Source organism: Miniopterus natalensis, chromosome 19 (assembly GCF_054644295.1).
Source record: "Miniopterus natalensis isolate mMinNat1 chromosome 19, mMinNat1.hap1, whole genome shotgun sequence".
NCBI lineage: Eukaryota > Metazoa > Chordata > Mammalia > Chiroptera > Miniopteridae > Miniopterus > Miniopterus natalensis.
In genome coordinates, this window is record NC_142099.1 from 29,127,512 (window position 1) to 29,376,065 (window position 248,554).

Consider the following 248,554-nt stretch of genomic DNA (forward strand, 5'->3'; position numbering starts at 1 on the left):
GCTGGCCTAGCAATGTAGGCACAGCTACCAGCCCGGCCAGCTTCAAGGGAAGCCGGAGAGGAAGGTGCTCCAAGTTGGCTTTGGACTCTGGACCTACCCTCTGTCTGCCCAGCCTCCCTCCCTCCAACTAGAGAAGTGGAACCATGTCACAGTGTGTGCCCCCGTCCATGTGCTCAGCCAGGTGTGTGCCCAGGTACTGGGTAGAACCGCCACTCGGAGGTTAGTGGATACGTCCGGGCTTCCTGGTGCTCCCCAGAGATGCTCCCGGGAGGATGTCTGACGTGTGGAGAGGCTGTGCTCTCCCTTCAAGAGCAGTGGGGCCCGTGCTTCCAGGGCCGGGGCATGCCGAGGGAGGGCCTCGTGGGGACAGGAATGTGCTCCCAGCAGCAGGCCTGAGGTGCTGTGAGTGGGGCGCCCGCGGGACACTGTGTCTGCTAGTTAATTACTCTGCCTGGGGGGGGGTGGGGAGGCTGGGGCCTGGGGCCTCTCTCCCTTGACCTCCAGAGTTAGATTTTACCTGAGACTGAAGTTTCACTTCTCAGTCCATCTTCACTGAGTCAGGGAGATAATTTGGTGGTTTTTCTTTGGATCCACCTTGGTTTGGACCTGGGAACTGTGTGGTGGGCATTGTGTTTGTGTAGCGGACCGTAGGCACGCGCCCTTTTCCTCCTGTGGAGAGTAGTAGCTCAGGGCTGTGCCCATCCTGCTCGGCTCGGGCTAAGCTGTTCTTTGGGGACATGGAGATGTCCGTGCTCCGGCCCTCACTCCGTCCCTCCTCTTTCCCTCTGCTCCCCACTGCCTCCTACTGCCTCTCACGCCCACTGCACCCGAAGGGCAGGGTAGCCATGGGGCACCCTCCCCTCCAGCCCGCCAGCCCGCCCACCCCAGGGTTTCCTGCCCTGTACTGAATGGGAGATTTCCAGACCCAGGATCCTGCTGCTGGTGTCGAGGGAAGGACAGAGGACCTGACTGTGTGGGCAGCCGCTGCCTGGGAACACAGGCTTCCATACCCCGGCCTCAGGGGAAACCAGAATTGCTGATGCTGGGCCCCCATACGCTGAGGAGGCTGAGACTTCCAGCCCTGACACCTCAGTGGGCATCTGAGGGGCTCAGTGGTCCTGGAGCATGTTATTCCTACTCTGGGATCTGGGGCCTGGAAGTGTGGTGGTCCCTGGCTGCTTAGCCCTCTTTTGGGGGACAAGCTGCCCAAAAGAGAGAGCCATCTCCATGTTCCCCTCCACCTCAGGCTCCCATACTTCTGTCCTTCATTTTATTGCCCTTTCCTCTGATTCATTAACCACAGCTAGTTGGCACAAGCCTCACCCTGACAGCTCAAGACAAAATGTCCAGGACACTGGGCCTGGGCTAGAGCAGGGAGTGACAGGAAGCTGGGCTGGGCCTCTCGGTTCATACACAATGGCCTGGGACTGTCTGGAGGGCAGAAAGTTCCTCTTTTTCAGAAGGGCCTTCCCCAGGCCCCTCTCTCACCAGGAGGACTCTTCCTCCCCGCCAGGAGCCCTGAAACCAGCATTCCCAGTGTTAGGAAGAAGCCCGATCTGGGCTCTGCTTCCGGCACCCCTCCCCCGCTCTGGCTGGAACTTGCGTCAGTCACGTAAGTAGCTGTGACTCAGCACCCAGCCCCGTTGGGAGGGAGAAACTGCTGCCTCCAAAGAACCTTCTCAGCGTTCTGGATCTGGACGTGTCGTGGTCGCGCAGAACGAACCAGCCGCGTTAGGTTCCTGGGGCTGAACACCGTTTGTTCCGTGGGTTTGGTTACGGATGTCATAAACAAGGATGCCTCTCTTTCCCATTTCCCTCCCATGTTATTTTTTGGGCACCATGCTGGGCGTACATCTTTTAGGACTAAAAGACACAGCATCTTTTTATAGAATGAAGGAGAAACGTTCCTTGCAGTCAGTCCCCAGACTGTTCTGTAACCGACAGCCATGAATTGTATTTAACTCTCAGATGTGTGTGTTTGGCCTGGATAGCTGTTGTTGTTGTTGAAGTGTCTGATTCTGCTTGCCTCTAGGCAAAGTGTAGCCTCCCTGGTCACTCTGCTGTCGCCGTTTCTCTGTCTTAGGTTTCCTGTCGAGCCCTGGGATCGCGTGAAGGTGGCCAGTCTGCGCTGACCTTCTCAGAGGAACGCTGAGGCCCCTGCCAGGGAGGTTCTCACAGTCGGGGCCCAGCAGGAAGTAAAGGCGCTGGGTTCAGATTCACTGTGTGGTGACCTTTCCTCCACATAGGTCCCTGCCCAGGCTGGGGAGTGTCCTGGGTGTGGGGGAGGTGTGGGTACAGAAAAACCGGCACAGAATGTGGGCACAGAATGTGGGCACAGAAATGCACCGGGGCTGCCGTTGGCTCCCGAAGCCCTCTTTCTGTACGGTGGCACCTCCCAGGGTGACAGACCCACTCTGGGGAGGTGCTTTCCTTCCCAAGCAGCCCGCCCAGCCCTTTTCCACTGGCCGGTGTGTTTGAGGCCATTACGCCAATGTGGGAGGATCCTGCAACCCGCAGGTGACAGCAGAGCCCTCAGCAGGGTGGGGCTTCCCTGGGCTACCTTCTTACAGACCTAGGTGTTGCTCAAGCTGGGTGCCAGGGAGGGCAAGCCCCCTCCAGCCCTCATCAGACCTCCGGCGATATCCGACTAGGGAACAAAAACAGCAGCTTGTTTCAGGTGAGTCATTGCTCAGCAGACTTGGAGAGCGAAGCCTGGTTCTGCTGGGAAAGTTGAGACCTGAACAGACAGTTTTATCCAATAGGATTGGAAGGGCAGAAGGTTTGGTACTAAGATCGCTTTCTTTCTTCTTCTTTCAGCGTGTTCACAGTGATACATTGTTAATGACGTTTTTCTCTCTTCTTCCAGAGAACTAAGGGTATTTTAGAATTGAGAAGTTGGGAGCCCAAGCTCTGGCTGTGTCCCCTAGTTCCTCAGTGACAGTGCCCCTGTGCTGGGCGCAGCCCTCCTCTGAGCTCCTGGCTGACGTTGCCTGGGCGGCAGGGGGGACATGAATTAATCACCCTGATGATCAAATGACAGAAGCGTGTTCTGAAGGAACAGAACTAGATGCTGGGAGATGGTGACTTAGCCGAAAGCTGGGCTGAGGGCAGGGTGCGGGGAGCTTTCCTGAGGAAGAGATCTGAAGGAAGACCACCGGGGTTCTGGGGGAGAGGGGTTTTGGGGGGGTGAGGGCATTGACAAGTGGTAGCAGCGGGAGAGTGGATGGAGAATGTTCCAGAAAGGGGACAGCATGTGCAGAGGCAGGGTGCTGCCGGGATCACTGAAGGATATCTGTGTGACAAAATCCTAGGGAAGGGTCTTACGGGTGCTGGCGATTGGAAATTGCTAAGAAAGAAGCGTGTGGCTGAGGTAAAAAGCAGGAAAGCTGAGAATTACCAAACGTAGGTCTCTTCATTTTATAAGCTGCAGACCCCATGGTAATGACTGTCATTTAACACTCACTCCTGGCCTCAAAACCCCAGCCGTTTCGGTTAACAGGCCCCGCTGCTGACGGCGAGTGTCCTCCGAGCACTGCGGTCAGAGCCGGCCCCAGCGCCCCCGCCTGTGGCTGAGGCCTTGCCGAGCCCCACAGGCCGCGCAGCCCGGTGCTGGTGTCAGAACCACTCGCGAGTCATCACAGAATTATGGGGAGGTTCGTCTCCAGCGGTCCCCACTCCCACAGCCATGCCACCCGCCAGGGTGCAGGAGAGCAGAGCAAGCTGCCCCACCACCGGCCCTCGCCGCACCGGCCGCGCTCCCGCCTCCACCTGGGTTTAACACGTAGTCAGTGACACCCCACTTCCCTGTAGAAACAGTGCCGTGAAATCTCCTTCTGCACCCCCAGTCTCCCCATCTTGCTATAATTAAGTTCAGCAACAGAAAGAGCTGATAATCCAGCTATGGAGCAGGCGGCCGAGGGGCAGGCGCAGACTTTAGGGTTAGATCTGGGATCTACACCATTAGTCATGTGACTGGACAGGTTAGTGAACCACATTAAGGACCATTTCTTCTGCAAAAACGGGAATAATACCTCCTCCGGATGACTGTTGTGAGCATTAAACAGTCCAACTCAGTGTTCAGACGTTACCTCTTTTTCCTCCCCAGAACCTAGAGGCCTAAAGGACTGGTAGGGAACCCGAAAGAGACCCGTTCTACCGTGTCTCCTCTTTCTCAGGGTTATGGCCTCAGAAGAAATAGAGACATGTTTTCTTAGCTTCAGACACCCAGAGGAGATGGGAAATCTAACTTAAACACAGTTTGAAAATCTTATTTTCAGGCAAATGTTGAAAACAACACAAAACACAACTCAATTCTTGTGTTAAGAGGATTACTCAGTGCAATTTCAGGACACCAGATTTTTGTGTCGCCCCAGAGGTTAAATAAGGTTGCCGATGTCGTGACACTTACTAATGCCTGGGAAGGTGGAGCCCGTGTTTTTCTCGATTCGGGCGCAGGGATGGAAGGGTTGCCCTGGCCCAGGTGAAAGTCGCCTTTGTGGAGCCGCTGGAGCCCCACAGGCAGACGGGGGGCTCGTTTCCTGTGTAGCATCTCACCAATGCAGGGAGTACTAATGTAGACATGCATTTTAATAATAACTTCGGCTATTTTATCTCATCGTGTGTATAATAATTTGTAGGGACTAGTGGAATTAAATTAACGCAGAGCTGATGGATTTTGTACTCTGCGTCTGTGTGACGCGTCAGCTGTGACTTCCGTCCTCCTTGAGCATGACCGTGGACACTCCTCTCTGCCTGTCAGATGGATCGTGATCTTGCTTGACGCCACGAGTGGAACTGCAAGGAGACATTCTCCTCGGCTCGGAGGCTGCGTCTTCTGATCGCACATCTCCCTTTCTTCAGTGAGACCCTCTTCTTCTGGAAGCTGGTTTCACATGGTGGCTTAGATTTTTCCATCTTTGTATCTAGCACCATTTGAAATCAGTGTTTTAGGAGTAAGAATTGCAGCACAGCAAAGGGCCGACGACAGGAGCTGTTGCTCTGGGGACTGGCTCCTACTCCTGCCACCCGAGCCGGGTCACGACACAGGCAACGTGAAAAGCAAAGCACAGCCTTGAGTATGTTGGGTTTGGGGGTAACGGTGTGGGGGAGGGGATTGTGATTGAAGACACTCAGAGGTTTGAGCAGGGGCAGAGGTGGTGATCCTTTCTGTGGATAGGTAGCCACAGCCCCGATGGCAGGGCCTTTGAGTGCGGCGATGGGCCCTGCTGGATTGGGTTCTTGGTTGTATAGGGCAGGGGAGAGGTCTGTGCACCTGGCGAAAGTTTTGTCCACAGCAGCACTGTCCACCTGCTCCCAGTTCCGGGGACACTCAGCTGCATTTGCAGCACGGCTGATAGCAGACCTGCCACCGGCACTGTCGAGGTGCGGGACCCCCAGGAGCACCACTGGACCCATCTCTTACACAGGCTGACCGATTTCTCCTGGTGTTCAGAGTCTGTTTTTGTCTAGCACCATTTGAAATCGGTTATGATGTAGGGGGAAAAGCAGCAGCCTCAAAGCCTCGTGCCAAGTCTGCTCAGCAACAGCCTGTGGTTTCCTGGAAGATGGATGGGCAGAGAGTGGGGAAGGAAGGTCACACTCTTTCCTGCTAACTTCTTTAACTGCATTTATGATACTTTATTGCCTAGATAGGAGATGATTGAATGGATTTTTAAAAACAGACCAGTGTAATTCATGGGAGGTCCTTCGTTGCATTTTACTGAAATGTGGTCGTGCTGTAAATTTTACGAATTGGTTGCTTGTTGACTTACCTTTCTCTTAAGAAGAGACTATTCATGCATCTGAACTTAATAAATACATTATATTCAATTGAGCACATCTTTGTTTTTCATTATTTTCCACTCATAGTTCTGCCATGGTGAGAAGTGGGGACCTGAAGAGTTGATTTCCTGTGCAGATCTTACCTGCATTATAAAGCATTCGAGCGGCTTACAGTAAAAACTAAGCCCATTAAGACAAAAATGGAATTCTAGGAGCCAAGAAATAAAAATGAGAGAAGAGACGGAAATGATCGCCTGGGGCTAGGGAGGCTACTTCTGGTGGGGAAACCGACCTGGTTGGTGCCAGGCAGGCAGTGCTCCTTCACCTGCCCTTAGAGGGAGCAGCCTGGTGATGCCAGTGGCAGTATAAGCGGTGCAGCAGGTCTTCTCTTGGTTCTTAGTTTCTATTCACCCTTAAGACGGAACGAGTTCCGCAAAGGTATTCAGAAGTCAGCCCGACCTGGCATTCCAGGGGGCGAGACGTGGGATCTTCAAGTGGCAGGGCTGTGGTCCCTTCCTGGATGAGCTTTCTGCCTGGCCAGCTGGGAAGGACCTGCAGCACTTCATGCCAGCGGCTGTCGGTATGTGGCAGCGACTCCGACACCTGGGAAGCTGCCTCCCCCGATGGCTGCCCTGCCCGCTGGTGTGAGGTGGGGGGGTGACGCATCTGCTGGGAATACGCCCGTGTGGGCCGCCCCCTGCCTGCAGCTCCAGTGCTGTTGCAGGCTGTCGATCGAAGGTGCCATGTTCTAATCCCCAGGGTGTGGCGATGGGAATAGTTAAGACCCTGAATTGTTTTAGTCTCTTCTCTGCTGAGGTAGGCTGCAGCGGTACCTATGGGGCTAAGAGCTTGGGGCCAGTTGTAACAAATTGAACAAATTTTGCTCAGTGTACTGTGTCCCAAGCTCCAGCCTAGGTACTGGAAAAAAAAGAGAGACATGGATTCTGTGGTCAGGTTGCTCTGATTCCAGTCCCCAGGTGACTTAAGTAGAAAAAGTTCGAATTAGTGAGCAGAATGTTTCTTTTGGACACATCTTGAACCTGGTTTTCGAGGCCTTGCTTTCCAACTAGGGAGAAAATGCCTTGTCAGCTGGGGTCCCGCTTAGCTGGGTTGTGCCACACGGTTAGCTGTAGGTGTGTGAGTGGGAGGGCGTATTGGACGGAAGGAGCACTCAGCCTCCCGCAGGTTGTCCTGGCGGTATTCCCATCTGTGGGAATAAATGCTGATGAGTTCTTAAGAAGCCTGAGACAGCAAATCTGAACACAATTAGGTGAAATAATGTGTCGAGCCTCGAACCTGGTAATTCTGCAGGGAGGTGGTGGCCCAGGCCTCATTGAGAAGCTGGCATATCGTTTCAGGGGGTTACCAGGCAGACTAGCGTGTCCATATTTTGGGGGACTTAAGAGTTTTCCCGAACACAAGGAAAGTTGTATTTTGGGTTTATTCTAATGAGACAGCACCACCCTCCCTTCTGATTATATTCTCAAAGGAGCCTTTACATTAGTGACTCTTAGCCTCCAGCCTTACAGGTTCTGGCTTAACTCTTCTAGGAATGGGACCTGGGCGTTACTTTCTGCTGTTTGTTTTAAACTCATCCCATGTGATTTTGATGTGTGGCCAGGGCTGAGAACCACTCATCTGTGCTCTTGCTTCTAAAAGGCTTTGCTACTCAAAGTGTTTTCTGAGGACCCATGGCACTGGTGGTTCATTTCCTGTGGCTGTGGTAACAGATCACAGGAAACTGGGCATCTTAGTCTCTTCGGGCCTCTATAAAAAACACTACAGACTGGGCAACCAGTAAACAACAGGAATTTATTGCACACAGTTCTAGAGGCTGGGAAGTCTAAGATCGAGGCGCTGGCAGTGTTGGTATCTAGTGAGAGCCAGCTTTCTGCTTCATGGACGGTGCCTTCTAGCTGTAAGTTCACATGACGGGGGTGAGGGGACTTTTTGGGTTTCTTTTATGGAGGCACTGATCCCATTCATGAAGCCTCAGCCCTCATGTCCTAATAGCTTCCCAGTGGCCCCACCTCCTACTACCATCAGCTTGGGGGTTAGGATTTAACAGAGGAATTTTGGAGGGACTCAAACATTCACACAGTGTCTCAAAACAACACACATTCATTCTTTTAGTTCTGGTCTTAAGTCTGAAATCAGTTTCACTGGGTGGAAATCAAGGTTTTGGCAGGACCACGGTCCCACCAGAGGGACTAGGAGAGAATCAGTTTCCATGCATTTTCTAGCTTCTAGAGCTGCGATTTTTTGGTTTGTGGCTCCTTCCACCATCCTCCAGGCCAGCAGCATTTTGCCTGAGTTGGCCACATTGCCTTCTGCTGTAGTCAAAACTCCCTCTTCCTCTTAAAAGGAGATTGTGATTACATTTAGGGCCCCACCTGGATAATACAGGGTACTCTCCACATCCAAGATCTCATCTTCAAAAACCCTTTGCCGTGCAGGTAACATCACAGGTCCCAGGTATTAGTACCCCAATATCTGTGAGGCCATGGTACAGCCTGCCACACACAGCAGAATGTGGAACTCCCAGGAATGCAAACACTGGGCCCTGCCTGAGACCTACTGAATCAGAACCTGCATTTTATCAAGATAACCTTGTGATTCACCTACACACTAAAACTTCGGAAGCTGGATTCTATGGGACCCAATAGAAAGATTCATAATTGAGTGCCATGTCAAGTGCAAATTGAAGGAGTATTTTCCTAGGAGCATTTTCAGGTGGCGGTAGGTGATCAGAGACCAATCATTTTCCCGAACACCATAAATAAGTGCTCATCCGAGGGACAGTAGTCTCCAAAATTCTCAAGGAAGCAACAAGCTGTAAGTTCCAGGGGAGCAGAGCTGATTCCAATATTTGGGACAAGGCTTGCCACTGCAACATACAATAATTCCGTTTTTTTTAAAGCTACGTAAAAGTAATGTAACCATAAGTGGCTCCTCCTGCTAATATCTGTGATACTACCCCTATGCAGGTTTTCTTGGGTTAGCAAGTCAGGAATCAGGGTGCATAGTGCTCTCGGTGTGATCTGTTCTGAAGATAATTTTTTCACTTTCTGCTGGTATGTAAAGGAGAGGGAAGGAAAGTAGTTTACTGACCACAAACCCCAGTGTTGTACTTCCTCCATATTAAGCAATAAGGGACAGAGTTTAGACATTTTAAAAATGTTAATTTCACAGAAGGAAACCAGAAAAGAGCTAGTTAACACTACATCCAAAAGGAAATGACAAAGGGCTTCTGGTAATTAATGACTGAAACCTCTGAATAAAGAATTTAAAGGGCTAAGGGGTTGTCAAACACACTAACTGTCCACACGAGGGCAGCAGTGCTAAGATTTACAAAAACAAAACAAAACAAAAAACAGGACAGTTTCATTTTAGTGTAACCTTTCATGGATGAACCTGGAAATGAAAGCAATGTAGGTTAGAAGAAAAAATGAGTTCAGTCACTCAATTTTGCATGATTTCAGGAAGTCAGTACACTAGGGTTAAATCCTGTTCCTGAGTACAAATATGCAAATTCTTAAAATATGTAAAAAAGTTCATTCTGAGTTACAAGATTAGGGGCCAGGCATTACTCAGTTTTAGAACACCAGAGCTGCCTACTTTCCTTAAACCTAGAATCTACTTCACCAATGCAAATGCGAATTCCTCCTGTCCCAGGTCTTTTCAGCATTTTTGCAGACAACTTTTGTTGTTAGTCACCTTGAATGTTCTCCCTATATATTTTATACCAATATACAAATATAAAAAATAACCTCAAGTTAAAGCCACATAAAATTTGATAAAATGCTTTATTTATAGTCAAGCTAGTTTTCATCCAGTGTTGGTATTAGAAAGATTGCTTCTTGTATATTTAAACCACAGATAATCTTGTTTGGTTAGCTAGGCAACAAGACCTTATTTCAAGTCTTAGGCATTTTCTGATTTCTTTAATACGCTGATTTAATAAAAACTCAAATATCTTAAGTAAATATAAGCCTTTACCTCCTGTCTCTGTAAGTTTCTATGTACAAATGGACTGTGGGCTTGTCACTAAAGCGGAGGTTTTCAACCTTAGCTGCATATTAGCACTTGGGGAGCTTTAAAAAAGTCCCTCTGCTCAGGCGACAATTATGTTGGAAGATTGGCTGAAAGCTCCCCCCCCCCACCCCGTGACTGCAGTGTATGGCCATGGTTGAGACACACTGAGTCTGATTTCAGAGGTTTAACAATCTGATTTAATGCCAGGAGTAAGAATGTTTTGCATAAGTAAAAAAAAATCCTAATGGTTACACAAATCAAATTTCATAATTTCATTGTTGGACTTGGGATTTTACTTACTTAGCCATGTCCATGCATTAAACTGACGTGGAAGATATGTCTTCTGGCAGACACATGTCTACAGATACTCAGATGTGATCATTCAAGCTGGGTAATATGACACCCGAGCAGAAACTAGGAAAAGCTTCATGGAATGGGCATGATGCGCCGGCCATGCAAGATGCCCTGGATCTAATAGGATTACAGGCGGTCCAGGCACCAGTGGACCAGGAACACTGCCCAGTGCAGACGGTCCGGCTTGACTGGGAGTAGGCAACTTGAAAAAATGCAGCAGAAAGAGGTGCCCTGGGAAGAAAACTTGGGATTTAATGGTAGAAAGTCTTCACGCATCGTGCTGAGGAACCTGGACTTCATGCTGCAGGTGATGTGCTGTCCCTGAACACCTGGGAGCAAGAGGCACGCGATGGGCTGGGGGTGAAGCCAGGGTCTGGATCAGGCTGGAGGGGAGGGGCAGGAGCCACCACGGTGGCAGTGCAATGGTTAGAGAAGACGGGCCCGATTAGAAACGCACTCTGACTTGAAATAAAACACACTGGAAATAAACACATGGCCACAAATTAAACTTGATCCATCCTACATTTTATTTTACCAGATTTGGAGAACACGTTTCTCAGAAAATAAACAAAAAGGTCTGCACACATGGGGCTTCCCATTTCGCTACAAATACATTCTTCCTGTTTTAAGAGTTAATTCAAATATGCTTCCTTCTCAGGTTTCTACAGAAAACTTGTTTCGCCATATATTTCAGTAACTGAGAAATTATTTGACAGCATATTTATACTTATGTATCAATCTCATATATATTACATTGAAAAAAAAAGTAAATTTGAAGCAGAAACTATTATAAAAGTAAAAAAATTTGGTAAGTATAACAGTCTTTGGTTGAAAAATGCCCCTCGCCAGAGATTACAAAGGGAAGGAACGCTTTCCAGAGTAAAATAGTATTTACTCTGGTTCACTCTGATCTTCCAAACATGTCCTCCTCGGGGCAACATTTCTTTAGCCCAGTTTGTGCTACTAAAAGTTTAAAAGCCCCAAACCTTTAAGAATAAATGAGGCCTGGCCGGACGTGGCTCAGAGGTTGAGCATTGACCTAGGATCCAGATCGGGGTTCGATTCCCGGTCAGGGCCCATGCCAGGGTTGAGGGCTAGGCAGCCGATCAATGGCTCTCACCATTGATGTTTTTCTCTCTCTCCCCCTCCTTTCCCCTCTCTGAAATCAGTAACGTTAAAAAAAAAAAAAAAGCAGCAGCCCCTCCTGTGCCCGCTTGCTCATTTGGAAGAGGCCCTGCCAGCTGCAGGGACTCCGAGCGGGAGGGACCTGCTCCACCTGAGCATGCAATGCTCCCTGAGCTGATTTTTCCTCCCTTCACGGGGCCACCCACCCACCCAAAGTTAAGCTGCCTTTTCTGAAATACGCGGCTTAACGGTTACCCTGCCTTTTAGCAGGTGAGGGGAGACCCCCGCAGACTAATTCTGATACCACTTGGGGCTACCTGATGAATTGACTCCCTACAGAACCGCCTACCGTCAGGTGACTTGTTTGAGTGAGAGCTTTCTGTTCCAGCAGGGAGGGAACCCCCCAGGCCAGAGTTCACAGTGGATTCTGTCTCCCAGAGAGGGGAATTCTCCCGAAGAAAACTACAAGCCACAGTGTTCACTCTGCACCGAGCCGGCGCTGTTAGGCGTGTTAGCGCCTTCTAACCTTTTACAGAAGTATGCAACCCACTCCAAATTGCCATGGACTCTTAGACACTAACTTGACAGCTTCTCTAAATCACCAAGAACTTACAAGTAATTTTTTAAAATGGAATTTTACCCTATTTACTGTAAGAGTATTTTCCAATAATATATACATATTTAATAAATCTGTATTGATTTCAGAGAGAGCAAGGGAGAGAGAAACATCAATGATGAGAGAGTCATTTATCAGCTGCCTCCTGCTCGACCCCTACTGAGGATCGAGCCTGCGACCCGGGCATGTGCCCTGACCGGGAATCGAACCCCGATTGCCTAGATGCTGGTCCATGCTCAACCGCTGGGCCACACAGGCCCGCCCCAATATTTTTGGTTAAGGAATTCAAACTTGCTCAAACTCCCAGGTTTCAGCAATCTTGTTTTTAATTTTTAAAGACTGTAGTATACACATATTTGTACTGACTTTTTACAATAAACTATAATACACATAGTAGAGTTGTTGAAAGCATGAAATCTTAAGAGCTGGTATTAGCTTTGGAAAAAAAGATTTCAAAATCCCATTTTTTACAAATGAAATGTCTCATTTTGAACTGTATTTCTCCAAATTTTTAGATTTTATAGAAGTCATCATTTCCCCACCTTCTATCCCTGTGTTGTATTATTTATTCCATGCAAACAAGAAATAGAGCCACTGCATATAAAGTACTTGGTAAATATTTCATGATTTATCTTTAGGGACAATGGGAAAGACTGGAGAGAAACGTGTTCTCCTAATATCGCAGTTTTAAATCTTCCTCTGAGAAGAAACTTTTAAAAAGGACACTGTGTTGCCTGGCCGGCGTGGTTCAGCAGTTGCGCACCGACCTGGGGAGTTCGATTCCCAGTCAGGGCACATGCCCGGGTTGCGGGCTCGGCCCCCAGCAGGGGGCATGCAGGAGGCAGTTGATCAATGACTCTCTCATTATTGATGTTTCTCTCTCTCTCTCCCTTCCTCTCTGAAATCAATAAAGATTAAAAAAAAAAAAAAGAAAAAGGACACTGTGTTGACTTGCTCTTTAAGGGAAAACAGGAAGGTGCTCATGCCCAGATTTGTATCCATTTCAAAGAGGGATCACAGGATAATGACCGCATTCATGTGACACTGCGATGTTAGCATTACGTCTTAGCAGTTGCATTCATGACAGTGAAAGAAACAGAACACCTGTATAGATCTTCTTGCCCCTTTCGTTTCACTGAGCTATGACATGCAACACTGAGTTTATGGTGCTCAGCATAGTGATTTGCTGTGTATAGTTTGGAATGATGAGCATAATAATTTTAGTTAACATCCTTCAAGTCACACAGCTACATTATTTTTTCTTCTGATTAGATATTTTAAGATCGATTCTTTTAGAAACTTGCCAACATGCAATAGTTTTACTAGTTATAATCACGGTGCTGTGCAATACATCCCAATACATGCTTTTAACTGTTAAGTTTGTAGCTTTTGACCACCTTCATCCAATTCCCTCACCCCACCACCCGCCTCTAACACCCACAAATCTTTTTTTACATTTTTTATAGAGCCTACATATAAGTGTCTATATATAACTTAGTATCAAAATGCTCTGAGTCAATTCATGTTTTGCAAAGGTCAGGATTTTCTTGACATTTCATGACTAATATTTCACTGTACATGTATACGCCTTCCTTCGCCACTGATCCACGGATGACCACAGGGTTGTTCCAATGTCCTGGTTCCTGTAAATGGGGCTGCAATAAACAGGGAGGGGGAGATATCTCTTCCACATAGCAATTTCACTTATGTAGCCCCTAAGTGGAACTGCTGGATCACAGGGGGGGCTCTATTTTTAATTTTTCAGGGCCTCCATACTGTTTTGCAGAGTAGCCATACAAATTTAATGTAGATCTTGACATTTTAACAAAATTAAAAAAAAAGGTGCGGCAGCAGCTTTTGAAAGCCACTCAGAGTGCTGGCTCTGCCGGAGTGCTTGATTTACTCCAGCCTGGGCTGTACTGAGCAGGAAGCTCCGATTTCCTAAAGGGAGAGAAAGAGACAGCATCAGAAAAAAACATAAAAGTGCAGAGAAGTGAAATTCAGAAGTTTACTTAGAAAATGGACAATTAAACTGTATTAAGAGTCCCTGACCTAAGAACTAGATAATTCTGTTCAAATAATTTCAAATGTTCAACTCTCCTCACTTTAGAAACCCTTCTTCTATCCCTGTGCTGTATTATTTATTCCATGTAAACAAGAAATAGAGCCGCTGCATATAAAGTACTTGGTAAATATTTCATGATTTATCTTTAGGGACAATGGGAAAGATCGGAGAGAAATGTGTTCTCCTAATACCACAGTTTCAAATCTACCTCTGAGATGAAACTTAAAAAGGTGATGATTCCAACAGTGTTTGTGTTTAAATAAAGCCTTTACACATACTGTCAATGAAATCATCAGTTCAAGTAAGGGATGCTCTTACATAATTAAAGTTCATATCAAACTATTATTGTAGCAGTAAGTATCTTTGTAAAATCTCTTATTCTAGTCCAGCACTGTCCAAAAATTTGTGAGTCATTTGGGTAATTTTAAATTTTCTAGAAGCCACATTAAAAAAGTAAAATAAATAGGCAGTATTAATTTTAATATATTTTACTTGACCCAATGCAGGGAAAATATTAACATTTGCCATGATTTTGCATTTTTTGGACTATGAAATCTGGTGAGTATTTACACTTCAAGCACATCTTGCACTGGACTAGCTACAGTTGAGTCCTTGGTAGCCACACATGGCCATTGACTTTTGAATTGAAAACTGCAGCCTCAGTGAACTGACCACAGCATACGGACTAAAGCGGAACTTGCCCAGCCGGCTTTCCAGAATGCTCGGCACTGCCATCCCTTCAGGGGCTCCTACCCAGTGAGTGCCAGAGCTACAGGTTAGATCTGCAACTTGAGTAGTTCTCTTGGTGGGAGCCCACCACCGCGAGCCACCACTGTTACTGGACATGACAGAGCAACTTCCTGCGGACTATTGTGGGTAGTGAGGCAATGCTTAGGCCTGTTGCTGAATTTCCCAACACAGCTTTAGTTTTCTGTGCTTCAGAGTCCATTCATTTTTTTGTCTATAATGAATTTCTGTAAAATTCTTCAAATAGAATTTGAAGCATAATTCCAGTATTTGAAAAAGATAAAAAGGGTCAACAAATTTCTAAAAATATTTACTTCAGCCTGGCCAGTGTGGCTCTGGTTGAGCATGGACCTAGGATCCAGGAGATCTCAGTTCGATTCCCTGTCAGGGCACGGGCCCAGGTTGAGGGTTCGATTCCTAGTGTGGGGCGTGCAGGAGGCAGCATTGATGTTTCTACCTCGCTCTCCTCCTCATTTCCTCTCCGAAATCAATGTGGACATATTTTTAAAAACAAACAAAAAGCCAAAAACATTTCCTTCATATAACAACGAAGCTATTTGATGATAAAATTCTGAAACCCAATTACTAATCAGTTATTTTGCATTAGCTTCAGCATTCATTAAATTAATTTCAACTGTTTAGAGATACCGTGAAGCTCACGACAGTCCGAAAACTACTTTCCCAGCTGGCTGTAGCCTCAGAGGAATCCTGAGACCAAGGAGAGGGGGCTGGGAGGCCCAAGCTGCCGTTCTAGTTGGGATGTCATGTCTTCCCCTTTGCCCCGGGATCAAGGCCACCACGTTTTTACCAAATTGCCCTTCCCACTGGGCTCTGTGGAGTCTGCTCCCAAGCTCTTGACTGTAACCTAGGGTTGTGCCTCACATGACAGGGGCTGGGACACATATCTCCCTCTTCCCCGCCATGCACATTCTGGGACACTTCCAGTTCATTTCATTCGGACAGAAGTGGAGGGGGTCAAAGGGCTTAAGGCAATGCAATTCGAAGTTTTCAAAATCTAAGAAGCTTTTGCTGGTTTTTCTTTATATGATAAAATATATTCTGGCCAAGACAAAGAATAAATACCTTTACAGGGTTAATATTTATAAGTTGAAAATAAATTTACAAGATTAAGTGAAATGTATTTTGGATTCTGTAAAAGAACTTTTTTCCTCCCTGTGCTTAACGTGAACAGATTCTATGGTTATTTGCCACCAGGCTAAAAAATCCCTGCACTTTTAGAATTACAGCCGCTAGAAGGTAGAGGGCAAGGGAACATTACTCTGCTGAGCCGCCCTGAAGCCAAAGCCCGTCAGTCCACATTAGTTTACGCTGAAACTGGAATGGTATAAAATTCGGTAACTTAGCCAAGGAAACTGGGATCTAAGTGTCCTCTTTGATGTTTGCTGTCATATCTTAGCTGAGGTTACTAACATCTACATATTCACTGAACATTTTTAAAAGAAAGGACAGCTGAAAAGAAACCCAGGAAGCAGATACCTTTTAGTGATAAAAGCAAACCTTTCTCTCATCTCTTCTTCTCATAGAGAAAGAAACTTTACTTCTTTGTGGCTCTCACCAGTTAGGTAGGTGCTGAACAGAGGAAGGGAAAAGGGCTGAATAAAATAGTGACAACAAACCAAAAGGAAGTGTGTGTGGCGTAATCCCTGGGATGAAATCAATGACAGGGCAGGATGGGAGGAAAGCTGTCAGCTGGGCTCAGACATTATGACTTTTCTGATTCTAGGAACTGGAAAGAGGAATGTTGTGCAAAAGGCTACTTTAAGTTCGAATCTTATAGATCATCCAGCAGGTAGATGAGTGGATTCTGAATTCCTGTGCAATCTGTTCATCTCGGAAACATTTAGCCTCAAGTCAATCATGCAAAGTCTTTCACAGAATAACAGATCGGGGGGAGAAATGGCCCTGGTCTCCAGCACCTAAGACTGAGGGGAGACACAGAGCGTGTATATTTAATGCATGTAATGCTGCCTTAGAAATCCGCTGTATGACAAGTCGCATGTTTGCAGATGCATCCTGACGTCTGCACTGAGGGAAGATCTCTGTAAAACTGGTTATAAGACCTCCCGTTTTCCTGGGATGGGTCTAAATCTCGTCAGGTGTGCTCTCTCCACTAACTACAAAATCTTTGTTTCTTAGTAGATTTCTGTTTAAAACATTTGCAGAGTTTGTTGAATGCTCCAGAATTTGAGAACCAACTAGAAAAATGTTCAAGTTTATTTGATCCTGCTGTTTTTCCGTCCCATGTCACTATACTGCCAACCACCTGACCTGGCCACTACAGACAGTAAATCCAAGAGACTTTGTGACTTAATCCTTTCAGTAGGTGACTTAAAATTACAAAGTTACTGCATCAGTCATAACTAACCTAAAGTTCAAAACAGGTTTATGTGATAAATAATAAATATCCTTAATAAAAAAATCCAGAAAACGATTTAGTCACATTATTAAAATACATAAGTTACGTAGAGAATTCTAATGAACTTGGAAAATTCCCACTTATCCTGGAATGGTATCACTGGAATAAAAAAAATGCATCTGTGAAAAAAGTACTCACGACAAATAAGTGAAAACAATGAAGAAAAAAGGCATGTGGTTTCTGGAAGCACACACTTAGGACATGCAAAACGGGACTGCAGCAGCAGCGAAGGACAGGGCAAGGGCTGTGGGCTCCAAGACGAGAAAATGTGAAGAATTAGCTAAGAAAGGAAACTGGGAGGGCACAGGAAGGAGCATGTGGATGGGGCCCCTCTCAGCCCGGTCTGGGATCTATTCTGTCAGTATTCTTAGCTGAGAGCTAAGAAACAGAAAAATGTACCAGAATACTTTAATTTGTGGCCATTTTCATCATAATTTAAATGATGTTTAATGATGTTAAAAATGACTACTTATACTATTCTGTACTTTGGTGGTGGTGTTTGTCCGCTTTCTTTCTTTAGCCAATGGCTGAGGGACAGTTTTATTTTGACAGCAGTCTCCTTATATGTAATAATTTTTGGCGACATTCTCCCACACAGACTCCCCGTCACGTGCTCTGTAGGGAATGACATGAGGGCCTCCAGTGTCTCCTGCCTCCATGTGCCCTCTACCACACGCTGCCTAGCACATTCCAGCAGTCATTTCCCCGGGGAGTCCGAGGTATAATCAAACTTACATGTATGCGGACAGCCTTTCCGTTTGTTTTGCTACGCTATGTCTCATTCTTTTCATCGTTACGTTTCATTTCATTTCTCCATTTCGATTTCAATTCACTATTACCCCAAACCCCTCCCCCTGGCAACCCTTAGCTTATTCCCTGTGTCTATGGATGTGTGTCTGTTTTCTGCTTTCATCTGTTTTTAGATTCCACACATAAATGAAATCGCAGGGTATTTTGACTTTGTCTGACATATGTCACTTAGCATAACACCCTCTAGGCCCACCCACATTGTTGCAAATGGCAAGATTTCATTCTTTCTGTTTTTTCTTATTGCTGAGTAATAGTTCACTGTATATATGTACCACATTTTCTTTATTCACTCATCTATCAATGGACACCTAGGTTGCTTCCATATCTTGGCTGTTATAAATAATTCTGCAATGAATATAATAAGGTTGCATATATCTTTTCAAATTAGCAATTTCGTTTTCTCTGGACAAATACCCAGAAGTGGAGTTGCTGGATCATATTTTTAAATTCTCGAGCAGTGTCCACACTGCTTTCCGTGGTGGCTGTGCCAGCTGACGACTCCACCAGCAGAGCCGGCATCGGCGTCCTCAGCAGCACTCGTTTAACAGCCATTCTGACAGGTGAGGTGACGTCTCATCGTGGTCCTAATTGGCATTTCCCTGATGACCTGTGATGTTGAGCACCTTTTCACATGTCTGTCAGCCATCTGTATGTCCTCTTTGGAAAGATGTCTATTCAAGCCCCCTGCCCATTTTTAAATGGGAGAGTTTGGGGCTTTTGGTGTTAAGTTACATGAGTTCCTTATGTATTTTGGATGTCATTAGCAAATCTCCTTTCCCATTCAGTAGGCTGTTTTCCTGATGATTTCCTTACTGTGCAAAAACTTTTTAGTTTGATGTAGTCCCATTTGTTTATTTTAGCTTTTGTTTCCCTTTCCCGAGACCTATCCAAACAGATATTGCTAAGGCTGACGTCAAAGAGCTTCCTACTTATGTTTTCTTCTAGGAGTTTTATGGGATCAGATCTTACATTTAAGTCTTTAATCCATTTTGATTTTTTTTAGCTGTTTTTGCAGTTCCTCTCTCTTCCTTTCTACTTTTGCTGTCTTCCCTTGTGCGTTGACAGTTTTCTTTAGTGTTTTGCTTGGGTTCTTTTCCCTTTAGTCTTTGTGTATCTTTTGTAGGTTTTTGGCTTGTGGTTACCATGAGATTTATATATATCATTCTTTACCTTTAGCAGTCTATTTTAAGCCGAAAGGCATTTAAGATCGACTATATCCTTAAAGGACTGTATTTTTAATATCCCCTTCAGAGCTTTATATCTTTGATGTCATATTTTAGATCTTTTTCTTTTGCTTATCTCCCAATTATTGAAATTTCAGTTGAGTTTGATACTTTTGTCTTTTGACCTTTGTCGTAGCTTTTTAAATGTCTGATCTGCTGCATTTATTAAGTAATGGCTTTATCTGTGAGTGATTTTCCTTTACCGTATTTTCTTATTCTGGTTATGGCCTTCCCTTTTCTGCTTACAGAAAACTCTTTCACATTTCTGATAAAGCTGGTTTAATGGAGATGAACTCCTCTAGTTGTTGCTTCCCCAGGAAATTCTTAATCTCTCCTTCAACTATGAATGATAATCTTGCCAGGTAAATTATTCTAGACTGTAGGTTCCTTTCTTACAGCACAAGCTTCTGGCTGGTAAAGTTGCTGGTGAGAAATCAGCTTATAATCAATTACTCTCATCATTGATGTTTCTCTCTCTCTCCCTGCCTCTCTCTGAAATCAATAAAATCATATTTAAAAATTTTTAAAAATCAGCTTATACTTTCTGGGGTTTCTATTGTGTAAAGCTAGTTGTTTTCCTCTGCTTCCTTCAAAACTGTTTATTTTTAACATTTGCCATTTTAATTACAATATGTCTTGGTGCGGGTCTCTTGGAGTCACCAGTTTGGAACTCTCTTTGCAAACTGGACCTGGATGTCTGTTTCCTTTTTCCCCTGAAAACTTAAGAACGTTTTCAGCTACTATTTGTTCAAGTAAAGTTTCTGTACCATTCTTCTTTTTTCTCTGAGATCCTTATAATGCAAATGTTAGTGCATTTGATGTCCCTTTAACTATCCTCATCTTTAAAAATCTCTTCTTTTTGCTGTTCTTATTGATTTCCACTAGTCTTACAGGTCACTGATTCATTTTTCTTTATTAGCTAATCTGCTGGTTATTTTTCATTTCAGTTACTGTATTCTTCAGCTCTGCTTGGTTCTTTATTATACTTTCTCTTTGCTGAAGTTCCCCCTAAGTTCCTCTATCCCATTCTCAAGTTTGACCAGCGTCCTTATCACTATTTCCTTAAATTTTCTATCAGGCAGATTACTTATCTCCACTTCATTAGGGTTTCTTTTGAGACTTTTTTGTCTCTTCATTTGAGAGATATTCTTTTGTTTTCATTGTGTCACTTCCTATGTTCGTTAATATGGGTTAGACAAAATAGCCATCTCTCCCAGTCTTTGCAAAGTGGCCTTGTGTAGAAGTGGCCTTTGTGTAGGCTGTGTGTGCCAGGTGGTTTTTGGAGAGGTGCTTAGAGCCATGCAGATGCCTACAGTGTCTGAGGCATGTGCCTACTGAGCCCAAGAGGCTCCAGGTGGGGAGACCAGCCGTGTGCCCTATTGATCCTGTTTCCTCCCTTTGGGGCTTAAATTGGCTCAGATAGTAATTCTGAAAATGAGCTGTAGCAAACCTGCAGGTAGGCGAGAGCACCTAGATTGAGCTCCTGCCCACCCTCTCAAGGTGCAGAGGGACTTGTACAGCGGTGCTCACTGGCAGCTCCAATCTCAGGGAATTCCATATTGCTCTTGCAGCTCTTCTTCTCTACCAGGTCTCGCTCTCCTTTTTTGTATAAAAAGTGGTCTTCTGTAGAAGTGACCTCTGTGTAGCTTGTGAGTGCTGGGTAGTTTTGGCAGGCTAGTTGGAGCCAGGCAGGCACCTGGGGCTCTAGACTGCCAGGCTGGAAGAGCTCTGGTCAGGGACACCTTGTTCATCCCTGCTGTTTCCCATCTCCCTATTTGGTCTCCTACTTCTGTTTGTTTTGCAGAAACTGTTCAATCAGCCCTCAGTTGCCTATCAGGAGTTACTGCTCTTTATATAGGTACGTATTTTGATGTGCTTGTGGGAAGAGGGGAGTTTAGCGTCCGCCTATGCCGAGGCATCCCGGACCTCCTCGCTATTTTGTACTTCGGCATGAAGTCTGTAGAAGGGCAGTCGTGTTCCCAAATCACCATAAATACAAGGTTACATCAAATCCATTTTGTGCTAAGTTTTAACAGCAGTTTGGGATTGTCTGTGCATAGTGTCCTGCTTCCAGAGTTACCCCTACAAACAGAGGAGAAACTGCATGCATTTTACAGTTTTGAAAAGGAGTTTCTAAGGCAAACCACAGCCAGTATGTGGGAAGGCGGGGCGTGAAGACTGTGAACATTAAACAGTGCAAAGAACAGAACATAAATCTTTCATTTTTAAAAAGCAAAGCAAGGTAAAACTAAGTATTATCCCACATACTTTTTAGAAGTCTTTGGGAGTCTTTAAAAAGCTAATTATCTTTAGCAGGACAAAAATTTGCCTATAAACTTCATTGTATTTCCTCAAATTTAAAATATATTGGCACATCGATAATAGTCTTCACCCTTGTTACTCAAACTGTAGTCCAGGCCCAGCAGCATCATCGCTTGGAGCTCAGAAGAAATGGAATCTCAGATCAGTTATGGGACCGAACCTGTAATCCGGAGCTACCACGCTCAGATACTTCTTCAGCTTTAAAAGACCCACTAAGTGACAGCAAGAGTGTTTGATTCAAAGTCGTTTAAGAACCTTTAAGTATTTTGATGCAGCGATGTTTTAAACAAAGAAGAAAGATACCAAGCTGTATTGTTTTGCTTTCTTTAGAAGTTATTTCTACGTGAATCTTTTGGAACTGTAATAGGATTCCACTGAGAGCATTTCCTACTCAGACTGCTGTGTCTGTGTAATTAAAAACATATTGCTGCATCTGCATAGCATGTGTTCTACAAATATAAGATTTAGGATTCAAATTAAGGCATTGTGGGTATTTTTAAAACAATAATATAAAAGAAGGTGGAGCTCTTTATGAGTGTACAATGTACTTTTATCACATGGTCCAAACCCAATGATTAATATAAAAGAAAAATATATCATAAAACTATGAATATCAAAAGTCTTAAAATTATTGGTTTGAACCCTGGCCAGGTGGCTCAGTTGGTTGGAGCGTCATTCTGTACACCAAAAGGTTGCTGGTTTGATTCCTAGATGGATGTTTCTCTCTCACATGGATGCTTCTCTCTCTAAAAATCAGTAAACAGCCCTGGCCAGTTTGGCTCAGTGGTCAGTTTTGGCCCGCAGACTGAAGGTTTCCTGGTTCGATTCTGACCAAGGGCATGTACCTCGGTTGCAGGCTTGGCCCCAATCAGGACATGAGCAGGAGGCAACTAATCCATGTGTCTCTCTCACGTTGGTATGTTTTTTTCCTCTCTCCCCCTCCCTTTCTCTCTCTCTGAGAAAGCAATGGAAAAAATATCCTCAGGTAAGAATTAAAAAAATTATTGTTTGATTTCAAAGCCATTTCCAAAGTAATCAGGAAGAACAAATAACTAAAAATCAGAAATTTCAAAGCACCTAATCTTGGTCTATGCCCCAGGATTTATTCTAAGTCTTTCATTAAATTATAAGCTATTTCATTAGAATTTAAGTTTGATGTTTAAAAATCCTAATACCTTAGAAGAATTTGCACATTTTTTATTTTTCCAAGTTTCCCATCTTTTTTCATTTTTATAAATAAAAGGACAGATAAAGTTAATGAGGTGCCTTATAAATCTTACCCCTCTCAGCAAGTTTAACCCCATCAGTTTTCCTGTAACCTAGTAAATTAAGAGAACATAAGAGGGAAATCAAATAGTGTTGCTTTTAATTCCCCAGTTGTATAAATAAAAACTCTAATAAAAAAATCAAATTGAGTATTTGACTGAAGACATCTACAAAGCTTCTTACAACTACTTAAGTAATAAAAACAAATGGAAAATTTTCATCAAAAAATTCCAGTGAATATACCTGTCAAGATTTCCACAGTGAACAATTTGAAATTTAATCCTGGCCACCAGCCCAATTTAGAATGTAGGGTGTACCTAGGGTAGGGAGGGCCCCATCATGGTCCATGATTTGTTGCAGAACTTAAACTCCAAATCACACAGAAATTTTTCTTACAGACATAATAGCTGAAGCAACCCTACAAAGATTTCTCTTGTTACAATAATAGCAAAAGTAGCTGCAAATATTTCTAGTAAAGAAATGCAATTCTGATGGCACAGAACACGTAGGCACATTGGAAAAAAATGCATGCAATAGAGTGTAAACAAAAGCTGCACAACAGTACGTCAAGAGTGAGAGACACCAATATGGTTAAGAAATATGCTGCAATTTACCCTTTCTTCTTCTTCTTGTGATAGAACAGGGCACCGACCAAAACTGCCACCAAAACACCTACAAAAAGCAAAAAACAAGTGAAATATAACTAAACACTAATCTCCAAGATTCAAAAGCCAGCAGGAGAAATTCATGTTGGTTACATTTCAGTGGCCAGAAAATGCTGTTTTATCTAAACACATGAACATTTTCTGCCATTTTTTGCCCACTGAAATGTAACCAACATGAATTTCTTCTGCTAGATTTTGAATCTTGGAGATTAGTTTTCAGTTTCATTTCATGTGCCTACATTACATGTACCTTACATGACTTGTGCCATCAGAATCGCTACTTTTACTGTCACTGTAACTAGAGAAATCTGTGTAGAGTTGCTTCAGCTATTATGTCTGTAAGAAAAATTTCTGTGTGATTTGGCGTTTAAGTTCTGCATCCATATTCCATCTGGACTCTTCACTGTCTAAATGCAATTCCATGGAATCACTTAAACAGTTCACAGTAAGTCAGAGAAGGGTCCTTTCCCAATTTAGAAAAATACCCAAAGCAGATTTGGGATGCAAACTCATATGACTTATCATTTTGGAAAAAATATGTATTATTTAGGATTTGTTACTAAGTGGATATATAGAATATAAATGAATATATAGTCACCAACACAAGGTGGTATATATCATATAAAAGGTGAGGTGTTTCTAGCCTGGCTTACTTAATTTCAATTTGAAAAACTGTAGAAACTGAAAAACCATTTAACAAATAATGCTCTTTCTTACATTAGTATTTTGATGTAAGCGGTATCCACGTTGGGGCACTTACCTACAACAACAATACTAATTGCGGCAATGGGTCCAGGACCTGAGAAAAAAGATAACCAGTTTGAAGATAACTGAGCCCATGTGGGTCTCCAGGTGGCAATTACATTTTAGTCAATTAGATCATCTATAAACTACAGCAAAGGAAAAGTTTATCAGTCCAGTTTAGTGTGACTGCTAGTGTGCCCAGCGCATTTTGATCACAGAACCCTTCTAATCTGATTCCAGACTTAGGGTCTAACATTGTTTTGTGCTGTAGGCACCACACTAGGTTATTAGTAAACATTATTAAAACAATTAGAATTCACTAGATTAGTGGAAAATCGTTTTAAACATGTATTATAGTTGATTTAGTTCAGTATTCAGTCTGTGATTTCTTATGACTTCATTACAAAATTAATTTATATTTTTTCACCAACAGTGGTGGGTCTGTGGAATTTATTAACGAAGATCTATTAATCTATTACACAAATGTAATATGCAGAATCTTCACAAACAATACCTTACCATCAATCCTCCCTCACGCACGCCCACCCCCAAATTAAGACACACCAAGCAGACTCTAAAAATGCAAAATAAACACCAGGGCACATGGATAAAATTATGCTTAGAAACTTAAACATGCACTTTTGACTATCCAGAAAGCAATAAATAATACTACAAAACCTTAATTTAATTAAATCTTAATTACATTTCTATGAGTCAAAGTATACAATGTCATGTTTACCTCTGCTCTTTTCACTTCATAAAAAATGGTCAAGTGTTTAATGAATTAAGATGGCTTTGGATTTACTGGCACAGTGACAGTTTGACCACAGTGTTAAGAGGAAAACCATAACAGGCCTAAGGTGCATTTCATGAAAAGAATAACCTTACTGAACTAGTCTAATGCAAAGAAAAGTAATACACATTTCATTCATTCACCAAGAACTCTTTATATTTCATTTAAATGACACAACTATACTTTATCATTTTCTTGAACATAGTTGTGTAAACTATGTGAACCTACATAAAGTGTGATACACCAACCTGTTCTGGAAAAAAAAAAAATTTCACCCAACTTATAGTACTTTAAGGCTTGTGTATAAAAGGTATGGATAGAAAGAAAACTTTCCTACCAACTGCCATTGCAAAATGACACTATCACGTGGAAAGCAAGTTATATTCTATGAATTTTAACCTATAAATAAACACGGCATTTGAGATAGTTACCTCACCTTACAAGGAATCCTAATTTGGGGCACCTCTTAAAAACTATTATCTACATGTGTCTACACATACTACTGCTTACATTTGTCATGGTATCTGCACTGTTAAAATTAACAAATGTTAATTCTCACACATTTGTGACAGACTGTACCTTCACAAACTACAGGTAATTGAAATGTTATATTTCCATGTAGGACTTTAAGGTCTCATAATGCAAGAGCATTACTAACAAAATACCTAGTTTTCCAGATGGTGTCTCATCACTGGGAGGGGGACCTCCTGGAAAAAAGAAACAAAAATGTAAATAAGTTAAAAAAAAAAGAAGACAATAATAAAGATTAAAGACCTCTAAATTACAGGTTTAGAATTTTTACCTTTGAATGAAAATTCTTATAATTTTATTTTCCTTATATAAGTTATATTAATGTTTCTATTTAAAAGTATTATCAAAAAATACTATAAATTTATATTCAATCTCATCAGAATTCTTCCTGTTCAGTAACATTTCCTATGACAATATTCTGTGGTACAGCAATCAAATTTATCATTAGACTAATGTCAAAATTAGCCTATGGATTGATGTGATTCTACATAAAATTAAAAGACATAGGAAGGCCCGGCCGGGCGTGGCTCAGCGGTTGAGCGTCGACCTAGGATCCAGGCGATCGGGGTTCGATTCCCGGTCAGGGCACATGCCCGGGTTGCGGGCTCGATCCCCAGTCGGGGGCGTGCAGGAGGCAGCCGATCAATGACTCTCTCATCACTGATGTTTCTATCTCTCTCTCTCTACCTCTCCTTTCCTCTCTCTGAAATCAATAAAGACATATTTAAAAAAAATAATAATATAAATAAAAAAATAAAAGACATAGGAAGGCTTAAAAAAGATTTAGGCCTGGCTGAGTGTGGCTCAGCGGTTGAGCATCGACCTAGGATCCAGGAGATTGAGGTTCGATTCCTGGTCAGGGCACATGCCCAGGTTGCAGACTTGATCCCCAATGACTCTCTCATTATTGCTGTTTCTGTCTCTCTCTCTTTCTCCCTCTCCTTTCGTCTCTCTGAAATCAATAAAGATATATTAAAAAAAGAAAAGAAAACCAATGGCCAGCTTAAAAAAAAAAAAAAAGATTTAGAAGTTGACTTCTACATAATAAAGTAGAAGGAAACTTCTACATAATAAAGGTCATTTATGAAAAACCCATAGCTAATATCATACTCAATGGCAAATGACCCAGTTTTTCCCTTAAGATCAGGAACAAGATAGGATGCCTACATTTCCTACTTCTATTGGACATCATATTGGAAGTTTTAGTTGGAGCAATAAAAAGAAATAATTAGCATCCAAATCGCGAAGGAAGAACTAAAATGATCTCCGTTGCAGGTGACATGATCTTTTACATAGAAAACTCTAAAGATTACACACACACACACACACACACACACACACACACAAAACTGTTAGGACTAAGAAATACATTCAGCAAAGTTGCAGGCTATCTAATCTACACCCCCAAATCAGTTGCATTTCTATACACTAAGAATGAACACTCCAAAAAGGAAATTATGAAAACAATTCCATTTACAATAGCATCAAAAATAAAATACTTAGGAGGAAACTTAACCAAGGAGGTGAAAGACTCCTACGCTGGAAACGACAAAATATTGTTGAAAGAAATAGAAGATGATACAAATAATGATAGAAAGATATGCTGTGTTAATAGTATGAAAAGTAATCTATAGGTTACATGTAACCCCTATCACCATCTTGAATATGCATTTTCCAGAAAAATCCAACTTATAATTCATGACATCCAAGGATCTAGAAATAGCCAAGACAATCCTGAAAAAACAAAACAAAACAAAACCACAGCATAGTTGAGAGGACTCAAGCTTCCTGATTTAAAACTTACTAAAAAGCTACAATAATCAAAACACCGACATAAAGACAGACATAGAGATCAAATGAATAGAAGCCCAGAAATAAACCCTCACATATATGGTCAAATGTCACAAGGATGCTAAGAATGTCTAATGGGAAAAAAACAGTCCTTTCAATAAGTGGTTCTTACAAAACTGGCTATCTACATGCAAAAGAATAAATTTGGTCTCTTGGCCTTTTGCCATATACAAAAGTTAATTCAAAATGGTTGAAAGAGTTAAGCATAAGGTAAAACTACAAAACTCTTAGAAGAAAACATGAGGACAAGCTTCATGATGTTGGATCTGGCAATGTGACACCAAAAACATAGGCAACAAAAGAAAAAAAACAGATATACTGGACTTCATCAAAATTAAAAACTTTTGTTTATCAAAAGACACTATCAATAGAGTGAAAAAGCAACCCAAGAATGGGAGGAAACATCTGTAAATTATATAACTGAAAAGGGATTAATATCCAAAATACATAATGAACTCCTAAACCTCAATTACAACAAGAGCAACAAAACCCAAATCAAAAAATTAGCAAAGGCACTGAATAGACATTTCCCCCAAAGATGCTATACAGAACATCAATAAGCACATAAAAATATGATCACTAATCATTAGGAAATGCTAACAAAAATGACAATGAGATACTACTTCATACACATTAGGATGGCTAGTATCAAAAAACAGAAAATAACAAGGTTGGTAGAGTGGAAAAATTGGAACCTTTGTGTACTGCCAGTGGGAATGTAAAACTTATGATAAAAATTGGCATTTCAAAACAGTTGGAGAGAGGACAACTTATTCAACAAATGGGGATGGATGGAGTGGAAAGGAACCCTATCTTATTCCATATACTATAAGTATTTCAGATATACCAACAATTTAAATGCAAAGAATGCAATCAAAACACATGGTTGAAATGTTTATATAATTTGACAGTGAGGAATACCTAAAGCTTTTATAAGAAAGACACAGCACCCATAGCCATTAAGGAAATGATCGATATAGGTAACTACCTATTAATGTAAAGCTTCTGTACATATAAATGACCATTGATAGAGTAAAACCGGGCATACATTAAAGTCATCATTAAAAGGATCAGAATAAATCTAAATACAACCCCAATCTAAGATGGTAAGTGTAAAAAGTGAGTTTTACAAAAATATGAACAGCATAGTGCCATTTTTGTTTAGGATAAAAGAAAAAATTGCCATAATCTGTAGATTTACATTTATAGGATACTGATGTATAGAAACAGATACAATGGACTAGAGAAAGAGAAGACTATCCTTCACTCTCTAATGTTTGAAATTTTAGAAATTTATATTCGTATACTACTTATGTAATTAAAAGTTACATACAGCAATCTGTATCCAATAGTATATAAATCTTAAAAAGAAACTGACTAGTAAAAATAAGGCAAAAAAACCCCAACAACCTAGAAAAAAAAACCCTTTATTAATTAAAGCCCTTTTAACGTTTTAATTTATAATGAGTTCTGATAAATCAACACAATAATTCAGAAACCTAATAGGCAAGTAAACAAAGGACATGAATAAATATGCAGGCCAAAAAGCTTATCTCATCTGATAATTAAAGAAATTCAAATTAACATATGACATCATTTTCCACCCAGCACATTATAAACTTCTTAACAACATAAGAAAAAGGAAAAAGAGCTTTTGAACCTGGACTAAATGTAACTGGAGGCTTGGTTGGATGAATAGGCTTGACACCTGGAAAATAAATTTGATTCCATTCACCAGCCTTATCAATACATTATGGATTTAATTTTGATTTTTAAAAAATGTTAATTAGCCATTAAAATAAAATAATACACATGCTTTCTGAACTTTGCAATTCTACTTCTGGGCATTTAACCTAAATATATATTTACAAAAACACATAAGAATGTTTGCAGAACAATCTTCACTATAGCTTTGTATTTTACAATGGAAATCACAGAAGGTAATTAATCATAGAGATTAAAAAATGTGTTCAGAATAAACATGGATCTTTATTATTTTTTAAATATGTTTTTATTGATTTTTAGAGAGAGAGGAAGGGAGAGGGAGAGAGAGGAAGGGAGAGGGAGAGAGAGGAACGGAGAGGGAGAGAGAGAAACATCGATGTGAAAGAGACATCAATCTGTTGCCTCCCTCAAGCACTCCTACTGGAGATGGAGCCTGAAACCTGGGCATGTGCCCTGACCAGGAACAGGACCAGCAACCTTTTCGGTGCTCAGGACACTCAACCAACTGAGGCCACACTGGCCAGGGCTAAACATATGTATCTTAAAAAAATACCATTCCAGGAGTATTGTGCTGCAGTACATAATTTCTTTCCTTTTCTATTCCCTTAGTGTTTCCTGGTATCTGTCATATTAGCAGAATTAGATCTACCTTATCACCATTACATGTTACTACTGATTCTTTCTTTAACTGGTAACAAAATATATTTTAAAGGCTCATGAAGAATTATGACTTTTTATATTTAAAAAACTCCTATAGTTTATTTATAAACTTTTCTTACAATTTGCTCCTCTTCTTTCAAATGCTAAATTGTATCACAGTGTTTTATAAACCCTTTATGAACTCTCATGGTCAACTCTTTCAAAAGGGCATATGGATACACACAGTATCCCACAGTGCAAATACCCACTAGGACCATGTGAGTAAACACAGATGGGTCAATGAGTATAAACGTCACATGCAATCTTATGTGTTAGTCCACCAAAAATCCTCTTCTCACCCCCACCCGAAACCTCACAGCACTCAACTAAGGTACTCAAGGAGGCTACCAGGTACCAGGTACACAGGGATTATAAAAAGGTGTTCTAATTACCATGTTACATGCACAGCTCCCCTCAATCCTTTAAAGTCTTAGAACAACAGAATATATACAAGCAAGTTAGAAGCCAGCGACTGAGATTGGATTTCAACATCCTCATTAAACAATAGGACATGAAAGCACAAGGACAGGATGCTCCATGAGTGAGCAGAACCAAACTAGGGCCCAAGTGAGGTGAGCCCAAGCTCATGATCTTCCCACTATTCCTCTTGCCTGTTGCTTCTGCTGAAACCAAAGAGAAGCCAGAGCCAGCAGCACTGAAATGAGGAAGGCAGTTCCCTCCACCACATGGCAATAATCTCTCAAGTCTTCAGCAGAGCGGTTGAGGAGTCCATGCAAGAAGCCCTCTGCTGCATTTCTATAAGTAATGACTTCTGCCTTTAAAGGAAAATGTCAGTAAAACCCTGGCTGGGTGGCTCAGTTGGTTGGAACATTGTCTCCTACACCAGAAGACTGTGAGTTTGATTCCCAGTCAGGAGGCAACCAATCCAACCAATGGACATTTGTTTCTCTCTCTCTTTTTCTTTCTCTCTCTCAAATCATTAAACATACCCTCAAGTGAGGATTAAAAAAACACACAACCCAGTAAAGACAAAAAGAATAATTGTATGAGGTGGGGCTGGGGGCACTAGGACTATGGGTCTTGTTCTAGAAACAGCAGAAATTTACCAGTTCACATTGTACTATATAAAAAGAAAAAAACTGTTTGCAGTCCAGGAAATGAAAGTTGAGTCATGAATCAGTCTTGGTGACACCTTTACAGGGAAGATACCCCATAAAGGTGTCACCAGATCACTCTTTAAATGAATACAACAGCAACATTGATGACAGGAAACAAACACATTAAGAAACAGAAGCCATGGACCTTCTTGCTCCCTAACTTAACTGGAGGGATGCTGTAAGTCATATAGCTTCCTTTAAGAACCTCCTATGTGCCAGACACTGTGCTAAATGCTTTCATGCATCCCACTTAAAGGTTCCTACCAGCCAGTGAGGAAGGTATTAAATAATTTTACATATAAGTAAACACATTAAAGTTTACATAAATTGCCAAGTTAATGAAGCTGTTTATATGTGAGGACTGTGGTAAGTTAAGAATGGCTGTAAATATGTTCTTCCTCCTTTCATTACTAAAAATGGTGAATGGGTGTAACTCACCAGATATTTAAAGGATTTTGAAAAAATATCGAAGAACTGGAATTATTTCAAAAAAAAGAATCACCAGAAATTTAAAATATTTTGAAAAATATAAGCAGGAAGTTACTAAACCTGAGACACTGGAAATTGGAAGTTCTGTGCTGGGAGGTGACACTGGAAAAAAAAACACACAGTAGATCAAATACTTGGGAGTTATTGCCGGCATTGCACCAAAAATGTCTAAAGGGATAAGCAGGATGGTACTAAACCTGAATGAGTCAAACTCGGAAGTTTGGTACTGGGAGAAGGAGTCAACACTGGAAAACAAAAGAATGTCGACTGGATTAACCACTGAGGAACCTGACTTATTTAGATGAAACTATCCATGCTTCAATTTTCTTAAAAATGGTTGCTATCTAGTTTTGCACATAAAAAAGTAGAAGAAGAAAAGCTTATACACCTGTGTGATATATGTAAGGAGCTAACCCTATGAAAATATACAAAATAGCAAAAGCAGAATTCTTTGTGACTTTTACATGTGTTAAGACATAAATACGAAAACTTCAATTACTCTGTATCATTTATATTTGAAATCAAAGAAAAACCATCTAAACAAAAAAAGAAAGTAAAAGACATCCTTTGTACCTTTAACACAGGTTGGCGTCTTAGGCTCCCAAGTACTATTAGCTTCACAGACAACTACGCTGCTGCCTTCAAGGGAAAAACCCTTATTGCATGCAAGTACAACCTGTGCTTTGTAGGAATATTTTTTGTCAAATCCTGACGCCGCGTATCCATCTTTGGGTACTGGATTTGGACATCTGACCACTGAAAAGTGAAGAAATTTCAGAATTAATGGACAGCTGCTGTAGCCTAGGAGAGAAAAACTGGTGCAAAACAGTAATTTTCCCTGGGAACAAAGAGACAAGGAATGGAAGGCAGGATGTTAACTTTTTAAAAAAGACTTTATTTGTTCATTTTAATTACAGGTAAATAGATTTCATGAAATCCAATAATCTTTTTCCACCTGGAACAGACTGTCATTATAGTTCATTGGCTTTCCTACATTTTTCCCCCCATTACTGACAAGTTTTGAGAAAGGTCTAACTACCAGATACAGTTTTCCTAGTGAGTTCAAACACACTTTTGATACTCTAGCTCTAGGGGTTTGTTAAAATTTCATGCAGACACTGATTACAGTACCCTACTTTTGTAGAAAGGCAGGAGAGACTCTTGTGATAAGAAAATACTTCAGCTCAAATTTAAAAGTTGGAAAGAAGCTAGCTATGCAAAGATGCAGAAAGTTCTCAGGTCCTAACAACATACAAGAACTGGGATGTTCAAGAAATAGAAAGGCAAATGGAGTCAGGGCTGTGTTTTCCATACATTTTGGACTCCAACCCAGGAATCAAAAACCACATTTTCCATTGTAAACCAGTATACAATCCCACAGGCCTGAGATAAAGTTAAAAGTTAACACTTAGACTTCATTCTAGTGTACTCTGGTATTTCGCATTCTACTCTACTTCTCAAGAAGTAAAATGTTGGTCATGACCTTCTAGATTGATTTCAGGATCCAGTAATGGGTTTGGCAGAATTTGGAAAAACAAAAAACAAAAAACACTGGCTAGCAGTAAGTACAAGAGGACATCTTATCAAATTAAACCAGAAAAGTGCTCTTCCTCCTTGCATGTGGATCTGAATTTCCATCTGGTATCTTTTCCCTTCAGCCTAGAGAATTTCCTTTAGCAATTCTTGTAGTGCAAGTAGGGTAGTGTCAATTCTCTTACTTTAGTTTATCTTGAAATGTTTTTATTTATTATACCTTCACTTTTAAAAGATTTCTCCTGAAAAGGTGAAGGGATTGAGAAGTACAAATTGGCAGTTACAAAATCGCCACAGGGATGTAAAGTACAGCAGAGGGGATATAGTCAGTAATATTGTAATAACCACGTACAGTGTCCGGTAAGAGAGGGAGCAAAACTTATCAGGGGTGATCACTTTGTAAATTATATAAATGTCTAACCACGATGTGGTACTCCTGAAACTAATATAATATTAAATGTCACCTGTAAAAAAAATTGTAAATACAATATTTCTCCTTAACAGAGATTTCTAGGTTTCCTGTTTCATTTTTCTTTCAGCACTTTAGTAGATGTTATTGTCTCCTTGTCTCAACAGTTCCTTAAGAAAGTCAGCTGTCATTCTTACTTAGAGGGGTGGGGCAAATGTAGTATGTTTGTTTCCACCCCCTCTCATTGTCTGTTTTTTTTTGTTTTTTTTTTGCAGACGTTTGACCATGGTATGTTTGCTTTAGTAGGGGTTTCTTGGTAATTTTTTAAACTCTATTTATCCTACTAGGGTCACTGAATTTCCTGGACTTGTGGGGTTGTTGTTTGGATCAAGTGTGGATAATTTTCAGCCAATATTTATTCAAACAACTGCCTATACTGTCACCTTTCCTCTCTTTCTGAAACTCCATCAACATGTATATTTGACCATTTGCTATTCCCCAAGTTGTCAATCTTTCTCTTTCTAAAAATATTTCTTTCAAATCATTTGCCTGGTTTCTATTTTCCTCACTCTGGATTCACTGATCTATTCTATGTTGTGCTAAACTGCTGTTAATCACAGTAATGATTTTTGTAGGTTAGGTTTATTGGACATAACTTATATACAGTAAAACTCAACCTTTTAAGTGTAGAGTTGAATGAGGTTTGATCAATGCAAATACTAACTATGTAATTACCACGGCAATAAATTCATAGAAAAGTTCCATTACCTCCAACATTCCCTCATGCCACTTCGTAATCAACCCTCCCCATCCCCACCCATCCCCATCCCCCAACCAGCCAACCACTGATCTGTTTTCTATCCGTTTCTCTTCCAGAATGTCATAATGGGATCACAGCCTCTGAGTACAGCCTGTTTCACTTAGCATAATGCATATGAATCATTCCTGTCCTTGCAAGATCAGATGCTCAGTCCTTTACTGTGGAATATTATCCCATTATATGGATATACCACGGTTGTTCAGCCATTCGAATACCAACTGAAAAATAGGTGGCTGTTTCCACTTTGGGAGGATTATGACTAAGGCTGCTATGTATACTCTCATGTAGGGTTCTATGTGAACATGTTTTCATTTACTTGGATTGCTGAGTTGTATGAAAAGTCAATGTTTAACTTTAAAAGAAGTCACCAAATGTTTTCCTAAATAGACATACCACTGTGCATTCTTAACTTGCAATGTTTGAGAGTTCTAATTACTCCGTATCTTTGTGAGTAATGGTATTGTTACCTTTTTTATTTTTATGTGTTTATTTGTATATCATTGTGGTTTTAAATTTTATTTAAGTGATTACTAATGCTATTGAGTACTTTTTCATGTCCTTTTCTGCCATCAATATAACTTCTTTTGGTGGAAGAGGTCTATTCAAATATTTTGCCTGTTTTTTAAAAATGAGATGTTTTCTTATTTGAGAGATCTTTACATATCTATACATATCGTAGATATGTGCTTTGGAAATATTTTCTTCCAGTCTATGACTCATTTGTTTATTCTTATAACTGTTTTATGAGAGCAAAATTTTTGAGTTTTTAAGAATTTTTTTTCTTTAAAGGATCGTGCTTTTAGGGTTGTATTTATGAAATCTTTGTCTAGGTCACAAATGCTTTCTATGTGTTCCAGTAAAAGTCTTATTTTTTTAAGTTTTTTAAAAGTTTTTTAATAGTTAAGTCTACAATGCTTTGAGTAAATATATATGGTGCAAAAATGGGTTGAGGTCTTTTTTTTGCATATGGATATCAAATTGTGTCTGTACTTTTACCATTTTTCCACTGAATCATTTGTACACCTGTGATAAATCAACTGCACACAGTTGAAAGGGTCTATTCTGGAGTCTCTCTTCTGTTCCACACTGTCTTAATTATATGCTTTATTTATGTTTTTTATATAATAAGTCTTGATACCAGGTAGAATGAGTCCTCTGACTTTTTCAAAATTTTAACAATTATACTTCTGTTGTCTTTTCATATAAATTTTAGAATCATTTTGTCAGTTTATAGAAAAAGTTCTACTGGGATTTTTAATGAGATTGTGCCAAAATTATAGATTATGGAAAACTGACATCTTTACTATAATTCAGCCTTCCCACCCATACCACTGTATTTCTATTAAGGCCTATTAATTTCTTTTATAAGTGTTTAGTTGTTTTTACCATTCAAATCTTGCACCTGTGTTATAAAAGTTACTTTCAAATATTATATGCAGTTTGGAACTGTTGTAAATATTATATAAAAAATTTCAATTTCTAATGATTTATTGCTAGTATATAGACATACAATTGATTTCTGTACATTGATCTTAAGCTTGCAACCTGGCTAAAACTTCAGGCTTTCGAATTTTCTGCATAGACAATCATGTCACAGTGAACATAATCTACTTTATTTCTTTCTCCCCAACATATATGTGTATTTCTATTTCTTGCCTTACTGTACTGGGCAGGCACCAATGCAGTACTGAATAGAGTAGAGACAGTAGACACCCTATCTTGTTCCTGCCTTAGGGGGAAATAAATCAGTCATTTACCAATAAGTAAAATGTTAGCTATGCGATTTTGGTAAGAGCCATTTATCAGGGACAGACAGCTCTATTCTTATTACACTGGGAAGTTTTATAATGAAAAGATGATGAATTCTGTCAAATGCTTTTTTTCACATTAGGATGACCATGTATTTTTTTTCTTCTTTATATCTCCTGATACGGTAAGTTACACTGATTAATTTTTAAATTTAAATCAACCTTGCATGCATGGAATAAATTCTCTTTGACGATTTATGATAGGCCTTGATCTGTTAATATTTTGTTGAGAAGTTTGGTTCTCTGTCCATTATATTGTTTTTGATGTCCCTGAAATGTGTCTGTCTGGTTTTAGTATCAGAGCAATGCAATTCTCATGAACCGAAGGGAGATGTGTCTTTTTCTGGAACCTGTGCAGAGCTGCTGCTATTTACTCCTGAAATTTTTATAGCTTCCCCAGGGAGAACAGTTCTCTTTATGAGGTTTCCTTTGTCAAAATTATAGGTATAAAGTTGATTGTGTTGTTCCCTTAAATACCTGTAGGATATATTTAGTGATAGCTTCTTTTTCATTCTTAATATTGATCATCTGCATTTTCTTTTTCTCTTGTCAGAATGGTTAAAACATTTTAATGATCTTCTCCAAGAACTATGTGCTAGTTTCATTAATTCTCTCTACTTTTCTCTTTTCAATTTCATTGATTTCTATATTCTGTTCTTCTGTTTCCTTGTTTGGAGTAAAGTTTGCTCTTCTCTTTTAGGTTCATAAGGTAGAAGCTTAGATGACGGATTTGAGACGTTTCCCCTTTTTTTATTTCATGCTATTGATAGCCTCCTAAGCAATGCTTTTGCTGTATCCCACAAATTTTGATATGTTCCATTTCCATTTTTATTCAGTTCACAACACTATCTAATTTTGCTTGTGAAGTCTTCTTTGCATCATGGGTTAGAAGTGTCTTGCGTAACTTTCATGTATTGGGGGATTTTATAGATATCTTTATTTTGATTTCTACACTGTGATCAGAAAAGGTACAGTAAATAATTTCAATATTTTGAAATTTGTTAAAACTTATCTTAATGCCTAGGATATATAATTAGAGAATGCTGCATTTGCACTTGACAAGAGTAATTATTTTGGTGTTATTCAGTGGTTTCTTTCTTTCGAGAGTCAAATACCCTCCAGAGCCTCCCTGTTTTATGTCACGCTATAATGCCTTAAACATTGTTTTTAAAGAATAGGCATATGTCAAAGATATAGCAGGTCTGATATCAAACCACAGCAATAAAATGAGTATCACAATAAAGCAAGGCATAATCTTTTTGCTGGTGAGGGTCTTGCCTTCAATTTTTAAAAACTCAACACCTGTGAAATGCAACAAAGCAAAGTGCAATTAAACAGGGTATGCCTGTACGTTTTACCCAGAGTTTATCAATCTTATTGGTGAGGTCAGTCTTTTATAATTACTCTACCATTTTTTCTAGCCAGAACGTCTTACAATACAGAATAAACCTGTTATTTTTAAACCAACGTGTGTTCAGCTTTTTGATATCCCAACTCATGCATCTACACAGTAATTTACAATGTATAAATTATAATGCCAAGAATATGTGTGGTGAAGGGTGGGGAACTCTACAACTAAAATTAGTTTTGAGTCAGTGCTACCTTTTAAAAATTAAATTAGAAACCAATTTAACAGGGTGAGCGAGCACATGTGGCTATTTTGTTTACTTGTTAGTAAAGTATTTACAAAGTATTTCCATAGTATTTACAAATGAAGAAGTAGAGAAAAATATTATTACCTTTACACTCAGGAGGGTCACTGCTCCATTTGTCATGCCCAGTACAAAACAGCTCACTGTTTCCAATAAGTGAGAATTCATCTGGTCCACCTGAACGAATACAGCTATAAACTACTACCTCATTATATTCAAACACTTCCTTGTGGCTATAGCTGTATTGTCCATTTTGTATTTTTTTAGGTGGTTTACACAAAATCTCTTAAAAGGAGAAAAAAAAGGACAGGGAAGGCAAGAGAAAAAGTAAAAGATTAAAACAGCATTAGGAACATCCTATGAACTGCCTTCAATAAATTCATTCACATATGATATCTACAATCTAGTTGCAAATCCGATATCCATTTGAAACAAAGTTTCTATGAAAAAATGTATTATCTTTTTAATCCTTAAGAGTGTAACAGTGAAGTTTGCCAAATGTACAAATGGTATGTTTACGCAGCCAGAATCCTGAGGTTGTCATTTAGGACACATATTGATGAGATTTGCGAACATGTAAAACAATGACACTATTTGGAAAATTTTGGTTTTTCATAAAAAGTATGTTGTATATATTAATATGTATTGTGCTTACTGTTCTTAATAATGAATAATTATTTTTTAAACTTTTCAGTTTTAATTCCAATATAATGAGTAGCAACAGCCATATCCCACTTGAAGAAAAGCTCTGTGGGGTCTTATTAAATTTAAAAGCATAAAGTCAAGCCAAGGCCAAAAGTTTGAGAACTACTACTCTAAATTCTAAAGACAGAATATACTTACTTTCACAGTTCGGGGGGTCAGCACTCCACTCCACACTATTTCCATCTCCAGCAATGACACAAGATATAGTGTCTAGCCCAAGTAGGTAATAACTAAATAAAAAGAAAAAAAAAGATTACCTTTTTTTTTTTACCAGTTAACACAATGCACATAATAATGAAGAAAAATTTTATATGGTTGTTTTTGTGCACTACAGTAGTTTGAGGGAGAAGTTTCTTAAATAGCCTATAATGAAAGTACTAACTAAATCTATAAGGAAATAGAGTTTCTTCATTTGAGCACACACTGACCTAGAGCAAATTGTCTATATATATGCTGGTCAGTCTGGCCTCTTTGCTACCTGCAGCAGGCACATCAACATTCACTTTTGTGCCCTAGTTCATGCCATTCTGCCCAGTCAGGACAAGTAAACAAAACAGCCACATGTGCTCGCTCACCCTGTTAAATTGGTTTCTAATTTAATTTTTAAAAGGTAGCACTGACTCAAAACTAATTTTAGTTGTAGAGTTCCCCACCCTTCACCACACATATTCTTGGCATTATAATTTATACATTGTGAATTACTGTGTAGATGCATGAGTTGGGTATCAAAAAGCTGAACACACATTGGTTTAAAAATAACAGGTTTACTTTGTACTGCAAGAAGTGCTGGTTAGGGGAGAAGTAAAATTATCAATGTTTGCAGACAGTATGACCTCACATGTATAAAATTCTGAAGATTACACACACACACACAAACCCTGTTAGAACTAATAAATGAATTCAGTAAATTAGCAGGACACAAAATTAATATTAAAAAATCAGTTGCATTTTATAGTGTATCAGTTTCCTCTATATTGCACATTTTTCATAAATTTCCAGTATCCCGAATACATACTATTAAAAGAGCCCTATGGAACAAAGGCTACTATTAAGTGCTCAGTACACCTGGTAGAGATCTTCCCTCCTTTAAAGCAGTCACAAAAATAAGGCTTTCCACTAAGAGATCTTTTTTTTCTACATTGCTTCTCTACCATTCTCATGCACTGAATTGCCCTCAGGTGTATTCACTAAGAGATCTTGATCAAAGTTAAGGTCCAGGCTAACCAGGTCAATTTTTGACTGGTTAACACCCCACAGTTATCTCAACATAAGTTTATTTTTGGCTGGCAAATTTACCCCCCCATTTCTAAAAGCCCTCAAAGTTGCCCATTTTAAACAGGGTGCAATTTGTTGTCAAGGATAAAGCCATGATTACTACATTTTTAATGACTACAGTAGGCTTATTACTTATAGTAGTGTACAATTCTGCTTTACTTCAATCGAAATTTTTTCTATTCCATGCACATCTTTTCAGTCTCCATAAAAAGCCCAAGAGTTCACTGGCTATAAGTACAGCTTGTCACACACAGAGCAAAATGAAATCAACATTATGTTTCCATACTTAGAAGTAAAGCAAAAATAGAACTAGTAACATTTACCTAGTTCCTCTACTTACCCCTGGTCACAAGTATAGTGAAGCTCTGAACCAAATTCAAAAGATCCACTGAAGCGACCATTTTGGGGCTCTCCTAGTTGTGGACATAATCTTCCTGAAAGAAAAATTTTTGAAATTCGTTGTTTTATACAAATTTCAAAACAGATCTGAATCAAAACCAAAATCCTACATTTCTCTACTAAATTCATGGGAGTACTATTTTCTTTCTTTAACTATTAAAAGGCCAAACTTAAGATTCACATTTACCAAAACAACCAACTGCCAAGAAAAAGATTCTCTGGAAATTTTTCAAAGCCTGAAAAAATACACTGCTGTCTAAAATCCACATCCACATGAGAAAACCATCATTTTACAATAAAATGGAATAAAATATGGAATAAAATGTGTGAAATCTTTAGGGCAATAAAAACAAAAAGTTTAGTGTACTTACTTGTACAAGCCTCCCGGAGAGTTGTCCATGTGTTATTAGGACGACAAACAGCAGAGAGGGGATGAAAAGGAGGAATACGCCTGTATCCTAGGCGACACTCATATTCTATTTGGTACCCATGATTATAAGGGGGTGAAGGCTGTCCACCCTTGGGTTTCATAGATTCATACTTTGGTGGGTCATCACAGTCAGCATCTGGGCATAACAAAATAAGAACATGAAAATAAATTATTTTCTCTTTTTCACCAGCCCCAGAATAAGGCCTGAGAGCAGGCAGGGAGTACAGAATGAATGGAAAGGTCCTTGGCAAGATTTAAAGTGACCGTGCCAGGCTTTTACAGGACAATGTGCTGTGTCTGCTTCAAGTAATATTCTATTAGCTTTTGCTTTCTTTGGGAATAAGCTGAATATTCTTTCAACAGTAAATTGAAGAGACAGCAACACGATTTTTGGTTTTAAAGTATATTTGTAGGTATGCATCCTTCCCACTTAAAAAAAAAATTATCTTTAGTGTTGAAAGTATTACAGATGTCCCTTTTTTCCCCCCATTGATCCCCTCCCCCTGCACCCGTCCCTCCCCCCAGGCCTTCACCACACTATTGTCTGTGTCCATGGGTTTTGCATTTATGCAAATAAATTCTTTGATTAATCTCTCCCCATCCACTCCCCCACCCCCGCCTTCCCTCTGAGATTCATCAGTCTGTTCCATGCTTCTATGTCTCTGGATTTATTTTGTTCCTCAGTCTGTTTTGTTTATTAGATTCTACATGTGAGTGAGATCATGTAAAACTGAATCAGGAAGAATCTGAAAACCCAAATAGGCCAATAGCAACTGATGAAATCGAAGCAGTAACAAAAAACTCCCAGCAAACAAGAGCCCTGGTCTGGATGGCTTCACAGGGCAGCTTGCTAATTCTTTAAGTTGTAGGGTTCGATGATTTATGAAAAATTTTTCTTGCTTTTTGAGGCCTGTAGTGCTATGAACTTGCCTCTCAGGACTGCTTTTGCTATGTCCCATAGATTTTGATTGTTGTGTGTTCATTTTCATTTGTTTCCAGGAACTTTCTGATTTCTTTTTTATCTTTATTGATTTTAGAGAGAGGGAGGGAGAGGGAGAGAGAGCAAGAGAAACATCTATGATGAGACAGTCATCACTGATTGGCTGCCTCCTGCACGCCCCTGACCAGGAATTGAGCCTGGAACCCGGGCATGTGCCCTGACCGGGAATCGAACTGCAATCTCCTGGATCCTAGGTCGATGTTCAGCCACTGAGCCACGTCTGGCCGGCTGATTTGTTTCTTACTGATTTTATTGGTAACCCATTCATTGTTTAATAACATGCTATTCAGTCTCCATGTGTTTGAATGTTTTTGAGTGGTTTTACTGTAGATTTCTAATTTCATGCCATTGTGATCCGAGATGCTTAATGTGATTTCAATCTCCTTGAACTTGTAGAGGCCTGTTTTGTGTCTTAACATGTGGTCTGTCTTTGAGAATGACCCATGTGCACTTGAGAGGAATGTACATTCTGCAGCTTTGGGGTAAAATGTTCTATAAATGTCAATTAAATTTATCTGATCTAGTGTGCGATTTAGAGTCATTGTTTCTGTGTTGAAGTCGGTGGGGTGTTAAAGTCCCTGACTATGACTGTGTTGCTGTTGATCTCTCCCTTAAAGTCCTGAAGGCTATTATTGATAGGCCCTTATTTATCGCCATTTTAATTCTTTATGCCTATGTTTCTCTCTCTATTTCTTCTTATTACAGGAGTCCTTTTAACATTTATTGCAATGCTGGATTGATGGTAAAAAACTCAGTTAGCCTTTTTTTGTCTGGGAAGCTCTTTATTTCACCATCTAGTCTGAATGATAGCCTGCTGGATAGAGTAGTCTTGGTTTCAGATCCTTGCTTTTCATTACCTTGAATACTTCATGCCATTCCCTTCCGGCCTGTAGAATTTCTGATGAGAAATCAGCTGACAGCCTTATGGGAGCTTCTTCGTAGGTAACAGTTTGCTTTTCTCTGGCTGCCTTTAAGATTCTCTCTTTGTCTTGAATTTTTGGCATTTTAATTATGATGTGTCTGAGTGTGGGCCTCTTTGGGTTCTTGCTTGGGACTCTCTGTGCCTCCTGAACTTGTGTGACTTTTTCTTTGACAGGGTTGGGAAGTTTCCTGCCATTATTTCTTCAAACAAATTCTCTATCTCTTGCTTATTCTCTTCCCCTTCTGACACTCCTATAATGCAAATATTGTTACGTTTCATGTTGTCCCACAGCTCCCTTAAACTGTCCTCCTGTTTTCAATTGTTTTTTCCTTTTGGATCTCTGATTGAGTGATTTTTTCTACCCTGTCTTCTAATTTGCTGATCTGATCCTCAGCTTCCTCTAATCTGTTTATTCCTTCCAACGTATTCTTTATTTCTGCTATGTCATATTTAATTTCCTTCATAGTCTCCATATCTTTTCTCAGCATCCTCACAATCAGTATTCTGAACTCTATATCTGATAGCTTGCTTATCTCCATTTCATTTAGCTCTTTTTCTGGAGACTTCTCTCGTTCTTTCATGTGGGGCTTTTTTTTTTGTCTCCCCATTTTGGTTCCCTATTTAGGTTTGTTTCTATGTATTAGGTGGATCTGCTAGGACTCCCAGACTTTTTGGAGGGTTTCTGGTACAGGCCAATGTCAGATGCTCTCTGTGACTGGCCCTGAGTACCCTGTTTAGAACTATCAACAACCCACAGCTTGTACTTCTCTTCGCTGGACTGGTTTGTTGTTCCCTCTGCTGGGGCAAGGTGTGTTTGGACCCCATTTTTTTCTGAGTTCATTTCACACTCACCTCTCCCCTAAGAAGACTTTACAGCCCTCGATCAGATTGCTCTTCCACAAACTGATGACTTATCACTTCAGGCTCAGTCTCCTCTCAGGAGGCAAGTCCCTAAAGGTCAGGGATCAATCACACACCTTCTTTTCTACTACACTCTGTACCCAGTGGATGCTCAAGAAATGCTGTGGTTAGAGGTAATTATTATTTAAGCATAGTGGATGTCATAGGTCAAAATAAATATGGACTAAACTATTTCAAAATATAAGACTTCATTTCATATTAGTGAAATGAGTATTTTATAAGTGAATAGAGCCATTTAAAATCAAGTTTTATTTGAATAGCCTTACATGAAAAAATTTCTACTGTCTTGACATTACTTTAAATACACAATTGATCCTAGAACAATGCAGCAGTTTGGCCCCCACGCAGTTGAAAATCCACATATGACGTTTGAATTCCCTAAAACATTACTTAAGTAGAGTGTTTCCTCTGTATCAGTGAGGGATCAGTTTCTGGATACCCCATGGATACAAAAATCCCTGAATGCTCAAGTCATGTATATAAAGTGGTGGAGAACCATACATACAGAATGCCCTCTGCATTGTCAGATTCCCAACTGCAGATGGAAAATTCTGTTGGTTGTTTCCACAGATGTGAAACCCAGATACAGGAAGACACTACATATTTATAGGAAAAAATGTGAGTGTAAGTGAACGTGAGTAGTTCAAACCAATGTTGTTCAAGGGTCAACAGTGATTTAATCTTCCTTCACTAGTCAATGGATCATGTATGACTTCAGAAGTTCCCTGAGGTAGCTGTTTGGGTTGTGTATCCAATATATCCCTATAGTAAAGCTACTATATTGCTATGGTTTTAGAATTTTTTACCTCTGATTTTTTTGGAAGGGGGTAGTTTTCACTCCCTTGAATAGTGTCATTTGTACTTGAGCAATTTGCATTTCTTTAAATTATCTGTGGGCTTGAAAACCTAACAAATCTGTTAGAACAATTACATAAAATAATGTAATGGAGGCACATCAAGTAAAGTCCTAAGGCAATAAAAGCATGTAGAGGCCTCTCTTATAAGGTTAAGGACCTAAGGAGAAAGGAGATCTATTTTGCTCCCTAAGAAAACTTTCCTCTCTTACTCCCTGAATCTTCGTCTTACTTAAGATTGAGAGACCAGCCAAGAGAAATCTAAACAAGTGAAATTTTACTCTTTTTTCATATCATGTTCTAAATTCTAAAACTCTGTACATATACACAGTCCAACATTTCATTCCCATCATGTCCTGAAATCCACCTACTGGGTATATGTTTTCAACATTTCCACTATGCTGACCTTGTTACCTGAATGTTTCTTAACTGCCCAAGAAAGCAAAAGGCAAACCAAAATCCCTAGTAATTAAAAGCATTGTTTAAAAGGAGGGTTAGTATACAGGTGAGTTTTATTAATAACATTACATTTACTGAAAACCCTGAGTTAGATATTGTCACTTTCAATAGGAAAACAAACATGAGCTAGAAATTCTATATAATTCATCCAGACACAAATGCATAACATCATTCTAGAATTTCCTTGAACCACCAAGAAAGAAATCACATAACAGCATGCCCGTGATTAAATTATACAGGGATCCTTTGTTTTATACATTCAATCTCAGTAACTATCCTCAAAGCTGATAAAAAAGTTTCCTACTCTGACATACACAGATAGTCTCCATATGGAAAAGTCAATAAGATAGTTTAATCCATTCAACTAATTTGAAGTATTTTTTCCCACTAACATGCAACATGAAAGACATGCTTCCACCAATACGCAGAATATACATTTTCGTTTGGCAACCAGTTGATCACAAGCTATATACACTGTAATAACTGTGCCCAATACCACACTTTTTAATAAGCACATTTCTTCACTTGCTCAGAACACTGAATTTTTTTTCCAATGAGGATGTTAAAACTAATTATTCTTAGACCCAGAAAAATTACACCTTGACTTCGTTTTCTAGGTAGTTTACAATATAATTATTACTTGGCTGTAAGGATACACTTTATTTAATATATCTTTATTGATTTCAGAGAGAGGAAAGGAGAGGGAGAGAGAGATAGAAACATCAATGATGAGAGAGTCATTGATCGAGCCCACAACCTGGGCATGTGTCCTGACCGGGAATCGAACCCTGATCGCCTGGATCCTAGGTCGACGCTCAACCGCTGAGCCACGCCCGGTCGAGCAGGATACACTTTAAAACAGATGACATTAAGTAATATGATGGGCTGTGTTCAGAAAGCTCCCCAATGTTCCAGATGAGTTTCGGGAAAATGAAATAGCTTTCTGCTATGGATCAAGAGAACTACTCACCTTCTCTACATTTGCCAAAATTGGGTAAGCACTCTCTACCTGCTTGCAAAAGTTAAAATCACTTTCTAACATGAGTACACACACCCTTGCCCAGATTGATGCCTTCAGGAAATCATGGTCTCTGACCAAACTGGGACCCCAATAAAACCTGACAGTCCTGCTCCTTTTCCCACTGTCTACACAACCTATTTTTAAACTTTCCTTCCCAAAATGCAGACACTGGCATCTACACCTGTCTATTTTATTTTGCATGACCTCATTTCTAGGCCTATAAAAATCACTAAATTACCTTCCAAGTCATTAAACGGCTTCCTTATTTTCCAATGAATCCTAACACTTTCTTCCTCATTAGTTTTAGCTGTCCTGTCTATAACATCTGGAGCTGTTGGTCACTCTGTCTTTGCTCCTTTCTGCCTGAAAAGCTCTCTTTGGTTTCCAGGACAGCACAACCACCCTGGTTCTCAGCTTGTCCTCTGACTGCTCCTCCTCCTCTGCCTGATCGGGAAATGTGGCATTCCTAAAGGGTAGTTCTAGGAACTCTTGTTATTTCATTCCGTAGACATCCCTGGGTGGGCAGATGTAGTCTCATGACTTCATTTCCCTTGAAAAAAGTAGCCTTCCAATTCCCTGCATCTCTGGCTGAGGTGCCAAGTACGTACATTCAATTGTCACCCCACACAGCTCCACTTAGGAAGTGCCATGCTGTCTCAAATGACATAATCAAAGTGCTCCTTTGATTCTCCACAGGCACAGCAAGCAAACTAAACTGTTTCCACAGCTGAGTGCCTGGTCATGCATCTAGTTCTCGCCTTTACTCCTACAGCCACGACCATTTATCTGCACTGCAGTCAGAGTCTCTGCATAGGTCTCCTCACCTACCTTGGCACTATTCATTCAATTGGTTTTTCACATGGCTACCAGGGTAATATTGCTATGACACAGTGACCAAGGACCTCTCAAGTCATATAGTTTTCAATGGATTCCCAGTGCCCTCCAGATAATGTCTAAAGCTCCTTAAGCAAGGCTAACAGATTTAAAATCAGTCACTATCTGGATCCTGCTTTCTTTTGCACACTGTTCTCAAGCCACAGTCAATCCCTTGTGGTGCCCATTAAATTACTTGCATCACGTTAGCAGTTGAGGCCTCCATGCACCATTTTACTCCGGCTGTGATCACAGACCTATCATTCTCCCCATCCACTCACCCTTCAGTTTCACCTTAGATGCCAATTCTTCCTCGAGGCTTTTGACGTCTCTCACTTAAAATACTGAGTTAAGTGTCCTCATGTTACCCCAATTTTCTCTATAGCATTTTTAATATTGTAATTGTCTGTTTATTGTTTATGCTCCCTATGAGACTGTCACCTACTTGAGGACCTTGTCTCACTCATCACTGCATTTCTGGTACCTGAAGTCAGTGCTGAATGAGCAGTTATCAGTTCTGTACACTCTTAGATTACAATTCAATTCTTTATTGTTCAACCAGTTTGTTCCAAAGATATCTGCAAATCATAATTTTTTTCTTCAGTTTTTGCCTGTATTCAAGTTTTTTTATTGGTTTCGTTATAGATATTTTCCTTTACTAGAATTTTACATTTTTTTCATGTCAACATATTTATGCTTAGATAAACACATTTTCCATTACTGCTATTATTAGAAATGGTATTTTAATATTATCAAAGGTGGACTGTAGGGCAGCACAGTTTCCAGTAGAAGTAGCCTGGTTCCAAAAGGAATCAGTCTGAAGGCCATCATCACAGTTGCAGTGGAACAGTCTGATTTCAAGAGTCAGACTAAAGTACCAACTGAGTCCTCTCAGACAAAACAAGGCCTTAACCAGACAAGGATGACACCTTAAATTAGATCTAGAGGAAACTCCTTTGAGTAAGGCTGACTTCTCGTGTTTCAGGAATGGTTCTTATTTAAATGGCAAATATTGTGCTGGATATGCAGTATCAACACCCTTTGATGTAACTGAAGTGGCATCTTTGCCTTTGGCTACTATAGCCCAACAAGCTCATACAGGCCTGCACCTAGCCAAGGGCATAACCCTTGATATTTCTACTGATAGTAGAGATGCCTTCGGAGTAGTTCAGGATTTGGAACGTTGTGGAAGCAACATGGCTTTCTTACTTCCAGCTGAAATAAAATTTAAAATGGTCCATAGGTTCAGAAGTCATTGGATGTTATACTTTTACCTGCTGCTTTAGCTATTATTAAGACCCAGGGCGCTCTAAACTTGATTTTCTGGAAGCTAAAGGGAAATCGCCTTGCTGACACTTCTGCAAGGAATGTAGTTCTTAAAAGGAAGTAACAGCAGTCAAACCTCTGGTATGGTCTAAGGGATATTTCCTCAAATGACAGCTCAGAAAAACTGGCTAAAGTCCCAAAAACTGGCCTCAGGAAAGGAAAAAACTAAACTGGAAATTCAACAATTGTTGGTTTGATAAACTGAAGACGCTCTGGTCTGGGCCAAATAACAACCCAGTCCAACGAGAGGCTCTAAAATTTCTACTCCTAATTACTGTACAGGCAATAAACCATTGGTCCACTGACAAAATAACATTTATGTATCAATATTGGTGGGGAACTATTAAGGCCACAAAAAGTACCTGCTTGTCCCACCTGTTCAAAGTACAAGCCAGGAAATCCTGGTCCAACTGCTCCCGGACGTTTTAAATTGCCTAATGGACCATTTGTAGTCTAGCAAATGGATTTCATACAGCTTTCCCATCTCATAGACATAAGTGTATTTTAGTCATGGTCTGTATGTTTTCTCAGTAGACTAAAGCTTTCCCAGCAGACACACTACTGCCTCTGCTGCGCCTAAAGTCCGTGTGAAAAGATCACCCTTACCGAGAGGACCTCCATAACCCACAGGGATAGGGGAATGCATTTTACCAGTCAGGTGCTCTGACAGGTTTGTGCTGAATGGCCAGTTTGACAACACTTTCACTGCGCCGACCACGCTCAATCCTCAGGTTTAGTCAAATGCACTAACAGCATTAAGACTCAACTGACAAAATTTGCAGAAATCCTCTAAATACCTTGGCCAAAAGCACTGCCATTGGTCCTTCTAAATCTCAGATCCACCTCCTTTGGAACTGAATCTCTCACTCTCTGATAGTCACAGAGAGCCCAATGCACCTGGCCCCTCCTCTTTTGATTGACAACAGATAGAAGGAAATATACTTAAATATTATAAAGGCCTAAGTGCTTCTATCAAAATTACCCAGGTCTGGTAAAGCAGTCTTTTCAAAGCGCACTCCAGGGAAATGAAGACCTTGAACAACACACTGTGCATCCTGGCACTTCATCTATTGGAAAAGACACCTCCAGAAAGACTCTTTGCAACCTCGCTTCAAAGGCCCCTATCAGGTCCTGCTAACTGACCCTTTTGCTGCCAAACTCCAGGCAATAGACTCCTGGATCCACATGACACATATAAAAAAAAGCACCTAATCCTGACTAAAAATGCACACCATCTGGTGACCAGAAGGTGAAAATGTCACAAAACTGATGCAGAGTACACCTGAGGAGACAGCTTCCCCATGTTCAGACCAGGCCTGTTAGACTGACCATGGATTCTTATCCAATTCATAGTCCCTGAATTTGTAACCTATGGACTGGGCTGTATTATTGATAAGACATTTTGTTCCAGTTTCTTTTAAGATAATAATACTGTTTACTTGCTTGGTGTTTTATTTCTGCAATGTGTCTTCCCAAAGCTCTTGTTTATTCTTTTAGTTCTGAGTATGCCTTTGGGGATTCACTAGTCTAAGATACAAACTTGAGATGGGCAATTCCTGAGAGATGTCCCCCTCCCACCCACCCCTCAAATGTTATCACAATAGGTTTACAATCTGTACATTTTCCTCCGACAGGACACTCATGAAAGGTCCTTCCTGACATCAAGGGACAAAAGGCCACTGAATCCAAAAAACCTGACTCTTGATGAGCAATGATTTCGGAGAAAAGTCTTCATTAAAAGGGGGGGCGGGCATATGAGAATTAATAAATGTAAACCTCATTTAAAATGAATCAGGAAGCTAGAAAACTTTCACACACACACCCTCTTTGCCTATTAACTCAGCCAATGAGCGACTTCCATAACTGAGCCAATAAAAAGTCACTATACCTCAAACTTTCAGCTCCCCTCCTTTCTTTCTCTGGACTTGTTTTTGGTTTACCTTTAGACCACATGTCCCGAAATGCGATTCTTTGTTGTTCCCAAATAAACCAATTTTACTGGACAAGTACCTGGCTATCTATTTGTTTATGGAAAACATAACAATTTTCCTCCTAGAGGCAGGAGGATTTTTTTTCCTGAGCTTTTAAGACCCAGCTGAATATTATATTTAACTTCCTGCTACTTAATATTTATACAAGAGTATTGATACTGAGGCAAAAAATTAAGCATTTGAAACCACAAGGGTAACAGGACACACAAGATCTCTGTATTCAAGTGGGGAGAGAACAGAAAACATAGGTTTGGAAGGGTAACTACAAGTTAGGGATGATTTGAACTGAGAGAGAGTCTCCCTGAGACAGAGTGGTCACAGAAAGTCCCTATGAAGGTCCCTCAAACATCACAACTGAGTTTGAAGGATATGAAGGAGCCGATTATCTAAGAGGCAGGAGGACAATGTTCCTTGACTGGGGGACAGCAAGTGCAAAAGTCCCAAACTGGCAGAGTCTGGCACAAAAGTTTTCCCTTCCACCAGTCATTTGTTAAATACTGACAGAGAATCACGCTCAGCACCTGTCTTGGGTTACAAGACTAGTATTACGGCCCAGGCAGGTGTGGCTCAGTTGGTTGTCATCCCACACACCAAAAGCTTGCTGGTTCGATTACCAGCCAGGGCACATACCCAGGTTTCGGGTTCGATTCCCAGTCTTGGTGAGTATGGGAGGCAACCAACTGATGTTCCCCTCTCTCTTTCCCTCTCCCTTCCCCTCTCTCTAAAATCAGTAAAATTGTTTGTTTGTTTTTTTAAAAAAAGACTAGTATTATGGTTTGTCAGTCCCAATAAATTTTAGCAAATATTTATTGATTGCCTACTGTGTGCCAGGAACTGTGGAATCTAACGGTGAGCAATTAACAGTCCCTGCTTATGTTCACGTGTGTGCAGGTGCAGGTGCAGGTGCAAACAGAATGAAATAAGGATCCTGAAAATAGGCATAGTTTGTTATTGCTCACCAGTGTATCCCCAGAACCAGCACAGGACCTGGCACATACAAGGCAAAAATTTATTGAATGACTTCTGCTAAGGATAGAATACAAATTGTATATGTAACAGGATGCATATAAAGACAGTTGGAAATATAGCAAAGTATTAAATGGCTGTCCTCTGTGTATATTTTATACAATAAGCATGTCTTTTTTAGCATATAAAGTACATATTCCACTCAGTGAAAAACGAAACTAATTTAGTAAGTGTGCCTTCAGCTTTAGTTTATGACCTGTAGAGGAAAACCACGTTAACATTTTTTATTGTATCTCTTAGCATACGAATTTCTCACTAGATTTGCCTATCAACGTTTTTTGTTACACTGGATATCCCCTCAAGTATGTCTCAATCTAACAGAAAAAAAAAAAAACAACACAGAAAACAATGCCAAAAGGACCTTTGGGAATTGAACAGGATACTGCGTACACTGGGTTCCGGGAACAAGAAGACCGCCCCAGGGGCCGCAACAGCCGGCAAGGCAACGCTAAGACGAATTTGGGGGGCCAGGAGCGAGTTAACCACGCGGCGCCCCCTGCGGCGGGCCAGCGGGCGCCCCGGGCCGCGCGGAGGCCGGAGCTGCAGCCCGCTCCCCCGCCCCGCACTCGGCGGGGCGGCCCCGGCTACTTCCGTAAAGCACACACGATAACGTCCAGCCCGACGCCCTGGGGCACCAACCCCCACTCACCACGGCATCACCCCACCCAGAAAACGCAGCGAAGCCTCCCCAGGGGCACCGCGCCGACCGCGGCAACATCCGGGCGCAGAGGGCGCAGCAGGGCGCGCCCTCACCTTCAGTCCCCAAACACCCGCCGCGCCCGGCGCCCCGCAAGGCTCAGTGCCGACCACCAAGCACCCTCACCGCTGGCACTTCAGGGTCCCCACTCCCCTGGATCCGCGCACAGCGCAACCCTGGAAGCTCTGGCCACGCCGTCACCCAACGCCGCACCTGCCGGGCCCCCCAGGTTCCGGGCGTCCTACCCCGCCCACCAAGCCAACCTCCCCCGGTCCTCGGATCGGGTCTGCAGGCTCCCCAGCCCGCTCGGGGAGCTCACAGCGCCTCCAGGCCCCTACCGGTCAGTGAGGGTAACAGGAGCACCAGGGCCACCGAGAGGATCCCTGCGAAGCACCGAGGAGGAAAGAGACTCTCGAGGCGGCGCGGCGCGGCCGCCCGAGGACCGAAAGCCGCCCTCATCTTCCGGAACATCAGCGAGGATCCCGAGCGCCGGGGCCGCTACCGGCCCGAAAAGGCACTGAATTTGAGGCTGAGCTGCAAATGGGCGAGCCTGCCTACTCTCAAACAGGGTGGGCCTGGGCGCGCGGGGCGGAGCCTTGGGGCGGAGCCTTAGGGCGCGAGGGACGGGGCGTGGGCTGGCCTGGGTCCCACCCGCGGGGTCAGAGGGCAGTTGCGCTCCGCCGTTCCCGCCACCCTTCCGCCCTTCCGGGGCGGGGCGGCGCGGCCTAGGTTTACTGGAAAGGGCGGCTCCCGCCGCGTCCCGAAGCGGGCAGCTGCCCCCGACTCGGGAAGGGCGGAGAGGGAACGAGGGCTGCCGCGGTCACCGTCGCGCCTCCCCGGAACCCTGGCCGGAAGAGGAAAGCGCACCGACCCGGAAAGAGACGCCCGAGCCCGACACTGGGTCGCCTGGGGCCAGCGCCCCTCAGGGCTCCCCTTTGTCCTGGGGCCTCCAGACGGTCGGTGGTGCCAGGGCCCTCGCCCAACACTTGGCAGCAGGCAGGCATCACTAGGGACAGGGCCTGAGGGTCCCGCGGCCGCAGGCCTGCTAGGCTTCAGAAGCGCCAGGGCGGTTTGGCCACTGCGCCCGACCCCAGAGTACAGGACTCTGCCCCGAGGGGACCCCTGGGGAGGTAAACTAATACCTGGTTATACGCGTATGGGGCCTTCCCTTGAGCGACTAAATGTATTGAAGAGGAAATATACGAGAATGAAAAAGGTCAGGACAAGGGTGTATTAATGCGGAATTCTTGGAAGTGATAAATGACGTATTGTCCCGGGGACGCAGACAATAGTGTGCGGAAGGCCTGGGGCGGGGAGTGGGCGGAAGCAGTCGGGGTGGGGGGTAACATTCGTAATATTTTCAACAAGCAAAGATAAAATTTAAAAAAATAATAGGGAGAATTTTTCTGATGAAACAGCCACTCGGTGCTAGAAATATCAGCATGAGTAACATTTATTTGTAGAACTGTGAATAAACCTGTATGATTAATCGAACAAAAAAAGCTAACATGACCGGAGTTAAAAGAACAAACAAAAAGAGTTGACATTTTCTTCTATTACTGTAGTTGCAAAGAATAAAAACATCAAACAATGTGCGTAAACATTGGCGGGACCAGCCCCCACAAAAGTTTAGTTTTTAACATATTTTTTTGTGTGTTTTTGAAGTTTTTAAATGGACATGACTTTTAAAGCAGGAGTTCCATTTAGCGTTCCTCCCACGGAGATCATCAGATCTATGAGCAAAGATATATAATTTTGGGGGGAAATATAAGCTCTTAAATGTCTAACAGAAGTATAAGGAATTTTTTCTAGGTGGCTTATGGGATGGGATTCTAAGCATGAAGTAAGAAGTGTAAAAAAATATCAGTGTGAGAAACTCCTATTCATAAGTGGAAAAAGCAGATTCCAAATCAGTATGTCCTTTTTGTATTCCTTTTATAAAACAAAAGTAGTTTATTGATATGCACAAAAAGAGATTAGTGGGAAATATACAAAAAATAACTAATAGTTGATAGGATTGTGCATATTTAATTTTTTGTTTTCTATATTGACCCAGGTTACATTTGGAGTCAGGTAAAGAAAAAATTTTAATAACCCAACTCATATAACAACATCTACTTTGTTCATAGACTGGTGATAGAAACTATCAGAGAGAGTTAAGGAATGGGAGGATGGTGAGGAAATGGAAACTCTCAGTACAAACCTCAAATGCAACTTCTGGAATGACAAACTTTATATGTATTTAAACAGTTCCGCATCTGAGATGTACTAACGACTTTCAGGATTGAGCACATCATGGAGTTTCCTCTTCCTCTCAGACCAACACAATGTTTGGATTCTTAGCTGAGCACGTAAGACATTAAGTGTGGGTGGGATGTATAAAATAAAGACCTGAGAATCTTAGATTATTAAATACAGACACTCCATGAGGACACTTACTTGAAGGAAGTATAATTAAGGCAACAAATAGGAAACTCGATAAGGGGGAATTATCATTTGCCTTCATTATTACAGTTGTAAAAGTGTGATATAACAGAAATGTTCTGTAGCTCAATGTTGGCACTAATTTGTGAAAACAGAGAATCTATTCTCTACAGCCATCTGTACACCATGTTCTATGTCAATTATATCTTAGTAAAGTTGGAAAAAAAACTTTCCCGCTATTTCTAGGCTTGGAAGTAAGGTTGTTTTGTTTTGTTTTGTTTGTTTTGTTTTGTTTTGTTTTGATGAGAAAATTTGACAGGGAAAAAATATGGCTTGTGTTTGGTTTCCTAGTCATAGGTACTAGATTAGATTCAACGATTGGGGATTTATTTGAACTTTCCTCCTATCAGTGAAATTTCTATACCTGGGAATCGTCAAACCATCTTTAATATCATTGACAGTATTCTTGTTGATTTCTTTAGCTTGTTTGGAGTTCACCCAACTGAGGCTCCATTTGATATGTCCTGAACCTTGTTCCCTATTTTTCCAGACTAGCTCCATGAAGGAGGGGTTAGAGTTTTCCTGCTGTTTCTCCAGTGCCCAGATAGTTCTACTCCTGTAGTAGGTGCATAATAAATATGTATTGTTATTAAACATAGGTGTTGCTGTCAAGTGATTTAACATGCTTCTGCCCATTCTCCATGAGCATGGATTTTAGCAAATGCTGGAAAATGCCTGAGAGATTTTCATTGTAATAATAATTAGACAGTAAGTACAGAGCTGGATTTGTCTCTGAATGGAATGAACTACAACTGTCTGCACAGAAAACCCTCCTATACCAGGCGAGTAAGCTGACCCTTGAGGTGGAGCTAATGTCTGTCCCTTAGCCTTGAGATCACTTGAGTGATGGGGTTCACAAGAGAGTACTGACAGGGAACTGCCTAAGGTTCTGACAGGAATAGCACTGCAGAGAGTGAAGGATTTGAGTGAAGTAGGGGAGTAAACACTAGTGGCTCGTCCAGATTTCCAGTAAAGATGTTGTCAGACTGCCAGAAGAAAATAAGGAGAGAATGGAAAATATGGATGTTTGTAGACCAGGTTTTGAGCTGTGTGGTAGATCTCCTTTAAGGCTTTATGAATGGAGGTAAGTGTGTGTGGACATCATTAAACAGAGGCCAACTTCTTTAAAATAAAACAATGTTAGCTGATTCTTTGCCTCCTAAATTAGTATATTTTACATGATGCTTTTCAGAGGGGGGGTAGCAGCATGAATGGACCTGTGAATGCTCTCAGGAAATGCCTTCCACTGTCCTGGTGAATTCCACGTTAGGTGTTTATGAAAACCTGGAAGAGAAGGCTATACAGAGGATACACCATCTTTTGTTGTTGGTGTTGTCCTTGGGAGCTAGGCTACCTCTATTTGCACCTGGTAAGACCTGCCGGCCAGTAGCTGTTACCAGCAAAAGCATTACTGCGTATGCCACACCCAAAGCAGGTATTCTGAAGCCAGTCAAATACAGGCAGGAGGGATTTCTCAGAAGGAATATATTTTCATTTTATTTCCTGTTGCCTTTTGGTGGCTTGAAAAAGTAAATATATTACAAAACACATTCCATAAGTAGATTTGCAAAGATAAAACCTTTTATTTCTTTCTCATTATAATGGTGCAGATAGAATATTTCATTTAAGCTTCACTGTCTTAATTTAACTTACATCTCACAGGTGTACAAAAAGGCAAACGAAACAAAGTTAGACTACTAGCTAAAGAAATAGATTCTAACAGCAATTGGCCCAGCCCTCTGAGATGCAGATGAAAAATGTAAGACTAGAGATTAACAGAATTGCTCAACAACACAAGCTAAGTTAGGCAATATGGCATTTTATGCATAGTTAGTATATGTAGCATTTCCCTAGATAACTGATGTAATAGAAATAAAATCTAATGGAGTTCTTGCACTTAAAAAGTCACAGGCATCAGATATTTGTTAATCACAGTCCTCATTGACTTTATTCTGTGGGGGATGGGGGTGGAAACAACACAAGATTTTTTCTTGTGATGGCCAGTTACTAAGAAATTAGTGTCTAGTGCTTTAAAAGTTTGTTCTTCGGTAACCCAGGAAGTAATAGAGATTTCCTAAAGTTCCAACTAAGCAAAACCATTGAGCATTTTTTCATATATTCTTGGACTACTTACATTTCCTTTTTATTTCCTTTGACCATTTTGGGGGAAGTGAGGGAGGATTCTTCCTTGAATTTTTAACCCTTTGTGATATAAGTTGCATTTTTTTCTCCCAGTTTGTCAACTGACTTTACTTACACTGTTTTTTATTTTCTGTCTTGCATGATTTTAAGTTGAAATTCAACTTGGCATCCAGCTCACTCTTTATATTTCTCAAGGTAAATGTGACAGAGTACACTTTTAAGCAACTATTAAAACCAGATTTACACAGAAGTTAGCAGTAGTCATATACAAATCTATTCTTAAATAGCCAGAAAGGTTCTGTTATTTTCTAGAGGTCATCAACACATGTCCCATAGTATCACACCAAATGAATTTTTTATTTATAAGGATGTGGATATTTTAGAGACTCTAGGGCTACATATTGAGAATGTGTCAATACATGTTTATTAATTTGATAAATTCTTAAAATTCATGCTTTCTTAGTTAATTTACCATATTCTAAATCCATTCAAAATTAAGCTAGTTGTTTTATAATAAAAATTATCCTTTTCTTTAAATTTTAGTATGATTTTTATAAATAACAGAGTACCAAGTACTTTTGAAATAGAGCTTAGGAAATATCCAAAGCTTAATTTTTTCCAGCTATTTCTCTGAAATAATCTTGACCATTTTCCTATAATCGTTTAATGCCCTTTTAATAAACAAAAATTACATTTTTTCTTTGAGAAAGTGAAAGCAAGTATAGTATATGTTTGACTCCAATCTGTCTAAAAGGAGTGGATTCTGTGTTATAAAAGAAAACTAAGGTATTAAAAAAGACATGTGTATATAAAAACAACAACCACCACCAAAACTAAAACTAAATAGAAGCAGAGTTATAGATGAAGAGAATAGACTGACAGTTGATAGAGGGGAGGGGATTTGGGGCTGGGTGAAAAACAGTGAAAGGATTAAGAAGTACAAATTGGTAATTATAGAGTAATCACAGAGATGTAAATTATAGCATAGGGAATATAGTCCATAATATCGTGATAACTACGTATAGGGCCAGGTGAGTACTTGAAACATCTGGGGTGGGGGGGAATGACCGCTTTGTAAAGTACATGATTGTCTACCCACTAAGAAACTAATATAGAATAATATTGAATTTAAACTGTAATTGAAAAATAAAAAATAAAACAGAAAGATGAAAAAAATTAGCAAAAAGTGAATTAAAATATTCGCAGTGTTTCCTAGCCAGAGGCTCAGTTGGTTGAGCGTTGTCCCATACACCAATAGGCAGCTGGTCTGATCCCTGTTCAGGGCAGATACAGGAGGCAACTGATAGATGCTGAATGTTTCCTTGGGTGAGGATTTAAATATATGTTAGTGGTTATTGCTGGGAAGTATAATTATATGTGACTTATTTGTATTTCATATCTTACTCCTACATTTTCCAAATTCTCCTTAATGAGCCCATTCCATATTACAAACATTTGAAAATAAGAAAAATGACAAACTTGTAAACAGAAATCCTAGACAACACTCTCTTTAAGTAACTGAGACTATTTCTATGTCCTAAGTGCAGTCTTTTCCCCTGACTGGACAGTGTGTGCTTTTAGCGCAAAGAAAGAAGGTGGGGTGACAGTGTCCAAACTACCAGGAGGGAGCTTCCTTAGGAATTGGGAGAGCTTCAGCCTCTTCACATGCGCATGTTGGCATCTCTGTGAAGTCACTTGAAGGGTTTTATGAGTCTCAGATCTTACTTTGTTGAAATAAAAGGTCTCCTGTCGAACGAGCACTTTAATTTGAGGTGCTCTATGGCTTTATAGTCCTTTGTCAAGGAAGGACACTGAAATAAAAGGAATTTTTATTTAGATGGCAGCATGATCGACAACAGAACTACCCCAAATTTACATGCTGATAATCACAGTGCTAGCATTACACATAAATTACAAGTTCAGAAGAATGATTTTTGCCCTCTGTTGTGGTTGCTATGTAGGGCACAACACTGTATTGCATAAACTAAGATACTGAGTAGATAAGAGAGATTAATGATTAGCTGACCTTTCCTCATTGTTGCTTTCGTCAAAAATATTCTCAGAGGTGAGCAACTAAATAACAAGAGCCCTATTCCAGAAAACCTACAGACCCATTATATCACACAAAATCTTTCCTTCAGTCTCTTTTCTGAACCTGGCTGTGTCAGGGAAAGTAAACAGGATCTGGTAGTTTGGAGGAGGGTCAGCTTCAGGTAGCCTGTCCTCCTGCCCTTATAGCCAAGGTTGAAAGGAGGTATTGCATAGCCCAAAGTATCCAAATGCTTCCTGGGCCATGCTGAAGACTCTCCTGTTTGTTAAGGCCAGGAAAACTGTCCTTCCACCAAGGACACCCCTGATGAGGCCCCTCAGTTCACCTGACACCCTCAGTAATTATTGCCACCTGATCCCTTTCTAGCTCATAAAGTTTCCCAGCATCATCTGTCACATACATCATCATTGAGTATTCTTGTCCCCTTCAACACCTGTCTGTGTCTTTGAAGCCTGCCTCTTTACCAGTATCACCCCCTCCACTACCATTGCACCTGTCCTGGGCACACAGGTTTTCAGCTTGGTACAGACTCGAACTCACTCCTTGTCCATGAGATGTTGCCACAAATGATTCATCTTCTTCTGTAGAACACCTGTGGTCAAAATTCCACTATTACAAGATAAATTTGACCCTGGCCTGTTTGGCTCAGTGGTTGAGCATCAACCCATGAACCAAGAGGTTGCTGCTTTAATTCCCAGCCAGGGCTGGTTTGATTCGGGGTTGCCGGCTTGATCCCCAGTGGGGGACATGCAGAAGGCAGCCTATTGATGTTTCTCTCTCATTGATGTTTCTCTCTCTATCCCTCTTCCTTCCTTGCTCTTTAAAAACCAATGAACACATTATTTTAAAAAAATAGAGAAATTTGAGATAAATTCATTAAGGAATTTTATTAAAAAGTGGCTAACAGTCGATGTACAAAATTTGAGATTCACCTTAATGTAAAAGAGTGTGTCCAAAAAGTTGAGGATGAATGAAATTTTGATAAATTTATTCTTAAATATTTCCTGAATGCTTCTCATTTGATTAAGTCTATATTCAGAAATGTTTGGAGCCCACCCAGGTGCGGTTCAGCGGTTGAGCATTGACTTAGGATCCAGGAGATCAGGGTTTGACTCCTGGTCAGGGCACATGCCCGGGTTGCGGGCTGCAGCCGATCAATGACTCTCTCATCATTGATGTTTCTACCTCTCTCTCTTCCTCTCTCTGAAATCAATAAAGATATATTTGGGGGGGAAAAAGAGAAATGTTTGGAAATTTTAAAAGTGGCTTTTACTCTTAAGTTAATTTAGCATGGAGAGAAACCAAATAATAAACATAGGGCTTGCACTGTCCTCTGTTCACTTTAGGGTTTCTGACACGTATATAAATATAACATGCCAGGTTTAGATTAGTGCGCATTGATATAGAAAGAGGACAGAAAGAAAGGAAATTTACTTAAAAATGTGTTTTTTCTGCTTTCTACAGCAGTGGCTTAATCCCTTTCTAGGGCTTTTGGTGCTGTCGTTTCTGAAAATGCCCTGGGGATCTCATGGAGAGGAAATGTTAGGACTCCAAAGCATAACCAGAGTAATGAAGGGCCGAATGAATTGCTCTGTATGATTAAGAAAAATGAAAATATTTTGGTTGTGCGTGCCATGCAGCCTCTGGATCATTTTGGCTTCTATTCAACTCTGCTGCTGCAGGGTGAAAGCAGGTACAGACTGCAGGTAAATGAAGGGGTGTGGCTCTGTTCCAGTAAAACTTTATTTACAAAAACAGTTACTTTTCAGTGCAGTGATTTTTAATACTTCTCTGTTGTGTGCCACTTTGGGTTGTGGTGTAATTTCCCTTTTCACCCCAAGCCTTTAGCAAACAGCGGAACATTTACTGCACAACAGCTTGGGGTAGGGCTACGGGAACAGGGGGAATGAAGGGATAAGACGTGGTAACAAGCCCAAGTGGAGGGGTATAGAAAGGAGGGAGCAGTCAGGGGTTCAGGTGAGGGACAGAATTCAGAGAAAGTGGGAAAGCAGGGGGAGAGGTCAAGTGAGGCCCGCAAGGACCCTTAAGGGATCCTGCACATTGAAGGGAAGCAGGAGGAATTGGAGGGGCACCCAAGTGGCAAATGCTTGGGTTCCACAAGGGAAGAAAAGCTTGCTACTTTTCAAAGGTTCACAGCATCAATGCACAAAATAGAGGAATGCCTTGAAAACAGTGCCTGTGCGCAGCACTGACAGAGTCCTCACCCCAAATCACTGGAAACAAGTTATCCAAGAAAAGACACCACCACCAAAGGCCTTTCCACCTCCTGAAGTACTTTTGAAGGTCTTTGGCAGCAGTGATCTACCTGGTGCAATACCATATTTAAATCCTGTTTCCACTTTCGATACTTAAGTTGTTGGAAACATTTTAAATTCAATTTTTGTGTTAGGTACCTGCCATGTTCCTGATTTGTTTGCAGACTTTGAGCATGATCACAGCTGCCTCCTTGGGGATGTAAAAACATATTCACTTCTTTAGATTTTTCATCTGTATTACTGCTAATTGGCAGGGGAGAAAAAGATGGAAAAATAACTTAATTATACACATTTTAGCTTTGAAAGAAGGTAGTTGGTAGCTTTCATTTTGAAATTTAGGGCCTAATTTGTCTCAGGTTTCAGAGATCTTTGTAAGGTCTCTAAACAGAAAAGTGTAACCAAGCCACACTTCTAAGTAAAAACTTGGATTAGAAAACAATACTGAAACCATTCTATATGTTGTGTCAGAACTCTAAACTGCTTATAGACAAGTGCCCATGCCTTAAAACAACACATTTCCCTATTAGTAAATAATAGAGGTTTTTAAATATTGTTACAACAAGATTGTGACATTTAAGCTTCACAATGTAAAAGGCTTTGCACTGCAATCTTACACAGGGCTCCCCCCCAAAGTGAAGATACACGTTCCGTATTTTGTAAATACCTATAGTATGGAAGGTAGCAGTTGTCAAGAAGGTTTATAAGAACTGACAGTTTAAGAGGTAGTCAATCACTTTTAAATGTCCTTAATAACAGTCATGTAGAAATAACAATTGCTAACATTCTGTGACATTCATCATAAGGGAGGCACTGTGTTAGGTGAGGTAGAAGCTATTGGTAGCCCTATTGTTCAGGTAAGGAAAAGACCTTTAGAGGGACTGAGCATCTTGCCCAGGGCTTCACAGCTAGTAGTGAGTGTGAACAGGTCTTAGTGCCTGCAAAGCCCATGGTCCTATGTGATAAGCTACGCTGTGTCTCTGGGGGTTATTTAATGAGCACTTCATTTTACATGAATGAAATGCTAAGTCATACCAGTGTCTTTAGATTTCAAGTGTGCGTTGATGTTAGGGATTTAAGAATGGAAGCGCAAAGAGCACATTCACTCCACCGCTTTCCGCTGCTTCCTCATTACCCAGGCATTACCCAGTCTTGACCCTCTCGTGGAAATAGGTGAGGGCACCGCTTGAGACAAAGACTGTGAGTCAGGGGCCAAAGTTTTAACAGGATAGGGAAGGGCAAACTTGAGATGCATGTATGGAGGAGTCAAGAGTTGTATAGCTCTGTGGGGTGGGCTCCCAAGGGGCAGTGACTAAGCAGTTAGGTGAGTAATGGCCGGAAAGTCATCTGGGATGAGGAGTGGTGCATGGGGTGTGAGGGAAAACAGCCTCAGTGAGCATATGTTGAATGGATGGCTATCTAGTTGGTTAATGGTGGTTAATGTGAATATAGGGTAAAGCAAGGAGGTTTTACAAAGTCGCTTTAATAGATTTGTCATTCCAAGTAGCCTACCAATGAAAACTTTAAAGCTTTATCTGACTATGGACAAGAAGGCTGTTTTGTAGAGAAATGGGAATGGATCAGAGGCAGAAACAAGAGGCAAGGACAAATAGGTTCTGAATGGAACAATCTAACAGTATTATTCCTCAGATACCAGTGCATGACTTACCCTGTTTCACATTTGTCACAAATTACTGATATAGTAAATACACAGCGAAATAACAAATGTACAGATAACAGCATTTTTTTTTCCATTGGTGAAATGTTAAGCCAATGGATGTTAAATCACAGAAAGAACTTACAGATCTGTGTGAAAAGACAGGAAAGTTTTCACCGAACCTTAATATGGACAGAGGCCCTTACAGAAATATTACAATTTTCCTATAGGCTAATAACTCAGAATAATGTATAAAAGGAGAGATCGCATATTGTGCTACAGAAGGATATCGGCTCAAGATACTGGAGTAGCTAAAACGAATTCAACAAAATAGAGGTAGGGGAGTATGGAGGGAGGGGAAAGTAAATACTTCTGTTTTGTACTATACACAGTTCTGGATACTGAATTTCAGTGATACAGAATCAGATTCAGAAATGGTCAACTAAAATGATCAGTGGAATAGCTTGAATGGCTTCAAGATTTTGAGCCAGATAATTGGGACTAAAATTCTAACTCTTAACAACTTTCAACTGGTATGATTTTAAACTAGTTGCTGAATTTCTTTGAACCTCAGAGCCTTCTGTGCTTTGGGATAACAACATTATTGGGCTACCTACCTCTCGGAGTTGCTTTGACAACCAAAGAAGGCAATAAATAGTAAAGTATTTTGTAAACAAATATACTAGCTGTTGCTATTCTCATTATTTGTCTTGACTACTGTACAACTGGAGGTCAAAATTCATTAAATAAAAATTATTGTTAGTGCTTATACCTGGTTCCTGCTCACAAGGAGCTCACTGTCAGGGGAGGCGGATGGTGAGGAGTGTAGGGGGGACCAAGAAGACAAGAGATACGTTAATAGAATATAGGAAAGCCCAATGGGGGGGGGCAAGGGAAGAAATACACAGAGTAATTAGATGTTGTGAATCTGGGAAGCTGAGGATTGAGGAGACATACGAAGTCATGAATGATGTGATATGTGTCTAAAGCAGATTTGCTCACCAAGTTTAGTGTTAGCATATTAAAACAATGAGCACCCGGAATCCTGAGGTAAGTTGAGGACAGGTTAAAGATGTACTATTTAACTTGGTAGAGAGTTGTGACAGAATCCCCTGATGGAGGAGAGTGGCAGTTGTCTGAATCACAACACAGCCGTTGGAAGATACCACTAGTTGTTACAACACTGCCTTTTGCAGGGAGCTCTCTATATACCACCTCAGCCCATTTACTCATATTTGCAGTGGGTATTTCCCCGCTAATATCGGTTTCTGGCCACTTCATTCTCGCTTCCTTCTCTAAACAAAGCATACAAAACTAATCTCATTTTTTGAAAAGCATTAGCGGTTTAAGCTGTGGTGCATTTACACTATGGACTACTACGCAGCTGTAAAGAAGACGGATCTCGTACCCTTTGGGACAGTGTGGGAGGACCTGGAGAGCATTATGCTAAGCGAAATAAGCCCGGCAGAGAAAGACAAGTACCACATGATCTCACTCACATGTGGAATCTAAAGAACAAAATAAACTGATGAACAAAACTGATCCAGTGACATAGAAGCATGGGACAGACCGAGGAATCTCAGAGGGAAGGCGCAGGTCGGTGGGTGGGTGGGTGGGTGTGGTGAAGGCCTGGGGTGGCGGGTAAAAGGGGTCAGTGAAGAAAAAAGGGGGGGGGGCATCTGCAATACTTTCAACAATAAAGATAAAGTTTTAAACATGAGACAAAGTGGAAAGAACACATACACACAGCTATGATCTCACTTTAAAACACTCCTCAATGAGGCTGACTCTGACCATCATATTTGAGATGCCGTCTCCCCCACACCCACGTTCCCGATCTCTCTTACTCTACTCTATTCCTCCATCACCTTTAACATAAATAATTGTCTTGTTTACAGTCTTTCTCCCTCCACTAGAGTGCAAAGTCCATAAAATGCAGGGGTTTTTGCCTGACTTCACTGATACAGAACAAACCTTAGGACTCTTCCCGGCCCAGAGAGGTGCTCAGTAAATCTTTAGTAAGCCAAATGAGTGTGCTAAACACCACTTAAGATGTGACCACAAAATGAAACATGGGTAGCTTCTGAATTGCCTCCTGTGTCAGGGGTAGACTCAGCCTGCACCCTTCCCTTCCAGGCCTGGTTGGATCCTGTGTCTCCCACAAAGCAGACCATCTTGTTCTACACTATCCACCTCTGTCAGGTTTTCTGTGGCTCTGAGATAAACTGCTCTTCTGGCTAGACAACTCCTGAGGTCCTCTCCACTCTTCTATTCTGGGTCTCTCCCAGGACTTGCCGCTTCTTTACTGGGAAGAACTTTAAGCCCTGCCTTCCCGTGAGGAAAACTTGAGCTCCAGATAAGAATAATCAGTCCTCCCAGTGCAGCCACTTCTCAGTTTATCAGCGTCCCCTCCACCCAGGCCTACCACAGAATCACTAATCAGCCCAAGGGACTTCCTTCTAAGAGAAGGGACTTCTGCATTCCGATTATTGAAGCTTAATACCTTCTTCCCCAAATCATAGTTATGCATTATTTCTAACACAAAAATGAGTGGCATTTTGTTAAAGTGAAACAGCTCAAAAGTAAGAGTTTAGAAATGTTTTGAAATCTTTCTGGATTAAACATATGTAATAGGTTTTATTAGATGTTTGGGAACTTTGTTCCCTGACCTTTCAAGTTAGAGGACCATGATCTTTTTCCCTGCCACGTCCTAGGGTTGCCATTGGTCAGAGAGCGAATGGTTGGGCCATGGGCTTTGCAGAAAAGAATGCAGAAAAACAGGAAACAGGTTCTAAGAGACAAAATACATGAAGAAATGGCTACGATCTGAAGTAGTTTAGGCAAGATAATCATGTATAAAGAAATAATCTTTATGAAACAGTCATTCAATCTTTTATGTCTGAGGATGACTAATAGGAGGAAATGATCTTAAATTACATAAGTGAAATAAATCAACAGTCAGACTTGGGAACTGGACCCTCCAGTTCATTAACAAAGAATAGGCCACAGAGGTGAGGAATGAAGTAGTTGGAAGGGAGGAGATGGGAGGTCACCTTGACTATCATCTCAAAGAAAAGGAGTCCTTTGTCCTGGGTGGTTTTTAACTGGAGACTGGTACAGAAAAAGAAAATTAAAAGTCCCAACTACTTGAACCCAGCCTTAATTTTTAAAAGCCTAAAACTTAAAAAAAATGAACTCATAAATTCTAGTGGTTCTAGTTGAGAAATTTAGGGGGAAAGGTAGATTGACATGGGACATTTGCTAATGTAAATCATCAGGCTATGTCCATTTTCTTTTTGTAATGAAGAAAGGCCAAGTGCATTGACATATCAAACCAAACACAGAGAACATTAGTTAGGAAGGATGAAGATTTAACTTCAATTTAATTCTCTATTAATTATTTTATCACGAAATTGAGCTCCTGACTAGATTGTTCATAAGAAGTTCTGCTGTGATATTCTGCTTTTTAAAAGTATATATTGGTATCCTCTGTGAAATATCAAAACTTCAATTTCTGTGAACTTTGTTGTAGGAGAACACATTTGTTTAGACTGTGCTATAGAAAACTGCTCACTTAAAGTGATAAATGGTTTTTCAGGGGCATAGAATTTGCTTATCAAGCTTAGAACATTGATCTCATTGACTTTGACCTGTATTTTGTTCTAATTAAATCGACTAATACAAAAACTGTATGTTCTCTTCTCGTGTTGAAATATTTCTTTATTTAGATCTTAATCCTTGCAAAGTTTTTGCAAGTTTAAAAAGTAAATGATATTGCCCTGGCCTGTGCGTCTCAGTTGGTTAGAACATCGTTCCATACACCGAAAAGGTTGTGGGTTTGACTCCTGGTCAGGGCACATACATGGGTTGTGGGTTCAATTCCCCGTCAGGGTGCATGTGGAAGGCAACCAATCAATGTTCTTTCTTGAATCGATGCCCCCCCCTCCATTCGCCTCTCTCTAAAGTCAATAAAACCTGTCCTCTGGTCTGGATTAAAAAAAGAAGACAAAAAGTAAATGGTGTTTATAAGAGATTTACTAAAAAGATTTTTTTAAACAAGTATTTTTTTTTTAATCCTTACCCAGAGATATGTTTCCATTGATTTGAGAGAGAGAGGAAGGGAGAGAGAGAGAGAGAGAGGAACATTGATGTGAGATAGAAAGATCCATGGGTGCGTCTCGCACTCACCCCAACTGGGGATGGAAGCAGCAACCTCGGAATGCGCCCTGACTGGGAATTGAACCCGCAACCTTTTGGTGTATGAAACCACATTCCAACCAACTGAGCCACCCGGCTAGAACTAAAGAAATTATTTCAATACCCAAAGCAAAGCCTCAATTCTTGCGCACTGGCAGCCTGTGGAGCACACTAACTTCCGGGGCCTAAAGAAGAAAAAAGGGTAGCAAATGGGCAAGCTATTCCCATCTCTTCCTTCATCTGATCACTGACACTCAGCTTTCTCACTTCAGTTATACTGTTCGGTTTTTAGGTGGAGGCCCAGCTAAAAATCTCTGTTCATTAGGGACCGGAATTCAGCAGCTGGCAGGAACTCAGTAGCCAAAGAATCACTGTATTGTGTCATGGGCAAAGCAATCAGAGCTGGTAGCATAACAGTCCTACAGACATCAGAGCCCAGTGTCACCTGCAGAAGTCACTAAACACAGAGCTGGACCCCTCCTCTGCCCTAAACCCAAACCCCATCTCACAGACAGCCCCGTGACATCCCACTTGTTGTCATTAGTGAGCCACCAGGAAAAGCAGCCCCCCATCTGGGTGAGCAAAGCAGAGAACAGCTACAGAGACCTGACAGGGCTCTTCTGGCCACTACATTTGTAATGACCAGAAAGAGGCTCGCAGAAGCACACTGAGCAAATGTTCTAGAAAAAAACAGGATGAGGGAGGAGTCTCAGCTTATTATTCTGAAATCTGCTGAGTGGTAGACTTTGTAAACGTCAAGGGTTCCTTGGAAATCGCTGAACTTTGTCACCTTCCACAGACTGTGCATACGACTGTGAGTACCAGATCCCCATAAACTAAACAGTAGCTGTGGCTGTTATCAGCTCAATGTCAAAGATATTACTGGTACAAAGATACATGATTAAATTAAAATTAATTTTCCATACACAGTTACAAATTTCATTATTGGTTGATTTTAAATTTCCCAAAACAGCCCTTGCCTGACATCATTATTTTGAGAAAATAATAGCAAGAGGAGGTTACAAATTACAGGATTGATGAAAACAAGGGAGTCTTCAAAGAAGAAACTCCATTAACATGTGCAAATTAGTCCTTTGTTTCTGAGAAGCTCAAATTCTTACCTCTTTAATCCATCTTCATTCCTAGTCCCTCACAACCCAATAATTCCACTCATCATGGAACGTTTTTGTACTTGTCTTTAGGGAACCTCACAGCGTCATCTTACCTGTGTGTACTTTCATCAAGGCAATGAAATGTTTCATGATTAGCAGGGAAGAGGTCGTCATGAAATATGTACCCACTCTGGCCCTAGCTTAGAGACTTTCAAACACGAGGGACTCAAAAACTATGTGTTGATTGAGGGAAAGAATGATGGCTTTACCCTGAAGATTCAGAGGAAACAGTTCATCATCTTCACCCTTCAGTCGTGAAAGGCAGGGGTATTCAGTCACCCACTGCCATAAAACCGTTCAAAGTAGGCCACACATTTTGGAATATTTTATTTATTATGCCCTATACTGTTACTGCAAGAAATGTCACAGAGGATACTCACAAGCTGGCCAAGTGTTCCAAAGTACAGCAGGGCTCAGGTGAGGTGTCTAATGCAATGTCATGAAACAGTGAGGGAGTTACCGGACCAGCTAAGAACTTTGCCTCTTGATTACTTAAGACACAGTAGTTAAGCATTGGGAGCAGAAACTATTGGTATCTCCCAATAGTATCCACTTTCCTCTCCTCTTAGTAACAGAATCCTGTGTTTTTATTTTTTTGTTTTTATTTTATTTTTTAAAAATATACCTTTATTGATTTCAGAGAGAGGAAAGGAGAGGGAGAGAGAGAAAGACAGAAACATCAATGATGAGAGAGTCATTGATCGAGCCCACAACCCGGGCATGTGCCCTGACCGGGAATCGAACCTGATCGCCTGGATCCCAGGTCGACGCTCAACCGCTGAGCCACGCCCGGCCGGGCAGAATCCTGTGTTTTTCACTGGCCAATGCCCAGCTTCAATAACGGCTTCATCTCTCGGCTTCCCCTACAGCCGGTGGAGCCATCTGACTACTCTCTTGCTAGAGGGATGGACGTGGAGTGTCTGATAAGCGTCTCTAAAGGGATGGGTCTTACATTCTTCCTTTCCTGGAGGGAGTTTGGACCAGGAGATGAGATGGAGTCTCAAATGGGAACAAACCCAGGATTCTGTGGCTTGTGAAGTCACCATGTGAGGCCTACACTGCTCGCGGTTCTTAACCTGAGAGAGAAATAACCACTACCTTGTTTCAGCTCCTGTTGTTGTGTTTCCCTGTCTTTTAGAGCTTAATCAAATCCTAACTGACAGATCATCTCATCCCAGCGACTTTTTACCATTTTTTCACTTGGGTGTTTAGTTTTTTGATATATAAGAGCGGTTTTTATATTTTTCCCATTTATTGTTTATCTTTAAATTATTTTTATATGTACAAAGGTCTTTTTTATTCAATTTTATCAGTCTTGTCTATAGTATATTTTCCCCCTTAATATATGCTAATGGAGGTCTCAAATCAGAAGTACATTTGCCTATGTGTTTACCTAGTTCTTTTATGGTTTTATTTTTAACATTTTCTCTTTAATTCATATCAACTTTGCTTTGGTGAATGCCATGAGGCAGGGACCTAATTTCCCTTTTCAGGTAGTTGCCTTATTATTAAATAATTCTAATTTTCCATGCCTTGAAATATCATGTTTATTGCTGCCAAAATCTTCCCCAAAAGTGCTATTTCTTGGACTCTGTGTTTTACTCTATGGATCTATATCTCCATTCCTGCACCGTCAATTATTTTATTCTTTTAAATAAATTTTAACAGCACTTCTGTTTTGTAATGTATTCTGGTATCAAATACCCTTCTTGTTACTGTTTTAGGGAATTCTGTTGGTCAGCCTCATGACATTTATAATTATCTTGTTGAATTAAAACAATGTCATTGGACCTCTGATTGGAATTACATTAAACTTGAATACTTATTCAGAGATAACTTCTCCACAACATTAAATCATCTTTTAAATAAAATTTTTATTCTTTATTTGTATTCTTAATTTGTTATTGATTTCTAGTATTATTGTATTACAATGAGAGTTTATAGCTGTTTTGATTTCTCCTATGTTCATATGTATTGAGCTACACTGTAGAGTGATATGATATCAGTTTTTATAAATGATTCCTAAAGAGATAGTTTAGATTCTCTGTAAGCTACAAAGTTCAACACACATGTGCCTCAACATCTTATTTTTTTATCTTTACTTGCCTAATATAAAGTTTTCAACTATTATTATTTTACCAGTTTATCTTTCTGTTTCTTTTTAAAATTTCTCTGACTTTGAAAAATTCTTTCTTCTACCCAAGGGTTGACAAACTAAGACCTCTGGCGCGATAAACCCTGCAGCCTGTATTTGTAAATAATGTTTTATTGGAACACAGTCACACAATCATTTATCTGTTGTCTAGGGCTACATTCCCCCCGCAACTGCAGAGTTCAGTAGTTACAACACAGACTGTATGGCCCACAAAGCTGAAAACACAGGGGTTGGCAAAAGTAGGTTTACCCTTGTAATCGAAACAGTTTATTCTTGTATTGTTATTAATGAAGGCCGGTGATTTGAACACTTACGAGATTATACCTAAATGCACTGTGCCACTGTGACATTCTTTTGAGTTAATAAAGCTATTGTAATGATCACCACCTGCATGTCTTTTTCTATATGAACAACTGTAAATCTACTTTTGCTCACCCTAGTATTTACTATATGTGTCTTTTTTTAAAAATAACTTATTGCGGTAACATTGGTTACTAGCCTTATATAAATTTCAGATGTACAACTTTATAATGTCTTGTATAGTCTATTATGTGCTCACCACCTGAAGCCTATTAATAAGACAAGAAATAACAAGTGTTGGAGAGGGTGTGGAGAAAAGGGGACTCCTGGGCACTGCTGGTGGGAACATAAATTGGTGCAGCCACTGTGGAAAACAGTGCAGAGGTTCCTCAAAAAATCAAGAATAGAGTTACCATATGACCCAGTGATCCTTCTTCTGGATATCTACCAGAAACATTTGAAAACATTTATTTGTAAAGATAAATGTACCCTATGTTCATTATTATCTGTTTCTTGAAAGAAAAAGTTTACCGTGTTTGGCTGAAAATAATCTATGTTTTATTTGTCCAGGTTAACACTCACTCCTCGACTATATACTAATTTTAGTTTATTTGTTTTCAGTAATTTAATAACATAATTTTAGAATATATGTATTCACTTAGAATGCCATCTATTTTTTGTCACTTTCAGCCCATCTCAGGTAACTCCACTTTTTCCAAGTACATTCAAACACACATATGCATATAGAATACCTCCCCCAAATAATTTGTCATTATTTTTCCAATTGAGAACAAGCTCTATATGCTTCTCTGCAAATTGTTTTCTGAATTAATTTCACATCCATCCTGGAGACTGAATATAGGACCTAATTAAGTCTTTTTGATTACTGCGAAATAGTTTATAGTGTAGGTATCTTACCACTTCTGCAGAGGCCACACAATTTTACATTCCCACCAGCAATGTACAAGAGTTCAAATTTCTCTACATGCTCACCAATACTTTTTCCTGTTTTTTAAAAAATTATTAAAGCCATCCTAGGAGGTGTGAAGTGAGTTTGATTTGCATCTCCCAGATGAATAGTTATGTTTAGCATCTTTTCATGTGTTTATTGGCCATTTGTATCTCTTTTTTGAAGAAATATCTAAGTCCTTTATCCATTTTTAAATTGGGTTGTCTTTCTACTGTTAAGACTAACAGCTGAAATTACCTTAAAAGAATTATTTATTTTTAGTTCAGGGACTCAATAGATTTTTTTTTAATTGTCCATTTTCTAAACGGGCTTCTGGAATTGAATTTCTGTACTTAACTACATTTATCTCCGATGCTACCTCTTTCCCTTGCCTCGTAGGGAACCAGAGGCTACTGCTGGATACAGCACTTAGAGTAAACCAACCTCCCCAGCACAGCAGACACTCTGGTTTCCACAATCCAGTGGATCAGTTTGTCTTCTGATCTGTTACAATGTCAAGATCCACAGTGAATTTGTATAGTTAAAATGGAAAAAAGTATGGAGGTTACTCATAAAATTAAAAATAGAACTACCATATGATCCAACAATTCTATTTCTGGGACTATATCCAAAGGAAATGTAATCACTATGTGGAAGAAGAGATGTCAGCACCGCCCCGGTTATTGCAGCATTATTTACAGTAACTAAGACCTGTTACAACCTGTATCCATCAACATACAACTAGATAAAGAAAATGTTATTTATACATGTCCTGCCACAGGGCTGGACCTTGAGGACATTATGTTAAGTGAAATAAGTCATACAGAGAAAGACAAATACTGTTGACCTCACACATAGGAATCTAAAATACAAACTCATAGAAAAAGAAATCAGATTTGTAGTTGCCAGGGCCACAGATTAGGGGGTTGGGGAAACTGGATGGAGGTGGTCAAAAGTTATAAATTAAGCAAGTACTGGAATGTGATGTACAGCATGGTGACTATATTTAGTAATACTGTATTGTATATTGGCAAGTTGCTAAGAGAACAGATCTTAAAAATTCTGATCACGGGGAAGAAAAAATATTTTTTGTTACTATGTGAAGTGATGAATGTTAATTAAATTTATTGTGGTAGTTATTTCACAATATACACATTATCAAATCATTAGGCTGTATATATTAAATTTATACAATGATATGTAGCAATCATATCTCAATAAAAATTAGAAGAAAAATTCACAAAGGTAATCTCTAGTTTACTATCATGAATGCAAGTGTAAAGACATAATGCTACCATTTCAATGTTGCTTGAATGTAGTCACCATCCTATGATCCTTCTTTGAAATGAGTATGAGTTTGGGTGTGAACATCTTGCCTGTTTTTCTTTAAATAACATTTGCAGTTATAGGGCAAGTCAACACAATATTACTGGTAATATTAAGGTGGGTAAGTGATTTTTAAGCAAAATTTCCCAATTTAAAGAAATGTAGTACAAAATGAAAGTACATTTTATTTGTACAGAAAGTGATTTTGAAATCTTTTTTGTTCAAAGATGAATGCCAACTCTTAAGGTTAATTCTTTCAACAACTCTAAAATGTGTTTTAAATATTGTTTACTGTAAAAACTTTTTACGCATATGTGTATAGTACTTCAGCCATCAAACTAAAAGAAGAACATTGAAAATTGGGAATCTACACAAATTTGATTCCTTAACTAAAATATTATTGAAACATAGTCATACAGTAAATAGGGTAAAATTCCATTTTTAAAAATTACTTGTAAGTTCTTAGTGATTTAGAGAAGCCGTCAAGTTAGTGTCTAAGAGTCCATGGCAATTTGGAGTGGGTTGCATACTTCTGTAAAAGGTTAGAAGGCGCTAACACGCCTAACAGCGCCGGCTCGGTGCAGAGTGAACACTGTGGCTTGTAGTTTTCTTCGGGAGAATTCCCCTCTCTGGGAGACAGAATCCACTGTGAACTCTGGCCTGGGGGGTTCCCTCCCTGCTGGAACAGAAAGCTCTCACTCAAACAAGTCACCTGACGGTAGGCGGTTCTGTAGGGAGTCAATTCATCAGGTAGCCCCAAGTGGTATCAGAATTAGTCTGCGGGGGTCTCCCCTCACCTGCTAAAAGGCAGGGTAACCGCTAAGCCGCGTATTTCAGAAAAGGCAGCTTAACTTTGTGTGGGTGGGTGGCCCCGTGAAGGGAGGAAAAATCAGCTCAGGGAGCATTGCATGCTCAGGTGGAGCAGGTCCCTCCCGCTCGGAGTCCCTGCAGCTGGCAGGGCCTCTTCCAAATGAGCAAGCAGGCACAGGAGGGGCTGCCGCTCTCATTTATTCTTAAAGGTTTGGGGTTTTTACACTTTTATTTTTAGTAGCACAAACTGGGCTGAAGAAATGTTGCCCTGAGAAGGACGTTTGGAAGATCAGAGTGAACCAGAGTAAATACTGTTTTACTCTGGAAAGCGTTCCTTCCCTTTGCAATCTCTGGCGAGGGGCATTAGGAGGATGAGTTTGAATAAACTGGAATTCTGAGTTAAATATAGAGTTGAAGTTATAATCACTTATTTTCACATATTTATTTTCAAGAATATAGCACTGGCTTAGAAGTAAGGACTGCCATACTCTTTATTTTCTTAAAGCCTAACAGGTATTTTCAACCAAAGTTTGTTATGCTAACCACATTTTTCATACTAACTCTGAAATCTAGTGTGTATTTTACACTTACAGCATATCTTATATTGGACTAGCCATTTTGAAGTCCTCAGTAGGATTATTAACTATTAAATTGGAACTATTAACTACCAATAACTAACTATTAAGTTGGAAAATGCAGTTGTAGTTCCTGTCTGGGCGAACTGACCACAGCATACGGACTAAAGCGGAACTTGCCCAGCCGGCTTTCCAGAATGCTCGGCACTGCCATCCCTTCAGGGGCTCCTACCCAGTGAGTGCCAGAGCTACAGGTTAGATCTGCAACTTGAGTAGTTCTCTTGGTGGGAGCCCACCACCGCGAGCCACCACTGTTACCGGACATGACAGAGCAACTTCCTGCGGACTATTGTGGGTAGTGAGGCAATGCTTAGGCCTGTTGCTGAATTTCCCAACACAGCTTTAGTTTTCTGTTTCAAAATCAACTCATTTTCTGCAGTAGTAGAATCAATTTATTCAAATACATTTAAAAATAGAAATCCAATATATAAAGAGAGATAAATAAGCATTAATATAAATTTAAAGAAACATTTATTTGATAAAATAGCGAAGGTATTTGCAGGCAATGAAAATCTAAACTTGAATTTCTACTTATAGTTATTTTATATTAACTTCAACATTAAGTTAACTGAGCATTTCAGACACCTTGAAGCCCACAACAATCTGAAAACTAATTGGTTTTAGCCTCAAGCAATCCTAAGAGACCAAGAAGAGAGAGGGGGCTGGGAGGCCCTGGCTGCCCTTCTAGTAGGAATGTTTGTCTTCCCCTTGGCCCGGGGAACAAAGACACCACTTTCCTTTTATCAAGAAATTGACCCTTTCCATCGGCCTTTCTTGAATCTACTCCCAAACTCTTGATTGTAACTTAGAGTAAGTAGCTCCCCACATTATAAGTGGTGGAATATATATCTCTTACCTTATGGCCATTTTTAATCAAGTAACTTAAATATGTTTAATAATTTTAAAAATGAGCACTTGTGCTATTTTTCTATTTTAGTATGAAGATTATAGAAGGGTAATTGTATTCTAAATCTTCATAAGTACAAGTTTACATCAATACATTTGGTACCGAGTTTTAACAGCAACGTTTGATTATCTGTGCCTGGTACCCTGCTTCCAGAGTTACCCCTAGAAATAGAGAAGTACCTGCACACATTTTAGTCTCGTAAATTAGTTTCTAAGGCAATGGCAGCCAATTTTTTTTTGGAAGGGAGATTATAGACATCAAACAGTGCAAAGAATGTAATAAAAATCTTTACTTTCCCTAAAAGAAAGCAGGTAAAGCGAAGTGTTACCCCACATCCTTTCTAGAGCATATACATAAGATGAGGAGGAGTCTTTAAAAAAATCCAAATAGCTAGCCTGGCCTGTGTGGCTCAGTGGTTGAGCATCAACCCATGAACCAAGAGATGGCTGGTTCCATTCCCAGTCAGGGCACATGCCCAGGTTGTGGGCTCGATGCCCAGTAGGGGGCGTGCAGGAGGCAGCCAATAGATGATGTTTCTCTCTCATCCATGTTTCTCTCTCTATCCTTTCTCTTCCTCTTTCTAAAATCAATAAAAACATATTTTTTGAAAATCTAATGATCTAAAACAGGAGAAAAATTTGCCCATAAACGTGGTGTTTGTTTATTGAAATTTCAAGAATATAGGCACATCAATCAATAATCGTCTCCACCCTGGCCCCTCACAGTGCAGCCCGGGCCCAGCATCGTGGTCACGTGGAGCCTCAGGTCAGCGGAGGGACTGAACCTTTATTCCAGGGCTACAAGGGAAGACACTTCTTCACTTTTAAAAGACCCACTAAGTGACAGCTAGAGTGTTTGATTCAGACTTGTTTAAGAACCTTTAAGTATTTTGATGTGGCGATGTTTTAAAGAAAGAAAGTGAAGAAACAAAGGTATTTTTGCTTTCTTTAGAAATTATTTCTACGTGAACCATTTGGAATTGTAAAAATATTCCACTGAGAGCATTTCCTACTCAGACTGCTGTGTATTTGTGACTTTATTTTATCTTTAAAAAAATATATTTTGATTGCTTTTTAGACAGAGGAAGGGAGAGGGTAGAAAGAGACAGAAACTTCGATGAGAGAAGCATCATCTATCGGCCGCCTCCGCAGGCCCCCGACTGGGGATGGAGCCCAGAGCCCGGAATGTGCCCTGATGGGCACCGAGCCACCACCGCCTGCTTCAAGGTCGACGCCCAGCCGCTGGCCGGGCTGTGTATGTCATTTAAAAATTATACTACAAATAGAGAAATCAAATATGCACATCATGAGTTCTACAATATGATTTAAGGTTCAAATGAAGGCACTGTGGATATTTTTAAAAAGATAACCAATAATATAAAAAAAGTTTGAGCTCTTTATGAGTGAAGGATGTACTCTTAGTACATAGCCCAAACCCAGTAATTAAAATAAAAGGAAAACATATTATGAAACCACAAGTACAAAAGATCTTAAAATATTAGTTTGATTTCAAAACTTTCTCTCTCCAAAATGACAGGGGAAAACAAATCACTAAAAATCAAATATTTTAATCTTGGTCTATGCTCAAGGATTTATTCTAAAACTTTCATTACATTGTAAATCATTTCAGTAAAATTTAAATGTGTTTACATATAAACCACATTGTCCTTAGAAGATATAATTCCCCCCTTTTCCGTTTTTATAGATAAAAAGGCAGATTAAGTTGATGAGGTGCCTTGGTAATTTACCCCTCTCAGCAACTATAGTTTAACCCTAGAGATTTACTGCTACCTAGTAAATTAAGACAATATAAGAAAAGAGTCAGATGATGTTGCTTTTAATTCCCCAGCTTAATATGTATAAATAACAACTCTAATGAAAGGCAAGCAGATTGGGTATTTGAATAAGACATGTGCATAACTTCTTACAACTATTTAAATTATACAGACAGATGGAAACTTTCATCCTAAAAATTACAGTGAACAGAATTGTCAAAGTCTCCACAGTGAACTATCTTAAATTTAGTCCTGGCTACCAATCCACTGTAGGAAACAGGGTGCATCTAGGGTAGGGAAGGCCCTATAATGATCCATGATTTTCTGCAGAACTTAAACCTTATACCACACAGAAATTTTTCTTACATTCATAACAGCTAAAACAAATCTGCAGATTAGTCTGGTTACAATGATATTAAAAGTTCGTGAAAATATTTTTAGTAAGGAAATGCAAGTCTGACAGCACACTCACAAAAACCACATTTTTTAAAACAAGGCAGCATGCAATACAGAGTGCAAACAAAAGCTGCACAAAATATGTAGAGAGTGAGGAGCACCAATACGTTCAAGCACCATGTTTATTTATTCTCTCTTCCTGATGTGAAGACATTTGTACACACAGGTGTCAACTATTGCAACGCCAAGAACTATAAAAAAGCAGAAAACAAATTACATGTAACTCTGAAAACTATTACCAAGGTTCAAAATCTAGCACAAGAAATTACTATTGGTAACATTTCAGTAGGCAGCAATATTATTTTATTTAAGCATATGTACATTCATATTCCATCTGGACTCTTCACTCTCTAAATGCAATTCCATGGAATCACTTAAAGAGTCCACAGTAAGCCAAACAGTACTTGCTTAATTTAGAATATTACTCAAAGCATATTGGGGATATTTAGGGTTTGTTACTAAGTGGACATATAGAGCACAAAAGAATATACAATCACGAACACAGGGTAGAATATCATATAAAAGGTCAGGTGTTTCTAGACTGGTTTACTTAATTTCAAGCTATAAAAACTGTAGAAACTAGAAAAATCACTTAAAAGTGCCTTCATTCACATTAATATTTTGATTTAAGTGGTATCCAAGTTTGGTACACTCACGTACAATAAGAACAACCACAGCAATAAGACTTCCATCTGAGAAAAAAATAAAACCAGTTCGAAGATAACTGAGCACACGTGGGTCTCCAGGTGGCAATTACATTTTAATTCTGATCAGGTCATCTATAAACTACAGCAAAGAAACAGTTTATCAATCCAGTTTAGTGTGACTGCTAGTGAGTCCAGCGCATTTTGATCACAGAACCCTTCTAATTGGATTTCAGGCTTAGGTACTAACTTGTGAAATTTTTAATAACAACCTCACTTATTATTCTGTGCTGTAGTAACCCCGCCAGGTTATAAAAATAGGAATTAATATAAAAATTAGGAGAGGTTATGATAAAAATTAGAATTTACTAGATTAGAGGAGAATTATTTTAAGACATACTGTCCCATGAGAGCTGGTTTAGTTTAGTACTCAGTCTCTCGTTCTTATGATTTTGTTAGGAATTTCATTTCAGTTGTTCCCCAAAAGTGCATCTGTGGAATGTCTTTAATGAAGTTCTTTCAATTGAATAGACATACCTATCTTGCAGTCTAGACAAATAATGAGTTCTCTTATCTATCCTTCCTTATGCACCCCCACCCCCACCCCCAAATTAAGACAATCTCAATTACCTAGAACATTCTAAAAAGGCAAATGAAACACCAGGGCATATGGACAAATTATGCATAGAAACTTAAACATGCATTTTGGGCTGCCCAGAGAGCAAGAAATAATACTACAAAATCTTAAATCTTAGAAACGTTGCTCAGTAGTACCTCTGCTTCCAAACTGCCATTATTTTTATTAAATTTGTATAGGTCAAAATAACCAATGTCATGTTTATCTCAGCTCTTTTTACCTCATAAAAAATTATCAAGTGTTTAATGAGTTAAATGGCTTTGGATTTACTGGTACAGTGACAGTTTGACCATAGTGTTCAGAGGGAAACCATAACAGGCCTAAGGTGCATTTTATAAAAAGACTAACCTTACTAAACTACTCTAACAAAAAGAAAAGGAATACACATTTTTCTTCATTTAGTCAACAAAACTCCTGATATTTCATTTAACTGTCACCACTATACTTGACCCTTTCCTTTAACATGTATCGTGTGAACTATGTGAGCCTACATAAAGTGTGATGCACAGCCTGTTTTAGGAAAAAACAGCCCAACTTAGAGTACATTAAGGCTTGTGTACACAAGGTTTGAATAGAAAGGAAATTTATTTACAAAGTGCCATTACAAAATAATACCATCACATGGAAAGCAAGTTAGGTTTTATATGTTTTAACCTACAAATAAACACAGCAAGTTGAGAAAGTTACCTCACCCTACTAGGAATTCAATTTGAGGGACCTCTTAAAAACTGTATTATCTACATGTGTCTCCATATTACTGCTTACATTTGTCATGGTATCTGCACTATTAAAATAAATACAAATGTCAATTATTCCATGACATGTTGTTTCTCCTCTCACTACAGATAATTGAAATATAGTATTTCCATGTAGAATTCTAAGTTCTCATAATGGAGTGTAATTAATAACCAAAATAATACCTAAATCATTGGCACTATTTGGTGATTCCTTACTGGGAGCAGAACTTCCTACAGGAAAAAATAAGAAAATAATTTTAAAAAGAAATGAAAAATAGTAAAGCTTACAGACTCCTAAATTCATAGGTTTTGATTTTTTCCCTTAATACAATATCTCTTATAATTTTATTTTCCTCATATAAATTATATTAAAGTTTCTCATTTAAAGTAGTATCATTAAACATTATGAATTTATATTCATTATCATCAGCATTCTTCCTCCTCTCCAGTAACATTTCCTGTGACAATATTCTGTGGTACAGAATGCAAATTTATCATTAGTGTAGCCTCAATATTAGCCTATGGATTCACTGTGATTCTACTTATGATTAAAAGATACAGAAGGGCTTAATAAATGATTTAGAGATTATTCTCTAATGCAGAGATTTTTCAACATAATAAGGCCCATTTATGAAATACCCATAGCTAACATCATACTCAATGGTGAAAGACTGAAAGTTTTCCCCTAAGATCAGGAACAAGACAGGATGACCGAGCTTGACTAAAAGTTCCAATTAGAGCAATTAGGCAAGAAAAAAAAGCATTCAAATTGGGAAGGAAGAAAGAAAATTACCTCTGTTTTAGACGACATAATTTTTTAAGTAGAAAACTATAAAAGTTACATAAACATGCATGCACACACACTCACTTGTTTGAACTAATAAATAAATTAGGCAAAGTTGCAGTCTACAAAATCAACAAGTAAAAACGAGTTGCATTTCTATACACTAACAATGGGCAAACCAAAAGGGAAATTAAGAAAACAATTCTACTTACAATAGCATGAAAAAAGAATAAAATACTATCCTGAGCAAGTGTCAGTTGGTTGGAGTGTCGTCCTGTACACCAGAAGTCTGCAGGTTTGATTCCTGGTCAGGACATAAACCTAGGTTCTGGGTTTGATCCCTGGCGGGCCATGTACAGGAGGCAGCCAATCCATGCTTCTTCCTCGCATCCATGTTTCTCTGCCCCACCCCCTTTCCTCTCTCTCTCAACTTGTTAAACACATCCTTCGTTGAGAATTAAAAAAAAGAAAGAGCAAAATACTTAAAAAGAATCTTAATCAAGGAGGGGAAAGACTCCTCCACTGAAAACTATAGAACGTTGCTGAAAGAAATAGATGATATAAATAAATGAAAAGACATCCTGTGTTCATGCACTGGAAGACTTGGTATGGTTAAGATGTTGATACTACACAAAGCAACCTACAGGTTGTATGCAGGCCCATCACCATCTTGAATATGCATTTTGCAGAAAGAGAAAAATCCATCATATAACTCATGTGGAACCTCATGGGACTAGGCATAGCCAAGACAATCTTGAAACAGAAGAGCGAAGTTGGGAGAACTCACCTCTATTGTAGCTTCTCGAAAGCTACAGTAATCAAAACACAGTGGTGCAGGCAGAAATTCAGACAGGCCCATGGAACACAGTACGGAGCCTACAAATAAACCTTTGCTTATATGGTCAAATGATTGCATGGAAGGGTGCTAACAACATTTAATTGGGAAAGGGCAATCTTTTCAACAACTGGTTCTTGGAAACCGGAGTTTCTACACACAAAGGAAGAAATTTCACCCTTATCTTACATCATATGCAAAAGTGACTTCAAAGGGGACCAAAAATCTATACATGAGAGCTAAAACCATAAGAGTTATAGACACAAACACAGAGGAAGCTGCATGACGTTGGATATGGCAGTGGTTTTTTGGATGTGACACCAAAAGCATAGGCAACAAAAAAGTAGACAAATTTGGCTTCAGCAAAATTAAAAATTTTATCAATGGTCATTATCAATAGAGTGAAAAGACAATGCATGGAATAGGAGGAAATATCTGCAAAGAATACATCTGATAAAGGATTAATATCCAAAATATATAATGAACGCCTAAAACTTAGTGACAAAAAAAAACACCCCAAATCAAAATTGTGCAAGGACTTGAAAAGACATTTCCCCAAAAAAGATATATAAAACACCACCAATAAGCACATGAAAATAGGATCACGAATCATTAGGAAATGAAAATAAAAATGACAATGAGATACTACTTCATACACATTAGGATGACTAGGACAAGAACAACAACACAAATAACAAGTATTGGTAAAGAGGTGGAGAAATTGGAACTGTCATGCACCACTGGTGGAAATAAAAAATATGGCATGCACTGTGGAAGATAGTATGGCTGCTCCTCAAAAAGTAAACGCAGAATTACTACATGACACAACAATTCTACTCCAGGGTGTATACCCCCAAATTTGAAAAGAGGCCTCAAACAGTTACTCAAATGCCATTTTTCAGAGAAGCATATTCAGAATACCCAGAAGTTTGAAACAACCCGTGTCTATCATCAGGTGAATGGATAAAAAATGTGGTATGTACAAACAGTGGAATGTTATGCAGCCAGGAAAAGGAACAAAGTTCTGAAACATGCTACAGGAGAGATGAACCTTGTAAACGTTATGCTACGTGAGGTAAGCCAGAACACATTTTTCTAAGTGAAATAAGGCAGAAGTGATTCCACTTCTATGAGGTCCCTAAAATAGTCAAATTCAGAGAAAACTGAATAGCAATTGGCAAGGATGGGATGAGGGGGAAGTGGAGAGTTGTTGTTTAATGGGTATAATGTTTCATTTTGAGAGTTAAAAGTTTTAGGTACGAAGAAGCGATTGTTGCACAACAATGTGAATGTACTTAACGCCACTGAAATGTACACTTAAAATGGTTAAAATGGTAAAAATAACATAAAAGTTGATCTACAAAAATTAGCATAGAGAGTGGCTTGAACATTTCTGAAAAGGAAGAGTTCTGCCAGATATTAAAACATATCATTGTACTAGAGTGAAAAGTCAAAGATTTGGTGTTGGGACAGGCATGGACAGAGTTCAAGGGAACAGAGATACAACTATAAAACCCATGAATTTCATGTAAGATAAAAACTGGCACTTTAAAACTTGAAGAGAAGGCTAGACGTATATACCACTATACATTTCAGATGTAACAATCACTTAAGTGCAAAGAATGCAATCAGAATATGGTTGAAATTTTTATGTAATTTCAGCATGGGCACATCTATAGCTATTATAATGAAGACACGGCACACATAGACATTGGTGAAAAAAATAATACATCTAGCTACCTATTAATGTAAAACTTCTGCACGTATAAATGACCACTGATAAAAAAAATAGTTAAATAAATATGGTATATATTAAAGTCATTAAAAGGGTAGGGCTAAATCTAAATACAACCCCAATCTAAGACAGTAGAATTAACATTATTAAAATGTCCATACTACCCAAAGCAATCTATAGATTCAATGAACTACCTATTAAAATACCAACAGAATGTTGTACAGATCTAGAAGAAATACTCCAAAAATTTATATGGAGCCAAAAAAGACCCGGAGCAGCTGTGGCAATCTTGAGAAAGAAGAACAAAGTTGGAGGGATCACAATACCAGATATCAAGTTATACTACAAAGCCACTGTAATTAAAACAGCCTGGTACTGGCACAAGAACGGGCATATAGATCAATGGAACAGAACAGAGAACCCAGAAATTGACCCAACCCATTACACTCAGGTAATATTTGACAAAGGAGGCAAGAGCATACAATGGAGTAAAGACAGTCTCTTCAATAAATGGTGTTGTGATAATTGGACAGGTACATGCAAAAAAATAAAACTAGACCACCAACTTACACCATACACAAGAATAAACTCAAAATGGGTGAAAGGCTTTAATGTAAGTTGTGAAACCATGAAAATCGTAGAAGAAACCATAGTCAGCAAAATCTCAGACATCTCTTGTAGCAATATGTTTGCAGATACATCTCCTAGGGCAAGGGAAACAAAGGAGAAAATAAACAAATGGGACTGCATCAAAATAAAGAGCTTTTGCACAGCAAAAGGAACCATCAACAAAACGCAAAGGGAGCCCACTGTATGGGAGAACATATTTGCCAAGGATATGTCTGATAAGGGTTAATTACCAAATATATCGGGAACTCATACTACTGAACAAAAGGAAGACAAACAATCCAATTAAAAAATGGGCAAAGGACCTAAATAGACACTTCTCCAAGGTGGACATACAGATGGCCAACAGATATGAAAAAAGTGCTGAAAGTGACTAATCATCAGGTGCAAATTAAAACAACAACGAGATATCACCTCACACCTGTCTGAGTGGCTGCCAACAAGAAGTCAATAAATGCCAAGTGCTGGCGAGGGTGTGGAGAAAGGGGAGCCCTTGTACACTGCTGGTGGGAATGCAGACTGGTGCGGCCACTATGGGAAACAGTATGGAGTTTCCTCAAAAGATTAAAGATGGAGCTGCCTTTTGACCCAGTGACCCCACTTCTAGGAATATATCCCAAGAATCCGAAAACACCAATCACAAAGAACTTATGCGCCCCTATGTTCATAGCAGCTCAATTTACAATAGCTAAGACCTGCAAACAGCCCAGTGCCCACTAGTAGATGACTAGACAAAAAAACTGTGGGACATTTACACCAGGGACTACTACGCAGCTGTAAAGAAGAAGGATTCCTTACCCTTTGGGACAGTATGGAGGGGCCTAGAGAATATTTTGCTAAGCGAAATAAGCCAATCAGAGAAAGACAGGTATCACATGATCTTACTCATATGTGGAATCTAATGAACAAAATAAACTGATCAACAGAATAAATCCAGAAACATAGATGCATGGAACAGACTGACAAATCTCTGAGTAAAGGTGGGGTAGTGGGTGGGGTATGGAGAGATTAACCAAACACTTACATGCATATATGCATAACGCATGGACACAGACAATAAAGTGCTGCAAGCCTTTGGTGAGGATGTAGGGGCCAGTGGAGGGGACGGGTCAATAGGAAAAAAAGGCAGCATCTGTAATTCTTTCAACAATAAAGATAAAAAAATAAAAAAATATCTAAACAGCATGATTCCAATTCTGGTTAATTACAACAAGAACAAAAACACCCATAAAATATTTATATCTATACATATAAGGATGTTAATGTACAAAAACAGATACAAAGGCAGTTAAACTATTAAGTGATTAACTCAGGAAACAAAGTACAGAAACAGGAGACTAATATTCAGTATACTTTTGTAATATTTGAAATTTTACAGCTTTTCATTTGTATACTACTGATATAATTAAAAATTATAAATAGTAATCTCTATCCAACCATTTATCAAATCTTAAAAGAAAACTAGTAAAAATAAGGTGATGAAAAAAATCATAGAAAAAAAAATGTTGACTTCATGTTAAAAGGGCTTTAATTTATAATGAGTTCTGACAAATCAACAAAAAAATTTTTAGAAACCTAATAGAAAAATGAACTAAGAACATGCATGAATAAATAAATGTGGGCCAAAAGGAGTTCAGCTTTGTTTATAATTAAAGAAATGCAAATTAACACATAACATTATTTTTTACTCATCACTTTATGAAGTTCTTAACAATGTGAGTAGGGTAAAGAGTTACCGAAGCTGGTTTACTTGTAATTGTAGGTGTGGTTGTAACAGTAGGCTTGACACCTGGAAAAATAAATTTGATTCCATGCACCAGCTTTATCTATACAAAATTAGGGATTTAAGTGGATTTATTATTTATTTTGTGTGTGTGTGTGGTTTAATTTATTTTTTAATTTAATTTGCATTCTTTCGTGAAAGTATTATTGAGGAAATCTAGCTACTCTGTTCATCTGGATCATAACATTTTCTCAATAATCGATGCTATTTTAATCCTCAGACCTTGGTACGTTTGTTCTTGTGCAAATACAAACTTATTCTTTTGTTGTTGTTTAAAATATTACAGATGTGCCTTTTTCTCCCCAATGACACATTCCACCCCATCCCATCCTCCTCCCCAGTCCCTCTCCCTACCATTGTCCATGTCCTTGGGTTGTGCATATATGCATATAAATTCTTTGGTTACTCTCTCCCCCTCCACCCACCCACCCGCTTTCCTCCATCCCTCTGACATTCATCAGTCTGATCCATGCTTCCATGTCATTGAATCTGTTCTGTTATCAGTTTATTAAGTCCTTTAGAAAAAATCATAGAAAAAATGTTTGCTTCATATTAAAAGGGCTTTAATTTATAATGAGTCCTCACAAATCAACAAAAAAATTTTTAGAAACCTAACAGAAAAATGAACTAAGAACATGCATGAATAAATAAATGTGGGCCAAAAGGAGATTTGTTTACAATTAAAGAAATGCAAATTAACACATGACATTATTTTTTCCCCATCACTTTATGAAGTTCTTAATAATGTAAGTAGGGTAAAGAGTTATCGAACCTGGTTTACTTGTAATTGTATGTGTGGTTGTAACAGTAGGCTTGACACCTGGAAAAATAAATGATTTCACGTACCAGCTTTATCTATACAAAATTAGGGATTTAATTTAATTTTTGATTTTTTAAAAAAGATTATTTCTCTAAATGAAAAATACACATGCTTTCCTAACTTTGCAATTTTACTTCTGGGAAGTTACCTAAATGTATCTCTATACAAGTACATATGAATTTTGTATAAGAATGTTCACTATAGCTTTGTATTTTAGAATGGATATCCTAGAAATTAACTAATAAAAAATCATAAAAATAATGTATTCCAAATAAGCATATGTATCTTTAAAATATTACCCTCCAATTACTATCATACCACACAATTCTTAACCTTTTGCTTCTCACTTAGTAGCTCACAGATAGTTTTTCAAATTAGAACAATTATATCTCCCTTATCATCATCATATGTTGCTACTGATTGTTCTTGTATAGTTTTCTGACAGTCCCATGAGGAATTTTGATTTTTGATATTTAAGAAGAGATCCCTGTAGTTTACCTTCTTTATAAACATTTCTCCACAATCCTCTCTTCTCTGAAACACTGAACAGTATGTATTTAATAAATCCTCGATGAATTCTCATGGTCAGCACTTTTAAAAGAGCATATCAAAAAACATAGTATCCCACAGTCGCTTACCCACCAGGGCCATGTAAGTAAACGTGGGTGGGCTCATGAGCATAAACTTCACACCCAACCTTAACGTATCAGTCCACCAAAAACCATCTCATTCCCTCAAAACCTCATAGCACTCAACCAAGGTACTCAAGGAAGCTACCAGGTTCCAGACAGAATTATAAAAAGGTGTTCTAATTATGTCAACATACATAATTCCCCACAATCCTTTAAACTATTAGGACAACAGGAAATATAGACATTAGAAGCCAGTAACTGAAATTTGCTTGAGTTCAACACTCTTACCTTTAACAGGAAACCACGCCCACAGAAACGATGTTATTGGAATAAGTAGAGCCAAGTTAGTACCTTGTGTGAGGTGGGCCCAGGCTGAAGGTCTTCGCACTATAGCAGTCCCCTCTGGCCTACATGGGATACATTCCAAGACCCCCCAACGCCTGGAAACCTGGGGAGTGCTGAACTCTATTTATACCATGTTGTTAGTGTACATATGTAGCTATAATAAATTTAATTTCTAAATAGGCAAGGTAAGAGATGAACAACTACTAACAAAATGGAACAGTTATAACGATATCCTGTAACAAAAGCAATGTGCATGTGGCCCCTCCCTCTCAGAACATCCGATTGCGCTGCGCTACCCCTTCTCCTGGGGCTGGTGTGAGCGGCTGCGGTGCCCGCGTGGGGAAGTGTGGGGAACGCGCCCACCAGGGATGAGTCTCAGCCTGTGGACAGTGGCGGGACAGGGTGCCATTTCAGCTGCTAGTCAGAATGGCAGGGGACTAAAGCTTATTAATTACTTGTTCCTGAAATTTCTACCTAGTATTTTCAGGCCATGGTTGTGGGTCACTGAGACCTCGGAAAGTGAAACCGCTGATAAGTGGTGACTACTGTATTGCTCTTGTCTCCTGTTTATGCTGAAAACAAAGAGAAGCCAGAGATAAAAGCACTAAAATCAGAAAGACAATTTCTTCCATCATATCAAAATAATCTCCCAAGTCTTAAGCCAAGCAGTTATCAGCAGTCCGTGCAAGAAGTCCTCCATTTCATTTCAATAATTAAGGACTTTTCCTGACTTTCAGTTGCTATGAAATTTACCTCTATTGCCAAGTAAAAATGCCCAGTAAAGAGAAAAAGAATGATTATATGAGGCAGGGAGAGGTGGGGGTCTTGTTCTAGAGACAGCAGCAATTTGCCAGTTTAAATGGTACCACACGAAAAGCACAAAACCGGTTGCAGTCTAGGAAATAAAGCATCAACCTGGATCACAAAGATACCCTGTAAAGGCGTCAACAGATCGTTTAAAAAAATAACAAAATAGCAAAGTTGATGACATAGAAAACATACGTATTAAGAAAAAAGCCATGGACCTTCCTTTTCACTAACACTAATTGGAGTGATGCTGTAAGTCAAAAATAAGCTTCCTTTAAGAGCTCCCTATATGCCGGGCATTGTGCTGCTTTAAATACATCCCACTTTAACCTTCCTGTCAACCAGTGAGGAAGGCATTCAATCTTTTTATGTATTAGTAAACACTTTTGAGGCTTCCATAACACGCCCACATTTGTTCCAATGTCTGCAGACTGTGGCAAATGGCTTTAGAATCACTAGGTGTAATAACTAGGATGGCGGTAAATATGTTCTTCCTCCTTTCTTTACTGAAAAGGATGGATGAGTGTAAATGACCAGATATTTAAAGGACTTTTAAAAAATCACCACGCATTTAAAGAATTTTGAAAAACAAAAGCAGAAAGTTACCAAACCTGAGACACTGGAAATTGTAGATTTAGTACTGAGAGGTGTTGACCCTGAAAAAATATAACAAAGACAGGATCAACCACCTGGTAATTATTACTTTTTATCATTCATATGAATTATGCCTTTGGATCTTGAATTTTTTAGGTAAAAATTCCCATGCTTCACTTTACTCCAAAAAATGATGGCTATACGTTTTTACACATAAGAAATGCCCCAAACCAGAAATTTAGACACCTGTGTGATGTACATAATGTGTTAGGACCCTATGAAAACATAAATTTTATGTCGTACATTCGTCATGGAAAGGAATAGAACACCGAGTTAATTACAAAAACTGTTTCTTTTCAATTACTCCATATCATCAATATTTAATGTCAAAGCAATAAAATCTAAACAAAAAAGACACCCTTTGTACCTTTAATACATTTTGGCATCTTAGGCTCCCAAGCACTGTTAGCTCCACAGACAATAGTGCTGTTGCCTTCAAGGTAAAATCCCTTGTTGCATTCAAATGTAACTGCTGCTTTGTACAGAAATTTTTTTTGGATTCCTGACACAATTTGCCCATTCTGGACTACTGGATATTCACATTTGACCACTGAAAAGTGAAAAAGTTCAAGAATTAATGGAAAGCTGTTTTAATATAGGAAAGAAAAACTAGTACAAATTAGCAATTTCCCTTGGGAACAAAGAGGCAAGGAATGGAAGGTAGAATGATAATTTTTAAAAAATATTTTGTGCATTTTAATTCCAGTAAATAGATATAGAGACATCTAATAACCTTTTCCCACCTAGAACAGACTGTCATTATAGATGATTGGTTTCCTGTATGTTTTCCCATTACTGACAAGTTTTGAAAAAGGTCTGACTACCACATACAATTTTCAGGTAAGTTCAAAAGCAACTTTTGATGCTCTTTAGCTCTAGGAATTTTTTAAAATTTCATGCTGACACTGATTAGTACCCTGATCTTTTAGAAAGACAGGAAAGCCTCTTGTATTAAGGTAATACTTGAGCTCAAATGTAAAAAGTTGAAAAGAAGCTAGCCATGTAAACATATGCAGAGAGAAAGTCAGCAGGTATCAGCAACATACGAGAACTGGGATGTGCGAGACATAGAAAGGCCAGGGGAGGCAGGGCTGTGTTTTCCAAATATTTTGGATTAGAACTCAGAGATCAAAACCCACATTTTGTATTGTAATCTCACAGGCCTGAGATAAAGTTAAAACTTAATAATTAGCCTTTGTACCCATGTACTCAGGTATTTCCCATTCTCTTCTGCTTCTTAGAATACAGTAAAGTGCTGGGCACGACCCTCTAGCCTGATTTCAGGATCCAGCAGTGGGTTTGGCAGAATTTGGAAAAAATCACAAACAAGCAAACAAAACACTGGGCTGCGCAGTATTTACAAGGGAACATCTTATAAGATTAAATCTGAACACTACATAGGGTTCATAATGCACAGCCTTTTAAATGCATATAACCTGGCTTTCCATCAGGTATCTTTTCCCTTCAGCCTGAAGAACTTTCTTTAGCAATTCTTGTGTTGCACGTAGAGCAGTGACAATTCTTAGCTTTTATGTCAAAATATATATATTTTTAATTCTCACCTGAGGACTTGTTTTTATTGATTTCAGAGAAAGTGGAAGGGAGAGAGAGAGAGAAAGAAACATCAATGTGATAGAAAAACAGTGATAGGTTGCCTCTCCTATCCGCCTCAATAGGGGACTGAACCCACAACCTGGGTATGCTCCCTGACCAGGAATCCAACCAGCCACCATCTGGTGTGTGGGACGACATTCAAACCAACTGAGCAACACCAGCCAGGGCTTAAACTCTTTTTCTTTTTTAAAAATTTTACCTTCAGTTTTAAAAGATTTCTCCTTGACAGATTTCTGCAGCCTGTTTGTTTTTCTTTCAGTACATTACCAGATATTATTGTCTTCTTGTCTCTACAGTTCCTTGAAAGAAGTCAGCTGTCACTTCTACTTAGAGGGGTGGGGCAATGTAACATGTTTCTTTTTTTAAAATTTATTGTCTAAAATACTACAGGTATCACATTTTTCCCCGCAATTGACCCCCTTCATTTCACTCCCATCCCCTCCCCAGGTCTTTACCCCATTATTTACTGTGTCCATGGGTTAACCAAATGTCCATTTGCTTAATCTCTTCCCACCCTCCACCCCCCTTCCCTCTTTCCTCTGAAATATGATCGTCTGTTGAATGCGTCAGTCTCTGGATCTATTTACTTTGTCAGATTCTTTTGTTCATTAGCTTCTTCTTAAAGAAGACCCTTCAACTTTTCCTGTAGTGCTGGTCTGGTGGTGATGAACTCCTTTAGCTTTTGAGAACATTTAGGTATCACATTTGTTGACATGAAGATGTACATGCTATTCCTTATTGTCCTTGAAATGTCTGTAGGATATTTAGCGATGTTCTCTTTTTCATTCTTGAATCTGGTAATTTGTATCTTCTACTTTTTTTGTCAGACTGGCCATACGTTTATCCATTTTATTGATCTTCTCCAAGAACCAGGTGTTGGTTTCAATGATTCTATCTACATTTTTTCCAATTTATTGTTTTCTGTCTTTATTATTTCTTTCTCTTTCTTTGTTCTGTAGTCAACTTGCTCTTCCTTTCTAGTTCCTTAAAATGAAAGCTTAGATTCTTGATCGGAAACTTTTCTCTTGTCCTAATATACGTATTTCATGCTATGAATATCATTCTAAGCAAAGCTTTTACTGTATTCCACAAATTTTGATATTTCAATATGTTGTGGTTTCTTTAAAATTAAATTCAAAACACGTTGCAAATTCCCTTGTGACTCCTCCTTCTATTTATGGGTTAGTTAGAAGTGTCTTCATAACGTTTAAATATTTGAGAATTTTCTAGATATCTTTGTTTTGATTTCTACATACATTGCATTGTTAATGTACTGTAAATAATTTCACTTTTGAAAACAAAAAAATGTTAAACATATTGCCTAAAGATTGTTACATATGCACCTGAAAAGAGGAAATATTTTGATGTTTTTCAGTAGTTCTTTTTGTTCAACAGTCAAATACCTTCCATTGTCTCCCCACTTTTGGTCATGCTCAGATGCCTTAGGTATTGTTTTTTAAGCATAGGTAAACCTCTGAGCTATTGCAGGTTTGTTTCAGGCTACAGCAATAAATGAGTATAGAAGTAAAGCAAGTTATAGTTGCTTTGCTGGTTAAGGTATAGACTTCAATTGGCAAAAAATGCAGTATGTGTGAAGTGCAGTAAAGCGAAGCACAATTAAATAAGACATGCCCGTATGCTATGTCCACAGTTTATCAATCTTATTCGTGAGATGGTAAGTCTTTTACAATTTATTCTACCATTTCCTCTAGCGAGACAGAACTGTCATACTTCTTGTATTATAAGTTGAAACTTTCTTAAAGCCAGTGTGTATTTTTTAATGATTTCAAGTAAAAAAAATTTAATTCATGCACATACATAGTAATTAACACGGAATGCCAAGAAAACTAAAGTGGAATTATTTTTTATTCTATTTGACACATATAAAATTAGAAACAAATTTACCAGGGGGAAGATGCACATATGGCTGTTGTTATTGTTTTTTACTTCTTGACCAAAGTATTTAAAAGTTGGTAAAAGTTTCCATGCTATTTACAAATGAAAGGGAAAGAAATGGAAATATTATTACCTTTACACTCAGGAGGGTCACTACTCCATTTGTCATGCCCAGTACAAACAAGCTTGGGCTCCCCAACCAGTGAAAATTCATCTTTTCCACTGGAAGGATTACAAGTATAAGTAACTACTTCATGGTATTCAAATACATCCTGATGGCTATTGGAGTATTGTCCATTTGGTATTTTTTTAGGTGGTTTACACAAAATCCCTTAAAAAGAGAAAAAAGAGGGCAGGGAAGACAAGAGGAAAAGTAAAAGATTAAGAGAGCATTAGTAACATCCTATGAACTGCCTTCAGTAAATTCATTAACATAGGATATCTACAATCTAGTTGTAAATCCAATATCCCTTTGAAACAAAGTTTCTAAGAAGAACTGTATTTTCTCAATTCAAACCATGATTAGAGAAATGAAATTTTAGAATAAAACTCATTTTATTCTAAAAACCCATAGAAGATACCTATATGAAATACTTGTATTTATCTGTAAGGCCATGCTAAGTTTTTTCTAATCACAGGAGATGCTGACAATTTAATGAAAAAATATACTTATGATTTAGGAAAACTCAGTGCTAGCTGAGAAATGCTACATCCATTCCTGAATCAAAGTTCACAGGCATATCAAGATTTTATTATTTTTTCACTGTCATCCTTAAGAGTGTACAGTGAAACCTTCCGATTGCTTTAGACTGTTTGACAATGCAGCAGAATGGATCTGGAGGTTTTCCTGTAGGCCAGATACTGAAGAGGTGAGAAAAAATGTAAAGATATGACACTTCTCACAGTTTTGGAAGTTTTTGATCTTGCAAAAAAAAAAAAAAAAAAGTCGCATTTGTTAACCTGTATTGAGTTTATTATTTTATAAACGAGTTAATAAATAATTTTTTAAAAACTTCTCTGTTTTAATCCCAATATAAAAAATATCAATACCACTAGCCTACCTGCAGAAAATCTCTGTGGGGTCTTTGTTAATTATAAAGCATAAACGGGACCCCAGGCCAAAAGTTTGAGAACTGCTGCTCTAAATTCTAAACAGAATATTCTTACGTTCACAATTTGGGGGGTCATCATTCCATTGCACAGTATCTTCAAAAAGTTCACAGTATAGAGTTTTTGGTCCAAGTAAGTAAAAACTAAATGAGAAAAGAAATGACTATTGTTTTCTTTACCAGTTAAGAAGAATATATAATAATGAAATTTCTGTATGGTTGATTTTCTGCATTACAATAGCTTCAGGGAGAAGTTTCTTAAGTGGCATGTATTCAATGTGTTAACTAAATCTGCAATTTAATGAAATAAAGAGATTCTTCATGTGAAGACACATTGGCCTAGGGCAAAGTGCCTAAATAAACCTGTCATGCCTGACAGTCTGGGGGTCACTACCTCTGCCAGTCAGATAACACATTCACTTCGATGTCCGTCTCACGCCATTCTGCTCAATCAGGACAACGACTCAGTAGAGAGACCTGGCCCAAGAGCTTACCTGACTGGATTCGAGTCCCAACTCCAAGACGGACTTGTTTTTTGAGCTTGGGCAAGGCCCTTAATGTTTCTCTTTCTTAAATTCCTCACCTGCGGAAAAGGTCTATATGTCCTGGGGTTCTTCTGAGTACTAGGTGAATTCGCATCTGGAACACAGTGAGTGCTAGGCAAGTTTTTGGTGTTATGAATATTCTTCAGGTGGCAGTGTCTTCCTGGTGTAGCTCAGGAAGACACACCCCTACTTGATGAAATCTCTGATGACTGAAATTCACAGAACTCTCTCCTCCTTCTGGCCTCTCCTTATAATGATCACGAATAAGTCTATTTCTGTGGTACTTCCCATTTACTGTTTTCCTTGGGCATCTCTCGGTATATATTGTGCTTCTCAATAAGGCTAAAACTTCTTTGAGAATAGTCTGTGTCAGCGACTTTCAACCTTTTTCATCTCATGGCACACACAAGCTAATTACTAACACTGCCGCACACCAAAAAATGTATTTTTTGCCCATCTAAAAAAAAGGTATAATTTTGATTCACTCACACTGGCTATTATAGTGTTGACTGTTGTCATTTTCTTACTTGACAACCTAAGGGAAAATAGGTCAGTGCCCCTGACTAAATGGTCAGATATTGGATGTTTTAAATATTCTTGCAGGACACCTGTATGCCGTGGCACACCAGTTCCCCAGGAATACACCTGCCAGAATATGATGTGCTATAAGTGCTGTGCTTGCCTGTACCTCTCTGCTGTCAACAACCACAAGAAGTTCAGCCATACCAATAACCTGTGACCGAGAAGAAGTTGAAAACAGGTCTCTCCACAGCCTACTCCATTGTATTCAGAGGGGCCCCTGCCAGAGACCCATGTCCCTGGGGCCTCATTAAAATATGAAAAAAAAATCTGCCTTAGGGATACTCAAAGAATTAAAGGAAGAAATGCAAAAAGTAAAGAAAACAGTGTGTGGACAAAATAGAAATATAAATTAGGAGGTAGAAACCCTAAAAATAAAGCAAGAAGAAAACCTGGAGTCCAAAGACAACTAAAATGCAAAATTCACTAGAGGAGTTAAAGGCAGTTTTGAGCAGGAAGAAGGCAGAATCAGTGAATTTGAAGTTAGACAATGGAAATTATTTAGTCTGAAGAACAGAAATAAAAATGACTGAAGTGAACAGAGCCTAAGGGACATGGGACCTGTGGGACACCAATGAGCAAACCAATATATACACACTGTGGATATCCCAGAAGGAAAAGATAAGGGAAAGGGGCCAAGAGAATCTCTGAAGAAATAATGGCTGATAACTTCCCAAGTTTGATAAAAGACATGAATATAAATATCCAAAGAGCTCAACAAACTCCAAGTAAAATGAACTCACAATAAACTCATAATAGTCAAACTTTCAAAAGCCAGCAACAACAAAAAAAAGAGAATTTTGAAAGCTGCAAGAAAGAAATGAATCATCATGTACAAGGGATCCTAAATATGACTATCAGCAGATTTCTCATCAGAAACTTGGGGGCCAGAAGACATTGAACTAAGAGAATCAAAATGATGGGGGGGGGGAAGGTCAACCTGAAATCCTCTATACAGCAAAACTGTGCTTCAAAAGTAAGGGAAATAGTAAGCTTTTCCCAGAAATAAGTTAAGAGAATTTGTTAGCACTATACTTCACCTGGAAAAAATGCTCAGGGGTCTCCTAAAAGGTGAAGCTAAAGGACGCTAGAGAGTGTTACCTAGACAGGCAGTCTGAGCTCTGCAGAGTCTGCCCCATTAGCCAAGATGGTATTGGGGGAGATTCTTATACTAAGCAAGCCCACTGCTATACAGATGAATGGACAGGCCCCAGGGGCAAAAGCTAGCAAGATAATTGGATAGAAGTTTTTAAAAAGCTCTCCCCTCCCTATCCATTTAAGAACCTAGGGCTTGAGCAGGAAGGGCTGATGGTGTTTTTTTTATTTTTAAATATATCTTTATTGATTTCAGATAGAGGAAGGGAGAGGGAGAGAGAGAGAAAGAAACATCAATGATGAGATACTTATTGATCAGCTGCTTCCTGCACGCCCCGACTAGGGATTGAACCCATAACCTGGACATGTGCCCTGACCGGGAATCAAGCTGAGATCTCCTGGATCCTAGGTCTATGCTCAATTGCTGAGCAACACCTGGCCAGGCAGGGCTGATGGCTTTTGAGCTGGGAGTTCCAGGTCGAGTGACACCTGCACCAGCACCCAACTCACAAGTTTGGCTTTCCTTTCAGCAGGCAGCCAAACCCATGTTTTTCAGTTATAGTCAGTCAGTCATGCCATATGGATCAACATCTCACTGAAGGTATATATATGGGCAATTATTAAAGCTAGTATTATTGTAACAATGATTTGTAAGTGCACTTTTATTTTCTATGTGATTTAAGAAATTAATGTTACAATGCAAATAAATAGTGTAGAAGCCAGTATTACAGTTATTATTGTAGGTGGTGGTATGACATTAACAACCCAAAGGGTCGAGGATGGAGCTGATAAGGATCTGTTATTGTAATTTATGTAACTTAAGTTGGTATAAATTCAAATTTTATTTTTATAACTCTAGGATGTTAAATGTAATCCCCATGGGAACCACAGACAAAAAATCACTATAGAATATACACAAGAGAAAATGAGGAAGGAATTCCAACATTTCATTACAAAAATCAACTAACAAAGGAAAACAGGAATGCATGAAAAGAGGGGCAAATAAGCTCTAAGAAAACAAATAGCTCCTTCCTTGTCAGAAAATTCTTTAAATTTAAATGAATTAAATTCTACAATCAAAAGGCAGATATGGGCAGAATGGATAAAAACAAAAGATCCAACTATATGCTGTCTAACGAAGACTCAGTGGAGATGAAAAGAGATGTACAAGTTGAAAGTGAAAGGATGGAAAACATATTCCATGCAAACTGTAACCAAAAGAGGTGGCTATACTAATTCAGACAAAATAGACTTTGAATCTATTCAAAGGTTATAAGAGACAAGAAGCACATTATATTTTAATAAGTTTTCATACTGCAAGAAGATATAATAATTATAAACACTTATGCAGCAAATGACAGAGCTTCAAACTAACTGAAGCAAAAGCTGACCAACTGTAGAAACAGACATTTCTATGTAACAGGCATTTCTCCAGTAATAGTCGGACGCTTCAATATCCCGCTCACAATAATGGAGAGCGCACATAGACTGAAAAGAAGTAAGGCAATAGAGGACTTCAAGAACACAATGAATCAACTAGATCTCACAGACACAGAGCACCGTAGAACAGAATACACATTCTCCTCAAGTGCACATGGGACATCTTCTAGGATAGACCACACATTGAGCCACAAATTAATATTAACTAATCAATAGGTTTTAAAAAGATAGATAACCTACAAAGTATCTTCTCTGACCACAACGGGGTAAAGTTGTGAAGTTTTTCTGAAGGAACCGGTTTATTGACTAGCCATATGCCAGCCAGAAAAAAAGAAGCAGGTCCTGGGGCACGTCTAAACCAGCAGCAGGGATAGAGGAAGGCAAACATTTCTGCCATCCTGGGTTTCATGGGGTTCTTCTATAGTTTTGAGGAGAAAGATGTAAGTTATTTTGAAGGAATTTACATTGGCTATAGATAAGGGGGCAGAAGAAGTGGGGCTAGGGGCATTGCCCGTAGGAAGAAGGGTTTGCTGCTTTCTGATTGTTTGCTGGCAATAGTCTGAAAAGTTCATGTGCAAGCAGGATGCGGTGAAACCTGGTGGTCAGCTACCTCTTATTAACACTATTCTGAAATAGCTCTGGAAGTTGATTCAGAGGTTCAACACACATTTCAGTAGTCTCTGCCCTTTGTTTCTGTTAACTGATTAACTCCTTGTCTCTCCTTCCCACCCTCTGTCCTATAATAAATTAATTTAGGACCATGCCACTATGATTACTACATTTTTAATGACTACAATAGGCTTATTATTACTTACAGTACAGTTTTTATACAATTTTTCTTTCCTTCAATTTAAATTTCTTTCCATTCATTACACAAATTTTCAGTCTCCATAAAAAGCCCAGAATTGATTGGCTATAAGTACAACTTGTTACACAGAAAGGAAGATAAAATCAACATTATGGAAATGCTTCAGAAGACAATCAAAGAAAAAAAGGACCTAGTAACATTTACCTTAGTCCTCAAAGGACCAACTTACTTACCCCTCATTACAAGTAAAGCGAGCTTCTGAACCAAACACAGTAGTTCCAGTACTGTATTGTACTTGGCCATTTATGGGTTCTGCTAGCTGTACACATGCTTTTTCTAAAAGAAAATTTTCAAATTTGTTGTTTTATACAATGTCCAAACAGATTTGAATCAAAATAAAAATTATACATTGCTCTACTACATTCATGAAAAGATTTTTTTAAAATTTATTTTTATTAAATTTATTGGGTTGACATTGGTTAATAAATTTATATATGTTTCAAGTGTACAATTCTATGATACATGATCTGTATATTGCATTGTATGCCCACCACCCAAAGTCAAATCATTTTCTGTCACATATATTTGGTCCCCTTTTCCCTTTACCCCACCCCGACTTCCCTCTGGTAACCACCAAACTTGTCTGTGTCTGTGAGTTTCAGTTTTACATCTCACATATGAGTGAAATCATATGGTTCTTAGCTTTTTCTGACTTATTTTGCTTAGCATAATATACTCAAGGTCTATCCACGTTGTCACTAATGGCCAAACTTAAGATTCACATTGCCCCAGAGAATCAATAACCAAATAAAAAATTTCCTGGAGATTTTCAAAGCCTAAAAAAATATGTTACTATCTAAAATCTACATCCACCCTTATAACAGTGGAATGTGCAGTTAAAATGTATGAAAATCTTTAGAGCAATAAAAATAAAGTTTAGTGTACTTACTTGTACAAGCCTCCTTGAGAGCTGTCCATGAGTTATTAGGATGACAAACAGCAGTTAGGGGGAGAAAAGGAACAATACGCCTGTATCCTGGGCGACACTCATATTGTACTTTGTACCCAGTATTATAAGGGCGTGCAGGAATATCCTTGGTTTTCATAGAATTGTATCTCGGCAAGTCACCACAGTCACCTGGGCATAACAGAATAAGAACATGAAAGTAAATTATTTTCTATTTCACCAGCCCCAGAATAACGCCTGAGAGCAGGCAGGGAGTACAGAATGAATGGAAAGGTCCTTGGCAAGATTTGCAGTGATTGTGCCAGGCTTCTACTAGACAATGTGCTGTGTCTGCTTCAAGTAACATTCTATTAGCTTTTGCTTTCTTTGGGAATAAGCTGAATATTCTTTCAACAGTAAATTGGAGAGACAGCAGCAATACATTTGGCTTTAAAATATATTTATAGGTATGCATCCTTCCCATTTTTTCTGAGTTCATTTCCCACTCCCTTTTCCCCTAAGACTTTCTAGCCCTCGATCAGATTGCTCTTCCACAGTTTGAAAGGCAAACTGATGATGACTTGTCACTTCAGACTCAGTCTCTTCTCAGAAGGGAAGTTCCTAGAGATCGAGGATCATGTGCCTCCTCTGTCCACTACACTCTGTACCCAGTGGTGCTCAAGGAATGCTATGGTAAGCGCTGACTATTACACAAGCATCGTTGATTTCATAGATCAAAATAAATATGGACTAAACTATTTCAAAATATAAGATTACATGTCGTATGTTTCATATCAGTGAACTGAGCATTTTCTAAGTGAATAGATGTCAAATATCAAAGTTTATAAATTTAACATCATTTAAAATATAATTTATTCTTCCTTCACCAATGAATGGATCATGCTTGGCCTCAAAAATTCTTTGACGTAGCTGTTTTGAGCTGAATTACTATATTGCTATGCTATTAGAATTTTTTATTTCTGGATATTTTTGTAAATTTATTTCTTCTTAGAATAGTGTAATTTCTACTTCATCCACTCCTCTTCTTTGAAATTATCTATGGGCTTGAAAAGCTAACAAATCTGAAAGAATTATTATGTAAAATAATGTGAAAGAGAAACCTCTCTTATTTCCTGGATTGGTCTTATACCAGATTGATGTTAAACTTTAAAAATATATATATTTGTACTTCTATCAAATAACAAAAATTATGTGAGTCTTTAAATTTATTGGGGTAACATTGGTTAATAACATTATGTAAATTTCAAGTGTACAATGTTATAATAGGACATCTGCGTGATCTGTTGTGAAGTTTAGTCTCCTTCCCTCAACTCTCTTTAATGTGTTCATCTTCTCCCCACCACCCTTCCCTTCTGACAACCACCATTTGGTTGTCTAAAACCAGGAGGTTTTTTGTTTGTTTGCCTTTGTACATATGTTGCTTTTTTTATATCCCACATGAGTGAAATCATGGTTTTAGTCCTTTCATGACTGACTTCCTTCCTTAGCATAATCATCTCAAGATCTGTCCATATTGTTGGAAATGGCAATACTTAATCTTTTTTATGTCTGAGTAGACTTCCATTGTATATATGTACCACATCTTCTTTTTTTAAAAATTGATTCATTGCATTTTATTTTATTTTAATTTTTTCCTTTTTTTAAAAAAAATTTGTTCAAAATATTACAGATGTCCCTTTTTCTCCCCATTGACCACTTCCACCCAGGCCCACCCCCCTCCCCAGTCCGTCACCACATCATTGTCTCTGTCCTTGGATTATGAATATATGTATATAAATTCTTTGGTTAATCTCTCCCCTACACCCACCCCCTTCCATTCCTCTGAGATTCCTCAGTCTGATCCATGCTTCCATGTCACTGAATCATTTCTGTCCATCAGTTTATTAAGTTCTTTAGATTCCACATATAAATGAGATGTGATGTTTGTCTTTCTCTGCCGGGCTTATTTCACTTAGCATAATATTCTCCAGGTCCCTCCATGCTGTCCCAAATGGTATTGGATCCTTCTTCTTTACAGCTGCATAGAATTCCATGGTGTAAATGTACCACAGCTTTTTTATTCACTCATCTACTGATGGGCACTTGGGCTGTTTCCAGATCTTAGCTATTGTAAACTGCACTGCTATGAACATAGGGGTGAATATATTCTTTCTGATTAGTGTTTCAGGGTTCTTAGGGTATATTCCTAGAAGTAGGATCACTGGGTCAAATGGCAGTTCCATTTTTAATTTTTTGAGAAAACTCCATACTGTTTTCCATAGTGGCTGCATCAGTCTGCATTCCCATCAGCAGTGTACTAGGGCTCCCTTTTCTCCACACCCTCGCCAGCAGGAGTTGTTTGTTGATTTGTTGATGGGGGCCATTCTTACAGGTGTGAAGTGATACCTCATTGTGGTTTTAATTTGCATCTCTCTGATGATTAGTGATGTTGAGCATTTTCTCATGTGTCTCTTGGCCATCTGTATGTCATCTTTGGAGAAATGTCTATTCAGGTTCTTTCCCCATTTTTTAATTGGATTGTTTCTCTTCCTCTTGCTGAGTAGTATGAGTTCTTTGTACAGTTTGGAAATTAGCCCCTTATCAGATACATCCTTGACAAATATGTTTTCCCAGACCGTGGGGTTCCTTTGTATTTTGAGGCTGTTTTCTTTTGTTGTGCAGAAGCTTTTTAGTTGGATGGAGTCCCATATGTTTATTTTTTCTTTTGTTTCTCTTGCCCTAGGAGATGTATCAGTGAAAATTCCATTATTTGAGATGTCTGTAACTATACTGCCTGTTTTCTTCCAGGATTTTTATAGTTTTGTCACTTACATTTAAGTCTTTTATCCATTTTGAGTTTATTTTTGTGTATGGTGTTGGTGGTCGTTTCATTTTTTTGCACATACCTGTCCAATTTTCCCAGCACCACTTATTGAAGAGACTGTCTTTACACCATTGTATGCCTTTGCCTCTCTTCTCAAATATTAATTCACCATAATAGCATGTGCCGATTTCTGGGTTCTCTGTTCTGTTCCATTGATCTATATGTATGTCTGTTGTTGTACCAATACCATGCTGTTTTGATTAAAATGGCTTTGTAGTATAGATTGATATCTGGTATAGTGATACCTCCAACTCAGTTCTTCTTGCTCAAAATTGCTGTGGCTATTGAGCATCTTTTTTAGTTCCATAAAAACATTTGGAATATTTGTTCTAATTATGTGAAATATGCTGTTGGTATTTTAATAGCAATTGCATTGAACCTATAGATTGCTTTGGGTAATATGGACATTTTAATGATGTTAATTCTTCCAACCCATGAACATAGTATATTCTTTCACTCGTTTGTGTCTTTCTCTATTTCTTTTTTCAGTTTCCTGTAGTTTTTCAAGTACAGGTATTCATATCCTTGATTAAATTTATTCTTTGGTGTCTTATGTTTTTAAGTTGCAATGGTAAATGGTACTGTTTTTTTAGTTTCTCTTTCAGAGAGTTCATTTTTGGTGAATAAGAATGCCATCAATTTCCAGATGATAATTTTGTATCCACCTATCTTGCGGAATTGATTTATCAAATCTAGTAGTACTTTGACTGAGTCTTTAGGGTTTTCTATGTACAATATCATGTCATCTGTGAATAATAAGAGTTTTATTTCCTCCTTTCCAATTTGGATAGCTTTTATGTTTTTTCCTGTCTGATGGCTCTGGTAAGGACTTCCAATACTATGTTGAATAAAAGTGGTGAAAATGATCATCCCTGTCTTGTTCCTGTTTTTAAGGGAAATGGTTTCAGTTTTTGGCCATTGAGTATGATGTTGGCTGTAGACTGGTCATATATGGCCTTTATTATGTTGAAGCATGATACCTCTATTCCTACTTTGCTGTTTTTATCAGAAATGGGTGCTGGATTTTGTTGAATGCTCTTTTTGCATCTATTGATATGATCATATGATTTTTGTCCTTCATTTTGTTTATGTTATGTATCACATTTATTGATTTGCAGATGTTACACCAGTCTTGCATCCCTGGAACAAATCCCACCTGGTCATGGTGTATGATCTTTTTAATGTACTGCTGGATCTGGTTTGCTAGTATTTTAATGAGGATTTTAGCATCTGTGTTCATCAGGGATATTGGCCTGTAATTTTCTTTCTTTGTAGTGTCTTTATCTGGTTTTGGGATTAGGATGATGCAGGCCTCATAAAACGAGTTTGGGAGTTTTCCCTCCTCTTATAGTTTGAGTATAACAGCTGTTCATTCTTCTTTGAATGTTTGGTAAAAGTCACCTGTAAATCCATCTGGTCCAGGACTTTTGTTTGTTGGGAATTTTTTGATTACTGCTTCAATTTCATTAGTTGTTATCGGCCTATTCAGGTTTTCTGACTCTTCCCGATTCAGCTTTGGAAGATTTTATGCTTCTAGGGATTTGTCCATTTCACCCATGTTTGGTATATAGTTTGTTGGCGTATAGTTGCTCGTATTCTTTTCTTACAATCCTTTGTATTTCTGTTGGGTTGGTTGTTATATTGCCTCTTTCATTTCTGATTTTATTTATTTCAGTCCTCTCTCTGTTTCTTAGTGAGTCTGGCTAAGCGTGCATCAATCTTATTAATCTTTTCAAAGAACTCTTCAAAGAATCTTCGAAGAAGGGAAATAAAGATCAGAGCATAGTCTCTATGTCATTAATTTCTGCTCTGATCTTTATTATTTCCCTCCTTCTACTTCCTCGGGGCTTTTCTTGCTGTTCTTGTTGTAGTTCTTTTAGTTGTTGTGTTAGATGGTTCATTAGAGCTTTTTCTTGTTTCTTGAGATAGGCCTCTACTGCTATGAACTTTCCTCTCAGGACTGCTTTCGCTGTGTCTGATAGATTTTGGGTTGTTTTCTGTTCATTTTTGTTTTTTCCCAAAAAGTGTTTGATTTCTTCCTTGATCGCATTGGTAACCCAGTCATTGTTTAATAACATGCTATTTAGCCTCCATGTGCTTGAGTATTTTTAAGTTTTTTTATAGTGGTTGATTTCTAGTTTCATGGCATTTTGATCTGAGAAGATGCTTGATATGATTTCAATCCTCTTGAATTTGTAGAGACTTGTCTTGTGCCCTAACATATGGTCTATTTTTGAGAATGTTCCATGTGCACTTGAGAAGAATGTGTATCCTGTTGCTTTGGGATGATATGTTCTGTAAATGTCAATTAAATCCATTAGATCTAGTGTGTCATATAAGGTCTGTGTTTCCCTCTTGACTTTTTGTCTTGATGACCTGTCCAGTGCAGACAGTGGGGTGTTAAAATCCCCCACTATGATTGTGTTGCTGTCAATCTCCCCCTTAAAATCCACCCAGAAATTTTTTATATATTTAGGGGCTCCTATATTGGGCGCATATATATTTATAAGGGTTATGTCCTCCTGTTGGATTGATCCCTTTAGTATAATGTAGTGACCATCTTTGTCTCTTGTTATGGTCTTTACTTTGAAGTATGTTTTGTCAGAAATAAGTATTGCTACTCCAGCTTTTTTTTCCTTCCCATTTGCATGGACTATTTTATTCTATCCCTTCATATTTAGCCTGTGTGAATCTTTTGTTCTCAGGTGGGTCTCTTGTAGACAGCATATATTTGGGTCCTCTTTTCTTATTCATTCAGCTACCCTATGTCTTTTGATTGGACCACTTATTCTGTTTACATTTAAGGTTACTATTGATATATACTTATTTAATGCCACTTTCCCCCTTTATGTATCTTTCTCTCACTACTTCTTCTTTTTCTTAGAGCAGTACTTTTAGCATTTCATGCACTGCTAGTTTGGTGGTGCTGAACTTCTTTAGCCTTTTTTTGTCTGGGAAGCTCTTTATTTCACCTTCAACTTTAAATGATAGCCTTGCTGTATAGAGCAGTCTTGGTTGCAGGTTCTTGCTTTTCATTACTTTGAGAACTTCATGGCACTCCCTTCTGGCCTAAAGAGTTTCTGTTGACAGATCTGATGTCAGCCTTATGGTGGTTCCCTTGTAGGTCACTGCTTGTCTCTCTCTTGCAGCCCTTAATATTCTCTTTGTCCTTGACGTTTGCCATTTTAATTATGATGTGTCTTGGAGTGGGTCTCTTTGGGTTCCTCTTGTTGGGACCTCTCTGTGCTTCCTGAACTTGTGTGGCTTTCTCCCTCACCAGTGCAGGGGAGTTTTCTGTCATTATTTCTTCCATCAAGTTCTCTATCCTTTGCTCTCTTTCCTCCCCCTCTGGTTCTGCTATGATGCGAATGTTGTTTCACTTCATGTTGTCCCAAAGCTCCCTTAGACTGTCCTCATGCTTTTTAAGTGTTTTTTCTTTTTGCTGCTCTAATTGTTGTTTTCTACCTTATCTTCTAAGTTACTTATTCTATCCTCTGCTTCAGTGATCATGCTTTTAATTTCTTCCAGTGTATTCTTGATATCAGATATAGTATTCTTCATTTCTGCCTGGTTCTGATTTACGATATTTATCTCTTTTTTCATGTTTTCACTAAGTTCCTTGACCTTACCATTAAGTATCTTGTGGTTCTCATTAATTTCCTTTAGCATCTTTGTAACCATTACCCTGAACTCTGTTTCTGATAACTTGCTTAACTCCATCTCATCAAGATCGTTTTCTGGCGATTTTTCCTGTTCTTTAATTGGGGGTTTGTTTCTTTGTCCCCTCATTTTGGTGGTTCTTAGTGTTTGTATGTATATATCAGACATATTTGCTGTCTTCTAGTCTTGTGGGGTGGGATTTTGTAGGGTATGTTCAGTGGAGCCCAGAGATGTGTTTTCTTTATACTTCTGAGCTCTTTGCTCTAAGCATGTACCTTTTGTGGGTGTTCCTTTTGTGGGTCCTTTGGGCTCTCCTGTTGTGATTGGGTCTAGATTGTTGTTGACCCATCCTTGGGAGGACTCTCCTCTCAGGTTGGCTAAATGTGTGTCTCAGCCCCAACCACATCATGTGAGCTGTTGTACAGGTGCTGGCAATGCAGTACAATACAACTAAACTGCCAGGAAACAAAGGGTATCTTATAAAATATCTTGACAATCACAGTGAAAACAACCCAAGTGAAAACAGAACTGGAAGAGTGAATTGAGAACACAAATGTTAAAGCAAAAAAGAAAAAAAAGGGAAAAAAAGAGAAAGAAAATAAATGAAGATAGAGAAAAGGACATTATTCCTAGTAGTAATGAAAAAATTTTTAAAAATTAATAAAATCAAATGTAAAAAATAGACAAGCTACTGGGAGATAAAAGGGGCAAAGAAAATATTCTGAAAGAAGGGAGAGCATAAAATTAAGGGTAGATCATAGGAAGAGGATAATAGTTGAAAATGAAAAAATAAAAATACAATAAAGATACAAACAGAAACTAACGGTCAAACAAAAAGACAGGAAGACAGAAGGGAGAAAAAGAAAAGAAAGAGAAAAAAAGTTATGTCAATGGATTGAGAAGAGAAAAAGAGAGATAAATCAAGGGTAGGGAGGGAGTCCAATAAGACGTATAGGAGAAACTACACAAAAAAGCAGTAAGCTTATTGGTTATAACGATAATGTCCCAGCAGTTAAGCAGAGAATATCAAGAAAATCTTTATAGTAGAACAAAAGATAAAACAAAACAAAGCACAAAAACACAACAAAAAATAAGCAAAGCAAAACAAAAGTCTTTTTAAAAAAATTTAAAAAAAATTTTTTTTCCTTTCTCTTTTTCCTAAGGAAAAAATAAGTCAATCAGGTGAGTTGCATCTGGGCACCTTATGTTGTCTGGGGCTTACTGTTTTGTATGCTGATTTCAGTTCTTCTGGGAGGTATTTGTGTATCAGACAATGTCAGGAGCTGCCTAGGTTTGGCTCTGGTGTCCTCAGGCAGTTGGTTGATCTGAGGGTTTCTGTGGACCACCTCCACTTGTCAGCTATTTTGCCTCCCCATTGTGGTTGCCTGGTCTTACTCAAGTCTTCTGTAGAGTCTTTAGGGTGCAGCATGGCCAGTGTAGCTCAGGATATTGCTCCCCTTACATAGAGGTTTTGCTGACAAGCACTCACTGAGAGGAAGTTAGTCTCTGCTGCACAGCCAGCTCCTCAGTCTCTACCCTATCCTCCTATTCTAGTTCCCTATACACTGGCCTGCTGCAGTTTCAGATTGACTTCAGTGCCCATTGCCTTTTTTGGACAGGCGGTTTCAGCATCCTGGGCTTAGTGGGTTGGATTAAAAAACATTCTGGGGAGCATTTTGCCTGCCTATCAGGGGATTTAAAGTTTGTCCTACAGTTCCCAAATAATAGTCCCTGAGAGTCTTATTTTTGTAATGTGGTCCTGTAAGATGTTCCTCAGGACTGCTCCCTTCCCCCTCAGGACTGTGCCCTGCAGGGGATGTCTGGGGCTTCAGTGAGCTGAACCAGCCCCTTTCCTGTTGGGGGTGGTGCTCCTATCCTGCAGGAACAGTTGGTGTGCTCCACCTCTCCTTTCCCAGATCTGGTTGCTGGTTGAGTGCAAATTTCAAACTCTCCACAGTGCAGACATAAATCCCAGTTTTCGCTGGTCTGCTCAATGCATGTGAGGAAGCTGGAAGCCAGTTCAGCAATCAAATCCTCAAAATCACACAAAGCAATACACAAGCAGAGAATCTGTCCTGTAAGGTCCCACCACCCCCATGCCAAGGCACCCAGCAGGAGGGGACACAAAGTCAACCCCATGCAGGTCCCCTGCACCGCTGATCTCAGTAAAGCTGGGGCAGCTCCTTGTGCACTATCCCAGCACCCCTCAGGGCAGGTAAAAAATCCCAGAATCAGCCCACTGGGAGCTCAGGCAGCTGGAGGAAAACTCCGTCCCACAGGTAGCTCCAGTCCCTCTCTCTCCACAGACGGGCTCTCTTCCCCTTCCCCATGCCACACAGATTAAATGCTTTCTGGAATTCTACACAATGCCTTACAGGAAGACAGAGGGTTCTTGTATGTGGCTGCTCAGTGCAGACCTCTGGCCTCTTTTGATTCGGGGGACACACACTGTGGGACTGCCTTTCCTATGGTTCGCACCTGGTGTGGAAGATGCCTGTCACACATACCATTAGAAGCTTCGTTTCTCTAGGAAGGCATGGTCCCCTCCTCACAGGCCCACTGATCCCCTGGGTCCCTCTGCCTTCCACATGGGACACACCTTCCTCTCTCCTCAGCTCCAGGTTTGAGATGCCCGCTTTTGGATGCCAGTCCACACTCCCAAGGGAAGGAAACATTGCAGCCTCTAAGCCTCAGGGTTCAGAGCCCAGCACAGGCTTCAGGGAGGACTCCCCCTTTCTACAATCCCCTCTCTGTTACCAGATTCTATGATGTTTCTTCAGTGCTACCTACTTGAAATATGTCCACTCAGGTATATTTCTCTCGTTTTACCAAGCTGGTTACACAGTATTTTAGCAGTAAATCGAGTCCGTGGCTGGGAGCAGGGGTGCTCTGCTTCTTCTCACAGTGCTGCCGTCTTCCCCCTCCCACATCTTCTTTATCGAATCATCTATTGAAGGACATTTAGGTTGTCTTAGCTATTGTGAATAATGCTGCAATGAATATAGGGTTCCATATATCTTGATAAGTATTTTCATTTTTTTTCTGGTAGATACCCAGAAGGATTGCTGGTTCATGTGTTAGCACTATTCTTAATTTTTCTGATGAACCTCCATACTGTTTTCCATAGTGGCTGCATTAATTTACATTCCCACCAGCAGAGCATGAGGGTTCCCTTTTCTCCACATTCTCTTCCACATTGGTTATTTCTTGTCTTATTGATAATAGACAATTTAACAGGTGTGAGGTCGTATCTCATTGTGGTTTTGATTTGCATTTCCATTATAGCTAGTGATGTTGAGCATCTTTTAATATATTGGAAGGCCATCTGTATGTCTCCCTAGGGTAATTGTCTCTTCAGGTCCTATGCCCATTTTCCAATTAGACGTTTTTTGTTGTTGTTCAGCTATATGAGTTCTTTATATATTTTGGAAATTAGCCCCTTATCAAAGAAGTCCTTTTTCATGCATCCCCCATCCACACACCCGGGCATTCAAGAGCAAGCCCTCACCTCAGCACCCAGCCAGTGCTTCCCATCTTGTTTTTCTAATTGTTGACAGTACTACAGTTGTCCCCCATCCCCCCACCCCTTTGCTCTCACCCACCCAGCCCTCACCACACCCCAGGCCTTCCCCACACTCCTGTCTGTGTCCACGGGTTATGCACATATGCATATATGTTCTCTGGTCAATCTCTAATCATCTTGATTAGCTCAGTCCCCAAACTCCTGCAAGCTTTTGCTAGGGACACAGCTTGGCCCTAGGCAAACACTGACTGCATCCAGAGCTCAGCGAGGCTCAGAGCTGACCTCCAACAACCCTCACCGCGGGACCTGTGGGGCCCCACCGTCCTGCATCCATCACAGCTCAACCCAGAGTATCTGTGGCCACCTCCTCAACCTGCTCGAGTTCGCTCCCAGGGCTGACACCCTTGCCGGTCCCCTACCTGAGCAAATTGGCAGTAGGAGCGCTAGGGCCGCAGAAAGGATCCCAAGGAAGCCCCAAGGAAAGGGCCTCTCGAGGCGGCGGGGAGATGCCCTGAGCGGCTCGTAAGACGCCTTCATTTCTCAGGGTACCAGCGGGAAACCTGAGGGCCCGTGAGCACTTACCTTTTTGAGAGCGGGCGCCAGACGCAACAATCCCCTGACTCAAAGTGTCCGGTGCCTGGCCGCCGGTGGGCGTGGTCCCGGCCCGGCCATCCGGGTCTCGCGGGGCCCAGGACGGGATGCAAGGCGGGGCCTGGGCGCGGGGCGGAGCTTCGGGGCCGGAGGAGCGTGGCGTGGGCCGGGCCGGGTACCACCCGCCGGGGTCAGAGGGCAGCTCGGCTCCGCCCGCGCCCGCCCCGGCGACCCTTGGGCCACCTGCGGGGCGGGGCGGGGCGGCCTAGGTCTGCGGGCCGGGGTAGCTCCCGCCGCGTCCCTAAGCGGGCAGCTGCCCCCGACTCGGGAAGGGCGGAGAGGAAACGAGGGCTGCCGCGGTCACCGTCGCGCCTCCCCGGAACCCTGGCCGGAAGAGGAAAGCGCACCGACCCGGAAAGAGACGCCCGAGCCCGACACTGGGTCGCCTGGGGCCAGCGCCCCTCAGGGCTCCCCTTTGTCCTGGGGCCTCCAGACGGTCGGTGGTGCCAGGGCCCTTGCCCAACACTTGGCAGCAGGCAGGCATCACTAGGGACAGGGCCTGAGGGTCCCGCGGCCGCAGGCCTGCTAGGCTTCAGAAGCGCCAGGGCGGTTTGGCCACTGCGCCCGACCCCAGAGTACAGGACTCTGCCCCGAGGGGACCCCTGGGGAGGTAAGCTCGTGAAACACTGCCGTTAAGCATCTGGGGCGCAACCTAGGGGCCCCTTGCCCCTTTAGGAACGAAGTGTGTTGAAGATGAAATACACATGCTGGAAGAGGTCAGGAGGGGGTGTATCAGGTGCCGAGCTCTGGGTGCGATTCATGCTGCGCTGGGGGTGAGAGCTGACGAGAGGGGCAACTTCTGTGGTGGAACAAGCTCCATTCCGGGACCCTGAGCGTGAGCAACAGTCATTTGTAGAGTTGTGAGGTTGTAAGTAAATTTTGAAAAGGAACGTGAGGGCTATTAAAGAGCATACGAAAGGAGCTGGCGTTTTGTTGCTTAGTTGGCAAAGAATCAGAATGTCAAAATTGCGAGGAAACATTTTGTGAGTAGCAGCATCCTCAGATTTTTAGTTTGTAATGTAAATTTTTTACATTAGGTTAAAAGTTTTTAAGTGGACGTGACTTTTAAACCACCATTTCCCATTAGAGTTTATCCCAAAGAAATCATCAGAGATGTGAGCAAAGATGTAGAATTTTGGCAAAATACAAACCCTAAGGGTCTGGTAATAGTATCAAGGAGTTTATGGGAATTCTGTGCAGCATGCATGTAAAAATGTCACTGTGAGGAAGTATAATATAATTGTAAGTGGACAAAGCAGACTCTAAATCAGCCCCTGACTTTTGGCATTTCTTTGTGAAACAGAGTGTACATTGATATATGTAAAAGATATTTGGAAATACACCAAAGTTAACTGATACTTGATAGGATTATGCATATTTAATTCTCTTTGTGCCTTTTCAGTTTTCTATGTAGACACAAGTTACATCTGGAATCAGGTAAAGAATAAAAGTGTATTAATCCAATTTCTGTTTCCTCGTCTATGTTGTGTATAGAATGATAGAACCTATATCACACATGAATGAGGAATGAGAGTTTGGTGAGGAAATGGAAGCTCTCAGCACAAAACTCAAATGCATCATTCGGGAATGACAAAACTTTATATATATTTCAACAATTCTGCACCTAAGAGGTGCTAACGACTTTCAGGGTTCAGCATGTCATGGAGTTTCCTCTTCCTCTCAGACCTACACAATGTTTTGATTCTTAGCTAAGCAAGTAAGACACTTAGTGTGGATGCGATGTGTGAAATTGTTGACCATGAGAAAAATATACCTGTCAAAAAGGCCCCCTCCCGGTTAACTGGGGTCAAATCATAACCTGAATCAAGTAGCCATTGTTTACAGAGGCCCTTCTTTCACTCTGCATTGCAGGGAAACCTCACAAACTGGGCTGCCAAGTCTTGTGCACAGTGTTGCTGTCATATGGGTTGACTCTAAGAGAACTCCAGTAGGACTGAGGCGTTTTCAGTCTAATTGGATCTGTGCAGCTGGACCCTTATTGCACCTTCACCCGTCAGTCAGAGTGCCCAAATGCTGGCCAATCAAGATAGTGTGTTTTGGACCAATCAAACTGTGTGGATTTGGAGACCTCTTTTGCTTGGGAAAATACAAATCAGGGTCCCAGTGAGACATCCTTCTACATAAACCAGCTTCACTTCTATTTTTTTTCTTAATGTATCTCTATTTCACAGAGAGGGAGAGAGCGAGATACAAACATCAATGATGAGAGAGTCACCATTGATTGGACGCCTCCTCCACACCCCCAACTGGGGATCGAGCCCTCAACCCGGGTGTGCGCCCTGACCGGGAATCCAATTACGATCTCCTGGATCTTAGGTCCATGCTCAACCACTGAGCCACGCCCGGCTGGGCTTCACCTGTTTTGATGGAGATCATTTGCAGTTTCCACCCAAGACTTTGTTACGCTGGCTGAACTGCAACCCCTGATGGCCTTGCCAGGGCTGCCTTTTAGGGCCATCTCACAGTGCTGCTGTTCCACAGTTGTGTTGTTAATAGTCCTGCTGTTTCATGGTTGAACTGTCCCACAGCTGGGCTGTTCCACAGCCATGCTGTTTCAGAATTGAGCTGTTTTCGCTGAATAAAGTCTTTCCCCTCATGACACCCCAAATTGGGAATTCTGCTGGCATTGAATCAGCACTGATGACCTTCTGTCAACAAAACAACACCAAAGTGTCTTTGATAATAAAATTCAAACACTCCATATAACAATTAAAGAAGGTATAATTAAACAGACTTCAGAAACTCAATGAGGGGGAGTTATTTCTCCTCATTTTTAGTTATAAAGTGATGTAACATAAATGTCTGTGGCTCAGTGTTGGCACTTACTTGTAAAAACAGAATGTAGTGTTCTCTGCAACCATCCTGCACAATGTTATAGATCAATTATATCCCAATAAAGCTGAAAAACTTTCCCATCTATTTCTAGGCTTCAAAGTGAGTTTTGTGTGTTTTCTTCTTGTGAGAAATTTAAAATATAGGGAAAAGATGTGGCTAGTGTTTGGTATCCTGGTTACAGGTACTAGATTAGATTCAACAATTGAGGTTTTGTTGTCTCTTTCAATCAGTGAACTTTCTGCACCCGAGGTTCATTAAGCCATACTTAATATAATTGAAGATTTTCACATTGGTTTTTTTAACTTTGTTTGTTTTGACCCACCTTAGGCTCCATTTGATATATCCTGTACCTGAGTCTCTATTTTTCTGGACATGCTCACCGGAGAGGGATAGTTTTCTTGCTGTGCCCAGTGCTCAGACAGTTCTAGGTGTGCAGTAGGTACATAATAAAGACATATTAAATACTGAATGAAATAAGTGGATGTCACTGTCAACTGCATTTAACATGTCTTTCCCATTCTACCCTAGCTTGGATTTACTAATCCTGGGAAAGTTCTGAGGGATTTTGATTATAATAATAATTAGAACAAAGCTGGATTTGTCTCTGAAAGGAATGATCTACAACTGTCTGCACAGAAAACCCTCCTAAATTAGACAAGCTAGCTGACCTTTGATGTGGCGCAAGTGCCTGTCCCTTAGCTTTGAGATTGCTTTAGCGACTGAGTTCAGAGGAGAGTACTGACGGTGAACTTCCGAAGGTCCTCACAGAATAGAATTTAAAAGACTAAGGCTCTGGGTGAAGCAGGGGAGTAAACACTTGTGGTTCCTCTAACCCCCCTAAGGGTTTTGTCAAACTGCCAAAGAGATTAGAGAATATGTATATTTGTGGACCAGATTTTGCACTGTGTGGTGGATGTCTCTTAAGGCTTTATGAATGGCAGTAGGGTGGAATTAGGCATGTGGGGATGTCAGTAAACTAAGTGCAACTTTTTAAAAGTAAAACTTAATGTTAGCTGATTCTTTGCCTCCTAAATTAGTACATTTACATGATGCTTTTCAGAGGGGGGGTAGCAGCATGAATGGACCTGTGAATACTCTCAGGAAAGGCCTTCCACTGTCCTGGTGAATTCCACACTAGGATTTGTGAAAACCTGAAAGAAAATGGTTAAACAGAGGATAGTGAAGCCATCTTTCTGATGTTAGCCCTGGAAGCTGTGCCTCTCTCTTTGCACCTGGTAAGCACCTGCCAGCCAGTTGACTTTTATATTTAGCTTTTACCAACAAAAGCAAGACTCGTATGCCGTAACAAACAAAGGGATTCTGAAACCAATCAAAGGCATAAAGGAGAACATTTCCCAGCAGTTTTCTTTTCTCTTGGCTCTTCTTGGCTTTAAAAAGAAAATGTGTTACAAACCAGATTCCATAGGTAGATTTGAAAGATTAAAAAAAAGTCTTTTATTTCTTATTATAATGGTGGAGACAGAATTTCATTTAAACGTTGTAGACTTAAAATCACTTACGTTTGATTCTTGTGTACAAAAAGGCAAACAAAACAAAACAAAGTTGGAAGGTTAATATTAACCAATGTCACCCCAATAAATTTAATTTTTTTTAAAAAGGAATAGCTTTGAACAGCAATTGGTTCAGCCCTTAATTTTCAAATGAAAAATGTAAAGCCCCAGGTTAAGAGAATTTCATAATAAAACAAGCTAATGTAGGCAATTGGTATTTTACCATAGTTAACATATGTGTATAGTATATTCCATTATCGTAGATAACATTATATACAAAAAAAATCTCATGGATTTCTTGCAATAAAAAAATCACAGGGATCACATATTTGTTAATCATATTGCTCACTGATGTACTTAATTCTAGAAGAAAAAGGACAACTTTTTTTCTTGTGATGGAGAATTTTAGTTCTAAAAAAGGTCGATTACCAAGCCTTTAATTTATAGCCCCTCTTTAAAGTTACTTCTTTAGACCCCCCCAAATGCTAGAGATTTGCTAAAGTTTGAACTAGGGACAAGTATTGAACATCTTTTCATACATTTGTGGGCTACTTGCCTTTACTTTTCCTGACCTGGCTCTATGTCATCTGCCCATTTTTGGGAGGAAGTAAGGCAAGATTGGCCTCTGAATTTTTAACTCTTTCAGTAAGCCAATTACCCTTTTCTGTAATATAAGATGCATTTTTTGCCCCTCCCAGTTTGTCAGTTGACTGCTCACACAGGGCCTTTATGTTTTTTCTATCTTACATGAATTAAATTGAAATTAAGTTGATATCCAGCTCACTGTTTTATATTTATCCAGGTAAATGTGGCAGAATATACTCTAAAAACTCTTAGACCTAGAATTACACAGAAGTTTACAGTGTGCACGTTACATACCTTTGAGTTGGCTCCAAATCTTGTAGACACTACGAATGAGTAACAATGTCCACAATGTCCAGTCCTCAGCAGCCCTGCTCACCTCCTGGGGAGTCCTACCTATGGCTTCTTTTATGGAGTCAATCCCTCTGTGTTTGGTCTTTCTCTTTTCCTGCTGCCTTCTACTTTTCCCAGCATTATTGTCTTTTCTAAAGAACCCTGCCTTCTTATGTGAACAGATTCTATGGTTATTTGCCACCAGGCTAAAAAATTCCCCCACTTTTAGAATTACAGCCGCTAGAAGGTAGAGGGCAAGGGAACATTACTCTGCTGGGCCGCCCTGAGCCAAAGCCCGTCAGTCCACATTAGTTTATGTTAAAACGGGAATGGTATAAAATTCGGTAACTTAGCCAAGGAAACTGGGATCTAAGTGTCCTCTTTGATGTTTGCTGTCATACCTTAGTTGAGGTTACTAACATCTACATATTCACTGAACATTTTTAAAAGAAAGGACAGCTGAAAAGAAACCCAGGAAGCAGATACCTTTTAGTGATAAAAGCAAACCTTTCTCTCATCTCTTCTTCTCATAGAGAAAGGAACTTTACTTCTTTGTGGTTCTCACCAGTTAGGTAGGTGCTGAACAGAGGAAGGGAAAGGGGCTGAATAAAATAGTGACAACAAACCAAAAGGAAGTGTGTGTGGCGTAATCCCTGGGATGAAATCAATGACAGGGCAGGATGGGAGGAAAGCTGTCAGCTGGGCTCAGACATTATGACTTTTCTGATTCTAGGAACTGGAAAGAGGAATGTTGTGCAAGAGGCGACTTTAAGTTCGAATCTTATAGATCATCCAGCAGGTAGATGAGTGGATTCTGAATTCCTGTGCAATCTGTTCATCTCGGAAACATTTAGCCTCAAGTCAATCATGCAAAGTCTTTCACAGAATAACAGATCAGGGGGGAGAAATGGCCCTGGTCTCCAGCACCTAAGACTGAGGGGAGACACAGAGCGTGTATATTTAATGCATGTAATGCTGCCTTAGAAATCCGCTGTATGACAAGTCGCATGTTTGCAGATGCATCCTGACGTCTGCACTGAGGGAAGATCTCTGTAAAACTGGTTATAAGACCTCCCGTTTTCCTGGGATGGGTCTAAATCTCGTCAGGTGTGCTCTCTCCACTAACTACAAAATCTTTGTTTCTTTGTAGATTTCTATTTAAAACATTTGAAGAGTTTGTTGAATGCTCCAGAATTTGAGAACCAACTAGAAAAATGTTCAAGTTTCTTTGATCCTGCTGTTTTTTCAGTCCCATGTCACTATATTGCCAACCACCTGACATGGCCATTACAGACAGTAAATCCAAATGTGACATTCATTTAAGTAGGCAACTTAAAATTACAAAGTTATTATTATTATTTAATATTTAATGTAATATTAAAATTAGGTTTGGTCATTATTTAATATTTATAATTATTGTATGTGTTTTGATGCAATTGTAAATGCAATTATTTTCTTAATTTCTTGTGAAATTAAGAAAATGCATTAAATATGCATTAAATATATTAATTTGTTAGTGTTGTATAGAAAAGCAACAGATATCTGTACATTGCTTTTGTATCCTGCAATTTTACTCAATTTATTTATTTATTTATTAAAATATACCTTTATTGATTTCAGAGAGAGGAAAGAAGAGGGAGAGAGAGAGACAGAAACATCTATGATGAGAGAGTCATTGAGGATGAAGCCCGCAGCCCCGGCATGTGCCCTGACCGGGAATCGAACCTCGATCCCCTGGATCCTAGGTCGATGCTCAATTGCTGAGCCATGCCTGGCCAGGCTGAATTCATTTATTAGTAATGATATTTTTTTGTTGGAATGTGTAGGGTTTTCCATACATATAGCATCATATGATGTGTAAATAGAATTTTACTTCTCCGTTTCCAATTTGGATGCTTTCTATTTCTTCTTCTTGTCTGATTGCTGTGGCCAGGACTTCCAATAATATGCTGAATAGAAGTGCTGATAGGGGGCATTCTTATCTTATTCTGATCTTAGAGAAAAAGCTTCCAAGTTTTCACCATTAAGTATGATATTTTTGTTATACATAGCCTTTATTATGTTGAGATATGTTCCTTCTATACTAACTTTTGTTGAGAGTTTTTATCACAGAAGGATGTTGAATTTTGTGGATTACTTTTTAGTTTTCTATTGAGATGATAATATGATTTTTATTTTTATGTATTATGTTGATTGATTTACAGAAGTTGAACCATCCTTGCAACCCTGGGATAAATCCCACTTGATCATGGTGAACAATCCTTGAAATTTATTGTTGATTCTGGTTTGCTGATAACTTTTTGACAATTTTTGAATCTATGTTAATCAACATTATTGGCCTGTAATTTCCTTTTCTTGTATATCTTAGTCTAGGTTTGGTATCAGGGTAATGATGGCCTTGTAGAATGAGTTTGGCAACATTTCTTACATTTCTTCCTCTTTGATGATTTTTTTTTTAAAGAGTTTAAGAAGGATGGGTATTAATTCATCCTTAAATGGAAGAATTCACCCATGAAGTGGTCTCATCCTGGACTTCTATTAGTTGAGAGTTTTTTTTACTACTGCTTCAATTTTATTGCTAGTAATTGGTCCATTTATATTTCCTGGTTTAGGCTTCGAAGGTTATATGCATGTAGAAATGTACTTATTTCTTTTAGATTGTGGAATTTGTTGGCAAATAATTGTTCGTAGAATTTTTTAATGATTCTTTGTATTTCTGTGGTGTCGATTGTAACTTCTTTTTTATTTATAATTTTTTTATTTCAGTTCTCTCTTTTTCCTTGATGACTTTGGGTAAAGATTTGTCTGTTTTCTTTATCTTTTCATGAATCAACTTTTAGTTTCACTGATCTTTTCTATTGTCTTTTAAAAAATTTCTATTTCATTTATTTCATTCTGATCTTTACTATTTCCTTTCTTTTGTTTACATTGGGTTTTGTCTGTTCCTTTTTTATAGCTCCTTTAGGTGTAAAGTTAGATTGTTTATTTGATAATTTTCTTGGTTCTTGAGGTAGGCCTCTATGGCTATGAATTTTCCCTCTTAGAACTGCTTTTGCTCCACCCCATACATTTTGAAAAGTTGTATTTCCATTTTATTTTTTTCAAAGTACTTTTTTCTTTTTGATCCATTGGTGGTTTAGTAGAATGTTGCTTGGTCATATATTTATGTTCATTTTGAGTTTTCTTTCTGTAGTTGATTTCTAGTTTTAGGCTACTGTAGTCAGAAAAAGTGCTTTATATGAATTCAATCTTGTTGGATTTATTGAGGCTTGTTTGTTGGCCTAATATGTGGTATATCATGGAGAATGTTCCATAAGTACTTTAAAAAGTATATATTCTTTTTGTTAAGTTGTATGAGTTCCTTATATATTTTGGATATTAACCCCTTATTAGATGTATCATTTGCAAATATGTTCTCCCATACAGTGGGCTCCCTCTGCATTTTGTTGATGGTTTCTTTTGCTGTGCAGAAACTTTTTAATTTGATGCAGTCCCATTTGTTTATTTTCTCCTTTGATTCTCTTGCCCTAGGAGATTTATAAGCAAACATATTGCTTCGAGAGATGTCCGAGATTTTTCTGCCTATGGTTTCTTCTAGGATTTTTATGGTTTGATGACTTATATTTAAGTCTTTTGTCCAGTTTGAGTTTATTCTTGTGTATGGTGTAAGTTGGTGGTCTGGTTTCATTTTTTTGCATGTACCTGTCCAATTTTCCCAACACCATTCATTGAAGAGACTGTCTTTACTCCACTGCATGCTCTTGCCTCCTTTGTCAAATATATATTTTTAATTTATCTTTATTGTTGAAAGTATTATAAAGCCCCCCCCCCATTGATTCCCTCCACCCTGTACCCCTCCGCCCAGGCCTTCACCACGCTATTGTCTGTGTCCATGGGTCAGGCATATATACATATAGGTTTTTAGGTTAATCTCTCCTCACCCACCCACCCCTGCCTTCCCTCTGAGATCAACAGTATGTTCCATGCTTCTATGTCTAGAACTATTTTTTTGATCAGTTTATATTGTTCATTAGATTCTACATATGAGTAAGATTATGTGACACTTGTCTTTGTCTGACTGACTTATTTCACTTAGCATAATACTCTCCAGGTCCCACCATGTTGTATCAAAGGGTAAAGGATCCTTCATTTTTACAGCTGCATAGTATTACATGGTGTAAATGTCCAAGAAGATGCTTGATATGATTTCAATCTTCTTGAACTTGTAGAGGCTTGTTTTGTGTCCTAACATGTGGTCTATCTTTGAGAATGTCCCATGTGCACTTGGGGAGAATGCCTATTCTGCAGCTTTGGGGTAAAATGTTCCGTAAATGTCAATTAAATCCATCTGATCTATTGTGTCATTTTGATCAACTATTTCCCTGTTGATTTTTTGTCTGGAAGATCTATCCAGTAAAGTCAGTGGGGTGTTAAAGTCCCCAACTGTGACTCTGTTGCTGCTGATCTCTCCTTAAAAGTCCTCCAGAAGTTTGTGTGTGTGTGTGTCTATGTTTTCATTCTGTGTGAGTCTTTTGTTTTGAGGTGGGTCTATCCTAGACAGCATATATTTGGGTCTTGTTTTCTTATCCATTCAGCTACCCTATATCCTGTGATTGGAGCATTTAACTTATTTATAGTTAAGGTTATTATTGATAGGTACTTATCTATTGCCATTTTATTTCTTTATGCTTATGTTTCTCATTCTCTCTATTTCAACTTCTTATTATAGCAGTCCCTTTAACATTTTTTGCAATGCTGGTTTGGTGGTGATAAACTACTTTAGCCTTTTTTTTTTTTTTTTTGCCTGGGACACTCTTTATTTCACCATCTGTTATGAATGATAGCCTTGCTGGATGGAGTTTCTTGGTTTCAGATTCTTGTTTTGCATTACCTTGATGGGAGGGGAGATTCCAAGATGGCTGTGGATTCAGTGGAAACTACACTGACACTCTCCCAGGACCAAACTGGAATTACAACTAAAATATAGAAAAACCACCCTGAATAATCAACTGCAACTGAAAACTAGCTGGAGACCCTCATAACTAAGGATGAAAAGTGGAGACCACATAGAGACTGGTAGGAAGTGTGGAGGTGCAAGAGGGCTGGCTGGACTCCCACAGGCAACAGCTGAAGGTCTGGAGGGATACCTCAGCTGTGGGGGTTTCCACCTGAGAACTCTGGGGTGTAAACCCCAACCTGAGCTTTCCAGCCCAGAGCACCAGAACTGAGAAAGGTACCCACATAACATGTGGTGAAAAGCAGCAGGGTTTCTTTCTGCAAGGGAGTGGTGGCTGGAAATGCAGGCACCCTCAAAGGGCCAATGCACAAAGTTTCATGTGCAGCCACTCACCTGGACTCTGGGAAAGGAAGTGAAGAGTAGATTAGATCTGTGTGAGGAAAGTCTGGCATTGCTGGCTCAGGAGAGTAGAGCTCCAAGGGCACCTTTGTGGATTCCTGTGCTGAGTCATTCCTCCATATGGCAGAGGACAACTTTCTCAGGCAGACATTTACCTTCCGAGTAGCTTTTGACTGGAGGTTGGATGGGGGGAAGCAATTGCCCCATCCTGCTGGAAAAACCTCTCCCCCCACCCTGTGGAGTTTCTACAGCCTGACGCTCATTAAGAGACTGAATAACAGCCTCTGGGTGCTTTGAGTCTTTGCCTGACTTGGTTCTGGACCCAGGGCTTGGAAAAGTAGACTTTGGTGCATATCTTGATCCTGTCCAAACACACCCAGCCCCAGTAAAGGAAGCCATCAGCTGTGGAGTTCAGAAAACTTCAAACAGAGTACTCAAGGCTAGTCACAAACAGCATTTGACATTGACCTGCACCAGAGGCCATCCAAAAGACTGGGAGTCCTAGAAGATCTACCTAATACATAGAAACAAATCCAAACAGGCAGCCAAAATCGGAAGACCAAAAAACAAGCCCCAAATGAAAGAACAAAAGAATTCTCCAGAAGAAGAGCCAAATGAAATGGAGATAAGCAATTTATCAGATATAGAGTTCAGAACACTGATCATAAGGATGCTCAATAGCATGAGAAAAGAAATGGAAACTATGAAGGAAATTAAGAATAACATAGTAGAAATTAAAAAGAAAAAAAATTTGGAAGGAATAAACAGCAGATTAGAGGGAGCTGAGGATCAGATTAGCAAATCAGAAGACAGGGTAGAACAAAATCACTCAATCGGAGAACCAAAAAGAAAAAACAATTAAAAAACGGGAGGACAATTAAAGGGAGCTATGGGACAACATGAAATGTAACAATATTCGCATCATAAAAGTGCCAGAAGATGTAGAAAGTAAGCAAGGGTTAGAGAACCTGTTTGAAGAAATAATGGTAGAAAACTTCCCTACCTAGTGAAGGAAAAAGTCACACAAGTTCAGGAGGCACAGAGAGTCCCAAGCAAGAAGAACCAAAAGAGGCCCACACCCAGACACCTCATCATTAAAATGCCCCAAATTCAAGACAGACAGAGAATCTTAAAGGCAGCAAGAAAAAAGCAATCTGTTACCTACAAAGGAGCTCCCATAAGGCTGTCAGCTGATTTCTCATATCAGAAACTTTACAGGACAGAATAGAATAGTATGAAGTGTCCTTTGTCAAATACTAATTGAGCATAATGGCTCGGGTGGACTTCTGGGTTCTCTGTTCTGTTCCATTGATCTATAAGCCTGTTCTTGTGCGAGTACCAGGCTGTTTTGATTACAGGTATCAAGTATAACTTAATACAGGTATACTTGATTATCAAGTATAACTTGATATCTGGTATTAAGATCGCTCCAACTTTGTTTTTCTTTCTCAAGATTCTGTACATATTTGTAGTCTTTTTTTGGTTCCATATAAATTTTTGGAGTATTTGTTCTAGATCTGTGAAATAGGCCATTGGTAATTTAATAGGAATTGCATTGAATCTATAGATTGCTTTGGGTAGTATGGGCATTTTAATGATATTACTCCTACCAACTCATGAACATGGTATATTCTTCCACTTATTTATATCTTCCTCTACCTTTTTTTTCAACGACCTGTAGTTTCTGGAATATAGGTTTTTTTAACCTCCTTAATTAAGTTTATTCTTAAGTATCTAAATTTTTTTGTTGCAATGGTAAATGGAATTATTTTTTTGGTTCCTCTTTCTGCAAATTCATTATTGGTGTATAAAAATACCATAGATTTATGGGTATTAATTTTGTATCCTGCTTCATTTTCCAAATTCATTTATTAAATCTAATAGTTTTTGGTGGGGTCTTTAGGGTCTTCTATGTACAATATCCTATCATCTGTAAATAATGACAGTTTTACTTCCTCTTTTCTAATTTGAATGCCTTAGGCAAAGGACCTAAATAGATACTTCTCCAAAGAGGACATACAAATGGCCAAGAGACATATGAAAAAATGCTCAGTCACTAATCATCAGAGAGATGCAAATTAAAATGACAATATTACCTCACAGCTGTCAGACTGGCTACCATCAACAAATCAACAAATGACATGTGCTGGTGAGGATGTGGAGAAAAGGGAACCCTAGCACACTGCTGATGGGAATGCAGACTGGTGCAGCCACTATGGAAAACAGTATGGAGTTTCCTCAAAAAATTAAAAACGGAACTGCCATTTAGCCCAGTGATTCCACTTCTACGAATATATCCTAAGAATCCCCAAACACCAATCAGAAAGAATTTATGCATCCCTGTGTCATAGCAGTGCAATTTACAATAGATAATATCTGGAAATGGCCCAAGTGCCCATCAGTAGATGAGTGGATAAAAAAATGTGGTAAACACACACCATGGAATACTATGCAGCTGTAAAAAAGAAAGATCTCTTACCCTTTGGGACAGTATGGATGGACCTGGAGAATATTATGCCAAACAAAATAAGCCAGGCAGAGAGAGATAAGTATAACTGTGATCTCACTCATATGAAGAATCTAATGAACAAAATAAACTGACGAACAAAATAGATCTAGAGACATAGAAGAATGGAATAGACAAAGCTCAGAGGGAAGGTGGGGGTTTTGGGTGGGTGGGCAGAGATTAACTAAAGAACTTATTATGTATATATGTATGACCCATAGCCACAGACAATAATGTGCTGATGCCCTACAGCAGGTGGAGTGGGAGGAAGAAGGGTTGAATGGGAGAAAAAGAGGACATCTGTAATACTTTCAACAATATAGATTTTTTTCAAAGAGAATTCAAGATTAAGTAAATAAATATAAATAAACAGTATTCTGCAGTTTATGGATGAAATGTTCTATGAATATCTATTAAATTAATATGGTCTAATGTGATATTTAAGGGCATTTCCTTACTAATTCTCTGGATGATGTATCCGTTGATGTGAATGGGGTATTAAGATCCTGATACTATGAATATATTGCTGTGAGTTTCTCCCTTTATGTCCATTAATATTTGCTTTATATGTTTAGAGGTTTCTATGTTGGGTGCCTAAGTATTTACAATTGTTATATCCTCTTCAGCATTAAAATTGTGTATTTATGCAATATCCTTTTTTGTATCTCTTTACATTCTGTTTTAAATTATTTTTTGTCTGAGTATTACTGTGTCAGCTTTATTTTGTTTCTATTTTAATGCAATGTTTTCCAATCCCTTTACTTTCAATCTGTATCAGTCTTTCATGTGAAGTGGGTGTTTTATAAGCAGCATATATATTTGGGTAATATTTTTAAATCAATTCAACCACTCTATAATGCTTTATTGGAGCATTTAATCCATTTACATTTAAAGTTATCAATAAGGGTGTACTAATTTTAATTTTGTTAATTTTTTTGGTTTTTGTAGTTCTCTGTTTTTTCATTCTTTTATTCGCTTCCCTTGTAGTTTGCTGGTTTTCTTTATTGTTTTATTTGGGTTATTTTCTCTTTATACTTTGTGTATCTTTTATAGGTTTTTTTGGTTTGTGACTGTTACGAGGTTCATGTATATCACTATAGATCTACAATGGTTTTCTTTATGTGTATGTGTATATATATGTGTATACACACACACACACACACACACACACACACACACACACACACACACACACACACACACACACATATAATGTTTTTATTGATTTCAGAGAGAGGAGCAGAGAGGGAGAGAAACATCAATGATGAGTGAGAGTCATTGATCAGCTGCCTTCTACACATCCCCTACTGGGGATTGAACACACAACCTGGGCATGTGCCCTGACTGGGAATGGAACTGTGAACTCCTGGTTCATAGCCTGTCATCGCTCAACCACTGAGCCATGCTCGCCTGGCTATAGCAGCAATTTTCAACCTTTTTCACCTCATGGCACATATAAACTAATTACTGAAATTCTGGAGCACAACGGAAATATATGTTATATTTTTTGGTGACCTGACAAAATATTAGGTAGAATTTTGATTCATTTACTCCAAATGGTTATTGTTCTGTTGGGTGTTGTCATTTATTTATTTGACAATCTAAGGGAAACAGGTCAATGCTTGACCAAATAGTCAGGTATTGCATGTTGAAAAAATTCTTGTGGTACAGTAGTTGAAAATCACCGATCTATACCAATCTATTTTAAACTGCTAAGCATTTACATTTCAATATATTCTAAAAAAGACTACACTTTTACTACTATGTCTGTGCTTTATGTTTTTTGTTTGTTTGCTTATTTTTGTTTAAAATATTACAGCTGTCCCCTTTTCTCCCCAGTGACCCACTCCACCCTGTCCCATCCCCTTGCCCAGTCCATCTCCACACCATTGTCCATGTCCTTGGGTTGTGCATATATGCATATAAATTCTTTGGTCAATATCTCCCCCTCCACCCACTCGCCCTCCTCCATCCCTCTGACATTCATCAGTATGATCCATGCTTCCATGTCATTGAATCTATTCTGTTCATCAGTTTATTGAGATCTTTAGATTCAACATATAAGTGAGATCATGTGATGTTTGTCATTCTCTGCCTGGCTTATTTCTCTTAGCATAATATTCTCCAGGTCCATCCATACTGTCCCAAAAGGTATCAGGCCCTTCTTCTTTACAGCTGCATAGTATTCCATGGTGTATATGTTCCACAGCTTTTTTATCCACTCATCTACAGATGGGCACTTGGGCTGTTTCCAGATCTTAGCTATTGTAAACTGCGCTGCTATGAACATAGGGGTGCATATATTCTTTCTGATTAGTGTTTCAGGGTTCTTAGGGTATATTCCTAGAAGTGGGATCACTGGGTCAAATGGCAGTTCCATTTTTAATTTTTTGAGGATCCTCCATACTGTTTTCCATAGTGGCTGCACCAGTCTGCATTCCCACCAGCAGTGTACTAGGGCTCCCCTTTCTCCATATCCTCTCCAGCAGGAGTCGTTAGTTGATTTGTTGATGGGAGCCATTCTTACAGGTGTGAAGTGATACCTCATTATGGACTTAATTTGCATCTTTCTCATGATTAGTGACATTGAGCATTTTCTCATGTGTCTCTTGGCCATCTGTATGTCCTCTTTGGAGAAGTGTCTATTCAGGTCCTTTGCCCATTTCTTAATTGGGTTGTTTCTCTTCCTCTTGCTGAGTCGTATGAGTTCTTGGTACACTTTGGAAATTAGCCCCTTATCAGATACATCCTTGGCAAATATGTTTTCCCAGACCGTGGAGTTCCTTTGTATTTTGAGGCTGTTTTCTTTTGCTGTGCAAAAGCTTTTTAGTTGGATGGAGTCCTATATGTTTATTTTTTCTTTTGTTTCTCTTGCCCTAGGAGATGTATCAGTGAAAATTCCACTATGTGGGATGCCTGTGACTTTACTGCCTATGTTTTCTTCCAGGAGTTTTATGGTTTTGCGACTTACATTTAAGTCTTTTATCCATCTTGAGTTTATTTTTGTGTATGGTGAAAGTTGATGGTCTAGTTTAATTTTTTTTGCATGTATCTGTCCAGTTTTCCCAGCACCACATATTGAAGAGACTGCTTTTACTCCATTGTATGCTCTTGCCTCCTTTGTCAAATATTAACTGACCATAATGGCATTGGTCTATTTCTGGGGTCCCTGTTCTATTCCATTGATCTATATGTCTGTTGTTGTAGAAATACCAGGCCGTTTTGATTACAATGGCTTTGTAGTACAGTTTGATATCTGGTAAAGTGATCCCTCCCATTCTGTTCTTTTTTCTCAAGATGGCTGCAGCTATTCGGGGTCTTTTTATGTTCAATATAAATTTTTGAAATGTTTATTCTATATCTGTGAAATATGTTGTTGGTATTTTAATAGGAATTGCATTGAATTTATAAATTGCTTTGGGTAGTATGGACATTTTAATGACATTAATTCTTCCAATTCATGAGCATGGTATATTCTTCCACTGTTTATATTGTCCTCTATTTCTTTTTTCAGTGTCCTCTAGTTTTCCAAATACAGGTCTTTTACATCCTTGGTTAAGTTTATTCCTAGGTATCTTATATTTTTAGTTACAATGATAAATGGTATTGTTTTTTTAGTTCCTCTCTCTGAGAGTTCATTGTTGGTGTATAAGAATGCCGTTGATTTCGATATTGATTTTGTATCCAGCTTTCTTGCCAAATTTGTTTATCAAATCTAGTAGTTTTTTGATGGAGTCTTTAGGGTTTTCTATGTATAGTATCATGTCATCTGCAAATAATGACAGTTTTACTTCCTCCTTTGCAATTTGGATACCTTTTATGTTTTCTTCCTGTCTGATGGCTGTGGCAAGGACTTCCAGTACTATGTTGAATAAGAGTGATGAAAGTGGACATCCCTGTCTTGTTCCTATTTTTAAGGGAAGTGGTTTTAGTTTTTGACCATTAGTATGATGTTGGCTGTAGACTGGTCATATATGGCCTTTATTATGTTGAAGTATGATACCTCTATTCCTACTTTGCTGTTTTGATCAGAAATGGGTGCTGGATTTTGTTGAATGCTCTTTCTACATCTATTGATATGATCATATGATTTTTGTCTTTCATTTTGTTTATGTGATGTATCGCATTTATTGATTTCTGTATGTTATACCAGCCTTGCATCCCCGGAATAAATCCCACGAGGCCGTGGTGTATGATCTTTTTAATGTATTGCTGGATCCAGTTTGCTAGTATTTTACTGAGGATTTTAGCATCTATGTTCATCAGGAATATTGGCCTGTAATTTTCTTTCTTTGTAGTGTCTTTATCTGGTTTTGGGATTAGGATGATGCAGGCTTCATAAAAAGAGTTTGGGAGTTTTCCCTCCTCTTATAGCTTGAGTATAATAGGTGTTAATCCTTCTTTGAATGTTTGGTAAAAGTCACCTGTAAATCCATCTGGTCCAGGACTTTTGTTTGTTGGGAGTTTTTTGATCACTGCTTCAATTTCATTAGTTGTTATCTGCCTATTCAGGTTTTCTGACTCTTCTTGATTCAGCTTTGGAAGGTTCTATGCTTTTAAAAATTTGTCCATTTCATCTGTGTTGTCCAGTTTGTTGGCGTATAGTTGCTCGTAGTATTTTCTTACAATCCTTTGTATTTCTGTTGGGTTGGTTGTTATATTGCCTCTTTCACTTCTGATTTTATTTATTTCAGTCCTCTCTCTCTCTGTTTCTTAGTGAGTCTGGCTAAAGATTCATCAATCTTATTTATCTTTTCAAAGAACCAGCTCTTGGTTTCATTGATTTTTTTGTATATATTTTTTTTAGTTTCTATGTCATGAATTTCTGCTCTGATTTTTATTATTTCCCTCCTTCTACTTCCTCAGAGCTTTTCTTGCTGTTCTTGTTGTAGTTCTTTAGGTTGTTGTGTTAGATGGTTCATTAGAGCTTTTTCTTGTTTCTTGAGATAGGTTTCCACTGCTAAGAACTTTCCTCTCAGGACTGCTAAGAACTTTCCTTTCAGGACTGCTAAGAACTTTCCTTTCAGGACTGCTTTTGCTGTGTCCCATAGATTCTGGGTTGTTGTCTGTTCATTTTTGTATTTTCCCAAAAAGTGTTTGATTTCTTCCTTGATCTCATTGGTAACCCAGTCATTGTTTAATAACATGCTATTTAGCCTCCATGTGCTTGAATATTTTTAAGTTTTTTTATAGTGGTTGATTTCTAGTTTCATGGCATTGTGACCTGAGAAGATGCTTGATATGATTTCAATCCTCTTGAATTTGTCTTGTGCCCTAACACGTGGTCTATTTTTGAGAATGTTCCATGTGCACTTGAGAAGAATGTGTATTCTGCTGCTTTGGGATGAAATGTTCTGTAAATGTCAATTAAATCCATTAGATCTAGTGTCATATAAGGTCTGTGTTTCCCTCTTGACTTTTTGTCTTGATGACCTGTCCAGTGCAGACAGTGGGGTGTTAAAATCCCCCACTGATTGTGTTGCTGTCAGTCTCCCGCTTAAAATCCACCTAGAAATTTTTTATATATTTAGGGGTTCCTATATTGGGTGCATATATATTTTAAGGGTTATGTCCTCCTGTTGGATTGATCCCTTTAGTATAATGTAGTGACCATCTTTGTCTCTTGTTATGGTCTTTACTTTGAAGTATGTTTTGTCAGAAATAAGTATTGCTACTCCAGCTTTTTTTCCCTCCCCATTTGCACAGAATATTTTATTCTATCCCTTCATCTTTAGCCTGTGTGAATCTTTTGCTCTCAGGTGGGTCTCTTGTAGACAGCATATATTTGGGTCCCGTTTTTATTCATTCAGCTACCCTATGTCTTTTGATTGGACCATTCTGTTTATATTTAAGGTTACTGTTGATATATACTTATTTAATGCTATTTTCCCCCTTTATGCTGATGTACCTTTCTCGCACTATTCCTTCTTTTTCTTAGAGCAGTCCTTTTTGCATTTCTTGCAATGCGGGTTTAGTGGTACTGAACTCTTTCAGCCTTTGTCTGAGAAGCTCTTTATTTCACCTTCAATTTTAAATGACAGCCGTGCTGTATAGAGCAGTCTTATTTGCAAGTTTTTGCTTTTCATTACTTTGGGAACTTCATGGCACTCCCTTCTGGCCTAAAGAGTTTCTGTTGACAGATCTGATGTCAGCCTTATGGTGGTTCCCTTATAGGTCACTGCTTGTCTCTCTCTTGCAGCCCTTAATATTCTCTTTGTCCTTGACATTTGCCATTTTAATTGTGATGTGTCTTGGAGTGGGTCTCTTTGGGTCCCTCTTGTTTGGAACCCTCTGCGCTTCCTGAACTTGTGTGGCTTTCTCCCTCACCAGCATAGGAAAGTTTTCTGTCAGTATTTCCTCCACCAAGTTCTCTATCCCTTGCTGTCTTTCCTCCCCGTTACTCCTATAATGCGAATGTTGTTTCACTTCATGTTGTCCCAAAGGTCCCGTAGACTGTCCCCATGCTTTTTAAATGTTTTTTCTTTTTGCTGCTCTGATTGATTTTTTTGTATCTTGTCTTCTAAGTCACTTATTCTATCCTCTGCCTCATTGGGCCTCCTTTTTATAGCTTTCAGTGTATTCTTGATATCAGATACAGCATTCTTTATTTCTGTCTGATTTTTATGTTATGTTTCTGTTTTTCATGTTTTCACCAAGTTCCTCGATCTTACCATCTAGTGCCTTGTTTTTCTCATTAATTTCCTTGAACATCTTTATAATCAATACTCTGAACTCTGTTTCTGATGACTTGCTTAACTCCATCTTATCAAAGTCTTTTTCTGGCGACTTTTCCTTTTCTTTAATTTGGTTTGTTTGTCTCCCCATTTTTGTAAGTCTTAGTGTTTGTATCTATATATTAAGATATATTTGTTGTCCCCCAGTCTTGTGCAGTGGGATTTTGTATTGTGAGTCCAGTGAAGCCCAGAGGTGTGTTTTCCTTATACTTCTGAGCTCTTTGCTCTAGGCGTGTTCCTTTTGTGGGTGTCTCTTTTGTGGGTTCTTTGGGTTTTCCTGTTGTGGTTGAGTCTAGATTGTTGTTGACCAGTCCTTGGGTGGATTCTCCTCTCAGGTTGGCTAATTGTGTGTCTCAGCCCCAACTTCATCGTGTAAGCTGCTGTACGTGTGCTGGCAAGGCAGGACAATATACAACTAAACTTCCAGGAAACAAGGGGTATCTTACAAAATATCTTGACAGTCACAGTGTAAACAACCCAAGTGAAAACAGAACTGGGAGAGTGAACAGAGAACACAAATTCTAGAGAAAAAAACCCCAACAAATCCAAAAAGTTAACAAAAGAGAAAGAAAAATAATGCTTAGAGAGAGAAAAGTATATTGTTGTTAATAGTGATGAAAATCTAGAAAATAATAATAAAGTAAAATATAAAAAATAGAGAAACTACTGGGAAATAATACAGGCAGAGAAAAGATTTTGAAGGAAGGGCCAGCAAAAAATTAAGGGAGAGAATAGGAATAGGATAGTAGTTTAAAATGAAAAAATAAAAATACAATAAAGAGAATAAGAGAAACTAACATTTGAACAATAAGACAGGAAGACAGAAGGGAGGAGAAAATAAATAAATAAATAAATAAATAAATAAATAAATAAGTAAATAAATAAATAAATAAGTGAATGAGTGAATGAAGGAAGGAAGGAAGGAAAGAAGGAAAGAAAAAGTTACGCCAATGGATCGAGAGGAGAGAGATAGAGAGAGAGGAAGCCGAGGCAGGGAGGGAGCCCAGTAAGAGATTTGGGGGAAACTATGGAGGAGAGCAGTAAACTTGGTTATACTGATAAAGTCCCAGCAATTACGCAAGAAATGTCAAGAATGTCTTGATAGTAGGAAAAAGGATAAAACAAAAGAAAACAAATAAACAAAACAAAACAGGTTAACAATAGAAAAAACAAGCAAAATTTTTTTAAAAAAAGAAAAAAAATTAAACACGTTTTAAAAATTTAAAAAATTATAAAATTTAAAAAGAAAAAAATATTTTTTCCCTTTTCTTATTCCTAAGGGAAAAAGAGAAAAAACAAACAAATGAAAAAACAGAAAGAAAAAAAGTTAATCAGGTGAGTTTCATCTGGGCAGCTTATGTTGTCTGAGGGTCACTGTTTTGTATGCTGATTTCCATCCTCCTGGGAGGTGCTTGTGTATCAGCCAACGTGAGGAGCCGTCTAGGTTTGGCTCTGGTGTCCTTAGGTAGATGGTTGATCTGAGGCTCTCTGTGGGCCACCTCCTCTTGTCAGCTATTTTGCAACCTTGTAGTGGCCTTGTCTTACTCCAGAGTCTTCTGTAGAGTTAGCAGGGTACAGGGTGGCTAGTGTAGCCCAGGGTATCACTCCCCTTAGAGGTGTCGCTGTCAGGCACTCACTCTGTGGGACTTAGTCTCTGCTCCACAGCCAGCTCCTCAGTCCCTACCCTGTCCTCTGGTTCTAGTTCCCCAGGCTCTGTCCTGCTGCAGCTTCAGACTGATTTCAGCCTGTTGCCTTTTTTGTCTGGGCCGTTTCAGCAGCCTGGGCTCAGTGGGTTCAATTAAAGAACATTCTGGTGAGCCCTTTGCCTGCCCAGTCCCCAGCAGGGGTTTTTAGCGTTTCCTCCAGTTCCCAAACAAGAGCCCCTGAGAGTCTTATTCTGGTAATGTCCTCCTGTCAGCTGCTCTCCCTTCCCCCTCAGGACTGTGCCCTGCGAGGGTGTCTGGGGCCTCAGTGAGTGGGGCCCCCGCCTTTCCTGTTGGGGGCGGTGCTCCTGGATGCAGGAGAGGCCCTCGGGCTCCGCCCCTCCCTGCTCAGCTCTGGTTGGCTGGTCACACCCGGCCCGCCCCTCAATCCCTCTACTGCCCAGGCCCCAATCCCAGCCTCCGCTGGTCTGTCTGCGCAGTGCACGCCAGGAAGGTGGGAGCCAGTTCCGGGGTCAAACTTGCAAAGGCACAAAGCAACACACAGGCAGTCAGCCCTGCAAGGTTCCGCTGCCCTCCTCCAAGGCCCCCAGCGGGAGGGGACCCAAAGTCAGCTCCCCGCAACTCCCAGCACCGCTGCTCTCAGCAAAGCTGGGGCAGCTTCACGGGCCACCACGGCACCCCTCAGGACTGGTCACAGATCCCAGCCTCTCAGCACCGGGAGCTCAGGGCGGGAGGGCTCCTCCCCTCCCCCGTGCCACGAAGATTCAGTGCTTTCTGGGGCTCAACACAGTGGCCACAGGGAGGCAGAGGGTCCCTGTGTGTGGCTGCTCAGTGCAGACCTCTCGTCTCTCACTACTCGGGTGCCACACACTGTGGGACAGCCTTTCCTATGGTTGGCACCCTGAGCATTAGATGAGGGTTGCAGCCGCCATTAGAAGCCTTGTCTCGCTAGGAAGGCACCATCCCCTTATGGTGAGCACCCCACTCCCCTGGGTCCCCCTGCCCTTCATGCGGGGCACTACTTCCCCTCTCCTCTGCTCTGGGTGTAAGATCCCCGCTTTTGGAGGTCAGTCCGCACTCCCAAGGGGAGGGAGCCCTGCAGCCTCCAAGCCTCGGGGCTCGGCGCCCAGCACAGGCTTCAGGGGGGCCTCCCTCTTTCTACGCCCCCCTCTCTTACCGGACTCTGATGTTTCTTCAGTGCTCCCTCCTCGCACCCTGTCCACTCAGGTATATTTCTCTGTTTTTTCCAAGCTGCTACATAGGATTTTGGGAGGAAATCGAGTCCATGGCTGGGAGCAAGGTGCTCTGCTGCTGCTCACAGTGCTGCCATCTTCCTTCCTCTATGCTTTATGTTTTTAATGTCATATTTTAGATCTTCATTTTGTGTATCTCCTAACTACTCTTTGAAATTTGAGGTGAGTTTGGTACTTTTGTCCTTGGACCTTTTGAACTCTAAATGTCTGATTTGCTGCTTTTATTAAATATTTTTCATTACCTGTGATTTTTTATTTGTCCTATTTTCTTACTTCTGGTTATGGCCTTTCCTTTCCTGCTTAAAGAACACCCTTTAACATTTCTCGTAAAGCTGCTTTAATGGTGATGAACTCCTTTAGTTTTTGCTTGTCCAGGAAACTCTTTATCTTTCTTTCAATTCTGAATGGTAACCTTGGCTGTTAAATCATTCTAGGTTGTCGGTTCCATAATGATCCATGATTCTCTGCAGAACTTAAACCTCCAACCCCACAGGAATTTTTCTCACAGTCCCAATAGCTAAAGCAGTTCTGCTCAGATTACTCTTGTTACAATGATATTAAAAGAAGCTGAAAATATTTTTAGCAAAAAATGCAATTCTGATAGCACACTAATGTAGACACATTTTTTAAAAAGGCAGCATGCAATACAGAGTGCAAATAAAAGCTGTACAAAGTATGTAAAGAGTGAGGAGCACCAATATGTTCAAGGAGCATGTTTATTTACGCTTTCTTCGTAGACTGAAGAGCTGCGTACACACTAACGCCACCTAGTGCAATGCTAAGAACTAAAAGAAAGCAGAAAACAAATGATATGTAACTCTAAAAACTATTACCAAAGTTCAAAATCTAGCACAAGAAATTAATGTTGGCTACATTTCAGTGGGCAGCAATATTATTTTATTTAAGCACATGTACATTCATATTCCATCTGGACTCTTCACTGTCTAAATGCAATTCCATGGACTCACTTAAACAGTCCACGGTAAGTCAGAGAAGAGTCCTTTCCTAATTTAGAAAAATATCCAAAGCATATTTGGGATGAAAACTCATATGACTAGTCATATTGAAAACATATGTGTTACTTAGGGTTTGTTATTAAATGAAAATATGGAATATAGAAGAATACACAATCATGAACATAAGTAATATGTCATACAAAAGGAGGCTTTTTGTAGACTGTTTACTTAATTTAAGCTATAAAAACTGTACAAGCTGAGAAATCATTAAAAAATCATGCACTTTTCCACAGTAATATTTTAAGTGGTATCTAAGTTTGAGACACTTACTAACTATAAGAATAATCAGAAACATGAGAAGTCCGACACCTGAGAAAAAAATAAAACCAGTTTGAAGATAACTGAGCGCATGTGGGTCTCCAGGTGGCAATTACATTTTAATTCTAATCAGATCATCTATAAACTACTTGTCAATCTAGTTTAGTGTGACTGCTAGTGCGTCCAGCGCATTTTGATCACAGAACCCTTCTAATCGAATTCCAGGCTTAGGGTCTAACTTGTAAAACTCTTAATAGGACCCTCACTTGTGATTGTTCTGTGCTGTAGCAGCCCTGCCAGGTTATAGAAATAGGAATTATTATAAAAATAGGAGAGATTATGATAAGAATTAGAATTTACTAGATCAGAGGAGAATTATTTTAAGACGTACTGTCCCATGAGAGCTGGTTTAGTTCAGTATTCAGTCTCTTGTTCTTATGATTTTGTTAGGAATTTCATTTCGGTTGTTCCCCAAAAGTGTATCTGTGGAATGTCTTTAATGAAGTTCTATCAATTGAATAGACAGACCTATCTTGCAGTCTAGACAAATAATGTGTTCTCTATCCTTCCTCATGTACCTCCACCCACACCCCCAAATTAAGACACAATCTTAATTGCCAAGAACATTCTAAGAATGCAAATGAAACACCAGGGCATATGGACAAATTATGCATAGAAACTTAAACATGCGTTTTGGGCTGCCCAGAGAGCAAGAAATAATACTACAAAATCTTAAATCTTAGAAACCTTGTTCAGAAGTATCTCTACTTCCAAACTGCCATTATTTTTATTAAATTTGTATAGATCAAAATAACCAATGTCATGTTTATCTCAGCTCTTTTTACCTCATAAAAAATTATCAAGTGTTTAATGAATTAAATGGCTTTGGATTTACTGGTACAGTGACAGTTTGACCACAGTGTTCAGAGGGAAACCATAACAGGCCTAAGGTGCATTTTATAAAAAGACTAACCTTACTAAACTACTCTAACAAAAAGAAAAGGAATACACATTTTTCTTCATTTAGTCAACAAAAATCCTGATATTTCATTTAACTGTCACCACTATACTTGACCCTTTCCTTTAACATGTATTGTGTGAAAGATGTGAGCCTACATAAAGTGTGATGCACAGCCTGTTTTAGGAAAAAATAGCCCAACTTAGAGTACATTAAGGCTTGTGTACACAAGGTTTGAATAGAAAGGAAATTTATTTACAAAGTGCCATTACAAAATAATACCATCACATGGAAAGCAAGTTAGGTTTTATATGTTTTAACCTACAAATAAACACAGCAAGTTGAGAAAGTTACCTCACCCTACTAGGAATTCAATTTGAGGGACCTCTTAAAAACTGTATTATCTACATGTGTCTCCATATTACTGCTTACATTTGTCATGGTATCTGCACTATTAAAATAAATACAAATGTCAATTATTCCATGACATGTTGTTTCTCCTCTCACTACAGATAATTGAAATATAGTATTTCCATGTAGAACTCTAAGTTCTCATAATGGAGTGTTATTAATAACCAAAATAATACCTGCTTCACTGCCCTTAGATTGTACTTTTTCCGTGCTTACGGGACATGCTAGAAGAAGAAAAGGGGAAATAATTTTAAAAAGAAGTGAAAAATAGTAAAGCTTACAGACTCCTAAATTCATAGGTTTTGATTTTTTGCCTTTATACATCTCTTATAATTTTATTTTCCTCATATGAAAAATATTAATATTTCTCATTTAAAGTAGTATCATTAAACATTATGAATTTATATTCATTATCATCAGCATTCTTCCTCCTCTCCAGTAACATTTCCTGTGACAATATTTTGTGGTACAGAATGCAAATTTATCATTAGTGTAGCCTCAATATTAGCCTATGGATTCAATGTGATTCTACTTACAATTAAAACATACAGAAGGGCTTAATAAATGATTTAGAGGTTATTCTCTAATGCAGAGATTTTTCAACATAATAAGGCCCATTTATGAAATACCCATAGCTAACATCATACTCAGTGGTGAAAGACTGAAAGTTTTCCCCTAAGATCAGGAACAAGACAGGATGACCGAGCTTGACTAAAAGTTCCAATTAGAGCAATTAGGCAAGAAAAAAAAGCATTCAAATTGGGAAGGAAGAAAGAAAATTACCTCTGTTTTAGATGACATAATTTTTTAAGTAGAAAACTATAAAAGTTACATAAACATGCATGCACACACACTCACTTGTTTGAACTAATAAATAAATTAGGCAAAGTTGCAGTCTACAAAATCAACAAGTAAAAACGAGTTGCATTTCTATACACTAACAATGGGCAAACCAAAAGGGAAATTAAGAAAACAATTCTACTTACAATAGCATGAAAAAAGAATAAAATACTATCCTGAGCGAGTGTCAGTTGGTTGGAGTGTCGTCCTGTACACCAGAAGTCTGCAGGTTTGATTCCTGGTCAGGGCATAAACCTAGGTTCTGGGTTTGATCCCTGGCGGGCCATGTACAGGAGGCAGCCAATCCATGCTTCTTCCTCGCATCCATGTTTCTCTGCCCCACCCCCTTTCCTCTCTCTCTCAACTTGTTAAACACATCCTTCGTTGAGAATTAAAAAAAAGAAAGAGCAAAATACTTAAAAAGAATCTTAATCAAGGAGGTGAAAGACTCCTCCACTGAAAACTACAGAACGTTGCTGAAAGAAATAGATGATATAAATAAATGAGAAGACATCCTGTGTTCATGCACTGGAAGACTTGGTATGGTTAAGATGTTGATACTACACAAAGCAACCTACAGGTTGTATGCAGGCCCATCACCATCTTGAATATGCATTTTGCAGAAAGAGAAAAATCCATCACATAACTCATGTGGAACCTCATGGGACTAGGCATAGCCAAGACAATCTTGAAACAGAAGAGCGAAGTTGGGAGAACTCACCTCTATTGTAGCTTCTCGAAAGCTACAGTAATCAAAACACAGTGGTGCAGGCAGAAATTCAGACAGGCCCATGGAACACAGTACGGAGCCTACAAATAAACCTTTGCTTATATGGTCAAATGATTGCATGGAAGGGTGCTAACAACATTTAATTGGGAAAGGGCAATCTTTTCAACAACTGGTTCTTGGAAAACGGAGTTTCTACACACAAAGGAAGAAATTTCACCCTTATCTTACATCATATGCAAAAGTGACTTCAAAGGGGACCAAAAATCTATACATGAGAGCTAAAACCATAAGAGTTATAGACACAAACACAGAGGAAGCTGCATGACGTTGGATATGGCAGTGGTTTTTTGGATGTGACACCAAAAGCATAGGCAACAAAAAAGTAGACAAATTTGACTTCAGCAAAATTAAAAATTTTATCAATGGTCATTATCAATAGAGTGAAAAGACAATGCATGGAATAGGAGGAAATATCTGCAAAGAATACATCTGATAAAGGATTAATATCCAAAATATATAATGAACGCCTAAAACTTAGTGACAAAAAAAAACACCCCAAATCAAAATTGTGCAAGGACTTGAAAAGACATTTCCCCAAAAAAGATATATAAAACACCACCAATAAGCACATGAAAATAGGATCACGAATCATTAGGAAATGAAAATAAAAATGACAATGAGATACTACTTCATACACATTAGGATGACTAGGACAAGAACAACAACACAAATAACAAGTATTGGTAAAGAGGTGGAGAAATTGGAACTGTCATGCACCACTGGTGGAAATAAAAAATATGGCATGCACTGTGGAAGATAGTATGGCTGCTCCTCAAAAAGTAAACGCAGAATTACTACATGACACAACAATTCTACTCCAGGGTGTATACCCCCAAATTCAGAATACCCAGAAGCATATTCAGAATACCCAGAAGTTTGAAACAACCCGTGTCTATCATCAGGTGAATGGATAAAAAAATGTGGTATGTACAAACAGTGGAATGTTATGCAGCCAGGAAAAGGAACAAAGTTCTGAAACATGCTACAGGAGAGATGAACCTTGTAAACGTTATGCTACGTGAGGTAAGCCAGAACACATTTTTCTAAGTGAAATAAGGCAGAAGTGATTCCACTTCTATGAGGTCCCTAAAATAGTCAAATTCAGAGAAAACTGAATAGCAATTGGCAAGGATGGGATGAGGGGGAAGTGGAGAGTTGTTGTTTAATGGGTATAATGTTTCATTTTGAGAGTTAAAAGTTTTAGGTACGAAGAAGCGATTGTTGCACAACAATGTGAATGTACTTAACGCCACTGAAATGTACACTTAAAATGGTTAAAATGGTAAAAATAACATAAAAGTTGATCTACAAAAATTAGCATAGAGAGTGGCTTGAACATTTCTGAAAAGGAAGAGTTCTGCCAGATATTAAAACATATCATTGTACTAGAGTGAAAAGTCAAAGATTTGGTGTTGGGACAGGCATGGACAGAGTTCAAGGGAACAGAGATACAACTATAAAACCCATGAATTTCATGTAAGATAAAAACTGGCACTTCAAAACTTGAAGAGAAGGCTAGACGTATATACCACTATACATTTCAGATGTAACAATCACTTAAGTGCAAAGAATGCAATCAGAATATGGTTGAAATTTTTATGTAATTTCAGCATGGGCACATCTATAGCTTTTATAATGAAGACACAGCACACATAGACATTGGTGAAAAAAACAATACATCTAGCTACCTATTAATGTAAAACTTCTGCACATATAAATGACCACTGATAAAAAAAATAGTTAAATAAATATGGTATATATTAAAGTCATTAAAAGGGTAGGGCTAAATCTAAATACAACCCCAATCTAAGACAGTAGAATTAACATTATTAAAATGTCCATACTACCCAAAGCAATCTATAGATTCAATGAACTACCTATTAAAATACCAACAGAATGTTGTACAGATCTAGAAGAAATACTCCAAAAATTTATATGGAGCCAAAAAAGACCCGGAGCAGCTGTGGCAATCTTGAGAAAGAACAACAAAGTTGGAGGGATCACAATACCAGATATCAAGTTATACTACAAAGCCACTGTAATTAAAACAGCCTGGTACTGGCACAAGAACGGGCATATAGATCAATGGAACAGAACAGAGAACCCAGAAATTGACCCAACCCATTACACTCAGGTAATATTTGACAAAGGAGGCAAGAGCATACAATGGAGTAAAGACAGTCTCTTCAATAAATGGTGTTGTGATAATTGGACAGGTACATGCAAAAAAATAAAACTAGACCACCAACTTACACCATACACAAGAATAAACTCAAAATGGGTGAAAGGCTTTAATGTAAGTTGTGAAACCATGAAAATCGTAGAAGAAACCATAGTCAGCAAAATCTCAGACATCTCTTGTAGCAATATGTTTGCAGATACATCTCGTAGGGCAAGGGAAACAAAGGAGAAAATAAACAAATGGGACTGCATCAAAATAAAGAGCTTTTGCACAGCAAAAGGAACCATCAACAAAACGCAAAGGGAGCCCACTGTATGGGAGAACATATTTGCCAAGGATATGTCTGATAAGGGTTAATTACCAAATATATCGGGAACTCATACTACTGAACAAAAGGAAGACAAACAATCCAATTAAAAAATGGGCAAAGGACCTAAATAGACACTTCTCCAAGGTGGACATACAGATGGCCAACAGATATGAAAAAAGTGCTGAAAGTGACTAATCATCAGGTGCAAATTAAAACGACAACGAGATATCACCTCACACCTGTCTGAGTGGCTGCCAACAAGAAGTCAATAAATGCCAAGTGCTGGCGAGGGTGTGGAGAAAGGGGAGCCCTTGTACACTGCTGGTGGGAATGCAGACTGGTGCGGCCACTATGGGAAACAGTATGGAGTTTCCTCAAAAGATTAAAGATGGAGCTGCCTTTTGACCCAGTGACCCCACTTCTAGGAATATATCCCAAGAATCCGAAAACACCAATCACAAAGAACTTATGCGCCCCTATGTTCATAGCAGCTCAATTTACAATAGCTAAGACCTGCAAACAGCCCAGTGCCCACTAGTAGATGACTAGACAAAAAAACTGTGGGACATTTACACCAGGGACTACTACGCAGCTGTAAAGAAGAAGGATTCCTTACCCTTTGGGACAGTATGGAGGGGCCTAGAGAATATTTTGCTAAGCGAAATAAGCCAATCAGAGAAAGACAGGTATCACATGATCTTACTCATATGTGGAATCTAATGAACAAAATAAACTGATCAACAGAATAAATCCAGAAACATAGATGCATGGAACAGACTGACAAATCTCTGAGTAAAGGTGGGGTAGTGGGTGGGGTATGGAGAGATTAACCAAACACTTACATGCATATATGCATAACGCATGGACACAGACAATAAAGTGCTGCAAGCCTTTGGTGAGGATGTAGGGGCCAGTGGAGGGGACGGGTCAATAGGAAAAAAAGGCAGCATCTGTAATTCTTTCAACAATAAAGATAAAAAAATAAAAAAAATCTAAACAGCATGATTCCAATTCTGGTTAATTACAACAAGAACAAAAACACCCATAAAATATTTATATCTATACACATAAGGATGTTAATGTACAAAAACAGATACAAAGACAGTTAAACTATTAAGTGATTAACTCAGGAAACAAAGTACAGAAACAGGAGACTAATATTCAGTATACTTTTGTAATATTTGAAATTTTACAGCTTTTCATTTGTATACTACTGATATAATTAAAAATTATAAATAGTAATCTCTATCCAACCATTTATCAAATCTTAAAAGAAAACTAGTAAAAATAAGGTGATGAAAAAAATCATAGAAAAAAAATGTTGACTCCATGTTAAAAGGGCTTTAATTTACAATGAGTTCTGACATATCAACAAAAAAATTTTTAGCAACCTAACAGAAATATGAGCAAAGAATATGAATATATAAATGTGGCCCAAAAGAAGCTCAGCTTTGTTTAGAATCAAAGAAATGCAAATTAACACATAACATTATTTTTTATGCATCACCTTATGAAGTTCTTATTTATGTAAGTAGGGAAAAGAGTTGCCGAACCTTGTGTTACTTGTGCACGTGTGGTTTGAACCTGAGTAGTCACAATAGTAGTAGTAGTAGTAGTAGTAGTAGTATTTCCAGGTGTAGTCACAGTAGTAGGCGCAGGAGTAGTAGTCGTGATTTCTGGAAAAATAAATTTGATTCCATTCACCAGCTTTATCTATATAAAATTAGGGATTTAATTTGATTCTAGATTTTTTTTTTTAAATTTTTTTTTTTTTTTAAATATATCTTAGAGGAAAGGAGAGGGAGAGAGAGATAGAAACATCAATGATGAGAGAGTCATTGATCGGCTGCAGCCCACAACCCGGGCACGTGCCCTGACCGGGAATCGAACCCTGATCGCCTGGATCCTAGGTCGACGCTTAACTGCTGAGCCACGCCTGGCCGGGCTTGATTTTTTTTTTTAAAAAGATGATTTCTCTAAATGAAAACTACGCATACTTTCCTAACTTTGCAATTTTACTTCTGGGAAGTTACCTAAATGTATCTCTATACAAGTACATATGAATTTTGTATAAGAATGTTCACTATAGCTTTGTATTTTAGAATGGATATCCTAGAAATTAACTAATAAAAAATCATAAAAATAATGTATTTCAAATAAGCATATGTATCTTTAAAATATTACCCTCCAATTACTATCATACCACACAATTCTTAACCTTTTGCTTCTCACTTAGTAGCTCACAGATAGTTTTTCAAATTAGAACAATTATATCTCCCTTATCATCATATGTTGCTACTGATTGTTTCTGTATAGTTTTCTCTAGCTGATTATAAAAAATGAAGGACAGTCCCATGAGGAATTTTGATTTTTGATATTTAAGAAGAGATCCCTGTAGTTTACCTTCTTTATAAACATTTCTCCACAATCCTCTCTTCTCTGAAACACTGAACAGTATGTATTTAATAAATCCTCGATGAATTCTCATGGTCAGCACTTTTAAAAGAGCATATCAAAAAACATAGTATCCCACAGTCGCTTACCCACCAGGGCCATGTAAGTAAACGTGGGTGGGCTCATGAGCATAAACTTCACACCCAACCTTAACGTATCAGTCCACCAAAAACCATCTCATTCCCTCAAAACCTCATAGCACTCAACCAAGGTACTCAAGGAGCTACCAGGTTCCAGATAGAAGAATTATAAAAAGGTGTTCTAATTATGTCAACATACATAATTCCCCACAATCCTTTAAACTATTAGGACAACAGGAAATATAGACATTAGAAGCCAGTAACTGAAATTTGCTTGAGTTCAACACTCTTACCTTTAACAGGAAACCACGCCCACAGAAACGATGTTATTGGAATAAGTAGAGCCAAGTTAGTACCTTGTGTGAAGTGGGCCCAGGCTGAAGGTCTTCGCACTATAGCAGTCCCCTCTGGCCTACATGGGATACATTCCAAGACCCCCCAACGCCTGGAAACCTGGGGAGTGCTGAACTCTATTTATACCATGTTGTTAGTGTACATATGTAGCTATAATAAATTTAATTTCTAAATAGGCAAGGTAAGAGATGAACAACTACTAACAAAATGGAACAGTTATAACGATATCCTGTAACAAAAGCAATGTGCATGTGGCCCCTCCCTCTCAGAACATCCGATTGCGCTGCGCTACCCCTTCTCCTGGGGCTGGTGTGAGCGGCTGCGGTGCCCGCGTGGGGAAGTGTGGGGAACGCGCCCACCAGGGATGAGTCTCAGCCTGTGGACAGTGGCGGGACAGGGTGCCATTTCAGCTGCTAGTCAGAATGGCAGGGGACTAAAGCTTATTAATTACTTGTTCCTGAAATTTCTACCTAGTATTTTCAGGCCATGGTTGTGGGTCACTGAGACCTCGGAAAGTGAAACCGCTGATAAGTGGTGACTACTGTATTGCTCTTGTCTCCTGTTTATGCTGAAAACAAAGAGAAGCCAGAGATAAAAGCACTAAAATCAAAAAGACAATTTCTTCCATCATATCAAAATAATCTCCCAAGTCTTAAGCCGAGCAGTTATCAGCAGTCCGTGCAAGAAGTCCTCCATTTCATTTCAATAATTAAGGACTTTTCCTGACTTTCAGTTGCTATGAAATTTACCTCTATTGCCAAGTAAAAATGCCCAGTAAAGAGAAAAAGAATGATTATATGAGGCAGGGAGAGGTGGGGGTCTTGTTCTAGAGACAGCAGCAATTTGCCAGTTTAAATGGTACCACACGAAAAGCACAAAACCGGTTGCAGTCTAGGAAATAAAGCATCAACCTGGATCACAAAGATACCCTGTAAAGGCGTCAACAGATCGTTTAAAAAAATAACAAAATAGCAAAGTTGATGACATAGAAAACATACGTATTAAGAAAAAAGCCATGGACCTTCCTTTTCACTAACACTAATTGGAGTGATGCTGTAAGTCAAAAATAAGCTTCCTTTAAGAGCTCCCTATATGCCGGGCATTGTGCTGCTTTAAATACATCCCACTTTAACCTTCCTGTCAACCAGTGAGGAAGGCATTCAATCTTTTTATGTATTAGTAAACACTTTTGAGGCTTCCATAACACGCCCACATTTGTTCCAATGTCTGCAGACTGTGGCAAATGGCTTTAGAATCACTAGGTGTAATAACTAGGATGGCGGTAAATATGTTCTTCCTCCTTTCTTTACTGAAAAGGATGGATGAGTGTAAATGACCAGATATTTAAAGGACTTTTAAAAAATCACCACGCATTTAAAGAATTTTGAAAAATGAAAGCAGAAAGTTTCTAAATCTGAGACATTGGAAAGTATAGATTTAAAAATGAGAGGTGTTGACCCTGAAAAAATACAACAAAGACAGGATCAACCACCTGGTAATTATTACTTTTTTATCATTCATATGAATTATGCCTTTGGATTTTGAATTTTTTAGGTAAAAACTCCCATGCTTCAATTTACTCCAAAAAATGATGGCTATACGTTTTTACACATAAGAAATGCCCCAAACCAGAAATTTAGACACCTGTGTGATGTACATAATGTGTTAGGACCCTATGAAAACATAAATTTTATGTCGTACATTCGTCATGGAAAGGAATACAACACCGAGTTAATTACAAAAACTGTTTCAGTTACTCCGTATCATCGATATTTAATGTCAAAGCAATAAAATCTAAACATAAAAGAAAAAAGATATCCTTTGTACCTTCAACACATTTTGGCAATGCAGGCTCCCAAGTACTGTTAGCTGCACAGAAAACAGTGCTGTTGCCTTCAAGGTTAAATCCCTTGTTGCATTCAATTTTAACCTCATCTTTGTACTTATATGTTGTTTTACCAGCTCCCGAGACAAGTACCCCATTCTGGACTTCTGGAGGGTTGCATTTGACCACTGAAAAGTGAAGAAGTTCAAGAATTAATGAAAAGGTGCTTTAACATGGGAAAGAAAAACTAGTGCAAATTAGCAATTTCCCATGGGAACAAAGAGGCAAGGAATGCAAGGCAGAATGATAATTTTTAAATAATACTTTGTATGTGCATATTAATTCCAGGTAAACAGATATAGAGACATCTAATAACCTTTTCCTACCTAGAAAAGTGTCATTATTTAAAAAAAATTTTTTTTTATTTTTTAATTTTTTAAAATTTTAATTTTTGTTTAAAGTACTACAGCTGTCCCCTTTTGTCCCCAATGACCCATTCCACCCTGTCCCATCCCCCTCCCCAGTCCCCCTCCCCACCATTGTCCATGTCCTTGGGTTGTGCATATATATGCATATAAATTCTTTGGTCAATATCTCCCCCTCCACCCACTCGCCCTCCTCCATCCCTCTGACATTCGTCAGTCTGATCCATGCTTCCATGTCATTGAATCTATTTTGTTCATCAGTTTATTAAGTTCTTTAGATTCCACACATAAGTGAGATCATGTGATGTTTGTCTTTCTCTGCCTGGCTTATTTCACTTAGCATAATACTCTCCAGGTCCATCCATGCTGTCCCAAAGGGTACGAGATCCTTCTTCTTTACAGCTGCATAGTAGTCCCTGGTGTAAATGTCCCACAGCTTTTTTATCCACTCATCTACAGATGGGCACTTGGGCTGTTTCCAGATCTTAGCTATTGTAAACTGCACTGCTATGAACATAGGGGTGCATACATTCTTTCTGATTAGTGTTTCAGGATTCTAAGGATATATTCCTAGAAATGGGATCACTGAGTCAAATGGCAGCTCCATTTTTAATTTTTTGAGAATCCTCTATACTGTTTTCCATAGTGGCTGTACCAGTCTGCATTCCCACCAGCAGTGTACTAGGGCTCCCCTTTCTCCACACCCTCGCCAGCAGGAGTTGTTTGTTGATTTCTTGATGGGAGCCATTCTTACAGGTGTGAAGTGAAACCTCACTGTGGACTTAATTTGCATCTTTCTCATGATTAGTGACGTTGAGCATTTTCTCATGTGTCTCTTGGCCATCTGTATGTTGTCTTTGGAGAAGTGTCTATTCGGGTCCTTTGCCCATTTCTTAATTGGGTTGTTTCTCTTCCTCTTGCTGAGTCGTATGAGTTCTTGGTACACTTTGGAAATTAGCCCCTTATCAGATACATCCTTGGCAAATATGTTTTCCCAGACCGTGGGGTTCTTTTGTATTTTGAGGCTGTTTTCTTTTGCTGTGCAAAAGCTTTTTAGTTGGATGGAGTCCCATATGTTTATTTTTTCTTTTGTTTCTCTTGCCCTAGGAGATGTATCAGTGAAAATTCCACTGTGGGATGTCTGTGACTTTACTGCCTATGTTTTCTTCCAGGAGTTTTATGGTTTTGCGACTTACATTTGAGTCTTTTATCCATTTTGAGTTTATTTTTGTGTACGGTAAAAGTTGATGGTCTAGTTTAATTTTTTTTGCATGTATCTGTCCAGTTTTCCCAGCACCGCTTATTGAAGAGACTGCTTTTACTCCATTGTATGCTCTTGCCTCCTCTGTAAAATATTAACTGATCATAATGGCATTGGTCTATTTCTGGGGTCTCAAACAGAGTGTCATTCTGATTACTGGTTTCCTATATGTTTTCCCATTACTGACAGGTTTTGAAAAAGGTCTGACTACCACATACAATTTTCAGGTAAGTTCAAAAGCAACTTTTGATGCTCTTTAGCTCTAGGAATTTTTTAAAATTTCATGCTGACACTGATTAGTACCCTGATCTTTTAGAAAGACAGGAAAGCCTCTTGTATTAAGGTAATACTTGAGCTCAAATGTAAAGTTGAAAAGAAGCTAGCCATGTAAACATATGCAGAGAGAAAGTCAGCAGGTATCAGCAACATACGAGAACTGGGATGTGCGAGAAATAGAAAGGCCAGGGGAGGTAGGGCTGTGTTTTCCAAATATTTTGGATTAGAACTCAGAGATCAAAACCCACATTTTATATTGTAATCTCACAGGCCTGAGATAAAGTTAAAACTTAATAATTAGCCTTTGTACCCATGTACTCAGGTATTTCCCATTCTCTTCTACTTCTTTGAAAGTAAAGTGCTGGGCACGACCCTCTAGCCTGATTTCAGGATCCAGCAGTGGGTTTGGCAGAATTTGGAAAAAATCACAAACAAGCAAACAAAACACTGGGCTGGGCAGTATTTGCAAGGGAACATCTTATAAGATTAAATCTGAACACTACATAGGGTTCATAATGCACAGCCTTTTAAAGCAGAAGAGTACTCTTCCTCTTTGCATATGACCTGACTTTCCATCAGGTATCTTTTCCCTTCAGCCTGAAGAACTTTCTTTAGCAATTCTTGTGTTGCATGTAGAGCAGTGACAATTCTTAGCTTTTATGTCAATATATATCTATTTTTAATTCTCACCTGAGGACTTGTTTTTATTGATTTCAGAGAAAGTGGGAGAGAGAGAGAAAGAAACATCAATGTGATAGAGAAACAGTGATAGGTTGCCTCTCCTACCAGCCTCAACAGGGGATTAAACCCACAACCTGGGTATGTTCCCTGACCAGGAATCCAACCAGCCACCATCTGGTGTGTGGGACAACATTCAAACCAACTGAGCAACACCAGCCAGGGCTTACACTCTTTTTCTTTTTAAAAAATTTTACCTTCAGTTTTAAAAGATTTCTCCTTGACAGATTTCTGCAGCCTGTTTTATTTTTCTTTCAGTACATTATCTGATATTATTGTCTTCTTGTCTCTACAGTTCCTTAAAAGAAGTCAGCTGTCATTCCTACTTATAGTGGTGGGGCAATGTAACATGTTCCTTTTGTCTCACTGGCTGCTTTTCTTTTTATCTTTTGTCTTGAGAAATTTAACCATGATGTATTTGGTTTAATGGGGGTTTCCTGGTAAATTTTTAACAATTTATTTATCCTACTATGGTCACTGAATTTCCTGGACTTGTGGGTCGTCGTTTTGGGTCAAATGTGGATACTTTTTGGACATTATTTGTTCATATCAATCTATATTGTTGTTTCTGCTCGCTTTCTGAAACTGTTAACATGCATATTTGACTGCTTGCTGCTCTTCCCCAGGTTGTACATTTTTCTCTCTTAAAATTTTTTTTTCTTATTTCAAATCATGTTGGGTTTCTATTGTTTTGACTTCAGGTTTAGTGATCTATGTTGTGCAAAACTGCTGTTACAGTCATGATTTTAAGTTAGGTCTACTGGATATAATTTACATAGAGTAAAACTCACCATTTTAAGTGTAGATCTTGTATGTGGTTCAATAAATGTAAACACTAATCATGTAATTACCACCACTGTAGACATAGAAGAGTTGCAGTATTCTCCAACATTTCCTCATGCCACTCTGTAATCAACTTTCCCCACAACACCTCCAACCGCCTTCCCCAACTAGCCAACCATTGATCTGTTCTGAATCACTGCAGTGTTTCTTTCCCAGAGAGTGATAATGGGATCACAGCCTCTGAGTATGGCTTATTTCACTTAGCACAATGCATTTGATATTCATTTCTGTCATCGTGTGGATTAGAAGCTTATTCCTTTTACTGAGGTGAGTTATCCCATTATATGGATGTACCATGGTTGTTCAGTCATTCAACATCTTAAAAATAAGTGGATATTTCTAATGTGGGTGATTATAACTAAGGCTGTTATGAATATTCTCAAATAGGTTTCTATATGAAGATGTTCTAATTTCCTTGGATTGCTGATTTGTATGGAAGGTATATGTTTAACGTTATAAGAAACTGCCAAACAGTGCTCAAAAATGGACATACCACTTTGCATTCTTAACGGCTATATATGAGAGTTTCCATTGCTCCATATCCTCGCCAGTATATATGATACTGTTAAGTTTTTTTCTTGTTTTTATTCTCCGCCATTTTAGTAGGTGTTTAGTGGCATCTTACTGTGGTTTTTCTTTTTTTCTTTTTTTTTTTTTTTTAATCCTCACCTGAGGACATGCTTAGAGAGAGGGAGGAAGAAAGGGGGAGAGGGAAGAGAAACATCAATGTGAGAGAGAAACATTGATCAGTTGCCTTCCATATGTGCTCCAAATGGGAATCAAACCCAAAACCCAGGTATGTGTCCTGACCAGGAATCAAACCAGCAGCATTTTGGAGCACACGATGATGCTCAAACAAGTGAGCCATTCTGGCTGGGCATGTCATTGTAGTTTTAAATTATATTTCTGAATTTATTAACCACATAGAGCAACTTTTCATGTACATTTTGCCATCCATATATTTACTTGGATGAAATAGATCTATTCAAATCTTTTGCCCATTTTTCTAAAATTGGGTTATTTTCTAATTATGTTTTGAGAGTTCTTTATATATCTTAGATGCAAGTCCATTATCAGATATGTGCTTTGGAAATATTTTCTCCTAGTCTTTGACTCACTTAAAATATCTTTACCTGAGCATATGTTTTTATTGATTTTAGAGAGGGAGGGAGGGAGGGAGGGAGGGAAGGGGAGCAGAGAGAGAGAGAGACAAACATCTATTGGTTGCCTCCCATATTCACCATGACAGGGTATCAAACCAGCAACCTAGGCATGTGCCCTGACTGGGAAGAGAACCCTCGACCCTTCAGTGCATGAGATGATGCTCCAAACAGAGCCACACTGGCCAAGGCTTTGGCTCATTTTTTAAAATTCCTATAACCATGTCTTTTGAAAGCAGAAGCTCTGAGTTTTTAAGAAGTCAAAATTATTAAATTTTTTCTTTAAAGGACCATGCTTTTGTATTTAAGAAATCTTTGGCCAAGCCATGAGTATGTTCTATATTTTTAAGTAAAGGTGTTATAATTTTGAATTTAAGTCTAAGATATGACTTTAGTAAATGTTTGAATATGGTACTAACGTGGGTTGTGGTTCCCTTTTATGGCATATGGATGTTCACTTGTGCCTGTACTTTTACCATTTCCCACTGAATTGTTTGTACATGTGTGATAAAATCAATTGGACACATTTGAAAGGCTGTATCCTAGACCCTTTATTTTTTTCCATTGTTGTCTTTGGCCGTCCTTTTACCAATATCACTGTCTTGGTTATACATTTTATAGTATGTTTTCTATTAAGTCTTGACACAGGATTGAATGAGTCCTCTAATTTTTTTCAAAATTATTTTGACTATTGTCATTCTTTTGTCTTTCCATATACACTTTAGATTCAACCTGTCAATTTCTGTAAAAGTTCTGGAGAATTTTTATTGGCATTATACTCAATTTATATATCAGTTATAGAGAGTTGAAATCTTCATTATATTGAGTCTTGAAATCCATGAACAATGAACTTCTCCCTACTTATTACTGCCTTTAATTTCTTAAAAGTGTTTAGTTACTTTAACCATGCAATTATTGCACATGTTGTTAGATTCATTTTCAAATATTTGCGTAGTTTGGAATTGTAAGCAGTACTTTGAAAATTTAAATTTCTAATTGTTTATTGCTAGTATATAGACATAACATTGATTCCTGTACATTGAGCTTGTGTCTTGCAACCTTGGTAAGACTTCAGTCTTTCATATTTTCTACACAGACAATCATGTCTTAATTGAACAAAGTCCATTTTATTTCTTCCTTTCCCGTATGCCTACTTCTATATTTTGCCTTATTGTACTGAATAGGACCTTCAATATGATGAAGAATAGAGTGGGAGGAACAGACATCCTTGTCTCATTGCTACCTCAATGGAAATAAATATTTTATCATTAAGTATAATGTTAGCTATGTGATTCTTGTAGGTACCTTTTATCAGGTGGAAATAGGTTCCGTCTATTCCTTGTTTGCTAAGTTTTCAGTCAAATGCATTGTTTTTGGCATCTACTGAGATGATCATGTGTTTTTTCTTCTTTATAGTCTGTTCATATGGTAAATTACATTGATTAATTTTTTAACAAAATAGATTCAGTGACATAGAAGTATGGAACAGACTGATGAATCTCAGAGGAAAGGTGGGGGGTTGTGGGTGGGTAGGTGGGGAGAGATGAATCAAAGAATTTATATGCATATATACATAACCCATGGACACAGACAATAGTGGGGTAAAGGCCTGGGGTGGGGAGTCGGTGGGGGTAGAAGGGGTTAATGGGTAAAAAGGGGACATCTGAAATATTTTCCACAATAAAGATAAAATAAATAAAATAAAATAAAATGAAATGAAACAACCTTGCATTGTGAAAAATATCCTACTTGATTAAGATATAGTATTCGCCCGGCTGGGTGTGGCTCAGCGGTTGAGCGTCTACCTAGGATCCAGGCGATTGGGGTTCAATTCCCGGTCAGGGCACCTGCCCGGTTGCAGGCTTATCAATAACTCTCTCATCATTGATGTTTCTATCTCTCTCCCTCTCCTGTCCTCTCTCTGAAATCAATAAAGATATATTTTTTAAAAAAGGACAGTATTCTTATTTTTATAGTATGACAGGATTTTATTTGTTAATGTTTTGCTTAATAGTTTTGTTAGAGTGGGCAGCTAGAATGAGATAAGCTGGGAAAGGCAGTTGGGGCTTGGAGGGGATCCACCCAAGATGTGACAAACCAAAAATAGACAATGGAAGCAGCAGACCTGTGTGAGGAGAGAAAATTTAGAGCCTCTCAAGATGTAGTCTAACCAGTGGCATAACACCTGGTTGAAGAAGCCTTATAGTTTGAAGATACACTTTTTTGAATCATGAGGGAGGAGATGACTTGCTCCTTGTCTAGGGGGTGTCCCAGGCAAGGGACATACATGTGTTGAACCCTGAAATATCCAGTCACATGGTTTGATTTAGGCTGGCTAAATTGCCTGCTTAGGTTCCGAGTTTATTCCTTTTTCTGCAAATAAATTCTCTCCTGCTTTTGCTACTATTCGTTGTCTCCTGTTTGAATTCATCCCTACAAGCAAGACAAGAACTGGGGGCACAGAGCACTGTCTCTGGCCACAGGCTATCTCCTGCCAGAGACAACCTTGACCATTGCTGACAGTTTTGGTTTTATGTTTATAGTGGATATTGTTTTTAATTTCCCTGCAGTGTTTTGTCTGATTTTGGTGTCAGGGTAATGCTGTCCTCATGAGATGAGGGGAGAAGTATTCCCTCCTACTGTACTGAAGTTTGTCCAGAGCTGCTATTGTTTATTCCTTTAACATCAGGGACAATTCCTGGTGATGACATGGGGCCTGCAGTTCCCTTTGTGAGAACATTTAGGTATCACATTTGTTGACATGAAGGTGTACATGCTATTCCTTATTGTCCTTGAAATGTCTGTAGGATATTTAGCGATGTTCTCTTTTTCATTCTTGATACTGGTAATTTGTATCTTCTACTTTTTTTGTCAGACTGGCCATAGGTTTATCCATTTTATTGATCTTCTCCAAGAACCAGGTGTTGGTTTCAATGATTCTATCTACATTTTTTCCAATTTTATTGTTTTCTGTCTTTATTATTTCTTTCTCTTTCTTTGTTCTGTAGTCAACTTGCTCTTCCTTTCTAGTTCCTTAAAGTGAAAGCTTACATTCTTGATCGGAAACTTTTCTCTTGTCCTAATATACGTATTTCATGCTATGAATATCCTTCTAAGCAAAACTTTTACTGTATTCCACAAATTTTGATATTTCAATATGTTGTGGTTTTTTAAAAATTCAATTCAAAACACGTTCCAAATTCCCTTGTGACTCCTCCTTTTATTTATGGTTTAGTTAGAAGTATATTCATAACTTTTAAATATTTGAGGATTTTCTAGATATCTTTGTTTTGATTTCTAAATACATTGCATTGTTAATGTACTGTAAATAATTTCACTTTTGAAAACAAAAAAATGTTAAACATATTGCCTAAAGATTGTTACATATGCACCTGAAAAGAGGAAATATTTTGATGTTTTTCAGTAGTTCTTTTTGTTCAACAGTCAAATACCTTCCATTGTCTCCCCACTTTTGGTCATGCTCAGATGCCTTAGGTATTGTTTTTTAAGCATAGGTAAACCTCTGAGCTATTGCAGGTTTGTTTCAGGCTACAGCAATAAATGAGTATAGAAGTAAAGCAAGTTATAGTTGCTTTGCTGGTTAAGGTATAGACTTCAATTGGCAAAAAATGCAGTATGTGTGAAGTGCAGTAAAGCGAAGCACAATTAAATAAGACATGCCCGTATGCTATGTCCACAGTTTATCAATCTTATTCGTGAGATGGTAAGTCTTTTACAATTTATTCTACCATTTCCTCTAGCGAGACAGAACTGTCATACTTCTTGTATTATAAGGTGAAACTTTCTTAAAGCCAGTGTGTGTTTTTTGATGCTTTCAAGCCAAGAAAATTTAATTCATGCACATACGTAGTAATTAACATGGCATAAACAGGAATGCCAAGAACATGTGTAGTAAAGAGTGGAAAACTAAAGTGGAATTACTTTTTATTCTATTTGACACATATAAAATTAGAAACAAATTTACCTGGGGGAAGATGCACACATGGCTGTTGTTACTGTTTTTTACTTCTTGGCCAAAGTATTTAAAAGTTGGTAAAAGTTTCCATGCTATTTACAAATGAGAGGGAAAGAAATGGAAATATTATTACCTTTACACTCAGGAGGGTCACTACTCCATTTGTTATGCCCAGTACAAACAAGCTTGGGCTCCCCAATCAGTGTAAATTCATCTGTATTATTCGTAGTATCACAAGTATAAGTAACTTCTTCCTTATACTCAAATGAATCCTTGTCACTTTTGGTGTATTTTCCATTTTCTATTTTTTTAGGTGGTTTACACGTAATCTCTTAAAAAGAGAAAAAAGAGGGCAAGGAAGGCAAGAGGAAAAGTAAAAGATTAAGAGAGCATTAGTAACATCCTATGAACTGCCTTCAGTAAATTCATTAACACAGGATATCTACAATCTAGTTGTAAATCCAATATCCCTTTGAAACAAAGTTTCTAAGAAGAACTGTATTTTCTCAATTCAAACCATGATTAGAGAAATGAAATTTTAGAATAAAACTCATTTTATTCTAAAAACCCATAGAAGATACCTATATGAAATACTTGTATTTATCTGTAAGGCTATGCTATGTTTTTTCTAATCACAGGAGATGCTGACAATTTAATGAAAAAATATACTTATGATTTAGGAAAACTCAGTGCTAGCTGAGAAATGCTACATCCATTCCTGAATCAAAGTTCACAGGCATATCAAGATTTTATTATTTTTTCACTGTCATCCTTAAGAGTGTACAGTGAAACCTTCCGATTGCTTTAGACTGTTTGACAATGCAGCAGAATGGATCTGGAGGTCTTCCTGTAGGCCAGATACTGAAGAGGTGAGAAAAAATGTAAAGATATGACACTTCTCACAGTTTTGGAAGTTTTTGATCTTGCAAAAAAAAAAAGTCACATTTTTTAACATGTATTGAGCTTATTGTTTTAAAAAATGAGTTAACAAATAATTACTTTAAAGCTTCTCTGTTTTAATGCCAATATAAAGGATATCAATAGCACTAGCCTACCTGCAGAAAATCTCTGTGGGGTCTTTGTTAATTATAAAGCATAAATGGGACCCCAGGCCAAAAGTTTGAGAACTGCTGCTCTGAATTCTAAACAGAGAATATACTTACTTAAACAACGTGGGGGTTGATCACTCCATTGTACATCATCTCCATAAAGTAGACAACATAAAACTTTTGGTCCAAGTAAGTAAAAACTAAATGAGAAAAGAAATGACTATTGTTTTCTTTACCAGTTAAGAAGAATATATAATAATGAAATTTCTATATGGTTGATTTTCTGCATTACAATAGCTTCAGGGAGAAGTTTCTTAAGTGGCATGTATTCAATGTGTTAACTAAATCTGCAATTTAATGAAATAAAGAGATTCTTCATGTGAAGACACATTGGCCTAGGGCAAAGTGCCTAAATAAACCTGTCATGCCTGACAGTCTGGGGGTCACTACCTCTGCCAGTCAGATAACACATTCACTTCGATGTCCGTCTCACGCCAGTCAGATAACACATTCACTTCGATGTCCGTCTCACGCCATTCTGCTCAATCAGGACAACGACTCAGTAGAGAGACCTGGCCCAAGAGCTTACCTGACTGGATTCGAGTCCCAGCTCCAAGATGGACTTGTTTTTTGAGCTTGGGCAAGGCCCTTAATGTTTCTCTTTCTTAAATTCCTCACCTGCGGAAAGGGTCTATACGTCCTGGGGTTCTTCTGAGTACTAGGTGAATTCGCATCTGGAACACAGTGAGTGCTAGGCAAGTTTTTGGTGTTATGAATATTCTTCAGGTGGCAGTGTCTTCCTGGTGTAGCTCAGGAAGACACACCCCTACTTGATGAAATCTCTGATGACTGAAATTCACAGAACTCTCTCCTCCTTCTGGCCTCTCCTTATAATGATCACGAATAAGTCTATTTCTGTGGTACTTCCCATTTACTGTTTTCCTTGGGCATCTCTCGGTATATATTGTGCTTCTCAATAAGGCTAAAACTTCTTTGAGAATAGTCTGTGTCAGCGACTTTCAACCTTTTTCATCTCATGGCACACACAAGCTAATTACTAACACTGCCGCACACCAAAAAATATATTTTTTGCCCATCTAAAAAAAATAGGTATAATTTTGATTCACTCACACTGGCTATTGTAGTGTTGACTGTTGTCATTTTCTTACTTGACAACCTAAGGGAAAATAGGTCAGTGTCCCTCACTAACTGGTCAGATACTAGATGTTTTAAAAATTCTTGTGGCACACCTGTATGCCATGGCACACCAGTTGAAAATCGCTGGTCTGTGTCTTAACCTTTTGGTATTCCACAAGGTGCCTAGCAGACTATAATTATTTACTGGAAATTCATACATGATCAAATTAAAAAGTAGTCAGTAAAACTGCCTGTACATGATTCCAGCTAACCTTTCCCCCAAGGCTCATGCGTTGATTCTATATTATAATGTATTAGGAGAGAATTCTGGAATGATGGCAGGGTAGGAAGCACTAAAAATTTGTCTCCCCAACTAGACAATTTCACTGCTAGAATCAGCCTGCTGTAACTGTTTGGGAACTCTGGATTCTGCTGCACGCTTGCAGCTCTCAGGAAAGACCTGGACAGGTAAACTGCACTCATATTGGTCAACTTCAGCTGTCAGCACAGCGGCAGTTACTCATCACACTCCCACAGCAGACAGTTGTGTATGAATTCTTGGGGCAGTTTACAAGCAGCCTGGGGGATCCAGGGTGTGCAAAAAAGACCAATTCCTTGGGAATGTGTGTTCTTATAACTGACTGTTGTTTCTGATCACAGAGAAGTAGACAGAGAAGTTGGCAGCCATTGTTGTCACACCTCCCCCAAACTTGCAAGACGCATCCTTCCAGGGGATTGACAGATCTAGCCATCACTGATCCATCCTTCATTTTTCACTTGTCCTCTTTCAGGACACAGACATTAAAAACTGTGACATTTAAAAACAACTGCATATATGGGGACAATTAGAGTAAGTGTGCATGCCAGGAAAAAGGCTCAGTCAGGCTGATCCTCAGCATACAGACACTCTTCACTCATGAAAAACAAAAACAATAACATAAAAAAACAAACCCTAGGAAATGGTGAGAATTTGATATTCAGAGTTACCTTATTATTAGATTCAAATGTCCAGTTCAACGAAACACTACGAGGCATTCAAAGAAACAGGAAGTATGGTCCATTCAAAGGAAAAAACAAATCCACAAAAATTATTCCTGAAAAAGACCTAAGGAGATACATACTAGACAAAAGACTTTAAAATAGTCAGTGAAACTGCATGTACATCTTTTGCAGGCCTGCTTGGTGACAAATCTGCAGTTTCCGGTTCCATAAGTCTCCTTTGCTTCAAGAGGCAGCTGAGTGGCAGCTGCAGAGATGTAGGTATTTGTACCCACATGGGCAAGACCATCACTCTCCAGGTTAAGCCTAGTGATACCACTGACAGTGCCAAAGCCAAACTCCAAGACAAGGAGTGCATCCCTCCTGACCAACAGGATCTGATGTTTGCATACAAACATCTGGAGGAGCGAAACACTCTGTCAGACTACACTATCCAGAAATAGTCCGCCCTGCACATGGAGCCTCACCTATGGGGTAGCATCAGTGAGCTTTTCCATTGCCAGCTCCCCAGGAATACACCTATCAGAAGATGATGTGCTACAAGTGCTGTGCTTGCCTGCACCTCTCTGCTGTCAACAACCACAAGAAGAAGTTCGGCCATACCAATAATTTGTGACCAAGAAGAACTTGAAAACAGGCCTCTCCACAGCCTACTCCACTGTATTCAGAGGGGCCCCCTGCCAGAGACCCATGTCCCTGGGGCCTCATTAAAATATGAAAAAAAAATCTGCCTTAGGGATACTCAAAGAATTAAAGGAAGAAATGCAAAAAGTGAAGAAAACAGTGTGTGGACAAAATATAAATATAAGTTAGGAGGTAGAAACCCTAAAAATAAAGCAAGACGAAAACGAAACCCTGGAGTCCAAAGACAACTAAAATGCAAAATTCACTAGGGGAGTTAAAGGCAGTTTTGAGCAGGAAGAAGGCAGAATCAGTGAATTTGAAGTTAGACAATGGAAATTATTTAGTCTGAAGAACAGAAATAAAAATGACTGAAGTGAACAGAGCCTAAGGGACATGGGACCTGTGGGACACCAATGAGCAAACCAATATATACACACTGTGGATATCCCAGAAGGAAAAGATAAGGGAAAGGGGCCAAGAGAATCTCTGAAGAAATAGTGGCTGATAACTTCCCAAGTTTGATAAAAGACATGAATATAAATATCCAAAGAGCTCAACAAACTCCAAGTAAAATGAACTCACAATAAGACTCATAATAATCAAACTTTCAAAAGCCAGCAACAAAAAAAAAAAAGAGAATTTTGAAAGCTGCAAGAAAGAAGTGAATCATCATATACAAGGGATCCTAAATATGACTATCAGCAGATTTCTTATCAGAAACTTGGGGGCCAGAAGACATTGAACTAAGAGAATCAAAGTGATCGGGGAAAAATGGTCAACTTCAAATCCTCTATAGAGTAAAACTGTGCTTCAAAAGTAAGGGAAACAGTAAGCCTTTCCTAGAAATAAGAGAATTGGTTAGCACTGTAACTGACCTGGGAAAAATGCTCAAGGATCTCCTAAAAGGTGAAGCTAAAGGACACTAGAGAGTGTTACCTAGACAGGCAGTCTGAGCTCTGCGGAGTCTGCCCCATTAGCCAAGATGGTATTGGGAGAGATTCTTACACTAAGCAAGCCCACAGCTATACAGATGAATGGACAGGCCCCAGGGGCAAAAACTAGCAAGATAATTGGATAGAAGTTTTTAAAAAGCTCTCCCCTCCCTATCCATTTAAGAACCTAGGGCTTGAGCAGGAAGGGCTGATGGTGTTTTTTTTATTTTTAAATATATCTTTATTGATTTCAGATAGAGGAAGGGAGAGGGAGAGAGAGAGAAAGAAACATCAATGATGAGATACTTATTGATCAGCTGCCTCCTGCACGCCCCGACTAGGGATTGAACCCATAACCTGGACATGTGCCCTGACCGGGAATCAAGCTGAGATCTCCTGGATCCTAGGTCTATGCTCAATTGCTGAGCAACACCTGGCCAGGCAGGGCTGATGGCTTTTGAGCTGGGAGTTCCAGGTCGAGTGACACCTGCACCAGCACCCAACTCACAAGTTTGGCTTTCCTTTCAGCAGGTAGCCAAACCCATGTTATTTGGTTACAGTCAGTCAGTCATGCCATATGGATCAACATCTCACTGAAGGTATATATATGGACAATTATTAAAGCTAGTATTATTGTAACAATGATTTGTAAGTGCATTTTTATTTTCTATGTGATTTAAGAAACTAATGTTACAATGCAAATAAATAGTGTAGAAGCCAGTATTACAATTATTATTGTAGGTGGTGGTATGACATTAACAACCCAAAGGGTCGAGGATGGAGCTGATAAGGATCTGTTATTGTAATTTATGTAACTTAAGTTGGTATAAATTCAAATTTTATTTTTATAACTCTAGGATGTTAAATGTAATCCCCATGGGAACCACAGACAAAAAATCACTATAGAATATACACAAGAGAAAATGAGGAAGGAATTCCAACATTTCATTACAAAAATCAACTAACAAAGGAAAACAGGAATGCATGAAAAGAGGGGCAAATAAACTCTAAGAAAACAAATAGCTCCTTCCTTGTCAGAAAATTCTTTAAATTTAAATGAATTAAATTCTACAATCAAAAGGCAGATATGGGCAGAATGGATAAAAACAAAAGATCCAACTATATGCTGTCTAACGAAGACTCAGTGGAGATGAAAAGAGATGTACAAGTTGAAAGTGAAAGGATGGAAAACATATTCCATGCAAACTGTAACCAAAAGAGGTGGCTATACTAATTCAGACAAAATAGACTTTGAATCTATTCAAAGGTTATAAGAGACAAGAAGCACATTATATTTTAATAAGTTTTCATACTGCAAGAAGATATAATAATTATAAACACTTATGCAGCAAATGACAGAGCTTCAAACTAACTGAAGCAAAGGCTGACCAACTGTAGAAACAGACATTTCTATGTAACAGGCATTTCTCCAGTAATAGTCGGACGCTTCAATATCCCGCTCACAATAATGGAGAGCGCACGTAGACTGAAAAGCAGTAAGGCAATAGAGGACTTCAAGAACACAATGAATCAACTAGATCTCACAGACACAGAGCACCGTAGAACAGAACATACATTCTCCTCAAGTGCACATGGGACATCTTCTAGGATAGACCATACACTGAGCCACAAATTAATATTAACTAATCAATAGGTTTTAAAAAGATAGATAACCTACAAAGTATCTTCTCTGACCACAACGGGGTAAAGTTGTGAAGTTTTTCTGAAGGAACCGGTTTATTGACTAGCCATATGCCAGCCAGAAAAAAAGAAGCAGGTCCTGGGGCACGTCTAAACCAGCAGCAGGGATAGAGGAAGGCAAACATTTCTGCCATCCTGGGTTTCATGGGGTTCTTCTATAGTTTTGAGGAGAAAGATGTAAGTTATTTTGAAGGAATTTACATTGGCTATAGATAAGGGGGCAGAAGAAGTGGGGCTAGGGGCATTGCCCGTAGGAAGAAGGGTTTGCTGCTTTCTGATTCTTTGCTGGCAACAGTCTGAAAAGTTCATGTGTAAGCAGGATGCGGTGAAACCTGGTGGTCAGCTACCTCTTATTAACACTATTCTGAAATAGCTCTGGAAGTTGATTCAGAGGCTCAACACACATTTCAGTAGTCTCTGCCCTTTGCTTCTGTTAACTGATTAACTCCTTGTCTCTCCTTCCCACCCTCTGTCCTATAATAAATTAATTTAGGACCATGCCACTATGATTACATTTTTAATGACTACAATAGGCTTATTATTACTTACAGTACAGTTTTTATACAATTTTTCTTCCCTTCAATTTAAATTTCTTTCTATTTATTACATAAGTTTTCAGTCTCCATAAAAAGCCCAAGAGTTGATTGGCTATAAGTACAACTTGTTACACAGAAAGGAAGATAAAATCAACATTATGGAAATGCTTCAGAAGAGAATCAAAGAAAAAAAGGACCTAGTAACATTTACCTTAGTTCTCAAAGGACCAACTTACTTACCCGTCAAAACAAACATACTGAGCTCGTGTACCATACTCGTTAGTTCCATCAGAGAAGATTATTTGGCCATTTACGAGTATACCTAGTTTTTGACATGTTTTTTCTAAAAGAAAATTTTCAAATTTGTCGTTTTATACAATGTCAAAACAGATTTGAATCAAAATAAAAATTATACATTGCTCTATTAAATTCATGGAAATATTTTCTTATTTATTTTTATTAAGTTTATTGGATTCACACTGGTTAATAAATATATATATGTTTCAAGTGTACAAGTCTATGATATAAGATCTGTAATTTGCATTGTGTCCCCACAACCCAATGTCAGATCATTTTTTGTCAGATATATTTGGTTCCTTTTACTCTTTTCCCCAAGCCCACTTTCCTCTGGTAACCAGCAAACTTGTCTAATAGTTTCAGTTTTATATCTCACATATGAGTGAAATCAAATGGTTCTGAGCTTTTTCTGACTTATTTTGCTCAGCATAATATTCTCTAAGTCCATCCATGTTGTCACTAATGGCCAAACTTAAGATTCACATTGCCCCAGAGAATCAATAGTCAAATAAAAAATTTCCTGAAGAATTTCAAAGCCTGAAAAAATACATTGCTATCTAAAAATCTACATCCACCTGAGAAAACCCATCATTGTAACAGTGCAACATGCACTGTAAAATGTGTGAAAATCTTTAGAGTAATAAAAATAAAAAGTTTTGGGTACTTACTTTTACAAGCCTCCATGATCTCTGTCCAGGTAGCATTCCTCTGACAAACAATACGGGTCGGAAGATGAACATCCTTAGGCTCGTGTCCTGGGCGACACTCATAGTCTATTTCAACCCCAAAATTATAAGGGGGTGTAACATTACCCTTGGGTCTCATAAAATGGAAGTTCGGTGGGTCGTCACATACATCTGGGCATAACAGAATAAGAACATGAAAGTAAATTATTTTCTCTTTTTCAACAGCCCCAGAATAAGGCCTGAGAGCAGGCAGGGAGTAGAGAATGAATGGAAAGGTCCTTGGTAAGATTGGAAGTGACAGTGGCGGGGTTTTACTGAACAATGTGCTGTGCTTGCCTCTAGCAACTATTAGCTTTTGCTTTCTTCGGGAATAAGCAGAATATTCCTTCAACAGTAATTTGAAGAGACAGCAGAAATACTTTTGGCTTTAAACTATATTTATAGGTATGCATCCTTTCCATTTTTTCTGAGTTCATTTCCCACACACCTCTCCCCTAAGAACACTTGACAACCCTTCATCAGATTACTCTTCCACAGTTTGAAATACAAACTGATGATGACTTCTCACTTCAGGCTCAGTCTCCTCTCAGGAGGCAAGTTCCTAGAGATCGGGGACCATTTGCCTCCTTTGTCTACTACACTCTGTACCCAGTGGTGCTCAAGGAATGCTATGGTAAGCACTGACTATTACAAAAGCGTCAGGATTTGACAGATCAGAAAAAATATGGACTAAACTATTTCAAAATATAAGATTGGGGTAGTTTAAAAGTAGTGGCCTTCTAAGAAGAGGCTGAGTGCCCCTGCTCTCAGCCGTGGACTAAATTTATAGCTAAACTATTGCATAGGCAACTTGTAAAAACAATGGAAATATAACTGATTGGATATACTTTGAATACAAAGCACTGAAGAAATATTGTAGAGACTGGTAAGAGAGGGGGAGGTGTGGAATGAGGCAGCATCCCCCCTCACCCCCCCCTGAAGTTCATGTTTGGCTGGTAGGACTGAGGGTTAGAGGCTGCAAACCTCCCTCCCCTTGGTAGGGGGGAATTGTTGGGGGCATAGATCTTGCTCATGCTCTGTTGACAGTGGTTGTGAAAGAAGGGAAGGCACCTAACAGGAATAGGACCATAGTTGTTTAATGATTATTCACCATACTAACTATAGATCAGAAGTTTTAATTCAAAACCTGGGAAAATGGAGGATGTGCTGCATGAAGAAAAACAGAGGTGTAAGAAGATAAGAGACACAATGGGACCTGGGTGGGTCCATTGCTCACAACAGAAAATGTATTTTGAGAACAAAGGACACGACGCACTTTGATTTGGTTGCTGTGCCTGAAGACTGACCCTTCTAGGAATTTGCCTCTGGAATACTGACCATTCTAAGGTCCCAGGAACTGGCAGAGCTAATTTTTAACCCTATTGAAAATTAATTACTTTTTTTTTTTTTTTTTACTTCAACATCCTGGAAGGAAAATAACAATCTAGACCCAATCACAATAGGAGAGCCCAAAGAACTCACACAGGGACATGCCTAGAGCATATAGCTGAGAAGTATAAGAGAAACACACCTCTGGGTCCCATTGGATATTCACTACAAAAGCCCACACCACAAGACGGGGAGACAGCAAATATATGTAAATCACCAATACAACCTCAAAGAGACAACTAAAACAGAGAGACAAAGAAACATCGCCCAAACGAAAGAAAACCAAACACTGCCAGAAAAAGACCTTGATGAGATGGAGGTAAGCAAGTTATCAGAAATAAGAGTTCAGAGAAATGGTTATAAACATGTTCAAGGAAATTAGTGAGAGCCACAAGACACTTAATGGGAACTTCCAGGAACTTAGTGGGAAATACAAAGAACTTAGCGAAAGCTACATCAGCATGAGAAAACATATAGATATTAGGAGTAAGAACCAGGCAGAAATGAAGAATACTATATCTAACATCAAGAATACCCAGGAAGGAATTAAAACCAGGCTCAATGAAGCAGAGGACTGAATAAATGAAATAGAAGATAAGGTAGGAAAACAACTCAACCAGAGCAGCAAGCAGGAAAATACTTAAAAAACATGAGGACAGTTTAAGGGAACTGAGGGACAACATGGAACAAAACAAAATGTGCACAATAGGGGTGCCAGAGGGGGAGGGAAGGAGGCAAGGGAGAGAGAACCTGTTGGAAGAAATAACGGCAGAAAACTTTTCTAAGCTGGCGAAGGAGAAAGCCTACCAAGTTCAGAAAGCACAGAGGGCACCAAACAAGAGGAACCCAAAGAGACCCACTCCAAGACACACCACAATCAAAATGGCAAATGTTAAGGACAAAGAGAGAATATTAAGGGCTCCAGGAGAGACAATCAGTGACCAACAAGAGATGCCCCATAAGGTTGTCAGAAGATTTCTCAACAGAATCACCTCAGGCCAGAAGGGATTAGCATGAAGTTTTCAAAGTAATGAAAAGCAAGAACCTGCAACCAAGACTGCTCTATACAGCAAGGCTCTCATTTAAAATTGAAGGTTAGCCCGGCCGGGCGTGGCTCAGCGGTTGAGCGTGGACCTAGGATCCAGGTGATAGGGGTTCGATTCCTGGTCAGGGCACATGCCCAGGTTGCGGGCTCAAGGCAGCCGATCAATGACGCTCTCATCATTGATGTTTCTATCTCTCTCTCCCTCTCCTTTCCTCTCTCTGGAATCAATAAAGATATATTTAAAAAAATTTTTAAAATAAAAAAGTAAAAAATAAAAACAATAAAATTGAAGACGAAATAAAGAGCTTCCCAGACTAAAGAAGGATAAAGGAGCTCAGTACCACCAACCCAGCTCGCAAGAAATGCTAAAAGGACTGCTCTAAGAAAAAAAATATATTGATAGAAAGGTACATAGGCATAAAGGGGAAAAATGGAGTAAAATAAATATATATCAATAAAAACCTTAAATATAAATGGAATAAATACACCAATCAAAAGTCACAGGGTGGCTGAGTGGATAAGAAATATGACTCATATATATATACTGTCTACCAGAGACCCATCTCAGAGCAAAGGATTCACACAGGCTGAAAATGAAGGGATGGAAACAAATATTCCACGAGAAATTGAAATAAAACAAACAAACCAAAAAGATGGGGTAGCAATACTTATTTCTAACAAAACAGACTTCAAAATAAAGAACATAACAAGAGACAAAGAAGGTCACTATATAATACCAAAGGCATTGATCCAGCAGAAGGATATAACCCATATAAACATATTAGCCAGTAATATAGGAGCACCTAAATATATAAAAGTCTTGGTGGACTGTAAGGGGGATATTAACAACAATACAACCATAGAAGGGGACTTTAACACCCCACTATTCTCACTGGATACATCATTTAGACAAAAATCAACAAGGAAACAAAGACCTTAAAAGACACAATAGATCTAATGCATTTAATTGATATTTCAGAACATTTCATCCCAAAGCAGCAGAATATACATTCTTCTCAAGTGCACATGGAACGTTCTCAAAAATACACCACATAATAGGGCACAAAAAAAGTCTCTACAAGTTTATGAAGAATGAAATCATAGTGAGCATATTCTTAAATCACAATGGCAGAGAACAAGAAATCAATCACTTTGTAAAAAACTCAAAAATATTCAAACACATGGAGTCTAAATAGCATGTTATTAAACAATGAATGGGTTGCCAAAGAGATCAAGAAAGAAATAAAAAAATTCCTAGTTAAAAACGAAAATGAACAGACAACAACCCCAAGTCTATGGGACACAGCAAAAGCAGTCCTGAGAAGAAAATTCATAGCATCACAGGCATACCTCAAGAAACAAGAAAAAGTTGAAATAAACTATCTATAATACTACAACTAAAAGAATTAGAAAGAGAACACCAAGAAAAGTCCAGAGGAAGTATAAGTAAATAACATTGATCAAAGCAGAAATAAATGCCACAGAAACTAAACAAAAAAAATACAAAAAAATTACAAATAATCAATGAAACCAAGAGTTGTTGCTTTGGGGGGGGGGGGGGAAGATCAATGAACCTTTAGCCAGGCTCACTGAGAAAAAAAAAGAGAAAGGACCCAAATAAATAAAATCAAAAATGAAAGGCTGAAGTAACAACAGACACCACAGGAATAGAAAAGATTGTAAGAAAACACCAGAAGAACCTATATGCCAACAAACTGGACAATGTGGGTGAAATAGATAAATTCTTAGAAAAAGACAATCTTCAAAACTCAATCAGGAAGAATCAGAAAACCTCAATACGCCAATAACAACTGAGGAAATCAAAGCAGGAATCAAAAAACTCCCAGCAAACAGAAGTCTGGAAACAGATAGATTTACAGGTGAGTTTTACCAAACACTGAAACATGAATTAACACCTAATCTTCTTAAACTATTCCTAAAATTCAAGAGGAGGGAAGACTTCCAACCTCGTTTTATGAGGCCAGTATTATCCTAATTCCAAAACCAGATCAAGAAACTACCAAAAAGAGAATTAAGACCAATATACTCTATAAATATACACGCTAAATTCCTCAACCAAATATTAGCAAATCAGATCCAGCAATACATTACAAAGTTCATACAACATGACCAAGTGAGATTTATCCCAGGGATGCAAGGCTGATATAATATTCCCAAATTAATACATGTAATATTTCACATTAACAAAATGAAGGACAAAAATCATGATCATATCAATAGATGCAGAAAAAGCATTTGACAAAATCTAGTGTCAATTTATGGTAAAAACTCTCAGCAAAGTAGGAATAGAGAGATCATACATTAACATAATAAAGGCCACATATGACAAGCCTACAGCCAACATTGTACTCAACGGCCAAAAATGAAAACCATTTCCCTTAAACACAAGAACATGACAGGGTTGTCTGCTTTCACCATTATTATTCAACATAGTACTGGAAGTCTTTGCCACAGTGATCAGACAGGAAGAAAACATAAAAGGCATCCAAATTGGAAAGGAGGAAGGAAAACTGTCATTATATGCAGATGACATGATATTGTAGAAAGAAAACACTAGACTCCACCAAAAACTTCCAAGGTTTAATAAATGAATTTGGCAATGGAGCAGGATATGAAATTAATATCCAAAAAGCAAAAACGTTTTTATACATCAATAATGAAGTCTCAGAAAGAGAAACTAAACAATACCACTCACCACTGCAACTAAAAAAATAAGACCAAAGAATAAGCTTAATCAAGGACATAAAGACCTGTACTTGAAAAAAGATATAGAGAAAGATACAAAGAGGTGAAAGAATATACTATGTTCACGGATTAGAAGAATTAAAATCATTAAAATGTCCATATTACTCAAGGCAATCAATAGATTCATTGCAATTCCTATTGAAATACCAACAGCCTATTTCACATAATAAGAACAAATATTCCGAATGTGTTTATGGAACAAAAAGACCCTCAATAACCACAGGAATTTTGAGAAAAAAGAACTAAGTTGGATGGATCACTATACAAGATATCAATCTATATTACAAAGCCATTTTAATTAAAACAGCATGGTATTAGTACACAACAGGTATACATATAGATCAATGGAACAGAACAGAGAACCCAGAAATTAACCCATTATGGTCAATTAATAATTGATAAGAGAGGAAAAGGCATACAATGGGGTAAAGACATTCTCTTCAATAAATGGTGTTGAGAAAATTGGACAGGTACATGAAAAAAATTGAAACTAGACCACCAACTTATTCCATACACAAGAATAAATTCAAAATGGATAAAAAATTGAATGTAAGTCATGAAACCATAAAAATCCCAGAAAAAAACAGGCACTAAAATCAGACATATGTCACATAGCAGAATTTTCACCAATACATCTAATAGGACAAGAGGGACAAAATAAAAATAAACCAATGGGACTACATCAAACTGAAAAACTTCTGTACAGAAAAAGAAATCATCCTCAAAATACAAAGGGAACCACACAGTATGGAAAAATATACTTGCAAAGGATACATCTGATAAAGGGTTAATTTCCAAAATATACAAAGAACTCATACACTCAACAAGAGAGAGACAAACCACCTGATTAAAAAATGGGCAAAGGACCTGAAAGATACTTCTACAAAGAGGACATACAGATCGCCCAGAGATATTTGAAAAAATGCCCAAAGTTACTAATCATCAGAGAGATGCAAATTAAAACCACAATGAAGTATCACTTCACACATGTCAGAATGGCTCTCATCAACAAACCATCAAATGAGAAGTACTGGCGAACAGGTAAAGAAAGGAGAACCCTAGTACACTGCTGGTGAGAATGAAGACCGGTGCAGATACTATGGAAAACAGTATGGAGGTTCCTCAAAAAATAAAAAATTAAAAATGGAACTGCCACTTCTAGGAATATAGCCTAAGAATCTTGAAACACCAATCAGAAAGAATATATGCACCGCTAAGTTCATAGCAGCACTACTGACAGTAGCTAGGACCTGGAAACAGCAGAAGTCCCCATCAGTAGATGAGTGGATAAAAAACCTGTGGGACATTTATACCACGGAATACTATGCAGCTTTATAAAAGAAGGATCTCTTACCCTTTGAGACAGCTCAGATCGACCTGGAGAATATTATGCTAAGCAAAATAAGCCAGTCAGAAAAAGACAAATATCACATGATGCCACTCATAGGTAGAATCAAAGGAACAAAATAAATTGACAAACAAGATTGGACCACAAGACACGGAAGCATGAAACAGTACGACAGAAATCAGAGGGAAGGCGGGAAGGAGGGAAGGAAGTAATTAACCAAAGAATTTATAAGCATATATGCACAGTCCATGGACACAGACAAAAGACAGGTTAAGGCCGGGGGTGGGTGGCATTTGGGTGGAAAGGGAGAAAGGGGGGAAAATGAGGGACATCTGTAATACTGTCAATAAAATAAACTTTAAAAATATCTAAGACTTCATGTCATATATTTTATATCAGTGAACTGAGCATTTAATAAGTTAATAGATGTCAATTATATATCAAAATTTATAACTTTAACATTATTTAAAATAGAATTTATTATTGCTTCACTAATCAATGAATCATGCTTAGCAAAAAAATATCTCTGACCTAGCTGTTTCAGCTAAATTTCTATATTGCTATGCTATTAGAATTTTTATTTCTGGATTTTCTTTTGGTTAGCTTTTATTCTTCCTAGAATAGTGTAATTTCTACTTCATCCACTCCTCTTCCTTGAAATTATCTGTGGGCTTGAAAGCCTAACGAATATGAAAGAACTGTTATGTAAAATAATGTCATGGAGACACATCAGGTAAAGCACTAAAGGCTAAAAGAATGCAGAGGCCTCTCCTATAAGGTTAAGGATGGAAGAAAGGAGATAGAATCTACTTTATCCCCAAAAACCTCTTTTCTTACTCCCTGGATTGGTCTTATATCAGATTGATGTTAAATTTTAAATATACATATTTTTATAATTCTATCAAATAATAAAAATTATATGACTCTTTTGAAATTAAAATTATTGGGGTAAGTGGTTAATAACACTATGTAAATTTCAAGTGCACAACGTTATAACAGGACATCTGCCTGCTCTGCTGTGAAGTTTAGTCTCCTTCCCTCGCCTGCCTTTAACCTCTTCATCTCCTCCCCACCACCTTTCCCTTCTGGCAACCACCATTTGGTTGTCTGGAACTGGGAGGTGGGGTTTTTTGCTGGTTTCCTTCTGTCCATGTGTTGCTTTTTGCTTTATATCCCACATGAGTGAAATCATAGTTTTAGTCCTTTCCTGGCTGACTTACTTCCTTAGCATAATCCTCTCAAGATCTGTCCATACTGTTGCAAGTGGCAATAATTAATCTTTTTATGTCTGAGTACTATTCCACTGTATATACATACCAAGTCTTCTTTATCCAATCATCTGTTGAAGGACACTTAGGTTGTCTCCAAGTCTTAGCTAGTGTAAATAATGCTGCAGTGAATACAGAGTGTCATATATCTTGGAAAGTGTTTTCAATTTTTTCTGGTAGATACCCAGAAGAAGGGTTGCTGGTTCATGTGTTACCTCTAGTCTTAATTTTTCTGATGACCCTCCATACTGTTTTCCATAGTGGCTGCACCAATTTACATTCCCACCAGCAGAGCATGAGGGTTCCCTCTTCTCCATATTCTCTTCAATACTTGTTATTTCTTGTCTTTTTGATAATAGACATTTTATCAGGTGTGAGGTCGTATCTCATTGTGGTTTTGATTTGCATTTCCCTAATAACTAGTGATGTTGAGAATCTTTTAATACATTGGAAGGCCATCTGTATGTCTTCTTTGGGTGACTGTCTATTCAGGTCTTCTGCCCATATTCTAATCACATTTTATTGCTGTTGTTGAGCTGTAAGAGTTCTCTATATATTTTGGAAATTAGGCCCTTATCAGAGGTATCCTCTGCAAATACTTATTCCCATTCAGTTGATTGCCTTTTTTGTTGTCTTGTTAATCCGTTTTGGAGGATATTTTGCCCGTTCATTTTTAGAGAGAGTGGGAAGGATGGAAGGTGGGAGGGAGGGAGAGAGAGAAACATCAATGTCGGAGAGACACATCTATTGGTTGCCTCCTGCATATGTCTGAACTGGGGCCAGAGACTGAAACTGCAACACAGGTACCTGCCCTTGACTGGGAATCAAATCCACAACCCTACAGTGTGAGGGATGATGCTCTAACCATTGAGCAATGTTGGCCAGGGCAGTTGCCTTTTTGTTCTTTTGACAGTTTCTTTTGCTGTGCAGAAGCTTTTAAATTTGATGTAGTGCCATTTATTTATTTCTTTTTTCAGTTCCTGTGCCTTGGGGGTCAAGTTCACAGAAACCCCGCTGAGACCACGGTGTATAAGTTTAATAATTATATATTCTCCTATGTATTTTATTGTTACAGGTTTTATATTCAAGTCTTTAATCCATTTTGAGTTAATTTTTGTTTATGGTATCACATAGAAGTCTAAGTTTTTTCTTTTGCATGCGGCTTTCCAGTTCTCCCAGTACCATTTATTGAGGAGACTTTTCTTGTGTCATTGTCTCTTTTTGGCTCTGTTGTCAAAAATTAGTTGTTCATTATGTGTGTGATTATTTCTGTGCTCTCAGTTCTGTCCAATTAGCTGTGAGACTGTTTTCCTGCCAATGCCACACTTTTATTGTAGCTTTGTAGCATAGTTTGAAGTCAGGAGGTGTAATACTGAAACTGGAACCAAGTTTCCACAGAAACCAAACTCATGAGACAGACGCCTGCTGCCACAGACACCAAACTCATGAGACAGATGCTGGTAAAAAGAAAACAAGTTTATTTAAGTGCCTGTAACCTGAGAAGATGGGGGACTCATCTTAAAGCCATCTTGACATCTCAGTGCAGGCATCGGTTCTTATAGGGAGGGAGAGGGACATAATTGATGTTCATTGAGGGAAAGCAGAACAAAGAGATCAGGAGGAGGGGCTGTGAACCTGCCTCCAAGCAGTCCTTGCTGTTCCCAGAAGGGATCATTTTAAAAAAAGGTTTTTTTCTTGAATTTTACAGAGAGAGGAAGGGAGAGGGAAAGAGAGAAACATGGATGGGAGAGTGAAACATTCTGCACTCCCGCTACCTGGGATCAAGCCTGCAACCCTTGCATGTGCCATCTCCAGAATAGAACAGTCAACCCTTTGGTACATGGGATAGTACCCAACCAACTGAATCACACCTGACAGGGCCATATGAATCTTTGTTGTCAGCATACTGGATCTGGTCAGTGCTAGCTAAATTCCTGCTGTTAGGGGACCCTGCATCCACTGAAGTCCTGGCCAAGGCCGGATCTTGTACAAGCAGAAATTGGAACTGCTAATGCGTGTAATATGCTCATAAGGAAACTGTTAATATGTGAATTCCTTTTATCAGTTTGTCTGTACATTTTATTCTAATTCCATTTCATGGTTAGTCAGTGTACTATAAAGTTTTTATTCACTGTTACAATATCTTTAGCTTTTTCTTTTTTCTCAGGATTGCTTTGGCTATTCAGAGTCTTTTGTAGGCCCATAAAATTACATAAAATTTTGTTTTATTTCTTTGAAAAATGCCATTCAGATTCTGATGAGCATTGCATTAAATTTGTATATTGCTTCACACATATGGTCATTTTAACACTGTTAAATCTTCTGATCCATTAACATGAAATATCTTTCCATTTATTGGTCTTCTTAAATTTCTTTCAGCAATGTACTTTTCAGTATAAAGTTCCTTCACATCCTTTGTTGATTCCTTTGTATTTTATCCTGATTGTTCCAATGTAAATAGGATTGTTTTCTTTATTTCTCTTTCTGATATTTTGTTGTTAATATGTAAGAACAGCCCAGCAGGGTGTGGCTCAGCAGCTGAGCACTGACCTAGGATCCAGGAGATTGCTGTAGGGCACATGCCTGGGTTGAGGGGTTGATCCCCAGTTGGGGGTGTGCAGGAGGCAGCTGATCAAGGACTCTCTCATCACTGATGTTTATCTCTCCTCTCTCTCTCTCTCTCTCTCTCTCTTCCTCTCTCTGAAATCAATGAAGACATATTTAAAAAAAACATATTAAATTTAAAAATATACGTAAGAATATAATGGACTTTTGTACACTAATATTGTATCCTGCAACTTACAGTATTTGTTCATTTTCTCTAAAAGTCTTTTGGTGGCGTCTTTAGGATTTATTATATAGAGAATTTTGTCATATGCAAATAATGACAGCCTCACTTCTTCCATCCCAATTTAGATGCCTTTTAGTTCATTTTCTTGCCTATTTTCTCTGACTAGGAATTCCAGTACTCTGATGAATAACAGTGGTGAGAGTTAGCATTCTTGTCTTGTTCCTGATTTTACAGGAAAAGCTTTCAGTTTTTCACCACTGACTATGACATTAGCTGAGTGTCACAGCATGCCTTTATTATGTTGAGATATTTGGCTTCTCTACCCATTTTACTGTGTTTTAGTCATAAGTAGCTGTTGTATGTTGTCAAATGCCTTTCTTGAAGTGATCACATGATTTTTTATCTCTTTTTTTGTTAATGTGGTGCATCACACTGATTGATTTGTGAGTGTTTAATCATCCTTCCATCCCTGGAATGAACCTCACTTGATCATGATATGTGATACTTTTAATGTATAGTTGTATTTGATTTACCAGTCTTTTGTTTATAATTCTTGCATTGATGCTCACCAAAGATACTGGCCTGTACATTTCTTTTGTGTGTATATCCTTCACTGGTTTTGTTATAAGGAAAAGGTTGGCATCATGAAATGAGTTTGAAAGTATTCCCTCCGCTTGAATTTTTGGAACAGTTTGAGAAGGATTGGTATTTAATCTTCTTTGAATGCTTTGCAGAATTAAACAATGAATCCATCTGGGCCTGGACTTGTGTTTAAGGGGAAGTATTTGATTACTGCTTAAATTTCCTTACTAGTGATCCTTTACTTAGGTTTTCCAATTCTTTTTTTTTTTAATTTCAGTATGGTTGGTATATAATATTTTATCATTTGTATTAGTTTTAAGTATACAATATAGTGATTTGAAAATGTTATACCTTACCATGAGATCATCCAACTAATTCTACCATCAACTGCGATGGTGAAAATTAATCATAAAAATATTTCCCTTCACCTTTTTCATGAATCACCCCATCCACCTCCCATCTGACAACCATTCCTTTACTCACTGTTTCTTTAAGTCTGTTCTTGTTTTGTTTCTTTGTTTTCTCTGTTTATTTAGATTCCACATATAAGTGAAATCATATGTATTTGTTTTTCTCTTTTATACTTATTTAACGTAGCATAATACCTAGATCCATCTATGTTTTTGCAAATGGCAAGATTTCATTCTTTGTTTATATTAGTGCAATATTCCTGTGTGTGTGTGTGTGTGTGTGTGTATATAAATTCTTTATCTATTCATGTAATTATGAACTCTTAGTTTGCTTTCATATCCTGGGTATTATAAGTAATGCAGCAAGGAACATATGTGTCCATGTATGTTTCTTAATTAATTGGATAAATACACAGAATTGGAGTTGTTAGGTTGTATTATAGATCTATTTTTAGTTTTTTAAGGAATATCCAGAGAGTACCCTATAGTGGTTGCACCAATTTGCAATCCCACCAACAGTGCACAAGGCTTCTATTGTCTCCACATCCTTGCCAACACATGGTGTATGTTTGTTGGACTTTTGAATACAGCCATCCTGACTGGGGTGATGTGGGATCTCAAAATTGTTCTGATTTTCACTGTCCTGGTGATTAATTATATTGAGCATCTTTTCATATGTCTGTTGCCATGTCTTCTTTGAGATACATCTTTTCATGTCCTTTGACCATTTTCTAATCAGTTGATTAATATTTTTACTGTTGACATAATTAAAGGTGTCCCTCATTTCCCCCATTTTTGACCCCATTCACCAAGTCCCAGCCCTACCCACTACCGCTCTAGCCCTAACCACATTGTTGTCTGTGTCCATGGGATATGCATATATGCTCTTTGGCTATTCTCCTAACCTCCTTTCATCCTGTCTGCTCCACCCACCTCCCAATTTGTTGTTTTATACAAAGTCAAAAGAGATTTGAATGAAAATAAAAATTATATATTGCTCTATTATATTCATGGAAATATTTTTTTCTCATTTATTTTCACTTAATTTATTGGATTCACATTGGTTAATAAATTTATATATATTTCAAATATACATGTCTATGATACATGATCTGTATATTGCATTGTGTACCCACCACCCAAAGTCAGTTCATTTTCTGTCACATATCTTTGGTTCCCTTTACTCATTTCCCCACCCCCACTTCCCTCTGGTAACCAACAAACTTGTCTCTGTCTACAAGTTTCAGTTTTATATCTCACATATGAGTGAAATCATATTGTTCTTAGCTTTTTCTGACTTATTTTGCTCAGCATAATATTCTCTAAGTCCATCCATGTTGTCACTAATGGCCAAAGTTAAGATTCACATTGCTCCAGAAAATCAATAGTCAAGTAAAAAATTACCTGGAGAATTTCAAAGCCTGAAAAAATACATTGCTATCTAAAAACCTACATCCACCTGAGAAAACTATCATTGAAATAGTGCAATGTAGACTCTAAAATGTGTGAAAATCTTTAGAGATATAAAAAGAAGAAGTTTTCTGTACTTACTTGTACAAGCCTCTGTGATATTTGTCCAGGTAGCATTGTTCTCACAAACAATTTTGGTGGGACGAGGAGGATACCTAGGCACATATCCTAGGATACACTGGTAGTCTATTTCAACCCCAATATTATAAGGGGGTGAATGATTAGTCTTGGATACCATAGTACGGAACTTCGGTGGGTCACCACAGTAACCATCTGGAAATAACAAAATAAGAACATGAAAGTAAATTATTTTCTTTTTTACAACAGCCCCAGAATAAGGCTTGGCAGCAGGCAGGGAGTACAGAATGAATGGAAAGGTCCTTGGCAACATTTGAAGTGATTGTGCCAGGGTTTTACCCGACGATGTTCTGTGTCTGCTTCAAATAACATTCTATTAGCTTTTGCTTACTTTGGGAATAAGCTGAATATTCTTGCAACAGTAAGTTAAAGAGACAGCAGAAATACTTTTGGCTTTAAAATATATTTATAGGTATGCAACCTTCCCATTTTTTCTGAGTTCATTTCCCATGCACCTCTCCTCTAAGAAGACTTGATAGCCCTTCATCAGATTACTCTTCCACAGTTTGAAAGGCAAACTAATGATGACTTCTCACTTCAGGCTCAGTCTCCTATCAGGAGGCAAGTTCCTAAGATCAAGGATCATATGCCTCCTTTATACACTACACTCTGTACCCAATGGTGCTCAAGGAATGCTATGGAAAGAGGTGACTATTAAACAAGTGCCATGGATTTCATAGATCAAAATAAATATGGACTAAACTATTTTACAATATAGGACTGGAGTAGTTAAAAAATTGTGGCACTCTAACAAGAGGCTGAGTGCCCCTGCTCCCAGCCATGGAGTAGATTTACAGCTAAAATACTGCATAGGCAGCTTCTAAAAACAAGGGAAATATAGCTGATTGGGTATATTTTGACTAAGAAGCACTGAAGAAACATTGTAGAGACTGGTAAGAGAGGGGGAGGTGTGGAAGGGGCAGTGCCCCCGTCCCCCCCGAAGCCCATGCTTGACTGGGAGGCCTGAGGGTTAGAGGATGCAAAGCTCCCTCCCCTTGGTAGTGTGGACTTGTTGGGGGCATAGATGTTGATCATGCTCTGTTGACAGTGGTTGTGAAAGGGGGAAAGGGACCTAATAGGAATAGGACCATAGTTGTTTAATGATTATTCACCATACTAACTATAGATCAGAAGTTTTCCTTCAGAACCTGGGAAACTGGAGGATGTGCTGCAAGAAGAAAAACAGAGCTGTAAGAAGATAAGACACGATGGGACCTGGGTGGGTCCATTGCTCACAACAGAAAATGCATTTTGAGAACAGACAAAGGACAATAAGCACTTTGACATGGTTGCTGTGCCTGGAGACAGAACCTCCTCTGGGAATTTGCCTCTGTAATGCTGATCATTCTCAGGTCCTAAGGAAGTGGTGAAGCTGGGTTCTAAACACATTGAAAATTAATTACTATTTTATCTGACTTCAAGATCATGGAGGGGACTCCAGGACTACAGACTCTGTAGCCATCCTCCCCCCCTCCGCCCTTGCATGCAGCCTTTCTTCTTTATCCCTAGATAATCAGCTATCTAGTAAGGAGAGAGCAGGGCAGATGTGGGGTAGACAAATCCTGTTGCTCTCTCCCATGCTGCCAGCAGTATTGGAATAAACACTCATATATGATTCAACCCTGTCTCTGCTTAATTGGCCCAAGTGGTGACAGGCAGCCCAGACGCACTGTGTCCAGTTTCATTCTGGCATGCAAAAGCAGGGATCTCAAATCCTCAGCAGTGGAGAAGGGAAGGAGAGCCCATGCACACTGGGCAGAGAGAGCCAGGAGAACTGTCTGCCTTTGAGGTGGGGTCCGAAACTTCCCAGTGAAAGAACACGCCTAATGGCAGCAGCTTTGGCAGGACATATTCACTCCCAGTGCTGACTGCAGGAAAGGCTGTCCTGCAGTGTGTGGCTTCAGAATAGAAAGGGGCCTGTGGGTTGCCCCCAGCAGTGAACCAAAGGGACCCTCTGCTTTCCTGTAAAGCACTGTATGAGCTCCAGAAAGCATTTTAACTGTGTGGCACAGGGAAGGGGATGCGAGACTTCTCACCACCAGACTCTGGATCTGCCTATGAGGCAGAGTGGGGATTTTTGACCTGTTCTGAAGAAAGCCCGATAGGGAACAGAGCTGGGAATCATGGCCCCAGCTTTACTGAGATCACCTCTGTGGGAGACCTGCATGGGGCTAAATATGTAATCCCTTCTGCTTGGACCTGTGGTGCAATGGTGCCAGATCCTCAAAAAGCAGGTTTTCTGCCTGTTTGTTACTTTATGTGTATTTTATTACTGCTTGGCACCCCATGGCATCCACCTTCCTGGCTTATATTGGGGAGGCAGGACAGCCAAAGCTGGGTTTTGTGTTTGCATTGTTCAGCCAGGAAGAACGGGGGAAAGGAGAAGCGGAGCATGGCTGCCTCTCCTGCAGGATAGGAGTACCACCTCCACCAGAAAAGGGGCTGGTCTAGCTCACTGAAGCCCGTGATATCCCTGCAGGGCACAGGTTGATGGGGGAAGGGACAACAGCTCACAAAAGGACCTTTCAAGACTACGACTCTCAGGGAGTTTTGTTTGGGAACCAGAAGAAATGCTTAAAACCCTGTCTGGGGGCTGGGCAGGTAACGTGCTCACCAGAGTCTCTTTTGATCAATCCCACGGAGCCAAGGCCACCTAAAACTGCCCATACAGAAAAGGCAAACACGCTCAATTCAATCTGAACATTCACCAGGTTACTTTAGGGGTAACTAGAGCTGGAGAATATGGTAGAGACTGAGGAGTTGGCTTTGAAGCAGAGATTAATTTCCCCACAGAGAATGCCTGACGCAGAAATCTGTAAGAGGCCCAAGAGCAATAGGTACACAAGTTGGCCTGCACCGTAAAGACTCTCTTCAGAAGATGCTGGAGTAAGACTAGTCAACCAGAAGAAGAAGGAAAAGTAAATGACAGGTAGCGGTGGTCTGTAGAGAGCTTCAGATCAACCAGCTATATAAATAAACCAAGGGACAAACCCACACAGGTCCTGACATTGCCTGACCCTAAAGTACCACCTAAGAGGTCCCAAATAAGCATATAAAACAGTGAACTTCAGATAAAATAAGCTGCCCACAAAAATTCACTTGGCTGGCTTTTAAAAAAATTACTACTATTATCATCATCATTACGATTATTATTGGATGTGATGTCTTGCTTTGTTTTTTTTGTTGTTTTTGTTTTGTTCTTCTTTTTAAGATTTCCTTCATATTCTCTGCTTTATTGTTTGGATATTGTTATTGTAATTATTAAGTTTATTGCTTTTCTCTACTATTTTTTCCATATCCCTTATTAACCTCCTTCTGTGCCCTTGCTTGACCTTTCTCTCTCCTTGTTCCCTTTGCATAACTTCTTTTCCCTTTTCTTTCTCCAACTTCCTGTCTTTTAAAAACCATTTTCCTATCCCTACTGTCTGCCTTTATTTTTTCCTTTCTTCTTTCATTTCACAATCTTTTTCTCTGACTCCTTTAACTCCTAGTAGCTTCTTTATTTTTTATTTTTTTACTATTAGCAATAGTATCCATTTCTCTCTCCTTTTTTGCTTTAGCATTTGTGTTCTCTCGTTGCTTTCCTAAATCTACTTTCTCTTGGGTTGTTTTCATACTGATTGTCGGATATGTTGTAAGTTCCTGTGTGTTTTACTTTCCCCTGTCAGCACCTGTAGAACAGCTCACATGACATGGTAGAGGCTGAGCTTCACAGTTAGGCAGCCTGACAGGAGAGTCCTCACACCAACAGGTCAACAACAATCTAGGCCCAACCACAACAGGAGAGCCCAAAGAACTTACAAAGGGACATGCCCAAAATATACTGCTCAGAAGTATAAGAGAAATACACTTCTGGGTCCTACCGGATATTCACTACAAAAGCCCACACCACAAACACGGACACAGAAAATATATCTAAATCACAGATACAAACTGAAAGAGACAACTAAAATGGGGAGACAAAGAAAAAAACCGCAAACTAAAGAAAAGGAAAAACTGCCAGAAAAAGACCTTGATGAGATGGAGGTAAGCAAGTTATCAGAAATAAGAGATGAGAATAATGGTTATAAAGATGTTCAAAAAAATTAGTGAGAATCACAAGACACTTAATGGGAACTTCCAGGAATTTAGAGGGAAATACAAAGAACTTAGTGAAAGCTACATCAGCATGAAAAAATATAGATATTAGGAGTAAGAACCAGGCAGAAATGAAGAGGAATTAAAAGCAGGCTCAATGAAGCAGAGGACTGAATAAGTGAATTTGAAGATAAGGTAGGAAAACAACTCAACCAGAGCAGCAAGCAGGAAAACACTTAAAAAGCATGAGGACAGTTTAAGGGAACTGAGGGACAACATGGAACAAAACAAAATGTGCACAATAGGGGTGCCAGAGGGGGAGGGAAGGAGGCAAGGGAGAGAGAACCTGTTGGAAGAAATAACGGCAGAAAACTTCTCTAAGCTGGCGAAGGAGAAAGCCTACCAAGTTCAGAAAGCACAGAGGGCACCAAACAAGAGGAACCCAAAGAGACCCACTCCAAGACACACCACAATCAAAATGGCAAATGTTAAGGACAAAGAGAATATTAACGGCTCCAGGAGAGACAATCAGTGACCAACAAGAGATGCCCCATAAGGTTGTCAGTAGATTTCTCAATAGAAACACCTCAGGCCAGAAGGGATTAGCATGAAGTTTTCAAAGTAATGAAAAGCAAGAACCTGCAACCAAGACTGCCCTATACAGCAAGGCTCTCATTTAAAATGGAAGGGGAAATAAAGAGCTTCCCAGACAGAAGAAGGATAAAGGAGCTCAGTACCACCAACCCAGCACTGCAAAAAATGCTAAAAGGACTGCTCTAAGAAGAAAAATATATTGACAGAAAGGTACATAGGCATAAAGGGGAAAATTGGAGTAAACTAATATGTATCAATAAAAATCTTAAATATAAATGGAATAAATACATCAATCAAAAGTCATAGGGTAGCTGAGTGGCTAAGAAATATGACCCATGTATATACTGTCTACCAGAGACCCACCTCAGAGCAAAGGATTCACACAGGCTGAAAATGAAGGGATGGAAACAAATATTCCATGAAAAAATGCAACAAAACAAACAAACTAAAAAGATGGGGTAGCAATACTTATTTCTAACAAAACAGACTTCAAAATAAAGACCTAACAAGAGACAAAGAAGGTCACTATATAATACTAAAGGCATTGATCCAGCAGAAGGTTATAACCCACATAAACATATATGCCTATAATATAGGAGCACCGAAATATACAAAAATCTTGGTTGACTGTAAGGGGGATATTAACAGCAATACAACCATAGAGGGGAACTTTAACACCCCATTGTCTTCACTGGATACATCATTCAGACAAAAATCAACAAGGAAACAAAGACCTTAAAAGACACAATAGATCTAATGAATTTAATTGATATTTACAGAACATTTCATCCCAAAGCAGCAGAATATACATTCTTCTAAAGTGCACTTAGAACATTCTCAAAAATAGACCACATATTAGGGCACAAAAGAAGTCTCTACAAGTTCATGAAGAATGAAATGATATTAAGCATATTTTTAAATCACAATGGCATGGAACTAGAAATCAATCACTTTAAAAAAAACTCAAAGCCCTGCCGGGCGTGGCTCAGTGTTTGAGGGTCAACCTAGCATCCAGGGATCGGGGTTCGATTCCCAGTCAGGGCACAATGCCCGGGTTGTGGGCTCGATCAATGACTCTCTTGTCGTTGATGTTTCTGTCTCTCTCTCTCCTTCTCCTTTCCTCTCTCTGAAATCAATAAAGATATTAAAAAAACCCTCAAAAATATTCAAACACATGGAGTCTAAATAGCATGTTATTAAGTAAGGAATGGGTTGTCAAAGAGACCAAGAAAAAAATAAAATACTTCCTGGACAAAAATGAAAATGAACAGACAACAACCCCAAGTCTATGGGACACAGCAAAAGCAATCTTGAGAGGAAAGTTCATAGCATTATAGGCATACCTCAAGAAACAAGAGAAAGCTGAAATAAACTATCTAATACTACAACTAAAAGAATTAGAAAGAGAACACCAAGAAAAGTCCAGAGGAAGTAGAAGAGGTAAATAACATAGATCAGAGCAGAAATAAATGCCATAGAAATTAAAAATAATGATACCAAAAAAACAAAACAAATGATCAATGAAACCAAGAGTTGTTCCTTTCGGGGGGGGGGGGGGGGGAGGAGAAAGATTAATGAAACTTTAGCCAGGCTCACCGAGAAAAAAAAGAGAAAGGACCCAAATAAATAAAATCAAAAATGAAAGGCTGAAGTAACAACAGACACCACAGGAATAGAAAGGATTGTAAGAAACAACCAGAAGAATCTATATGCCAACAAACTGGACAACGTGGATGAAATAGATAAATTCATAGAAAAAGACAATCTTCAAAACTCAATCAGGAAGAATCAGAAAACCTCAATACGCCAATAACAACTGAGGAAATCAAAAAACTCCCAGCAAACAGAAGTCTGGAAACAGATAGATTTACAGGTGAGTTTTACCAAACACTGAAACATGAATTAACACCTAATCTTCTTAAACTATTCCTAAAATTCAAGAGGAGGGAAGACTTCCAACCTCGTTTTATGAGGCCAGTATTATCCTAATTCCAAAACCAGATCAAGAAACTACCAAAAAGAGAATTAAGACCAATATACCCTATAAATATACACGCTAAATTCCTCAACCAAATATTAGCAAATCAGATCCAGCAATACATTACAAAGTTCATACAACATGACCAAGTGAGATTTATCCCAGGGATGCAAGGCTGATATAATATTCCCAAATTAATACATGTAATATTTCACATTAACAAAATGAAGGACAAAAATCATGATCATATCAATAGATGCAGAAAAAGCATTTGACAAAATCTAGTGTCAATTTATGGTAAAAACTCTCAGCAAAGTAGGAATAGAGAGATCATACATTAACATAATAAAGGCCACATATGACAAGCCTACAGCCAACATTGTACTCAACGGCCAAAAATGAAAACCATTTCCCTTAAACACAAGAACATGACAGGGTTGTCTGCTTTCACCAGTATTATTCAACATAGTACTGGAAGTCTTTGCCACAGTGATCAGACAGGAAGAAAACATAAAAGGCATCCAAATTGGAAAGGAGGAAGGAAAACTGTCATTATATGCAGATGACATGATATTGTAGAAAGAAAATACTAGACTCCACCAAAAACTTCCAAGGTTTAATAAATGAATTTGGCAATGGAGCAGGATATGAAATTAACATGCAAAAAGCAAAAATATTTTTATACATCAATAATGAAGTCTCAGAAAGAGAAACTAAACAATACCACTCACCACTGCAACTAAAAAAATAAGACCAAAGAATAAGCTTAATCAAGGACATAAAGACCTGTACTTGAAAAAAGATATAGAGAAAGATACAAAGAGGTGAAAGAATATACTATGTTCACGGATTAGAAGAATTAAAATCATTAAAATGTCCATATTACTCAAGGCAATCAATAGATTCATTGCAATTCCTATTGAAATACCAACAGCCTATTTCACATAATTAGAACAAATATTCCGAATGTGTTTATGGAACAAAAAGACCCTCAATAACCACAGGAATTTTGAGAAAAAAGATCTGAGTTGGAGGGATCACTACAACAGATATCAATCTATATTACAAAGCCATTTTAATTAAAACAGCATGGTATTGGTACACAACAGATATACATATAGATCAGTGGAACAGAACAGAGAACCCAGAAATTAACCCATTATGGTCAATTAATATTTGACAAGAGAGGCAAAGGCATACAATGGGGTAAAGACATTCTCTTCAATAAATGGTGTTGAGAAAATTGGACAGGTACATGAAAAAAAATGAAACTAGACCACCAACTTATTCCATACACAAGAATAAATTCAAAATGGATAAAAAATTGAATGTAAGTCATGAAACCATAAAAATCCCGGAAAAAAACATAGGCACTAAAATCACACATATGTCACATAGCAGAATGTTCACCAATACATCTAATAGGACAAGAGGGACAAAATAAAAATAAGCCAATGGGACTACATCAAACTGAAAAACTTCTGTACAGAAAAAGAAATCATCCTCAAAATACAAAGGGAACCACACAGTATGGAAAAATATACTTGCAAAGGATACATCTAATAAAGGGTTAATTTCCAAAATATACAAAGAACTCATACACTCAACAAGAGAGAGACAAACCACCTGATTAAAAAATGGGCAAAGGACCTGAAAGATACTTCTACAAAGAGGACATACAGATCGCCCAGAGATATTTGAAAAAATGCCCAAAGTTACTAATCATCAGAGAGATGCAAATTAAAACCACAATGAAGTATCACTTCACACATGTCAGAATGGCTCTCATCAACAAACCATCAAATGAGAAGTACTGGCGAACAGGTAAAGAAAGGAGAACCCTAGTACACTGCTGGTGAGAAGGCAGACCGGTGCAGATACTATGGAAAACAGTATCGAGGTTTCTCAAAAAATAAAAAATTAGAAATGGAACTGCCAGTTCTAAGAATATATCCTAAGAATCCTGAAACGCCAATCAGAAAGAATATATGCACCCCTAAGTTCATAGCAGCACTACTGACAGTAGCTAGGACCTGGAAACAGCAGAAGTCCCCATCAGTAGATGAGTGGATAAAAAATCTGTAGGACATTTATACCATGGAATACTATGCAGCTTTATAAAAGAAGGATCTCTTACCCTTTGAGACAGCTCGGATCGACCTGGAGAATATTATGCTAAGCAAAATAAGCCAGTCAGAAAAAGACAAATAACACATGATGCCACTCATAGGTAGAATCAAAGGAACAAAATAAACTGACAAACAAGATTGGACCACAAGACACGGAAGCATGAAACAGTACGACAGAAATCAGAGGGAAGGCGGGAAGGAGGGAAGGAAGTAATTAACCAAAGAATTTATAAGCATATATGCACAGTCCATGGACACAGACAAAAGACAGGTTAAGGCCGGGGGTGGGTGGCATTTGGGTGGAAAGGGAGAAAGGGGGGAAAATGAGGGACATCTGTAATACTGTCAACAATAAAATAAACTTTAAAAATATCTAAGACTTCATGTCATATATTTTATATCAGTGAACTGAGCATTTAATAAGTTAATAGATGTCAATTATATATCAAAATTTATAACTTTAACATTATTTAAAATAGAATTTATTATTGCTTCACTAATCAATGAATCATGCTTAGCAAAAAAATATCTCTGACCTAGCTGTTTCAGCTAAATTTCTATATTGCTATGCTATTAGAATTTTTATTTCTGGATTTTCTTTTGGTTAGCTTTTATTCTTCCTAGAATAGTGTAATTTCTACTTCATCCACTCCTCTTCCTTGAAATTATCTGTGGGCTTGAAAGCCTAACGAATATGAAAGAACTGTTATGTAAAATAATGTCATGGAGACACATCAGGTAAAGCACTAAAGGCTAAAAGAATGCAGAGGCCTCTCCTATAAGGTTAAGGATGGAAGAAAGGAGATAGAATCTACTTTATCCCCAAAAACCTCTCTTTTCTTACTCCCTGGATTGGTCTTATATCAGATTGATGTTAAATTTTAAATATACATATTTTTATAATTCTATCAAATAATAAAAATTATATGACTCTTTTGAAATTAAAATTATTGGGGTAAGTGGTTAATAACACTATGTAAATTTCAAGTGCACAACGTTATAACAGGACATCTGCCTGCTCTGCTGTGAAGTTTAGTCTCCTTCCCTCGCCTGTCTTTAACCTCTTCATCTCCTCCCCACCACCTTTCCCTTCTGGCAACCACCATTTGGTTGTCTGGAACTGGGAGGTGGGGTTTTTTGCTGGTTTCCTTCTGTCCATGTGTTGCTTTTTGCTTTATATCCCACATGAGTGAAATCATAGTTTTAGTCCTTTCCTGGCTGACTTACTTCCTTAGCATAATCCTCTCAAGATCTGTCCATACTGTTGCAAGTGGCAATAATTAATCTTTTTATGTCTGAGTACTATTCCACTGTATATACATACCAAGTCTTCTTTATCCAATCATCTGTTGAAGGACACTTAGGTTGTCTCCATGTCTTAGCTAGTGTAAATAATGCTGCAGTGAATACAGAGTGTCATATATCTTGGAAAGTGTTTTCAATTTTTTCTGGTAGATACCCAGAAGAAGGGTTGCTGGTTCATGTGTTACCTCTAGTCTTAATTTTTCTGATGACCCTCCATACTGTTTTCCATAGTGGCTGCACCAATTTACATTCCCACCAGCAGAGCATGAGGGTTCCCTCTTCTCCATATTCTCTTCAATACTTGTTATTTCTTGTCTTTTTGATAATAGACATTTTATCAGGTGTGAGGTCGTATCTCATTGTGGTTTTGATTTGCATTTCCCTAATAACTAGTGATGTTGAGAATCTTTTAATACATTGGAAGGCCATCTGTATGTCTTCTTTGGGTGACTGTCTATTCAGGTCTTCTGCCCATATTCTAATCACATTTTATTGCTGTTGTTGAGCTGTAAGAGTTCTCTATATATTTTGGAAATTAGGCCCTTATCAGAGGTATCCTCTGCAAATACTTATTCCCATTCAGTTGATTGCCTTTTTTGTTGTCTTGTTAATCCGTTTTGGAGGATATTTTGCCCGTTCATTTTTAGAGAGAGTGGGAAGGATGGAAGGTGGGAGGGAGGGAGAGAGAGAAACATCAATGTCGGAGAGACACATCTATTGGTTGCCTCCTGCATATGTCTGAACTGGGGCCAGAGACTGAAACTGCAACACAGGTACCTGCCCTTGACTGGGAATCAAATCCACAACCCTACAGTGTGAGGGATGATGCTCTAACCATTGAGCAATGTTGGCCAGGGCAGTTGCCTTTTTGTTCTTTTGACAGTTTCTTTTGCTGTGCAGAAGCTTTTAAATTTGATGTAGTGCCATTTATTTATTTCTTTTTTCAGTTCCTGTGCCTTGGGGGTCAAGTTCACAGAAACCCCGCTGAGACCACGGTGTATAAGTTTAATAATTATATATTCTCCTATGTATTTTATTGTTACAGGTTTTATATTCAAGTCTTTAATCCATTTTGAGTTAATTTTTGTTTATGGTATCACATAGAAGTCTAAGTTTTTTCTTTTGCATGCGGCTTTCCAGTTCTCCCAGTACCATTTATTGAGGAGACTTTTCTTGTGTCATTGTCTCTTTTTGGCTCTGTTGTCAAAAATTAGTTGTTCATTATGTGTGTGATTATTTCTGTGCTCTCAGTTCTGTCCAATTAGCTGTGAGACTGTTTTCCTGCCAATGCCACACTTTTATTGTAGCTTTGTAGCATAGTTTGAAGTCAGGAGGTGTAATACTGAAACTGGAACCAAGTTTCCACAGAAACCAAACTCATGAGACAGACACCTGCTGCCACAGACACCAAACTCATAAGACAGATGCTGGTAAAAAGAGAATGGGTTTATTTAAGTGCCAGTACCTACCTGAGAAGATGGGGGACTCATCTTAAAGCCATCTTGACATTTCAGTGCAGACAGGGGTTTTTATAGGGAGGGAGAGGGACATAATTGATGTTCATTGAGGGAAAGCAGAACAAAGAGATCAGGAGGAGGGACTGTGAACCTGCCTCCAAGCAGTCCTTGCTGTTGCCAGAAGGGATCATTTAAAAAAAACTTTTTTTCTTGAATTTTAGAGAAAGAGGAAGGGAGAGGGAAAGAGAGAAACATGGATGGGAGAGTGAAACATTGAACGGCTGCCTGCAGCATTTCCCCTTCCAGGCATCAAGCTTGCAATCCTGGCATGTGCCATCTCCAGAATAGAACAGGCAACCCTTTGGTACATGGGAGAGTTCCCAACGAACTGAGCCACACCCGACAGGGTCATATGGATCTTTGATGTCAGCATACTGGATCTGGTCAGTGCTAGCTAAATTCCTGCAGTTGGGCAACCTTGCATCAGCCATGAAGTCTTGGCCAAGGCCGAATCTTCTACAAGCAGAAACTGGGACTGCTAATGCCTGTAATACTCATAAGGAAACTGATATTATGTGAATTCCTTTTATCAGTTTATCAGTACATTTTATTCTAATTCCATTTCATGGTTAGTCAGTGTACTATAAAGTTCTTATTCACTGTTATAATATCTTTAGCTTTGTTCTTTTTTCTCAGGATTGCTTTGGCCATTCAGAGTCTTTTGTAGGTCCATAAAATTATATAAAATTTGTTTTATTTCTTTGAAAAATGCCATTCGGATTTTGATGGGGATTGCATTAAATTTGAATATTGTTTCACATATATGCCCACTTTAAAAATGCTAAATCATCTAATCCATTAACATGAAATATCTTTCCATTTATTGGTCTTCTTAAATTTCTTTCAGCAATGCACTTTTCCGTATAAAGTTCCTTCACATCCTTTGTTGATTCCTTTGTATTTTATTCTGATTGTTCCAATGTAAATAGGATACTTTTCTTTATTTCTCTTTCTGATATTTTGTTGTTAATATGTAAGAACAGCCCAGCAGGGTGTGGCTCAGCAGTTGAGCATTAACCTAGGATCCAGGAGATTGCAGTTTGATTCCTGGTCAGGGCACATGCCTGGGTTGAGTAGTTGATCCCCAGTTGGGGGTGTGCAGAAGGCAGCCGATCAATGACTCTCTCATCATTTATGTTTCTCTCTCTCTCTCTCTTCCTCTCTCTGAAATCAGTGAAGACATATTTTTAAAAAACAACAACATATTAAATTTAAAACTATATTTAAGAACACAATGGATTTTTGTACACTTATATTGTATCCTGCAACTAACTGTATTTGTTCATTTTCTTTAAAATTCTTTTGGTGGAGTCTTTAGGGTTTACTATATAGAGAATTTTGTCATATGCAAATAGTGACAGCTTCCCTTCTTCCATCTAATTTAGATGTCTCTTAGTTCATTTTCTTGCCTATTTTCTCTGGCTAGGAATTCCAGGAATCTGTTGAATAATAGTAGTGAGAGCGGGCATCCTTGTCTTGTTCCTGATTTTACAGCAAAAGCTTTCAGTATACTGCTTTACATATATGGCCATTTTAACAATGCTAAATCTTCTAATCCATTAACTAGCTAATGAAATATCTTTCCATTGACTATGACATTAGCTGAGTGTCACAGCATGCCTTTATTATGTTGAGATACTTTCTTCTCTACCTAATTTATTGTGTTTTAGTCATAAGTAGCTGTTGTATCTTGTCAAATGCCTTTTGTGCATCTTAAAGTGATCATGTGATTTTCATCTCTTGTTTTGTTAATGTGGTGCATCACATTGATTGATTTGTGAATGTTTAATCATCCTTCCATCCCAGGAATGAACCTCACTTGATCATGATATGTGATACTTTTAATGTATAGTTGTATTTGATTTACCAGTATTTTGTTTACAATTTTTGCATTGATGCTCATCAAAGATATTGGCCTGTGTATTTCTTTTGTGTGTGTGTCTGTGACTGGTTTTGTTATCAGGGAAAAGTTGGCCTCATGAAATGAGTTTGGGAGTATTCCCTCCGCGTGAATTTTTGGAACAGTTTGAGAAGGATTGGTATTTAATCTTCTTTGAATGCGTTGCAGTATTAAACAATGAGCCATCTGGGTCTGAACTTTCGTTTAAGGGGAAGTATTTGATTACTGCTTAAATTTCCTTACTAGTGATCCTCTACTTAGGTTTTTCAATTCTTTCGTTAAAAATTTCAGTATAGTTGGTATATAATATTTTATCAATTGTATTAGTTTTAGGTATACAATATAGATTTGAAAATGTTATACCTTACCATGAGATCATCCAACTAATTCTACCATCAACTGTCATGGTGAACATTTATCACCATAATATTTCCCTTCAGCTTTTTCATGCATCCCCCATCCACCTCCCCTCTGGAAACCATCCCTTTATTCACTGCTTCTATGAGTCTGTTCTTGTGTTGTTTGTTTCTTTGTTTTATGTGTTTATTTAGATTCCACATATAAGTGAAATCATATGTATTTGTTTTTCCCTTTTATACTTATTGAACATAGCACAATACACCCTAAGGCCATGTATGTTTCTGCAAATGGCAAGATTTCATTCTTTTTTATATGAGCGCAATATTCCAGTGCATGTGTGTGCCTGTGTGTATAAATTTTTTAACCATTCATGTAATTATGAACACTCACTTTGCTTTCATATCCTGGGTATTATAAGTAATGCAGCAAGGAACATATGTGTCCATGTATTTTTTTAATTAATTGAATAAATACCCAGAATTGTAGTTTGGGGGTTGTACTCTAGACCTATTTTTCGTTTTTTAAGGAATATCCATAGAGTACCCTGTAGTGGAGGCACCAATTTGCAATCCCACCAACAGCTCACAAGGCTTCCATTGTTTCCACATTCTTGCCAACACATGCTGTTTGTTTGTTGGACTTTTGAACATAGCCATCCTGACTGGTGTGATGTGCGATCTCATAGTGGTTCTGATTTTCACTGTCTTGGTCATTAGTGATATTGAGCATCTTTTCAAATGTCTGTTGGCCATAAATATGTCTTCTTGGAGATATGTCTTTTCATATCCTCTGTCTATTTTCTGTTTAATTTTATTGTTGTTAACATTATTACAGATGTCCCCCATTTTATCCATTTTTACCCCATCCACCCAGATGCAGCCCTACCCCCCTACCATCCTGGTCCTAACCACACTGATGTCTGTGTCCATGGGATATGCACATATGCTCTTTGGCTATTTTCTTCACTTTCTTTTATCCTTTTTGCCATACCCACCTCACAATTTGTTTTTTTATAAAATGCCAAAAGAGATTTGAATCAAAGTAAAAGTTATAGATTGCTCTACTAAATTCATGGAAATGTTTTTTTTTTTTCTTATTTATTTTCACTAAGTTTATTGGATTCACATTGGCTAATAAGTTTATATATGTTTCAAGTGTACAGTTCTATGATACATGATCTGTAATTTGCATTGTGTACCCACAACCCAAAGTCAGTTCATTTTCTGTCACATATATTTGGATCCATTTATCATTTCCCCACCCACACTTCCCTCTGGTAACCACCAAACTTGTCTATGTCTACGAGTTTCAATGTTATATCTCACATATGAGTGAAATCAAATGGTTCTTAGCTCTTTCTCACTTATTTTGCTCAGCATAATAAGGTCCATCCATGTTGTCACTAATGGCCAAACTTAAGATTAAAATTACCCCAGAGAATCAATAGCCAAATAAAAAATTACCTGGAGAATTTCAAAGCCTGAAAAAATACATGGCTATCTAAAAATCTACATCCACCTGAGAAAACCATCATTGTAACAGTGCAATATGCACTGTAAAATGTGTGAAAAACTTTAGAGCAATAAAAATAAAGTTTTGGGCACTTACGTTTACAGGCCTCCGTGATATTTGTCCAGGTAGCATTCTTGTCACAAACAATACGGATCGGAAGAAGAGGATCCTTAGGCACATATCCTGGGATACACTCATAGTGTATTTCAACCCCAATATTATAAGGGGGTGTAATATTACCCTTGGGTAGCATAGAATGGAATTTCGGTGGGTCTTCACATTCATCTGGGAATAACAGAATAAGAACATGAAAGTAAATTATTTTCTCTTTTTCACAAGCCCCAGAATAAGGCCTGAGAGCAGGCAGGGAGTACAGAATCAATGGAAAGGTTGTTGGTAAGACTGGAAGTGATTGTGCCAGGATTTTACCAAACTATGTGTTGTGCTTGCTTCAAATAATATTCTATTAGATTTTGCTTACTTTGGGAATAAGCTGAATATTCATTCAACAGTAAATTGAACAGGCAGCAGAAATACTTTTGGCTTTAAAATATATTTATGGGTATGTATCCTTCCCATTTTTTCTGAGTTCATTTCACAATTCCCTTTCCCCTAAGAATACTTGATAACCCTTGATAAGATTACTCTTCCACAGTTTGAAAGGCAAACTGATGACTTCTCACTTAAGGTTCAGTCTCCTCACAGAAGGCAAGTTCCTAGAGATCAAGGATCATGTGCCTCCTTTTCCACTACACTCTGTGCCCAGTGGTGCTCAAGGAATGCTATGGTAAGCGCTATTATACAACCATCATGAATTTCATAGATCAAAATAAATTTGGACTAAACTAGTTCACAATAATAAGATTAGAGTAGTTAAAAAATTGTGGCACTCTAACAAGAGGCTGAGTGCCCCTGCTCGCAGCCATGCCTGGATTTACAGCTAAAATACTGCATAGACAGCTTCTAAAAACAAGGGAAATAGAGCTGATTGGATATATTTTGACTAAGGAGTACTGAAGAAACATTGTAGAGACTGGTAAGAGAGGGGGAGGTGTGGAACGGGGCAGTGCCCCCTTCCACCCAGAGACCATGCTTGGCTGGGAGGCCTGAGGGTTAAAGGATACAAAGCTCCCTCCCCTTGGTAGTGTGGACTTGCTGGGGGCATAGATCTTGATTAGGCTCTGTTGACAGTGGTTGTGAAAGGAGGGAAGGCACCTAACAGGAATAGGACCATAGTTGTTTAATGATTATTCACCATACTAACTATAGATCAGAAGTTTTAATTCAAAACCTGGGAAAATGGAGGATGTGCTGCATGAAGAAAAACAGAGGTGTAAGAAGATAAGAGACACAATGGAACCTGGGTGGGTCCATTGCTCACAAAAGAAAATGTACTTTGAGAACAAAGGACACGATGCACTTTGATTTGGTTGCTGTGCCTGGAGCCTGATACCTCTGGGAATTTGCCTCTGTAATGCTGACCATTCTCAGGTTCTAGGAAATGGTGGAGCTGGTTTTTAACCCCATTGAAAATGAATTACTTTTTTTTTTTTTTTACTTCAAGATCCTGACAGGAGAAACAAACTACAGACTATGTAGCCATCCACCCACCCCTTCCCCCCTTGCATGCAGTCTTTCTTCTTTATCCCAATATAATCAGCCAGCTAGTAAGGGAGAGTAGAACAGATTTTATGTGGACAAATCCTGCTACTCTCTCCCATACTGCCAACAGTATTGGAATAAACACTTATATATGATTCAACCCTGTCTCTGCTTAATTGGCCCAAGTGGTGACAGGCAGCTCAGACCCATTGTGTCCAGTTTCAGACTGGCATCAAAAGCAGGGATCTCAAACCCTCAGCAGTCAAGCGAAGCAGTGTACATCGGGCAGAGAGAGCGCCAGGAGAGCTGTCTGCCTTTGAGGTGGGGTCTGACCCTTCCCAGTGAAAGAACACGCCTAATGGCAGCAGCTTTGGCAGGACATATTCACTCCTGGTGCTGACTCCAGCAAAGGCTGTCCTGCAGTGTGTGGCTTCAGAATAGAATGGGGCCTGTGGGCTGCCCCCAGCAGTGAACTAAAGGGACCCTCTTCTTTCCTGTAAAGCATTGTATAGAGCTCCAGAAATCATTTTAACTGTGTGGTGCAGGGAAAAGGAAGTGAGACTTCTCCCCACCAGAGAGAGACTGGAGATCCCTGCGAGGCAGACTGGGGATTTTTGACCTGCTCTGAAAGGGCCTGGATAGTGAGCAGATCTGGGAATCATGGTCCCAGCTTTACTGAGATCAGATGTGGGAGCCCTGCATGGAGCTAACTTTGTAACCCCTCCTGCTTGGACATGAGGTGCAAGGGTGCCACATCCTTAAAAAGCAGGTTTTCTGCCTGTTTGTTAGTTTATATATTTTTCTTATTGGTGGCACCCCAAGGCATCCACCTTCCTGTCTAATATTGCTGAGGCAAACCAGCAAAAGCCCGGTTTTGTGTTTCCATTGTTCAGCCAACCAGATCTGGGAAAGGAGGGGTGGAACATGCCTACCTATACTTTAAGCTAGGAGCACCACCTCCACCAGAGGAGGGGCTGGTCCACCTCACTGAAGCCCCTGATACCCCCGGCTGGGCACAGTTTGATGGGGGAAGGGACAACAGCTCACAGAAAGACATTTCAAGACTACGACTCTCAGGGAGTTTTGTTTGGGAACCAGAAGAAATGCTTAAAACCCTGTCTGGGGGCTGGGCAGGTAACGTGCTCATGAGAGTCTCTTTTGATCAATCCCACGGAGCCAAGGCCACCTAAAACTGTCCATACAGAAAAGGCAACAGGCTTAATTCAATCTGAACATTCACCAGGTTACTTTAGGGGTAACTAGAGGTGGAGAATATGGTAGAGACTGAGGAGTTGGCTTTGAAGCAGAGATTCATTTCCTCGTAGTGAGTGTCAGACACTGAAATCTCTTTAGTAAGAGGCCCAATAGCGAAAGGTACACAAACTGGCCTGCACCCTAAAGACTGTCTTCAGAAGATGCTGGAGTAAGACCAGGCAACCAGAAGGGGGAGGCAAAGTACATGACAGGTAGAGGTGGTCCATAGAAAGCCTTAGAACAACCAGCTACATAAAGAAACCAGGAGACAAACCTACACAGCTCCTGACACTGGCTGCACTAAAGTACCTCCCAGGAGGCCCCAAATCAGATTACAATAGTGAGCCTCAGACAAAATAAGCTGCCCAGACAAAATTCACTTGCCTGGCTTTTAAAAAACAATTACCATTATTATCATCATCATTACTGTTATTATTGGATGTATTTTGTACTGCTTTGATTTTTTGTTGTTTTTGTTATGTTCTTTTCAAGATTTCCTTGATATACTTGCTTTATTGCTTGGATATTGCTACTGTAATTATTAAGTTTATTGCTTTTCTCTAATTTTTCTTCCATATCTCTTATTAGCCTCCTTCTGTGCCCTTGCTTGACCCTTCTCTCTCTCCTTGTTACCTTTGCATAACATTTTCCCCCTTTATTTCTACGTCTTCCTGTCTTTTCAAAACCATTTATCTATTCCTACTATCTAACCTTATTTTTTGCTATCCCTTCTTTCATTTCACAATATTTTTCTCTTCCCCCTTTATCTCCCAGTAGCTTCTTTATTTTTTATTCTTTTACTGTTAGCAATAGTATCCATTTCTCTCTTTCTTTTTTCCTTTAGCATTTGTGTTTTCTCTTTGCTTTCCTAAATCTACTTTCTCTTGGGTTGTTTTCATTGTGATTGTGGGTTATGTTATAAGTTCTTGTGTGTTGCGTGTCAGTGTGGTTGTGTTTTATTAACCCGTCAGCACCTATAGAACAGGTCACATGACATGGTAGTGGCTGAGCCTCACAGTGAGGAAGCCTGACAGGAGAGTCCTCCTACGAACAGGTCAACAACAATCTAGACCCAACCACAAGAGGACAGCCCAAAGAACAAACAAAGGGGCACACCTAGAGTATACTGCTCAGAAATATAAGAGAAATACACCTCTGGGTCCCATTGGATATTCACTACAAAAGCCCACACCACAAGACGGGGAGACAGCAAATATATGTAAATCACCGATACAACCTCAAAGAGACAACTAAAATAGGGAGACAAAGAAAGATCGCCCAAACGAAAGAAAACCAAACACTGCCAGAAAAAGACCTTGATGAGATGGAGGTAAGAAAGTTATCAGAAATAAGAGTTCAGAGAAATGGTTATAAACATGTTCAAGGAAATTAGTGAGAGCCACAAGACACTTAATGGAAACGTCCAGGAACTTAGTGGGAAATACAAAGAACTTAGCAAAAGCTACATCAGCATGAAAAAACATAGATATTAGGAGTAAGAACCAGGCAGAAATGAAGAATACTATATCTAACATCAAGAATACCCTGGAAGGAATTAAAAGCAGGCTCAATGAAGCAGAGGACTGAATAAGTGAATTAGAAGATAAGGTAGGAAAACAACTCAACCAGAGCAGCAAGCAGGAAAATACTAAAAAAGCATGAGGACAGTTTAAGGGAACTGAGGGACAACATGAAACAAAACAAAATGTGCACAATAGGGATGCCAGAGGGGGAGGGAAGGAGGCAAGGGAGAGAGAGCCTGTTGGAAGAAATAACGGCAGAAAACTTTTCTAAGCTGGCGAAGGAGAAAGCCTACCAAGTTCAGAAAGCACAGAGGGCACCAAACAAAGAGACCCACTCCAAGACACACCACAATCAAAATGGCAAATGTTAAGGACAAAGAGAATATTAAGGGCTCCAGGAGAGACAATCAGTGACCAACAAGAGATGCCTATAAGGTTGTCAGAAGATTTCTCAACAGAAACACCTCAGGCCAGAAGGGATTAGCATGAAGTTTTCAAAGTAATGAAAAGCAAGAACCTGAAACCAAGACTGCTCTATACAGCAAGGCTCTCATTTAAAATGGAAGGGGAAATAAAGAGCTTCCCAGACTAAAGAAGGATAAAGGAGCTCAGTACCACCAACCCAGCACTGCAAAAAATGCTAAAAGGACTGCTCTAAGGAGAAAAATATATTGACAGAAAGGTACATAGGCATAAAGGGGAAAAATGGAGTGAAATAAATAGATATCAATAAAAACCTTAAATATAAATGGAATAAATACACCAATCAAAAGTCATAGGGTAGCTGAGTGGATAAGAAATATGACCCATATATATGCTGTCTACGAGAGACCCACCTCAGAGCAAAGGATTCACACAGGCTGAAAGTGAAGGGATGGATACAAATATTCCATGAGAAATTGAAACAAAACAAACAAACCAAAAAGATGGGGTAGCAATACTTATTTCTAACAAAACAGACTTCAAAATAAAGAACATAACAAGAAACAAAGAAGGTCACTATATAATACCAAAGGCATTGATCCAGCAGAAGGATATAACCCATATAAACATATATGTCTATAATATAGGAGCACCTAAATATATAAAAATCTTGGCGGGCTGTAAGACAGATATTGACAGCAATACAACCATAGAGGGGGACTTTAACACCCACTGACATCACTGGATAGATCATTCACACACAAAATCAAGAAGGAAACAAAGACCTTAAAAGACACAATAGATCTAATGCATTTAATTGATATTTACAGAACATTTCAACCCAAAGCAGCAGAATATACATTCTTCTCAGGTGCACATAGAACATCCTCAAAAATAAACCACATATTAGGCCACAAAAGAAGTCACTACAAGTCCATGAAGACTGAAATCATATCAAGCATCTTCTCAGATCACAATGGCATGGAACTAGAAATCAATCACTATTAAAAACCTAAAAAATATTCAAACACATGGAGGCTAAGTAGCATGCTATGAAACAATGAATGGTTTGCCAAAGAGATCAAGAAAGAGATAAGAAACTTCCTGAAAACAAACGAAAATAAACGGACAACAACCCAAAATCTATGGGACACAGCAAAAGCAATCCTGAGAGGAAAGTTCATAGCGTTACAAGCATATCTCAAGGAACAAGAAAAAGCTCAAACTATCTAGCACTACAACTAAAAGAATTAGAAAGAGAACAGCAAGAAAAGCCTATTGAAACTAGAATGAAGGAAATAATATAGATTAGAGCAGAAATTAATGACACAGAAACTAAAAAAAAAAAAAAATACAAAAGCTCAATGAAATCAAGGGCTTTTCCTTTGAAAAGAAAAATAAGACTGATGAACCTTTAGCCAGACTCACTCAGAAACAAAAAGAGAGGAACGAAATAAATAAAATAAAAAATGAAAATAGTGAAGCAACAAAGGGCACAACAGAAATAGAAAAAAAATCCTAAGAAAACACCATGAGAAACTACATGCCAACACACTGGACAACCTGAGTGAAATGGATAAATTCCTAGAAAAATACAACCTTCCAAAACTCAATCAGGACGAATCAGAAAATGTGAATATGCGAATAACAACTAAGGAAATTGAAGCAGTAATCAAAAAACTCCCAGCAAAAAAAATCTGGGACCAGATGGATTTACAGGAGAGTTTTACCAAACATTGAAAGAATTAACACCTAATCTACTTAAACTATTCCCTAAAATTGAAGAGGAGGGAAGACTTCCAACCTCCTTTTATGAGGCCAGTATTATCCTAATTCCAAAACCAAATCAAGAAACTAAAAAAAAAAAAAAAAAAAAATTACCAACCAATATACCTGATAAACATACATGCTAAATTCCTCAACAAAATATTAACAAATCAGATCCAGCAATACATTACAAAGTTCATACAACATGACCAAGTGAGATTTATCCCAGGGATGCAAGACTGATATAATATTCTCAAATTAACACATGTAATACTTCACATTAACAAAATGAAGGACAAAAATCATGATCATATCAAGATGCAGAAAAAGCATTTGACAAAATCTAGTATCAATTTATGGTAAAAAATCTCAGCAAAGTGGGAATAGAGAGATCATACATCAACACAGTAAAGGTCATATAAGAAAAGCCTACAACCAACATCGTACTCAATGGACAAAAATGAAAAACATTTCCCTTTAACACAAGAATACGACAGGGTTGTCTGCTTTCACCAGTATTATTCAACACAGTACTGGAAGTCTTTGCCACAGTGATCAGACAGGAAGAAAACATAAAAGGCATACAAATTGGAAAGGAGGAAGGAAAACTGTCATTATATGCAGATGACATGATTTTGTACATAGAAAACAATAGGATCTACCAGAAACCTACAAGGTTTAATAAATGAATTTGGAAATGTAGTAGGATATGAAATTAACATCCAAAAAGCAAAAACATTATTATACATCAATAATGAAGTCTCAGAAAGAGAAACTAAAAAAAAATACCATTTGCCATTGCAAATCAAAAAAATAAGAACCAAAAAATAAACTTAATCAAGGACATGAAGACCTGGACTTCAAAAACTACAGGACATTGAAAAAATTAATAGAAAAAGATACAAAGGGGTGAAAGAATATACTATGTTCATGGACTGGAAGAATGAATACCATTAAAATGTCAACATTACCCAAAGCAATCTATAGATTCAATGCAATTCCTATTAAAATACCAATAGCATATGTCACATAATTAGAATAAATATTCCAAAAGTTTTTATGGAACTAAAAAGCACGCTCAGTAGCCAAAGCAATTATGAGAAAAATGAACAGAGTTGGAGGAATCACTATACCAGATATCAATCTATATTACAAAGCCATTTTAATCAAAACAGCATGGTATTGGTACAACAATAGACATATATATCGATGGAAAAGAACAGAGAACCCAGAAATCAACCCATGCCATTATGGTCAGTTAATATTTCACAAGAGAGGCAAAGGCATACAATGGTGTAAAGTCAGTCTCTTCAATAAATGATGCTGGGAAAATTGGGCAGGTACATGCAAAAAAATGAAACAAGACCACCAACTTACTCCATACACAAGAATAAATTCAAAATGGATAAAAAACTAAATGTAAATCATGAAACCATAAAAATTCTGCAGAAAATCATAGGAAGTAAAATCACAGACATGTCACATAGCGGAATTTTCATAGGATTATAGGCACAAAATAAAAATGAAAAGCTTCTGCACAGAAAAAGAAATCATTGTCAAAAGACAAAGAAACCCCACGGTATAGAAGAACATATTTGCAAAGTATACAGCTGATAAAGGGTTAATTTCCAAAATATACAAAGAACTCATACACTCAACAAGAGAGAGGCAAACCACCTGATTAAAAAATTGGCAAAGGACCTGAAAGATACTTCTCCAAAGAGGACATACAGATGGCCCAGAGATATTTGAAAAAATGCCCAAAGTTACTAATCATCAGAGAGATGCAAATTAAAACCACAATGAAGTATCACTTCACACATGTCAGAATGGCTCTCATCAACAAACCATCAAATGAGAAGCACTGGCGAACAGGTAAAGAAAGAAGAACCCTAGTACACTGCTGGTGAGAATGCAGACCGGTGCAGACACAATCGAAAACAGTATGGAGGTTCCTCAAAAAATTAAAAATGGAACTGCCATTTCTAGGAATATATCCAAAGAATCTTGAAACACCAATCAGAAAGGATATATGCACCCCTAAGTTCATCACAGCACTATTTACAATAGCTAGGACCTGGAAACAGCAGAAGTCCCCATCAGTAGATCAGTGGACAAAAAACCTGTGGGACATTTATACCATGGAAAACTATGCATCTTTAAAAATGAAGGATCTCTTACCCTTTGGGACAGCACGCATCGACCTGGAGAATATTATGCTAAGCAAAATAAGCCAGTCAGAAAAAGACAAATATCACATGATGCCACTCATAGGTAGAATCAAAAGAACAGAATAAATTGACAAACAAGATTGGACCACAAGACATGGAAGCATGAAACAGTACGACAGAAACCAGAGGGAAGGCGGGAAGGAGGGAAGGAAGAAATTAACCAAAGAATTTATAAGTATATATGCACAGTCCATGGACACAGACAAAAGACAGGTTAAGGACTGGGGTGGGTGGCATTTGGGTGGAAAGGGAGAAAGGGGGGAAAATGGGGGACATCTGTAATACTGTCAACAATAAAATAAACTTTAAAAATATATAAGACTTCATGTCATATATTTTATATCAGTGAACTGAGCATTTAATAAGTTAATAGATGTCAATTATATATCAAAATTTATAACTTTAACATTATTTAAAATAGAATTTATTCTTGTTTCACTAATCAGTGAATCATGCTTGGCAACAAAAGTTCTCTGACCTAGCTGTTTCAGCTGAATTACTATATTGCTAGAATTTCTTATTTCTGGATTTTTTTGGGTTAGCTTTAATTCTTCCTAGAATAGTGTAATTTCTACTTCATCCACTCCTCTTCCTTGAAATTATCTGTGGGCTTGAAAACCTAACGAATATGAAAGAACTATTATGTAAAATAATATCATGGAGACACATCAGGTAAAGCACTAAAGGCTAAAAGAATGCAGAGGCCTCTCCTATAAGGTTAAGGATGGAAGAAAGGAGATAGATCTACTTTATCCCCAAAACCTCTCTTTTCTTACTCCTTGGATTAGTCTTATATCAGATTGATGTTAAATTTTAAATATATATATTTTTATAATTCTATCAAATAATAAAAATTATATGACTCTTTTTGAAATTAAAATTATTGGGGTAAGTGGTTAATAACACTGTGTAAATTTCAAGTTCACAACATTATAATAGGACATCTGCCTGCTCTACTGTGAAGTTTAGTCTCCTTCCTTCACCTGCCTTTAACCTCTTCATCTCCTCCCCACCACCCTTCCCTTCTGGCAACCACCATTTGGTTGTCTGGAACTGGGAGGTGGGGTTTTTTGCTGGTTTCCTTGTGTCCATGTGTTGCTTTTTGCTTTATATCCCACATGAGTGAAATCATAGTTTTAGTCCTTTCCTGGCTGACTTACTTCCTTAGCATAATCCTCTCAAGATCCGTCTATACTGTTGCAAGTGGCAATAATTAATCTTTTTAGGTCGGAGTACTATTCCACTGTATATACATACCAAGTCTTCTTTATCCAATCATCTGTTGAAGGACACTTAGGTTGTTTCCATGTCTTAGCTATTGTGAATAATGCTGCAATGAACATAGGGTTCCATATATCTTGATAAGTGTTTTCAATTTTTTCTGGTAGATACCCAGAAGATACCCACCTCTTAATTTTTATTCTTAATTTTTTCTGATGACCCTCCATACTGTTTTCCATAGTGGCTGCAACAATTTACATTCCCACCAGCAGAGCATGAGGGTTCCCTCTTCTCCATATTCTCAACACTTGTTATTTCTTGTCATTCTAATAATAGACATTTTATCAGGTGTGAAGTCGTATCTCATTGTGGTTTTGATTTGCATTTCCCTAATAACTAGTGATGTTGAGAATCTTTTAATATATTGGAAGGCCATCTGTATGTCTCCCTTGGGTAATTGTCCATTCAGGTCTTCTGCCCCTATTCTAATCAGAGTTTGTTGTTGTTGAACTGTAAGAGTTCTTTATATATTTTGGAAATTAGCCCCTATCAGAGGTATCCTCTGCAAATACTTATTCCCATTCAGTTGATTGCCTGTTTTGTTGTTCTTCTTAATCCACTTTCAAGGATATTTTTTCCATTAAGTTTTAGAGGGAGTAGGAAGGAGGGAGGGAGGGAGGAAGGAAGGAAGGGAGAGAGAGAAACATCAATGTGAGAGAGACACAACCACTGGTTGCCTCCTGCACACACCTGAACCGGGGCCAGAGATTGAAGCTGCCACACAGGTACCTGCCCTTGATCTGGAATCAAACTCACAACCCTTCAGTGTGAGGGCTGATGCTCTAACCATTGAGCCATGCTGGCCAGGGCAGTTGCCTTTTTGTCTTTTGACAGTTTCTTTTGCTGTGCAGAAAGGAGAGGGAAAGGGAGAAACATGGATGGGAGAGTGAAACATTGAACGGTTGCTTGCAGCACTCCCCCTACCAGAGATCAAGCCAGCAACCCTGTCATGTGCCATCTCCAGAATAGAACAGGCAACCCTTTGGTACATGGGAGAGTGCCCAACGAACTGAGCCACACCTGACAGGGCCATATGGATCTTTGATGTCAGCATACTGGATCTGGTCAGTGCTAGCTAAATTCCTGCAGTTGGGCAACCTTGCATCAGCCATGAAGTCTTGGCCAAGGCCGAATCTTCTACAAGCAGAAACTGGGACTGCTAATGCCTGTAATATGCTCATAAGGAAACTGTTAGTGTGTGAATTCCTTTTATCAGTTTGTCTGTACATTTTATTCTAATTCCATTTCATGGTTAGTCAGTGTACTATGAAGTTTTTATTCACTGTTACAATATCTTTAGCTTTTTCTTTTTTCTCAGGATTGCTTTGGCTATTCAGAGTCTTTTGTAGGCCCATAAAATTATATAAAATTTTGTTTTATCTCTCTGAAAAATGCCATTGGAATTTTGATGGTGATTGCATTAAATTTGTATAGTGCTTCACATATATGGCCATTTTAACAATGCTAAATCTCCTAATCCATTAACATGAAAGATAAATGAAATATCTTTCTATTTACTGGTCTTCTTCAATTTCTTTCAACAATGTACTTTTCAGTATAAAGTTCCTTCACATCCTTTGTTGACTCCTATGTATTTTATTTTGATTGTTCCAATGTAAATAGGATACTTTGCTTTATTTCTCTTTGTGATATTTTGTTGTTAATATGTAAGAATAGCCCAGGCGGGTGTGGCTCAGCAGTTGAGCATTGACCTCGGATCCAGGAGATTGCAGTTTGATTCCTGGTCAGGGCACATGCCTGGGTTGAGGGGTTGATCCCCAGTTGGGGGTGTGCAGGAAGCAGCCGATCAATGACTCTCTCATCATTGATGTTTCTCTCTCTCTCTCCATCTCTCTCCCTCTCTCTGAAATCAATGAAGACATATTTTAAAAAACCCAACATATTAAATTTTAAAAAATATATAAGAATATGATGGATTTTTGTTCACTGATATTGTATCCTGCAACTAACTGTATTTGTTCATTTTCTCTAAAAGTCTTTTGGTGGAATCTTTAGGGTTTACTATATAGAGAATTTTGTCATATGCAAATAGTGACAGCTTCCCTTCTTCCATCTAATTTAGATGCCTTTTAGTTCATTTTCTTGCCTATTTTCTCTGGCTAGGAATTCGAGGAATCTTTTGAATAACAGTGGTGAGAGTGGGCATCCTTGTCTTGTTCCTGATTTTACAGGAAAAGCTTTCAGTATACTGTTTCACATATATGGCCATTTTAACAATGCTATATCTTCTAATCCATTAACATGAAATATCTTTCCATTGACTATGACATTAGCTGAGTGTCACAGCATGCCTTTATCATGTTGTGATATTTGGCTTCTCTACCCATTTTATTGTGTTTTAGTCGTAAGTAGCTGTTGTATGTTGTCAAATGTCTTTTCTGCATCTTGAAGTGATCATGTGATTTTCATCTCTTGTTTTGTTAATGTGGTGCATCACATTGATTGATTTGTGAATGTTTAATCATCCTTCCATCCCAGGAATGAACCTCACTTGATCATGATATGTGATACTTTTAATGTATAGTTGTATTTGATTTACCAGTATTTTGTTTACAATTTTTGTATTGATTCTCATTAAGGATATTGGCCTGTATATTTCTTTTTTGTGTGTTGTCCTTGACTGGTTTTGTTATGAGGAAAAAGTTGGCCTCACGAAATAAGTTTGAAAGTATTCTCTCCTCTTGAATTTTTTTTCTTTTTTTTATATTTTATTGAAATGCAAACCGAGACATTTATTTATGTCTAACATTAGGAATGGAAAGGAGGAGGGAGTGGAAAATAAAAGTACAAGTACTTATAAGCACAAGTTTAGCATTTAAGTCTCCCTGCATCTCATTTCAGAGACATTTCCCAGCAGCGGAAACAAGCCGCAGATCAGAAGATGCTGCCAGTAGTAAATTCTCTCCCTCTTTGTGGTCAAATCCAGGCGATGAAATTTTGCTTTGCCTTTTCCAAAGCAATGACCAATTAAGATTATCATTTTTCAGCATTACCCCCATCATTATTTAAAAAAACACAAAACCTCAACACTCATTGATGTCCTCTGTATGGGCCTCTGGAGTTCCTGCGATGAGAAATTAATAAAATATCTTTTTCATGTCCTTGGCCTCTAGTCTCAGTTCACCGTGGTCATAGTAAACTTCCAGGCACTCGCCATTTCCTTGACGTGGGATCTGTAGGCTTCATGTATGGTGTGCCCTGATTATCTGCAATTCTGTGTTGTGAGCTGCACAGGGGACTCTGGTCCCCATTTGCACATTCAATTGGAACCCCTGGTGTGTTGACAAAGGAGAAGCAGGACACGGTGTGGGTGGCAGCCTTCTTTGTCTTTCTCAGGAGAGAAGGGAGCTGAGGAGTCAGAGACTCTTTCTTCTGCCTGATGCTCATGTATTGCTGTTCAGTTGCCTCTGGAATCAAGGATCGCATTCTGTCAAAGGTCGCTTCCAATCCAGTGTCCTGGATCAATCCCACCATTCAAAACCAAAATGGGATTCCCATGGTAGCAAGATGACAGTCATAACCGGAAATACAGTGCCTGGCAGGCTAGGATGGCTTGTTATCAACAGAGCTGTTCTATAGATTGCTCATTGTTTCATCAGCACAGGTACAACAATGGAACGGATTCTTTTGTTCTACTCTTTTGTGTCTCCCAGAGCCTTGAATTCACTGGTGGAAGAGGTCATCCCAAACATTTATTATCCTTGTGCACGGGGCGCCCCTTCACCCAACTGCTGTTTGTTCTTGGGTGGTCCATGCTGTGGTTCAGAGTGACCTCTTCTGATTGAAATAGCCTGTATTTGCACAGACCTGACACTGCAATCCTAAGATTTTTGGCCAGTGTCCAGTCAAGTCAATGTCAAATTATGTTTTTCTTGCAAGAGTGATCGTTGAAAAGACAGTTTTCCACTTCAAGCATTCAAATGTTTTCAAGTAATAAAGTGCCTTTTCACTTATTTAGTTAGGGCCAAATGGTGACCTTTCAAAGTAACAAACATGAATATTAAAAATTGAGGTCAGCTTATGCTTAGTTATTAGTTTTGGGTGATTATGCCATTTGCAGCACATCCATCTTCTGTTTTTGTTAATGTCATAGTGGGCTTGTAGTGCCAGGCTTCATAAAAATGTCACTGGTGAGCTGTTTCTATTATAGAGGTCTTCTTGTGGTTTCAGAATCCACTTCTTGATGTCCAGGATGTTTTCCTCCAAATCAGGCCCAGGTACCAATGAGGCTCTTTGGAAACATCAGCACAGCATGGTCCTCTCAATCTCTGCAGAGCTCTTTTGCACCCCACTCGGGCAAAACAGCATAATTTGAATTACTGCATTGGACTCTTCTCTAATCTTTCTGCACATGCTTTTGCCTCTAACCCATTCACCACCACGCTGTCTGTCCAGTTGCCTTGGTGAAAGGTATGCCGCTGTCTTCTTAAGCATTGGTCTCGTCTCCAGACCAACCCAACCAACTTGGCACTATCTTTCTTCTGCCTGGAAATCCCTTTCTTTGGTTCTCTGTTAGGCTTGTTGTAGGCATCGGGAACAGGACCCAGGACTGGGTGTTTGACCTGTGGGGTCAGACCGGACCAGGTTCAGCAACCTTGGTACTTGGAGGTCTGGCCAGGAAAGAATTCAGAGCCAAGGCTCGAACCGTAAGAGACCATTTATTTCGTTTATCACAGAGGTAGAAAAGGTAATGCCTAGAAGAAATGAGCTTAGGAAACAAGTTATAGAAGCAAAGGAAGGGCACGTGGAAGCCAATGGCTAACAGGCCTGGGGCGGGGGGAGGAGAAGGGAAAGGCATGAGCGTGCTCCCAGGAGGGACAGCTCTGGGTCCTCCGTCCTGATGGTTTCACCTTAGGCCCTCTTGAATATTTTGGAAGAGTTTGAGGAGGATTGGTATTTAATCTTCTTTGAATGTGTTGCAGTATTAAACAATGAAGCCATCTGGGCCTGGACTTGTGTTTAAGGGGAAGTATTTGATTACTGCTTAAATTTCCTTACTAGTGATCCTCTACTTAGGTTTTTCAATTCTTTTATTTTTAGTTTCAGTATAGTTGGTATATAATATTTTATCGATTGTATTAGTTTTAGGTATACAATATAGATTTGAAAATGTTATACCTTACCATGAGATCATCCAACTAATTCTACCATCAACTGTCATGGTGAAAATTTATCACAGTAATATTTCCCTTCACCTTTTTCATGCATCCCCCATCCACTTCCCCTCTGGAAACCATCCCTTTATTCACTGCTTCTATGAGTCTGTTCTTGTGTTGTTTGTTTCTTTGTTTTATGTGTTTATTTAGATTCCAGATATAAGTGAAATCATGTGGTATTTGTTTTTCTCTTTTATACTTATTGAACATAACACAATACACCCTAAGTCCCTGTATGTTGTTGCAAATGGCAAGATTTCATTCTTTTTTATATTAGCACAATATTCCAGTGTGTGTGCGTGTGTGTCTATATAAACTTTTTAACCATTCACGTAATTATAAACACTTACTTTGCTTTCTTATCCTGGCTATTATAAGTAATGCAGCAAGGAACATATGTGTCCATGTATTTTTTCAATTAATTGGATAAATACCCAGAATTGTAGTTTTTGGGTTGTATTGTAGACCTATTTTGACTTTTTTAAGCAATATCCACAGAGTAACCTATAATGGTGGCACCAATTTGCAATCCCACCAACAGTTCACAAGGCTTCCATTGTTTCCACATCCTTGCCAACACATGCTGTTTGTTGGTTGGGCTTTTGAACACAGCCATCCTTACTGGTATAATGTGGGATCTCATAGAGGTTCTGATTTTCACTGTCTTGGTCATTAGTGATATTGAGCATCTTTTCAAATGTCTGTTAGCCATAAGTATGTCTTCTTGGAGATATGTCTTTTCATGCCCTCTGCCCATTTTCTCATGAGTTATTTAATTTTTTATTGTTAGCATTATTACACGTTTCCCATTTTCCCCATTTAGAACCCATCTATCCAGACCCAGACCTACACCCCTACCACTCTGGCCCTAACCACACTGATGTCTGTGTCCATGGGATAAGGATATATGCTCTTTGGCTATTCTCTTCACCTTCTTTCATCCTGTCTGCCCCACCCACTTCCGAATTTGTTATTGTATACAATGTCAAAAGAGATTTGAATAAAATAAGTTATACATTGCTCTACTAAATTCATGGAAATATTTTTTTTCTTCATTTTTATTTAGTTTATTGGATTCACATTGGTTAATAAATGTATACATGTTTCAAATGTACAAATCTATGATACATGATCTGTTTATTGCATTGTATACCCACCACCCAAAGTCAGTTCATTTTCTGTCACATATATTAGGTCCCCTTTTCCCTTTACCCCACCCCCACATCCCTCTGATAACCACCAAACTTGTCTATGTCTACGAGTTTCAGTTTTGTATCTCACATATGAGTGAAATCATATGGTTCTTAGCTTTTTCTGACTTATTTTGCTCAGCATACTATTCTAACGGTCCATCCATGTTGTCACTAATGGCCAAACTTAAGATTCACATTGCACAGAATATCAATAGTCTAATAAAAAATTTCCTGGAGAATTTCAAAGCCTGAAAAAATACACTGCTATATAAAAATCTATATCCACCTGAGAAAATCATCACTGTAACAGTGCAATGTTCACTGTAAAATGTGTGAAAATCTTTAGAACAATAAAAATAAAAGTTTTGGGTACTTACGTGTACAGGCCTCCATGATCTTTGTCCAGGTAGCATTCTTCTGACACACAATATTGGTCGGAAGAGGAGGATCCTTAGGCACATATCCTGGGAGACACTCATAGTCTATTTCAACCCCAATATTATAAGGGGGTGTAATATTACCCTTGGGTACCATAGAATGGAATTTCGGTGGGTCTTCACATTCATCTGGGCATAACAGAATAAGAACATGAAAGTAAATTATTTTCTTGTTTTCAACAGCCCCAGAATAAGGCCTGAGAGCAGGCAGGGAGTAGAGAATGAATGGAAAAGTCCTTGGTAAGATTGGAAGTGATTGTGCCAGGATTTTACCAAACTGTGTGCTATGCTTGTTTTAAACATCATCTCTTAGCTTTTGCTTATTTTGGGAATAAACTGAATATTCATTCAACAGTAAATTGAAGAGACAGCAGAAATACTTTTGGCTTTAAAATATATTTATAGGTATGCATCCTTTCCATTTTTTCTGAGTTCATTTCTCACTGCCCTCTCCCCTAAAAAGACTATATAGCCCTCGATCAGATTGCTCTTCCACAGTCTGAAAGGCAAACTGATGATGATTTGTCACTTCAGGCTCAGTCTCCTCTCAGGAGACAAGATCCTAAAGATCAAGGATCACGTACGTGCCTCTTTTTTCACTACACTCTGGCCAGTGGTGCTCAAGGAATGCTATGGTAAGTGCTTTTACACAAGCATCGTGAATTTAAGAGATCAAAATAAACATGGACTAAACTAGCTTACAATATAAAATTGGAGTAGTTAAAAAATGGTGGCACTCTAACAAGAAGCTGAGTGTCCCTGCTCCCAAGCATGGACCGCATTTTCAGCTAAAATACTGCATAGGCAGCTAGTAAAAACAAGGGAAATATAGCTGATTGGATATATTTTGACGAAGGAGCACTGAAGAAACATTGTAGAGACCGGTAGGACAGGGGAAGGTGTGGAACGAGAGAGTCCCCCCACAAAGCCCACGCTTGGTTCCAAGGCCTGACGGTTAGAGGCTGCAAAGGTCCCTCCCCTTGGTAGGGGGGACTTGTTGGGGGCATAGATATTGATCATGCTCTGTTGACAGTGGTTGTGAAAGGGGGGGAAGTCACCTAATAGGAATAGGACCATAGTTGTTTAATGATTATTCACAGTACTAACTATAGATCAGAAGTTTTACTTCCCAACCTGGGAAACTAGAGGATGTGCTGCAAGAAGAAAAACAGGGCTATAAAAAGATAAAACAAGATGAAACATGGGTGGGTCCATTGCTCACAAAAGAAAATGCAATTTGAGAACAGACAAAAAACAGAATGCACTTTGATTTTGTTGCTGTGCCTGGAGACTAACCCCTCTAGGAATTTTCCTCTGGAATACTGGCCATTCTCAGGTCCCAGGAACTGGCAGAGCTGGGTTTTAACCCCATTGAAAGTTAACTTCTTTTTTATCTGATTTTAAGATCCTGGAAAGAAACACAAGAACCACAGGCTCTGTAGCCATCCTCCCACCCCTTCTCCCCTTGAATGCAGCCTTTCTTCTTTATCCCTAGATAATCAGCCAGCTATTAAGGAGAGAGCAGAGCAGATTTCATGTGCTCAAATCCTGCTGCTCTCTCCCATACTGCCAGCATTATTGGAATAAACACACATCTATGATTCAACTCTGTCTCTGCTTAATTGGCCCAAGTGGAGACAGGCAGCCCAGACCCATTGTGTCCAGTATCAGACTGGCATCAAAAGCATGGATCTCAAACCCTCAGGAGTGGAGAAGGGAAGGAGAGCCCATGCACATTGAGCAGAGGGAGCCAGGAGAGCTGTCTGCCTTTGAGGTGGGGTCTGAACCTTCCCAGTGGAAGAACACACCTAATGGCAGCAGCTTGAGCGGGAGATATTCAATCCTGGTGCTGACTGCACGAAAGGCTGTCCCACAGTGTGTGCTTTGGAATAAAAAGGAGTCTGTGAGCTTCCCTCAGCAGTGCACTATAGGGACCACCTGCTTTCCTGTACAGCATTGTATAGAGCCCCAGAAAGCATTTGAACTGTGTGGCGTAAGGAAAGGGAAGAGAGACTTCTCACCACCAGAGAGAGACTGAAGCTGCCTGCGAGGAACAGCAGGGGTTTTGATCTGCTCTCAAGAGAGTCCGGATATTGAACAGAGATGGGAATCATGGCCCCATCTTTACTGAGATCAGCTGTGTGAGAGATCTGCATGGGGTTAACTTTGTAATCCCTTCTGCTAGGACCTGTGGTGCAAGGATGCCACATCCTAAAGAAGCTGGTTTTCTGCCTGTTTGTTACTTTATATGTTTTATTATCGGTTGGCACCCCATGGCATCTACCTTCCTGGCTTATATTGGGGAGGCAGACCAGCAAAAGCCCGGTTTTGTGTTTGCATTGTTCAGACAACAAAAACTGGGAAAGAACAGGTAGAACACGCCTACCTATACTGCAGGATAGGGCACCACCTCCACCAGAAAAAGGGTGGCCCAGCTCACTGAAGCCCCTAATACCCACTGCTGGGCACAGTTTGATGGGGAAAGGGAGAACAGTTCAAAGGGGAATATTTCAAGAGTAAGATTCTCAAGGACTATAGTCTGGGAACCAGAAGAAGTACTTAAAACCCTTTCTGGGGCCTGGGCAAGTAACGTGCTCACGAGAGTCTCTTTTGATCCATTGCACAGAGCCAAAGACACCTAAAACTGCCCATACAGAAAAGACAACAGTCGCAATTCAATCTGAACCTGTACCAGGTCATTTTAGAGAAAACTAGAGCTGGAGAATATGGTAGGGACTGAGGAGTTGGCTTTGAAGCAGAGATTAATTTCCCCACAGTGAGTGCCTGACACTGAAGTCTCTTAGTAAGAGGTCCAATAGCAATAGCTATACAAGCTGACCTGCACCGTAAAGACTCTCTTCAGAAGATGCTGGAGTAAGACCAGGCAACCAGAAGGGGGAGGCAAAGTAGATGACAGGTAGAAGAGGTCCACAGACAGCCTCAGACCAACCAGCTACATAAAGAAACCAGGAGACAAACCTACACAGCTCCTGATATTGGCTACACGAAAGTACCTCCCAGGAGGCCCCAAATCAGCATACAAAATCGTAAGTCAGAGACAAAATAATCTGCCCAGACAAAATTCACTTGGCTGGCTTTTAAAAAACAATTACCATTATTATCATCATCATTATCATTATTACTGGATGTGTTCAAGGAAATTAGTGAGAGCCACAAGACACTTAATGGAAAAGTCCAGGAACTTAGTGGGAAATACAAAGAACTTAGCGAAAGCTACATCAGCATGAAAAAACATATAGAAATAAGGAGTATGAACCAGACAGAAATGAAGAATACTATATCTAACATCAAGAATACCCTGGAAGGAATTAAAAGCAGGCTCAATGAAGCAGAGGACTGAATAAGTGAATTAGAAGATAAGGTAGGAAAACAACTCAACCAGGGCAGCAAGCAGGAAAATACTTAAAAAGCATGAGGACAGTTTAAGGCAACTGTGGGACAACATGAAACAGAACAAAATGTGCACAATAGGGGTGCCAGAGGGGGAGGGAAGGAGGCAAGGGAGAGAGAACCTGTTGGAAGAAATAATGGCAGAAAACTTTTCTAAGCTGGCGAAGGAGAAAGCCTACCAAGTTCAGAAAGCACAGAGGGCACCAAACAAGAGGAACCCAAAGAGACCCACTCCAAGACACACCACAATCAAAATGGCAAATGTTAAGGACAAAGAGAGAATATTAAGGGCTCCAGGAGAGACAATCAGTGACCAACAAGAGATGCCTATAAGATTGTCAGCAGATTTCTCAACAGAATCACCTCAGGCCAGAAGGGATTAGCATGAAGTTTTCAAAGTAATGAAAAGCAAGAACCTGCAACCAAGACTGCCCTATACAGCAAGGCTCTCATTTAAAATGGAAGGGGAAATAAAGAGCTTCCCAGACAAATGAAGGATAAAGGAGCTCAGTACGAGCAACCCAGGACTGCAAGAAATGCTAAAAGGACTGCTCTAAGAAGAAAAATATATTGACAGAAAGGTACATAGGCATAAAGGGGAAAAATGGAGTAAAATAAATAGATATCAATAAAAATCTTAAATATAAATGGAATAAATACACCAATCAAAAGTCATAGGGTAGCTGAGTGGATAAGAAATATGACCCATATATATGCTGTCTACGAGAGACCCACCTCAGAGCAAAGGATTCACACAGGCTGAAAATGAAGGGATGGATACAAATATTCCATGAGAAATTGAAACAAAACAAACAAACAAACAAACAAAAAAGCTGGGGTAGCAATACTGATTTCTAACAAAACAGACTTCAAAATAAAGAACATAACAAGAGACAAAGAAGGTCACTATATAATACTAAAGGCATTGATCCAGCAGAAGGATATAACCCATATAAACATATATGCCTATAATATAGGAGCACCTAAATATAAAAATCTTGGTGGACTGTAAGGGGGATATTGACAGCAATACAACCATAGAGGGGGACTTTAACACCCACTGACATCACTGATGTTGTCACACACAAAATCAAGAAGGAAACAAAGACCTTAAAAGACACAATAGATCTAATGTATTTAATTGATGTTTACAGAACATTTCAACCCAAAGCAGCAGAATATGAATTCTTCTCAAGTGCACACAGAACATTCTCAAAAATAAACCACATATTAGGGCACAAACACAAGTCTCTACAAGTTCATGAAGATTGAAATCATATCAAACATCTTCTCAGATACAACAGCATGGAACTAGAAATCAATCGCTTTAAAAAAGCCTAAAAAATATTCAAACACATGGAGGCTATGTAGCATGCTATTAAACAATGAATGGTTTGCCAAAGAGATCAAGAAAGAAATAAAAAACTTCCAGGAAACAAACAAAAATAAACAGACAACAACCCCATAACTATGGGACACAGCAAAAGCAATCCTGAGAGGAATGTTCATAACATTACAGGCATACCTCAAGAAACAAGAAAAAGCTCCCATAAATTATCTAGCACTACAACTAAAAGAATTAGAAAGAGAAAAACAAAAAAAGCCAATAAGAAGTAGAAGGAAGGAAATAATATAGATCAGAGCCGAAATAAATGACACAGAAACAAAAAACAAAATACAAAAGATCAATGAAACCAAGAGCTTTTTCTTTGAACAGAAAAATAAGATTGATGTAACGTTAGCCAGACTCACTGATAAAGAAAAAGAGGGAGGACCCAAGTAAATAAGATCAGAAATGAAAGAGGCCCGGCCGGGCTTGGCTGAGCGATTGAGCGTCGACCTAGGATCCAGGTGATCGGGGTTCGATTCCCGGTCAGGGCACATACCCGGGTTGCGGGCTCAATCAATGACTCCCTCATAATTGATGTTTCTATCTATCTCTCCCCCTATCCTTTTCCCTCTCTGAAATCAATAAATATATTTAAAAAAAAAAAAAAGAAATGAAAGAGGCGAACTAACAATGGACACCAAAGAAATAGAAAGAATCCAAAGAAAACACCATGAGAATGACAGGAGAAACGATATGCTAACAAACTGGATGACCTGAGTAAAACGGGTAATTTCCTATAAAAAGACAATCTTCCAAAACTCAATTACGAAGAATCAGAAAAACTGAATATATCAATAATAACTGAGGAAATTGAAGCAGTAATCAAAAAACTCCCAGTAAAAAAAATCTGGGACCAGATGGATTTACAGGCGAGTTTTACCAAACATTGAAAGGAGAATTAACACCTAATGAACTTAAACTATTCCCGAAAATTCAATAGGAGGGAAGACTTCCAACCTCCTTTTATGAGGCCAGTATTATCCTAATTCCAAAACCAGATCAAGAAACTAAAAAAAAAAAAAAAAAAAAAAAAAATTACAGACCAATATATCCGATAAACATACTTGCTAAATTCCTGAACAAAGTATAACAAATCAGATCCAGCAATACATTACAAAGTTCATACAATATGACCAAGTGGGATTTATCCCAAGGATGCAAGGCTGATATAATATACCCAAATTAATAAATGTGATACATCACACAAACAAAATGAAGGACAAAAATCATGATCATATCAATAGATGCAGAAAAAGCATTTGACAAAATCTAGTGTCAATTTATGGTAAAAACTCCCAGCAAAGTGGGAATAGAGAGATCATACATCAACATAATAAAGGTCATAAATGACAAGCCTACAGCCAACATCATACTCAATGGCCAAAGATGAAAACCATTTCCCTTAAACACTAGAACATGACAGGGTTGTCAGCTTTCACCAGTATTATTCAACATAGTATTGGAAGTCTTTGCCACAGTGATCAGACAGCAAGAAAACATAAAAGGCATACAAATTGGAAAGGAGGAAGGAAAACTGTCATTACATGCAGATGACATGATATTGTAGAAAGAAAACACTAGACTCCACCAAAAACTTCCAGGGTTTAATACATGAATTTGGCAATGGAGCAGGATATGAAATTAACATCCAAAAAGCAAAAACATTTTTATACCTCAATAATGAAGTCTCAGAAAGAGAAACTAAAAAAAAACACCATTTACCATTGCAACTAAAAAAATAAGACCTAAGAATAAACTAAATCAAGGACATAAAGACCTATACTTGAAAAAAGAAATAGAAAGATACAAAGAGGTGAACGAATATACTATGTTCATGGATTGGAAGAATTAACATTATTAAATTGTCCATATTACCCAAAGGAATCTATAGATTCAATGCAATTCCCATTAAAATACCAACAGCATATTTCACATAATTAGAACAAATATTCCAAATGCGTTTATGGAACTAAATAAGATGCTTAATAGCCACAGGAATTTTGAGAAAGAAAACCGGAGTTGGAGGAATCACTATAACAGATATCAATCTGCATTACAAAGCCATTTTAATCAAAACAGTATGGTATTGGTACAACAGACATACACATATATCAATGGAAAAAAACAGAAAACCCAGAAATTAACCCATGACATTATGGTCAATTAATATTTCACAAGAGAGGCAAAGGCATACAATGGTGTAAAGTCAGTCTCTTCAATAAATGATGCTGGGAAAATTGGGCAGGTACACGCAAAAAAATGAAACCAGACCACCAACTTACTCCATACACAAGAATAAATTCAAAATGGATAAAAAACTAAATGTAAGTCATGAAATCATAAAAATCCTGCAAAAAAAAACATAGGCAGTAAAATCAGAGATATGTCACACAGCGGAATTTTCAAAGATACATCCAATTAGAGAAGAGGGGGAAAATAAAAATAAACCAATGGGACTACATCAAAATGAAAAGCTTCTGCACAGAAAAAGAAATCATCCTCAAAATACAAGGGACTCCACGGTATGGAAAAACATACTTGCAAAGGCTACATCTGAAAAAGGGCTAATTTCCAAAATATACAAAGAACTCATACACTCAACAAGAGAGAGGCAAACCACCTGATTAAAAAATTGGCAAAGGACCTGAAAGATACTTCTCCAAAGAGGACATACAGATGGCCCAGAGATATTTGAAAAAATGCCCAAAGTTACTAATCATCAGAGAGATGCAAATTAAAACCACAATGAAGTATCACTTCACACATGTCAGAATGGCTCTCATCAACAAACCATCAAATGAGAAGCACTGGCGAACAGGTAAAGAAAGAAGAACCCTAGTACACTGCTGGTGAGAATGCAGACCGGTGCAGACACAATCGAAAACAGTATGGAGGTTCCTCAAAAAAATTAAAAATTAAAAATGGAACTGCCACTTCTAGGAATATAGCCTAAGAATCTTGAAACACCAATCAGAAAGAATATATGCACCCCTAAGTTCATCGCAGCACTATTTACAATAGCTAGGACCTGGAAACAGCAGAAGTCCCCATCAGTAGATCAGTGGACAAAAAACCTGTGGGACATTTATACCATGGAAAACTATGCATCTTTAAAAATGAAGGATCTCTTACCCTTTGGGACAGCACGCATCGACCTGGAGAATATTATGCTAAGCAAAATAAGCCAGTCAGAAAAAGGCAAATATCACATGATGCCACTCATAGGTAGAATCAAAAGAACAGAATAAATTGACAAACAAGATTGGACCACAAGACATGGAAGCATGAAACAGTACGACAGAAACCAGAGGGAAGGCGGGAAGGAGGGAAGGAAGAAATTAACCAAAGAATTTATAAGTATATATGCACAGTCCATGGACACAGACAAAAGACAGGTTAAGGACTGGGGTGGGTGGCATTTGGGTGGAAAGGGAGAAAGGGGGGAAAATGAGGGACATCTGTAATACTGTCAACAATAAAATAAACTTTAAAAATATATAAGACTTCATGTCATATATTTTATATCAGTGAACTGAGCATTTAATAAGTTAATAGATGTCAATTATATATCAAAATTTATAACTTTAACATTATTTAAAATAGAATTTATTCTTGTTTCACTAATCAGTGAATCATGCTTGGCAACAAAAGTTCTCTGACCTAGCTGTTTCAGCTGAATTACTATATTGCTATGCTATTAGAATTTCTTATTTCTGGATTTTTTTGGGTTAGCTTTAATTCTTCCTAGAATAGTGTAATTTCTACTTCATCCACTCCTCTTCCTTGAAATTATCTGTGGGCTTGAAAACCTAACGAATATGAAAGAACTATTATGTAAAATAATATCATGGAGACACATCAGGTAAAGCACTAAAGGCTAAAAGAATGCAGAGGCCTCTCCTATAAGGTTAAGGATGGAAGAAAGGAGATAGATCTACTTTATCCCCAAAACCTCTCTTTTCTTACTCCTTGGATTAGTCTTATATCAGATTGATGTTAAATTTTAAATATACATATTTTTATAATTCTATCAAATAATAAAAATTATATGACTCTTTTGAAATTAAAATTATTGGGGTAAGTGGTTAATAACACTATGTAAATTTCAAGTGCACAACATTATAATAGGACATCTGCCTGCTCTACTGTGAAGTTTAGTCTCCTTCCTTCACCTGCCTTTAACCTCTTCATCTCCTCCCCACCACCCTTCCCTTCTGGCAACCACCATTTGGTTGTCTGGAACTGGGAGGTGGGGTTTTTTGCTGGTTTCCTTGTGTCCATGTGTTGCTTTTTGCTTTATATCCCACATGAGTGAAATCATAGTTTTAGTCCTTTCCTGGCTGACTTACTTCCTTAGCATAATCCTCTCAAGATCCGTCCATACTGTTGCAAGTGGCAATAATTAATCTTTTTAGGTCGGAGTACTATTCCACTGTATATACATACCAAGTCTTCTTTATCCAATCATCTGTTGAAGGACACTTAGGTTGTTTCCATGTCTTAGCTATTGTGAATAATGCTGCAATGAACATAGGGTTCCATATATCTTGATAAGTGTTTTCAATTTTTTCTGGTAGATACCCAGAAGATACCCACCTCTTAATTTTTATTCTTAATTTTTTCTGATGACCCTCCATACTGTTTTCCATAGTGGCTGCAACAATTTACATTCCCACCAGCAGAGCATGAGGGTTCCCTCTTCTCCATATTCTCAACACTTGTTATTTCTTGTCATTCTAATAATAGACATTTTATCAGGTGTGAAGTCGTATCTCATTGTGGTTTTGATTTGCATTTCCCTAATAACTAGTGATGTTGAGAATCTTTTAATATATTGGAAGGCCATCTGTATGTCTCCCTTGGGTAATTGTCCATTCAGGTCTTCTGCCCCTATTCTAATCAGAGTTTGTTGTTGTTGAACTGTAAGAGTTCTTTATATATTTTGGAAATTAGCCCCTATCAGAGGTATCCTCTGCAAATACTTATTCCCATTCAGTTGATTGCCTGTTTTGTTGTTCTTCTTAATCCACTTTCAAGGATATTTTTTCCATTAAGTTTTAGAGGGAGTAGGAAGGAGGGAGGGAGGGAGGAAGGAAGGAAGGGAGAGAGAGAAACATCAATGTGAGAGAGACACAACCACTGGTTGCCTCCTGCACACACCTGAACCGGGGCCAGAGATTGAAGCTGCCACACAGGTACCTGCCCTTGATCTGGAATCAAACTCACAACCCTTCAGTGTGAGGGCTGATGCTCTAACCATTGAGCCATGCTGGCCAGGGCAGTTGCCTTTTTGTCTTTTGACAGTTTCTTTTGCTGTGCAGAAGGGAGAGGGAAAGGGAGAAACATGGATGGGAGAGTGAAACATTGAACGGTTGCTTGCAGCACTCCCCCTACCAGAGATCAAGCCAGCAACCCTGTCATGTGCCATCTCCAGAATAGAACAGGCAACCCTTTGGTACATGGGAGAGTGCCCAACGAACTGAGCCACACCTGACAGGGCCATATGGATCTTTGATGTCAGCATACTGGATCTGGTCAGTGCTAGCTAAATTCCTGCAGTTGGGCAACCTTGCATCAGCCATGAAGTCTTGGCCAAGGCCGAATCTTCTACAAGCAGAAACTGGGACTGCTAATGCCTGTAATATGCTCATAAGGAAACTGTTAGTGTGTGAATTCCTTTTATCAGTTTGTCTGTACATTTTATTCTAATTCCATTTCATGGTTAGTCAGTGTACTATGAAGTTTTTATTCACTGTTACAATATCTTTAGCTTTTTCTTTTTTCTCAGGATTGCTTTGGCTATTCAGAGTCTTTTGTAGGCCCATAAAATTATATAAAATTTTGTTTTATCTCTCTGAAAAATGCCATTGGAATTTTGATGGTGATTGCATTAAATTTGTATAGTGCTTCACATATATGGCCATTTTAACAATGCTAAATCTCCTAATCCATTAACATGAAAGATAAATGAAATATCTTTCTATTTACTGGTCTTCTTCAATTTCTTTCAACAATGTACTTTTCAGTATAAAGTTCCTTCACATCCTTTGTTGACTCCTATGTATTTTATTTTGATTGTTCCAATGTAAATAGGATACTTTGCTTTATTTCTCTTTGTGATATTTTGTTGTTAATATGTAAGAATAGCCCAGGCGGGTGTGGCTCAGCAGTTGAGCATTGACCTCGGATCCAGGAGATTGCAGTTTGATTCCTGGTCAGGGCACATGCCTGGGTTGAGGGGTTGATCCCCAGTTGGGGGTGTGCAGGAAGCAGCCGATCAATGACTCTCTCATCATTGATGTCTCTCTTTCTCTCTCCATCTCTCTCCCTCTCTCTCTCTCTGAAAGCAATGAAGACATATTTTTAAAAACCCAATATAGGAAATTTTTCAAAATATGTACCAACACGATGAATTCTTGTACACTGATATTGTATCCTGCAACTAACTTTATTTGTGTATTTTCTTTAAAAGTTTTTTGGTGGAGTCTTTAGGGTTTCCTATATAGAGAATTTTGTCATATGCAAATAGTGACAGCTTCCCTTCTTCCATCTAATTTAGATGCCTTTTAGTTCATTTTCTTGCCTATTTTCTCTGGCTAGGAATTCCAGTACTCTGTCGAATAACAGTGGTGCGAATGGGCATTCTTGTCTTGTTCCTGATTTTACAAGAAAAGATTTCAGTATACTGTTTCACATATATGGCCATTTTAACAATGCTAAATCTTCTAATCCATTAACATGAAATATCTTTCCATTGACTATGACATTAGCTGAGTGTCACAGCATGCGTTTATTATGTTGAGATACTTTCTTCTCTACCTAATTTATTGTGTTTTAGTCATAAGTAGCTGTTGTATGTTGTCAAATGTCTTTTCTGCATCTTGAAGTGATCATGTGATTTTCATCTCTTATTTTGTTAATGTGGTGCATCACACTGATTGATTTGTGAGTGTTTAATCATCCTTCCATCCTTGAAATGAACTTCACTTCATCATGATATGTGATACTTTTAATGTATAGTTGTATTTGATTTACCAGTATTTTGTTTACAATTTTTGTATTGATACTCATTAAGGATATTGGCCTGTATATTTATTTTGTGTGTGTTGTCCTTGACTGGCTTTGTTATCAGTTAAAAGTTGGCCTCATGAAATGAGTTTGGAAGTATTCCCTCCTTTTGAATTTTTGGAAGAGTTTGAGAAGGATTGGTATTTAATCCTCTTTGAATGTGTTGCAGTATTAAACAATGAAGCCATCTGGGCCTGGACTTGTGTTTAAGGGGAAGTATTTGATTACTGCTTAAATTTCCTTACTAGTTATCCTTTACTTAGGTTTTTCAATTCTTATATTTTTAATTTCAGTATAGTTGGTATATAATATTTTATCAATTGTATTAGTTTTATGTATATAATATAGATTTGAAAATGTTATACCTTACCATGAGATCATCCAACTAATTCTACCATCAACTGTCATGGTGAAAATTTATCACAATAATATTTCCCTTCACCTTTTTCATGCATCCCCGCATCCACCTCCCCTCTGGAAACCATCCCTTTATTCACTGCTTCTATGAGTTTGTTCTTGTGTTGTTTAGTTTTGTGTGTTTATTTAGATTTCACATATAAGTGAAATTATATCGTATTTGTTTTTCTCTTTTATACTTACTTAACATAGCACAATACACCCTAAGGCCATGTATGTTTTTGCAAATGGCAAGATTTCATTCTTTTTTATATTAGCGCAATATTCCAGTACGTGTGTGTGTGTGTGTGTATATACATAAATTCTTTAACCATTCATGTAATTATGAACTCCAAGTTTGCTTTCACATCCTGGGTAATGCAGCAAGGAACATATGTGTCCATGTATTTTTTCAATTAATTGGATAAATACCCAGAATTGCAGTTTTTGGGTTGTATTGTAGATCTATTTTTACTTCTTTAAGCAATATCAATAGAGTACCCTACAGTGGTAGCACCAATTTGCAATCCCACCAACAGCTCACAAGGCTTCCACTGTTTCCACATCCTTGCCAACACATGCTGTTTGTTGGTTGGACTTTTGAACACAGCCATCCTTACTGGTATAATGTGGGATCTCATAGTGGTTCTGATTTTCACTGTCTTGGTCATTAGTGATATTGAGCATCTTTTCAAATGTCTGTTAGCCATAAGTATGTCTTCTTGGAGATATGTCTTTTCATTTCCTCTGCCCATTTTCTGATGAGTTGTTTAATTTTTTTACTGTTAGCATTATTACACATGTTCCCCATTTTTCACATTTAGAACCCATCTACCTAGACCCAGTCCTACCCCTCTACCACTCTGGCCCTAACCACATTGATGTCTGAGTCCATGGGATAAGCATATATGCTCTTTGGCTATTCTCTTCACCTTCTTTCATCCTGTCTGCCCCACCCACTTCCGAATTTGTTATTGTATACAATATCAAAAGAGATTTGAATAAAATAAAAGCTATACATTGCTCTACTAAATTCATGGAAATATTTTTTTCTTTATTTTTATTTAGTTTATTGGATTCACATTGGTTAATAAATGTATACATGTTTCAAATGTACAAATCTATGATACATGATCTGTTTATTGCATTGTACCCACCACCCAAAGTCAGTTCATTTTCTGTCACATATATTAGGTCCCCTTTTCCCTTTACCCCACCCCCACATCCCTCTGATAACCACCAAACCTGTCTATGTCTACGAGTTTCAGTTTTGTATCTCACATATGAGTCACATCATATGGTTCTTAGCTTTTTCTGACTTATTTTGCTGAGCACGCTACTCTCAAGGGCCATCCATGTTGTCACTAATGGCCAAACTTAAGATTCACATTAGCCCAAAATAACAATAGTCTAATAAAAAATTTCCTGGAGAATTTCAAAGCCTGAAAAAATACATGGCTATTAAAAATCTACATCCACCTGAGGAAACCATCACTGTAACAGTGCAATCTACATTGTACAATGTGTGAAAAACTTTAGAGTAATAAAAATAAAAGTTTTGGGTACTTACTTGTGCATGCCTCCATGATCTTTGTCCAGGTAGCATTCTTGTCACAAACAATACGGGTCGGAAGAGGAGGATCCTTAGGAATATATCCTGGGAGACACTCATAGTCTATTTCAACCCCAATATTATAAGGGGGTGTAATATTACCCTTGGGTACCATAGAATGGAATTTCGGTGGGTCTTCACATTCATCTGGGCATAACAGAATAAGAACATGAAAGTAAATTATTTTCTCTTTTTCACAAACCCCAGATTAAGGCCTGAGAGCAGGCAAGGAGTACAGAATGAATGGAAAGGTCCTTGGGAAAACTGGAAGTGATTGTGCCAGGATTTTACCAAACTGTAAGCGATGCTTGTTTTAAATAAGATCTATTAGCTTTTGCTTACTTTGGGAATAAGCTGAATATTCATTCAACAGTAAACTGAAGAGACAGGAGAAATAATTTTGGCTTTAAAATATATTTATAGGTATGCATCCTTCCCATTTTTTCTGAGTTCATTTCCCACACCCTTCTCCCCTAGGAAGACTTTATAGCCCTCGATCAGATTGCTCTTCCACAGTCTGAAAGGCAAACTAATGATGACTTCTCACTTCAGGCTCAGTCTCCTCTCAGGAGACAAGATCCTAAAGATCAAGGATCACGTGCCTCCTTTTTCACTGCACTCTGGCCAGTGGTGCTCAAAGAATGCTATGGTAAGTGCTGACTATTACACAAGAGTTGTGAATTAATCGATCAAAATAAATATGGACTAAACTAGTTGACAATATAAAATTGGAGTAGTTCAAAAATGGTGGCACTCTAACAAGAGGCTGAGTGTCCCTGCTTCCAACCATGGACTGGATTTACAGCTAAAATACTGCATAGGCAGCTAGTAAAAACAAGGGAAATATAGCTGATTGGATATATTTTGATGAAGGAGCACTGAAGAAACATAGTAGAGACTGGTAGGACAGGGGAAGGGGTGGAACAGGAGAGTCCCCCCACAAAGGCCATGCTTGGCTCAAAGACCTGAGGGTTAGAGGCTGCAAAGGTCCCTCCCCTTGGTAGGGGGGACTTGTTGGGGGCATAGATGTTGATCATGCTCTACTGACAGTGATTGTGAAAGGGGGGAAGGCACCTAAAAGGAATAGGACCATAGTTGTTTAATGATTATTCACCGTACTAACTATAGATCAGGAGGTTTTCTTCAGAACCTGGGAAACTGGAGGATGTGCTGCAAGAAGAAAAACAGGGCTGTAAAAAGATAAGACACGATGGGACCTGGAGGAGTCCTTTGCTCACGAAAGAAAATGTATTTTGATACGAGACAAAGCACAGAATGCACTTTGATTTAGTTGCTGTGCCTGGAGACTGACCCCTCTAGAAATTTGCCTCTGGAATACTGACCATTCTCAGGTCCCAGGAACTGGCAGAGCTGGGTTTTAACCCCATTGAAAGTTAACTTCTTTTTTATCTGACTTTAAGATCCTGGAAAGAGACACAGGAATGACAGGCTCTGTAGCCATCCTCTCACCCCTTCCCCCCTTGCATGCAGCCTTTCTTCTTTATCCCTATATAATCAGCCAGCTATTAAGGAGAGAGCAGAGCAGATTTCATGTGCTCAAATCCTGCTGCTCTCTCCCATACTGCCAGCATTATTGGAATAAACACTCATATATGATTCAATTCTGTCTCTGCTTAATTGGCCCAAGTGGAGACAGGCAGCCCAGACCCATTGTGTCCAGTTTCAGACTGGCATCCAGAAGCAGAGATCTCAAAGCCTCAGCAATGGAAAAGGGAAGGAGAGCCCATGCACATCGAGCAGAGGGAGCCAGGAGAGCTGTCTGCCTTTGAGGTGGGGTCTGAACCTTCCCAGTGGAAGAACACGCCTAATGGCAGCAGCTTCAACAGGAGATATTCAATCCTGGTGCTGACTGCAAGAAAGGCTGTGTCGCACAGTGTGTGGCCTCAGAATAGAAAGGGGCCTGTGGGCTGCCCCAGCAGTAAACTAATGGGACCACCTGCTTTCCTGTACAGCATTGTATAGAGCCCCAGAAAGCATTTGAACTGTATGGTGCAAGAAAGTGGAAGTGAGACTTCTCGCCACCAGAGAGAGACTGAAGCTGCCCGCGAGGCACAGTAGGGATTGTGATCTGCTCTGAAGAGAGCCGGGATGCTGAGCAGAGCAGGGAATCATGGCCACATCTTTACTGAGATCACCTGTGTGAGCGAACCTGCATGGGGCTAACTTTGTAATCCCTTCTGCTAGGACCTGTGGTGCAAGGATGCCACATCCTAAAGAAGCTGGTTTTCTGCCCGTTTGTTACTTTATGTTTTTATTATTGGTTGGCACCCCATGGCATCTACCTTCCTGGCTTATATTGGGGAGGCAGATCAGCAAAAGCCCGGTTTTGTGTTTGCATTGTTCAGCCAACAAGAGCTGGGAAAGTACCGGTAGAACACGCCTGCCTATACTGCAGGATAGAGCACCACCTCCACCAGAAAAGGGGTGGCCCAGCTCACTGAAGCCCCTGATACCCACCACTGGGCACAGTTTGATGGGGGAAGAGAGAACAGCTCAAAGGGGAATATTTCTTTTTTTTTACCTTCAAATTTAAATTTATTAAGACATTCAGCTATGTCTGTCAGTCTACATCCAAATTTGCTACTAAAAATAAAATAAAGTCACATCCCACATTAGGAATACCGAGTCTGAAAAAGACTTTTTGAGCCAAGACTATTGTATAAATAAATGACTAGTTTCTTTTCATATCAAAATTCCATAAAAAATTACATTCCCCCCTCCCCAGTTCTACCTGTAGCCATAACGAATGTAAAAATTTAAATATGACACATCCTTGCCAAAGAAAAGGTGCAAAGTCTATTAACAGCTTTAAAAGTGGCATTTGCAGAGAGTGATCATACAGTTATGTACTCATTCACCAGTGCAAATATTGCCATAATTTAACAGTGTAGATTCGGTTGCCAGAACTAAACATTACACAGGACTGAAAAGTACACAAGTGCTTTTATCAGTGCCCTAAAGCCCTTCCCACTTTGGTCTCCTACCCACACTAACATGGACTCCAAAGTGTTCATTAGAGTTTTAGTTTACTTCACACAGCCAACAAAGTGTACAATATATTAACAAAGTTTCATATACACAAAATATCGAAGACTCCATCAGAAAGTTCAAGAGTCTTGGATTACATGAATGTACCCCCAAGGCCCAAGTGCCCCACCCCCCTCGAAGCACATACCAAATATGAGCGAGTTTTGATCTCTGGATACAATCAATGCTTTTATATCTTTGAATTCAAACAGTGCTGTACAAAACTCAATATTATCACCAGACTGAGTTCCAATTAGCTGAGGGGAAAGGGGGTGGAGAAAGGGGCTGGTCACTACTCATATTCTGCTGCAAGAATGATCCTGTCCCATAGAAGGTGAAATGTCAGTTCCACTTCTGCCTGCCTCTTCCCAGACTGTCCTTATGTTCTTTGTCTTCCTTTCAGACACACAAATCTGATTTTTTTATCCCTTACAAATCAGGGGCAGCTTCTGAAGTTGTTGAGGCTGAATTTCCTTGGCAAACCTCTACAAAACATCAGCATAGGATATATAAATATATTTTGATTAGCATACATTGCAAAATTTCTCTCAAAGGGGAATATTTCAAGAGTAAGATTCTCAAGGACTATAGTTTGGGAACCAGAAGAAGTACTTAAAACCCCTTCTGGGGCCTGGGCAGGTAACGTGCTCATGAGAGTCTCTTTTGATCTATTGCACAGAGCCAAGGACACCTAAAACTGCCCATACAGAAAAGACAACAGTCGCAATTCAATCTGAACCTGTACCAGGTCATTTTAGAGGAAACTAGAGCTAGAGAATATGGTAGGGACTGAGGAGTTGGCTTTGAAGCAGAGATTAATTTCCCCACAGTGAGTGCCTGACACTGAAGTCTCTTAGTAAGAGGTCCAATGGCAATAGCTATACAGCTGGCCTGCACCCTAAAGACTGTCTTCAGAAGATGCTGGAGTAAGACCAGGCAACCAGAAGGGGGAGGCAAAGTAGATGACAGGTAGAAGTGGTCCACAAAGAACCTCAGACCAACCAGCTACATAAAGAAACCAGGAGACAAACCTACATAGCTCCTGATATTGGCTGCACTAAAGTGCCTCCCAGGAGGCCCCAAATCAGCATACAAAATCGTAAGCCTGAGAAAAAATAATCTGCCCAGACAAAATTAAATTGGCTGGCTTTTAAAAAACAATTACCATTATTATCATCATCCTTACTATTATTACTGGATGTGTTCTAGGAAATTAGTGACAGCCACAAGACACTTAAAGGGAACTTCCAGGAACTTAATGGGAAATACAAAGAACTTAGCGAAAGCTACATCAGCAATGAAAAAGCATATAGATATTAGGAGTAAGAACCAGGCAGAAATGAAGAATACTATATCTAACATCAAGAATACCCTGGAAGGAATTAAAAGTAGGCTCAATGAAGCAGAGGACTGAATAAGTGAATTAGAAGATAAGGTAGGAAAACAACTCAACCAGAGCAGCAAGCAGGAAAAATACTCAAAGAGCATAAGGGCAGTTTAAGAGAACTGTGGGACAACATGAAACAAAACAAAATGTGCACAATAGGGGTGCCAGAGGGGGAGGGAAGGAGGCAAGGGAGAGAGAACCTGTTGGAAGAAATAACGGCAGAAAACTTTTCTAAGCTGGCGAAGGAGAAAGCCTACCAAGTTCAGAAAGCACAGAGGGCACCAAACAAGAGGAACCCAAAGAGACCCACTCCAAGACACACCACAATCAAAATGGCAAATGTTAAGGACAAAGAGAGAATATTAAGGGCTCCAGGAGAGACAATCAGTGACCAACAAGAGATGCCTATAAGATTGTCAGCAGATTTCTCAACAGAATCACCTCAGGCCAGAAGGGATTAGCATGAAGTTTTCAAAGTAATGAAAAGCAAGAACCTGAAACCAAGACTGCTCTATACAGCAAGGCTCTCATTTAAAATGGAAGGGGAAATAAAGAGCTTCCCCAACAAAAGAAGGATAAAGGAGCTCAGTACCACCAACCCAGCACTGCAAAAAATGCCACAAGGACTGCTCTAAGAAGAAAAATATATTGACAGAAAGGTACATAGGCATAAAGGGGGAAAATGGAGTAAAATAAATAGATATCAATAAAAATCTTAAATATAAATGGAATAAATACACCAATCAAAAGTCACAGGGTAGCTGAGTGGATAAGAGATATGACCCATATATATGCTGTCTACGAAGGATCCACCTCAGAGCAAAAGATTCATGCAGGCTGAAAATGAAGGGATGGAAACAAATACTCCATGAGAAATGGAAATGAAAAAAAAAAAAGCTGGGGTAGCAATACTGATTTCTAACAAAACAGACTTCAAAATAAAGAACATAAGAAGAGACAAAGAAGGTCACTATATAATACTAAAGGCATTGATCCAGCAGAAGGATATAACCCATATAAACATATATGTCTATAATACAGGAGCACCTAAATATATAAAAATCTTGGCGGGCTGTACGGGGGATATTGACAGCAATACAACCATAGAGGGGGACTTTAACACCCACTGACATCACTGGATAGATCATTCACACACAAAATCAACAAGGAAACAAAGACCTTAAAAGACACAATAGATCTAATGCATTTAATTGATATTTACAGAACATTTCAACCCAAAGCAGCAGAATATACATTCTCCTCAAGTGCAGGTAGAACATTCTCAAAAATAAACCACATATTAGGGCACAAACACAAGTGTTTACAAGTTCATGAAGACTAAAATCATATCAAGCATCTTCTCAGATCACAATGGCATGGAACTAGAAATCAACTGCTTTAAAGAAAACCTAAAAAATATTCAAACACATGGAGGCTATGTAGCATGCTATTAAACAATGAATGGTTTGCCAAAGAGATCAAGAAAGAAATAAAAAACTTCCTGTAAACAAACAAAAATAAATAGACAACAACCCCAAATCTATGGGACACAGCAAAAGCAATCCTGAGAGGAAAGTTCATAGCATTACAGGCATACCTCAAGAAACAAGAAAAAGCTCCCATAAATTATCTAGCACTACAACTAAAAGAATTAGAAAGAGAACAGCAAAAAAAGCCAACTGGAAGTAGAACTAAGGAAATAATATAGATCAGAGCCGAAATAAATGACACAGAAACTAAAAACGAAATACAAAAGATCAATGAAACCAAGAGCTTTTTCTTTGAACAGGAAAGTAAGATTGATGTAACGGTCCGGCCAGGCGTGGCTCAGCAGTTGAGCGTTGACCTGGGATCCAGGCAATCAGGGTTCGATTCCTGGTCAGGGCACATGCCCAGGTTGAGGGCTTGATCAATGATTCTCTCATCATTGATGTTTCTATCTCTCTCTCTCCCTCTCCTTTCCTCTCTCTGAAATCAATAAAGATATATTAGAAAACAAAACAAAAAGATTGATGTAACGTTAGCCAGACTCACTGATAAAGAAAAAGAGGGAGGACCCAAATAAATAAGATCAGAAATGAAAGAGGTGAAGTAACAACAGACACCACAGAAATAGAAAGAATCCAAAGAAAACACCACGAGAATGCCAGGAGAAACTATATGCCAACAAACTGGACAACCTGGGTGAAATGGATAAATTCCTAGGAAAAGACAATCGTCCAAAACTCAATCAGGAAGAATCAGAAAACCTGAATATGTCAATAACAACTGAGGAAATTGAAGCAGCAATCAAAAAACTCCCAGTAAAGAAAATCTGAGACCAGATGGATTTACAGGAGAGTTTTACCAAACACTGAAAGAATTAACCCCTAATCTACTTAAACTATTCCCGAAAATTCAAGAGGAGGGAAGACTTCCAACCTCCTTTTATGAGGCCAGTATTATCCTAATTCCAAAACCAAATCAAGAAACTAAAAAAAATAAAATAAAAAAATTACAGACCAATATACCCGATAAACATACTTGCTAAATTCCTCAACAAAATATTAACAAATCAGATCCAGCAATACATTACAAAGTTCATACAACACGACCAAGTGGAATTTATCCCAGGGATGCAAGGCTGAGATAATATTCCCAAATTAATAAATGTGATACATCATATAAACAAAATGAAGGACAAAAATCATGATCATATCAATAGATGCAGAAAAAGCATTTGACAAAAGGTAGTATCAATTTATGGTAAAAACTCTCAGCAAAGTGGGAATAGAGAGATCATACATCAACATAATAAAGGTCATAAATGACAAGCCTACAGCCAACATCATATCCTGCAACTTACTGTATTTGTTCATTTTCTCTAAAAGTCTTTTGGTGGAGTCTTTAGGGTTTACTATACAGAGAATTTTGTCATATGCAAATAGTGATAGCTTCCCTTCTTCCATCCCAATTTGGATGCCTTTTTGTTCATTTTCTTGCCTATTTTCTCTGGCTAGGAATTCCAGTGTTCTGTTGAATAACAGTGGTGAGAATGGGCATCCTTGTCTTGTTCCTGATTTTACAGGAAAAGATTTCAGTATACTGCTTTACATATATGGCCATTTTAACAATGCTAAATCTTCTAACCTATTAACATGAAATATCTTTCCACTGACTATGACATTAGCTGAGTGTCACAGCATGCCTTTATTATGTTGAGATATTTGGCTTCTCTACCCATTTTATTGTGTTTTAGTCATAAGTAGCTGTTGTATGTTGTCAAATGCCTTTTCTGCATCTTGAAGTGATCATGTGATTTTCATCTCTTGTTTTGTTAATGTGGTGCATCACACTGATTGATTTGTGAGTATTTAATCATCCTTCCATCCTTGAAATGAACTTCACTTCATCATGATATGCGATACTTTTAATGTATAGTTGTATTTGATTTACCAGTATTTTGTTTACAATGTTTGCATTGATGCTCATCAAAGATATTGGCCTATATATTTCTTTTTTGTGTGTTGTCCTTGACTGGTTTTGTTATGAGGAAAAAGTTGGCCTCATGAAATAAGTTTGAAAGTACTCCGTCCTGCCCGGCCAGGCGTGGCTCAGAAGTTGAGCATCGACCTAGGATCCAGGAGATCAGGGTTCGATTCCCGGTCAGGGCACATGCCCAGGTTGTGGGCTCGATCAATGACTCTCTCATCATTGATGTTTCTGTCTCTCTCTCTCCCTCTCCTTTCCTCTCTCTGAAATCAATAAAGATATAATTTTTTAAAAAAAGAAAGTACTCCATCCTATTGAAATTTTTGGAAGAGTTTGAGAAGGATTGGTATTTAATCTTCTTTGAATGTGTTGCAGTATTAAACAATGAAGCCATCTGAGCCTGGACTTGTTTTTAAGGGGAAGTATTTGATTACTGCTTAAATTTCCTTACTAGTGATCCTCTACTTAGGTTTTCCAATTCTTTTTTTTTAATTTCACTATAGTTGGTATATAACATTTTATCGATTGTATTAGTTTTAGGTATACAATATAGTGATTTGAAAATTTTATGCTTTACCATGAGATCATCCAACTAACTCTACCATCAACTGTCATGGTGAAAATTTATCACAATAATATTTCCCTTCACCTTTTTCATGCATCCCCCCATCCACCTCCCCTCTGGCAACCATATCTTTATTCACTGTTTCTATGAGTCTGTTCTTGTGTTGTTTCTTTGTTTTGTGTGTTTATTTAGACTCCACTTATAAGTGAAATCATGTGGTGTTTGTTTTTCTCTTTTATACTTACTTAGCATAGCATAATACGCCCTAAATCCATTTATGTTGTTGCAACTGGCAAAATTTCTTTTTATATTAGTGCATATTCCAGTGTGCGTGTGCGTGTGTGTGTGTGTATGTGTGTATAATTTATCCATTCATGTAATTATGAACACCTAGTTTGCTTTCATATCTGGCTATTATAAGTAAAGCAGCAGCAATATATGTGTGCATGTATCTTTTTAAATTAATTGGATAAATACCCAGAATTAGAGCTGCTGGGTTATATTGTAGATCTATTTCTAGTTTTTTAAGGAATATCTATATAGTTTCCTATAGTGGCTGCACAAATTTGCAGTCCCACCAACAGCTCACAAGGCTTCCATTGTCTCCACATCCATGCCCACACATGCTGTTTGTTGGTTGGACTTTTGAACATAGGCATCCTGACTGGTGTGATGTGGGATCTTATAGTGGTTCTGATTTTCACTGTCTTGGTCATTAGTGATATTGAGCATCTTTTCAAATGTCTGTTGGCCATAAGTATGTCTTCTTAGAGATGTGTCTTTTCATGTCCTCTGCCCATTTTCTGATCAGTTCTTTAATATTTTTATGGATGACATTATTAGAGATGTCCTCTCGTTTCCTCAACTTTGACCCCATCCACCCAGACCAAGCCATATCCCCCTACTGCCCTAGCCCGAACAACACTTTTGTCTCTGTCAATGGGATATGCATATATGCTCTTTGGCTATTCTCTTCGCCTTCTTTCATCCTATCAGGCCCACCCACCTCCCAATTTGTTTTTTTATACAATGTCAAAAGAGATTTGACAAAATAGAAATTAAACATTGCTCTACTAAATTCATAGAAATATTTTCTTTAGTATTTATTTTTATTAAGTTTATTGGGTTCACATTGGTTAATTAGTTTATATATGTTTCAAGTGTAGAATTCTATGATACATGATCTGTATATTGAATATACTGTATTCAATACACCCAAAAGTCAGTTCACCCTCAGTTCACCCAAAGTCAGACCACCCAAAGTCAGTTCATTTTCTGTCACATATATTTGGTTCACTTTACTCATTTCCCTACCCCCACTTCCCTCTGGTAACCAACAAATTTGTTTGTATCTATGAGTTTCAGTTTTATATCTCACATATGAGTGAAATCATATGGTTCTTAGCTTTTTCCGACTTATTTTGCTCAGCATAATATTCTCAAGGTACATCCATATTGTCACTATGGCCAAAGTCAAGATTCACATTACTCCAGAAAATCAATAGCCAAATAAAAAATTTCCTGGAGAATTTCAAAGCCTGAAAAAAGACATTGCTATCTAAAAATTGACATTCACCTGAGAAGACCATCATTGTAATAGTGCAATATGCACTGTAAAATGTGTGAAATCTTTAGAGTAATAAAAATAAAAGCTTTTGTGTACTTACTTCTTGTACAAGCTTCCATGATGTGTGTCCAGGTGGAATTCTTCTGACAAACAACATTGGTGGGAAGAGGAGGATCCTTAGGCACATATCCTGGGAGACACTCATAGTCTATTTCAACCCCAATATTATAAGGGGGTGTAATATTACCCTTGGGTTTCATAGAATGGAATTTCGGTGGATCTTGACATTGACCTGGGCATAACAGAGTAAGAACATGAAAGTAAATTATTTTCTCTTTTTCACCAGCCCCAGAATAACGCCTGGCAGCAGACAGGGTGTACAGAATGAATGGAAAGGTCCTTGGCAAGACTGGAATTGATTGTGCCAGGCCTTTACCAGATAATGTGCTGTGCTTCCTTCAAGTAACACTCTATTACCTTTTGCTTTCTTTGGGAATAAGCTGAATATTCTTTCAACAATAAATTGAAGACACAGCAGAAATACTTTTGGCTTTAAACTATATTTATAGGTATGCATCCTTCCCATTTTTTCTGAGTTCATTTCCCACTCTCCTCTTCCCTAAGAAGACTTGATAGCCCTCGATCAGACTGCTCTTCCACAGTTTGAAATGCAAACTGATGATGACTTCTCACTTCAGGCTCAGTCTCCTCTCAGGAGGCAAGTTCCTAGAGATCGAGGATCATGTACCATCTTTGTCCACTACACTCTGGCCAGTGGTGCTCAAGGAATGCTACGGTAAGCGCTGACTATTACACAAGCGTCAGGATTTCACAGATCAGAAAAAATATGGACTAAACTGTTTCAAAATATAAGACTGGGGTAGTTCAAAAATAGTGGCCTTCTAAGAAGGGGGTGAGTGCCCCTGCTCTCAGCCATGGAGTAGATTTACAGCTAAAATATTGCATAGTCAGCTTGTAAAAACAAGGGAAATATAGCTGATTGGGTATATTTTGACTAAGGAGTACTGAAGAAACATTGTAGAGACTGGTAAGAGAGGGGGAGGTGTGGAAGGGGCAGTGCCCCCGTCCCCCCTGAAGCCTATGCTTGACTGGGAGGCCTGAGGGTTAGAGGCTGCAAAGCTCCCTCCTCTTGGTAGTGTGGACTTGTTGGGGGCATAGATGTTGATCATGCTCTGTTGACAGTGGTTGTGAAAGGAGGGAAGGCACCTAATAGGAATAGGACCATAGTTGTTTAATGATTATTCGCCATACTAACTATAGATCAGAAGTTTTCCTTCAGAACCTGGGAAACTGGAGGATGTGCTGCAAGAAGAAAAATAGGGCTGTAAGAAGATAAGAGACACAATGGGACCTGGGTGGGTGCTTTGCTCACAACAGAAAATGCATTTTGAGAACAGACAAAGGACACAACGCACTTTGATTTGGTTGCTGTGCCTGGAGACTGAACCTCCTCTGGGAATTTTCCTCTGGAATTCTGACCATTCTCAGGTCCCAGGATCTGGTGGAGCTGGGTTTTAACCCCACTGAAAGCTAATTACCTTTTTTATCTGACTTCAAGATCCTGGAAAGGGACACCGGGACTACAGACTCTGTAGCCATCCTCCCCCTCCTTCCCCCCTTGCATGCAGCCTTTCTTCTTTATCCCTATACAATCAGCCAGCTAGTAAGGAGAGAGCAGAGCAGATTTTATGTGGACAAATCCTGCTGCTCTCTCCCATACTGCCAGCATTATTGGAATAAACACTTATATATGACTCAAACCTGTTTCTGCTTAATTGGCCCAAGTGGTGACAGGCAGCTCAGACCCATTGTGTCCAGTTTCAGACTGGCATCAAAATCAGGGATCTCAAACCCTCAGCAGTGGAGAAGGGAAGGAGAGGCCATGCACATCGGGAAGAGGGAGCCAGGAGAGCTGTCTGCCTTTGAAGTGGGGTCTGAACCTTCCCAGTGAAAGAACACGCCTAATGGCAGCACCTTGATATTCACCCCCGGTGCTGACTGCAGAAAAGTCTGTCCTTTAGTGTGTGCTTCAGAATAGAAAGGAGTCTGTGAGCTTCCCTCAGCAGTGCACTGAAGGGACCCTCTGCTTTCCTGTAAAGCATTGTATAGAACTCCAGAAAGCATTTTAACTGTGTGGTGCAATGAAGGGGAAGCTAGACTTCTCACCACCAGAGAATGGAGCTGCGTGCGAGGCACAGTGGGGATTTTTCACCTGCTCATAAGAGAGCCCAGATAGCGAGCAGAACTGGGAATCAGGGCCCAGCTTTACTGAGATCACCTCTGTTGGAGACCTGTGTGGGGCTAATTTTGTAACCCCTTCTGCTTGGGTATGAGTTGCAAGGGTGCCAGACCCTAAAAAAAGCAGGTTTTCTGCCTGTTTGTCATTGTGTATGATTTTTATTATTGGTTGGAACCCCATAGCATCTACATTCATGGCTTATATTGGGGAGCCAGACCAGCAAAATCCCGCTTTTGTGTTTGCATTGTAAAGCCAACCAGAACTGGGAAAGGAGGGGTGGAGCACGGCTGCCTCTCCTGCAGGCTAGGAGCTCCATATCCACCAGGAAAGGGGCTGGTCCAGCTCACTGAAGCCCCTGATACCCACCGCTGGGCACAGTTTGATGAGGAAAGGGACAACAACCCAAAGGAGGATATTTCAAGAGTAAGATTCTCAAGGACTATAGTTTGGGAACCAGAAGCAATGCTTAAAATCACTTCTGGGGCTGGGCAGGTATCGTGCTCACTAGAGTCTCTTTTGATCAATCCCACTGAACAAGCCCAGCTAAAACTGCCAATACAGAAAAGGCAACAGGCTCAATTCAACCTGAACCTGCACCAGGTTATTTTAGGGGGAACTAGAGCTGGAGAATATAGTAGAGACTGAGGAGTTGCCTTTGAAGCACAGATTAATTTCCCCACAGTGAGTGCCTGACGCTGAAATCTCTAAGTAAGAGGCCAAATAGCGATAGGTACACAAGCTGAGCTGTACCCTAAAGACTCTCTTCGGAAGATGCTGGAGTAAGACCAGGCAACCAGAAGGAGGAGGCAAAGTACAGGACAGGTACAGGTGGTCTATAGTGAGCCTCAGAAAAACCAGCTACATAAAGAAACCAAGAGACAAACCTACACAACTCCTGACATTGGCTGACACTAAAGTACCTCCCAAGGTCCCCAAATCAGCATACAAAATAGTAAGCCTCAGACGAAATAAGCTACCCAGACAAAATTCACATGTTGGCTTTAAAAAAAATATTACTACTATTCTCATCATCACTATTATTATTATTAAATGTGTTTTGTCTTGCTTTGCTGTTTTGTTGTTGTTTTTGTTTTGTCCTTTTCAAGATTTCCTTGATATTCTCTACTTTATTGCTTTAATATTGTTATTGTAATTATTAATTTTGTTGCTTTTCTCTATTTTTTCTTCCATATCTCTTATTAGCCTCCTTCTGTGCCCTTGCTTGACCTTACTCTCTCTCCTTGTTCCCTTTGCATAACTTCTTTTCCCTTTTCTTTCTCCATCTTCCTGTCTTTTTTAAACCATTTTCCTATTCCTACTCTCTACACTTATTTTTTTGCTATACCTTTTTTCCTTTCACAATCTTTTTCTCTGTCCCCTTTATCTCCCAGTAGCTTCTTTATTTTTCATTCTTTTACTATTAGCAGTAGTACCCTTTTCTCTCTTTCTTTTTTGCTTTAGCATTTGTGTTCTCTCTTTGCTTTCCTAAATCTACTTTCTGTTGGGTTGTTTTCATTGTAATTGTCGGATATGTTGTAAGTTCCTGTGTGTTTCGTGTCAGTTTGGTTGTGTTTTATTTCCCCTGTCAGCACCTGTAGAACAGCTCACATGACACGATAGTGGCTGAGCCTCACAGTTAGCCAGCCTGACAGAAGATCCTCCCATGAACAGGTCAACAACAATCTAGACCCAACCACAACAGGAGAGCCCAAAGAACTCACGAAGGGACACACCTAGAGCATATAGCCGAGAAGCAGAAGAGAAACACACCTCTGGGTCCCACTGGATATTCACTACCAGAGCCTACACCACAAGACGGGGAGACAGCAAATATATCTAAATCAAAGATACAAAGTCAAAGACACAACTAAAATAGGGAGACAAAGAAACAACCCCTAAACTAAAGAAAAGGAAAAACTGCCAGAAAAAGACCTTGATGAGATGGAGATAAGCAAGTTATCAGAAATAAGAGTTCAGAGAAATGGTTATACAGATGTTCAAGGAAATTAGTGAGAGCCACAAGACACTTAATGGGAAATACAAAGAACTTAGCGAAAGCTACATCAGCAATGAAAAAGCATATAGATATTAGGAGTAAGAACCAGGCAGAAATGAAGAATACTATATCTAACATCAAGAATACCCTGGAAGGAATTAAAAGTAGGCTCAATGAAGCAGAGGACTGAATAAGTGAATTAGAAGATAAGGTAGGAAAACAACTCAACCAGAGCAGCAAGCAGGAAAAATACTCAAAGAGCATAAGGGCAGTTTAAGAGAACTGTGGGACAACATGAAACAAAACAAAATGTGCACAATAGGGGTGCCAGAGGGGGAGGGAAGGAGGCAAGGGAGAGAGAACCTATTGGAAGAAATAACGGCAGAAAACTTTTCTAAGCTGGCGAAGGAGAAAGCCTACCAAGTTCAGAAAGCACAGAGGGCACCAAACAAGAGGAACCCAAAGAGACCCACTCCAAGACACACCACAATCAAAATGGCAAATGTTAAGGACAAAGAGAGAATATTAAGGGCTCCAGGAGAGACAATCAGTGACCAACAAGAGATGCCTATAAGATTGTCAGCAGATTTCTCAACAGAATCACCTCAGGCCAGAAGGGATTAGCATGAAGTTTTCAAAGTAATGAAAAGCAAGAGCCTGAAACCAAGACTGCTCTATACAGCAAGGCTCTCATTTAAAATGGAAGGGGAAATAAAGAGCTTCCCCAACAAAAGAAGGATAAAGGAGCTCAGTACCACCAACCCAGCACTGCAAAAAATGCCACAAGGACTGCTCTAAGAAGAAAAATATATTGACAGAAAGGTACATAGGCATAAAGGGGGAAAATGGAGTAAAATAAATAGATATCAATAAAAATCTTAAATATAAATGGAATAAATACACCAATCAAAAGTCACAGGGTAGCTGAGTGGATAAGAGATATGACCCATATATATGCTGTCTACGAAGGATCCACCTCAGAGCAAAAGATTCATGCAGGCTGAAAATGAAGGGATGGAAACAAATACTCCATGAGAAATGGAAATGAAAAAAAAAAAAGCTGGGGTAGCAATACTGATTTCTAACAAAACAGACTTCAAAATAAAGAACATAAGAAGAGACAAAGAAGGTCACTATATAATACTAAAGGCATTGATCCAGCAGAAGGATATAACCCATATAAACATATATGTCTATAATACAGGAGCACCTAAATATATAAAAATCTTGGCGGGCTGTACGGGGGATATTGACAGCAATACAACCATAGAGGGGGACTTTAACACCCACTGACATCACTGGATAGATCATTCACACACAAAATCAACAAGGAAACAAAGACCTTAAAAGACACAATAGATCTAATGCATTTAATTGATATTTACAGAACATTTCAACCCAAAGCAGCAGAATATACATTCTCCTCAAGTGCAGGTAGAACATTCTCAAAAATAAACCACATATTAGGGCACAAACACAAGTGTTTACAAGTTCATGAAGACTAAAATCATATCAAGCATCTTCTCAGATCACAATGGCATGGAACTAGAAATCAACTGCTTTAAAGAAAACCTAAAAAATATTCAAACACATGGAGGCTATGTAGCATGCTATTAAACAATGAATGGTTTGCCAAAGAGATCAAGAAAGAAATAAAAAACTTCCTGTAAACAAACAAAAATAAATAGACAACAACCCCAAATCTATGGGACACAGCAAAAGCAATCCTGAGAGGAAAGTTCATAGCATTACAGGCATACCTCAAGAAACAAGAAAAAGCTCCCATAAATTATCTAGCACTACAACTAAAAGAATTAGAAAGAGAACAGCAAAAAAAGCCAACTGGAAGTAGAACTAAGGAAATAATATAGATCAGAGCCGAAATAAATGACACAGAAACTAAAAACGAAATACAAAAGATCAATGAAACCAAGAGCTTTTTCTTTGAACAGGAAAGTAAGATTGATGTAACGGTCCGGCCAGGCGTGGCTCAGCAGTTGAGCGTTGACCTGGGATCCAGGCAATCAGGGTTCGATTCCTGGTCAGGGCACATGCCCAGGTTGAGGGCTTGATCAATGATTCTCTCATCATTGATGTTTCTATCTCTCTCTCTCCCTCTCCTTTCCTCTCTCTGAAATCAATAAAGATATATTAGAAAACAAAACAAAAAGATTGATGTAACGTTAGCCAGACTCACTGATAAAGAAAAAGAGGGAGGACCCAAATAAATAAGATCAGAAATGAAAGAGGTGAAGTAACAACAGACACCACAGAAATAGAAAGAATCCAAAGAAAACACCACGAGAATGCCAGGAGAAACTATATGCCAACAAACTGGACAACCTGGGTGAAATGGATAAATTCCTAGGAAAAGACAATCGTCCAAAACTCAATCAGGAAGAATCAGAAAACCTGAATATGTCAATAACAACTGAGGAAATTGAAGCAGCAATCAAAAAACTCCCAGTAAAGAAAATCTGAGACCAGATGGATTTACAGGAGAGTTTTACCAAACACTGAAAGAATTAACCCCTAATCTACTTAAACTATTCCCGAAAATTCAAGAGGAGGGAAGACTTCCAACCTCCTTTTATGAGGCCAGTATTATCCTAATTCCAAAACCAAATCAAGAAACTAAAAAAAATAAAATAAAAAAATTACAGACCAATATACCCGATAAACATACTTGCTAAATTCCTCAACAAAATATTAACAAATCAGATCCAGCAATACATTACAAAGTTCATACAACACGACCAAGTGGAATTTATCCCAGGGATGCAAGGCTGAGATAATATTCCCAAATTAATAAATGTGATACATCATATAAACAAAATGAAGGACAAAAATCATGATCATATCAATAGATGCAGAAAAAGCATTTGACAAAAGGTAGTATCAATTTATGGTAAAAACTCTCAGCAAAGTGGGAATAGAGAGATCATACATCAACATAATAAAGGTCATAAATGACAAGCCTACAGCCAACATCATATCCTGCAACTTACTGTATTTGTTCATTTTCTCTAAAAGTCTTTTGGTGGAGTCTTTAGGGTTTACTATACAGAGAATTTTGTCATATGCAAATAGTGATAGCTTCCCTTCTTCCATCCCAATTTGGATGCCTTTTTGTTCATTTTCTTGCCTATTTTCTCTGGCTAGGAATTCCAGTGTTCTGTTGAATAACAGTGGTGAGAATGGGCATCCTTGTCTTGTTCCTGATTTTACAGGAAAAGATTTCAGTATACTGCTTTACATATATGGCCATTTTAACAATGCTAAATCTTCTAACCTATTAACATGAAATATCTTTCCACTGACTATGACATTAGCTGAGTGTCACAGCATGCCTTTATTATGTTGAGATATTTGGCTTCTCTACCCATTTTATTGTGTTTTAGTCATAAGTAGCTGTTGTATGTTGTCAAATGCCTTTTCTGCATCTTGAAGTGATCATGTGATTTTCATCTCTTGTTTTGTTAATGTGGTGCATCACACTGATTGATTTGTGAGTATTTAATCATCCTTCCATCCTTGAAATGAACTTCACTTCATCATGATATGCGATACTTTTAATGTATAGTTGTATTTGATTTACCAGTATTTTGTTTACAATGTTTGCATTGATGCTCATCAAAGATATTGGCCTATATATTTCTTTTTTGTGTGTTGTCCTTGACTGGTTTTGTTATGAGGAAAAAGTTGGCCTCATGAAATAAGTTTGAAAGTACTCCGTCCTGCCCGGCCAGGCGTGGCTCAGAAGTTGAGCATCGACCTAGGATCCAGGAGATCAGGGTTCGATTCCCGGTCAGGGCACATGCCCAGGTTGTGGGCTCGATCAATGACTCTCTCATCATTGATGTTTCTGTCTCTCTCTCTCCCTCTCCTTTCCTCTCTCTGAAATCAATAAAGATATAATTTTTTAAAAAAAGAAAGTACTCCATCCTATTGAAATTTTTGGAAGAGTTTGAGAAGGATTGGTATTTAATCTTCTTTGAATGTGTTGCAGTATTAAACAATGAAGCCATCTGAGCCTGGACTTGTTTTTAAGGGGAAGTATTTGATTACTGCTTAAATTTCCTTACTAGTGATCCTCTACTTAGGTTTTCCAATTCTTTTTTTTTAATTTCACTATAGTTGGTATATAACATTTTATCGATTGTATTAGTTTTAGGTATACAATATAGTGATTTGAAAATTTTATGCTTTACCATGAGATCATCCAACTAACTCTACCATCAACTGTCATGGTGAAAATTTATCACAATAATATTTCCCTTCACCTTTTTCATGCATCCCCCCATCCACCTCCCCTCTGGCAACCATATCTTTATTCACTGTTTCTATGAGTCTGTTCTTGTGTTGTTTCTTTGTTTTGTGTGTTTATTTAGACTCCACTTATAAGTGAAATCATGTGGTGTTTGTTTTTCTCTTTTATACTTACTTAGCATAGCATAATACGCCCTAAATCCATTTATGTTGTTGCAACTGGCAAAATTTCTTTTTATATTAGTGCATATTCCAGTGTGCGTGTGCGTGTGTGTGTGTGTATGTGTGTATAATTTATCCATTCATGTAATTATGAACACCTAGTTTGCTTTCATATCTGGCTATTATAAGTAAAGCAGCAGCAATATATGTGTGCATGTATCTTTTTAAATTAATTGGATAAATACCCAGAATTAGAGCTGCTGGGTTATATTGTAGATCTATTTCTAGTTTTTTAAGGAATATCTATATAGTTCCCTATAGTGGCTGCACAAATTTGCAGTCCCACCAACAGCTCACAAGGCTTCCATTGTCTCCACATCCATGCCCACACATGCTGTTTGTTGGTTGGACTTTTGAACATAGGCATCCTGACTGGTGTGATGTGGGATCTTATAGTGGTTCTGATTTTCACTGTCTTGGTCATTAGTGATATTGAGCATCTTTTCAAATGTCTGTTGGCCATAAGTATGTCTTCTTGGAGATGTGTCTTTTCATGTCCTCTGCCCATTTTCTGATCAGTTCTTTAATATTTTTATGGATGACATTATTAGAGATGTCCTCTCGTTTCCTCAACTTTGACCCCATCCACCCAGACCAAGCCATATCCCCCTACTGCCCTAGCCCGAACAACACTTTTGTCTCTGTCAATGGGATATGCATATATGCTCTTTGGCTATTCTCTTCGCCTTCTTTCATCCTATCAGGCCCACCCACCTCCCAATTTGTTTTTTTATACAATGTCAAAAGAGATTTGACAAAATAGAAATTAAACATTGCTCTACTAAATTCATAGAAATATTTTCTTTAGTATTTATTTTTATTAAGTTTATTGGGTTCACATTGGTTAATTAGTTTATATATGTTTCAAGTGTAGAATTCTATGATACATGATCTGTATATTGAATATACTGTATTCAATACACCCAAAAGTCAGTTCACCCTCAGTTCACCCAAAGTCAGACCACCCAAAGTCAGTTCATTTTCTGTCACATATATTTGGTTCACTTTACTCATTTCCCTACCCCCACTTCCCTCTGGTAACCAACAAATTTGTTTGTATCTATGAGTTTCAGTTTTATATCTCACATATGAGTGAAATCATATGGTTCTTAGCTTTTTCCGACTTATTTTGCTCAGCATAATATTCTCAAGGTACATCCATATTGTCACTATGGCCAAAGTCAAGATTCACATTACTCCAGAAAATCAATAGCCAAATAAAAAATTTCCTGGAGAATTTCAAAGCCTGAAAAAAGACATTGCTATCTAAAAATTGACATTCACCTGAGAAGACCATCATTGTAATAGTGCAATATGCACTGTAAAATGTGTGAAATCTTTAGAGTAATAAAAATAAAAGCTTTTGTGTACTTACTTCTTGTACAAGCTTCCATGATGTGTGTCCAGGTGGAATTCTTCTGACAAACAACATTGGTGGGAAGAGGAGGATCCTTAGGCACATATCCTGGGAGACACTCATAGTCTATTTCAACCCCAATATTATAAGGGGGTGTAATATTACCCTTGGGTTTCATAGAATGGAATTTCGGTGGATCTTGACATTGACCTGGGCATAACAGAGTAAGAACATGAAAGTAAATTATTTTCTCTTTTTCACCAGCCCCAGAATAACGCCTGGCAGCAGACAGGGTGTACAGAATGAATGGAAAGGTCCTTGGCAAGACTGGAATTGATTGTGCCAGGCCTTTACCAGATAATGTGCTGTGCTTCCTTCAAGTAACACTCTATTACCTTTTGCTTTCTTTGGGAATAAGCTGAATATTCTTTCAACAATAAATTGAAGACACAGCAGAAATACTTTTGGCTTTAAACTATATTTATAGGTATGCATCCTTCCCATTTTTTCTGAGTTCATTTCCCACTCTCCTCTTCCCTAAGAAGACTTGATAGCCCTCGATCAGACTGCTCTTCCACAGTTTGAAATGCAAACTGATGATGACTTCTCACTTCAGGCTCAGTCTCCTCTCAGGAGGCAAGTTCCTAGAGATCGAGGATCATGTACCATCTTTGTCCACTACACTCTGGCCAGTGGTGCTCAAGGAATGCTACGGTAAGCGCTGACTATTACACAAGCGTCAGGATTTCACAGATCAGAAAAAATATGGACTAAACTGTTTCAAAATATAAGACTGGGGTAGTTCAAAAATAGTGGCCTTCTAAGAAGGGGGTGAGTGCCCCTGCTCTCAGCCATGGAGTAGATTTACAGCTAAAATATTGCATAGTCAGCTTGTAAAAACAAGGGAAATATAGCTGATTGGGTATATTTTGACTAAGGAGTACTGAAGAAACATTGTAGAGACTGGTAAGAGAGGGGGAGGTGTGGAAGGGGCAGTGCCCCCGTCCCCCCTGAAGCCTATGCTTGACTGGGAGGCCTGAGGGTTAGAGGCTGCAAAGCTCCCTCCTCTTGGTAGTGTGGACTTGTTGGGGGCATAGATGTTGATCATGCTCTGTTGACAGTGGTTGTGAAAGGAGGGAAGGCACCTAATAGGAATAGGACCATAGTTGTTTAATGATTATTCGCCATACTAACTATAGATCAGAAGTTTTCCTTCAGAACCTGGGAAACTGGAGGATGTGCTGCAAGAAGAAAAATAGGGCTGTAAGAAGATAAGAGACACAATGGGACCTGGGTGGGTGCTTTGCTCACAACAGAAAATGCATTTTGAGAACAGACAAAGGACACAACGCACTTTGATTTGGTTGCTGTGCCTGGAGACTGAACCTCCTCTGGGAATTTTCCTCTGGAATTCTGACCATTCTCAGGTCCCAGGATCTGGTGGAGCTGGGTTTTAACCCCACTGAAAGCTAATTACCTTTTTTATCTGACTTCAAGATCCTGGAAAGGGACACCGGGACTACAGACTCTGTAGCCATCCTCCCCCTCCTTCCCCCCTTGCATGCAGCCTTTCTTCTTTATCCCTATACAATCAGCCAGCTAGTAAGGAGAGAGCAGAGCAGATTTTATGTGGACAAATCCTGCTGCTCTCTCCCATACTGCCAGCATTATTGGAATAAACACTTATATATGACTCAAACCTGTTTCTGCTTAATTGGCCCAAGTGGTGACAGGCAGCTCAGACCCATTGTGTCCAGTTTCAGACTGGCATCAAAATCAGGGATCTCAAACCCTCAGCAGTGGAGAAGGGAAGGAGAGGCCATGCACATCGGGAAGAGGGAGCCAGGAGAGCTGTCTGCCTTTGAAGTGGGGTCTGAACCTTCCCAGTGAAAGAACACGCCTAATGGCAGCACCTTGATATTCACCCCCGGTGCTGACTGCAGAAAAGTCTGTCCTTTAGTGTGTGCTTCAGAATAGAAAGGAGTCTGTGAGCTTCCCTCAGCAGTGCACTGAAGGGACCCTCTGCTTTCCTGTAAAGCATTGTATAGAACTCCAGAAAGCATTTTAACTGTGTGGTGCAATGAAGGGGAAGCTAGACTTCTCACCACCAGAGAATGGAGCTGCGTGCGAGGCACAGTGGGGATTTTTCACCTGCTCATAAGAGAGCCCAGATAGCGAGCAGAACTGGGAATCAGGGCCCAGCTTTACTGAGATCACCTCTGTTGGAGACCTGTGTGGGGCTAATTTTGTAACCCCTTCTGCTTGGGTATGAGTTGCAAGGGTGCCAGACCCTAAAAAAAGCAGGTTTTCTGCCTGTTTGTCATTGTGTATGATTTTTATTATTGGTTGGAACCCCATAGCATCTACATTCATGGCTTATATTGGGGAGCCAGACCAGCAAAATCCCGCTTTTGTGTTTGCATTGTAAAGCCAACCAGAACTGGGAAAGGAGGGGTGGAGCACGGCTGCCTCTCCTGCAGGCTAGGAGCTCCATATCCACCAGGAAAGGGGCTGGTCCAGCTCACTGAAGCCCCTGATACCCACCGCTGGGCACAGTTTGATGAGGAAAGGGACAACAACCCAAAGGAGGATATTTCAAGAGTAAGATTCTCAAGGACTATAGTTTGGGAACCAGAAGCAATGCTTAAAATCACTTCTGGGGCTGGGCAGGTATCGTGCTCACTAGAGTCTCTTTTGATCAATCCCACTGAACAAGCCCAGCTAAAACTGCCAATACAGAAAAGGCAACAGGCTCAATTCAACCTGAACCTGCACCAGGTTATTTTAGGGGGAACTAGAGCTGGAGAATATAGTAGAGACTGAGGAGTTGCCTTTGAAGCACAGATTAATTTCCCCACAGTGAGTGCCTGACGCTGAAATCTCTAAGTAAGAGGCCAAATAGCGATAGGTACACAAGCTGAGCTGTACCCTAAAGACTCTCTTCGGAAGATGCTGGAGTAAGACCAGGCAACCAGAAGGAGGAGGCAAAGTACAGGACAGGTACAGGTGGTCTATAGTGAGCCTCAGAAAAACCAGCTACATAAAGAAACCAAGAGACAAACCTACACAACTCCTGACATTGGCTGACACTAAAGTACCTCCCAAGGTCCCCAAATCAGCATACAAAATAGTAAGCCTCAGACGAAATAAGCTACCCAGACAAAATTCACATGTTGGCTTTAAAAAAAATATTACTACTATTCTCATCATCACTATTATTATTATTAAATGTGTTTTGTCTTGCTTTGCTGTTTTGTTGTTGTTTTTGTTTTGTCCTTTTCAAGATTTCCTTGATATTCTCTACTTTATTGCTTTAATATTGTTATTGTAATTATTAATTTTGTTGCTTTTCTCTATTTTTTCTTCCATATCTCTTATTAGCCTCCTTCTGTGCCCTTGCTTGACCTTACTCTCTCTCCTTGTTCCCTTTGCATAACTTCTTTTCCCTTTTCTTTCTCCATCTTCCTGTCTTTTTTAAACCATTTTCCTATTCCTACTCTCTACACTTATTTTTTTGCTATACCTTTTTTCCTTTCACAATCTTTTTCTCTGTCCCCTTTATCTCCCAGTAGCTTCTTTATTTTTCATTCTTTTACTATTAGCAGTAGTACCCTTTTCTCTCTTTCTTTTTTGCTTTAGCATTTGTGTTCTCTCTTTGCTTTCCTAAATCTACTTTCTGTTGGGTTGTTTTCATTGTAATTGTCGGATATGTTGTAAGTTCCTGTGTGTTTCGTGTCAGTTTGGTTGTGTTTTATTTCCCCTGTCAGCACCTGTAGAACAGCTCACATGACACGATAGTGGCTGAGCCTCACAGTTAGCCAGCCTGACAGAAGATCCTCCCATGAACAGGTCAACAACAATCTAGACCCAACCACAACAGGAGAGCCCAAAGAACTCACGAAGGGACACACCTAGAGCATACAGCCGAGAAGCAGAAGAGAAACACACCTCTGGGTCCCACTGGATATTCACTACCAGAGCCTACACCACAAGACGGGGAGACAGCAAATATATCTAAATCAAAGATACAAAGTCAAAGACACAACTAAAATAGGGAGACAAAGAAACAACCCCTAAACTAAAGAAAAGGAAAAACTGCCAGAAAAAGACCTTGATGAGATGGAGATAAGCAAGTTATCAGAAATAAGAGTTCAGAGAAATGGTTATACAGATGTTCAAGGAAATTAGTGAGAGCCACAAGACACTTAATGGGAAATACAAAGAACTTAGCGAAAGCTACATCAGCAATGAAAAAGCATATAGATATTAGGAGTAAGAACCAGGCAGAAATGAAGAATACTATATCTAACATCAAGAATACCCTGGAAGGAATTAAAAGTAGGCTCAATGAAGCAGAGGACTGAATAAGTGAATTAGAAGATAAGGTAGGAAAACAACTCAACCAGAGCAGCAAGCAGGAAAAATACTCAAAGAGCATAAGGGCAGTTTAAGAGAACTGTGGGACAACATGAAACAAAACAAAATGTGCACAATAGGGGTGCCAGAGGGGGAGGGAAGGAGGCAAGGGAGAGAGAACCTGTTGGAAGAAATAACGGCAGAAAACTTTTCTAAGCTGGCGAAGGAGAAAGCCTACCAAGTTCAGAAAGCACAGAGGGCACCAAACAAGAGGAACCCAAAGAGACCCACTCCAAGACACACCACAATCAAAATGGCAAATGTTAAGGACAAAGAGAGAATATTAAGGGCTCCAGGAGAGACAATCAGTGACCAACAAGAGATGCCTATAAGATTGTCAGCAGATTTCTCAACAGAATCACCTCAGGCCAGAAGGGATTAGCATGAAGTTTTCAAAGTAATGAAAAGCAAGAACCTGAAACCAAGACTGCTCTATACAGCAAGGCTCTCATTTAAAATGGAAGGGGAAATAAAGAGCTTCCCCAACAAAAGAAGGATAAAGGAGCTCAGTACCACCAACCCAGCACTGCAAAAAATGCCACAAGGACTGCTCTAAGAAGAAAAATATATTGACAGAAAGGTACATAGGCATAAAGGGGAAAAATGGAGTAAAATAAATAGATATCAATAAAAATCTTAAATATAAATGGAATAAATACACCAATCAAAAGTCACAGGGTAGCTGAGTGGATAAGAGATATGACCCATATATATGCTGTCTACGAAGGACCCACCTCAGAGCAAAAGATTCATGCAGGCTGAAAATGAAGGGATGGAAACAAATACTCCATGAGAAATGGAAATGAAAAAAAAAAAGCTGGGGTAGCAATACTGATTTCTAACAAAACAGACTTCAAAATAAAGAACATAAGAAGAGACAAAGAAGGTCACTATATAATACTAAAGGCATTGATCCAGCAGAAGGATATAACCCATATAAACATATATGTCTATAATATAGGAGCACTTAAATATATAAAAATCTTGGCGGGTTGTAAGACAGATATTGACAGCAATACAACCATAGAGGGGGACTTTAACACCCACTGACATCACTGGATAGATCATTCACACACAAAATCAACAAGGAAACAAAGACCTTAAAAGGCACAATAGATCTAATGCATTTAATTGATATTTACAGAACATTTCAACCCAAAGCAGCAGAATATACATTCTCCTCAAGTGCAGGTAGAACATTCTCAAAAATAAACCACATATTAGGGCACAAACACAAGTGTTTACAAGTTCATGAAGATTGAAATCATATCAAGCATCTTCCCAGATCACAATGGCATGGAACTAGAAATCAACTGCTTTAAAAAAAAACCTAAAAAATATTCAAACACATGGAGGCTATGTAGCATGCTATTAAACAATGAATTGTTTGCCAAAGAGATCCTGAAAGAAATAAAAAACTTCCTGTAAACAAACAACAATAAATAGACAACAACCCCAAATCTCTGGGACACAGCAAAAGCAATCCTGAGAAGAAAGTTCATAGCATTACAGGCATACCTCAAGAAACAAGAAAAAGCTCACATAAACTATCTGACACTACAACTAAAAGAATTAGAAAGAGAACAGCAAAAAAACCCCACAAGAAGAAGAAGGAAGGAAATAATATACATCAGAGCAGAAATAAATGACACACAAACAAAAACAAAAAAACAACACAAAAAATTATTAAAGCCAAGAGTTGTTCATTTGAAAGAAAAAGATTGATGAACCTTTAGCCAGACTCACTGAGAAACAAAAAGAGATGACCCAAATAAATAAAATAAAAAATGAAAATAGTGAAGCAACAACAGACACCACAGAAATAGAAAGAATCCAGAGAAAATGTCAGAAGAAAGTATATGCCAACAAACTGGACAACCTGGGTGAAATGGATAAATTCCTAGAAAAAGACAGTCTTTCAAAACTCAATCAGGAAGAATCAGGAACCTGACTATGCCAATAACAACTGAGGAAATTGAAGCAGTAATCAAAAAACTCCCAGCAAAGAAAATCTGGGACCAGATGGATTTACAGGCAAGTTTTACCAAACATTGAAAGAATTAACACCTAATCTACTTAAAGTATTCCCGAAAATTCAAGAGGAGGGAAGACTTCCAAACCTCTTTTTATGAGGCTAGTATTATCTTTATTCCAAACCAGATCAAGAAACTAAAAAAAAAGAGAATTACAGACCAATATGCCTGATAAACATATATGGTAAATTCCTCAACAAAGTATTCACAAATCAGATCCAGCAATACATTAAAAAGTTCATACAACATGACCAAGTGGAATTTATCCCAGGATGCAAGGCTGAGATAATATTCCCAAATTAATAAATGTAATACTTCACATAAACAAAATGAAGGACAAAAATCAAGATCATATCAATAGATGCAGAAAAAGCATTTGACAAAATCTAGTATCAATTTATGGTAAAAAATCTCAACAAAGTGGGAATAGAGAGATCATACATCAACATAATAAAGGTCATATATGACAAGCCTACAGCCAACATCGTACTCAATGGCCAAAAATGAAAACCATTTCCCTTTAACACAAGAACATGACAGAGCTGTCTGCTTTCAGCACTCTTATTCAGCATAGTACTGGAAGTCTTTGCCACAGTGATTGGACAGGAAGAAAAAAGGCATTCAAATTGGAAAGGAGGAAGGAAAAATGTCATTATATGCAGATGACATGATACTACACATATAAATCACTAGACTCCACCAGAACCTAAAGGTTTAATAAATGAATTTGCTAATGTAGCAGGACATGAAATTAACATCCAAAAAACAAAAACATTTTTATACATCAATAATGAAGTCTCAGAAAGAGAAACTAAAAAAAAATACCATTTACCATTGCAACTAAAAGTCTTTTGGTGGAGTTTTTAGGGTTTACTATATAGAGAATTTTGTCATATGCAAATAGTGACAGCTTCCCTTCTTCCATCCCAATTTGGATGCCTTTAAGTTCATTTTCTTGCCTATTTTCTCTGGCTAGGAATTCCAGTGTTCTGTTGAATAACAGTGGTGAGAATGGGCATCCTTGTCTTGTTCCTGATTTTACAGGAAAAGCTTTCAGTATACTGCTTTACATATATTGCCATTTTAACAAGGCTAAATCTTCTAATCCATTAACTAGCTAAAGAAATATCTTTCCATTGACTATGACATTAGCTGAGTGTCACAGCATGTCTTTATTATGTTGAGGTATTTGGCTTCTCTACCCATTTTATTGTGTTTTAGTCATAAGTAGCTGTTGTATGTTGTCAAATGCCTCTTCTGCATTTTGAAGTGATCATGTGATTTTCATCTCTTTTTTTGTTAATGTGGTGCATCACATTGATTGATTTGTGAGTGTTTAATCATCCTTCCATGTCTAGAATGAAACCCAGTTGACTGTTATATATGCTTCTTTTAATGTATAGTTGTATTTGATTTACCAGTATTTTGTTTACAATTTTTGCATTGATGCTCATCAAAGATATTGGCCTGTATATTTCTTTTGTGTATGTGTCCTTGACTGGTTTAGTTATCAGGGAAAAGTTGGCCTCATGCAATGAGTTTGGAAGTATTCCCTCCGCTTGAATTTTTGGAAGAGTTTGAGAACGATTGGTATTTAATCTTCTTTGAATGTGTTGTAGAATTAAACAATGAAGCCATCTGAGCCTGGACTTGTGTTTAAGGGGAAGTATTTGATTACTGCTTAAATTTCCTTATTAGTGATCCTCTACTTAAGTTTTCCAATTTTTTTTTTAACTTCAGTATACTTTTTATATAATATTTTATGGATTGTATTGATTTTACGTATACAGAATAGTGATTTGAAAATTTTGTACCTTACAATGAGATCATCCAACTAACTCTACCATCAAATGTAATGGTGAAAATTTATCACAATATTTCCCTTCACTTTTTTCATGCATCCCCCCATCTACCTTCCCTCTGGCAACCATCCCTTTATTCACTGTTTCTATGAGTCTGTTCTTGTGTTGTTTGTTTCTCTGTTTTATGTGTTTATTTAGATTCCACATATAAGTGAAATCACATGGTATGTGTTTTTCCCATTTATAATTATTTAAAGTAGCATAATACCCTCTTAGTTCATGTATGTTGTTGCAAATGGCAAAATTTCATTCTTTTTTATATTAGTGCAATATTCGTGTGTGTGTGTGTGTATAAATTCTTTATCCATACATGTAATTACAAACACCTAGTTTGCTTTCATATCCTGGCTATTATAAGTAAGGTGTCAAAGAACCATTAGTGCATGTATCTTTTTTATATAATTGGATAAATACCCAGAAATGGAGTTGCTGGGTTATATTGCAGATCTATTTCTAGTTTTTAAAGAAATATCTATCTAGTTCCCTATAGTGGCTGCATAAATTTACAGTCCCACCAACAGCTCACAAGGCTTCCATTGTCTCCACATCCATGCCCACACATGCTGTTTGTTTGTTGGACTTTTGAACATAGGCATCCTGAGTGGTGTGATGTGGGATCTCAGTGTTTTGATTTTCATTGTCCTGGTGATTAGTGATATTGAGGATCTTTTCATATGTCTGTTGGCCATAAGTATATCTTCTTGGAGATATGTCTTTTCATGTCCTCTGCGCATTTCTGACCAGTTCTTTTTTTATGGTTGACATTATTACAGATGTCCCCCATTTTCCCCATCTGTGACTCCATCCACTGAGACCCAGCCCTACCCCCCTACCGCTCTGGCCCTAACCACATTGATGTCTGTGTCTACGGGATATGCATATATGCTCTTTGGCTATTCTCTTCACCTTCTTTCACCCCACCCACATCCCCTCTGACATCTCTGATTGTACCATGTATCCATGACCTTGGTTCTATTTTGTTCATCAGTTTATTTTGTTTATTAGATTCCACGTGTAAGTGAGATCCTATGGTATTTTTCTTCCTCAAGCTGGCTTATTTCATTTAGTATAATAATCTCCAGGTCCATCCATGCTGTCACAAAGTGTAAGAGATCCTTCTTTTATCCAGCTGCATAGTATTCTATTGTGTAACTGCAGCATGATAACTCCAACTTTGTTCTTCTTCATCAATAGTGCTTTGGCTATTCAGG

The 248,554-nt window shown here is 38.9% G+C and overlaps 1 protein-coding gene and 1 long non-coding RNA gene across 2 annotated transcripts; both read right to left on the minus strand.

Moving 5' to 3' along the window:
- Positions 1-10,673: 10,673 nt before the first annotated feature.
- Positions 10,674-239,197, minus strand: LOC107532937 (complement receptor type 2). Its single transcript, XM_087828192.1, has 33 exons — positions 239,051-239,197; positions 229,029-229,220; positions 218,849-219,037; positions 204,954-205,142; positions 188,222-188,410; positions 172,697-172,888; positions 159,490-159,678; positions 158,765-158,867; positions 152,710-152,795; positions 151,680-151,877; positions 142,870-143,055; positions 139,708-139,830; positions 97,880-98,068; positions 97,164-97,266; positions 94,641-94,651; positions 92,958-93,032; positions 91,488-91,685; positions 88,212-88,394; positions 87,802-87,846; positions 76,934-76,995; positions 51,856-52,015; positions 40,369-40,563; positions 39,939-40,032; positions 38,462-38,553; positions 37,706-37,903; positions 31,970-32,152; positions 31,594-31,641; positions 31,457-31,498; positions 29,026-29,073; positions 25,649-25,690; positions 24,207-24,245; positions 23,396-23,453; positions 10,674-13,852 (listed from the first exon to the last, which is right to left on the minus strand). The coding sequence occupies exons 1-33, from the start codon at positions 239,067-239,069 to the stop codon at positions 13,780-13,782; spliced, it is 3,993 nt and encodes a 1,330-aa protein (XP_087684318.1). The 5' UTR covers positions 239,070-239,197; the 3' UTR covers positions 10,674-13,779.
- On the minus strand, positions 82,761-87,792 carry LOC148090934 (uncharacterized). The gene is made up of 2 exons (XR_015716130.1): positions 83,828-87,792; positions 82,761-82,880 (listed from the first exon to the last, which is right to left on the minus strand). It is a non-coding gene; the product is annotated as an uncharacterized LOC148090934 (long non-coding RNA).
- Positions 239,198-248,554: the final 9,357 nt, after the last annotated feature.

Coding starts and splice junctions, on each gene's coding strand:
- LOC107532937 (XM_087828192.1), bottom strand. Junction 172,889..188,221: donor TATCACGGAGGCCTGTAAAC/GTAAGTGCCCAA, acceptor TGTTATTTCCAG/ATGGTTACTGTGGTGACCCA. Junction 87,847..88,211: donor GATGCCAAAATGTATTAAAG/GTACAAAGGGTG, acceptor ATATTTTTTCAG/GGTCAACACCTCTCAGTACT.